Source organism: Coturnix japonica, chromosome 4 (assembly GCF_054131305.1).
Source record: "Coturnix japonica strain WE chromosome 4, WE-NBRP24, whole genome shotgun sequence".
In the NCBI taxonomy this organism is placed as follows: Eukaryota; Metazoa; Chordata; class Aves; order Galliformes; family Phasianidae; genus Coturnix; species Coturnix japonica.
Genome location: NC_140666.1, coordinates 46,133,862 through 46,422,219, shown reverse-complemented (window position 1 = coordinate 46,422,219; position 288,358 = coordinate 46,133,862). Strand labels below are relative to the sequence as shown.

At 35.9% G+C, this 288,358-nt stretch overlaps 2 protein-coding genes and 1 long non-coding RNA gene across 20 annotated transcripts; 1 reads left to right on the top strand and 2 right to left on the bottom strand.

The window, feature by feature from the left end:
• Window positions 1–50,348: 50,348 nt before the first annotated feature.
• Window positions 50,349–185,004, bottom strand: LOC107313320 (uncharacterized). Its single transcript, XR_014945332.1, has 4 exons — window positions 184,924–185,004; window positions 56,584–57,178; window positions 55,815–55,950; window positions 50,349–51,200 (listed from the first exon to the last, which is right to left on the bottom strand). It is a non-coding gene; the product is annotated as an uncharacterized LOC107313320 (long non-coding RNA).
• A 61,619-nt stretch (window positions 185,005–246,623) lies between these two features.
• NEIL3 (nei like DNA glycosylase 3) lies at window positions 246,624–264,684 on the top strand. Of its 4 annotated transcripts, none has more exons than XM_015861458.3 (10): window positions 246,624–246,705; window positions 249,173–249,288; window positions 250,605–250,739; window positions 251,837–252,050; window positions 252,804–252,878; window positions 255,000–255,166; window positions 258,091–258,260; window positions 259,113–259,527; window positions 261,679–261,853; window positions 262,666–263,255. In XM_015861458.3, exons 2-10 carry the CDS (start codon window positions 249,263–249,265, stop codon window positions 262,840–262,842), a joined length of 1,554 nt encoding a protein of 517 aa, XP_015716944.1. In that variant the 5' UTR covers window positions 246,624–246,705; window positions 249,173–249,262; the 3' UTR covers window positions 262,843–263,255. The 4 variants fall into 4 exon arrangements, 3 of the variants coding, with proteins under 3 accessions (XP_015716944.1, XP_085401216.1, XP_015716943.1); XM_085545090.1 differs by having other exon boundaries at window positions 246,641–246,693; XM_015861457.3 differs by lacking the exon at window positions 246,624–246,705 and adding an exon at window positions 247,941–248,089 and having other exon boundaries at window positions 262,666–264,684.
• AGA (aspartylglucosaminidase) lies at window positions 259,157–284,030 on the bottom strand. 15 transcript variants are annotated; one of them, XR_014945327.1, is made up of 10 exons: window positions 283,857–283,993; window positions 281,998–282,151; window positions 281,289–281,401; window positions 279,774–279,886; window positions 278,718–278,829; window positions 277,946–278,021; window positions 277,017–277,124; window positions 274,642–274,775; window positions 273,691–273,848; window positions 259,157–259,464 (listed from the first exon to the last, which is right to left on the bottom strand). XR_014945327.1 is itself a non-coding variant. In XM_085545093.1 (10 exons), the coding sequence occupies exons 3-10, from the start codon at window positions 282,009–282,011 to the stop codon at window positions 273,748–273,750; spliced, it is 771 nt and encodes a 256-aa protein (XP_085401219.1). In that variant the 5' UTR covers window positions 282,012–282,151; window positions 283,401–283,592; window positions 283,969–283,996; the 3' UTR covers window positions 272,738–273,747. The 15 variants fall into 15 exon arrangements, 10 of the variants coding, with proteins under 10 accessions (XP_015716946.1, XP_085401218.1, XP_085401220.1 ...); XR_014945331.1 differs by lacking the exons at window positions 259,157–259,464; window positions 281,289–281,401 and adding exons at window positions 262,128–262,394; window positions 283,401–283,592 and having other exon boundaries at window positions 283,969–283,996; XR_001554925.2 differs by lacking the exon at window positions 259,157–259,464 and adding an exon at window positions 262,128–262,394.
• Between the last annotated feature and the right edge of the window lie 4,328 nt (window positions 284,031–288,358).

Below are 288,358 nucleotides of genomic sequence, written 5' to 3'. Positions count from 1 at the left end.
CAACTAGAAAAGTGACTGCATGAGGCAGGAGTATGTGAAATCACTAAGCTTAAAGGGATTGTCTATTCCCTAATGCATTTCTTTCTTCCTCCAGAACGTCTTGTACACACTGTGACACTTAACAAGAAGAACCTAGTATTGACTTTTTTATTGCTAATCTTTTATATATCATAGCAAGATAAGTGGAAACTTGTCAAAATAATATTTTAGGGAGGAAAAATGACAGACATCAAATTACATACTTCTGATGTGAAGCTCTTCCACATCAAGACATGCTGATGTTTTAAAGCATACATACAATATACTTCTGTTATTATATTGTGTGATCACCTATTATTTTTTCTCCATTAGAAGTTTCCTTGCATCAGTAGCTCTGCTCACTAAAAAAAAAAAGAAGAGAAAAAAAAGAATGTTCCTTCCCTTCTTGGCATTTTGTCTGTCACTGGAAGGTTAAGTAAGTACAATATGGCTTACTAAGGAGCTTCTGTTTTAGCTTACTAGAGTTCATACTGTACTTGCTTAGGGAGTTTCTGCTTGCCCCTTCCTGGAGTTATATAAGTGTGTGCTGCCCTGAGTAGTTGTTTACCTCTACTCCTGACACATACTGTCTCTCAGATCCAAATGTACCTTGAAACAGCAGGCACTTTTACTACTGAGCTCTCATAATTATCAGACAGAGAGTAGCTTGAAAGGCTAGCTACTGATAATTAAAATAAATAAGCAAACAAACTTTGAAAGAGACCTGACACAACAAGTTCTATTGGTATTACTACATACAGATGATTTCAAGCATATTTTTGACTAAAGGAGTACAAGCACCCACACTAAAGTAAGACAGAACCCAGAAGATTAGCCAGCTCTTACAAACCATTTAGAACAAATAAGAGAATAAACAGAAATATTTCTCCTCCTACACACATTTGTTGCAAGAACTTAGAATAAAAATGGTAAGAGACTGTAAAAGCAGGTATTCTTTATGTTGTAAATCATTCTATATAAATTGGTAAGATCTTAATACAAAGCTTAAGGTGTCTAGAAGTAAAGCAAGATCAGATTTACTTCACAAGCACAAAATTAAACATAAGCATTTTCAGGGATTTTCTATTCTCTCAACAGAATAGAAACTTCAGTTCTGATACAGTCAAATTATTGCAAGTTATCTGACTAAGAAGCAATTCATACAGGCAATCACTTTTATCTCAAACCATAATAGTATTTAGGATTAGCAATATGATACTGAATCTCAAGTGTCCTCTGTAATAACTCCCATTCATTTCTAGATTCACATAGGGAAAGTGGGAGATAAACAGAGTGGGCACAAAGAAAATAAGGAATTAATCTGTTCAAACATAATAAGGAAAAGTAAGGAAAGTATTTGAGTAAGCATGTTTGGGTAAATAAATATCATGCGCACAAAACTCCCCAAGAGTTGCTTAAGGTCAAAAAAAAAAAGGTCTGATTACTTCAGGAACAAATATCTACCATTACAAAGATCTACTAAAAAAAAAAATAAAAAAATGATCCTGCTACTTCTCATTCTTTTCTGTACAAAATGAACGCACCCATCCCCCATTCCCCCCCCCCCCCCCCCCCCAACATATAATTGCGTACTGGTGGCAATGAAGTAAGAATCAGATTGTGTGCTTGTGTTCTTTACTATTTACAAGGAAAAAGAAAACAAGAATAATAACCTACAATGCTACCACACTGCACAAGGATTAAGGTAAGTCCACAAAGTTTTAAAAGGAAAAAACATGCAAACTAAACATGTCATACAGCAGTTTGAGAAATAAACGTCCATATGAGCAAACACTTCTGAGAAGGTGATTGAAAAAGATTCAGATTCTTAATTTTAATAGAAGCCTTCTATATAACAGCAGAAAACAGAAGCTGTACCAGTTGAAAACATGCAGAATATGTTGCAGAGTTTATATGGGTATGAACATTTATCAGCCACTGAAATGGAATTAGTTAGACACTCTTTTAATCCCTGAAGGGCTATGGACCTATTTCCTATTTCCACATCAGTAGACTCAGTAGAAGCTTTCTTGTTGACACAAATAATGCAAGTCTGGACTCTACCAGGAACACTGTAGGCTATGGTGTCACTCCAGGCACAGTTGTGAGATACAGACAGCATGTTAACTACTTCTGGTATTAATAACTCGTGGGTTATTGTAGGAGCCACTACAGCCCAGAAAGACATTTCAATCACAGTTTTCTCTCCCAGTTTCTATTTCTGAGAGCATATTTGTTTTGGAAGACATCCTCAGTGACTTACCATTCACTCTGTCCTACTTCAAGCCAATCTAGCCAGTAAACAGGACTGAAAGCAGCACCAAGATCACATTTATTCCTCATTAGTTCCAGATGCAAGAAAAGAGCATTCAGGGAGGCTTTGACATACAATCAATATGACTTGTCTTGAAGAACAAGACTGTGGAACCAGGGTACAGAGTCTTCCCATCCTTCCCCAAACCTACACACAGAATGATGGAGAGCTTGGGAGATTAACTAATACAACACTATACTCAAAGAAGGGCCACCTACAGTAGGTTTATTGTGAGGGCTGTAATGCCTATATCCTTTTTCCTATTACTTTTGAAAGCCTGAGTTGTGTGATCAAGCATAAATCTACATTCCTAGAATACGTAAGAAATTGACAGAATATAACTTGTGGGAGAAGGTAAGAAGTGAATAGATATATAGGAAAATTATTAAGAATCATTAGTAAACTCAATAAAAGCTATATAGACATAACTTTGTTTACATTTCAGGCAAGATTTGAAGTAGACTGAAAATGACAAGTCAAGGAAAAAGGGCTACAGAAAACAGAACTTTGGTTCTGTGACCTTACCAGGGAAGAAGACTGAACTGAATTAAAGGAAATATCTACAAGCATCCCCTCTGTCGATGTCCAAGACAGAGACTAGGCTGGACTACAACCAGGGAAATAAGAGAGGAAAGTCTGAAGACATTTCCTAATTTTTAAATATGTGAAAAATCTATCAGCACAATGATGCCATAGCAGGCTGAACACTTTCCCAGAAGAGACGCAAAAAGTCAGAAAGAGAATGGAGTTACTAATAATAAAAAACCTGCTGAGAAAAATGATTGTTTTCCCCCTTTATTGAACAATTAAGTAAAAGTAAAGTAAACATATATAAGTTCACTAAAAATAGAGTTTTAGTACTGTTTTGATATCTTAATGCAAATTTACTCTCAGAACATTCAGTTCTTAATAGGCCAGACTACTTTTCTATAAATCATGAAATATTTATGTCAGAAGAGAACTTATTTCAGAGAAAAAAGTATATATTATGTTTATGTTTTTAAGAGGCACAAACCTAAGACTTAACTACTTGAAGTTGGCATGGGACATAAATGGCAGCAAAAAAGGATTCTACAAATATATAAACATTAAAAGGGAGGACATAGAAGAGAACAGAGCAAAAATCTGAGATGATGCATGCCTTCTTTGCGTTTAGGAAATGCAAAGAGAGAAGAGGGAAATCTGGAAAGACGACTGTCTTACCCTCAGTGGAGGAGGACTAGTTCAGAGAACATTTTGAAAAACAAAAAAGCAAAAAGCAGTGACACTCAGAAAAGAGGTTCGAGATTTTTATGAATTGGAAGAACATCTACATCTGTATGTTAAAATATAAAAATAATTGTGATGTGATATAAACTTTCCTGAAAAGGAACATTATTAGTAGGGACAAGGAGCAAGTACATCATTGAGCAGGTTATCCTGTAATTTCCAGAATCAAACTGATTCATTTTCTCTGGAACATTGCTATAAGTGTCTATATCTACCCTTTGCAGAAACAGATGGTTCTACACTGACAGTAGTTTGTTCTCCTAATTGATAGGATTCATCTGAATTTACAGCTGAGATAGAAAGAGGACAGAAATCAAGCTTCAAAATAACTAATGTAGGTATCTGAACAGTCTTACCATCAATATAACATGCAGCACCAGCAGTTTGACTTTCAGTATCACTCCTCTAAATTATCATGCAAACTTATTTTTTCCACACTAATTGTGATGTGTGAAGTCTTCACTGAGTCTAGCAATTAAGACTAGTAAGTTTACACTAGCTCTTAGACACACCTAATCTGAGTATTAAAAACAGATTCAGAAGTCAGATGCTTGCATGTAACTTTTCCCCACAAGTCTACCAACATAGCAGAAAAAGCATGGGTTAGTGCATACTACACATTTCATAGTTTATTCCATTTGATGAAGGAAAGGAGAAAACACAATAGTTGGAGACTACCCAAACAAACTAACGAGATTTTTACATGCGTTAGCAGAAGTATCAAAAGACTTCATGGAAGGTATTCAGTGTGAATAGTTACACAGGGCACTGGCTAAGAGAGCTTGAACTTCCTGGTTAATTATGAAGAAGGGAGTCCTGCATTAAATATTTATATATACATATATATATATATATATATATACATAGATGATTCTCACTCCGAAAACATTTGGGAAATTTTGGTTTTCAGAGAATATAGCAGAAAGAAAACAAATGCCAAGGCCTTCACAGTTATTGTAGGTACATTTACTGTCCCCCCCCAGCCAGGCACAATGAAACCAAAATCTTGAGTGTGATCTCTTCTCTCCCACATTGTTCTCCAGGCTCTAATCTTGAAAGGACCACATCAGATAACACTAATAAAGTTATCTCCTCTTGTTTGGAGCATGGTTTAAAAAATGTATATCCATGCAAAATTGTTAATTTAAGTTCATAAATGAAGAACAAAGTAGCTATTAAATGAAAAAACAAAAATTATTACTGCTCTTCAAAGTAAATAGGAAAGTATGTTCAGCTTCATCTAAAAGCAGAGAGATATTAATAAAATGAGATTACTTCTTTCCCTTGAAGTGTGGTAAATAAACAACAGCATCCGCACACCTGAGAGAAGAATTGGGTATGAGTTTCTGAATTATTTATACTGTCTGGAATAGAATTATGTTCTTTCAGATTTCTGTGAGTTTTGCAGTCAAGATGCAATCTTTCAATAATTCAGATCTCATCAGAAGAGAATAAGAAACCTTATTTGGCTAAATTCTAGTAAACAAATTTAAAGAGCTGGAAATACACAATGCAAGGACAAGACAAAGTTACTGTTTAGTTGACATTTGAATTTATTTTTTTAATTTTATTAGGATGAGTATAAGCTACAAATGGAAGAGGCTTAAAAATATATTTTCCTGTGGAGAAGTAGAATGAACTGGAATTTCTTATGCAGTGTATGTTGTGGAGACATTCTGAATGGAAGTGTAAATACTGAAAGAAAGAGAGCATGAAATGAAGTAGTAGTTAAATCCCTGTCTCTCCCTTCTTGTACTCCTTTTGGGTGCCTGATGCTGTACAATTCTCCCTTCACCATGGTAATATAGAAATATCAAGTTGGAAAGACAGACTGGGCATATTACAGCAGCTGTTTTTACCTCAGGCAGCATTAACAGGAGAGGACATCTGCTAGGTTCTAGAAATAATCACTCTTACAAGTCCCTCCTAAGATTACAAAAAGATCTATAGGGTTTTTAGTGACCTACAGCTGACAGCACCAGTCACAGCAGAGTGTTTAATCCCATCAGATACCCTCAGTTGAAGGCCACACAAACGATACATGGGATGCAACAACTCCCATACAAGAAGAGAAGGCTCCTGGAGACCTGATAGCACACTTTCAGTATCAGAAGTGGGGCTGTAAGAAAGAAGGGGGTAGACTCTTTAGCAGGGTCTGCTGTGATTTAACCCATCAGATGGCTAGGTTAATTGTTGCCTCCCTTCCTTCTTCCCAGTGGGATGGGGGAGAGAATGAAAAACAAAACAAAACAACACAAAGTAGAATCCATGGGCAGAGAAACAACTAAGATAGAAGTAATAATTGTGACAAATACATACTAAGTACTAAATGAGAACATTAGCTAAACACTGGTAACTTGAGCAAATATTTTTAGTGTCACAACAGTTTATCTGCAGCACAACAGTGGAGAGATGCATGCAAATAATACCCTAAGACACTTGTAGCCTTTCGCAGATGCATCAGGTCTGACGACCACATATAGACAGCATTTACTAGGAGCCTAATGCATTAAGACAGAAATAACAGAAAATGATCTTTCCTTCTAGAATAATTTGGGTTAAAAATTTAGAGAAAACTGTAACAATTAAAGAAAAAGCAGACATGTATTTACTCTGAGGTGCAGAAACCTTTCACAGACTTTTCTGGAGATTCAGTTTCTTTTGACACCAAAGGTTTACTCAGATGAAAAAAAAACCAACAAAAACAAGACATGGTCCCTGAGCAAAGTGTGCAGTGTTCTTGTGCTAAAGTCTGCTCTTACTCAGGTATATCCCATACCTCTGAGCTTAAAGATTTCAATGTAGTTAAGCACTTGAAGGAATCTTCCTGCCTGAGAAAGGTACATAGATTTCTGGATGTGTCTTAAAACAGGGAGAAAAGCAGTCTTTAAAGTTGGGTAAGCTCTGAAGCACTTAAACCTCATCATGCTCTCTACCTGGGAAAATTCTAGATTGTTTCTTCTAAGCAACATAGATGTTTTCCTCACATCTTAAACTTCATTGTCTTGATCTTATTTCCCACGTAATTAGATTTCAGGAAGAAAAAAGCCTGGAACAATTTGCTGGTTTAGATATCCCACTCCAAATATACACTTAAAAGATGAACTATTCTGTGTTTACAAACTTCTTTCTTTAATCTTCACTGCTGTTATTTGTGACTGCTTTCACTATTACTGTGCACACAAGATGTTTACAGAAAAGATAGACACATGTTGATCACCTAAACATAATCTGAATAATTGGTAAGTAGGTAAACAGCTTCCAGAAGCACATTTGCTTTAGCATTAGTTACGCTTCTATCCCCTGCTATAAATTAATGCTGGTTACCTACAGGTCTAATTTCATAGGAAGATATGCACCATTTCATCAATTTTCATTTCCCCTAAAGGATGACAGTAGTAAAGAAGTGAAGAGAAATAAATAACAGAATGCAATAATGAAGACCAGGACTTAGAGCTTGGGATGTGTCAATTCACTGTCTAATTAAAAGAGCCTAACCAAATAGAACAAGTTTTCAGGTCATGTTACAGCCTAAAGATTGTCAAGGCACTGAAATTTAAGTTAAGACCTGAAAGATTTGTGGAAGCATAGTGCTTCAAAATGCTACAATACATGGTAAATAACTAAACATTGCAAGTGCAAACATAAGCATTTCTGTAGAACTGGTTGTAACTACATGCCTGTGTGTTAATCAAGGACACAATTGCTTTTGGAAACATCTTCCTAAAGATTCTCAGTAAGAGTTCTGACATTCTCAAAATTTGCAGTATAAAGTTTTCATAGCTCTTTTTCCTATTTTCACTATCTTACATGTAAGATTCCTTACATAGGAATGCCGCGTTGCAACACCAGAGGCCCTGGGTTCAAATCCCCCCTGTGGCGCAAGTGGTAGAAGTGCTGCTCTGCTACACAGGAGGCTCGAATCCTGGGGGGTTGGACTCGATCTCTAAGATCCCTTCCAACCCACACGAGACTATGATACTATGACAATGATGATGAAACCAGCTCTTTTCCTCAGAAGCTTGTTCTTTATCTGGAGCAACAGTATTTTGAAAGAAAAAACAGCTGTGATGTCAAAGAGGTAAATCAAGAAGCTGCTGAGGCTTAAGGGGTTCTCTTAATAATGATGGACTGTGAGTATCCTAATAATTAGTTCAGAATGCAACTTCTCATGTACTAGCAAGCTTCAAAACATGCAGCAGCTTAGAAGGAGATCTCATTTCAATTTAAACATATTTTCCTTCTTTCTCTGGTTTAAAAGGGCACTTTCCATCCAAAACTTTTTCTTTGGTTATTTAGTGCCCCAAAATAATACCTTACATTTCAGTCTACCTTAAGAGCACAGAAGGCAGTATTAAGTCTCAGCCATGTATGAAGTACTATTAATCACAAAGTAACACACTGCTACACTGGAGTTTGGTCTGGATGCAGTTGCTGTGCTACCTCTTCTCAAACGTATTTTGTGCTTCATATAACTTGCCTATGGTGCTATAAGTGTAAAGCCTGTGTAATTCCTACCCATTTTTCAGACAGTGAAGCATATCAACTCTTAACCATGTTCCTGTAAGTATCTTTTTCATATATGAATTCAGTACCCTTCTGTAAAGTGAAGAACAGACTGAAATTGCTATTGACCATTTATTCAAGATTAATCAGGCCAACTAAGTAGTGAACAGAGGGCAAAATACTCATTTCTGACCTAAAACTTAGGCAAAAGACTTAAAAATGACCACAAAATTTATGAAAAACAGTAATAAAAGCAAATCACATAGGGGAAAGAAAAATGATATATTTAACTTTTAAAATTCCATTACTTTATAATCATGTATTTTGTTTTCACATGTCCATATTAATGAATTGTGACATTATTTGATTCAAAATACTACTTTTTTAAACTCTCCAACCCAGCAGAGAACAGTCACAATAGCAATACTTAAGAAGGTTAGGATAAGAAGCAGTACATAAGGGAGAGACAATCCTGTGAAAACTATTCTGTCAATAAGACTGAGATTGCATAGATTTAGAACATTCAAGGCTGAAAGCCTTCCTTAGTGAGGGGTTTTTGTCTACATTTACAGAAGAAAGAAAATTACAGGTTTAAACTTCCTCATAGCATCACTGAAATTTGAATTACAACTGAGGCTTCTGTTCCAGAAAAGTAGCATCACTGAACTAAAGTTCAACTTGCAAACAACATCTAGAGATTAGTCATGCTCTTTTATACTTTGTACACCACAACCACACCAATGCTAGATTTAAAAGTATCTTGAAAGTAATAAATGGAACAATTTGCTAAGCATACCACAGATGTGGAACTGAGCCTTTAAAAATAAACAACAAAAACAAGGAGATAACCTTTGTATAATAATAACAACACATTATATACATAAGATAACAGTAGATCAAAATGAGATTATTCCTACAACTGTCTGAAAATATGCACAAATTATATACATAAGTTATTTATATATAAAACTCTTCATAGAATTTTTTTTTTTAAGTGTAATGGTAAAGCATCATTCACTGGGTTACATCTGAATGTGAATGAAAACTTATACAATATTAAAAAAATACAGAAAAATAGCTCAATAATAACAGAGGGTGCTGGAAACATAACCTTACTCTTTCTTCCTCTACTGCATATTACATAAGGTGGATAAATAAGAGCTAAAAGAGGTCCAATTCCCATTTACTACACTGCAGGGAAGTTCTCAGACAGTATAAGATAACTTAGTCTAGTCACAAGCCATCTTTAATGTTTATAGAGCACTTTCCTTGTGAATGACCCCAGAGTGAGTCATGAACATTACAAACTAATTACACTAACATAAATTACTTCACAGAAGTGTACTCTATTTGTGATAGAAGTTAGTATTAGTCAAAAGAAAAATCTTAATTCTTAATTCTGACTCTTGGCCAAGACTAAACAGTCTAAGCAGAATCACTTCTTCATGTCCTGCATATAAGGAGAAGGAAGAAAAGACCAGAGCCTAAACTGAGGGTATAACAACAGTGCTCTGAGAGCTATCTGAAGAGAACATTATCTTGTTCCCCCTGCAGCAAGAAAACAAAGCAATCCAAGGCCAATGCATCCAAGGCAGAGCAATATAAGGGGCAAAGCTGCAGGAAAGAACAGCATGCCAAGGAGCAAATTTCTATTTATTAAGGAAAACAGCTATCAAAAGCAAAAGAACTTCAAAACAGTAGCTAAATTCAATAGTCAGCAGCATCGCTCTTAAAGGTTTCAATCATTACACAGCCAAAGCTTCCCCTCTGAAATACTCATGAAGCACCTCATCCTCCCCAAACCATTTTCAACCTACATGCTCCCATCCTTGCAGAAAAAACACTAAAGATGCAATTTCTGCTAGCATAATCACTCATTTCAAGGGGAATCCTTACAACCAACCGAAACTCAAGCATTTTTTTCTCTGCTTCTTCAGATACCCATGGAAAAGAAAATGGCTGACTATGAAAGAAATACAAAACCCAGACAGTTTTCATGAAAATAAATACACAAGCATTTGTGAAATGAATTTAAGATGTAAAAGCCAAATTCCAAAAAAAAAAAATGGTAATCTTTATTCAAGACATCAAATACTAAAGAGAACTATAGATACCATGTTTGCATTTCTTACCAATCTTAGATAATTTGATGGCATAACCCAAAGTGCACCTGAGTATTTTGTTCCATTTACTTTTTCCAACTGAAAATATACTTTCACTAGTTTTAAGCTGCTTTTGTTCTTAATCTATGTTTCTTTTCTTAGAATAATAATTAAGAAATTGTACAGTGATTCAGTGATCCATAGGTAGTTAAAAGCATTCTTTAAATAACCAAAAGACAAAATAAAAAAACAAAAAAAATTCAATGATAGTTATGCAAGATACTTAAACAGATATGCAGATTTTAATGAGCCTACTAGCATCCCAGTTGAAACAGAGGAAAATCAGAAGACAGAAGAAAGAGGAAATGCTCCATGTTTACAGAGGCATCTGAAACTAATTTGGCTCAAATGCAATTACTTGATAGAACTGTAAAACAGCTTAAGTAAAAACAAAAACAAACAAACATACATACTTTAAGCAGCAAAAAAAAAAAACCAAAAACGTGGAAAATACCACACAAATTCTTAAGCATATTATGGTTGCTGTAAGAGTGCTAAGGATTACCTAGACCTAACAGCTGGAATTGATATGAGACTATCAGAAGTTAGCAGGGCATCAAGTCAGCAGAGAGGATACCAAACTGGTACTAATAGCCCTGAAATAAATGGATTGGCCTTATAAGAAGTGCTTCGTAACACAATCTGGCAGAGTATAGTCTTGAAAGCTTGTTTATTGTTATCAAGGACCCCAAAATAGTCCTATACTGACATTTCTGAAGCATTTTAGGATACTTGAGTAAAAATTGAATTTGTTCCTTGTTAGACTAATATCTCTTCATTGCTATCTTTCTAACAACATCAGAAAGAACAGAGATCTTGAAGCACAATGCAGTAATAGTCAACAAATATAACTTACATCCACAAATTAAATTGCTAAAGTGCTTCAGGTGCTTTTCCCCAAGCATTTCAGTTTAACAGGGAAGAAATTGGCTGCTTTATCTCTTTAGGGCTTTTTGAATCCAGTCTGCAGAATAGTACTTGAACAACAGAACACTAAAATAACATTGATTATGCCCTAAATAACTTTGTTCTGAGTGTCCCAAGTATCTCAGAGGAAGTTTTTAAGGTTTTCTATCTCTGTTGGCTACTCATAGTTTTACTCAGTAAAACGTAGGCTAAAACAGTCTTTATCAGAATTGTAATTTCTGCGGTAGAAAAAGTTGTGGCACAAACAGTTTTCTTGTACTAACCCATCTAATCAGCAGTGAAACAGAATGTGAATAATTACGATAACACTATTGAACTTCATACTTTCTAGTAAATAAGAAACTTTGAGTGATGGAAAATACAGAAGTTCATTTGGCAAAAACTCAAAGAAAAAAGAGGCTCAAAAAGAAAGAGCGAGCCAGAATAAAACATATTTAGAAGTAAGAATTAGCCTTAATCATCTAACAAAGGCCAGTTGTTTTGAAGAAGTCACCTACACAGATTAGTGAGCAGATAGGTTATTCACATTTATTCAAGAACCAATTAATACATCTAAAAGTTTGGTACAATAGTGGAGCACTGTGCTGCTGTACTTACGGACATGTTACATATGTGAAATTGTCAAGTCTACTTGTCACAGAGGATAAAAACCGCAGTTAATATAAAACAAGTAACTGTAGAGGAACTTAGGTGAAGGCTACAATTTTGATACTGTACATATAGAGTATGATCCAACACCATCATTACACATTTTTCCCTGTAGAAGTTCCCCAGATATTTTTTCTTTTGAATAGCCTAACTAGCTTTATAAAAATAAAGATCGGTCCAGGAAAAGAAACAGACATCATAAAACTGATACTATTATTTTATACTATTATATTTAGGACATTTGCCTTAATAAAATACAAATACATACCTAAAATGTTAGGATACTAGTAGTTCTTCATAAAGACTGTCCTCACCTTTGTGTGTAAAAGCAATTTCCACAGCTAAATAAAACAGCACGTGCAGAATCAATAGTAAGATTCACATACCTTGAAAGTAACAAAACATTCGCATGATAAAAATGCCTGTTTCATTCAGTGCCTGATCACCTATTCACATCACTATTATTTCACACTCTTACCGGTATTTATAATTTCAGTGAACAATTTGAAAACATACCAGCCACACAGCTTATTCATTATTGACCAACATATAAAAATCAGCTAAACAGTTTTACAACCAAAAATTGTAAATGCGCAGTCAGCAGAGTTCTGTAGTTAGGATGGTATTCTACAGGTTGTATAATTAGAAAGATTATTGCAATGGAAAGAGATGATAAAAAATAAATGAAACACTCACCCATGCCGTAACCTCACAGTAGAAAACTCTAAAGGTAGCAATCTCCAGAAATGGATCAGTTCCCAGTGGCAGTCAGCTCTTAAATGGGGTCTAGAAGCAGTGCAGCCAAGTTCCAACCCCTACTGGTCACACAGATGAATTTGCTTCACCTGTGATCCCACAGCTGACTCAGTGCTTGCCTCAAGTGATCAATCAGTGGTTCAGGCCATGAGTCAACAGCTCCCATATAACAGTTAATATTATTTGCTGTCTCTTTTTTAAGCAAGCCAAAACTAAGGATATTTTAAGAACAGGAGGTTCATGTTGGCCTACTTTAACATTAATACACAGACATAAGAAGTCATACTTCTACAGCACTGCATAGAACAATGCTGCTTTCAGCCTGATACATAGCTACCAGTATTTGAAATCTGTAACATTCTCCTTATATATGAAGAGTTAAAACAGTCTAGCTGAGACATTCTTTTATGCTTTGGGGGTATGAAGCTATTTAAGATGTTTCAAAATTTCTTATCCCCTTTTTCTGATACAGATACATTAATTTGAGAAGACAGCACTCTCCTCTTAACAGCAGTCATGTGCTAATGACCTATTCTTCTGCTTTCTTGGGGAACAGAGATTAATACAATGTCAGTTCCCTGGCAGTAATAGCACAATGCTCTTTGAAAAATTTCAAATTTAGTTCATTACCAAGGATGGGAGAAACTGCTGCTGATAAAAGAGAAACTTGAATCCAATAATGTTACTGTAATATTTACTTTAACCTTTGTTCATGTCAGGTTCATAATAATCAAAACCTGTGAGGATCTGATAACAATGGGTGAGAAAGGCCGCTGATCTTTCTTGATGTCTCTTTGCCTTAGTAGTTAACAATATAAAATCATAGTATGAGCCATGAAAGCCCAGCCTTCTATTTGTCTTGTGTGCAATATAACGGTGATGGCTCATATTTATTTTCATATTCTAATCTGTAAACATCTGCAGATTTCACTGACTTTTACAACTAAGTGTCATTAATATTATGAGTCACTAACCTAGCATCTCTGCTGGCCCATCCTATTCAGGTGAGAATTAATTGCATTTCTTAACAGATGTCAGGAACTTCATTATTATCTCTTGTTCTCCTCTCTATATGTACATATAAATCTAATCAGATTATAAATCTAATCAGATTACAAACTCAGGTGAAAATTTTTGACAAAACTCCAACTTTTAAGAGAGTTCTTCTGGAAAAGAGTTACAGGATCTTAGAGAAATAAAAGTACAACATAAGGTGAAAAGTAGACATAGAAAACGGCTCAGTTCCAGACCTTTGCACATACTTTTGTGGGGGCAGGAAAGGAGACTTGGCAAATGGAATACATAACACAGTAGCATTCGTAAGCTTACACAAATAGGAGAAATAGTGAGAGAAATACAGAGAAATTCACAAAAACAGTACTTCCCATTGACTAATGGAGACCTTTAGGAGGTTAAAAAAATGAACAAAAAACAAAATCAGCAACAGGTTAACAGGGAAGAATTACACTATTGTGAAAATGAAGTGACTGTAATAAAAATTTATCCAGAAAAACTCCAAAACAATCACACGTACATCTGAGCATGTATGCACGAAGACACCTCAGCAAACACTATCTCATTTTCATAGCATTCATAAGATTCCTCAGCATGCAGCATGTTAGCTGAAACTACAGTGAAACTCTCCACAGCAACACCTGACAGGAATGCTGGCTATGTGAGAGAAAAACAAAATGAGATAACTTCAAAGAATGAAAAACAACATACGTCTGAATAATCTCTGCAATTTACATGGGTCTAGAATTTCTCCTACTTGACCTGAAGACAGGTTTAAAGTGTAAGATACTTTCTAAAATCCAACGGACCAGTTGAAGAATTCAGCAAAACCTGTACTGGCAAATCACAGACCTTTGCATAAGAAAACATCTGCAGCGTGTGTTCACCTGAGAAAATAGCTGAAGGACACCACAGGAAACCATGGTTTCACTATGTCTTTTAAAGAATGCTAAATCAAGCATAGCTGTTTTACTCCTATTCAGGAAATGTGAAATCCGAGAGAAAAAATAAATCATAATCAGAGCAATAAAAGCTTTTTAGAAAAAGACTCAAAATCAATTTTATGTGTTCACTCTAAGATAAGAGAACAGAAGAAATTATTCAGAAAGAATTATTTATTTAAGCTTGAATTTAAAAAAAAAAAAAAAAAAAACTCATAAGAAAATTACTAGTTGTTTAATCTCAGTAAGACCTGAGTTTAAGCTTCTTACTCTTCATTGTCTGTAGGATTTCTTTCCCTTTTGCTTTTATTTTCTCATAGGTCTGTATATATTATTTCTTTTTTAGAATTAATAGAATTCACATTTATAGTTAGGGTATTTGTTAGTCCATAACTGTCCAACCTTTTGGCTTGCCTGGGCTGCATTGAGTGAAAAAAATTTTCTTGGGCCGCATATATGTAGGTTGCTCCTATCTATGTCAAATGTCATTCTGTCAGACTGCCCCTCTGCTGCCATCTGTCACACATCAACAACATGTCACAGGATATTGGTGGGAAGGTTCAACCTTTACTGTTATACCTCCAACATCTGCCTCTGATGTGATGGATCAGCATAATAAAACAGTAGGCATTACTTTCAAAGCAACCCTCATAAAAAACTATATCAGTATCTTTCTATAAAACAAGAGCAACAAAGCCATAAAACTAGTGGGATATTTGACCTTGTTTCTGTGAACTAATACATTAATCTGGGTCAGTGAAAGTGGTTTCAGTTCTTAGTGAGTTCTCAAGGTGTTCATCAGAGGCTTTTGATGAAATTTTATTTTTTCCTGTTCTTCATCCTTGAAAACAGCTGTTCAGGAATGTACATATTGCCAAAAAGGAATTACATGAATAAGGCATGACAGTGAAATGCAGGATGTTTTCCCTGCTAAGATAGAGTTTAAACAAGTCCAGTAGGGAGACATGATCAGCTGTTTTTTAGTTGAATATCTGATTCTATACATTCCATATGTAAATCTGCAGGTCATGTATTTATTTTGACTAGAAACTGAGTAAGAAACATATAAAAAAATAATAATACTTTTTTTTTTTTTTTTTTTTTCAATCTTGAAACGTGTGTTTTCAAATTCCTTTATTGAAACAGCATGGCTAAATATTTTTTGCACTGAGCTTGTGCCCTTGTTTCAGTCCAGATGAAGATAACAGGGCACCAATGTTCAGTTGATGCTAAGTGACGGGTGCAACTGCATCTGGGACCAGGCTTGACCACTCAGTGGGGCAGGCTGCACTGTGACTTGTGCTGGAGCATTTGGCCTATGGGCTGTAGATTGAACATGCCTGTGTTAGTCCATTTTTCCACTATAACACTGTCCATTTCTTCCACAACATACACTCTGACTGTATTTGAAAATTTCTCTGCGATGTAACCCGCAGCATCTCTTCCATCTCCTAAATGCTCACAATTTCCTGGGCTTAGATTCTAGGTATTTCTTTGTGCACGTTGATTTTGATCTTTCAGTATTCTCATATTATTATGCAGTCCCTTTATCATGGTGAAATTGTCATAGACTCATTTTTCTTCCATAAATTTCACTCCATGCTAGATGATTTTCTTTGCTAAACCTCTATTTTTTTCCATTTGAAAATAACCTTAGTTCCATTAAAATGCGTAGATCCCTGTGCAGCCTACTGAGTTCTGTTTTAGGCTGTTTCCTAACTCTAATTCTCTTTATTCATCAAGCTAACAAAGGAGGGGAAAAAAAAAAAAAAAAAAAAAAAGCAAAAAAAAAAAAAGCAGGAATATTTCTAGCTAGAAACAGATACAAAAAATCAGCTACATTCAGTTATAGAGTGTATTGATTCCTGTAAACAGGAATGACCTTCAGATGTAACTAGCTGCTTCATACAGAAATAAACAGGAAGCATTTTGGTAAATCATTCTAAATCAGTCTCAAAGCATGCAGGTATATTTTCTTATCACTTTACTTGACAGACACAGGTGGGACCTATGGCTTCCCCAGGGAATTTTTTTTTAAGATTTTAAGATTTTAAGATTTACATAAAAAGCATCTTACTTTCTCATTGTTTATCTTCTAGGTGACTTCTCTATGTCTCAGAGAGAGAATCCAATCATAATAAAGGTATGTGGAGAATGCAATTAAATAGCATATTACTACTACAGCTTTACTTAATGAACTTAAGACATACTGTGAAAATATTGTTCAAAAATTTAAAAAAATGTCATTAACCTCTGCTTTTGGATGTATGATGGCCTGTTTTTTGTATGTTGAAATACCATGAGATAAATGCATTTTTGGAGAAAACTTATCACCATAAAATAAGGAATTCAATATTTCCTCTCCTAGAATACTAGGATTAGCAACAATCACATCTTTAAAAATTAAATTGTTCTAAGTTTGAGAGTAACATTCTTAGGTAGTCTGAACACAGGCATAATTTTTGTGTGAACAGTTAGCAATCTAGGCCCTCCTTCTGCAAACTAATTCACCACAATAAGGGAAGGAAGCATCCTTTGTCTTTCTTTCCCTTAAAAACCAGATTTAAGCAGTAGTTGTGTAAGAAACATGCTTGGAAGAGAACAGCAGGATCAGAGAAAACTGTCTTGGTCTTCAAATAAATCTTTTTTTCACTAGTTAATCATGGATTGTAACTGTTGCAGCTACATGATGTGAAAAAAAAAAAAAAGAAAAAAGAAAAAACAAACAACAACAACAAAAAAACATGTGCATCCAGCATCATTTTAAAAGACTTATCACTCATTGTCCTGAACTGTTCATGTATGAATTTACAATGGCAACACTGAAGCTCTTTGAGTCATTTTCTTTTAGAAGATGAAAACCAAACAAGCCAAAATGGACTAAAATTGCCAACTGTGCATCTGTAAAGTTTAAAGGGATAGCTCTATGAGACAGAAAAAAAAAAACAACAACCAAACAACTAGGGAATACATAGAACTTTGACCTGTTAACACACACACACACAAAAAAGGAGGCTCTGTCATTATGACAACCTTCTTTGATTACAGATGGAGGTAGTTGACATTTTTCTCTCTTTTTCCTCTATGTATACTCTCCCTATAGGCTAAAGAAAAACTCAGGAAAATGTGTCTTTTCTGGAGGTACAGATTTTTGTTTCAGAATGCATTGCTCAATTTTACCCATTGTGCAGCACTGTTACACCAGACTGAAAATGTGTGAGGTACCAAATGGCCTCACCGACCTTACATTCATAAGGTCATCGAATGCAGAGGGATTGCATTCATTTGTACTCACTGTGAATTTCAGACAATCTCTAGTGTCGTTGCAAATCAGAAGATATACCAAATCCCTAAGCTTACATTAATTTCACCCTGTCATGCCTTTTAAAAGCCTCCTTTCAGTATGAAATAGGCTATTAATCCTCACTTTTTTTCCCCCTACACTTCATAAAAGGGACTCAACACTACTGAAACAGTTGATAAACACTTTCCTGTAACATACACATGCACAGGAGCTGGTCTCTATTCTTCCTTTCTTGGACATAGTTAAATGCCCTATGAGTTACACTGGCATTATCATTGTGAAAATGGACTTCTTGGCTTCTTAGCTGTATTAGCAAGAATGACTTACTTTATATTAGTACCGAGTAGAACGTAATTTATGAACTTCTCTTATTTAAATGCACTCCCATCCAAGAGACTAAGCTTGGCAAATGGCATTAATTTCCACAGAAAACAGAGGACCCTGCAACATAGTTATGTTTTCAAACATAGCTTGTTTAGCAATTGTAGAAGGACTAATAAACTTTGGATTCTCTATATTTAATATGTATACATATCCTGAAAGTAGCAGCAGTACTCAGTTAAAACTGTTCCATGTTTTGCAAACTAAAGACTGGAAAAAGTGTTCTAAAATACTTTTTTTTTTTTTTTTAATTTTTTAATTTTTTTTTTATGAACACAAATGAGTTTTCCTAGGAAAAAAACAACCCATTTAACCTTATTGATAATAGACAATGCCAAATGAAATATTAAATTGTCTCTGAGAATAACATTTTAAAAGATGGTGTCAAATGGACATTTGACATTTTCTTTATCAAAATTTATATTAGTATTGAAGTATTTCAGGTGCCAAAGAATTGTAATTATAAATCCTAAATTCCTTTGTTGTTTTTTTTTTAATTAGTCCTAACTGTGAATTGCGATTGCTAAACAGTTTAATATAGAATCGCAATCTGCAGGGCTTTCTTCATTGTTTTTCATTTGACAATTCTTCTTTTATAAGGGTCGTAAAGGCAACAGTCTGTAAAATCTATTTCAGGTTTTCCTGTTCAGTTATACTAATCTTGGTATCTTTTTCTTTTCTGTAAGAGGCTGGTGTCTTTCTTTTTTCAATTAGAATTCTCTGAATGATTCTTCATGATGTAGAAGGTCTTCGTCTCTTGAAGAAATCTGATTCAGTTAACCTAAAGTGACCTCAATTTTGTACACAATAGAAATAATTTATTTTCTTTACCTCTACCTTTTAGCACAGTCATGCTTAGATGATCTTTTCTAGTAACCTCAGTAGGAACTTAAAAAGAGGATTTAGGTAAAACATTATAAGAATAGAAAAGCTAATTGAAATTTCAATAAAAAAATAATTGCCACATCCTACTACAATAAAAAGGTCAAATCATCCTGTTATGCTCACGGTGTACACTGTCAGAAATACACTAATGCAAAAAAACCCCAACAATAATGGAACCATTGATCTTGCATTCATTTGCAATTGGGGAGAGGTTAAAACAAAACATTTATAACCCTGTTCTCATCACAGCACAATGAGCATATACAGAGGAACAGAAAATGTCCAGCCACATGCTGGACAGATTTACACTATTTTCAATATTTTACAAAAGCATATGCTTATATAGAAATTGGCTATTCTGAAATGCTTCTGATCATGCATTTCTATCAAATAAGCAAGGAATGCACTAGAATATGTCCTGGAAGTTTTCCTTGTATTGCCACAGATTTAAGACAAATTGTGATGGGTCTTATCTTCCTGGTCGTGCTTTCCCCCATTAAAATACATCTGTCCACTAAGGAAAGAATCTCCACACTAATTATTTTCCTTCCTAACCCAAACTAGTTTTCCACCCTTGACATACTCAGGTCTTTCCCATCCTGGCACTGTTAACTGCTGCTGTCAGGATTTTGATGGACACCAGCATATTTTCCTTATATGTCAGCTATAGTGGTGATGGTACTACTAATGGTCTACTTCTATTATAAGAGGAATGTAAAACATCAGCGTCATATTTTCTGTAACTGGATCTATTATCTTCTCATTCTGTGCTAATAATACAGTCCTAGCATTCATGATTGTTAAATCTACTATGACACATGGAAGAACAACTGTATAAGCAGTAATTTTAAAAAAGAATGGAAATTCTCCTGGATCTTTTATTAAATCCCATCAAATATAACGATGGTGGCTGCATTTCTTGTGAAAAACATTTTATTATGGACTTTTCTATTTGATTTTGATAACTCTATAGAACTACGAGAACAGAGTTGTTAAGCCTGAATATTTTGAGAGTCACTATACACAAGGAATATAGAAAATTCAGTGCTCAAGAAGAGATAATTAAGAAAAAGAATTCCTTTATTCTTCTCCAAGCAAGTCTTACATGTTGTAAAAGTCATGTTTTTTGCTAAATAGCATTGAACACTGGGTTAAATAGTATTGAAACTGGCATGTATCGTTCCCTGTTTGCCACTCAAGACCAAATGAATAAGCAACTAATTGCCCACTATTTCAGCAGCAGACCAGGAGGGCAATATCATACTTTGAAGGTAAGAGGCTTTCCAGAGCCAAATAGCAAAGGCAGAAGGCTAAGTAGTGGGTTTAGCAAGTGTTATAGTAATAAAATAGAGAAGAAGGTGATTCTGGGGCAACCACTGTAACAACTAATTCCTGCTCTTTATCCTTCCTTGCATTCTCTCTTCAATAAAACTTGAAGATAAATCTTTTCACCTCACTGAAAACAGCATGAAACTGGAAAGGTAATGGCTTTTACTGCATTCTTCATGCTTAGGATTAAAAATGATTTTTTTGTTTGTTTGTTTCAAGTAAAAAAAATAAATAAATCAAACTCACCTGTTTCTCTTCCTAATTTGAATAGCCAAATTTGGACAACCTTCAGATATTTTAAGTTTTTATTCCCCTACATTCTCTGTAGCTAATAAACTCATTTCAAGGAAAGATATGTGAAATTAAACATAGACTTTAAGTCTGCCAACTGGATAACATATTAATATCATTACCAACTAAGAAGAAAATAATTAATAGAATTCAAGTTATTGAATGTATGACAATTAGGCCATTGTTGATTTTGGTGGGAACAGCAGTAGAACAAGGCAGACAATTGCATTTAAATTCAAATCGAGAGATTCACAGAAGCAACCGATAAACCATATTGGGAAGGATAAAGAAGGAAACTAGATAGGAAGACTTGAATTTCCAGTCATACTGTTAAAGAACAAAATCTGGTTATGACCAAAATGTGACATGAATCAAGGCTTTAATAAAGTCACTTTCAAGTGTGCTTAACACAAAATTGTGTCTTAAGCTCTGTATCGTCTAGGATGCATCTAATATACATTTTCTATGGAAATATAAATTGTGCATTTTGGTTTATTATATAGCCAGGGATCATCAGGTGTAAGTATTATTGCAAGGAATTTTATTCAGTACTCAAGGTACAACAAACTGACTCACTTTTCTTTAGAATGATTGTATTTAGAAAGTCAGGGAAGTTTTAAATACTTTTATTTCTATGTACTATATTTTCTTTAGAACTGACTGCTGTGTCAATACTTACCCTATGCCTAAATTCACATTACAGGTAAGGAGACAAAGTGAGAAAAAGGAATAGATTTCCAATCCCTTCTTATTAAAAACCTAACCATTTTATTGCAAGTATCTCTGCCAGTTCAATGGAACATGAGCATAATACACCACAGATAATGCACCATCAAGTGCAATCAATGGTATTTGCTGACAAGAACATTTTAATTATGCATTACAGAAATGTAGTTAATTTTGGAGGATCTTTGTACTTGTAGCCTCAATTCATAATTATTTCAACAGTTCCATATGTCACAGCATGATCAATTGAAGGGCACAGGAAGCACTGATGTATACATTACAATGATACAATATCTGTAATAAAAATGCAGCACACAGCAATCTTCCTCACCACCTCTTGCAATATAGTTTAATCTGCGTTATTAACACTCATGCTACATACCCAGTCATAATGGCAGACCTTGCCATTATTCCTTTGCAAGAACTAGCCAAATATAATGACCAAGACATAAAACCATAATTTTTCTAAAAGTGTCAATAGACTTCAAAAATTCAGTGCCTGCACTGAAATAATTTCCTCATTAGCACAAGAATCTGATTTCCACACAGGGACCCTGCAATCAGCAAATTTTTCCACAGCTGCATGAGAAAAGAGTCTTTCCACCTTGATTCTATTAACTCCCAGTTGCCAAACTGGTGTAACACACAGCAAAGCTGAGCTCTGACTACATAATTTTCAAGTCCTTCCATGGCAAAGAGAAAAACTGTCATTGCTCAGAACACTTCTGTCTGCACATTTAGCACCAAAGGTCTGATGTGCCACACAAACCACCTTTCACTGGAGCTGTGCAGGCACTGGATCACAAACACAAGCTTGCCAGCTTGAATTTGGGCTGGCAGCAGCACAGCCACTGCTGAAAGCAGGCTGACAGTGAAAGGTCAAATGTGATAGGAAGATCTAGAAGGTGTCAGTTCAGGGGTGGTATTTAGCAATACTGTCTGTAAATGGGAACAGATGAGGTTGCCTGAGGACAGTCCATAGGAGACAGAGGAAGAAGAATGAGTCTCAGATCTCTAATGGAAATGGAAAGTAGACAAAGCTAAAAAGAAGCACTTCTTTGATTCTACAAACAGAAAGGAAGCTAGCAGGGTATGCAATACCTGTGTAGATGAAAGAGAAGGGAATGACAGATCATAGGATTTCAGAGCAAAACTAAAATTATGAAACCTGAGAAATGTTCTGAGCATTGTACAGTTTTCATGTATAGTGTCAAAATTTCTCATGAAAAAAACTAAGCCAATTTAAAATAAAATAGTAATAAAAAAATAAGCTACTGCAGCTTTTTCAAGTTCTTTCCAACTGCTGAAATACATTTCTATTTATACAGTGAAAAACAAAACAAAAACAACACAAAAAAACAGTATCTGTGCATAGCCCTTCCCCCTCTCTGTCACAACCAATTTGACATCGGATTGGATATCATACATCACATCTCTGATACTGTATGGCAGTTTACTATCAATACATAGCTTGTGTAATCCTGTAACTCACTAATACAGTTGATGGAAACTTCATTGCATCACACTGAACTAGGACTCTGCATTTTCTTGTCAGGTCAGAATTGGAAGAGAGGTTACATTGTCTCAGGCTTTCTCTCAAAGCTCAGTGGTTCTTGAACTTTGTGTTCCAAATTGGGATATTCCAAAAAAGAATTCATATTCCTTATAGAATAGACGGACAACTTAGCTAGGATATTCTTATAGAAGACTGAGGATGTACACTCAAAATCCCTCTGAAATAGAAGGTATGAAATTTCTCTCCCTTGTGTTCTGGGCAAGTAGTGTTTAAACTACCAAATTACTGTAGAACACTAAGATCATCCAACATGTATTGTCAGACAAGATTGTGGATTTTTACCTATTAAAAAAAAGAAAAGTTACTTTAGCCTCATCATGGACCTTTTACTTTCTGTCCTTTCATTTACCTGACATTTTGAAATGGAAGATCTGTAGCAGGAGCTAAAATAAAAAGTATGGCTATTTGAATCAGCTGAACTTTTGTCCTCTAACCAATTGGGGCAGGGGGGAATTAACTTTGTATATTGCATTTTTCATAGTAAGTAGTGTCAAATTTTAAATCTCTTGCACTTACCAGTAGAAAAATTATGTATTAAGTACTTAATCTGATGATTATGCTTTTGGACAGTTACAGAAAAAGACTATTATTTTTAGCTAAAGATAACCTAGCAAATATCATTCCTACTGAAAAGATGCAATAAGTTACATCACTGTAAAAATGTCTATTAATGACTGAATCTCAGCAAGCTTTATTATTATTCTTAACATTGAGATGCACATTTTTTTTTGCAAACCAGCCTGATTTGGATACCAGAGTGAAACCATTGTTAAAAAATGAAAATATTATTAAATATATATTCAGTTGCTTTGTTTGAAGTGGGTGAGATATGTGTGCACAAGTTTGCATAAAAGCATTCAGCAAACCCCAGCCAGCTTTTGCTAACAATCATGTTTATATAGTCAATTACTGATATCAAGTCTTTAACAAATGCCAGCTGTATTCTGCTCCAACATACCCCCTAAGAAATGTCCTTTATCACTGCAGAAATAAAACAAATTTGAAGACATAAAGGACCGCCCCACCTTCCAGATCATATCCTAAGCAATTCGTTCAATTCCATTCTGGAGAAGATGACCTCGAGGTCTATTATTGAAAAGGCATTAGGTAGGAAGAAATATAGGTAGGAAGCACAATGTAAATGTTTTAGTGCAAACACAAGAGACATAGTTTTGACCTAATTTGTGCAGATATGTGCATTAAAAAATAATGACAATCAGAAAAATATATATATATATATATATATATACACACACACATATATATAATCAAGTTTACTTAAAGTTTACTTGAAAACTGCTACTTAAGAACAACAGAGGAAAACAAGTTGAGAGAAAAATATTTCCTTCCTTATGTAAATACTTTTTCTTATTGTCATAGCCACACAAAGAATGAAGGCTTACTCATGACTTGCTATTGACTGACAAGTTTGCAGTTATGCATGGGGAGAAAAGGTTCCACTCAGTCTCCTTTTCTGCTCCCATCTTCCAGTTATCCTTTTAAATTTACTGCCACTAAACACATCTTGCTTTCAAACCCTTTTACTCTGATTCCTTGAAAAATCATTGCGAGGAAAAAAGGAATGGTAACCAATCATCCCCTACTAAATCAAGCTGAAATCCCCCACCCTTTTGCAAGAATATCAGAGATTCATCTCTGTTTCTTATGCTTTTCTATCACTTTCAGCTTTGTCCCTCTGGCTTTGTCAGTCTGCTGTTTCTTTTTCACATTTCATCTTCAACTGTTTCCTTTGCCCTGCTCTTAGGGTGGCTCAGACTCTCACTCCCCCTTAGAAAGTCTCCTAGGCTTCCTTCTTCAAAAGTTAATCCAAATAGCCACTCTCCTGAAGAACAAACTGTTTGCTCTATAATTTGATACTGATTTTTGTCTGTACATACAGAAAGCCGCAAACATCTCCTGCATTTTTCAAACTAATTTTTTTTCTGTCTTATAGTGTGGAAGCATCTCAGATTAGATTCCTTTATTTGTGGTTCATTTAATACTAACCTGATCACTTTTAAAGTAATTACTTGGAATTTGTCATTCCAATGTGCTACAATGTCTTAAGTATTTAAAACAAAAATGTATTTAGAACTGGTTAGTTAGCAGACGAAATGGTATCAAAAACAAATCACCTCTACAATGGATCAAATCCAAAACTCAGAGTGATGCTGAGTGCCATGGTGCCATATGGCCTTAGGAGCATGAAGACTCCACTATCTGCATCATTGCCTTCCCTTACCTCCCATTTTCCATATCTGTTTATCTTAGAAATATAAACACCATGCAAAATGTGGTAGATAAACACCTAAATACTTTGTAAATATTATCCAATAATTCATGCACACAGGATCTTAATGGATAAGCAGGATGCTATGACTGCACCAGGTTAGCATACACCAACTGGCACTAGCAGCTTCACAAGCTGCTCAGGGAAACTGAGTAAGTCCAGTAAAAAACATAAAATACATTCCAGAGCATTTCATCAGCTACAGATCCCATTGTAACATCTTTTTGTATGTGAAGTTGCCTCAACATTTTGTGTGAAACCATATAATTAAATCGGAGCATTTTAATTTTAATGGTTTTTTTTGTTTGCTTGTTTTTCAATCAGCCTTGTCAGACACAAGTCAGTAATAACAGCCATGTGTCACTGAATTACTTGTCTGCACATACATTAAATATAAACTCAAACATTTTCAAAGTGATGTGGTTCCAAGCAGTAGGAATCTTCTTTTAGATGCCCTCTGCCACCTGCTAGCCTCAATGATGATCATTTTGATATGTTTCAGAAGAAGCCGAGACTACCCTGAGGCATGAGTCTGCTTTTGAAGCATCAAGCCTTGCTGAAGTCTATACATATATACTCAGACAAAAACTTTGGTATTTTAGTGATTGCTGTATTAAAAACAGGTGTTCTGTGTACCACGTGAGACACTAAAACCTCCAGTTAACAGCAAGTAAAACATTTCACAACTGCTGACTTGATCAGATGCACTAATAACACAATAAGTTTTGGATTTCTAGTGGTGCCAGATATTCTTCTAAAATAACTAAGTTAAATACACTGTATGAAGAAATTGAAGATACTAGTCAAGATGGTAGGAAGCAGAGATGACTTACCACTATGTGTGACAGAGGCATGTTGATTATCATGCCCTTCTTGTCTGCTTCTACTACTGATTTATCATCTACTACTCATACCCTGATATGCTCCAGCCTTCAAAAATATCCAGACCTTTACACCACCTGTTACAGTGTAATACTGCTGGATTCTTATGACTATAACAGCTGTTTACTCATTTTTTATTCTTATTAGATGGGGAAAAGAGAGGAACTCATGTAATCAGACATAGTCACTTCCTCTTAAAAGAAAAAATAGTGAGAAGTTGTATGCCAGCTTGACAAGAAACTCAATACAGCTTGTGTTTTTAATATTTCAAGTCCTTAAACCAGTTTAGCCAGAACTACCTAAGTTCCCCTTCTTTGACGATGTGAATCTTTGAAAAGAGGGTTTAACATTTTTTACAAAACACTTGTGTACCACCTCTTTTCTCTGCACATTTTCCTGAATTTAAATTCTCACTTTGCTTGTATTTTAGTCTTACTACCTCTGCACCTCACTCTTACTTCTTATTTTAAATCTATATGAAGATTGTGTAATGTCTTGTATGCATTTCTTAAGAAACATGAGTCTTGACGCTACCTACTTGTTAGAAAAAGAAATATATTAACATTAAGTAATAAAGCATGAGAAGACAGAAGGCAGAGAAAAATTTAAAGAACAATTAATGAAAAGTACTTCCAGGAAATCATGGTTGCCTGAAAATGGCAATGATTGTTTTATAAAAGGAAGTCATTATTTCTACTATCACCTTCAATTTTAACATTTGAGCCTGTTTCAAGTTTGTCATTTCTCAAGGACACTGTTTATACATGTAGTATAGTGTACAGATATACTGTATCAAACCATCATAAATTCGTAACAAACATACAACTATTAGCTGAATTACTAATAAGGATTTCAGTTTCTGCTACTGCTTATGACTCATTCCACATTGCCAATATTCCTCACTATAAATTGACTTATGCACTGAAACGTGCAACTCTTCACACACAAACCTCTTTAACAAAATGGAAAACATTTGCAATTCACATGCATTTTCACAGTCTTCCCAATGAGGACTGACTACCGAAGCAGCAACAGTACAACCCAAGAAGTCTGAAGGACAGTGAATGACAGCTTCACTTTGCCATGATTCAGCTTGCTTAACTTTGAAATTTGCATAAATTCTGAGAAAGCAGAGGCCTAAATATTAACAGGCTTAGACTGCTCCTTTTGAATACCTATGCTGATAACTGTTTCATCTTATACATCAGCTCCAAGCAGTCAAACTAGCCTTTAAATTTTGTAAGTATTGAAAATTTAAACTAAACCAAAGACCATTCATTAGCCCATCTAGCAAGGAAGCATCTCCAGAGTCAAGCAACAGCTCATCCAGAATTTTCTTCATTTTAAATTTCTAAATGACAGGAGATAAGGCATTTCGTAGATACTGAACAAGCATTTTCCTTGAGTTAAAACACTGTTCACATTTACGACTACTACTACCTATATTGAACCCACTAACTGAGCTAACCTACTAAATACATGTTCTTAAAAATGGTTACATATATAGACCTTGTACCATACCTATGTGTGTATGTATGACAACACAGAAGATAAAAATTAAAAGAATATATGAAAAAATGAATTTTCTATTACCTTAACTTTTATTTTCCTTATCAAACTAGTTTTTTTTCTTGTTTCTTTGTCTGTTTTGTCACTAAGCATGCTACCGTGTATTAAACATAACATCTAAAGCTGCAAGAGCTTTTATTTCTCTTTTCTGGCAAAATCCCAGATCTTGCCATCTAAGCGAATGAACCCTTTCACTGCTGTAGTTTTTGCATCCATTCCTATACATCTGACTGTCCTGCTTCTTTCTCAGAAGAAATATAGTCTTTGAATCCAGGCAAAAAGCATTTGCTTTTAATGCAGCAGTGAAACTAAACAGGCAGTAATGCCAGTAGGTATGAGAAATGCCCTTTTTCATCAAGATGGAATGTAGTAGAAAACTTGAGCCAACATAAAAATCAGACATGAAATATATTACAGAATGCCACCTAAGTTTTGTTACGTTAGGGTTTGTGATTTTATGTACTGCTTACTCATTATTTCTGGTATGTTTTTAAGTACATCAGACTAACTCAATCAAGAATGGTTCCAGCTTATTGAAAAGACAACCATAAAAATTCAGTAAGAAATAAATTGGGATAGCTATGTGTAGTATCTTCAAGATTCATTAGGATGATTAGATGTTAAAAACATGAAGACAATCCTTTAAAGTGAAATGCCTAGCACTAGTCCAAATCTCTACAGTCTGAGGAAGATTTTAATTGTCAGCTACTGGCTTATAAAATATTTCCCTACAGTTACTCACAACTTGCAAAAACATACACCACAGGCAAAAGCTGACAGTCCTTGTTTTTGACAGTACACTAAATCCAGCCATAATCTGGATATTACTACCACAAACAGGTCTAATGGATGGGGAGATCTTGTGAGAAGAAAATCTGAATAGACAAACTTCCAAGTGCTTTCAACAAAATTTAATCAATTTGAATCTAGCAGATCTGATCTGATCCTGGCCTTCAAAAGGCTCTTGGAGCAATTATCTCTAGCATGTAGATCTACCCTATACTCTTAAGGGGTTTCTTTAGAACTGAAGATGTTAGATGATGTAGGACTGTGGTCAGACTATGTTGATAGAAGTGTTTTCATCAGCTTGAGTAATGTAGCTCTAAAAAATGTAGTCCAATTCTGACAATAGTTGTGCTAAGTTAGGCTAACAGGAGTAGCACTTCCACAGCTCAGTCAGCTTGCTGAGAGCCCCGTTCAGCCTGGCCTTGAAAGTTTCCAGGGATGGGACTTCCACCACATCTTTGGGCAACTTGTGCCAGTACCTCACCACCCTCATAACTTCTTCTATAAAAACACTGGACATAGAATATATCAGAGAATGATAGCTGTTTCTATTTATGTTCATTATTCAAGAAGGAAGTTCATTGTATAGGTTAAAATAATAAAATAGGAACTTCAGGCAGTGACAAAGATTATCTTCCTGTACCGTAACATTTATACAGATGTTCCTATTTGCAGACATGCTGAAACAACTGTAAAACTTAGACAGTTATAAAAGATTTCCTTCTAATGATCAATTAATTGTGATTTTGGTTGCATTTTTTAAAAGACAGAAAGGTTGTCATGCAAAAAAAAAGAACAGTTATTTCAAAACAAAATAGCCATCCAACAATGGCACTTACTGAATCTTCCATCTGAAATGAGTTGCTTAGTTGTTTCATTGGAAGTGGTTTTAGGTAAGATAGCCATTAAGCATTGGTGCCAAACAGCACATAAACATTAAATAGAGATAATTTCTCACAATGAACAGCTTTGGTCTTTATAACTGTGGGTGCTGCTCCAGCATTTCCCAGATTTCATTCAGTAAAAGCCTTCTATCAAAACATTATTGGTTTTGACAGTTGTTGAAATGTGAAGAATCAAAGGGAACGTGACCAGATCTTGAACTCTTACATGGATAACACCTTAGACAATCAATGACTAGTATCTCAGAAAATCTCATATGTGCTTTCTGTTATAAGACATGAACGTCTGACAGATGCATAGTACAAACCATGTAGTTACAGGTTTGCTGGACACAATATATCTGTGACATACAGTGGTAATTAGGCACAGTGGCCCAAATCTTTGGAGATTTTAAGAATCTGCTAATTAGTAGAAGAGCTGTTAACAACAGCTGTTAACAACGGTAGGCACTAAAATCTCCACACATCCCCAAAACAAGTGCATGAAAAAACAGTCCTGTAGATTATTACTTGTAGTTTGCTGTTTCGTAGTTGAGTACTTATTGCTCATCTTTGTACTTTTGCTTATTATTTTATGTATCATTTATGCATCATTTTGTTTTTAACTCCTCAACCAAATATTCTATCATTCAGATAACACACGTTCATTGAAAAAGGGAAGGAAAGTAAAAATACAAAACAAATAATGAAGTTGACAGGCAAATACTCATAAACTCTATTACATTTATCTGCATACAAGTTTTCAGTTACTTAATTATTCAAAGCTATACATTATAAGTTAGGGAAACTTAAAATTACAGGTGATACTTGTAGGAGTACTTAAATAATAAGCAAGGAACATCTTAGTCAACTGCTAGATCTCAGCAAACACAAAAATTACTGTCTGCTATAGAATCTTGACATATTATCTAAAGCTCTTTCCATGTCTGAATTTATCATTTGGAAAACACTGTTCTACCTCTCACTTTGCTCGGAGGAAATGCATTGATTATGAAATAGAGTTACCCACATGATCACGTGCAGCTTTATTTTCATTTCCCTGGTATCTCTACTTGTTTGATTTATTCATGAAGTTTCAAAGAAGATAAACTGCTTTTAAGCATTTGATAAAAATCTGTTCACATCGGAATTTCAGAGAAAATGTCATGCAATAAGATCAGTCCACTTTTAAAAGTCTAATTAAAGCCATCAGTATGAAATGACCTGGGGGTATGAAGAGTAGTTAATGGAAGTTTCTTGTCAGAAGTTATGAAATGTGTTTTAGCAATGGGATTAAGCATATTTATTGACATCAACATGTAATGACAACATTTGTTATATGCCAATTCAGACTATGGGAAAGAGAAATACTTCTCCATTTATTTTAGTTATGACACCTAGCACCTATGGTAACACTGGAACAGAAGCATTTCTAAATTAAAAGAGACCAGATTTACATCTCCCTAAAAAAAGTAGGTTAGATTTCCCTTTGCTCAGCTCCAGCCTTCCTAGGAAATCTCTCAGACTTCCTTATTACTTCAGTATGAAAAACTGGACAAAGAGCCTTTCTTCCACACTGCATGACTTGGCTACAGGTTGCAAGCTGGGAGACAGAGCCCTGAATGCCTCCCATCTTAATATTGCTGCTCTCATCATCAGTTCCATCATTTGACTCCGGGGCCATTTAGTGGCTCCCCATAGCAGCAGGACTGCACATAGAAGTGGTTGTGCTAGTGAGCCTCTTAGAAAATAGCAGGGTGAAATGGAGCAGGAGGACTCATAAAAGACCTTACAGGGCTTCCAGCTGCTCCTTTTATGAGGACTGAGACAGAGATGCTGCAGAGCAAGAGTGCATACATGTTGTGATACGACAAAGCAGCACTTGGCACTGTGTACTTTATGAGCCTTGAGGCTGTCAAGACAATTTTTAACAATTCTAATCTCAATTAAAGATAAAGCAGAAACAGAAATTTTGCAAAATGGAAACACAAAAGCAATAATAATTCAAGTACATAAAAAATAATCTGAGTCTCATGAGGAAACTTCATGTTTAATTTTATGTATGACGTGGAGACTAAGTTTATTACAGGGTATCTATTAATCTTTCTGTGAAATTTGTTAATATTTTTTTGCAATGCCCTGTGGACAGTGATAAATCACTGCAATTAAGATTAGGCTAAATGAATACTGCAACTTTATTTTATGTCTGTTCTATCTCACTTGCTTTAGATGATCAGCTTTTAAATTTGGGGTGATGGCAGTGAATAGGTAATGTCACAGCACAAACCACAAAAAGAGTATATTTACATACTGTCCTTAATGTCATTTGCGATGTATGAGTTTGTGTTCCAACACAACCAAATCTCCCCAGATCTGAAAAAGTTACCACTGGCAGGTCGAAATCTGACAGAACTCTAAGGGCAGCTTTCTTCACTTAAGAACAAAAAATAACCTTTGCCCATTTCCTCATTTTGCACTTCTTTTTCTCTATTCATAAATATTTGTATTCCATCTTAATAATTCCAAGTAATAGCTATGTATCAGCAAAGAATATATATCAGTGGGAACTACAAGCAAATTTTCACAAGTAACAATACAGCTGAAAAATAGTCCAAGTATAATATATTACATATCCAGAACACTCTGTGTTACATTTTCTTTATATTATACCAGCTTTTCTTCAGGTATAATAACATGTTTGTTGATATACCACATTTCTAAGCTAAAAACAACTTTAAAACCAAAATTGTATTAAACTTAAAAAAAATGAGGAGGAAAAAAAAACAACAAAAAAAGCAAAAAAACAAAAAACTTCAAAAAACAAGTAAGTAGGTTTTTCTCAGGATCCCTTACCACCATATCATTCCTATCTTAATGATTAGAAACAAAACACTCTCTCCACAATGGCCCTCAGTGAATTCTTTAGTGAATTTTCAATATCTATAAGATCAAAATCTTGAGCACCTATTGTTGATATTCTAATGTTTACAAAGCAAGAATAAAACAATATCAACAATTCCAAACAAGATTTATGAAAACTGACAAGAAAAATCCTGAAAATGCAAGCCTGAGCATACAGTGATACAAAAAAGTGGTTGATGGCAGTTTTGTTGTTGCTGTTTTTTAGTTATAGTTTTACTACTTGGAACTGTTCCAGATTATTTCAGGTTATTTTCAGCTTGCCCATTAAAAGGGAGAATGACTAAATTTAGGCACACAATAAATAAACAAACATATATATATATATATAAATAAACAAGGTCAGTAATACACATTGGGTGTCAGCAGGCAGCCAAGCGGTGCAAACAGGCAAATTTGATGAGTGAGCGTATATGCATTAGGTCCTTTTGAGGAAAAAAAGGATGATAAATGAGCATTAATATGCTAAATAATACACAAAGTAGCGTATGGCTTAGTGACTTTGTTGCATCTCGCATATACGTGTTTATATGTGTGTATATATACATATTTGCTGCTTTTTAGATTTGTTAATACAGGCAAAAGAATCTTGACAGCTTATTAGGAGTGGGTTAAGTGCTTTTGCCTTCCCAAATGTCATGATTTGATATTTAATAAATGCCAAGAAATCTCACCAGATGTCAAGTGTGCTGCTGCCTGACTTTGCACCAGCTCTTTAACACATAACCCCTACCCTGTGGTAACTCCATGCTTATCTAACTAACGTGTCATCTTTTTTTGATAAATTATGAACATGGTTGTAGAGTGTCAGATATAAGTGACATATCTAGACCACGGCTTTACTAAACAATAGGTTATTACTTTACTGAAAAATAGTCTACTGATTGAGAAAGCTTAAATTCCTGAGTAAATCAGCCTGCTAATTAAAAACAAACTAAACTGAGATGGAATTCCTATAAACCATTAGCAGCTAGCTTTTCAGAGATATGCAACTTTAATTATAATTTCAGCACCAAACACTGACCACGATGATGCATGCGATCTAAAGAATTAAATTCTGTCCATTAGTATTCTCTATGTTTGAACAAAAAGATAAAAGGAGATCTCAGGTATGCGCTTGTATTAGCTACAAGGAACTTTATAAATAATTTCTGCTCTCTCTCATAGTTCTCACACTTCCGTTTGATTTTTCTCTGACAGGTTTTCTGTTTTATAAAAGGGAAGCTTCACTGTGAAGCATGACATCCCATACCTGTCTTACATAGAGATTTAAAAAAGTAGAGTGTTGGTACAGTTAATTTATGGGAATACCCTATTTTAGTGAGTAGAATTTGATTTTCATGTCATTAACTGAACTTTTATCTGGCCTAGCAGAATACTAAATTATCAGAGATAGGCCAGATTGCCAAGAAAAAGGTAGTAGTACTTACAGTTTTGAAGAGTGTCTTTCTAATGCTCTAAGCCAATGGTTTGTACCAGCAATAGCCTGCAAAATGCATGATTTGGCTTGCAGTTATCTGTGCCCCACACCAAACATGAAGATTAAGAGCTAATCAACTCATTCAGCAATGCCGTTAATTATAAACATTTTTAAGAGTTTAAATAAGTTTATTTTCTTTTTTCTTTTCAATTACACGACAAGAATGAAAAAGCAACTCTAGTAAGTAGTAGATATTATTTTAGTACGTCTTTGGTTTTGATTTGGTTTACTCTTTCAGGAAACTAAAATATAAAGCCTAAGAAATTAGAAGGAGATTGATTAACTAGTCTGCTTTATTTATTACTGAGCAAGAGCTATTTTCATTTGCATCTTAGCTAGAAAAACGAATGTAATTGATACAGTACTCCAAGGAAATCTCAGCTCATTCGAGGCAATTACATTTTTATTTGTTTAAATTATGGAAGCATTACAAATGCTGCTTTATTTGCCAGTTTTGTAAAATAACATGTAACAGATGCTTCAAAACTGGTTGTTCAGTTTATTTGAAATAAATGAGTGTGTTTTTATTTCATGTATTTACAAGAATGCACACCCAAAGGAGGCATAATCTATGCATGTTTCCTCATATATTTCTAAAGTTGCCAAGGTTACATCTGGGCTCTCAGAATGACTTGTTTTTTTTCTTTATTCTTGCTTTTAATTGCTAATTTTGTTACAGCAGTGAGATTTCTATGACCAATCTTGGGATGAACTGTGTTTTTAAAATGTCTTCTCTAAAGGCTTTCTGACTGAACATGCTCTTGTACTGTTGGTTTGGTAGGGCAGCTTCCATTTTAACCACTTACAGGACAAATATTGGAGATACAATCACCTAAAGACAGATGGAAGTTTCCACATTTAGCCTCTTTGCCAGCAATTGTGATTCATATTCATCTATCTTATACTGAGACATTTCTTTATTCCTTGGTTCTTTAGTCTGAGGGAAAAATGTAATCATACATTAAGCTCTTACACATCTTCTGCATAGCCTAACCTTGTCTCCTCATTTATATTTACCAACTAATTTATTAATAGGAATTACAATATTGTTTGCATGGCATCCCCTCCTAGAATACTGTTTTCCATATTTTAGTTATTTACATTTTTGAGCTTCCAGTTTAAAAAACCTGAGAAAAGGGGGTTTTTGTTTGCTTCCTTCTTTGTCATTTACAGGAAGATGCTCTATGTCAAGCTGAGGCAACACAATGAGATCATTCAGACTCCAGAGTGATTCTTTTTTGCCACAGAGGCAGGAAACAAGCCAGGACAGAAAAAAGGCCTGGAAAGACTTCTGTTAGGGTCTATGGACTTTGATTAACCTAATGCCAGAGAGTCATAATTTAGTATAACCTAAGTGCAAAAAGAAGAGGATCTAATATATGTTACACTATAATCCTTCTTCATTATTAATTATAGTTATATTAACCTCTCCCGTTTGCGGGATTAAATCAAACAACCTACACACCTATACTACTGCAGGTCGCAATAACTTTTATCCTATTCTCACTTCATATAGGCCTTTCTCATTAAGTTTTAAATTCTATGTTTTTCTACCTGTAATATTAATATTTATATAGATGACTCACATTTTTGACACATTACTGAACTATACATTCAATGAATAACACATCCGGAAACATTATTTTATGCCACCACAAAATGTGAGCAACCAAATGAAAAACCATTTCAAAGGAATATGTTTTTCTTTACTTTTATTAAAGAATCAGAAAACTGCTTTCCTTCCCTGCCATAGTAGATCCTTGAAATGAGTAAGTAGAGGCTATAAAAGCTAAGGAATCTTGTTCCACAATTAAAGACTCCAAGTAGGAATACTGTTTTGACCAAGAGTTTCCCACTGCACAGAATAAAGAGCTGTTCTGCAACTGCATCTAGTATGACTATTTGATTATGGTATATAAAACCTGTAGAATTGACTTCAAAGGAAATCGTTTCCCAATTTTCCTGGTTTGGGTGAGTAAAAAAAGACATGCCATTCTACAACTTGATTACAAGAAAAGATATATGGATTGGATGACTTTGTTCTGATTTATGCTGACTTTAATTACCTGAGTTGACAAAATTTGAACTTATGGTGAATAATAGCAGAAGTTGCTTGTAAAAAAACTGCATGCAACTCTTGCGCTTCTGTCTACAGAGTTCTGTTCCTAACTTCTATACAGACATCATATCTGTGTACATCGCAGTAATTTACTCTCTCTCAGCTTTATGTGGGGTCTCTAATTAATACTGTCAAGTCTGTATTCTGCTCCACAAGCATATGCAGTCACCAAATCTCCTATACTGGAGGTACAAGGAGAGAAATCCTCTCCATACTAGAGCAGTTTGAACTATTGAGAAGAATGAGGGGGTTCCACATATTTTTTCCATGCACTGGAAGCCTTACTGATGTTTCCCATAGAGATCAGTGTGAATCTCCTTTTCTTCCTCCCCTTATGCAAGTTCAAAAGGAATACCACTTTCTGTGGGAGACAGAGGTACAACACCTACACCAGCACCTGCTGAAGTAGTTTGCCATGTATTGGAGCTGCAATGAGAATGGAGACAGTAGTGTTGGGACAATGCAGAAGGGATGTGCCCCATGCAACCAGCTGTCACGAGACAGATCCCAGAGATACCTTTCATGCTCTGTTGAAATAGGCTGACAATGAATGAATGATATGGATACAAGCTGTCAAGAGAGGGGGCAAACAGACAGCGTTCTCATTAAATAAATTGTGATACTGATAGCAGCGTGCAGAGAGCCACCATGTAGATAAATAACCAGATATGGGGGGTGACAGATGGTGAATGATGCCCATATAATTGAAAAATACATTTGAAGCTTGCTGAGATTGTTCCAGCAGCACTCTAATGGTTTCCTTCAGTTTAGAGAAACAATGAATGACTGTTGTTTATTTTTCATAAATTTAATATTTGCTTTTGCATTTTTTCACATAAATATTATAGATGCCACTGTGTTAAATTCAGTTGCTCTTTCTTTCTAAAATAATTTTCTCATTATGTAAAAGGGAATTATATAAAATTTTTAGGAAATTTTATCAGTACATTTCATCAAACTATAAAACTTTACAGGGATCATAGTTCTAAATGTAACTAAAAGAAATTTAAACAAATTTAAATTAATGCTGCTATTCTCAAAAGACTGTCTGTTTCCCCAAAACATTCTGTCAACCATTTAAAAAATAAAGCCAGCAGAGCCAAAGCATTTACTAATCAACAAGAGAAATTATACTATCCATTTTGCTCAGGGCAGTTGAACAAATCAATATCACTTTATCAAAGATGCTTAGATTTAACTGCTTCCTAGATTAAATGTGTTATGAATATTAAAATGCTTGCTTAAATAAACTCTTAAAATTATACTTCAGTTTTTCCCTAACAAATTATTTATGCAGTTACAGTATGCAAGGAAAATGCATATTATAGAATCAGAAGAGATTTCATATGAACAAAGAAAATTACTCGAAATTTGAGTATTGGAGGACTGATGGAGGACTTTTTGTTTTGTTTTTGTTTTGTTTTGTTTTAAAGAAACAATGCATTTCAAATACATAAGTGGAGGACAGAAAGTGAACTCATCACTCGGCTTGTAATGGAGCCTCTGTACAAGAGTAACACCATCAGCAGTGCAGAACAACTTATTAAGAGTTTTGTTGTTTTGTTTTTTGTTTTTTGTTTTTTTACTTTGGTGATTTGGATTTTTTTGGAACAATTATGGCTCATTTATTCCTTAATCCCGAATCTATGTAGACCTGATCTATCTGTCAAGGGTCTTACCAGTCTGTACATAAATTTTAGAACTACTGTGTTTATCCTTCTTTCATTCAGTAGGAAAAGTTTCCCTGAAATGGCTGAGAACTGGCATTCTTTTCCCAGTCCATCCTGAAATCCTATGAGCAGCTTTTCTAAGACTGATTTATAAAACATCTGACTTTAACATGTAAGCTTGATAATTTTCATACATTGTTTTTAATGTTGCCTGTATCAATCCATCTTTGTTTAACAAGAAATGGATTTTACTGTCTCTGAGACTCACTTGCTGTTATAGTTTAACCTGGCAGCAGCTCAAAACTGTATAACCATTCCCGCCCTCCCCTTATAAGTGGGATATAGAACTGGAAACAAAATAGACTGTGGGTTGAGATAAAAAATACTTTCTAAGACAGAAGAAGAAAATGAAAACAAAACCGACACTCTGCTACCAATGGAAGATCACACTGCCCACTGACCAGCACCGCACCAGTCCCTGAGAGGTATTTAGGCCCCCTTGCCAACTCTCCACAGTTTGATGGCCTTCCACGGGTCACACAGTATGGACCACCCCCTGTCAAATTCCAACCAGCTGTCTTGGCTCTACCTCCCAAAGTGCTGCCCCATCACAATGGCAGGGCTCTAATCCAGCAGCTCATCCTGAACCCAACTGGGTTTCTATTGCTTAGCAACAACCAAAACATTGTTGTGTTATTAATGCTTTCTTAGCTGAAATCAGAACATTCACTCAACATAATGCTGTCTTGTGGATTTCAGGATAACACCACATAAATTTTAAAAGTCAAATTTCACAAAGGGTGGAATGACTTCAGTGTAAGAAACGCCACTCTAAATTGCATGTTTCCAAAACTACAAAGTTGATAGCATAGTCAACTGAAGGTCACACCTTTCTTCAGTATGAGAAAAAGAGAAAAAAGAATAATAAAGAAAAAACAAGCAAAAAACCCCACAACAATACCATACAACAAAAACACGGTTTAAGCAGAATAATACAGTAGGAAAGCAGTACAAAAATATGTTTAAAAATTGCTTGTGGATTTATAATGTTGTTTTGATCAGATGGTGGAGCACAGTGGTAAAAGAATTCTATGTCTTGTCAAGCGGTAAAATACAGTTTCATGGAATTACGTAGTAGGAAACCAAGTATAAAATGATTGATGACATAACGTGTGAGCAGGTATACTGTAAAATAAATAAATGTAAATGTGTAACCATTTGGAGATCATTCACGTGTTTCTGTCTATTCATATGAACAGCAGTGTATTTAAATAAAATGCATGGGGAAGCAGACTTAGTAAAGACAGAATCCCATTCCTCATCAGATAAGCAACTGCACTGAAGAAGATACCTAAAGTGGACTTACTGAGATTTTAGATGTTTGTTTATATGCCTCAGCCACATCATGCTGAGCACTTCTCTGTAACGGCACAATAACCATTATAACCTAACAGAAAAGAAGCAATTAAAGAATAACAAATGCAGAAGAAGACAATGCAATATCTACAGGTTTCTGGTGAGCAGTGATTTATGGTTGACAATTCATGAACATAAAGTAATTAATGATTTTTGATATGCCAGTATCTGTCCCAATTGTCAAAAACTCACAAACAGAATTGTTTCTTTTTTTGAAAGTAGGAAAAGACAGACAGTGATCTGGAGAGTCTGTGGATTTTTTTACTACTCTATGTGCTGTACTTAGGAAGAGCAGCAAACAGAAAAGCAGAGCAGTACAGTGATCTAATAAATGGACCTGGCTGATGGATAGATTAAAAAATGCAGATAAATGTAGACTAATGAGTTTGGATTAAAAAGAGAAGAGACTGTACAGCTGCTAAGTAGGAAAAAAAAAAAAAAAAAAAAAAAGAAGAAAGAAAGAAAAAGAAAGAAAAAGAAAGAAAGAAAGAAAGAAAGAAAGAAAGAAAGAAAGAAAGAAAGAAAGAAAGAAAGAAAGAAAGAAAGAAAGAAAGAAAGAAAGAAAGAAAGAAAGAAAGAAAGAAAGAAAGAAAGAAAGAAAGAAAGAAAGAAAGAAAGAAAGAAAGAAAGAAAGAAAGATCATGGTATTGACCTAAAAAGAGATTTGGGAGTGATTATAGACAAATTCTTGAAATTTGTAGCCCATTATGTGGCTAAACTGAGAAATACAAATGAGATGCTTGGATAAAGCTAAAAGCACAAAATATAAATCAAAGTATAAACTCAATTTAGCTAATGAAACCTCATTCACATCACATATTAGTTAAACCTCAGAGACAGGATCCCAAATCAACCCCTAAGTGTGATGATCTTAAAAGACGGATGACAGCAATTTGATCTAAATACAGACTAAGAAACTCAAGGGGAAGAGATTTAATTTTAAGAAGGATACACACATGGCAGCTTTCATTCAAATAAGCTCAGATGCCTACTTCTCTAATTGGTAAAAACAAAGCACAGAAAAAAACTACATTTCTCAGTATTTTCAGATAGAGATACAGATTTCATGGTGAAGCAGTTCAGTGCAAATTTGGAGTAATCAACAAGCCAACACTTGAACTAGATAGCTAGAGATGTCTAGCAGATTTAGAGATTACTTGGGCCAAGAAAACAGAAAACTACCCTGGTATTACGGTCATTACCAGCCATGCTGCTTTGCTTTTTTTGCATATCAACTCAAACTGATCTTAAAAATAACTGGCCATTGGTGTTCTATACTGGTGGTTTTATTTATGTTTTATGTGTGTATATATGTGTGTGCATGTTTGTACACACTGTGCACATTATATGTTGTAAAAATTACATATGCATTCTGTACTGTATTAAAAACTGGTAAATTTAGGATAATGGTTTTGCTGAAAGCTGCTCCTTTTTCCATGCATATATTCACCATTGTCAGCAAAACATTTGCATAAGATAGTTGTTTGTGAGCTGTAGCCTAAGTACTTTTCACGTGTAACTGGCTTTTGTTTTATTTTTATTTTAAGGTTTTAGTGTTTTAACATTTCCTTAAAGTCAATAACAAGAGAGAAAAATACTAAAATATAGCTAGTGAATGTTATTTCTTTTATACATCAGTTAATAGAGTCTTAATGTTACAAACCTGTCTGAATTTTCTTAAAATATTAGTAGATAACAGTAACCATAAGTCTTACCAAACTAAATTTGTCCAAGATCAGTCTGAAGTGGAGATTTCCCAGTTAAACCAATCCCTGCTCTCTGAGTTGCTCTTTTCCAAAGCAACTCACTCCAAAATGCCCAACTCCCAACAGATATTTTATCTTCTCTCCTCTGCAGGATTCTCTTCAAAGACAATGGATTACCTTTGTTGAGCTGCCTGAGGCTCTCACTTCTGATATCTACTTTCTGCTACCACCAATCATCACATTTGCTCTGTTTGGATCTCTTATGAAAAGATAAAATCACTTTGCCATTAGGCCAGGTATGTGGAATCATTTGGTTGGGGATGATCTACAGCTTTCTCAAACAAATACTTCTGAGCTTACTGAAATTCTTGGTTGATTAAAATAATTATTTGATGAAAATTATGCTCTATTCTCCAAGATACTCCATTTTCATACAGTACTCAGATCCCACATCTATCACTTTATATAGCCATGATAGAAATGTTAATTTCTTAGACAAGAGAAAGTTATTCGCCTTCCAAGTTGCAAGTCCTTTCAGTGTTCAATGGCACCATTTAAGGATAAAACTAGAGGTGGGTAAGGAAAGTAGATGCCGTTCAGAAGGCTATTAGGAGTGAGTATGGACCAGTGTAATGTCTAGATCAAAATTACCATGTTAAAAGCAAAGATATATATATATATATTTAAATTGTATAGTCCTAAAGGTTTAACAAATTGATAAAATTCCTTTTATATCTGCATATAGTCACTGTGAAAGTTATATATTTATGCTTATCATAAATTACCGGGTAATATCCTCCAACATAAAATCTGCTTCAGTACCCATCCATCTATAAATGTCACAGCATATTAATCACTGAGACTGCAAACAGCTATCTTATCCCTGATGGGACATCTGGCACAACAGTCAGGCATACTTACATTCAGTCACTGAGGCCTCAGCAAATTACATCTGAAGCCCTGGATTTTGAAAGTACTTCTCTTTAAATGCAGCCCTCTTTGGTAATGATTATATGGCAAAGCATAATAAAGGAGTTTTTATAGTTCCAATATGGATGTGAAGTACACTATGTGGAAATATTAAAAGTATTCATCTCTAAATGTCACTCAACTACAAAGCTCGATGATTGCACAAACTCGCTCAAACAGCAACATAGGGAACAATACAAAATCCTCATTTTGGACTTACTTTGACAGGCAGTTGGGGAATACAAAAACACATTGCAGCCATTGTCTGACTCTCACTATGTAGTAACCGGAGAGTTCTGTGTACAGTAATACAATATAAAAGAGTGCAATTGTTCAAGTAGAGATGGGAACATAAAAGGGTAGATGGTAAACTGCTCCTCCAAAAACATACACATCCTTCCAAACCCACTGACATTAGAAGAAAAAATAAAGCTTTAGAAGGAGTTATTCAGAAACTGTAGATAACTATTCTGCGTGCTGCAACTGTGATCAAGCAAAACTCTTTAAACACATACTTTGCTTTCCACTTGAATAAACCACTGATTGACTTTATTGACTTCACTTACATAATTAAAGAAAAAAATCCATAGATGTGCTTTGCTGGATTGTTTATTAAATTCCTCTTCCTTGCCATAAACTTCTGTACGTAACTGCCAAATTTTTTAATTGGATTAAAAACAGATAACTAATATAGCTAAAAAACAGCCTCAGAAATACTGCCATTGTTGTCAATGGAGAAATGAATTCTCCTTTCTTTTCATACAAACATCTCCTTGAGTGGCATTATTGCATGATCAAGCACTGTTGAGATTTAATGTGAGTTCTGATATTGATTTCAAGAGGGGAATACCCATGGTGAGAAAAGAAAAGAAAACAATACGGAGTAGAGTGCTCCGTAGATTCTGGACCAAATTTTACGCTGAAATCAATGAGGCTTTATGTGGTATAAAGCCAAAACAGAATTCAGACTGTATAATTTTGAGTAATTAGAAGTACCCAGACTTGTGTGGTACCAGTCTCCTATTGATTTTTTCATTACCTTGCAATGCGTGTTTTAATGGCAATTATATTTTCTGGCAAGCTTTTTTTTCTCTCTCTCAGCATCTGAATTGTTGCTTCTTGATTAGTCAACACAAAAAATCAATACTCCATACATTGCACTTCCAAACCTTAATTCAATTACCATCTGTGAACTAATCAAACATTGATCTACCTATGTCAGTAAGTAGAAAGCAAGTTTTTTATACTGTGATCTTTCCTTGTCATTAAAGGTTATATTTTAAATCATTCACTACAAGTCTAAAATATTTACTGTAGCTGAAAGGAACCTCTGCTTTTCAACTTCAATTTCATTTAATTAGAAATGTATAAGACCTTTCATGTCCTTTTGTCTATTTTCTGCCATTCATGCCCTGTGAATGCATAACTATTTCCTACCCAATACCTCAAATTGCTTTAAACAGTGTGATTTTAATAGACTGAAACAACAAGGAACAACTCATTTTTCCTCCTTGTCAGAAGTTACTTTCTATTACCTTCCTTCCAATCTTACTGGCACAGGCTTCCTCTTTATTTAATGGCTATTCTGTCCACTCAACTAAGGTAAAGTCTAAGGAACATGAGAAGTTGCCTTGAAAGAGGCAAATATAATTGAACAGAAACTGTCCTGAATCTAACTGCACTGTCCCTTCCTTTTCACTGAACGTTAGCTCATGCCTCTGCTCTGAGCATGTAATCACTGCAGAATTTGATATTTTACTAGGAATAATTTCTTTATTACGTTGCAACCTCAATAATTTGTACCAGCTTTATCTACATGTTTTAAAAGTAGTTTTATGGAATGACTTAAACTTTTTTCTAAAATTTCTTCAGTTACCCCTTAAAAAAAAAAAGCTCTGTTTTTTTTTTTTGTTTTTTTTTTTTTCATTTACTCATTATTAATTTTGGACAATATTTACATTCTATTTGACTTGAATAATAAGTAAGTGCTTATTTTTGTTATTTTTCAAGAAATCTAAAAGTTTTGATCCTTCTACAAAGCCTTTAAACATACCATAAATGTTAGAAGCCTCTGGAAAAAAATGCTCTGTACTTACTGGTTTGGAAGGAGTTTCTTTAAGCACTGCCAGGTAATTACTTACTCCACTTGACTGTAACATGGTGGGATTGCTCCCATTACTAAAGTGATGCAATGGATGGTTATAAGATCTTCAGAAGGCATAGGAAAGAAAGGAGGGGTTTTGTCATGGTTCTCTATGTTAGAGAGTGTTTTGATGACTGGGAATTATAGGGTTAAACCTATAGTGAGGGATCAGGCAGGGTAAAAAAGGCTGACATCCTGATGGGGTTCTGTTATAGACTGCCTAACCAGGATGAAAAGATGGACAAGGTGTTCTATGAGCAGCTAGCAGAAGTTGTGCAATTGCCAGCCCTTGTTCTCATGGGGAACTTCAGCTGCCTTCATATATACTAGAAATACAATACAGCAGAGAAGAAACAGTCTAGGTTTCTAGGGTATGTGGAGGATAACTTCCTGATGCACCTGGTCAATGAGTCTACCACGGGAGGTGCCTTGCTGGACCTGCTGTTCACAAGCAGAGAAGGACTGGTAGGATATGTGGAAACTGGGAGCTGTCTTGGGCAGAGTGACCATGAAATAGTAGAGTTCTTGATTCATAGAGAAGTCAGGAGGCGGAACAGAAAAACTGCTACCTTGGAATTCTGAAGGATGGACTGTGAACTTTTCAGGACACTGGTATGGAGAGTCCCTTAAAAGACTGTCCTGAAGTCTAGGATGTGGGGTGAAAACAAAGAATTTGCTAGGATATGCAGTGAGAAAATTAGAAAGGCAAAAGTCAAGCTTGAACTCAATCTGGCCACTGCAGAAAGACATTAAAAAGCCTTTTTTTATAAACAACAGCAAGAGAATCCTTTTCTGGATGCAGTGGGGAAAAGAATATGTCCACTGAGAATAAGGAAGGGGCTGAGGTTCTCAGTGGCTTCTGTACACCTGTCTTTAAAAAACAGACCAATTATCCTTCAGGTACACTATCTCCTGATCTAGAAGTCTGGGATGGGGAGCAGGATAAAATCCTCAGTGATTCAGGCAGAGACAGTTAGAGACCTACTATTCCACGTGGACTGTCACAAGTCCATGAAGCCAGATGGGATCTACCTGAGGGTGCTAAAGGAGCTCATGGAGGTGATTATCAAGCTGCTTTCCACCATCTATCAGCGTTCCTGGTAAACTGGAGAGGTTCCAGAGGATTTCTTCTCCGAGAGAGTAGTTAGGCACTGGAACAGGCTGCCCAGGGAGATAGTGAAATCACCATCCCTGGAGGTGTTCCAAGATATATTTAGATGTTGTACTACGAGATATGGTTTAGCGAGGAAATACTGGTGGTAGATGAACCGCTGGACTAGGTGATCTTGGAGGTATTTCCCAACCTTAATGATTCTATGATAACATTTTTACACTAAAAGTATGTTGTATTATCAAATGATCTCTATATATTTTTCATAAATCTTGAAATTATTCATCTAGAATTATATTAAGAAATTATTACATGAAGGTTATATGAAGATATACAACTTTTACAACACATCTTAAAAGCCTCTTGTCATCTTAGCCATAAAGAAACACCAAGACTTATTGTACTGAGAGGAAAAATGAGTCAAATAAAAGTGGTTTTACTGTGCTCTTTTAAGGAAAATATTATTCTACAAATCAGAAGTCTTTACTTGTGAAAGGAAGAGAAACAAGTTCTTTTTGTAGCAGCATTCACAATTCTAATCAGAATTTCAATACTATTATGTTTGTCCTTGTTTCTCAGCTGGGTATCCATAGGTAATTCTGCACTAAGAATATTTTAAAATGAAATATCAGCAACTTTTCTTCAACTATAAGTAATTCCAGTATTCCAGTTCTCCCAAACAGTCTGGTTTCTGAGGAAACATTCTATTAGAATGGCGTTTTGTGTACTTAAAACTTATATTTTGAAGGAAAAAAAAGCAATCAGTAATACTTATTCCTCAATAGTACATAAAATAAATTGAGAATTAAAGTGGCATGTAAATTAAAGAAATCTGCATTTCAAAAGAAAATGAATAAGGTGGATCAGATTTAGCCTTTCCCCACTTCCATTGCTGACTTGTTTTCAACATGTTAATTCTACATTTTACAGCTTTATTCCCAAAAACAGTTGGCTGAACACAGCTTTGAGCAACCTGGTCAAAAGTATCTCTGCCCATGGCAGAACTGTTGGAACTAGTTGGTCTTTAAGGCTCCTTCCAACACAAACCATTCAACGATTCTATGAAATAGTTTTTTGGACAAAGGGACCAGAAATGGGCACTTACACAGGTGGAGTCACTAAATTTAAATTTAAAATATAATAAATATAGATTTAGTGCACACTTAAAGGCTGTTCTGAATGGAGCTAGACTTAAATACTCTTCTACATCTCTTCCTGATCACAGGACTCCAAGCATTGGCAAGGCAAGTTCAATTAAATAACTGATATCTGGTTCAAAGGAATGGGTCATATTTACAGACATTATACTAACATATACATATATTTTAGGTAGGTGATATAATTCAACACTAGGTTCCTGCTTTTGTGGTTGTTGGATTAGCTGTGACAAATGAAGTTGAGGGGTGCTGCCATTAATCAGAAATGAATCCAACTTCCGGAGCTTTGGAAAATACCATTAAAGTCAGTGGTACAGAATGAAGCCCAGCAAGACCATTTCAACTACAGAATTTTTTATATGTATACTGGTCTTCTCATTCATTTTACATTTCTGTGGAATCCACATAAGTTTTCCAAATCCATATTATGTATTTTTTATCTTATTTTTTAGCTAGCATGATCTTGCCCCTGTAAACTCACTTTGTAGCAATGTCCTCAGGTCTTAGGATTTAAAATGCAGTATCTAACAATGACCTCTGTGCTTAGTCCATTCTTTCACAAAACACATCTTGTAGGATAAAATCAATCTTCTTTTCATCCCAAGTACAAATAATGAGACTGTTTCATTTGAAATTTCTGTAATAATGCAGCATACCCACTAGACAGCTTAAACAAATTACTACAAACATAATGGTAAATGTTTTTTTAACACGTGTTTTGGACTCCAGCATAGAACTACATTACATATTTTATTAGACCATTTACCACCTACTATGTTCTATTATTAGCTAATTCATTGAACATATGTGATAAGTAGGTTTGGCTACCACTTTAAAGTAACTCTTATCTCAATCTGCTTTGCATTTTTGTGAATAATTGTGAATTTGTCAGTTTTACTGTGGATTTATAAATAAAAATAAGCCTCAGAAATGTAAGAAAGCATAAAATTAAAAGACAGGCTCTACTTGTCCTTGTCAAAATACTGTATTATACTAGTGATTGATTTCCTTATTGTCATTGTTCAATAGCTTTGATTCACATCCCATTATGGTTAATGAAAGCAAAGGACCCATGAGTGAAACCTGAACTTCACTTAAAGGCATTGTTAGCACTAACACTGACTCTGGGAACTGGGATTTCAGTACACGTCAGTAAAAGTGACAGAATCTAAATCAGAGAAATCCCTTTAGACTTGAAATTTGGTGGGACTCATCACATAAAATTCCCAAGTTCTGCTGAATATTCTCATTATAAAAGAAATTTAACCTAGATTCTAATAGTCTAGTACTGCCAAGCATTAATTGTAAAGCACATGGGTGTCCATTTGTCCATGGCCACATTTAGTAAACAGAAATTATCTTGGACCACATATATGTAGGTTGCTCCAAAAGTAATGAATCATATTTATTTCCAAGGAAATAAATAGATACAAAGAATACAATAACACTATTTGATAGAGCAAATTCTCAGCTACAAAACACTATTTCTCAGCATAGTCGCCACCATTAGCTATGCATTTTTGCCAGCGATGAACAAGAGCCTGTACACTACACTTGTAACAATCCGCACCAGTGGATACATGTTTCATTTTGAAAATTTGCAGGTCACAAATTTATATCAACTGGAAATGGTCTTGCAAAGGTAAACCGATATTTTTTTGGCAGTCTTGAAACCCCAAGCTGTGTGGTGCAGATGACACTCCCGATGGATGGGTTGCCATCTAGAGAAACCTAGACTGACTGAGCAGCAGGCCCAGGAGAACCTCACAAGGTTGAACAAAACCAAATGTGCAGCCTGGAGAAGACTTTGAGATAACCTGAATGAGGCCTTTCAGTATCTGAAAAGCAGCTGTAAGAAGAAAGGGGATTCTTTAGCAGAGTCTGTGTTGACAGGACAAGGGAAAATGGTCTCAAACTTCAAGAGAGGAAATTTAGGTTGGCTATAAGGAAAAAAATCTTTTACAGTGAGGATGGTGAGGCATTCGCACAGGTTGCCCAGAGAGGTGGTGGATGCCATGTCCCTGGAGACATTCATGGTCAGAATGGAGGGGGACTCTGCCATCCGATCGAGTTGCAGATGTCCTTGTTCATTGCAGGAGGGTTGGACTAGATGACCTTTAACAGTCATTCCAACTGACGTGATTCTGTGTTTCTATTTTCAAATTCTTTTATCAAAATGGAAAGCACAGCTGTGTGTTCTTTGCTGTTCAGAGCCCTGTGTTTAGTCAGTGTATCAAAATGCATGCAGTTATGAGCCATTACTTGAGTCAGCACTGCATGCACTGCCCTCCTCATGCCCTACTTTCTGTCAACACAGCATTAATAGCACACTGTTGGTGGGCTGCACTGCCAGCTGTGCTGGGCTGCAAGTGGGCTATAGGCTGTGGGTTGGACATGCTAGTTAAAGCCTTATGTTCAGTTCAGGTTAAGAGCAATAACCAAATCTTGCACACCACTGTTTGATATATGGATATTTTAGGGACTGTCATCCCCAATAGATGGTTCTGCCTTAATAAAGCCTGAACTTGCACTATTAAAGAGCATAACTTGAAGGGAATTTGTAGTTTATTCTTGCTGCTATTATCTTAGAGAAAGTAAGTTTTTAATAATACATTGCTTTTTAATAAAACATGGCTTTTCTCACAGTAGCTGGCAAACATGTTTATAATAAAAGCTCTGGACTCTGAAGGGCAGCACTGTGATCCATAAATACATTTGACACTTCCATGGTACTAAAGAGACTTAAGAAATTCACTGGGGAGCTTAATGTTATTAAGAATGAGCAGCAAGGGAATGTGCTACAGCCACAGTAGAACTGGTCTGAGAATGGAAAATGAGGACTATTATTTACAGTAGGAACCAAAAATGAATGATGAAGAGGAAAGATGTAATAGCAACCATCAAGCAGAAAAGATCTTCAGGTTTAGGTTAAGAAATGATGATGCAGTGTTGTGGTTTTATGCTTCATTGTTCCATTTCCGTTTTCAGAGGGAAAGATAAAACTGACTGGGAGTCATCACTACTTTTTTCTTTTTTTCCCCCAACCATCTCTGCGGTGTGTGCTCCCTAGCCATCTCACCTACAGCATTAGAGTAAGGCGTTCAGTTTGAACACACTCTCATTTATTTGATTGGTTAGGTTCAATTCCAATTGTATTGTATTATATTGTGTTATCTCACATTCTGCTATCACATTTATTAAATTAGTTTTCTACCTTAGCTTATTGCTGCTGCTTCCCTCCTCTGGGTCCAACTCTGTCTTTTCTGCCTTTTCCAGGGCATGAGACCCTCCACCCCATTAGTCACAGAATAAGGCTGAACTGAGCTGTAATCATTTACATATAGCCATGAACTAAGAGAGTGTCGGCTTAAGGAATGACATGAGATCAAAGAATGAACATATATGAAGTCTAAACTGAAGCAGTGGCAATGTAACAATAAAAAAGAGACTGTGCCTTTGAATGCATTAAGAGCTTTTTACTTTAGAATTAACAAGATTGGGAATCACATTTTGATCAGGTTTGGAAGTGAAGAATTGTCTGAAAAGACAATCAAATCTAGTAGGAAACATTAGAATAGAATGAAAAGAAAAGGAAATAGGGACCATCGGTACTCCCCCTGTGATTTAGAGAAAAAGTCCCTTTATGGCCTGTGTGATTATGGTGCCAGTGGGGTGATATCCTGACTCACATCTTAAAATAAATGTAGCCTCTATAATTGCCCACCATCACAGCATGTTGCACATTAGGATATTTCAAACTGAGAATTACAGTGTGAGACACATAAGATTCTTATCTGCTGGCCAGAATCTTAACTCATATTTTTCACCGAGGTGAACTTATCTGTAACTACTGGAGTACCAGATCATTATGAAAGCATATTCACAACACATCAGCTGAAATGCTGTTATATAGAAAAAGATGCATAAGTGGAAGAAAAAGCCATATTGGTAAATCTGTGAAAATATAATACCTGGCTTGCTTTCCCAGACTTTTATGTTTCTGCTTGCAGAAGGACCTCTGAACTTTGAAGCAGATTTTTCTCTTGGTAAGAAGTAATGGTTCATGACTTTTTATTTTATTTTATTTATTTATTTTGCTTTTGTTATTGTTGTTTTTGTTTGTTTGCTTTCTTTCAGAGACACAACACAATATATATTATTACATATGCATATATATACACACATATAAAACTAAATCTCCTTTTACCCCCTCCTTCTTGCAAATGAGGCCTGTGAGGTATCAGACTATTCAACGCCAAAGCCTATTCTGATCTCTGACAATCACCTGTCTAATTAAGAAATCCCAAAGGACATCTGTACCATGCTTCTAGCAGTCTCCCAGCCTCATCAGCTCCTGGCTATGACTTTCTCTCCTGCTCCAGCTGCAGAACTTCCTTTACAAGTGTCCCCAGCAGCTGACCTAATCATCCCTCTTTTGAAATAACGAGGCACAGAAACCAAAACTGAGAAGACTAAGTAAATCCTGTCTATAATTCTGTCTCTCACTAGCACATCTGTGCAGATCCCATCTGGAGGACTGAAACCAAGTCTAGAAACTTCAGATAAATTCCTGTGTGACAACAGAATCCTTTTCTCTTTATTAGTATTTTCACTCCTCTCATGAGTTTAACAAAGGGTTGGTAGAAAGTGGAGATCTCATCGAGGTGAATTTTCTCTTTCTAGTAACAATCTGATGCAACATTAAAGTAAACAGGCAAGCAGCATTCAAGTAGATGACAGCCCTAGAACATACCCACTTATATTCAAAGAGTGGACAATTAAGTCAATGGAATTATATCTGCTTCCTGAGTTGTACTGCAATATGACTAGAAGCCTTCAGCTTCCCAGGGCACTGCTGCTAGCACAATTTTTCTGTACATCAGGATTTTGCTAATACTCATAATACGGATAGAATCACACAAGACTTATCTGCAAGCCTGACTTTTAACACTTTTATTTCCAGTTTTGTCCCATTAATCTGAAAGCTTCCCAGCTCCATCGCTCCAAAATTCTCAGTGGTGAGCTTCTGCAGCATCCAGCAAAGGCTGTGGCTTTCTGTGGAGAAAAACTAAATTATCCAAGGTGGATATTCACTAGAAGAACTTCAGACTATGAAAAAGAGTTTAATTTCTTTTAGTTAGCATAGTTAAAGTTATGTTAATTTGGTGGTTACTCTGGTGGTTTTTGTTCAACTAACACTGTTCTTCACTTCACTCTCATTTTTTTTCCTCACCAAAACGGCTCAAGGGTAGAGATCAATGCTGTTTAACCACGTACTTTCAAGATTACAAACAAACAAAAAGAACAAAAAGACCTTCTGTTTTACCACTGTATTCCTGTTTGCTTTGTGGGGTGTCATAGAGCATGTTAGCATGACCAATTATTCTATTATTCTATCAGTGCCAAGAAAGCTTTACTTTTTTTATTTGGCCTATCTTAGGCATGAAATCAGTGCCAGTTGCCTTTTTGCCTCTTAGCCTTTTCTACAAAGAGGGATGAAAGTGAAGCCTTACTGACACGCACAGGATGGCAGTGTGGTCACCAAAATAGCCTGAATCTATTGGTACGGACATGATTAAGCTTTTCTCCAGTCATTTCCCTTAATGCGTGCCAATTTGGCCTTGTCAGTCATTCTATCAAGTCTGACAGGAGCTTTCATCCAAATAACATCTCCAGAAACAATCTAAAAGCACTATTCCAAACAGGGTTTGAAATATTTCTCATGTACTGATTTCTTTTGTTTAATTTAAAAAAAATAACAACAAACTAAGCATTCTCTACTACTGTATTGTGAAATTTTAGAATTTGAATATGCACAGTACAGTTTAAAAAAATAAAAAAGCAGTATCGGGATTAGTTGTCTTTAAAAGGAACAACTATTTCTCTTGATTCACAACATTAGATAGAAAAGCATTTGGTCTTTTGTCCAAGAAACTGACCTGAAATATCTACTGTTCCTCCTACAGCAGCTTCTTTAGTTACTCCCTGACCATTTTATTTTCAGTCAGCACAACACATCTCCCAAGGATTTTTGCCATCTGGTTAACAGTGCATTCCGCTAGCTGTTTCCTTATTAAAAATATAATTTATTTGCTGTACTGTCAGGGAAAGCATCTTCAAGTTTGTACCTTCAGTCTTCTTCATCAAAGCTTTTTATTTGCAAAAGAAATGAAAAGTAAAGAAGGCTAATACTTAAGACTGAACAAGATGATTTTTTCTTTCAGCTTTCCTAATCCTTATAAATTTCATAGGCAATTCTGCAGTATTGCAGTGTGGGGCTGCTTGTGACTTGCAGAAGCCAAGTCCAATTGTCTGGTCCGCTTCACTGCTTCATGATACTAAGAATCCATTCTGGGTCTAAGAATTTAGAGAAAAAAGAACAACCCCAGATGACTCCTTCAGAGAATAAACCACAGTAGATGGTAGATGTTTTCTGCTCCTGCTTTAATTTTCCAAGATGAACCCTAACTCTAGTCTTTCCAACGAAAGTCTGAAACTTTGAATGAAATACAGAGGACAATGAATGGGTAGCTGAATTAATCATAGCTGAGTCCACTATGGAAAGGGCAAGAAGGAGTTAAAGAAAAGTGAGTGTTTCCTTACAGGCTGCGAAACATTTACACATTACATTTACAAGCATACATTTACTTGATTCTCTAATCCCTGTGACATCCTTGTGAATAAATAAGGCTGAAAATGCTGACAGCATGCCCTCCCTTTTGTGTTTGCAGATAAGCAGACATATTACGCCTACCATACTTGAAAAGGAAATGAAAGGCAGAAAAGCACAGGAGCAAGTCCAGTAATTTTTAACTTAGACAGGAAAAAAAATATATAACAAGCTTAATTTGGAAAGGAGCCTGAAGTTTTGACTCTTTTGTTCAATGTAATATACATGGTTCTTGGTAAGAAGATAACTTTGAATGTCTGAACCTTTCCAGTTACAACTACAACAAAATATACTGCACGAGCCTGTTGATGTTGTTGTTTCTGTAAACAGACAACTAAGTTCACCAGCCCTGAGCAAATACTGATGTGCCTTCCAAAACAGAGTGGAAGACATTATATTTAACCTTGTCTGCAGTTCTTCAGTTTACTTTGCCAGCTGAATGTTCTAGTAGCAGAACCTGAACAATACATTTTTGTCTGGTCCCATCTGTCAGCAATGTATCTAATTGTGCTACTGGGCCCTTCCTGGGCTAAGTGTTCTAGCAGATTTTGCAGTTCTCCCATTCCCTTATCAAGCCTGAACTAGACAAAAATATATTTGACCAGATTTAAGGTTTTGTGACCCTTCTTTCCAAAAGCATGTAGCCAGCCACAAGGTAAAACAAAGTATTATGTATGCTTAGATAAAAACAAAACGCTTACGGGAAAGACTGTAAAACAAGCAACAGAAATACCTGTCTTGCCATTCCCAGTGGTTAGCTAACCAAGACTAGATAAGGATTTTCTCTGTCCATGTTGAAAGGCCTGTCTTCAGAGTAGATGATTTAAGCACAATGCTACTGCTGGGAAGTAAGATAAGAAAGCATCTGTGCTGGCTTGACAGTGATCCAGCTGAGACCCACAGGATTACAGTTGTACACAAACAGCAAAACGGATACATTGGTAAAGTCCACCCAGCCACATCAATACACTGGAGGCTACTGCATACAGCCAAAATTAAGCCACTCTCTCCCCCAAAGCTGCCACATCCATGAGGCATGGTGCAGCAGCACAGACGCACCTTGCAAGTACCTGCACAGCACTTTGGAGAGTGCCCTCCCTTCTAATGTCACTGTAGTTCCTTGATGCCTACAGGGAATTTGTTCACATTTTTGACATTGCCACTTAATCTTAAGCAGCTGTGAGAGATTTTTCATGAGAATATCTAAACCATGCCAAAATCCAAAATGCACATACAGCAAACAACAATCTTACCAGTAGCTAGCCTTACACTGCTGCACAGCAACTCCAGGTCTCACCATCTACTACATCAGCTTTCCTATATTGGTGAAAGATAATCTCAAATGACTCCCAATCTTTTTAGTATCTCAGAACATGAGCTGTCTGCCTATAGGGTCACATGCCATAAAGAGCATCCTTTGAGATTTTCTGGTCTCTGGGACCTCACACATGCTCAAGTTCAATAGAGCAAATTTTTTTTTTCCCCATCAAGACCATATTACTAATGGAGGAAACTGTAAGTCTTCTTACAGTTTCTGTATCTAAAGGAATATCAACAGTCAGTTGAACGGATTAGAAGCTACTTCACTGAAGCAATTTCACATGTTCTAAAATATACTATGACTGAAAGAAATATGCATATCTATTTGTTCTGGATATACACACCGCACCTGTGTGGTGTATTGAAGTAGTGAATTGAGCAAACTATGGGCATTATAAGTAAATAGAAATTACACTGAAATTCCAGGAAGAGAAGGTTTTTGGAGAGGATGAGAGAAAAAAAAAAAAAAAAAAAAAAAGTTCTTTGGATTTGGTCAGATTTGCTAAGTTTTGGTTCTGCAATGGATACACATTAAAGCAGAAACTGTGCAGCATGAATTCAAGAAAGATTAATGACCACATTAACCTTTTGAAATCTCTAAACCAGATTTATCCCTTTGCAATTGGGTGATAATGTTATATACATTAATTTCTTTTTTCAAAGTGAAATAAAACAGAATCCAAGTCAATTTTCTTCGTTCAATGGCTGGACCATCAAATAAACTCAAACAAAAAAGATTTACACCAGTATGTGTGTGAAGAACTGCATATAAATAAACCTTACTTGACATTTCATCCTAGAAATGAAGTAGCACAATTAAAGACATGATAATAAGACATTTTTATGTGTTTGAAAATTGTTCCAGAACAAACTTCAGAATCATAAAGAACTGTTACTATTTCCTTTAAGAAAATTCAAATGCACAGACATAACCAAATCAATCTCTTAGAAGGTACTAAATTGAGGAACATTTCCCACATCTTTGGTACTACTCACATAAAACACAAATATGTTGTAACGTGAAATGAAGAAATAGAAAAAACATGGAATTTTTTCTTACAAGAACTGTCCTACAAGTTAATGCTTAGATGTGGTGGTGATTTCGTAGTCTTTATTTATTTACTTATTTTAAGCAAGTGTCATGATTTCTGCTCATTTTGCCTGCTTGAAAATATCGATTTTCCCTAAAAGCCTTGATGAAAAATGAAATCTGTTAAATATTGTACATAAGACAAAACTCCTTGAAAAATTCATCCACCACAATATTTGTAACAATTATATCAACTAGGTGATTTTATCTATGTCAAAAATAAATACTCAGAAGAGAACAAATTCTTGGTAAAGGCAAAATCAAGGGAAAAAATAATCAAAATCTGCATTTCAATAAAGTTGCCTGTGCATTGCTACCTATCATAAATAATATCTCTCTGAGACAGGTTCTTAAATAAGTAATCCAAGAGACTGGCTGTGTGGGTTATGCACCTATACGTGCTTTATCTACACTCCTTGCTCCAGTTCATCTACACTGGACTGAATGCTTGCAAGAAGAGGGAACCCAGACTTTTAAACATATCTCTCACTAGCCCAAGTTCTTTAGCACCACAAAGACCAGCTTTGGAATCAGTAGTCTGAATAGTCGCAAGATCACAAGTATCTGAGGAGCCTGACCTTTAACTGACCTTTAGATGACTTCAGAGTCAAATGTTCAGCTCAGGCTGGACTGTTCTTCTACGGCAGATGAAGGACATAAGCAACTAGAAAAGGTGATTTTCCACTTTATAAGTATTTCTTCACACTTTAACATCAAGATCTATCCTACCAGGAATGAACATGAAAGAAGAATCGCTAATTACCTTTGAAGGTAAATCAACAAGAATTGTAAAAGTAATATGTAGTCTTACTGCCAATATTTGTATTATATTTGCCCACAGGTGATAACTAAATTAAATAATATGGAGTTCAATAAAGCAACAATGGTGTTTCATATGCAATACTTACTTTAATCAATATATTAACAATTTTGCTAGTTACATTATTAATACCATACATTATATGGCAACCAATTGGCTCTCTTAAGTCAGGACAGCAAAGTAGAAAACAAATGCCATTTCATCTAAATAATGATTTTGCTTGAAAAGATACTTGAGATAGGTTTAGACTAAAGCCTCCATTTTAACAAATGTTAGCTAATAAATATTAATTTTCAATTTAAATGAAATGTATAACAGCTTTACTGATACAAACACCAACATGACTGTGCAGTAAATACAGTTTCCAGTTCTGCTTTTAAACCATTTGGGCAGTTAGACATTATTTTAATTAGTTCTCTTTGTAATAAACTGAGGAAGAGAGATGCAAGTATCAATGAGGCACAAGTTTTTTTAGACTGCAAATACAACATTTGAGGTTACTTAGATTCACAGTTATCTTTGCACCTTAGTACCTTACCTCAGCAGAAGTGTTAAGTGTGTGATCACACACCAGTCTATGAGAATCTTCTCCTGTCAGGATGTAAGATGAATGTTGTCCAGGTCTATAGAGATGCATCAGTCCATAACACCACTGTAGCAATAACGGCCAGCTGACACCTTTCAAATGTGAGGACGGCTGGATGCTGAGCTGTAAAAGTGGATTCTCTACTGGTTTCTTCTATATGGCAATCCAGTAATTTCAAAGTGTGTTCTTGACAGGCAGCCAGGATTTGTGGAGATCTTACTTGATCTTTGAAGGTCTGAGCTGTTAAAACACAGGGTTCACAGTTGCAGCCAAAACCACCGGGAGATGTAGTTTCCTTCTCCCTTTGCAAGGTACAAATCAAGATCCTCGCACAGAGAATTTTAACAACAAATTGCCCAAACCGTGCTTGTGCTATACTACTGAGAAACCTGAAAAGGTTATGAAGAAGTTAATATTCTGTTTTTAGAGCATGATATAGATGATTTGTAAGTCAAAACCCAAAACCACACAGTTCATGAAAAAAATTAAAGGCTTTCTCCTTTTCATTTAGAGTCCTGTTCAATCGATACTCTGAGGAAAGCAGATTCTGGAAGAAAAATGAAAATATGAAGTTATTTATATAACTTTAAAGGATATATTACACAACACAATTAAGATGTGGTAATTATGACACAGGCAAATTTCACTGATAATAAGAAGTCATGATATTTAGACAATCTTAAAACAATCATGCTGCCAACTTATTTTTAAGTTAAAATCCATCAGTTTTTGCTTAATTGTCTTGGAGGAAAACAGGATAACTGTTGTCACTAGGGATATTATAGCCTTGTATGCAAGATATATTTTTAAGAACTTTTACAAATGTATGAGGTAGGGCAAAAAGTTACCTGCAATTCAAAAAACACCTAATCTTTAGAGCTCTGACTTTTTAGGTGAACGCTTTTTACCCACTATGACATTAACAAAGAACAACGAAATATATAGATAAAATGTTCAACATTAGCAATTAAGCAGAAAAAGAAATTTCTCACTAGCTTAATGAGGAGGTGGTAGTGGCAGCTCAATTTTTGTCGCTTTACCAAAGATTTATTTTGTGCAGTATTTATTTTATTTACATATATTTATATATATGTATTTTATGCAGTAGAATAAGTATTAGAATACATGACAGAATAATCTGCCCTTTACTGGGTGCATTTTACAACAGCAGTGGGGAGGAGGAAGAGATATCAAAAACAAGTGTTGACCACTGCATTTTACAGGAAACTTACTTCTGACTAGGTCTGATGAGCACATAGGTGTATTTATTTCCTGATTGTCAAGAAACTTCAGTAGACAAAATTTTCTTAAGACCAGTTGGGCCTGAACATGAGTTGGACATAAGGCCATAGATCACTGTCAAAGTTTTTCCTAGAGTTTGAAATTAGAGTCCTTTCACAGTTTAGATTCCTTAGGGACCAGGCAATAGCTCAGCAGGGTTTCCAATGTTCTGGAAGATTCTTCCAAGAACATTGGAAACCCTGTTTTGGATTTAACTGCCTGAGTGCTGATGAGTAATTCTGGTGCCTGCAATCCTTTCTGCAGCCCAGCACAAGAAATCTCTGCCATTCAAATGCTGCACAGATCCAATAAAATTATAAAAGCCACCAAAATTTACATGTGAGACATAGTAAGGCAGGTAGTAATACAGAAAGAACAGGACAGAGCTCTGGGTAACATAAAAGTCAAAATTTTAGACAGTCTTCAAAATCATTTCACTTTATGTAAAATCTCTATCAATAGTAATAAAATTAGTAGTATGAATAAGAGGAATACTGGTGCTAAGATTCTTCTCTGCTTCTTTCACATGAATGTGGATTTGAAGGCTGGACTATTTAGTGGTTAAATAATAGGTTGCAGCCAGAGGGTTGTGGTTATCCAGTATGCGTTTAGATGAAGGCCACTCATGAGTAGTGTTCCTCACTCTTTTGGAACCAGTGTTTTTCAACATCTTTATCAGTTACACAGATGATAAGATTGAGTGCACACTCAATAAGTTTCTGCTGACACCAAGCTGTGTGGTGCAGTTGACAGAATGGAAGGTATGCCATCCAAAGAGACTTGGACAGGTTTGAGCAGTGGTCTTAAAAAAAAAAACTAATCAAGTTCAACAAGGCCAAGATCAAGGTGCTGCATTTGCATCAGTGCTATCCCAGATGTGTATACAAACTGGGAGAAGAACTCATTGAGTGCAGACCTTCAGAGAAGAGCTTGGGGGACAAAAAGATGAACAAAAAGCCACAGGTTGCCCAGAGAAGTTGTAGATACCCCATTTCTGGAGGCATTCAGGGCCATGTTGGATGAAGTCCTGCACAGCCTGATCTAGATGGTAGGAATCCTGCTATGGCAATGGGATTAAAACTAGATAACCTTTAAGGTCTTCTCCAACCCAAACCATTCTGTGATATGATTCTATCGCATATTTGTGATGTGCTACAGCACATGTAGTGATTTTCAGCTTAGTGACTCACACATATGACTTCTGCCAAAGCTCATTAATCCTAATTCTTTAGGAACTGTGTCAAAAACACACTATGCAGCTATAGTATAGATTTGAGATGCATAAAAGCAGTTGTATTAAAACATTTAATCACTTAATGAATTCATAAATGTTTTTTAAGTGTCTCTTTATAACACCAGCTTATGAAGTGCACACCTGTAGTTTGTTGACAATGTAAATTTATAAAGGGACAGATAAAGAAAACACTCATAGGTGTACAAAAAAAGAGGCAATAACACATTTTTTACCGTCTGATTTTCAGAATCTGCATAAAAACTCAGAGATGCTCCTGTTAAACTTAACTTTCAGCAGTGAAATTCCCTGTAGGCCAGTGAACACAATGCAGATTTTTCAGTGAATTGGAGACAATTCATTCTAGGCATATTTTTTCCAATTACACTCGTTGTGAAAATACTAGTAATGGAAGCTCAGCAACTAGGATCCACATTTAGTATGCAATAGTTTTCCACTGCACACAGAAGTATGGCAGTGCTACTTATACACAGCAAAACTTCAATATTTGAATACTTTCAGATAACACGTATTAGCTTCTACTAAGATGCTCCTCAAATAAATGTTTTGAATATAAATCTAAAACCTAACAGCACTTAAACAATCAGCTGCAAACAGGTTACACCCCAGATCAAATACTGATAATGATTCTAAACGCCCTAAGTTCCCTCCAGCATTTTCAGCAATAACATTTATCAAGGAGGAAGCTCACATAAGACAGAGTTGTGTGACTGAAGCATTTCTCTGTGACAGGTATACAGTGCATCACTTCAATGGTAAAGTTTCTGGGGGTTGTCTTTTTTATCAAGAGAAAATGCCAAGAGGGCAAAGAGATCTATCAACCAGCAGGATACCTATATATATACCTAAAGGTTGTCTCAGTCCTTAGCTTTGTCAGCTTTGGCACCACGCATTTGTTGGAATGAAATAGATACAAAGTAAATTGGATGAGGTCACAGTCACAACTGCTGAAGTGTACCATCCACTGCTTCATTGCATTCCAATCCACTGTTTGGTCTCTGTAATTTTGCACTTCCATTCATATGCACTTCCATGTTAGACACCATTTTGTCAGACTGCCTCTCTGCTGCCTTCTGTGTGCAGTAACGGGATATTGGTGGAGAGGTTTGACCTCTACTGCTGTAACACCAACAATTGCTTCTGATGCCATGGGCCAACAGAATAAAATCAGAGGCATTACTTTCAGAGCAGCCTTTGCACTTCACTAAGCACCCTTTCTGCGGGGCACAAACCAAGGCAGAAGATAGAATGGACTTCAGTATATTAGATCAGTTACAATAGAATAACAGCTTTGTTATTTTCTTATTAAGGAATATCATTTGATTCTAGTTCACTCATATATTTATGCTTGTGATTCACTCAGCACTGATGGAACATTCTGTTGCTGAATTTCCTGAGGAAGCATCTGCCCACAGTTAAACTTAATAATAACTTCCTTGGCTGAAATTCAGAGAAAGTGCTTCACCAGAAGGATGTGATCTTTAACCTACCTGCCCTTCCCCAACACAGCTCTTTTTTCATATACTCAGTCCCATCTGCATTAAATGCTATACACTGATCTTCTCCATAGCCGACAAAAGTTCAGAGTTTTATGTTCCTGGATACTGGGGATCCAGCCAGAAAAAACTGAAGAATTTACACAATCTAGATTCCCTCTCAGAGAGATAATTACAGATTTTCAAATGCTAAGTCCATTCACATTTATCATCAATTTCACTTTGGACAAGAAAAGGAAAGGACAGTAAATTAGCAGCTTTGGAAATCAACACAGTCAACAGTAATAATATTATGAATCATCTCTGATAGAACTTCTGTGACAGTCACTCTCCTGCCACTTTCAGCAGCTGTCAGGGTGGTCAGACATCTTTCTAATGGTTATCATAACTAATGACAACCACTGTAATTGTTATCTAATGGCAATCATAGCTCAGCATGTGGGCTTGAAGGTGTCCACATGTTGGACATTTCAAGAGAGCTTTTCCAGCACTAATGATGATAGCTCTGTTGCCAGCTAAGTTTTCCCCTGCCAGCAAGTAAGAACTGCTTAAACTCAATAGCCTCAGCCAAACAACCTGTGATTCTCCATCATGATTTGGCCACTAACCTCTTACAGTAAGCCCTCAGAGGAAACAGTAGCAGGCAAGATCCCAAATCTGTAAGTTATTAAGGACTTTCTCCCCTTCCAGTGCCTCATATTGAGGCTCTGTGACATTATCTTTCTACAGGGAGGCACTACTAAGAATAAACATTACGATAAGGATGGCAGGTAACAACCTCAACACAATTGCTAGCAAATACTGGCTTAGCTCTACTTCAGATCTCTTCAAACCACATAAAAACATATTTGCAAATAAGAGTTTTTTGGGTTTTTTTTTCCTTCTGCTTTCCTATAAATACCATCAAGAGTTTCCCATAAAAAAAAAACTCCTTACTCCTTTGTAAATATGCTTATTTTATTCCTTTATTATCTCAGTAATGTGGATACATTTATGCCCAAGTGTCAAAAAGATAAAAGCACAAACTTTGCTAAACATAAATATATTAAAAAGTTGACTTCATTCTTTAAGACCTACTTTTAAACACAATACCTCTATTCTTTTTTTAAATCTATATTCCTTCATCTGTATTCATAAAAGATATTTTGTTTCCAGAGATAGTTATTCAGACTATTTATCAGTTAGACACACTTCAAAACAACAAAAACTTCTTCCTTTATGGAATCTCACAATAGAAAAAAAATCTATGAAAGCCTTTCTATCATCCCATTCAATCATTCTTATCCAATAAATTCCGTAATGGCTCAAATTAGGAAAATACAGAAATTAAAAGAAAAATAGTAAATAGGTCACCCTTTTCTCCTTTCATTTATATGAAATAAATAAACACTGAGAAATAAAACAACCAAACAAAAAACAATCAGTAGAATCAGAAGTCAGAAAACAATCTAAGTAGGACACAAATGTTTGCAATTTGCCAGAGTAATTTTTAAACTAGATACATATTCACTATTAGTTTAAACTGATATTAAAAAAACAACAACAAAAAAAAAGGTAGGAGTAAATAATAATTAGTATTGTAACATTTCAAACAGCAAATTTTTAGTGATTAGGAACAGGAAAAAGCTCAATACTTCTTGTGTTGAGCAAAGCTTACAGTCCTTGACAGGACCAAATGTCATTCAGTATTTGAATATTTGTTACAGCTATTTCTAGAACACAACTTTTGAAATAACCTTCTCTATACATTGGCAGGCACTCAGTACAGTAGTACTTTTCTTCATGATCTCTCACACTCGGTGAGTTTTACTGTACTTTTACAGAGTGGAGAAGACCCAATAGAAGAAAAGGGCAAAAAGTCTTGGCAGATTATATACCATAAATCACTTGCAAGGTGACAGTTTTGAGGTCTGAATTTAAAGAATTGTTCTGAATTGAGTAGACTGTATTGACAGAATACTGAATGGGATCTTTGGTATACCAAACCTCCAGAGCTTTTGGACAAAAGACTTCTGTCCATACAGGAAATTATTAGTTTTAAAAGGGAAGACTGGAGGTGGAACTGTCCATTGCAGACAAGTAGCAAGTTGAATCTGTAATGTAAGGCTGAATTTTACAAATAGATTTGTATGCTGAGCATTAGTTTGAAACTCCTGACTTGCTTGGATTAAAAACAGACATCAGAGAACTGGTGACACTCATTATTAAAGGGAAAAAAAAGCACAATAACACTGATATCAAAAAAGCCTGCACAGTATCCTGGACACATTTATGAGGATGTGATCCACTTCATAGCCTGTTCCATATTAAAGGACAAAAATTACGTGGAAATCAAACGAAATAATATCAAAATATTTCAATATAATCATAATATAAATTTAGAAACAAGAATGCCATGTGTCCAGAATTGTGTATTTTGAGGCAATGCACTCAAATTGTTTCCCTGTTTGTCAAAGTAGAGATTTATTGCTTCTCTTCCATCACTGCTGACTTTTTCCCATTCCCTTAAGAAAGCTTAATTCCAGCTTGAACAGTTTCTTTTTTTTTTTTCTTAGTATCTTTATCCTCAGTTGTAATTGAATCAACAGAAGTACTATCTAATCATATTGTTCTGCTATTTATGAAGCTTTCTAAATCTCTCAGCAAGTAAATTAGTGTCATATCAAACTGCTGAGTTTGAATTTTGCTGGCAGAGACAGATATAGGGCACTTTCCTTTAGTGCGTAACAACAGATCCTGTTATAAAAATAACTCCTCTCCACCCCTCAAACTTCATAATCCAGTCTATTCAGGAACAGGATTCTGTTATGTGGGTCAATGACAACTAAGATGATGCCAGTTAAGATGCAGTTTTCACAGTGTGTCACTTCTCCATCCAAAGTAATCATTACTACTAATGAGAAATCAACATTTTTACTTCTACTATTAAGGTTATATTAAATATTACTGAAAAAAAAAACCCAAACTAAAAAAGACTCCACATTCTTACTTGTGACAGAAAGCAGCTTCCATGAAAGAACATGTTGCCAGACTACTAACTTCAAAAGGATACATTCTCAGCTATTCAACACACATGCAGACACTCTAAGTTACTTTTACATGTATTGAGTTCAGGTGGCTACTGCAGGCAAAGCCCAAGCTCCAGTGAATTTGATTTATAAAGAACTGAGATTAAAGAATTAGGTTTGGGGAGTTTTTTTTATCATCTTTGTTTTGCTGTTTTGTTGGTTTCAAAGGCATGCTTCGATAAATATTGGCCTCCACCATTGCTACAGCCACTTCCAAAAAAAAACAGCCTTTAGGTGGTATGTATTCCTAGTGTCTTTTCATTGTTTGTGCTGTAGTTATCCGGACAGCACTGCTTTATTTTGCTTTATAAACAACTTTTTTGTCATGTTATCAGATAATTGAGAATTGTTCAGCTTACTCACTTCCCCCGACAGTAAACTTTCTGATGGAAACTGAGCATCTTTCAACATGTGAACAAGTCCTTAGAACAAGAATATTTAAGACTACTTCAAAAAAGGAGCTGGAGGAGAAATATGATTTTATGCGATTAGATGGGGAGCATTTAAGAAAGTATAGTAAATAGTGTTTTAACCCCTTCTGACGGGAGAGAAATATCCATTAAAAGTATATTGAATTAACCTTAAATTCTAATAGAAAAATTACCTTTTTCTTATAGAACACAATGTAAAACCAGATCTAAACTTTAGATCTAAATAAATTACAGATAAATCTGTTTGAAGCTTAGAGTACTGCTGACAAGACTTACTAATAAATAAAATGCTTCTTTTCCTTCAACAGCTATTTACACACACAAAAAAAAATCAAATGGTGTAACATGTTAATCAATCAAAATAATAGTCGAAAGATTTTCTTTCAAGTAGTTCCTGTTGACAATAAATTTCCTTATGGTATTTGTATTCTGATGTGTTGTATATTCAATTTATGTCTTCTGTGATTCTTAAAAAGTATTAAAATAATCCAGTTATTCCAAAGTTGGAGTTTCTCTTTTTCATACAGAGTTATTTACATTCACATGACTGTATATTTTTATAAGCTTTTCAATTTATAGGATTTTAATTATTTATTTATGCTACACTTTCATCTTCTTCCTCTTCTCATCTTCTAGTCCTGTACTTAAGTTCTCCAGCTGCCTTCCATGCAGTGATGCAGTGAGAGATTTGGAGCATAGATATAAGCAAGTAGCTTCTGCAAACTAATCTCAAATTATTTTACACCTAATGTCAGTTTTCAGTACCAGACAAGTGTTCTACTAATTGATAAAAAAAAAAAGAAAATGTTTGAATCTTACTACAATAAACTTCAGCACTTCAATTACTTCCTTTCTATCCAAAATTTTATTCATGTGGAAAACTCATAATAGGTGTGTTTGTTATTGCTCTTTTTGATATTATGTTACTTTCCCAGAGTTTCAGGCAACAAGCTTCATCCCCCTCCATCTGCTAACCACTTTGGTTAGTGGGAGGTAATTTTATATGCTACATTTATATCAATCATAATGAATTCTTAATGAAAAGAAAACCTATTTCATTTAGGGAATATGGTGATAACCAATCTGCTAAACATTTACAAATCTATAAAGCAAAATTATTCCTTCAGAGGACATGTTCTAAAACATACTGCTTATTAAATCACATATTGTCTGTTTGTTCGCCATATAGACAGAAAGGACCATTCTCAAATACCCTCAATTCATCCCACAGGTGAAGACATGGTTTCTAAAATATCCCTGAGGAAAAACTAATGCCACAAGTTTTCCCTTGAAAACTATCACATCTGGGATGATCTGCATATATTTGAGGCACTACAACCAAGGTTCACTGCTTACTATAAGGCGAGCAAATCAAAAAGAGAAAAAGATGACACAGTACAATAAACCATGTTATGTTTTCTTGACCTCTAGACTTTAAATGCTGATGACTTAAAGCTTCCAGAAGGGAGAAGACCAGCATTCTGGATGGTAAATGTAACAAAGAAAACAATAAAAGAGCCTTAAATTCTTAGAATATCCTAGCCTGGAAGTGACTCACAAGGATCACCAAGTCCAACTCCTGGATCCACAAAGGATCACCCAAAATTCAAAACCTGTCAGAGAGCATTGTCCAAACACTTGAACTCCAGAAGGCTTAGTGCCATGACCACTGTCCTGAACATCCTGTTCCAGCACCTGAGTCTTACTGCAGGAAGTCTCTAACATCAGTGGACCCTGTATACAATTCTGTGATTCAGCAACTCTATACTGCTTCTTTCCCCTCCTCCCCATAAAAAGCTGACACTTGATTTTTTTTTGCACAATGTTAGTCTGTTCAGCTGTTGTTGTGTATGTTAGATTGCCACAGAGTTCTCCAAAGAAGAAATTATCAGAACCTGCTAAGTAATTTATATGTGCCCTGATGATTCTAGAAGCAACCAACTCAAGATGCAACTTTGCTTCCATTTTAACCGGCCAAGATTTACAAGAGAACTTCAGTCAGGTAATTCCATCCTCTTCTGAACTCAGGGCATCAGTCAAATTTTGGCAGTTTCTTACTTTTATTTTGTAGAAGAGACCATGGCTACCCTCCTGCTTATAATGAAAGGTCCATTTAGAAGTATATCACTTGCCAGTTTGTCCCCCACACTTCATTTCTACAGGTATGCAAATGTTACTCTGTTTTATCTGGGAACTAGTTCTTTTAACCCAGATTTTTAATATGGTATAAAATTTCTGTCTTACCTTTTGAGAATCACTTCCTGTTTTTCAGTAAGAAATATTTCTTTCAATTACATTAAAAAGAAAAAAATACATGAAGACTTCTTTTTTTCTTTTTTTTTTACACATTAAGATACGTATAGCTGCACAATCTAGTTCTATATGGCTTATTATTGCAGAGTAAGCAGCACAGCAGGCTACATAGCAAACACATTGATTCTTCCACTCTTTCTTAGGGAAACCATAAGGCATTACAAAAAAAAAAAAAAAAAGAAGTAAAGAAAAGAAAAGAAACAGTCACATTATTGGGACATCAATGATATTTTACTTGAAAACAGTACATGTACCTGATTTCAAGGAAGAGAAATTGATCACGTTGAAATCCCCCTTCTACTTTACCTTGGCAAGTTTACTTTGGCAAGTTCTTAAGTAAAAGACCGTTATCCTAGGAATCTCCAATAGCTTGAAATATTTGTACACATTTGAAAATGGAGTATGATCTACAATGCTGAACTTTGTAACTCAATTTCCAGAACATCCTAAGAACCCCATTGTTGTATTTTTTGGCTCACAGTGCACAAGCGTCCTTGAAATTTACTGTTGATGTTTTCACCCATATTCAGAATACAGTGAAAAGTTACAAGTTATGGGTAGACTTCTCTTAATGCTAATGTTGAAATAGTCCAGTGCTTCCCAATTCTGTCAAAGAGTTTCAGAAAGAAACCACTGCTAAGTGTGACAAATCCACTGATGCTGTCATATGCACTAGAAATGAAATCTGTAAAAGCTTTGCTGTCCTTCAGCAGTTGGTAGGTGAAGATTGCTAATCTTGAAATTTTAAAGTACTATATTTGATGGAGTGAACTGAATAGATACCCAACTGTCTCCTGACAGCTTCCTACCTTCACAAACTTTAAAGCGCAGTAATAATCTGTAGTATATACACTTGCAGAGCACTCTATATAGGCTAGAATCATCTCTTATCTTAAAGTGTTTTAAAGTTTAACTGAATAAGAGTAATCCTATGGAGCTCAGAATTTACTAGGAGCATAAGGCAGTGAGCACATTCATCATTCCTTTCAGTGTGGAAATGCCAAGCCAAAACTGTCAGTGCAATTTCACCGACTTCTAGGTGTGTATTTGACACACTGTAAAATGCCTGTGTACATTTATCTCTAAGTTATCTTACAATTTTTAAAGATTTAGATGTAACATACTTACAAAGCATTTTTTTTAACCTTTTTCACAATAAATGTAATATGCTGATGATCTCAAAGGACTTAACTGCACAATATACGAAGTTAGCATTCTGTGAATGTTTTCAAGTAAAAATTAGCTGTAAGCTCAAGATGTATCATGCTGAGATTTTAGGGAGAAGATGCTCATAATTGTTGCCTTTTTGCGTGACAAGCATGAACGATAAGTCAGTAGAGAGAAACTATCTGTGCCTTGCCATGAAAAGGACCATATGCTGAGGCAGAGAGAGAGAGAGAGAGAAAAAAAAAGAACGTTGCATCCATTATTTAACCTTGCAGAAATAAGTAAAGGCAAGGCTAGATACTCACATGGTCTCAATCAGCATGATCATTCTGACTGTGTAACTATTTAAAAGAGTAAAAAGGTAGTGCAAATCAAAGAACAAAACAGGTGATAAAGAAATCAGAGTGGCAGTATTTTCTCACTTCACATTTGCAGTTACCAGTGTAAGCATCTGTTTTAACCTGGCCATCTTATGAAGTACTTCTAGAGGCAAATTACTGGACAGGAGAAGCTTATAAAGTTCTTTCATACCATTGTATTATTTATATTATGAAATACCATAAAAATCATACATCATTGTACATTTTTAGGCTTTTTTTTTTTTTTAAATAATACTCTAATACTTCCCATGACTGCTGTTTCTTGGTTTTGTGCTCAACATATATTCACATTTAGACAAAGCAGTAGAAAATAGCAGAAAACACCTGAACGGCAAATACAGCCCAGGAAGGACAGGCTTCTGAGAGCTATCATAGAACTGCAGGGGTTGGCAGGGACCTCAAGAGATCAGCAAGTCCAGCTCTTTGCTAATGGTGGTTCCCTACAACAAGTGACACAGGTAAGCATTCAGATGGGTCTTGAATACCGACACAGAAGGAGAATCCACTGCCTCTCTGGGTAATCTGTTCCAGTGCTCTGTCACTGACAGTGGGTAAGTTTTTCCTCATGTTGTGAAACTTCCTGTATTCCAGTTTCTGCCCATTGCCCCATGTCCTATTGTTGCTTGCCACCAAAAAGAGTCTACCCCATCCACTTAGCTCCCACACTTGAAATATTTATAAACAGCGATGAGATGCCCTCTCAGCCTTCTCTTTATCAGACCAAAGAATCCTGGCATTCAGCTTTTCCTCATATGGGAGGTAGGAAATGCTGAGTTAACAAGGATAGTGAGAACAAATAAATAAATAAATAAATAAAATAAAAGGAAAAAATACCTACAGAGAGGACAGAACACTTATCATACAGTGCTGAAAATACACAGAATTCCTTACATGCTTTTTTTCAACATGATACTGGTGATAGATCTGTATGTTACGAAGAAAAAATGGTGAAGCAAATTCAAGTTCTATGTGATGCCATTAACACCAGTATCCACCTGCTAAATTAAATTCACGCATATCTGATCCCATCTATTCTCAGCAGAAAATGTGAAAAAAAAAACTGACCACATTCAGAAAGAAATAAGCTCATAAATCATAGTACTATTTCTTGTTCAGTTCATAGATAAATTACTTGGATGTTGTAACGAATGTTCAATACTTAAAATTATTTTTCATTTATAAAGCATGGATATTTCAAATCAGGGCATTTATTTCCTTCTCCATGACTGGAGAGATATGGTTTCTGAAAACATGAGAAGAATGTCCTCGGGTCAGTACTCTTCGTGTTGTTGTCATATCTGTCATATGACCACAAAGAAACAGTGCAGAAGCTTGACAGAATAAATAATGAGACTCGGCAAATATTTTCCAAGAACAAGACACTACCCCTAGTGCATTGGGATGCTGCCTTAGTCCACGGCTCCAATTTCACTTGCTCCCAGGCAGTGAACAGCTATCTGGTTGTCCCTACTCTGACACACCTGACTTTAAAGTACACAGTTATTTCCCCTGACTATACTGTAGCCATAACTACTTCAGTGCGAAAAAAGAACTTAAAGGACATCGCACAGAAATCTTAAAGAAAGGCCCAAAATTCTGTCCATATAAATAAATAGGATGCTGAAAAACATACACAATGTACTGAAGAGAACGATATGTAGTGATGAATACAATGGAAAATTAAAGTGAAGTATTATGTTTAACATAGCAGCCATGGAGCTTGAATTTTTACAAAGAGTAGTGCAGCCTGTGAAGATGTCTCCCCTGCTTCTTATAAAAATTGCTTTGCTACAGTGATATCACTGAAAAAACAAACAATCAAAAAACACGAACAACTACCTTAAGAAAATTATAATTATGATTTTGAAAGCTGCAAGAGCTCTACATGATGTTAAATGTCAGAACTCCAATATGATTTTTGTCTCCGATTATACTGTTGCTCTCTTAGAGGATGAGCAAAGCTTGCTCCCTTATATAGCAGCAATTATAGACTACCTTGCACTGCATCACACCCTGCTGGGCAGAATGGAGAATGTACTAGTTAATCATATGTCACTTTACCCCTACAGGAAACTTCTGTCTTCATGATTCAAAGGGTTGGTAAAGCTAGTAAGGACACCGAGAAATTGACAGGCACAAGGGGCAAAATACAATTCTCAGTGGGGCATAATCCACTCCTGACTCAGAATCCCAGCTTTCAGTCTCTTCAATAAATAACATACATTTGATATATATACTAGATTGTCAGCTTTTGTACTGCACACCTCCCATGGATGTGGAAGACTCATGAAAACAAGAAAAACAAAGATTAAATAAGATGAATGGGATAAGATAGGATGAACAAGCTTGTAGGTACTAAAAGAGCCTTTGATTAATTTGACTAATACTTGTATCATTCTAGCACTGTGTAAGAAATTTGAAGGCATGTACAAGTGTGTTTCTCAAGAGTCTGAGATTCTAAAATACAAAACATGAAAAAAAACATTTTTGAATTTTTATTATCATAACATTTCAGTTGGCTCTTAAGCTTTGAGTTGTCTTTAAACGATTGTCGTTTCTTTTTATTTAAATAAACTGGAATGATGATAAAAGTTAATATAAATATGCATCATTTTTCATCATCTTCCATCCTTCATCAATTTTCTTGTTCTATTTCAGATATAAATTTGTAATCCTATTGAAATCAAAAGCTATCACATGCTTCTTGCTGCTCCTGCTCATAACCAGACTCTCAACTACAGACTGAAAATTACTGTGTGAATTTAAAGTAGCTAATACCGCACTGTCATAGAAATCTCACTGGCTAGAAACACAAGCAAAGCTCCAGGCTCAAGCCAACAATGTGACTTTGCAACCCCTTCCCAGCAAAAATGGACAGTCACCTTGATACCAATCACATCCAAAAGTCACACCATTTTCAGTTAGGATTTAATTAATTCTGAATCTCTGCAAACCTGACATATGATTTTTTTCCTAAATACATGAGAAATATAACTTTTTTTTTTTTCCCCCCCACTAAAAATTAACCAAGTCTCTTATTTCACATTATTTCTCTTTGAGAACATCTTGTTCAAATTTCTGATTTTATTACAAATCATCTTTCCTGTTGCCATCTGTCATGGTTTTGTAATTTTGTAATTTTGTTATCAGTATTCCACATCATAACATCATGTAAAGCATGGATAATTTTATCAAATGTGCAGTTCACAGAAGAAGACTACATATCCCAGAGAACATCACGGTCAGGGAGAAGTCACGGGACCAGGACACTATATAATCTCGCTCCCAGGCTAGAGTTTTCTCTCTCTGAGACTTCTCGGAGAGTGGGAAGTGTTCCAGCCGTGTCACCTAGAGTTCACAGCAGGCCTCTCAGTTTTTGGGGACTCTCTCTCTCTGTTTCATTTTATTTATTAGCCTCAATTATATTATATTATATTGTGTTATCTTGTATTCCGATATCATATTTAGTAAAATAAGTTTTCCTCCTTAGATTGCAGCTGTTTTTATCCCATTCCCCTTTTGCCTCTCCTTTCCAGGCCTGGGGGGGCCCTACAGGGTGGCTCCCCCCTGTCACTGGCATAGGTAAATTTAGTTAACCTGTGATACCATCTTTCTACCATCTAGCTTTCAGTTTTTTATCTCGCATATTTACAAACAATTATGTATACTTTACCATATGAAATAAGAGGTTGTATGTTATTCCCATTTTAAGGTTTCTCTCTTTCAAATGCACACAAAGATACATATAAAAACACAGATATTACACAAAGTTAAAGATGGGAGTTGCATCTCATCCATTTTTACGGACAAGTCCAATGAAATTAGGAAATATTTGCCAGTCTTTCTCTGAAATCTATTTAAAATAATATCATACTTCTTACAGAATTCTAGAACTTGTATCAAATCACACAAACTACAAACGAAAAACAGAGGATGAATCATGAAGTCTACACACAATCAAATATTGCCCCCCAAAAGCCACAGACTTTTTCATCCCACAATTATTATTATACCAAATCAAACAAACAAAAAACCAATCAACACTATATTCCCAAACTCATTGTTTGCTTCACTATTGTTGTCATTTTCTTTTAGGAAAAGATGAAACCTTTCTGGTCAGTCATACTGCTTCACCATTTTTCTCCACATGAGACATAAATACAAGCACTAGTACTCCTTGCTGTCTTCACAGAACACATCTTAAAGATGATTTCTGCATTTTCTTGCATATTTAAAACACACGCATGGTAAAAATTGCAAATTCAGCCATGCAGGCATGCTCCTGCAATGCTTTAGAATGAGACATAAGGAAAAGATATCTGATTAACAACGAGGTACCTCCTGGAAGAGATGCCAAGGCACATGCATGATGAGGAAATGATCTTAGAAAAGCCAGCACAGCTTCACCAAAAACAGATCATACCTCACCTATCATCATGTGGACTTCTAAGATAAAGTGATGTCATCAGAAGACAATGGAAGAGCAGCAGATATTATCTACCTGGACTTGTGCAAGGTGTGTGATGTGGTCCCACATCATATCTTTATCTCTAAATTGGAAATACAAGAATTTGAATGGTGGAATATTCAGTGGATAAAGAACTGGATGGCTGTAGCAAGAAGGTTGTTTGTGGTCAGTGGCTCTATACCCAGGTGGAGGCCAGTCACAAGCGGTACCCTTAAGGGACCATCTTGGGATGGATGCTTTTGAACGTCTTAATCAATGATCTAGACAGCAGGACTGAGCATATCCACAGCAAGTTTGCTGATAACTAAGTTATGCAGTTGTATTACATTGTATCCTAGTTGCATTATATTGTATCCTAGTTGCATTGACGTTCCATAAAAACATGTCATCTAGAAGGACCTGGACAGGCCTGAAAAGTGAGCCAATGAGAACCTAAATAGGTTCAACAAGGCCAAGTGCAAAGTGTTGCTCTTGGGTTAGGACAACCCTAGATGTGCACACAGAACAGGAGAACAACTCCTAGAGAAAGCCCTTCCAAGAAGGACTTGAGTGTCCTGTTGGACAAAAAGCTAGACATGAGCCAACTGCATGCTCCTGTAGCCCAGAATGGGTGCCAATGGCACCCTGGGCTACATCAAAAGAGGAGTGGCAGAAGGGAGAGGGAGGCAATAGTCCTCTCTCTAAATCCATCATCCTCCATTTTAAAACCATTTCTCCTCATCCTGTTGTTACATGCCCTGAAAACAAGCCCCACCCCAGCTTTCCTGTAAGTTCCCTTTCAGGTACTAGAAGGCCACCATGAGGCCACTCCATATGCCCTATCCATATACAATAATCATATTTTCATTGAATTCTAACTTTGTTTTCTAACACCAGCTGATATGAATAAGTAAAACAATACTCTGAGCCTTGGTGAGATAGAGTGCTAACTTCTAATTTTAGCTACCACAGATATTGCTCATGTTAACATTATTTGCTTGTTACAACACTTACCTGTATTCCTGTATATGTTATACTGCACATCAAGTCTCACCCGTATATAAAAATGAAATGCATAAAACCTACTGTTTAGAATATTCAGGTTGGACAGACTTCAAGGCTCATCTCTGATAAAAGGCTTTTCAAGGAGACCTGAGCTATTGCTAAGGGGATTTCATGGGATTCCTTCCAAAATGCTGCTTCCCACTAAACCTCAAAGTTACTGGTAGGAAAAAAAAAAAAAAAAAAAAAAAAAAAAAAAAAAAAGCCAGCTGAAAGATGACAGCAGAGTGAAAAGGCATAATTTCCTTCACTAAACTTCTTCCTTAAGGGATCATTCTGAAGAGAAGCTTAAATATATGATAGAAATACAGGTTTTCATAAAAAATAATAAAAACTGGTTGAATTAACCAACCATATTGTTTCAGAGCTCTTTATTTGATATCACTTTGGTCATGTCACCTCTATTCTGTTCTGTAATCTTACATATCATTCCATAAGTAGTAATAGAAGCAAAGGAGCAAGATGAACAGTAAAAGTGCTCACAAGCTTTTGTACAGAGCCACAGAATCATAGAAGATGGAAGGGAGAGGAGATCATCTATTCTAACTCCTGTGAAAAAAAGGTTCCCTAGAAGACATTACACAGAAAACCATCCAGGTGGGTTTCAAATATCCCCAGAGAAGGAGACTGCACCACCTCTCTGGGCAGCTTGTTCCAGTGCTCTGTCACTATCACAGTAAATTTTTTTCCTCATGATCAGATGGAACCTCCCATTTTCCAGTTTGCACCCAATTATAGCCCAAATAACTTAAACTGGCTGAGGTGAATAGATTCAAAAGCAAATGAGAAGAGGACAGATGGGATTCACACTCATATCAAAAGCCTCTAGAAAACCGTTGTGTCCCCCTAAACTCTTCAAATAAGATGAATTAGTTGAACTACATGCTAAACTGATCTGTCAGAAACACCACTCACTCGCCCTTATCTAAAAGCACTTGTTTGGAAGAGTTTGAACCTCTGGTGAACAGCCTGATGTAGCATTAATCAAAAGGCATGTTGTAAGATCAAGCTTGCACTGAAACTGATATTCATTTCAGCTTCAAACTATCAGTAATAGATTGCCACTAGCCAGTAAAAAGTTCACTATAAAGAATTATGTTCTTTCTGCCCTTGATCACAGTTACTGCGTTATCTACAGTAAGCAATTTTCTCACATGCTCTTCAGAAGGTCATTCAAAACACTGCTAGTGAAAATTTGTGATTGTAGAATGCAAACTCCTGTTCAACACTGACAAAAATGTATTGCTAATGCTGATGACTATGTCAAAAAAAATATTTTGTAGCTGAGAATTAGCTCTATCAAAAAGTGTTATTGTGCTTTGTTTCCATGGAAACTGAAATAGATACAAATAGGAGGCATTTCTTTCAGGGCAGCCTACAAACTTCTGAAGGATACATAATAAGCTTGAAAAACTACGCACCAAAAAACCCTTCTGGGATTTTTTTTTTAATTGTAAATGTAAATTGTAAATTAATTGTAAATAAAAGAAATCAAGCTGTTTAATTTTTAGCAGAGGAGAGGACAGTTGTTTTTTTTTTACTCTTGGTAGAATGATAGTAACAACAACAGAAAGCAACAGCATCAACAAAAAAGAAATTTTTGATGTTGTTGTTTTTTGTTACTACCATTCTTTTCAAGCCAAAATTTCAGTTTATGATATACATTTCACAGTTAGCTCTTACTTTATATTCAGTCCTTACTTTTTAACTCACTGGAATGACCCCTTGATAAATCAGTATGTATTCTCCCACACAAACATAAGTGACTAGTACTGAGCTTCCTTTTGAATGCACATGATTTGAGGGCCAGCAGCTGTGTTCGCAAGTTCCAAGCTTACAGATTTACTACTTATGACACTAATAACATTAGAAAAGACCATAGAAGAGATTCTTATGGAAATGCCCTTCAGTTAAAAAGGACTGAATGGAAATAAGAGTGCTTCTTCCTGCCCTCCCCTCCCCTCCAAGACATCTGCTTTTTGTTTATTTGAATGTATCTATGATTGCTTTTCTGAAAGAATGGCCTTCAAAAAAAATAAAAATGAGTGATGTATGTAGGTGGCTTGGACCTTTTGCATGAAGCATTTGAGAACTGCATGTTGCCCAAGTATTCAGATACCTAGCAGTGAGAGTCTGCCCATAAAAGAGAAAACTTGCTTCAGATTTACAGTAGTCTTTCGTACACAGAATGTTTTGACATTCTTATAAAAAAAAAGAGATCATCCGAGCAGTTCTAGAATACACAGATAGACCTACCTGTTCAGGGCTGGACAGAGCATTGTGGTTATAATCACTGCCACAGTATGAAAGGGAAAAGTGAGAGAGGAAAGAGTAGACATTAGGGGGGGACAAAAATGTCAGGTCTATTATACATAACTGGCACTCAGCTATCAACAGCTATTACAGACCTTTCCCCTAATGCAAGCTCATGGGTTGCCATTAGTCTTTAATCTTCACTTAATAAATATCTCACATGTGTCTGACTGAAGCTGGTAGAATACTGCTGGTCTGTAATTGCACTGGTTAGTTTCAGGCCAAGGTTTATTATCTATTTAATAGGCCCTCATAAAAAAGAAAACCTAGTACTTTCCTAAAGCTCATCACATGAAAGTAATACAGTGTGAAGCACTATCTTTCATGAAGCTCCCGAAGGCTTCACACACATGTTTTAACTTCAGTTCTGTCACAGGCATTCTCTACTTTCTATGAAGGAAATTAGACTTCAGGAAGGAGCAGAGGACTGCCCAGCCTATCCATTCATAGAGAGCCAAATGAGGCTATCCAAAGTTGTGGTCCAAATTTGTAACTGGCAAGGAAAAAAGGAGATGACTGTAAATTTATAATATATATAATAACATATATAATACATAAAATATATATAATATATATGTAAATAATATATAATATATAAAATAATCCTTCCAGAAATGTTAGATGACAATACAGTCCTATTAAATATCAATATCATGTGTTTGAATGCTGTCATCTTTCTGCCAGAAAAGTCAGTTTTTATGTAAAAACAGATGGCATTGAAAAATGTTGAAGGTTTACAGCTGAATTTGTAAATTGTACATAGTATAGATGAAATCTAAAAAGAAATATTGAGAACTTCATAGCATCAAGAATATTTCCATCTACAGGTTGAGCCCTAAAAGCAGCTCCATAACTCTACAAAAATGCAGTTAGCAGAATGGCATGGTTAGGATAGTATTTTACAGGTTGTATAATTAGAAAGGTTATCACAGTGGAAATAGATAATCAAAGGAAAGTGAAATGCTCACCCATGTCCTAGCCTTGCAGCAGAAAACTCCAAAGGGAGAGATCTCCAGAAAGAGATCAATCCCCAATGGTAGTCAGCCCTTAAATGAGGTCTAAGAGAGGTGCCACCAGGCTTCACCCCTTCCAGTCACACAGCTGAACTGCCTTCACCTGTGCTCCCACAGCTGACTCAGCACTTGCCTCAAGTGATCAATTAGTGGTTGAGGCCATGACTCAATAGTTCCTGTACAACAATTTTGCTGGATTTTCCTGTATTTTCTGAATAACTGATGTGTGGAAAATTGTTTGGAAAACTGGCAAGGATATAATGATTACGCAGCAATACAAGGTGCAAGAAGAACCATTTATCCAGCACATACTTTCATAACTGCTTTTTAAGCCCTTCTTTTGAAGCAAATAGCCATTGTTTATGAGCTTATATATTCAGCATTAAACCTTCAACACATGTCAATATTCAATTACATTGTTACTAACTTCTGTTAAAGGCAGAAGATGCACCCTGAGAGCTTCCTACTGTGGGGTACTATAACAGCTGAAGCCCCCATTCATTTTCAGCTTCATTCTCCAAGGCAGAGCAGCAGGCTATAGTTTTTCTTGTTTTGTTTTGGCCTTTTTGTTTGTTTTAAGTGTTCTTGTTTAATGCTATTACTATTCAAGGCTGGGCATGATCACTACCTGAATCTCTATTACATTCTTCCTACCCAACCCTTAAGGTTTTGTTTCAGGGTATGTCAAGCTTTTATCAGTTGTAATTTACACCACTGCCCTGAAACATGAAGAATTATGAAACATATGAAGTGAAGGGCACTTATAACCAGGAGGGAGACAGATTTCTTATACAGTCTGATAATAACAGGTCAAGGGGAAATAGCTTCAAACTAGAAGAAGAGAAATGCAAGTTAGATATTAAGAAGGAAATCTTTACACAGAGGGCAGCAAGGCACTGGCACAAGCTGCCCTGACAAGCTGTGGGTGCTCAGGGTCAGCTGGATGGGTCCCTGGGCACCTTTATCTGGTGGTAGACACCAGCAGCAGGGTTAGAGCTATGTGACCTTCAAACTCAAGCCGTTCTATGATTCTATTATAACAGAATCAATATGATCAAAACACAAGTATAATTACTTAAGCATCTAACACAAGAATCTGTTCCAAAATATGACAGTGAATTGGAACACAAACAATACATACTGGCAAGTAAACAGGATAAATTGGAAAACTAGAATCGTTACTCAGGTAGGTTAAGAGCATATCTAATAATTCTATTTTCAACTCTAAGTAGTTAGCTAGCAAAACCTTCAAAACTTTGATTAAGTTGTTCAAGCTTGCACTCCTAATGTAAAAATAACACCATATTTCAGGTTAATGTGCATTACCACATTAATTGAAATTAGTAAGGAATATGAACACCTTCGGAAAAAAAGCCAGTCTATTTTTATTATTAATTATCTGAAAATGTATGCATCTCTAAGAACATGGGTTCTCAATCCTGTCTTCATTCTTTTGATGTCTTGTTATTATGCATTTCATGATGGTACCTCTATACCTTACCAACTCAATATTGAAGTGCCCTCAAAAACCTCATTTAAGTTTCAATTAGTCTGTAAATTGTTCATTTCCTAGCATATACAAATAAATGAGCTATACTCACAAGAGCTCATCAGTTTAGGATTTTTGTGTTTCCTACTCTTACTGTTCCAAAACTGTTAGTTAACTTCTATTTTATACTTTAATTTCTGTATCAAAAAACAAATGCAGACATCTAGAAAGGAACCAAAAACATTTAATCTAATCTTTCTACTTGGTGTTTTTAAAATAAATGGAAATACTGGCATGACTAAAGATACGTACTTTTTTTAAGAACAAAAATTCTTTGAGTTCACCTTTTATTTGACAGGAGATACTCAAAATATTGCCTTTGTAGAAGTACTACAATGACAACACAGAGCGCTGAGCAAAATGCTCTCATTGAGATGACCAACAGAAAGATACAAAGTAGTTCTGCTGCTGTAGAAAAAAAACTCAGGGAGCATCTTCTCAAAACCCACTCATTAATAGCTTGTCTATGCAAACCGTAACAAAAAGAAGCCAACTGAATTTCATTCCATACCTACTATTTCTGGAAAACTAAAATTCTTTTGACTTATATAAAAAAAAGCAGAGCTTCTTACTTGCATCTAATAAGAAAGGCATTTGTGCAGTCACTACTTGCTTATGAAAACAAATAATGTTTTAAGATGCCTACAAAATATGTACAAAACCAGCAACACTTAAAGAAAAAGTTATAAGAAGATGTCATCAGAAATCATGAAGTGCCACACGTTTTAGTGTTATGTCTAGAACAACACAACCGTGGAAAAAAACCAACCAAACAAACAAGCTGCAAAAAAGCAAGATGTGAAATAGTATGGCTTATTTTAGTATGTTATTTCAGACTATAGAAATCGTTCTCTTGCATTTTATAGTAACAAATTTATTGAAATCACTTATGGATTTCTTTTTGAAGAATACATCTCCTATCCTTGTGTGAGCAAGTTGCAAATTTGTTACAAATCATTTGAACATTAATCTCTCTAGCTCATTCTACTTGTAATTTCACTTATTTTAAAATTGCTAAAGAAACCATTTAAAGTAATGATTGCTTACTAAACCTGTAATCAGTCTGTGTTAATTGGATGTCACCCTTTGTAAATCATTTGTGTTTGCTGACAATAAAAACCATATGATTTAAAAGTGTCTGATTATAAAATCATGGTATACTGTCTTTAGTGATGTTCTGAGAATGAAGCTGACAACTGTTAAGGGTCAACTTTTGACACAAAGCAAACAGATAAAACAAACAATACTTATAGATTGAATAGAGAAAAAAAATGTCTGCTCAAAAATACATTAATACTTCTTTTACTTTAAAAGCCATAATTCAGTGTAAAAAAAAAAAACAAACAACTAAAAACAAAGCAGAAGCTAGTGTGTGCTTTTGGCAAGCTGAACATGTCTACCTAAAGCAGCACAGTAACTCCATTGCTCATGAAGGAAGTAAAAGACAGATACTTTGGTAAGCATACTAAAAGGAATGGTTAAGAAGTGAAAAAATAAAGATTACAAGTACAACTCTATATTTACTATCACTTGTTATAAAAGCAGATGCATATGCATACACACCCCACAAAAAAGTTTACTACAAAGTTTCAGTGTATAATGTGAACTATTACTACCGTCGAAGACAACAATAAGGTTAGAGTAATAATGCATTACAAGATTTTTTTTGAAAGAGCACATTAGATACGGAAGTGATTACTTAAAACAAGATAAAAACTTAAAGATGGATAATGGAGGGAAAGGTCTGTCATTCTGTCAAAGAGATTCTACTCTCATTTTCTTAATAGGGTCTTAAAACTCAGAATCTCTCTCCAAAACAAAGCTATCAAAAACTTGCACATTAGTAGCAGTAACACCACAAAAATGACTCATGATTTAAAGCTATATTAACTTCTTAGTAAATTGATAGTGCAGTAGATAAGACCCACACCATCCACATGCCCTTGAAAGGGAATGCACTGGCACTGCCTCAAAATCTGGTTGCACAGACATGACAAGACATCACAGAAGCACAGAATGACCTGGGTTGGAAGGAACCTCAAGGATCATGTGGTTCCAACCCCCCTGCCTGGCAGGGCCACCAAACATACGCCTTTACTAGATCAGGTTGCCCAGGGCCCTGTCCAACCTGGTCTTGAACACCTCCAAGGATGGGGCATCCACAACTTCCCTGGGCAGCCCATTCCAGGGCCTAACCACTCTCCTAGTAAAGAAATTCCCCCTAACATCCAACCTATATTTTCCCTCTTTCAACTTAAAACCATTTCCCCTAGTCCTGCTATTGTCAGCCCTTTCAAAGAGTTTACTCCCCTCCTGGGAGTAAGCTCCCTTCAGGTATTGAAAGGCTGCAATGAGGTCACCCCGCAACCTTCTCTTCTCCAGGCTGAACAAACCCAACTCCCTCAGCCTGTCCTCATAGGGGAGGTGCTCCAGCCCCCTTATCATCTTCGTGGACCTCCTCTGGACCCTTTCCAAAATCTCCATGTCTTTTTTGTACTGAGGGCTCCACACCTGGACACAGTACTCCAGATGGGGCCTCACAAGAGCAGAGTAGAGAAGGACGATCACCTCCCTATCCCTGCTGACCACCCCTCTCCTGATGGAGCCCAGGATCCCATTTGCTTTCCGGGCTGCCAGAGCGCACTGCTGACTCATGATGAGTCTTTCATCCATCAGGACCCCCAGGTCCTTCTCTGCCGAGCTTCTCTCAAGGATCACTCCTCCCAGCCTGTACAGGTGCCTGGGGTTCTTCCGGCCCAAGTGCAAAACCTTGCACTTTGCCGTGTTGAACCTCATTAGGTTCACCCGAGCCCAGCTTTCCAGCCTGTCGAGGTCCCTCTGAATGGCATCTGTTCCCTCCACCATACCAACTGCACCACTCATCTTGGTGTCATCAGCAAACTTGCTGAGGGTGCACTCCATTCCCTCATCAATGTCATTAATAAAGATGTTAAAGAGCACCGGTCCCGAGACAGACCCTTGAGGGACACCGCTCGTTACCGGCCTCCACCTAGACATAGAGCCATTGACCACCACCCTCCATCTGCGGCCTTTCATCCAATTTCTTATCCATCGAGTTGTCCACCCATCAAAGCCACTTCCCTCCAATTTGGAGATGAGGATGTGATAGGGGACCATGTCAAAGGCCTTGCTCAGGTACTACTTGAAGCTGTTCTACTCATGAGCCAAGAAACCATTAGCACTCAGCCCAATATTTTATTAGACTGGGCAACCTGCTTTAGCAAGAGTTGACATCTCAAGCCCCTTCTGACCTCAGACAGTTGTTTATCAAATCAACAATTAAATTGAGCACTCAAGTCACTGTTTTCTTTTGTGCTCATAGATTTCACTTTAGATCTGCAGTGTTTACTATTTTTTTTCCATGTTTACAACTAACAGTAGAGTAGGCATTCATTATTTGATCACTTAAATTTCTATTAAAAAAAATATACATGAGCTTTCTCCTTCCTTCTTTCCCCACCCTCACCCTCCCAGATAACATCATATCTGTTTCTTTATGGATTAGATAGTATAACAATAGATTTATGGATTGCAATATTTCCCCATCTGATCACTCAGACAAAAAAGGTTGGCATCAAAACTGCTGTTAAATTTGGACAGATTCAGTTCTGGGTTACATAGGCAAAAGTGACCAGCTTCTACTATTCTCTGATAGTAGGTTTATAGTAGGGTTCCCTTCACCATTCCTGCATCTTCCCTAAGTGATTTGTTCTTCATACTTTGAAAAATACTAAGCCTATTCACATTTTATGATTAAAATAGACCATGAAATGACACAAGTCAAAGTGAATATATTTAGAAGAAAATAATACATTCCTAGGGAAAAAGTCTTTCAAAAAAAGCATTCTTAATTATCACTTATTAAGATAAGCAGCAATTACATTATCAGTATGTAATTATAACAATGACATAGAATGCTCATTAAAGGTAAGTTCTTGATCAGAGGTATTAGAAGTTCCACAATATAAATCAAACCATTATTAATTCAGTGTTAGAGAAAAAGAGTAGAAATTTAGTACTTATTTTAGACATCTGCATTATTGAGATCATGACAAGCTCATCTTTGAGCAAGAAATGCTGAGAACCCAGTCAGAACATGAAAATTCATTCAGTTGGTGGGACAGGACAAGGGGTGAACAGGTTTCAGCAGGAGATGGCTATTCAGAAATAATTCCATATGCACTGCAGTACAAAACAATAGTCTATTGCAAGCAGATGGGATATGATGTGAATGCATTGTAATTGTGAATGAGTGAGTGGCAGCTGGCTGAATCAAGCAGAAAGACAGAAATAGTACAAACTATTTGGGGGGGAAAGGGAATACAATAAGAAGTGTAATTTTTTGCAGCTGCAAAGCTTTTTTTTGACAGCTATTCACTTCCAATCACTTTCAAGTAATGCATGAATAAAATAGTCAATGTCATTAAAATAATTTACTATTCACCAGGAATAATAAACGAATAGAATAACATACTATTCACACACATCAATTGCTAATATAGACACCTAAAACATGTGGTTGGAGACAGTACTCTGCATGCTAATGTGTCAGGCATGATATTGAAATCTGGTCCTCAGACAAATAGTTGTACTGAAAAAAACCATGATGGTGATAACTTCAGTGATATCCTAAAATCAATCAATGGATTTCTTCACAGACTGCTGAAAGAAACTTTACTATTATTAAACAAAACTGTGCTAACCTGATGTACCCTAAGGACATGAGGGAAACAGACTTTCATCCACAGAAACATGAAATTTAAATGCTTGTAGAAAAAGAATTGTTTAAAGCTAATTTTTATATTTAAAAAAAAAAAATCAGAAACTGCTGAAACCCACTTAGTGCCTTCCCACACTGGATTTAAAACTTCAGACTAGATAACAGATAACCTTCATGGGATCAGCTTGTCAACAAGCCAATGAAGAAAATAAAATTGTACAATAAAATCCCCATGTTTAAAAAATACAGGCTGGCCAAATGTAATGTCAATCACCTATGTTAAGAATGATAAGCATGTGTTACTACAGTCTTAAATCTCGGAGTTCCAAGTCTACATTCACACTTAACAGACCACTGCAGAAGAGTCATCTTATGAATTTAATGACTAATTCTCTTAAAAAAAAAAAGTTTCAAAACAACTTTCTAGCTTGTGAAAAACATTCTTTCATGAAAGGGGAAGAAATTATTGGCTGTTTCACTTTCTCATACTGTCTTCTGCTTAATCTATTTTATTTAGTCAATTGCCACCACATAATAAGTACATAAGAACCCCCCAAAAATAGACTATCTGCCTTTAAAAAGTCTCCCTGTTTCAAAACATGTTTTGAGTATCAATCTCCAATGGAATCTCACCTATCTAGACTCTGAATATAAAGTGGAACTTTGATTCTGTATTTAAGTTATAATGATCAGAAATACAATTTAATATAATCACACTGGTATCATGAAGCCTTACTAAAGGCTTACCAGCCTTATATAGTCCTACTCCCACAGTGGGAAAGAGTTTGCTCTGTTCTTACGTCATAAATACTGATCTTGATTCTATAATTTCAGACAGTTTATTCCACACACAGAATGAACAGTCCATGCCTTCAATGTATACTAGAATAGTACTAGAATTCCTCTTTAATATTACAGTACAGAAAAAAAAATCTTATGAATTGACAAAAAAAAAATCTAATTTAGAAGCGTAACAGGTTTTAAAATAGTCTTTTAAAGATATTTATTAGATATAAAAGGTAGCTACTTCTTTCATAAATTTAGCAAAGAAGTGATCACAGAGTTTCTTTGGTTTCGTATGTCATTTCCAACACAGCACGGGGAAGGTAAACTATATTTTTAAGATACTACCTAAAACTTTAAAGCTTTGTCTTTGAGTAGAGGCAAGAGTAACGTACTCAGATACATAAGCTCCAAGAGAACTGCACAGTTATTAAACCACTTTAAGCCCACTTTTCTCCAAATAATTTGAATAGCACAATGATCTTACACCAGATTTGGGTGAATTTTCATGTCAGCAGTAAGTACAGGTTAATTGTGCTCCTGTTACAACAGGATATACCACCTCTTCTTATTCTGCCTTTGATACCTGACAGATGAGAAGATTAATGTTTCTGAGGTATATTAACATTCACCAGCAGGCCAAGGGAATAAATGATAATTTCTGCTAATGCTGAAATGCCCCCAGACACGTGAGAAAATCTGGACGGCAGCAGGTCCCCTCGAAGATTTCTGACGGTGACTTGATAGTCACACATAAGGGGAAGCTTTTGAAAGATCATAATTAAAACAAGAGTGCAAAACCTGCATTTAATCATTATACATGTAGAATATACATGACTCCTTTAAGACTTCATGCTACTTTTTCATTCACAGCATCACTTTACATCACTTTAAATTTGATAGTTCTCAATTAGTGGTCATCTCTAGGGAGATGGTAGAATCACCATCCCTGGAGGCATTTAACGAGAAGAAAGAAACATTGTAGTACTCAGGATATGGTTTAGTGGGAAAATACTGGTGGTAGGTGGACAGTTGGACTGGATGATTTTATAGGTCTTTTCCAACCTTAATGATTCTATGATAAGCCCGTTCTTTCTACATAAATTATCTAGTTATAGTCTCAGTACTGAGACAGAAAGAAAACTCAGTACTGGGAAATGATAGTTATTGAAACTTTATATAGTTCCAATATAGTTATTGGAACACTTTATATCATTCACAAAAATAGAATTTATAATCTCAAATACAAATATCAAAAACCAGTCTTGCTTTTCCTCCTACAAGTTGGCCCATGGAAGTAAGAATGAGAGAATTAAAAACACAGTTAAAAAATATCACCCAGTGATGGCCTCTTCTATTTAGGAACTACAGAACAGGTATGAAACAAAGTCATAACATTATTTTATTTAATATTACTAGCAAGCAACTGAAATGAAAAAAAGGCTTTGCTAACTATTTTATTGAAGCGTTCCTCCTGTATGTATAAAAGATTATGAAGCACAGTTATTTTTAACAGTGCTAAATTGGTTTGAAGTAGCTAAAAATTTGGAGAATAATGCTAGACTTTTGGTGACAGCTCAAGGGATTTCTGATGCTTTTAATGCAAACCTTAAATCAGGTCTCTCTCAGCATATTCTTTGGAATCAAAGCCAATATCACAATAAAATAAGCTTTTGTCCTGCAAGTAAATTAAGTGACACACTTTCAAAGTCACATGCTGTACTGTCAGTTGGAGTTCCTCACTGCTTTTATTAGCTATCACATAGTGGGGTTATAAATGAAACTCAAAAAATAAAAATTCTATATTAAGAAGCTAAGAATTAAAGAATCAGTATAAATTAGTCTTTGAAAAGCTGTGGTTGTTTTTTTAATCCCAAACAGAAAATTAAGGAGTGAAAATATATTCATTTTATTATTTTGATGAAGTCACTCTAAGTTCGTTTCTCACAAAACCTAGAAACCACCGAAGTGCTCCCTCAGGAAGAACTGGCATTGTGCTAACCCAAATACAGCTTCCAATTGAACCTGAAATGGCTCTCATCAGTTCTACCTTACAGTAAGTAAACATTTCACCTGGATGGTAGATTCAGCTGCCTTCAAAAAAAACAGTACAGATCAAGACTGCCAATAAGATGACAGTGCCTGCACCCGACAGTAACTCCCAAATAAGGTAGAAAGAAGGTCAAAGAAGGAAGGAAACTATCTAGATTACTGAGAGCCGAAATGGAGCCCAAATGGTCTGACTTTACACATTATAGGTAATGTCACTTAAGTAAGTGAACAGATAAACCAAGTTTAGTTGTTTCACCATTTTGAATAAGTAATTTAAGGAACCAGAACATAAAATATATTTTCCATAAGTCAAAGTGTCACTAAGGAGTGCTCTGCTCTTTACACAACATATTCTTTGCCTTAAGACCCCAATATTTTCTTACCTAATAATTTAGGTTTCAAAACGGTGTTCCTATTCTATCATACATAAGTATCCTGTTTTGATGTATTTCTCATTTTAGAATTAGACAATATAAACATTATTCTATAAATGGGACATTTTCTCAGGATTGTCCCCTAAATCTTCTCATCTTTATCACCATGTTTATATCTTCCACAGTATGATTTGATATTAAAATAAAAGTGACCATTATCTCTGCATCAATAAATCACTAGGAGCCATACTTCTTCAGCACATAGAAATGACAGACATCAAACAATATTTTGCTCCCTAATACATACCCTTTATTCACTGCTTTTTTTAAAATAAATACTGCAGGCATTCATAGTGATTGCAAAGATTTATTCATTTCTCCTCCATAGGCTGCTTTTAGTATGATTACTTTTTGTGTGGATGAGCATTAAACAGCTATCACATTTATCCAAATATTTTTTAGAGAGCCAACCATCTCCCTGAAAGTATGGGCCAGTTTGCATTATTTATACATTAATGGTCCAGGTCACGCTGTCAAGTCATTTCTAAATTCCTGCTCTCTAAACGGAAAGGAAAAACAACCTTAAATAATTCAGATATCATTGAAGAGAAATTGGAAGACTTGTTGGGCAAATATCAAAGCAATCTAGAGGTGGCAAGAGTAGATGACACACTGTGAAGTGACATGAGTTCATATTTTGGGAATACTTCTACTTGCACTGAAAAGTTTAATAGACCACTGACTGTGAGAGATACCTTATACCTTTCTTCCTTTCATTTCTACTTACAGCATTCATAATTTTAATATTTCTTGTAATGAATAATGTTTATTATTTATTGCTTGACTTCACTAGCCCCTGCCAGTGTAATCAAAGAACTGAGTACAAATTCAGAGTCACATGCTTAAAAAATAAAAATAAAAGAGAAAATGTGTTGTTTAAAAGCTATACATACTGGCAGGAAGTTCATGCTTACTTCTAAGACAATATGGTACAGTACAAAAAAAAAAACCAAAAAAAACCCAGAAGTTAAAGTTACTTAAGATCGTGAGTTAGCACAGAAATACGTAGGTCACTCTGAATGTAAGGCCTCCTATTTACTTTTCATGGAAAGTATAGAAGTACAGTAACACTATTTAATGCAGCTGAGAGTTTACTCTAAAAGACTATTTGTCAACATAGTTGTGACCATTCATTTTTACCAATAACAAACACAGCAGTGAACAAGAGCCTGCATGCTGTGCTTGTAAATATTTGCATGACCATCCAGAACATCTCTTGACATACTGTGCTCACATTTACTGGTTGTTATCTATAAACATGCAGCTAGCATCAAGTAATGGGTGCAATTTTTTCTGAATGAAGGAATTAAATGACATCTTTGCATTATACATACTTCCACGTTAGACATCATTTTGTCAGACTGCCCCTCTGCTGCTACCTGTCACAAAGCAACAAAATATAGTATTGATAGGAAGGCACAACTTTTACTGCCATACTACTAGAATCTTCCTCTGATGTGTGCCAACATGTTATAACAAGAGGCATTACCTTCAGAGCATCCCTCATAAATGTATTCTTGAATTATTTTTGTGACTCTGAGAGACAACTGAGAGTCAAAGTTAAACCTTGTTTTGGACCAAGTCTTGGAACTGATAATTGAATCATCCAGAGAAGCATATAAAATTTTTAGTACATGGTATACAGTTCACCAAAATAAGCACAGTGAGTGCTCTTCTGCCTAAGTGATCATCAACACTGATGAAATTCATCCTCCTCAAATAAATAAAATCCCTTGCAGTATATTTCTTCCAGATGGCTCTCCCAGGACTCACACCCAGGAATTCTATTCTGTGTGTCTGTCAAGGGTGTTCCTGTAACAAGGTGTAAGTACTGGAATATTATCTTGTTCCCATGACAGTCTCTTGTATACCTGTGTTAAGATTTTTATCACAAAATATGAATCTTCTACTTTTCTGTAATTAAACCAAAAATAAGTTCAGGAAATTGCTCAAAATCTTCAGTTATAAAAGGCATGTGAGTGCAGGTTCCTTTTTTATCTTTTGAAGGTTTCACCTATGCAAATATACCATCTGGTTTTTTTTAATCACTCTGCACAGCAGGTCAAAGAGACAAATATGCATTCATCCCCTTCCAAGTCAACTCACTACCAGGTAACAGTGATACAGGACACTCTTTTTATATAGGCAATATAGCTGGGCCAAACACTGATGGAAACATCCTCTAGTGACAGATAGTAGTGTATATAACATTACATACAGAGTAGTATAACATTCAATAACATAAATGGGATGAACTACAAAACACACTTTATATAGGACTGTCTGTCATAAGATGATGCCAGGAAAGCCATACATCTGAGGTTACAGAAGTGACCTATATTCCCAGCCCTGTCAGAAGTTACTGACAGTGCATGTCAAAGAAGCTAAGCAGAAACAACAGCCCTTTTCTAAGCTGTGTTTGAACAGATACTTTGCTAAACACTGAGTGTAACTGCTTTAGTAAGGTGCAGCTCAGAGCTGCAGGCTAAAACCATAAACCAGAAATACCCAAGACCTTCCCTGCCCTGACTTACCAAGTAGTAACAGTCCTCTACAGACAGCATAATATAGAACATACATAAATAAATGTACCACCTCTCTAAAACAGATGACTTAATCCTCTATTTTCTTTTTAGTATACTCACTTCTGGATTTATATATTGTAGACTGGAGATCTCCATTAAAGTCATTACAAACAACACCTCAGTCCTGGTCCCATTAAGGAGCTCTGCAATCATGTAAGTAATTGCTAAGCAGTAGTGTTTTCTCAGGAACCCATAAATAAATAAAGTAGTTCTGTGTCTGTGTGCATGCATTTGTATGCAGTAATAGTAAATGCTCTCAGGCACTGAAATATAAAGTATGCCTAAATTAATCTTATAGAGGGTTTGCATACATGCCAGAAAAAGTATAAGCAAGCAAGTTAACTAGTATGTTGTATTTGATTAGTATTGGCATAAAACCCGTCACATTACAATTTGTTTCCTTTATGAAACTCAGGATTTAAATGAAAGTCTTGTAACAATATATGTACATATAACAAAATTAAATATTCGATTTAGCAGAAAAACAATAATATTATAATAAAACTGATAAGAAAATTGCTACTACCTCAAAATGTAATTTGGAGCAAGAATACTTATGAGGGAAAAACACTTCAAAAAATGAAAACATGCTGCCTGATGAAAAGCACAGTTTTAATCTCAACAGTTTGTGCAGGATGCTTTAAAAAGCTGTACTTGAAAGAAATACACTGAAGTTATTATATTCAGGTCATTTTTCTCCTTAATTCATGCATCATTATGAAATCATCTACTATGTACCCAAATGTTAAGCACAATTTGTTTAAGAATTTCAATGAAGTCAATATAGAATATTAAAAGCAATACAGAATAAACATTCAACAATCAGTGCCCCATTTCACTTTGGTTCAGTTTTCATTTCGTTTGGTTTTTACCTCATTTATGGGAGGAAATTGCTTCCTTGTGCCATAAAGCATATCCTTCAACGAGCTAAACCCTTCAAGGATCGCAACGTGTCTTATTAAAGTGGGAATACAACCAAGTTCAAAAGTCCAATAAAATACATGCTCAAATGAGTTTACACATTTTTAGGAAGTTGACAAGCAGATTTGAAGTCTTTTTCCCCCCCTCCAGCTTCCCTCTTCTGAAAAGTAACCTTAAATGCTTCATTAATGTTAATAGCTATGATATTCAGTATCCAATAGTTTCTATCCCTACTTCCTCTTCAAGAGCAAGACACAGGTCCGTGTTTCCTGTATAAAACCTTGAAGCCATCACAACCCCACTTCTCTCCCATATCATCATTTCATGTGACCACTGCTTACCGATATCTCTCATATGCGACGGGCAGCCTCTCAACCTGCACTCTCACCGTTACAAAAGCCGCAGAAACTCTCATTAAGAAAGAATTGACTGTTACTGTGCTTTCTCAACTTGCAGTCTGGAAGTGCTTCTTCCTTTCTGCATGAGATAATTCAGTTGGTTTTGCATTTTCTTTTCTCATGCAAGCTCAACCATGAAGGTCAAAAAAAAAAAAAAACAAACAACAAAAAAACCAACAAAACACACCACCTATGGAAAGTTCCTTCCTCTATTTGACATGTAACAAACTAACTATAAATGCTAAATACTTAGAGTAGTCTATACACTACAAATATATTGTTACGAGAATTATAGTAGGGAAAGAAAGTGATTTTTTTAGCCAACGAGCACCTGACAAAGCTGTAGTAATTCAGTTTGAAGACCCAAAGTGTAGCAAAGACAGCACTGTTGACATAAGCATCCCTGAAACAGGCCCCAAAGCCAAGTTAATTTTTAAGTATTATTGAATCAGATGCTACTGCAAGACAGAGCATGCCAGATTTCGTAATTCATTCAAACACCTGAACTACTGCTAGACAAAAAGCCTGACAGTAAGCTAGTTTTCTAAGTTTCAATAAAAAAATATAGATATACTTTGAGTCTTTAAAATTATTTTTATTTCTGATGGTTGATATACATAGTAAATATGTTATTCAAGTTGTAAAATGAATTGAATGTCTTCTCTTTTGAAAAAAAAAAAAAAAAAACTGAGAAATTACCAGGAACACTTGCAGCATTGATATTAATGATGTAAATAGTTCAGCTATAAGAAGGGTAACAAGTTAAATGTTGTTATTCTAATTATTCTAGAAATAGCACCCTCATAAAACCATGGGGGTGCAGAAGGAAAGAACACCAGAACCAGAAAGTGCTAGTGTAATTATAAATCTATGAAATACCTATGCAGAAATAAGTCTAAAAAAAACTATTCACAAAGTTTTCAACTTCGATGTGAGATCAGTATAAGATATAAGGAATAATACCAGATAATTATGATGAGTGATGCAGGCCTCAAATAAAATAAAATATATTAAAAAAATGAAGTAAAACATGATTAGTATCTAAAATTAATTTTCATTACTCAATATATCAGGCTTATGCACAATACTGTACATTTTATATTTTAATTATACTTTCGCCTGCTAGTAAGAAAACAAGATGAAGCTTTTTTCTCTGTGATGAGAATTTTCACTCAGAACCCCCTGCTTTCAGTTTTCTAATTACACAAACAGCCTGATTGAGTCCCTTCAGGTTAAATCCCTCCAACAGTTTTCTCTCTGAGCAGCATTCAGATGCCTCAGTGATACTTTCTGGGTAACCTCTCAATGCTTTTTATTCATCTATATAGATCAATGCCAAGACAAGGTAAAAGTCTACATAAACAATTAACAAAGGTCCAGGGAACAAAAGTGAAAGAGTTATATGCTACCTCAGCTCAGTTTCCAACTTTAAGTTGCCCTCTTCCTTTTAGATCTAATCTAGAAACTACTTTCAGGTGGAATACTTTTCCTGCAAAACAGACAGCTTAAATTCCAGCCATCAATGCTAGAAGTATTTGTATGCCACAATATCCTTTCTGAAATGCATTTCTTCCAGTTCTCTCTTTGGTGTCTAAACACAGGGAAACAACTTTAATCAACTGATATTCCTAACAATGTTTAGCTGAAATACATAACCTACCTGCAGCATGGCATGGTTTTAAACCTGCAGTTAAGAGCCAGTGTTCAAACTTAACTCCTTAATTAGAAACCCAGCTATTAGAATACACAAGATGAGGCAGTTGGTGTCACAAATCCAGATTTATAACAGGCTCAGTTTATTATGATGTAAATAATACCACAGAAGAAATAGTCAGTGGTTTACTTGAATGGAGCTGCACTTCTCAGTGAGATAATACATCATGGGGGGAAAAAAAAGAAAAAAAAAAATAATAAAATCTTGTTCCCACTTCATGCAGCTTTCCTCCTTAAAGGGGCTGCCATTCCCAGGAAGAAGTCAGCAGTATTTCTTTAAGGACTTATTCTCAAGGCATAACCATGAGCCTTGGCAAATAATTTTAACATCTCAACTATGTACGTTATGATTTTTAAAAAGCACAGACATAACATTATGCTCTTTGGGGCTGCCAATACTCTACCCCACATCTTGACTTAAGGTAATAGTTCTCTTTCATGGACTTCATACTATACTGTACTTGGGAAAAAATCATCCGCTTAACATTTTCAGAGCTTAAAAAAAAAAAACCAGATTAAACTCTCAGAAAAATAGATTTACCTTTCCTTTTACAGTTTCCTTTCCTGTGAAACTTACTACCCAAAAGCAAAGACATACATTGTGGTTCAGCCTGCCAGCAGCTCAGCACCACACAGTTGTGCAGTCACTTCCCTCTCTCCTAGTGGGATGAGGGAGAGAAACAGGAAAACAAAAGTAGAACTTGGAGCTTGAGATAAAAACCATTTTTTAGACAAATAAAGAAAAGAGAATAATAGCAATAATGGAATTGCTCACCATCTACTGACCAGTAACATGCAAACATGTTCTGTTTTTCAACATTTTCATCAACCATTTCTAACTAAGATCTTTAAGACAGGAAACTTCTACTGTTGAAATGCAAGTTTGCCTGCTCCTCCCTCCTTCAAAGTTAGTAGTATATCTAAAAGTAATATTTGCAAAAAAAAGCACCAAAACTATTTAGGTGTTAAGTTCCCACTGCAACTCTGCACAAAACATGAAGCTATAAGATCCTTGATGCCTGTGAATCTGTGAAGCAGTGCATTCTGCTGAGGGGTGGTCAGTGGGCAGCAACCAGTTTGCTAGTCAGCACACTTAAAGAAAGCAGCAAAGAGCAACATCCTATTTACTGCCTGCCAGCAATAATAATTGAAGAGCTGGGACACAAGATCCTGGACTGACACCTAGGTTAGGAGGGAGACTTCACTTCCTCAGCTACTAGTTAGGATGATAAGTGTTCAAACATATGCAAGCTGATTGGCTGTGGTATAGCCACTTTGTATAAACATAAGTCATTATCTAGAAAGCTGTCTCCTAAACTCTGGGAAGAAAATCTATGAAAAAAAATCCATTCATGAAAGGAATGTCTGCTGCCTACACAAAAGATCATATGCAGTCATATCATTTGTTAAGTTACATAGCTTGAATCTTCACATTCCCTAGACATCTCAAACTGTGCTTATATTATACAGTAGCTCTGAAAATCTATTTCCCTTAACAGTGTTATCAAAAGATTTAAGTCTATGTGGATTTCAGTTACACCATATCTACTTCTGCAAATTTTATTACTAGGTTGTGTAAGATTACACAATCAAGCCCATTATAATTACATTGGAGAATAATAGTACTCCGCAATTTCTATGCCACTAGCATTTCAAAAGTATCCATAATAAATTTATAGCCATAATCCAACAGATTTCCTGTCTTTGAAATCGGATTTTCTTCTTTCCTGAAGGTGAAAAACCTATTTGCATTTCCAAAGTTCAAAACTGAGTTAGAATTCAATTTTAATGCAATTTGTTTTCTTAGTATAATTAAATCAATAACTATCTTTCAATAAATGCATTAACACAACAAAATGAAAGACTCATTAACATTTTAATCCTCAATTATGTTCTTCCAGCCAGTAAATTTCTTCCCTTCCTAAGGCATCTATGAGGAAAACATATTCAATTGCATTTTAAAATGGCCCAGAGGGCAGGCACAAGCACAAGGGATCCTATTGACAAAAGCAGACCCTTTCTGCATAACCATTTATTTCAGATCCTGTTTATTAAGTGACCCAGTGGGACTACTGTATTAATTACTTGTTAACTGTGGTTTCCTTTTTGCTTCCTCTCCACCCTCTTTAGATTCTAGCTGTCATCTAATCAACTATTTGTCTCCACAAGAAGAATCAGGAAAGAAAAGTCACCAATCACTTGAAGTATACACAGTTTTGTTGCAGCAAGAACTTCATAAGACACAAAGGCAAAAATAAACATCTTTCATTTTCTGAAGTCCATGAATTATTAATTACCTGGAAATGGACAGAATGGCTGAATATACCATATACCTGATAATTTCAATATTTTAAGGCTACCTGAAGCATACATAAAGTTTTCACTTAGTTAACATGGCATAGCAGGCAAGGAAAGGTATGAAATTGCCTTCAACCAGTTTCAGGATGACCCGTGAAAGGTATTAGTCATAAGTCAGTAAAGAGAAAATAATAACTTGCCCTGTTCTGAAGGCAAGGGCTCACTGAAAACTCCCTACAGTAAGCAGTCTCTAAGAGATGCTCCCCCCTTTTGGCTACTTTACTTAAATAAAGTTTTTTTGGTCAAAAATATTTCAAAGACAGCACAGCTTATGTGTGAACGTGTACTCTGGAGTGAGAAATTGTTTTAGTGAAAGAAGGGGGGATGACTCCTTGTATAAATTGCAATGATACTGAGTACAGGCAGCAATATATTATTGCTTCAAATTACTCTTTGTCTGAGAAGATTAACATACTCAGCATTTTATAATATAATGTTTTCTACAATGTTAATAATTCTACACATGTCCTTGCTAAATTTTTCCACAGGAAAGGTTACTGTTTCTCTTCAGTTGTAACACACTTGAGCAATGTATTAAAACCATGTCCAGTTCAAGTCTATTTACAGCCTACCACTAGTCACCACTCTAATTTTTAACAACTACTATAATGGATTATATGTTATACCATATCCCTAACTTCTACTATTTTCAGCTGTGGAGTCAGACATTGTCATCAATATTTTACTTTTTAATTTGACTGCATTACTTGAGTGAATTTCTTAGTCTGTACCCTTACTTTACCCTAAAAACTAAGAGTGAGTGAGATTTTAGGAAGGAATTAAAGTGTTTAATCCTCCACAGAGCACTAAAATGTTATTTATCATCTGAACTCATGAAAATCAAACATCAATAAATCTCTCACCATGTCCCACAGCCATAACAGTGACAGCAAGCAAAATTAAAACCCACCCAAACTACCACAGAACATTGTATTCATCATCTTTTTTCCCCACATTGGCAATAAACTAAAATAGCACCCAAATCCAAACACCTTTCAGCACAGACCTTGATATACCAGGCAGTCTTAGGTCTGCTAAACCCATTTCTTCAAAATCTGACACAGAGCATATTATTACTAATAAAAGGAATATCTTTTTGGTGCAGAGTAAGAACTCCTTACTATATGAACGGGAGAGGTTAATGGGGAAAATTCAAGTTACGTCTTTATCAGTTTGGCATTGTTTTTACTGCATGCTTGTTAACCTCTTCAGATTTCCTATTTTACCTGAAATTCATCCTTAGGAGCTGGAGTTACAGGATTTATATCAGGAACCGCTCATCCTGTTCTATAGACATCCAGTTTAGAAAAAGTATATGACTGGACAAAAGGAAATTTTTAGAACTGAGTGAATGGAAAAGAAATTTGAAACATCAGATAACTATATATATTATTATATAAATAATAAACACTAATTAAAATGAGAAGCCATTTTGGTAGCAGAACTACTACAGTTCCCAGTAACTCTGTATGAGATGCCTTCTCTACAATCCAAAGGTGGAAAACTCTCAATTCAGAATTTTACTTTAAACTGATGCATGAGCGCCTGTGTTAAGACTGATGGGGAAACAAGTACGTTGAGTTATCTTGAACATGTTCAGACATCAGTGAGGTAAGTTCCAATTTAGAGACCTGATCAAATACATGGTTTTTATTTACAAAATGGTTCTAGAAAAAAAAAAAAAAAAAACATGGAAAAAAAATATATCAAAAAATAGCTGGTGAAAAACAAATCAAAGTACTCCACCAACATCAGATTTGCAACAAAAGTTGTATTACTAACTTCAACCTGAATTAAATCCTACAAACACAAGGAAGTTCTCCTGTCAAGAGACTCTCCTTCTTTACTTTTCATTGTTTTTTAAACAGTGGATATAAGTAGCTTAGTGCTTCAGTATTTAAGAAGCCAAAATAATCATTATCAAGATACATACAGCTGGAAAACTATTCAGACCCAGCTGAAACAGAACTTGCAAGACAATCATCTCCACGACTTGACCTCACCTCCAGACCTGTGTTGTTGTGATTACATATGGCCATACACTACATGCATAGCTTCCACTAAACCATTATGTAATCCTACCATTATAGCTTCCGTTCTGGCTGGAGTAGATGAAAGGCTTCAATGTAGCATTAAATTCCCTATTATGTGCAGGGTAGGCTTACTCCATTTAATGAATGGGATAATTAACTCCAGAGTTTGCTTTCTATTTCCCCATCTGAGTGACGTGGGGAGAGCAAAGCAGGGTCCCACAGCCAGGCTTCATCCCACATGAGGCATCCCCAGCCCTTGCCTTGGAGATAGGGTCAGACTAACGATGAGCCAGGACCAGGAACCATGGGGCTGTAAGGAGCTGCTCCTGCCACAGGCTCTAGGCTTTCTATTGTACGTTCTACCCCACCATCTCAGATTAAGAGTTGCACTGAGAAAGACACTAACTGCACACAAGGTGTTATTTCGGTCTCACATGTTATTAAAAATCAGCACACCATACAGGCAGCTACTAATCCTGACATCCTACTTCCCTCTTCCTTGCAAAGCAGAAAAGTAAAAAGTAGAAGAAATCCTGAGGGATTATCTATACTTACATCCCAAAATGGAATCAGCAGTATTCAAAACACTTTTTGCTTTTGTGGAAGAGATCATATGTCAAAAACATTGTTCTGCCCTTCCCCATCATCAATTATATACTTATTATTATAATCAGAATTTCTAGATCACAAATGGGACAAGGAAATTTACATTGACATTTCAGGACTTTTCAGTCCAGAGATCATAATTGCATCTCAATGCTTCAGAGAAAGAGATACCTACTCACATAAGACCACTCTATTCTCACGTAAAACACATGTATGATGCACTGTACATAGGCAGACTGTACTGTGTATTTATAAACATGAAGAAAGCTAAAAGCCTAAAGTAAGATGTCATAATGCAATGGAAAGTGCAACAACGATAGCAGAGTAGCAAGATTCCAGGCCACAACAAGCAAGGATCCACTCAAATGCAACAACATTAGAGAAAGACTTAAAGAACCATCTTACCTTCAGAAGACCACAGGTACACAGGGAATCTAAGAGAAATTTACCCTCACTACCACTGCCAACCCTTAAATGAAGTCTAAGGGGGAATGGCTCCTGGCTCCACTTCTAGTCACTCATGCATGCACCTGAGCTCCCCAGGGTTGGCCCTGCCGTCCCACCAGGTGCTCAATCACTGGTTCAAACTGTGACTCAGCATTTCCACTACAGATGTGAAACTATACAAGTTCCTAATAATAAATTTTTTTGCCATGAATTTTGACTCATCAAAACAACATCCAAACCTTAAACCTGTTGCCAATGTCTTTGTAAATTTAAGTAACCCTGTTACCTGTTCAATGTACTAGAAGAGGTGCTTAAGACAGCAAAAGATATTCCATCAGCTGATTCTGTTACTCTAGCAGGTGAAGCACAAAAATGCTGTTACAAAACAAAAGAGTCTTTCAAAGGAATTCCTAAGACATCTGAATAGCAATAATCTAACAGGGATTTTTGCTACATCTAAAGTTTCAGTCTTAAGAAGGAAGAACAAAATGGGGGATGGAATAGATATTTGTAAGGCTATTTAAAAACATTCCCGAAGAACAAACAGTGGTAGATTCAAAGTCTGTAAGGAACTCACTGTGGTTCTTCAGAGTGGAAAGCTACCTTGTTTATGACTCACTTTACTATAACTACTAGCATTAATCAAGGTACTCACCTGTCTAAACACTTGAAGCATCACAGCTTTAAATGATAAAAATATAATTAAATGTCAACAAAATTAAATTGTGAATAATTTGATATTTCATCCAGCATGGATAGAAGTATGCCAGATGTGTCGCAAAGGCAACAGTTTCAAACACTTAGGTTTTAGCATTAAACAGAATACAGGCTTCCCAAGATTTCTCTTTACAATTCATAAAGCCTATGAAAATATGCATGCAAGAATCTGACAGTAAATTCATAGGCATTCATTCTTCCTCACATCTTTGGTTCAATGTCTAAGAACATACAGATTAGACACTACACATTGTGGGACACTGCCTATGTTATATAAAGAAGATCCAGCACAACTAATGCATCACATTAAGTCCTAAAGTTTTATTACCTATCATACTTGATTTTACGCTTAGGTAGTAAATCCTTTGATAAGAGATCATTTTTGTTTTTGCCTGCATGGTTTGTAGAAAGATGGAAAGGATAAACTTATTTAACAGGAAATGGCAAATAATTAAAGGAACAAGATCTGATTTATTCTGTTGGTCTCTCTCAAGTAGTTTTCTCCATATAATTTACACTCAGTGCTCTTTGGCTCCTGAATTGTAGAAGATGTGTTACATTCTATTTTCAACAAACTATTCAGAGATTAGTTATTTAATGTTTCTAAGCATCCTTCAACAGCAAATCACAATGGAAATCCTAAGTCTTATTCATAGTCTTTCATTATGACTTTTATTGTTTTAAATTCTGTGAAGACTTGCATAATTCAAAAACATTAAATTTATTCTTGACTTTTTCTATTTACTATCTGAACATAGTGGAATGTAGCTAAATCCTTGAGTACAAATATCAATATTTTCTCAAAAACTTCAGATAGAAAACAACTCCAAAAAGAAAACTATCTGGAGAAACCATTCACATGCAACCCTCAGACAAGGGCTACTGCCATCTGTGATACAAAGCCTCATTCAGAGCAAAATAGCTGCATGACCTCTGGTCAGTCTGCTCGGAAAACTGCTGAAATGATAGAACGTAAATAAACAAAAAGCAATGTGAGGTAAAAAAAAAACAATAATAAAAAATAAAAACACAGAATGAAACCTAAATGTGGATATACAGAGACAGCAGCATTAGGACTCAGGAGGAAAAATACTGCTGTTAAAAGGTCTAAAAGCCTCAAACAACAGGGAATCAGATGATAGTATCTCAGCAGCATTAAGGATTAGCTCAACCTGAGGAAAGCTGGTTGACCTGTCCTCACCTGATTTACAACTACCTGGACAGCATGGACTCATCAGATGTCTTATCAAAGCGGTGATCATATAATGCTCAGTCCAGTAATATTAACCCTTGGACCACTGGCTCAGTAGTCCTCACTACCAATCAATAACTGCTTAACAGTTGTAACTGCTTAAAAGTTAATTCTACTGTTCTCTTCAGTTGTGCGAAGTGCTTCTTGCTCACAGTAAAATGAATTACAAGGAATAAATGTTGCCAGTATCTTCAAGCTTATCTGACTTTTAAATTTTGGTCTGACCAGTTGAGAATCTATACCACGTGTTTTCTGCAGCCATGACTTGCCTCTAACCAAAACTGACTTTTAAGCAAACCATGAACAGTGTTGTTCACACTTAACAGGCCAATTGTGCTGTGATTAATTTCACACTATCTCCTGGACATCAGAATTTTGACAAGAGAATATCACAATTTTGCTCTCGGGTCGTATATTGCTCTGAGATGCTGAGAAGCTCTTCTATCACAGCTAGGGTATCTAGTCCTTCCCTGTCTTTCAGATGAAAGATGTAGAAGCACAACCTGAGATTCCTGTTGCTCAGCTGCATCAGAAATTGTAGTCTGTACTGCAGAGTAGTAGTTTGAGATGGTCTCCTCACATTAATACCAGCTTGAAACTTTATTTTATTCTAGTTATAATGGATAAAAAAGCTCTAAACAGTTTGTCTTCCTTCTTGGTGTTTTGCCTAATACAAGTCATTTGCCTAAGCCCTACACACACAAACTACACACAATTGTAGTAACAGATAACGTTCTGAAGTTAATTTGCTGAATAAAAGGGGCATAAGACAGTCTCATTCAAACTTGCACAAGTTCTCTAAATAATACATAAAATATGGATTCATAAACAACAGATTTTTTCTCTTCAGACAGAAAGGCACAATGGCTATGTCCCTGCGCTCAGCATTAAAAGCATATTCTGCCCGATAGAACTGCTCTCACAACTAAGCAATAATCACTGTGAGCAAGGGATGTAAAACTAAACACAAATAACTATCTTGTATTTACCAGCAATCAAAATGTGGCAAAGCTTGCACTTCCAAGAAATTATTTTGTGGTGAAATTACTGGGTTAATACAGTAAAGAACATCTGGGCTTAAAATTCACATTGGCCAGTTCTCAGCATCCTTATGAATGCTTACATGCAAATAAATAAATATTAAAGCACTGAAAAACTCTTTCTCTGCATTTGCTTAGGAGGCTGAAGATTCAGGAAAGTGTCCAGTATATTTAAAAAAAAGAAAAAAATGCTGGGAAATGTGAACTAACCTTACTCACAGGTAAAATCTAATTATGTCTGTGAAAAAAAAAGTTCTTCAAAGAACAGAGATCATTCATAATTAATGTATTTTAAATGATAACATCACATTTGGCAGCATTAATTATGAACACTTATATATAATTATAGAAATCATTGGCACTAATAAACCTGTAAGAAGGAGCAGACATTTCGGAAATAATATCTTCGACAAATCTACTTCCAAGACTGAGTTTCCAATTCACACTCATACTGTATAGGTCTTGGTTTAGAAAGATGTGAAATGCATTACACATCCACAGTGTGAGTCTAACCTATATATTAATTATTGAAATCCAATCAGAAATAGGGTCAAAGACGGGAATACCTTACACAGGAATACCTTGTTTGCCTTTGAAAAGGAAAGAATTTGTAGTCACTTTAAAAATGGAAGACTCTGTAGAATAACTGAATCTTGTTTGTAATAAATTCTCAAGATGGTATGCAACAACCAAAATAGTGCAGATCATCAAAGAACATTTGTTTTCCACAGATCTCCTCAACATCTGAGTACCCTCTGCCAATAAAAATGGAAAAATAAGATTAAGATAATGTTTTCTGGGGGGTTTTATGTGATTGTAGTGACTTGAAGCCTGTAAGTTATAAAAAGACTCCCCCAGTTCAGTTATGTCCACATAATCAGTTCGTTTTTTTGCTGCCGTCACTGGATGGGGCAGTGTGGGCAGCATCACTCCTCGTGGAAGCAAGAAATTTCCCATATCCACCTCACCTCCAGGAAGGAAATGGCAGTAGAAATGGCAGTATTCTTTTCCCGTGGAAAGATTATCCAAAAGACTGGCCCCATCATTAGCCTTGGGGATGATATTCAAGTTGCTCCTACAAAGACTTAATCACAATATTTACTCCAACTACTTCCCCCTCTATCGTTGCACAGGAGAGAAACACACAAACACTAATAATATGGCACAATTTTAATACATAATTTGACTCCAGTTATTTATACTTTTTTTCTAACATTTTAAAAGAATTTAAAGCCTGTATCACTTATACTACAATGCATCTTCTTCATATAAATAGTGTTAAACAGCAGACTCCCATATGAACCCTTGCAAAACAATTGCTGGTGACTCAAAAATAATACATCAAGTAGAAAATTACATTACAGTGGTAAAGAAGAAGTCAGCACTAGTTGCTGTCTAGGCTTTCACAGCCTACAGCTTCAGTAAATCATGTAGCAAACAAAAATCTCCTTGTTTCCAGGAAATTACTTGTCCTCTTCTTAGATTTTATTTATTTATTTATTTTAATTAGAAGTGCAAATAGCATAAGCAATTCACACAGATTCATACATTTACACAAATCATTTTCTATTGATCACATGGATCAATAAAGATTATGAAAGCACAAAATTTATTTACTACCAAGTCATCATTCATAGCATAAATATCTGCCATGGACTAGAATCACATTGATATTTGACATTGATAAGTTAAACATAATGCTTGCATAACAATAAATGCTGTGAAAATTTATTTATAGTTGGTGTGAAACAAAGTGGAAAATGTACAATGGCTTCTTTTTTCTGTCCAAAGTTTTACATTCTCTTATCAAGTTAGCAAATTGTGTGCCCAACAGCTACCTGACTTTGCAAGTTCCCCAACTATGAGGTCTAAAAATTTTCCAGAGTACTCATAGCAAAACGAGATAAAGATCACAACTGCAAAAAGATCACACTCACCAAAAAAAGTTCAACTGTTCCAGACCCAAGTAGTGTAATGGGCTTCAGCCAGTTATTCTCACACAGAAGACTGAACCAGATTCTCACTATTGTCTTATTTATTTAAGAAAAGCTATTCTGTGCCGCTAATCATGTTTATAAAATCACTTTCACCTCCCCGCCCTGAGCATACACATACCTCCCATCTTTCCCAAAATCACTATAACAAGGCAACAGAACAGATAATTTTCAGTTTATAATAGCCACATTCTCCCTTTATTTTTCTGGACTGCAAGCATTATCACTGCTATCTGATTCATTCACTCTTAGCTCTGATATCATGTAACCTTAATTCATCAGGAAAATATCTGGCAACTAAGTGTACTGAAGTGTTTTTCTGAAATAGAATCATAGAATCACGAAGGAAGAAAAAAAGACCTCTAAGACCAAAAAGACCTCGATCAAGTCCAAATGTCCAAATATCACCAGTATTTCTCACTAAATCATGTCCCTAAACACAACATATAAACATTTCTTGAACACCTCCATGGTTGGTGATTCCAGCACCTATTTGGTCAGCCCATTCCAGTGCCTGACCACTCTCTTGGAGAAATACTTCTTGATGTCCAATCTGAATCTCCCCTGGCTCAAATAATACAGAATCAAACCAATATTGAACATCCATCTGTGTAATTAAAAAAGAAAGGAAGGGAAGGAGGGAGAAAGTGAGGAAGGAAAAGTGGGAGGGAGGGGGGGAAGGAGGGAGGGAGAAAGGCAAGAAGGCAGGAAGACAGGGAAGGAGGGAGAAAGGAAAGGAGGGAGGAAGTGAAGGAGGGAGGCAAGGAGGCAGGAAGGAAGCCAGGAAAGAAGGAAGGCAGGAAGGCAGGCAGGCAGGAAGAAAAAAGAACTTCAGATTTAAAAAAAAACAGTAAGTCTAAATGAGAAAAGGAGAAAATTCAACTCTAGTTAAAAGCAGAATTAGAAAAAAACAGTCACAAACTTCTACTTCCTTTTACGTAGTTTTAGTGTGTTTACTCATTTTTTCAGAGCACTCTGCTCTGAAATGTATTGAACATAATTTAAACCTGTCCCTGCAATTATTGCTTCTACACAGAAATAAGTATGAACTTCTTTCCTTGAAATTTTAATGGGCTTCTTAACATATTTAGTTTTGTTTCACTGTTGTTTCTTGTTTTCCTTTAATGCAAAATGAACAGTCAGTTGCAGAAAACATAATGAATATTGTTTCCAAGCGAGAAGTTTTACTACATGAAAAAAACATGGTAAAGTTTTCAGTAAGATTTGTCTGCACCAGAAAGGCAACAAAACTGCACAGGAAAGAAGCCAAACAAAAACAAACTCTTCGTGGTAATTTGACATGATTATGTTATCATTTTCAATGCACAAAGAAATAACATCCACTTCTTCATTTAAATGCATTCAATTTTGATAGTCTTAATGATATTTAATACATTTTTCCACTACTATTTATAGGACTCATGGGTAACTACAAAAAAAAAAAAAAAAAAAAAAAAAAAAGCCAGCCTTGCTTTAAAGAAAATATTAACTTTCCCATGGTTACTTTTTGAGTTTTCTTTAAAAACATTTCCCATGTCTGCTCTCTACTTTTGCACATCAGCATATATGTAATGGAAAGACTGGAGTGACTGACAGGAGTTAATAGAAATTTCTCACTAATTTTAATACCTGTGGGTTTAACTTCATGCAAATTGCTGAAAACTCCATTCTGCTTTCTGAAAGAAAAGCATTTGTTTCTGTGAACTATACTGTAAATGAAATATTTGATGTAAATCAAATGATAATCTAATACCTAATTCATCTTTTCTGCAAAGATAAATCATGTTACACTGGGTTTGCTTAGGTATTGTACATTGATTCTTTACATTCAATTTTAAGGATTGGATCCATTCTACTAAAATCAACACAAGTTTTGACTGAAATTGCTCTTTCAGTTACATTGGTTAAAGCTTAGATACTCAATATATATGTTCCAAAAGCCTCTTAAAATATAAGGACCTGAGTTCTCAAGAATAATAAAATAACGATGAAAACGAGAAATGCTTGGTTTGTAGCATTAATTGACCATTAAAGAAGGTAATTACCATAGTTTTCCAAGAGTGGGAATCCTTGTATGCAAATACGTGTACTCTCAGCTTAAAAAGTGTTAAACAGAATTTAGTATAGACAATGTAGTATAGCCTCACGAGCATTTCATTTCTTTGTACTTCTACTTTGTATATTCCTCTTCTACTGGTATTTACACTTTAAATAATAATTTCAGTTGATACATTCTGTGTTTTGCTCACATTCTAGTGAAACATTAGTAAAGATCATCTTTTCTTATTACTGCTTCAACCTTCCCTCCTTTTCTAAAGATTTTTTATTCAAGTTTTTCACATCCCCAAAATGCTTAGTTTTATTGCTCCAGCAACTTCACAGGCAAACTGGGCAAATCAGAGAGTTCTGCTGTTTATTTGATGTTTTTTTGTTTTGTTTTTTGTTTTTTTGTTTTTGTATGTTTCGGTTTGTTTTGTTTTGTTTTTTTTTCCATCTATGTGGAGTCCATTAGAAGTCAAAGCTAAATCCTGAGCACTTGACTTGAGAGGAATTTGGCTGTTACATTCTCACAGTATGAATATTAGTTGTGGAGAAAAAATGTTGTCCCTTTATTTGACTGCATTGTTTGATAGCTTTACTCATCTTCCATTCTGAAATTTTCCATTGGTATGTCATAGTATTTGATTGCCTTAAAGTAACCTGAAGTATTTTAGTAGCAGGTAGATAACAGGAAGGAGAAAAAGTCATTACAGCACAGTGCTTTATTTTGATCAAGCGATCTCCTTTTCCCCTTTATCAAAAGATACTGTTCTTCAGAAAAGACTGCAGTATCACAGTGGAAAATTCAAGTTCAAGGGCCCGAGCAACTGCCTTTGCCTCTTCAAGGCCAGAAACAGAGTATGTACATACTGCACACAAGACACAGATGTTCATACAGGCCAGCACGTCACCTGGAAGATGCCCAGGGTGACCAGTACAGTGTAGTACTCCATGTGCCACTAACCTGAACAAGCACACAGGTACCCACTAATTATGATGCCAGTCCTCTTGATCAAGATCTCACCCTCCATTTAGCTCACATTGCTTAGAGTATAGATTTCGTGGAGTATTACAAAGTTATAAAGTCAGTCTATCTTGTAGAGTAAACTGAAGGAAGAGCTAAATCAGCTTACCTTATAAAGTTCTCACAATTTGCTGAGACAAGTGGGTCTCCTCAAGGAGAGATTCAAACTAACTTTGATTTTATTTGGGCAGAAAAAGGACTTGCATCTCTCTTCCACTGCCCAGGCAGGCATGTTTACTCTCAGTTTATTAGCTATTCCGTAACAACTTGCTATCTATGTTTTTATTCACAGAAATATACTCATCAAAACATGGTGACTCATATAAAGCAGCCTCACAACATCTGCATGGATAGGTAAAGCATGGTACAACATAAACACAAACAAAACTCCCCAGAAAGCCATCAGGAGTGGGAATATTCACAATTCTGACTGCTCAGCACACAAAACCAGCCCATTTCAGAGACTATTGGAAAATGGTCTGCTTGTCTGTTGCTAATCTTTTACACAACAGTTATGGAGTGAAGCCAGAGAAAGCAGCATAGAGTTTGCTGCACTGCAGTTATATTGTTTTAAATCAAACATAAATACTTATTGATATATTTTAAATATTAATAAATGGAATATATTTTCATAAATTTCAATATTAAGCCATTAGGCCATATATAAGCAAAATATTGTTTAAAAAAACAACAAGCAAAAACATTTGATAATAAAAGTGATTACATTTAAAAGTATGAATTTGAATCAAGCATTTTGCTAATGTTCATATTGCATATTTTAACTGTGTGAGTATATAGATACTGTATGTATCACATTTTTGATAAGTGAGCTGTCATTAACAACTGAGGCTGGATTTCTAACTCTCTGCTGATGCAACAAAATACTTGACCGTGATGTTTTAATTAACAGTAGGGAAGCCACTGCACTGGAGGTGGGTAGATTCAGAGACAAAGAAGACTTGCTCCAGAAATACATAGTAGCAGGCAGCTGCCTGTGGGGATTCTGAAAGCACCACTGGGAGTATGGACATTAATGAGCTTTCTATCAGAGCAGAAAAAGCAAGGCATAGCAAAACCAAAGAGAATATCAAACTGGCCATTTTATTCCCTCCTTTTCCCATCTACTCATTTTCAGAGGGGGGACAGATGATAATATCTCACTGTCAGAATCTAAAGACAGACTAAAATGCAGTTTTTTTTCCCAGTCTCTGGAATATACTTGAGACAGCTCACTGACCATCAGAGTTTATTAACAAATCTAATTAAGTACAAAACACATATTGGAAACCAGGAGAGCAATTCTTTTAAAAACTGCTTTGGTCATAATTTTCCCAGTTTATAATTTCAAATCTGAAACATTTTTTAAAATGATACAAATTTGTTATCTAGTTTGTTAGAATTGTATCTTAGTAATACATATTCTGACTTCTCAATTACATTTATTGTTTTTACATTTCATCCCAGCAGTTGTAGCATGGAGACTGATAGCTGTGGATGAGGGAAAGGACTGAGGTAGGAGTTAAGGTTTGGCTTGGTTACATTTTATTCAAACTTGTTTATCTCATAAAATGATGATGTGAGAACATATCACAGTTCCCCTGAGGTAAAAAGTTCCAAAAATGGGAAATCAGCATCTTTCAGAGGTTGATGGAAACCAGCCATTCTGCATATTTACACAAATTCTGGGCTCAGGCCTTTAGCAGTTGCAATAAAACACTTGGTGTTCTTGATAACAGCAGAGGTTAAATGTCTGACTTTAATGACCTTTTACACCACCATACAACTTAAAAGAAAGTTATATTCTGAAGATGTGATTCTACAGAAGAGGACTATACCGACATCCTCTTTATTATTATTATTATTCTGTATTTAAATGTGGAGTAATTCAGTAGGTATTCATTCTGTAAATCAGGTTTCATGCAGAGCATATAAAGAATTTGTCTCCTGAACTGTGAGTGTTTTAAAAGGCCTGCAAAATGCTTTTCATTCCTGATGAAGCCCAATAGCAGGTCCTTCCCAACACTTAAATGAGACTTCTGCTCAACTGCATTTGCTACAGCAAATCCCAGCGACCATTCTGGCTCTTCATGGAGTGTTCGCATTCCAGTGGCATTCTTGATTACTTAATTGTCCATTTTCACCACTACATAAGACTTTGACAAATAATTCCAAATTTGCAAACTGAACTTTTCTGTCTGTAAGACACCTCACCAATTTTTTAGAAGCATTTATTTTCAGAGGAGTGGGTAACTTTGGTTAGTACATCCCTATTTTCCTTTTATGCTCTTTGAAAAACATTTTTCAGTCATTGTTTCAACTTGTATGCAGCTTCTACATTGCACTTGTTTTTTCTTCTTAACATTCCATGATATAATAAATCCCAGGAAGTCTTTTTTTAAGTTTTTGTTTTTGTTTTTTTTTACTACTTTTATTAACAGTGCAATGTCTTAGATTTAGGAAAATAGTGAAATTAATGATACAGGAAAAGTATTAGTTATTATTGAACCTGAATTCCATAGAAAATCTTAAAATAAAATTTTGGAGTGACATTTAAGTATTTTGCTTTGTCTATTCAAACTAAAATGCAAGAAAAATCACAATATAGAAAAGAACAAGGAGAATTATTAGGAGTTATCAGTGCTTAGGTTACTCTGATTTTGCTAGTCTTGTGATTTATTCTATTGACTTACTAGGTTTAATGTTAACATTTAACGTGATCCATTTATATGATGAACAACTAAAGATTGAAGTTTGTGTGTGACATATCAAATTTGCCAAAATTGTCATTGATAAGCAGCATAGCAGCCCATTTCTAATGCAGGGTAATATCTCAAATTTCTGAGGTCTTGAGAATTATGTGCTGAAATGGTTTTAGTCTTGCAGGGCCAATTTCTTAATCTAGAATCTCTCTGAACTAACATCAAACATAACAGGACTCCAGCTTAGAGTTTTAGTCCCACTGTATAGTAACACTGTTAAATTTAAGTTTCAAGCACCATAATACGTTTTCCATTGAAGAACCAGAGGCACTAGGCATTTATCACTCACTTTGCAGTACCTTACCTTTCCACTGGGTGCTTTGGAATACAAGCGAGGGTAATGAACTGCAGCAAGAGCAGCTGCGACTCAATTCACAACTTGCCTAATAAATGTTTATTGATTTAAATTACAGATTATACACATGCATGAGATACTGAAATAATTTAAATCAGAGCTGGTTGTGCATCTGTCTTCACTTGGCTGTATGTCTAAAATGATTATGGCAATATTTGAAGTAAGGCAAAATGGTTAGCAGGTTGAGGGAGCAGCTGGTAGGTTGCTTGCTTTCTTTCTTTCTGAAGGTGCTAATCAGCTACAGTACCCCTAGAAGGAGGTTTCTGAATATACCTCCTAAAAATGAAGACAGCTTCTGAAGTGCTGTCTTTCTGTTTGATTTCAAGGACCTTTACAGTGTGGAGAAAGTACTCCAGACCATAGCTGGTGCAAGGAGAGATAATGGCACGTATGCTATGACTCTGCATTAAGTTTGGCTTTATGCCTCACTGCTTTGTGACAATATTTCCATGGCTGTATTGTTAAATTGGTAATTAATTTTTCTCTTCATGCATAAACTGTTGATTCTAATCAACTATTAGGCTTACAGCGCATACAGTTATCATAACAATATCTTTTATGTTTTGTGCACAACTATAATTTCTCTTATTATTTTTCCTGACCTTTAATCTTTATCTGAGCCTCTGTTTTACAGGTTTGCCACTCACACAGGACATAATTTTGTTCATGACAACAGCACATCTGAAAGCTCTGCATTTTAAATCACTACCTTTCAGCTATGATTCCTCGACATTGTTGCAAGTAAGTGCACTTATGTGTGACTGCTTTAAGTAATTGAAATAATACAGAAATAACTCAGATACTGTGTGACTACAGTCTCAGATCATCTGTTTAAGAGACTCTCTTCCTAAGCTAAGTAGTACTTATTCCAAAATGAGTGTTGTGCCTAGGTGGGAGGTATTATTTTGTATTAATTTTATAAAGTATCCAAAATGATTTAGTTGAAGGACTTGATGGACTGCATTCTGCAAATAGCACAGTGGATTATGTTTATGATTATGCTAACAGGTAGAAACAAATCTGTAGTTCTAGCATCGTGATACTTTTCATGTATCACACATGGCCTCAGAGTTCATTCAAACAATCTTCAGGTTCTGGTCTTTGGTGAAGGTTGATGTTTCAGGAGGTAGATTTCTTACATTTTGAAGTACTTGAAAAGCCTTGAGTAGATCTTGGACAGCTGAAGTCATAAGTAACTGTTTCTCCCTGAGATGATCAGTTTTTCTCCTACAAGTGAATTTGTCTTATAATTTTCTATCCTCAATGTATGTACTCAAGGAAAGAAAGGATATTTGGAGAGGTTCAGAGACTTTATATCCACATGAAGATACTAAATCCCACAGGAAAGTGAGATGTAAGATATGATCTGGTTTAAGAACAACTGTCATCTGTGTTTCCTCTTAACTGGTTTCACAATTAATGTAAACAGATTGATCAGAGCAGCCTTGCTACTCTGATTTCTGCAACTGCATAGATCAAGACGGGGACATCATACAGTGACAAGAGTACAGCCCAGTGCATCTGCCCAGGGAGGAATATGTGGCTGATTTAAAGCTCTGTGCTGCTGGAGCTGCTCAAAAGTTAGAACCATAATCAAGCCCTTTTCTCAGTGCAGAGATCCAAAAGACAGCTAAGAGGCTGTCATGAGACATTTCAAGGCCAGGCTGGATGGGACTGTGAACAACATGGTCTAGAGGAAGGTGTCCCTGCCTATAGCAGGGAGCTAGAACTAGATGATCTTAAGGGTCCCTTCCAACACAGACCTGTCTATGATTCTATGATATACTTTAAGTGTATTCTGAAACTGAGCTGGGCAAAAGAGCTGGTTCAGCTGAAAAGCAACCATACCGACTCTCCTCCATACTCTCTAATGTTTGGAATGTACCAAGTGTTACACTTTGAAGTGTTTTTCAGCTCGATCAGTTCCACTGTCTGATTTACCAGACACTGGCAGAGGCTCATGGTACAGATGCTGGTGTAGGCAGCAACGACACATTATCAGTAGGGTAAAACTAACCTGTCTCATGACGGTGGTGTGAAAGTGAGGAAAGGATAATGGACAGTTGATTGGCTAAATGATATATATATTTTTTAATTATTATGAGACTGTAAGATACCAAGTTGTATTGGTACAACAATTAATGCAGTTAGTGTTAAGTATCATCCACCTTCAGTGCTACATACTGTCATGGGTTTAGGGTCCTTTGCCCTGTGGCAGGGACCCTCCCCACCATGGGAAGCTGGCAGATGAGTGAAAAGAAAGGATAATGGCTCAATTGAGATAAAGAGAAACTAATTTACTAGAAATTGTAAAAGAATGTGAAATAATGATATAAAAGGAATCAAAGGTAATAAATCAAACAAATGGAAGAGAGAGCTGCCTTTCTAATCTTGCTGAAAATGGCATTAAGGCTGGAAGTAATGCCATGGTTATGCCACCTCTTTTCCTTCCAGAAACTTGTGGGAATGACCAGAGCTCCTGGCAATTGTAGGTCCCATCCAGCAGCACCACCAGGAACTGCAGCTTCCCAGCAGCCATCCCAGTTTTGACAATTTATTGCACGATGCCATAACATGGAATACCTATGGAAAACTATAATACATATCCATGCCTTTTAACAAAATAAAGGTACTAGAATGTAATGTTCACTGATGTTTTTGAGTCTTTCATTGTCTTCTTAAAAGCTTTGTTTTCTGCTACTTGCCTCCATGCCTACTTAGCAGACATATTACCAAATACATTTCTAAAAATGAAGTTCATAAAGAAGTACTAAAAATAAATATTGAAATATTGAGAAAGTACAATGTTATTACATTAGTTATTACATTGTTCTTTCACAAATGAGAATGTCTGAATTGTTTGTTCTGTTTGATATAATGGTAGGAAATGATCACAGAATCATAGAATCACAAGGTTGGAAAGCACCTATAAGATCATCTAGTCCAACCGTCCTCCCTTTACCATACCTATAGAAAACCCCTAAACCATATCTCCTAGGCTCCCTATCCAGACACTAAATGATGTTCAGAACGCAGCTTGTGCTCACTGTGCTTTGTTCAGAATTTGAAGTTTTTCTTACACTGCTCTGCACTTGAACCCCAAAAGTGAAACAAAGTCAGTTAGAAAGTCTAAGCTGTAGTAAATAATGTAGGTAGCTGTTCAGTGTTGCTACATCACTTCTTCTTGATCAATTACACAGAATCAGTTTTTCATTTTATCATTCAAGGTTTCTTTTCTGTCTTCCATTTCTCATTTTCCTCTGTTCTAGTTCTTCATATCTTTCATATTTCAATGATTAGCACAGGCTACAATATTTTATTTCATTTTATCTATCTCAATTTTACTTTAGCACTGAAGCCTACACTGCTTTGACAAATAAATCTTTATCCATTATGACATTTTCCTAATTCACTTACCCAGCCTTTTTGTAGGACAGTGTAGTTACATTCATATTCCTTCTACCCTGGGCATCTACTTGATTCAGGCACTTTGGACCTCTTTTGAAATCAGATACGAGGGCTGTTCTGAAAGCAATGCTTCCCTTTTCATTTTGTTGGTCCACATCATCAGAAATGGACGTTGGTGGTATGGCAATAGAGGCTGAACCTTCTCGACAGTATTCTGTTACATTTTGTTGCTACACATCAGATGTCAGTAGAGAGGCAGTGTGACAAAATGGCATCAGATATAGAAGTGTGGATAAAGAAAAGGCATGTCATTGAATTCCACAGCACAAAGAAACAGAACCCACTGACATTCATAAATGATCACAGAATGTTTATGGATACCAACACTGGATATGAGCACAGCAATGCAGTGGCTGAACACTCTCTCAGAGAAGTATTTCCTAATGTCCAACCTGAATCTCCCCTGGAATTCAATGGCTATAAATAATTAGTAATTTAATTAAAATTTGGTGCAATATTTTTGTGATCAGGTGCTCTAACTTTCCATAGGAAAGCACCAAACTCAGTAAGAACAGATGTTTAACATATCCATGTAAACTGATACTGCAGTTACCCTAAATAGAAATCTTTTCCTGTCACAGTCAGCAAAACTAAGTTTTCTTTACTGGGGATAAAAAATAATAATAAAAAAATCCAATAGTGATTTCATACAAAAAGTGTTTTAGCTATAAATCACCAGGACTTGACTCCCATTCATCATCACTCTGATTTTTATGGTCCAGAAAGAATGATGATGAGAGTGACACTCTAGCCTGGCAGAGAGCATATTCATCTGAGATATGTAGGTTCCAGGCTTTCCTTTAATGAATACTGAAGTGTCTAGCACAGAATGGGACAGCTTCAACAGAACAGACTGAGAAAGACGCTAAAGCTTTAAATACCGTCCCCTTTGTTATTCTTTTCCTAAACTTTATGCTTAACCATGGATCACAGGGAAAAAAAAATAATCTTTTTAGTATTTTTAGTACAGCCCCATCAGCCAGCACTACTAGTACTGAGCCAGGAATCGTCTGTGTTAAGTGCTGAATAATAAAATTCTAAAGCTAAAATTTTATATGCTACAAAACCTTCTTTTAAAAATTTGATTCTACAAAATGAAACAATCCTGTATTCTAGAAAACATCACAAGACTTAAAGTTGCTATATACTTTTAAAGAAGCTGAGTAAATACCAAGTAAATTTATATAAAGGTCTGGTTACTACTTTAAGTACTCAATTGTGTTTGTTCATCACTGCAATTAGTCCTGAATATTTCAAACTCCAAAAATTTGACTTTCCTTTCATTCAGCCTTATCTTAATGACTTTGTTTTCAGCTTACTTCTTCCAATCTTGATTTTATTTCTTTTTGGCTACTAATGTCTCTGATCATAATGATGCATAGGATGATACCATCCTTTCAAAAAGGAAACAATCTTTCAAAAACCACCACTTCCTTATTTTTTTCAAAAAGCAATCAGCTCACGAAATGATTGTCAGAAAATTTTCTTAAGATATTTGTTCTTGTTTTGCTATTAAAAATACATGAATCAAATGTAAGTTATGAAACGTCTATTTTCATAACTGGCTTTCTTCCATTCTGTATTTTAAAATGTTCTTTAAAATGCCCTACTAGCTCAATATCACTTAAGTCCTACCTCAACATTGAATTTTTTTCCAAACAAGGAGAATTTTCAATGAACATCTTCTGAATAACTAAAAAATATATGGGGAGATAAAAAAAAAAAAAAAGAAAAAGAAAAGAAAAGAAAAAAAAAAAAAAAAAAAAAAGAAATGTAGTGAAGTTTTCCTGCTCAGTGCATAGCCTGAAGAAGGTATCTTGCATGGGTGGCTAGACTAATTCAGTAATGTGACTACTTTTTAGCCTGGAAAATATACTTGACTGGGAGGATGATATCTACATAATCTTGAGAGGTCAATTCTCTTCTAAAATATAAAACACTTCATGTTGGAAGGTTGTCCCGTAAAGTACGTGAGAAAAATCTTACCTTATCCTTCTGGACATTGCATTTATACGTTTGGCCAGATGACTTTCAGACATAAGTTTCCTTTTGCTGAAGCTCCTTCCACTAACAGAAGGAGTCTCTAAGACTATGTGTACATTTGTGCATACATATAAGATGTGTCATTCACACAAGCAGAGAACGCAGTCTTGGTTTTTTATATGCCTATAATATTCCTCTAATTCTATGCCAATTAATTTTTGAAATGTAAACTAGAAGCACTTATTTGAATAGGCCAACTCAACATTTTATAAGACATGTCAAGCTACGAAAATAATTTAATTCATTAAAAATGAAGTGAAAATGTAATTTTAAATGTCAAGTGAAGCTCCCATTATGAATCAATCACTCCAAATAACCTGTATTAGCTATGAAATAAGTTAAAATGATACAAGCTGCAAATGTGCCTGAGTTCTGCTTAATAATATGCAGTATCCTGTTACTATTTGGTTATTTTCACATTTCTGTACTGATGGGTCTTTGACCATTTAACTTGGGACAATAAATTCAGTCCTATGGCTGCTGCACACTATGGAAGAGCTGTTATTAATTACCTAGTCTGCAGAGCAGCCACAGGAAAGGATCTCGCTGCATTTCTCGGGAGGCATCTGATAGGAATTTTACCTAAACGCATGTCTCACTGTCAGGCCCAGACTAACACAGCAAATGAGATGTTTGAGGCAGTGTATCTCTTCTTTCTAAGGCCCAGAAACAAAACAAATGAGAAACAGACTACAGGCGTGTTAACATCAGAACATCAACAAGCATCTGCTGGCTACCAGCAGACACAAAGAGATTCTATAATTGATTTAGCAATTAAGGCAATGCTGAAGACATCATAAACTGGTGTTTAAGAGTCAGACTCACAAAAAAACACGTGCAGTGTGTCCATATTGATCTTGTCACCAAAACTGTGTGGGTAGTAGATACTTGCACTTCACAAAAATCTTTTCACTGGTATATAATTTCCTCAGTCCATGCAAAGTCTGTTGCAGTAGTAAGACAGTATTTTGCAATGCCAGTGTATTTCCAAATAAAGAATGTTTGTTATTTATGCATTCACATATAAATAAAAAACTTTTATATATATATACATTTTTTTTTTATTTTTTTTTTTTTTTAATGAACTTGCACCGTAACACCCACCTTATGCATGGTAATATTCTTCTGCAACACAACAGTACAATAAAATCCCTTTTTTATGTACTCTTCTTTCTAAGCATAGTTTTTGACTGGTGTGTGGAAAGAGCAGAATAAAAATAATTCAGGAGGGGATAAGACCTGTTAAAATGCTAGGTATGGAATGGCTGTCACACTTTCGCTTCTAGAGGCATAATTATTGCTGATGAACAGTTGATAGGCTGGAGGCAATTTTTACATTCTAAATGTTAAGAGTGGATGATGGCAGCAATAAATACCCACCAGCAACAGCTTTTACATATTAAAAGATAATCTGCTTGTATCTGGTCAGAGTGGCAAGCACACACTGTGGGTCTGTTAAGACTTCCATCCTCCACAGTCCCCAAGTCATTTGTACAGGACTGCTCTCAATGTGTTCTGTACACGTATTTGGGACTGCCCTAACCCATGTGCAACACCTTGCCCTTGGCTGTGTTGTATCTCATTAGGTTATTGCAGCTACATTCTTCAAGACGGTTCAGGTCCCTTTGGATAGAATTTTGAATTTCTACTGTATCAGCTGCCTTTGTTGCACTTCTTTTCCATCCCTGTGGAGACGCACTCCTCCCTTGCCATGCTGAAGGGGAGTGTTATGACTCAGCCCCACTATGGGTGATATGATGGGGACTGTGTCAGTGAGAGCAAACCTTGTGTTAATTCCTCCCCTTTTCTCAGCCTGGACATGTACTGGCTAGGGTTTGTGTTGCTCCAGTTGGTGTTAGTGCAAAGGAGCCTGCTAAGCTAGATGCAAGTCCAGCTGGCTGCTTTCTCTATATTTGCTTTCCTTTTTCTTTTTAGCATTGGTTGGAGCCCATAAACCTTGGTTTCCTACCTGCCCCCACTTAAATTTTGCATTTTTAGGCTACGCCCACCTTCTGTTTCTTCACAAAAGTAACTTCTTTGATAGTTGGGTACAACATCCTCAGAAACAATACAAGCATTCTACTGGAGTTTTTCCTGCAAGAACCTAGCTCAGAGTTTCGACTGCAGTAACTGCAATCCTTGGCTGCCCTACACTGTTAACAGAAACATACTGCTTCCATACAGCTGCAACATTAGTAGATACACTTCTTGCCATGTACTAGTAGAATGGCTTTGTCATGGTTATCCATATGTATTTGCTGATATAATGCAATGAAATTATGGAATTAGAACAGCTACTAAAGAAGAACTACAGTTCCCAATATTCTCCAGTACTTCCCATATGGTTTCCAGGAGGAAGAGATAAAGTAACATAGTGATGTACAGAAGTCTCTTTTTCCTCTCCATACTGCCATGTAATGCAGTTAGGAGACATTCTCAGTTGTTTGATTTAATACCCTTGATTTCCTTCATATTGTATTATCTCACATTCTTTAACCATTTTCTTAGTAAAATAGTTTCTTTTTTTATCTAAATTGAGCCACAGCCCCTCCTTTTCAATTCTCCACTTGGCTTCCTGTGGGGGAGAGTGGGCTTAGGCCCCTCAACAGAAGACCCTCAACTTGTGACAGGCTTTCATTCAAATTTGCAGCATAAAACTGATACAGGGATTCAGTCTGAATCTCCTAAGATCCCTGATGAATCAATTGACAGGAAAACTAATAATACTGCAGAACACAGTACTTGTAAGATTTCCCAGCGGTAGATCAGCTAGTAATTTACAGGCATCTTATGAACATAATGCTATCCATTTTGTCTTGCAGTGAACTTTACAAAGTATTCACCTCTGTTAAACCTCAGCAATACCCCATCTTGCCATTACACAGTATGTCCCCTAGTACTTTTCTTTCCTGACAGACATCTCCAAACTTGTTTCCACTACACTGTTCCCTTAAGAGAAACTGCTTGCCACCCACATTCTCAAAGTGTACATTTTATGTGAAGGGCACAGAGATTGTTCCACTAGAGCTTGCATCTGAACTTCTTCCCCACATCATTCGGGGAAAAGCCCTTTCCTTACTTTGCAGGAACCAGGCTTCAGCAGCTCTGAAAAATGTTCTCAGAAGCTGTATTCTTCAAAACACACATCAAGCCCTTGCAGACAAATATGGAGGGAATGCAAACCCCACATAGCAACTTCTCTGCAGCCCAGTCCACACTGACCATATGTTCACAGAAGCCCATACCCTCTGAAAGACATTTGCGCCAGTACCTGCCTGGCCCATGTGGAAACATTTCCAGATATTCCCAACCTCCCAGCCCATGCATCTAAAATAAACCCTGGACTTCATTCCCTCCTATCTATACTGTCCTGAAATGATCTCCAAAAAGTCCCAAAGCTGAAGGGATATATTCCTGACACTCCCACCCAACCGCAGAGGGCTTATCTTCCATGCAGGGTTAGGAAAGAGAAGGCAAGGAAGTCTCAACAGCAGCTCCTCTGCCATGTCCTGAGCCTGCAGTGTTACACAGGGTTCAGCTTCTGGGGATCAGAGGGTGCTCACCAATACCTTCTCACCTCCCTGCAGAAAGCATCTCCTTTTCTACTGACTGCAGCCCCATGGCCAAGGAAAGCCCAAGCCCCTGCCTTTGGCAGTCAGTCTGGAGTGTATCTGGTCTCAGCTATGCTTAAAAGTGACGCTCAGACAGGACCACCTGCCTCAGAGGGCTCCCCAAAAAACTTTTTTTGTTTGTTCGTTAAATACTGAAGACTTTTTTAAACTAAATAAATACAACTTCAGAAATAACAGCTCCATGTTTCTGGAATTGCATTAACATCTTAGAAAGGAGATATGTCAAATAACCAGCCAGAGAAGCAAAACAGAACTAAAAGGTCTCATACACATATGGATTATCAATTTCAGCATTACAGAGTGTGGACAGGGAATTGGGACAGTAAAGAGGGACATAGAGGCACTCATTCCCTCTGTATGGTGGGTCCAAAATAGTGGAAAAAGATATGTGTTCCTGTTCCAAAAGCTGCCTAAGTTTGCAGGTTACCTATGTGTGCTATTGTTTTTCACTGGAGTAATTAAGTGCTCTGTGTTGTGAAGCTGAAACTCTGCTGCTCAGGATGAGAGAACTCTGCCCACAGGCTGGTCTCTCTTTGGGTGGGAGACCTCAGTGTTTCTGCGCAACACATAAAGGGAAACAACAGGAAAGATTTATGATTGGACCTTTAAAGGTAAAAGAAGGAACTGAAAAGTAGATACTGCTTATCTAAGTGATTTAATCAATTGACACTGTTAAGAAATCCTGAAGAGAAGAATTAACACTGAAATCTCACCTTTCTTGGATAGTGCTCTATGAATTTTTCTAAAGTAGAGTGCACCTTTCTGAGATTACAGCATGCTAAATTTAGGATTCCTTTATGTGCATCTTCTAAGTTTTCTATTTTGTTATTCAAGTACTTACAAGCCGAATTTGGTACTCTTCAATTTCTACTCACATCTGCTTCCTTCCTGATTTTAGACTAGGCTGGATGAAGAGCGATTAACTACCGTGACTCTGTATTTTTCTCAGTCAATTACCACCAGCTTTGTTCCCGTCCTGTTTTTGAGTATTTCAGTTACTCACGACTTAAATTTTCTTGATGGATAACTCGGATTTAGGTTACAAATAGATTTGAATAATTATTCTAGAATAATTGTTTACAAGCTACAAAATTGCCACAATAGCTTATCTTAAACCATACTCAAAATGGATCATGTTAAACCAGATCTGGCACTTTTGTCCAGGAACAAGAGCATTCGCTAATGAATTATTCAGAGGCTGCTCTTCTGGAAAAGCTATTCTTGAGTAAGTATTCCTGAGAAAATCACATTCAGACAAGCTTTTCTGCTGATGTTCTTCACAACTCACCCATCACTCACAACATTTACTGTAACAGCAGTCTGGAAGCAGAGGTGAAAAGAACCACAAATCTCATTTGATGTGCCATGTGGTTTGTTTTTCCAGCAAGCAGCTTAGATGTTCCTTTATGGCCATTAAAAGTTTATTAAAATGCATGAGACACATCCATTATAGACCAAAACAAAGAGTCCATTAATATTGCATATCAAATGAGAGTTATATTCACCTCCCAATACAAAACAAAACATGTTTACATTTAGAAATTTAAAAAGGAAAGGTAAATATTTTTGTACTGTCCTAATTGAATAATTTATTAAACTAATAATATGTGGATCAATAATGAAATCTTCTTCCTGAAAATCCATCCAGTTTCAAACAGCGCTGGCTTAGTTCCTTGATGTTATGTTTCGGCTGACTTTTCCTGACCTTGCATACTTTGAAGGAAAACTGTATGGTCTTCATACAATACTTTGGTAAAAAAAGAGAACAACCAGCAAAGGTTGTGACAATAAGGCAGGAGAATCTTTTAGAATAAACACAGTGGTGCCATTAGAGCTAATATGATTAAATTTAAAAATAATAAAAAAAAAAAAAGGTGAAATGTAAGTAGGCTGTCATGTGAAAACTCCTGTTCATAAGTTGATAAGCTATAATCAAATGATTTCCCTAGAGAAGTGAAGGAAAATGTTTTCAGCAGGATCTTCTCATGCTAGCCTACGCAAGGTTATAGTCACATGCAACCCTACGGTAATGTTGATGGAGAGTAGATTATCTGTGAAGTACTTGAATAGATGTCTAGTTTACACATGAGTTCTGCTTGTTTCAGTTGCATACTGGGAAACTGATGCACAGAGTGAATTTCTCACGTGTACAGAACATAAACTGAACATGAATAAGATGACATCCTAAAATTATAAATATATATAAAAGACTGCAGCTTTATAGAATCACACAGACACTCAAAATCATAAAGGCTGGAAGCGACACTAGGAAACCATGTAGTACAAATCTTCTAAAGTAAGTTCACTAGTGTAAGGCACAGGAAAGCATCCATGTAGGTTCTGAATATCTCTGAAGAGTAAGACTCCACAACCTTTCTGAACATCCTCACTGGAGCTTGAACAATAGGTCCTGAAACAAAGTTGACCTACAGATGAACCTCCCAACCATACAGAATATCTAATAGATATATGATTAATTACACATATAATATGCAATTTATCCATATTTTGCCATATCAGTATGAGTAAGTATATTCTGGTATTCATCTACAGACGGTCTTGCCAAAGCTGCCTTGGGAACACCACCAGTTACACGCCTCCAACCGGACTCTGCACTACTAATGACAACCCTCAGAACTCAGCCAGTCAGACAGTTCTCAATCCAAAAGATGTTACTGCTTTCTTTGTAGTCAGTCCTGGTTGTTTTTCACTTCTTGGCTCCTATGACGCTTTTTCCTGCAGTTTTTTCCTAACAAAACTATGTTTTTATTTTTTGTAGTGTATTTGATACTAGTATATCTGTGTAACTCCTGCAGTGCTGCTCAGCAGGCTTTTGCCATTTAGCAGCTTTCAAGATAACTTCTTACTGGGCTCCTCTGGAAGCAACTGATCAGTAGCTCTGTTTTAAGCAAAATACTTTTCCAAAATATTTTCTCCCTAAATAAGCTTTTCATAGCTTGTAACCATTTTAATTCTTCCACAAATTACATTTTGTGAGGAGAATTGCTCTTTCTCTAGTACTACCAAATCAGTGTGCTCTGATCTCAGTTAGCAGAGCCAAAGGTGTTTATGAAACATGTCAGGTAGATAAACTGCTTTGCTATTAAAGATGAATCATTCCTTGATTGCATTTATTTTACTTTGTATCTATGAAAGATTTAAAAGAAATAAATTAGGCTTTAAAAATTATTATTCTCCTTTCTGTCAGCTTGTACAATTATGCTGCAAAATCTAATCCTTGCTTGCAGCTGAATCTCTGTTTTTGCAGTACCCTCAATATCACAGAACAGTATTTTAGGTGGTCTTCTCTGGATAGAAGCTGTGAATTAAATTCTCTGCATGGACATTAATCTGCTTCTACAGGATTTACTCAGAAGGTCTGGAAATGTTAACTTTCACCATTGAAACAGCACAAACCTTTAACAGAACAATATGAACCATAACACGAATGATCACAAATCTTCTCTATCTTGGAAAATGATGTTTTCTTCTACTTATTATATTAGTCAAATGGACACCAGAAACAAGTGCAAAATATCCTGATTTTAATGGGCAATGAATTGGAAATGCTTTGGATTCAACCTATCAGCTCTTCCTACAAATTAGGTCACAATCATTTTTATTCCAAAGCTTTCAGCTATATTTCAGCATGTCAGCCAGGTGTAAGATAAGCAATAGCTGATGTACAAAATTCCTGTTTTTCATGCTGTATTGCTGCATGAGTACACACTTCAGTAATCGGTTTATTGAGCTGTGCTATTTGGTTTTGATTAAAGAAGAAAAAAGTAAAATTGCTCATAAAGCAGTGTATATTTTCTACATTCACAGTTCAAGAATGATACTGAATATGTGGTAGCAGATTTAGGGTGTTCAGCTAGTTTTTGGAATACTGTTATGACAGAGAACGGGCAGAACTAAATGAGATCATCTTTAGTGAAAACCATTGAAGGTTTAGATTGCTAACTGTTCTGTTATGAATGTCATGTCTGTATTAAACTATAGGTCAAACATCTTTCTGTAATGATTTATGTCCTTCAGCTGCAACATCAAAATACTCAGACACAACCCGTTATGGTTTAGATGGTAAGGGAACAAAATATGGGGCAATAATTAATGAACAGTCATCACAAAAATTGCATAATCTGGAAATCTAGTTCAGGTGTATTACATATTTACCCATCCTCTTTCACAATCTGGGATTTCACACAGAAGACAAAAGAACCTGGAAATAGATGTCACACAGTGTTTCAGTGATGGAGTCACAGTGTTTAGAATGGAGCCACTTAGGTGTATAAATCTGCTGAGTATTAATGTCTGTCATGATAGTTGAATAATATAAGCAGAAAGCTTGCTTTTTATTCATATTTAAATTGATGCCACTAGTTCTATCAAGAATAACACCTAAACTACAGATATTAGCACAGTTTTCCATGGGCATTTGGAAAGTTTAGTGGCAACTGATCATCTGCTCCAAATTTAGATGCATTTAATCAGAGGAACTCTGTAGTGATAAATACAAAGAAATTCTTTGTTAACTCTTCCCTTAGCATATTTCTACCCACTGATACAACATACTTACCCACAAAAAACTTTGCAAATTTTCCTAATGTTGTTGGTTTATGTAGGGATGGGCTCTTGTTTTCTTTTTTAGTTTCAGTTACTTGTATATTCCCAAATTTAACATTTTCCTGCCCTCTGACTTCTAAACTATCTGTAAAACCATTTAGTAAAATATCATTTAATTCTTGCACTTTTCCTCTAGACAGAAAAACTGATTAGAGCTTGCTTACTGTGAAAGCCCAGGGTATTTCTAAATCAGTTTTAAATCCTGTTTGTAAAACATTGCTATATTTATTTGACTTTTGGATTCAACTCTCAGGCACTATTTATCCAGACAGAACATTAAATTTATGTTTAATTGTGAAGCAGGACTAGGAATGTTAAGAAGCATTAAACACTGGTTTAATTATAGAAAAAGGTTACATTTCTGTGGCTATGACCATGAACATTGTTTGGAATGAGTACTCTTTGAAAATCTATGCTATGTATTTAATTTCCAGTAATTTTCAATAGGAGTTGGTTTCCTCCTCCTTTGCAGATCTCATTTAAAGAACATATTTAAATCTGTGTTAAAGTAGCATTGATTTGCAGGGATATTGCAGCAAGCTTCAGAAATCCCTCCCTGAGAATCTGTGGCATGACTTTAAGGTTTAGAAAGCATAGGCACCTAAAGTTTCAATGACTTTTTTGAAATGAGTACTTTTACAAGTATGTATGGAAATGAACAATCTACTCAGGCTATGCTGGGTATTTAAATTTCCTGTAATGAATAGAAGTAGATGGGAGAGCAGAAAAATGAATTAGAAACAAGCCCAGCAGATTGTAGATGAAAAAGTTATAACTATGTACAAGTCCATTTTTTGAAGTAACAGCTGACAATCATATTAAGTGGCTGGGAGCATCAGTAAAACATGTTCTCATGCTAAGCACTGTAATTTTTCTCCCTTGGGTATAGACCATCATGATTTATTGTACTCATTGCTCCTTTCCTCTTTAAAGGTACAGAATATTATGTGTTTGTATTATTTTTTTTTAACTATACATCTCCTAAGGCAGGGGGAGAGGAAATATAGTACATACTAAAAGCACTCTGAGCTCACTCAGCAGGAATTTGAATTGGGTGCAGATGACAAATAAAATGAATAAATAAATAAACAATAAAAAGCACAACTCAAAGTCTTATATTTGCATAGATAAAATACGTTGGTCTTTTTGTACTTAAAATTTCACATTTCAATAACACAATGCTTGACAAATACAAATAATATAAGTAAAGGTATTGGCTGGTCCTTGATGACCCTCTGTCCCTTCTTTGCATATTTAAGTTTTATTGCACCATACAGTGAAGCTGTTGTACTCAAGCACATTGTGAATCATTGTCTGTGCAGTGTCATTAATGTATAACAAACACAAGAAATTATTCTTTGCACAGATCCAAAACAAACAGAAGTAAACAATCTCCCGCCATTATACAAATGCCTCAATACTGTTCATTTCAACAGCTGCAGTGCTTTACTGCGGGATACTAGGAACTTGAAATCTAACTATTTTCTAGTCCCTGGTCACAGAAATGCTTTTGGGTAACCTGGTGAGGGTCTGAGAGGGGACAGTCTCTACACTGAAGACTGCTCGCCTTTCTACACACAGAGGCTGTATTGCTCACTAGCCTCAGAAAAACACTTTACGCTACATACAATGCGAGATTATCCCCACTGTGAACAATTCTAGCTTAATCTAAGCAAGATTACATACTTTTTTAAAAAAATTGAAAAGCACAGAGAGAGCAAACCTACACTAAGGAGCAGAATAAGACAGGGAGCCGGCATCTGCTTCTGACAAAGCTGATGCATCCACATGACATTCCGAAGAGCTATTATACTAATCAATTTAAAGTGATATATATATATCACATATATTTATGTGGCAAGCGTAGCCACATTAATTTCATGGCAGTGCAGCTCTGACATAACCACACTGCTCCAATTTCTGCTCCTGTACCAGGTACTGTAGAGGCATGCTCTGTATTATCTATGCAAGCAGTTACTATAAAGAGAGTACTCAGAACAAATTACAGAGATGAACATACGGTGTATCTTACGTGCAGCAATTCCTCATTGTAGGTAATACCTTTTACTGCACAAGATTTGTTTGTATCCTGACTTGGATTAAACACTCAAGACTGAGTGCAGAAATCTGAAAAGCTTATATCACCAACAAAGAGTAATATGGTATGAACAAAAAATAAAAATAAATTGAGATTTCCACATTTGGAGGATTTGGGGTTCGTTTCCGTTCCTTCTCTTCCTCACTAAAATAAGACCAGTAAGTAACACACAAGAAAAGGTAAGCAGCTTTTCAGTGTAGTCACCTTTGCTAATTCTAATTCATAAAGTTTAAGATTTAAATTAAGATAGCAGGTAAACCATAACTTCTTGGTAATTCCACAAATTCTTCAATGTTACAGTTTGAATACAACTTTGAATCAAGAGACAGTCTGGAAGATGTCTAGGTGGAAAGAACATAGACTGTACTTTACAGAGTACAGTAACATAGCTGAAAGAAATCTTTTCTTGAAACATATGCAATCAAATAAGCTCAGTAAACAAGAGTGTCGGTCAAGACCTTTAAAAGCTAAGAGGGAACTTGAGAAGAATGCAAAAGCCAAGTGCCAGGTCCTATATTTTGGCCACAATAACCCCAAGCAGTGCTACAGGCCTGGGAAACACAGTGTAGAGGAAAAGGACCTGGGTGTATTAACACTTGACTGAATGTGAGCCAGCTGTGTGCTCATGTAGCCAAGGAGGCCAACAACATCCTGGCTTGCATCAGAAATAGCGTTGACATCAGGGAAGTGATCATCACTCTGTACTCAGCATTGGTGAGGACGCACCTCAAGTACTTTGTTCAATTTTGGGCCCCTCGATGAAGCTGATTTTTCCTTCATAGTGTCTGGCATGATGCTGTGTTTTGGCTTCAGGTGAAAAACAATGTTGGTAACTCACCAGTGTTTTAGATGTTGCTGCACAGAGCCAAGGACATTTCAGTTTCTTGGCTTCTTGTACTATTCTGCCAGTGAAAGGGGCTGAAAGGTAACAAAGAGCTGAGAAGGAACAGATCCAACTGACGTAAGCTGGCCAAAGAGACATTCCATATCATATAATAAAATGTGAAACTTGAAATCTTGAAAGGGTTGGGACTTGACCAGGCAGACATGTGCTGATTGGGGACTGGCTGGGATTTGGCAGGTGGTGAGCAATTGCATTGTGCACCACTTTTTCTGTATATAGTATACATAGATGTATTTAATTGTCATAACTGTTATCTTTTTTTCCCTCTTCCTTTTCCTGTCTTAGTAAATAATTTTTATCACAAACCAAGTTCTATCTGTTTCTTTTTCAGTTCTCTCTCCCATCTCACTGAGAGGGAGGGGAGTGAGCAAACAACTGTGCGATGATGAGCTGTTGCCAGGTTAAACAGCAGCAGTCATAGCAGAGCATGAGCCCACAATGGAAGGTGCTCAGAATATGACATTCTGTCACTATTCACTTAAATATAAAACCCCCATGTAATTCAGTGACACCAATCAACCCATGTTTCTGAGGGGTGCTGGTTATTCTGAGGCCTCTGATTCTACTTCTCTAGACTAGAAGAGGGCCAATCTCTCTACCTGAGCACAGTTCTCAAGAACAGCATTAACAAATCACGTGAAGGTTCAGTTTTAGAAATGGTAAAACCAGAAACTTTGAGAGTGTTTGGAAATTCCCTACTCTTCCCTATTCTCCCTGCCTCTTCTATCAGAGAAGATAAGGCTATTTTAGTTCACTTAATAATGGTTACAGTGGTACCTACCCTCTCATTCCTCACTAGATTTCAAGAAAGGCATAGAGAGTGTAAAAAAACTTCTCACCACTTCCTCTTAATTGTCTCCTGGTTGAAAATATGCAAAAATGCATACATTTTCCACCAATAATCCAAGCTGTTCAAAGCACTATAGAACATTTTCCATGTTTCCATGAGTAATGCAAGCTGCAACACACACAGAGAAGGAATGAAGAATGGTACAGGGAAAGAAGTGTCATAATGCTGTATTATACTTGTAGATTTTCATGAGAGGTTATTATGTCAATACTAATGTCTGTAAAAAACAAAGGATCACAGCCAAGTGCTTAGTTATGCTATTTCTGTCATTACTAAGAAAAGATTTAAGAGGTTTCACGAAGGCCACTGTTTCACTCTCAGAATTCATTTGTCCATCTGCTTAAAACCCTTCTCATACAGCAATGAACAGGGGCTGAACATCCTAATACCAGCATGCCTTAAATTCCCATCATATGCTTAATATGATCAACACAATCTAAAAAGCCAAAATAAAAGGCTTCTGTACCAGGAGATGTTGGCAGAATGTTTGAGCTCACGAGTACAAAATACTCCTATTTAACTATTTCCATATTCAGGAAAACAGATCTATAAATAAAGTAAGTAACATCAATTAAACACATCTGGTTTACCCTTATAACTGAAACTGCAAGCCAGAATGTTGTGCAGCTAAGGTCAAGAAATGATAATAGTAATGCTTTCCTCAACACTCTATTTCATGTTACAGCCCCTAAAAAACAAATCGCATTGCAATGAATATCAGCAACACAGGAACTTTGTGATCAAAACTACAGTCTGAACCTAAGGAAAAATGACTAGGTGTTTTTGTTTGTTTGTTTGGCTTAAGAGTGGTTCACTAATAAAGCAGAACATCACATCTATGCCTACAAATTCAATAACACATTCATAAAATTAATGGCACAAACAATAGTCAAGGAATCTTGGGGAGAAAAAAAAAAAAAGGAGAAAAAAGGTATGATTCAGAAGTTTACACTGCGGTAAATCACAGAGAAAAAAAAATATTAATCTTCAGCCCAAATGCTTAACCTGTTCATAAGTTCTTTAACTTCATTTCTTAAAAATAAATGAATAATTAAGTAATAAATAAGTAAATAAGCTATAACTTTACAATACGTTAAGCACATTGAACTGGAATCTGAATATACCAAGGTCTTATCTTGGATTCCAGAGGTCTTAATCAAGAAAAAGGTCTTCCTAGAGCAGGACTTCCTTTCCCATTGTGCAGGGTTGACACAGAACTGAAGTCGTTCTGATGACCTTGCTTACCACAAGGCTATGCAGAGACCTGTCAGCTGAAGCAGAATGTTATTACCTTTGGGGACTGGAGTAATTACAGTCAATTTGCTGTGTTGATTGGCCAGTGACCTCTTCTTCAACTTCTTCGCTTACAATACTGAATGAAGTGAGAGAAGGTCCATAAAGCAATCTGACATTTGAAGAAATATAGCCATGTAATTGCTGAAAACTGTATTTAATAGCCAGTTGAAGTTTTAGAGGCCCTGCTAATTCTCTCTTTTGCTTTCACCCATTGTGACCCTTTAGGAGATAGAACTTCAGTGTCACCTGAAGGAAGGAATAATGTTATTAGTAATGGTCACTTTGAGCTATTCATATGAAGACTAAGTCATGAGCTCAAAGTAAAAGGGATTTTCTGATTATGGTCTCACTCAAAATACTCTTACCACTGTAATTTCTTGGATTTATGTGGTGGACTGTTATCACAAAAATGCAAGGAAAAACACTTTTTCATTCATAAAGTATTGTAAAAATAAAGCCACAAATCAATCAGAAATAGATTCTTGGAAGCTTCAGATGCTTACATTTGATTTATTACTTAACCGCACCTGGCCAAATGAATGTCCTTTCTAATGAATTCTGTGTTCTAGATTCTTCTGCAAGCCATTTTTAAAGCACAAGAAAACCAGCTTTGTGGAGCCATGATTAATCTAGTGTCACAACCATAGGAGAAGAATTTCCTTGATATCATGCTAGTGACTATTTCTGATAGTAAATTACACAGAAGAGAAAAAAAAAAATCGCTATCTGAAGTAGCTTTTGACTTAGATTTTCTATTAGATGTTTATCTACATTTTTATTGTATTTGGGGGAGCACTTTACATTGGAGTTAGTACTAAAATCTAGTTTTACTTTTTTTTTTTTTTGTTTGTTTGGGTTTTTTTGTTTTTTGGGGGTTTTTTTTGGTTTTTTGTTTTTTGGGTTTTTTTGGTTTTTTTTGGTGTTTTTTTTTTTTTTTTTTTTGGAGAAATTCATAACAGGTTGCACATACAGAGTGAATACAGTAAATCATTAATGCCACATGAATTCAGCACCCTCCATTCTGCCCTGGTGAGTCCATGTCTGGAATAATGTGTTCAGTTCTGGGCTCCCCAGTTCCAAAAATGTAGGGATCTCCTAGAAGGAGTCTAGCGGAGGGCCACAAAGATGATTAAGGGCCTGGAACATCTCCCTTTTGAGGAAAGGCTGAATAGCCTGGATCTCATCACTGTTCATAAATATCTTAAGTACAGGAGTCAAGTGAGTGGAGGTGGACTTTTTTCAGTGGTGAGCACCAATGGAACAAGGGGCAACGGGCAGAAACTGGAACACAGAAATTTCCACAGTAACACAAGGAAGCCCTTTTTTTACTGCTAGAGTCAAAAAGCACTGGAGCAAGCTGCCTAGAGAGGCTGTGGAGTCTCCTTCTCTAGAAATATTCAAGAACTGCCTGGATGTCTACCTGCACAACCTGTTGTAGGGAACCTGCCTTAGCATGGGGTTGGACTCAATCTCGTGAGGTACCGTCCCATTACTGCAGTTCTGTGAGTCCATGATTCTGTTCTGTGTGAGAAAAATTAATATTACAAGTGAGAGAAGAAAGACTGTAGATAAACCATCAGTTAAGTGTACCTAGAGTGGTATAACGTGAAGAGATGAGAACAGAATATAGCCCAGGAAGTACTGAAGCTACTGAAACCAGACATTGCATAAGCAGGCCTTGAGATGTACTGCTGTGTTCCTGCTTGTCCCTAAACATTTCCTGGGCTAAATGAACACCTGATCTGACCCAAGACTACCATTCTTAGATTGCTATTAGTAGGTACATTCATTCCTGGTAGTGTCACTTATTACAAATATCCATCAAAGAAATGAGAATTAGCCAACCGGCCCCCAGGACATAGGCACAAATCTTCAGTGCATCTGAATGGCTGTAATTTTCTTGCTGTCAAAACTGCTATGGTGATTTATATCATCCTACGATCTTGCCCTGCAGATCTGTTTGACCGGGTTGATTTTACCATGCTATTATGACAGCACATACTAAGAAAAAAAAAAAAAAAGAAAGAAAAAAGTGGAAGGGTTATCTTAAGAGAAAATGAATATTTTTTGCAATGCATCCGGATATCTGAAAGTAAATTTCAAATTAATAAGAAACAAAACAAAACAAACAAACAAAAACCCACCAAGAACTGCTACTTTCCCAGCATCTTCTCACATTTATAGTCATATTTTCAGAGTACATTTAGTAAATTCTTACAGCTACACAGTATTATTTTTTCAGCTAGTACTTCTGGCTTCTGCATTAATGCTACAAGTTCTGTTAAAAACATTTTCTTTGAAATCATACCTCTTATATACAAGAAAATTGTCTGGAATTAATGAATTTCCCAAAAGCATTCTGTATGGAAATTGTGAGAAATCAATTTTCAGGACTACAGTTATAGGTACCTTAGCTAAGCAAGGAGAATCTTAGGACAAAGGATGCTTATAGAGTCTGTAAAAAGCTATTTTAAGAGTACACAATGTACACAATGGTCTCAGATAACAGAAAGTGTATTACAGAATTTTTTGTTTCGTGTTTCTTGAGCACAAATTGCAGTAGGATCCTAGACAATAGATAAGAGCTTGTAGGCCATGGCAGAATGTATGTGAAGAACAGGACAATAGTTTATAGTTGAGGATATATACATCATTATTTATTAGATCTTTTAAAATAAACGTCTCTAAAATTTCTTAATTTTGAAACTGTTTCTCAGCTGTTTCCTTGTTGGCATCTGGAGGAGCAACTGTTAAAGATGGGTGGAATCTACTTACTTACCCCTTGAAAAGAATAATTTGTCAAGACCTGGAAACAGTGAATAGCATCTGAGAGCTGTGCAAATGAGGCTGTCTCTTGACAGAATTGACAGAAGAAGGATGTGGACTGCTAGGAAGAAGAAAGAGTGCAGCTGTTCACAATGCAGGCATGATGTTATAAACTGGTCTTCTCCACATCTTTGGTTTTACATGTGTAAAACTAAGCATGTGAGATATTTGATTAGGTACAATCAAAAGCTGATCATCTATTACAATACAGACAAATAATTGCCCAAATAGTTCTGACAGAATTTTGTCACTTGACAACATATTGCCTTTTTCCTAGCCACAAGGCACAGAAGATGAACAGATGGTTGGTTTCTAAGGTATGCAGTGACTTTTCGACTGTGTTGTATCCCAGTCTTAGATAGCTATCCTTGATAGCTATCAAGCTGGGATACCAACAGTTTCGCAACTACTGTCACACTTCCCATCAAAAGGAGAGGATATGATAGGTGATGTGCTTCTCTCATTGCTACTTACATTCTATGAAAAACAGAATATCAGGTCTAATGGCACTGAAAAAGAACTTCACCATATTACCTTCTTGGAAATGCTGCCTTTTTTTACAGGGTATCTGCCCCTTCTAGTAAGTGCTAGTAGTGACACCTGTTAAATTCTTAGCCAACAAAGAACAAAACAATGTCAAAAAGAAAAATATCATTGTCCTGCTGAAATAAACGTCAACATTATATTTAGCAACCATTACAAAACTGAAATATACTCCTAATTGGAGCTTAACTTAAATATGAACACAGCTGCAACCATTTTGCATTTCCATGTAATTCTAGTTTTGTTTTGAAAGGAGACTCTTGGAAAAGAGGTAGTAAAGATAGTGAGGAAAATGAGTGCAGGAAATAAAGGTAAATGGAACTGAATTCCAGTCTCTTCAACAAGCAACAAAAGTGGATGCTTGAATAGTAGTAGCAGAACAAGTTAAGTATACTTGCAAAGCAACTTCACAGCAGCTGATCAATGCAGACCTTGGGGTTACTAAGACAAATACGATCAGCTTGTATTTAGCAATCTCAAAGGACAGCTGGGCTTATTTTAACCCCACGTAGCTCAGTGCCACTCTTGTGGAAAAAGCTCTAATGTTTTTCCTATAAACTAGCCCTCTCCTCAGCTTTTTATTTTGAACTCACATTCTGCTATCTTTATGGAATGTCCATTACTTTTCATAAAATTATTATTTATTTTTTTTTCCCTGAGATGTTCCCTAGTATTTTCCAGGTTGACTTACTCAGGGTATTACTTGTTATTTTTTAATTACTTGTCAACACATTTCAATGAATGTTACATCCATGATGCCAGCTTAAAGTCTGCTTCTGCTCTGGGAAAGTCCATGGAATTGTCATCATGAGGTATTGCATTCCTTGCTCTGCCAGTAATAACAATTTCCAGTGTCTGCCACTTATGCTCAAACAAAGCAGAGGAGAAAGTGTTTCCAAATGCCAACACTCCAGGCAGTCTAGAATTTAAAAGCCAATCTGGATTCCTGCCTTCTCTGGGATCACACCATCTTGTTTTGCAGAAGAACTTATGCTTTCAGTCAAATCTGGGCAATCCATGCTTTAGTTGAAGAGTGCCATATCAGTAATATTTTTCAGGTCTTATTGACAGTAATGTAAAAGTTGCACAAAATAATTTGAAACCCTAATAGAGCAGAGTTACCTTAGTGACATTCAATCAAGTTGCACCTGATTAGGCTTTGTGTAACCATATTTCTGTTCACATCCCGAGAACTGAATCATATACAATTCAAAACAGTTTTATCTGACTACTAGTTGAGCACTGACCGAGAATATATCCTAAACTGTTGTACACTGTCCAACAAATAACATTAATCTCTTCAGGCAAACAAGTGTTCTGGGAATGCTCCCTATATAAATAAGGCCCAAGATCCTGATTTCTTTTATTGATGCTGAGAATTTATATTTGCTTGACTCAAATGTCCATAAAAAAAAGCTGCAGCAATTTATTAAGTTAGTATAAAATCACATGAAATAAACTGAGGTGGTTGTGTACACCAAGAGAGCTAAACCTTTATTTATGTCAAACTTTATATTAAATGAAAATAAACTATTTGCCAGAAGCATCCAATGTGCTATGCCTTTCTATTGGAAAAATAATTCCAGGTTAACTACTTTTCTCTTCACTGTCTCTCCATCCTTTCACCTCTTTGCCACTGTAAGGCCATGGTTAACAGGATGTTCAGTTCTGAGGAAACTTGGGTTAAATTATGAAAAAAGAAAGAAAAAAAAAAAAGTACACACAAATTTAAGTATGAGCAATTTTGCATCTAACACACAAAAAAAAGCTTCAAAATACTGAAAGTTAATAATTTTCTACTAGTTTAGATTAAGGAAAGCAGCTGTTTTGTCAGAGGACAGCTGAAGTGCAAAATCTCAGTTTATTGTCTCTGTGAACTGCAGGTAAATAGAAAGGATATGCACTTGGGGAGCAGAGGGTTTATGGATGTCAGACGCTAGAGAAAGTGTTTAATAATGCAGGCAGTATCATCTTGCTAGAGAAAGCATTCTGGAAATACACCTTTTCAGACAAAATTAATGGCTTATTTCAAGTATACTCAGCTTAACAATTAATCAGAGCAAGTTCTGTGAAAAACTGCCAAAAGAAATGGTAGAGATGAAACACTTCAGGAATTTACCATACTTTTAATTTCTAGAAAGAAGCAGGTTGTTATACTGTTCACGGGTCTGCAGCTTTGAAGTCAGAGGTACATATCACTTTAAATGCATTTCATTACTATCATCAGAGTATATTCAACAATATAGTATGTTTGCTATTAGCTACTACAATGGCTTGGATGATAGACAATAACGTAACTGTAATTTTTATTTAAGTTAACAGAACGTAGCAGTTGTTCACATATAACCCAAGCAAGGAATATTTTTTCATGACCCTATTGCCACAAGGTATATGTGCAGAAAAGTAACACCAGAGTGATAAACGATGGTAATAGATGCAAGTACTGGAGAATAGTGCTAAAGGTAGGAGTTCAAAGGCCTTGTATACAACATGAGCATCATGTCTTTATATGAAATTATTCAACCCCATTCAGCTTTTTATGTCCTTTTTTCATGCAAATGTCATGAGTTTGTTGAAGATTACCTGTCCAAATAAAGATTATAAAAATAAATATAGATTATATATATATATATAAACTATATATATATAAAAATAAATATCTCAATGGAGACCATCACAGATTGTGTTAAGGAACAGATAAGAAACAACCATGAAGAAAATCCTGACACACAATGTTTTTTCCCTGTTCCTTGACTGCTGGAAATGGATTGACTTCAAAGAACTAGGCCACACCATGAAGTCAAACAGCAGGAAAAATGATGATGTATGTAACTGGATGAAGCAGGATAGAGGCATTTTGATAGTGAATGACTCAATTCTCCCTGTAATATAATCTTTCTATTAGCTTTTATAAAGTTTGGAGTGAAGTCTCGACGTGAAAAGGAGCACGTATAAATTCCCATGCTTGAAAACAGGTTGAGTGAACAGTGACGCTACAAGCAAATTCATGTAAAAATCCATTATACTTCTGTGAAAACTCAGGAAAAATGATCAGCAGCTGAAATGGAGGCAGAGAAGAATTAGAATAGTGAGAAGGACTGAGGGTAAAAATGAAGAGTATACATGTTTCGTGTTATAAAGTAGTTTAGAAAGAATTCAATCTTTGCTTACTATCTCTGTTACCATTAAAATGATGAATACACTTGTTGCTGCTCATTCTTTTGGTTACTGCTTCCCATGAGAGGCACCCAGATATTTAGTTCTATCTACACTATGAATAAAATGAAAGGAACACCATAAGCTCAATGCGCATAATAAGATAGTGTGTTTGGCCTTGAAATGGCCTGATCTAAGACTGCCACAGGCAAAAGCAGCTGTTGGCACTGATTTTAAGATTTCTTAATATGTCACTCAGGATAAGTTCTTTAAAGCATGATTGCTCTGCCTGCTTTGATCGCATTTAAATGCCAGATTGGGGCTGTCAGATGTGACTGGATTTTTCAATGACTCAGAAGGATACAGAGAAAATTAAAAGACTACAAAATAAATGATTTGGGAAGTTAATTATAAATAATATAATCTGTATATGCAAATATTAAATGCATTTATTCAATTAAATAACTGCAGAATTTTAAATTTCTTTCTGGCTTCTTTGACATGTCATCCCATCAGGCTTTTTCTTGGGGATATAATTACTTAGCAAAATGATTAACTGAATGCTGTTATACATATTAGCCATTCTATGCTTTAAGCATATGAAAATGTTTTTTCAGTATTCTAACCGGGGACCAATGCAATTCTGAAAGGTTATACTGAGGAAGAAGAAAAGTCATCAGCTAAAAAAGGTCATATGATACAGATGTTTGCACTCACTTTTTGAAGGTCATTTGTAAGTTGTGCACATAATATTACTGAGTCCTTCAGACACATTCAGAAGCTGCATTGGCTCGGAAGCCTCAAAGTAGTCAGACTCATTAATCATTCAGATAGGAAGAGTGCGGAGTAATTTTTACTTATTACCTTTAGAAATAAGAGCGGATGAATAATCTGCCATGACAGAAGTAATAACAGGTAATCATTTTAGCCATGTTGTAGATGCTCTTCACTAGCATTTCTTCTTATCGTTGTTACCTGACTGATATTTTGTTTTACAGTAGGTGAAATAATGTATAAACAGTAAAAATAATGTATAAACATTTCTGTGCCTCTTCCTTCCAATGGACAAAGACTCAACCCAGTGGACTACAATATCCACAGACCATTCACCACAAAGTGAGTTTCTAACATACTGCTGCACAGTGACAAAGCAAGACTTCATGAAACTGCAAGCTCCCTCCTTCACTCCTCACTTTTATGACATATTACACAGCCACTGTCAGAAGAGATCTATTTATGACTTACGTATTCACAGCATGAGCCTGAACTTCAACGCGGTCTTAACTTTCAGTGTCATATTTTGATAGCCCTTAACTGACATAAAATAATGTGTTGCTTTTTAATGGCCTGTCAGTGTTAATACACCTGGTTCACAATTTAATTCCTTGGACTCCCGGGTCTGTTCAAGCATGCACTTGCAGATGATTCCAGCCACAGCATCCCCTAGACAGTACTTCTCAGGTTTTGACAATATGCAAAGATGGTTGTACTCAACATAATACACAACTAAGTTCTTGTATTCTACTATTATTTCAAGTCAACTTTGAAATAAGCAAAAGAAAACTTTTAACGAACAACTTACTTTCTCCTTGTTATCGTATAACCACTTTCTCTCTTTTTTCTGTCTATGGAAATGTCTAAAATAGCTGTTCTTAAATGTTTAGCTTTCTCAGCCACTACTACTAAGACTGCACCAGCATCAGAGGGACTGAGTAGGATAAATATATATTAAAAAAAAAACAACTGGATAACTGGTCATGAAGATGTAGCTTTCTATACTCAAAATTATGCTGTAGTTGCTAGTACAAAACTGTTTCCATGATAAACTAGTTCAGTATCACCAACCAAAGACTTTCCAGAACAGTCATCATCAAGCAGACTTTCCATGATGGTTCCAGTACTGAAGACAATTTATTTCCCTAAGTGTCAAGAAGGACCTATCTTTAAGAAAGCCGTACTGACTGAAAGTTTATTTTTTTAATGGATACCAAATCCTACACACCTCAAAAAACAGTGTGGTTTTTTAATGTACTTTTCAAAATGGGACATGTGAACAGAAAACATTTTGCTACATTAAAAAAAAAAAAAATGATAAAAATGCTCCTTAATGTCAGATATCATTTCTAAATGATAGTTCTTCTTAGTGAAGAGAACTGAATGCCTGAACAGACCTCTGCTGTTAAAGATCTCTGCTTTTCAGCTAATCCTGTATTTATACTGGTTTTAAAATGAACCCAGGGAAGCTGTATCTAATATAAATTAAAATCCAAATTAGCCACAGGGGCTGCAAATCTAGCACGGCAAAATTCTTCTTTTTCTACTTGGTGTCCTTGCAAAAGGGCTTCCAGTGAAGCATATATCTCAATCTCTAACAGAAATGCAAAACAGCAGCAGCAGAGGCAGGCCCACAGGAGCCAGCTCTGTGGCAGTGAATCTGACAGCATTCCCAGCTGCAGAGTGGATTTCTTAGCTCCTGTTACTGTTCTGACCACTGCATAGAAACTCTAGGCCAGCATGTTCACAATTCATTGGGAAACCTTTCCTTTATGACCATAAGAACAAATCACATCAGCATTATGGAAATGAAATTTAGTGTCTCGTCATTCAGTCCATAAGTAAAGAATAATCTAATTAATATCGATGTACAATTTTTTTTCAGTAAATAAATGGGTTAAATATGATGTTTGCTTTTTTTTTTTTTTTTTTTCATAGCAATAGAAGTGCAGCTTCTTTTTTAAACAGAAAACTGAGAAACAAGGAAAGTTTCTTCATTACTTTAAAATAGGAGACACAATCTTCACAAAAATATGTAAAATTAAGAATGATAAATTATGCAAGAACTGCTGCAGAGAATTATATCATGGCTGCAATCAGATTAAGTTACATGACAGCCGTGAACACCTGCAGGACAAGTTCCCCTTACCTTTTAGAAGAACTAAAGGGTCTCTGCTGCCATTTATCTTTGCATTATAGCACTTCTCAGGCAAATTTAGCCACAAAACTGTGCAGAGAGCACGGCAACTCAGTCAGCTTCTTTAGTGTGCCTCATCCCCAGCTACACTGGACTAGCTTTTTGATTGGCTTACTTTGTATATACCGTCTGATTTCACTCCATTAAACAATACTTGTAATTTAATGATTGATGCTTTCCAATATCCCCTATTTCCAGCTTGTGCATACTTAAAAGAGATGAGAGCAATGGATGAGGTAAAGATAGAAAAGCTTTTATGCACAACTGAAAACATAAGGTTTCCTAAAATACTGGAAAGCAAGAAGGCCTAAGCGCAATCTGGCACTGAGTGAGATATTTTTGCACTTCTGTAGAGAGTTATGTCTTGCATCACCTTATCTGTTTAGATTGTAAACAATTTAGGAAAAGGATTTGTCTTCTAGTAGCATTTTGTACTAAATGAGAATGGGGAAACTTCATTCTCCTAACATGACCCCCTGGCCCTGACTATTTGCATTCCTCCCCAGCATGCATATCTCCTGCTCATCACACCCTCCTTTCTCTAAAGTCTCTGCTGCAAACAGAGTCACTTCTCCATACACTGTTTCCAATACCAATGATTGTTCTACTCATGTTTCCTCCAAGGATTGTTTCATGCCCACAGTGTGTTCGACCATAAAATTGTCACTGCAAAGTGAAAACCCACAGAAGGACATTAGAAAGTATAACTTGTGAATTTTGTGCACAAAGGACATAACGGGGAAAGAGACTGAGCACTAAAAAAAAAACAAAAAAACCACAAAAGCAAAGAATAGTACTTCTCTTTGAACCTCAGCTGAGTTGGGAAGTACTCATTTCCCTTTGTTCCCTTTTTAAATACTCAAACAGCAAAGGGACTTTCTGAGTAGGCAAGAGTTGTCACGCTACATTTATTTGACATTACTAATTCCTTTATGCTCACAACAAAACCGGAATCACAAGAGTTTGCTGTCACCAATATCCTGAATGAACTGACAGCAGAGAGCACTCAGATCTCATGTGCTGATCATCTTTGCAAGTGAGGAAAAGATCACTACAGCAGCAACAGTGATTCTTCTCCCTGCTTGAAAACCACTGATGTTACCAACATATGCTTTACAAAGAGCATTGCACTACTGCCAGATCCTATTCCAGACATGAAACACAAGAAAAAGGCTTTCTCCCCTCTGCAGCCTGCTCAGCTGTCCACTCTTCTGCAATGAATTTGGTTTCTTACAAGTACTGTGCACCACACATTAAAGACTGATATTTGCATCAGAATAAACCTTAAAAATAATTAATGTAATGTATTTCTGCTTTTCAAGTTATATAGAGATGTAATAAATGGTGTTTATGAAGAATGAGTGGAATGGGAGAATCCCTCACAATTTAAAATTTAATTGTAGAACCCCAATTATCAAATTTTAATTTCCACTATCATCTGCCTTGAATATTTATCTTATCTAGCAGCTATTTTATTCATAATGGAAACCTTTGATGGCTTCTTTGTTATGCTATTCTGAGCCATGGATAATGCACACTACACTGGATTAAATTTATATGGAAAATAGGCTATGCTGGCTTACATCGGAAGTTAGATGCAGCTAACTTAATTTTGCTGACATGTAAAAGGAAGGGAGCTTTGTCTGAAAAGAGAAAAGAAAAAGAAATAAATTCACTTAAAATCTCATAAAATATTTCACTTGGTATCACATCTGTCTAAAGTACCAAATCTATAGAAGCTTAAAAAGCAATTTGCTGGAAACCAAAACAGGACCCCTGGGGTATCCACTCCATGCTGATTAAGACTGCACATACTGAGTATTTAATAATGATGTAAATTCAATGTTGTGACTATTTAGTGCAGTTCAAAAAGCTATTTTTTAAAGCTAGAAAGTCCAGATTCATATTTATCCATAGCTACAAACTTCAGCACTCTAAAGCAGCCTCACACATTAAATATTTTAGTCTTCAAAAAAGAAGAAAGTAGGGCATGGGGTAGATAAGCACAGAATCTCTATTACAAGGATATTTCCATGAAGCCGATTTGCTGCAAGATAAAATTGAGGAATTATATACAGCGGGACAAAGATGTCTTATTTTAATTACTGTGGACAAAGAAATCACCACCTTCAAAATTATGATATTTTCACAAAGTGAGGTAGGCTATAGATGGTGTAATATTATCATTTGCAGTGAAAAATATATGAGAATATCCAAGGCTGTAAGCTTAATGTGATTTTAGCTTAGTCATCATAATCAGATCAGCAGAATCTGTTCCATGATCTTCCCAGGCCTCACCGGGCTATAGTTCTCCAGGTCCTCCTTCCTCCCTTTCTTATAAATGGGACTGATGCTTCAGTGAAACAGATTCAGGTGTAATTGTAATTTGAAATGAGAGCACTTGCTTTTTAGTATTGCAGTAGGCAAGTATATTCTCCCTCCTCCATCCAATACACTCATGCATACATACTTTCCAATTTTTTTTATGACAGTGCCTCACTAAGCACATTATTTTCTCTTAAGATATTTATTTTAAAGCAATGTTTAGACTTTCTACAAATGGCAGTTCAATTGTAAGATTTTCAGTCAGTCTGCTGTACAGATGACAATTTCACGAGGCCTCACGCTCGCGTTCTTCAGTTTTTATTCACATGAAAAAAGTCACAGTATAAAAAAAAAAAGCTGTATAGCCATATAGTTCAGTAAAATTTTAATTTGCTTCGGCTTCACCTTAGTGTAATTCAAAGGCAATTTTAAATGTAAGTCAAAAGATTCTGTGTAAGGAATTTATCACATCTGAATATGCATATGAAACACTGATCTATTTGACAACATGATTACAGGTTCTCCAAAGAGCTTCCAGATTCTTCAGCATACAGGTCATCTAACATCACAGTCATTTTTAAAGGACAAAAAATGATATTAATTGATTGAGTTCAAAAAATACTCATTGAATTTTCAGAACATGACATTTCGGTAGGTCTCAGAAAGAGCATCAGAAAAGGAATATCCTTCGATTCTCTTTCAACACTTTTTTTATTATGCAAAACTAAATTCCACCTAATTAAACTGTTCTTTTAAACTTCCTAATTTATTACACTCCTGAGTCCTTGAGCCATAGGAATGTTTCCTTACCTCCTCCTTCTTTTTTTCTTTTTTTTTTTCTCCAGAATCTGCCCTTATATGTTACTTTTAAGTTATTTATAAATACATCTCTCCTACAGTCTCTACCAGCAGGGCACCTTCACATGTTAGAATTTAATGAGGCTCAGGTATAAGTCATAAGTCTCTGAAGAAAAGTATTACCTGATCTACTTCATTTCTACCAATAATCATACCATTACCTACAGCTTCTGTTTTTAATTAGTAGTATTTAATGATTAACACTGGCCAATTTGCATCCAATTATGTCTCCTGAAAAATGAGAAGTACATGAAAAGGCTGAATGCAATTAATCATTCTGCAATGTGGATTTGCTTAAATATCAAGAATGAATATGTTGTACTTTCATAAATAAGATTTCACTGACTACATACAGTGTCTGGTTTGAAGCAAAAGCATGACACTTCCCATGACAGTAAGAAATTCATTCACGTATATTCTTCTAATAATGATAACCAAAAAAGGATGCAGCTGGTATCTAATCACAATCTGGATCCACATGTTACAAAAACAACTAAAAACAATAAGCAAAACAACTTTTCAAGAGATATAGAAGTATAGTTTGTCTTGTTGGAGACAAACTTTGATTCTAGTAGTTTTTGTGCTTTATAGACTTGGAAAATATTATGTTCTTCCTCTAGAGCAAATAATGCTACTTAGCTATAAGATTTTTGATGACCATAACAAATATAAGAAAAGTTCTAAATTATAAAAATATTTACTATCACCTCCCTAACATTAATGTAAAAAAAAATTAAAAATTATATGATATCTTATATGATAGCTTAACAGATGATGACAACAAGATGCTTTTAATGGAAAGGTCTCTTCTTTCTTGTGCACCTGCCTCTCATATAAGTACAAACACACTAAATACCACTGGTGAGAGTTCTCTTCCATAGTGGTGAAGTAATTTTGTCCCTCAGAGAAAATTAATTAGATGATTATTTTAGTTTAATACAGTAACTTACAAGCATAAAATCCCTATTCAGCAACCTAAGTTTAATGTTAAAAATTAGATTGCAGTAAATTACTTCATAAAACCTAAAGGTTTATCTGGTTTCAGTTAGGATGGACTCATGTATATTATTGGTTAGACTTAATAAAACATCCTGTAATGATTACAAGCAGACTTACTGTGTCAGGTGTAACAGGCTGCTAGTTTTTTTAGTAGATATTTCTTAAGCCCTCTCATTATAAATAGAAAATTTCCCAGTGTCATAGACAGCGTACTATCATGTAGCCCTATGCATTTACCTTGAGTCACTTTACTGATGAATTTGACAGCTGCATACATGTCTAACTCAACTGACTGAATACGGCTAGATGAGGCTCTCTACCAGTTTCTGAAGTGCAGTTACCTAAAGCTGAACATGTTAACCCATTTAACTTTCCTATTCACCACCAATTGGAAAAATAAGCAAGTGAGCACTAAAATTCACGTTATGAGCAAATGCAGAAGATATTGCAGTATAATAGCAAAATCTATGACAAATTAATGAAGTTTAAAGACTGCAGGAAAAATACATACCTACTTGGAAGTAAACACCATCAACCTCACAGAAGTAAATCACAGTCCATATCAATGCAATGCATTATTATTTCTCATTCCACTTATTTCAGCAAGATTCACTACACAAAATCTTGAAGAGTGGTATTTCTTCAGAGCACAGCAATGCCATGCTCTATGGTTTGTGGGAAGAGTTTAAGTTCTTTAGGGCTTGCCAGGCATATAGGTCACTACAAAGGTAATGCCGCTTATTTTTACTTTTTTTTCCCATGGAAAATACATACGCTTATTTAGTTCAGGGACTAGCTTTATCATTACAAGACCATGGTGAATGCAAATCATTTTGATACTCAAAAGTGAAAAGCATGTAGACTGATTGTGTAACTTCAACCAGGACAACAGAGTGTTACTTTTAAGGTTACTCTTAAGGTGAGTTCATCTACTTGCATTCTTTTAAAGATGATTACTTGAAGAATGACTAAAGACCGGCTTGGACAATTTCCTGTGCTACTAACTATAGCAAACCTGTTTTAGCAGGAGGGTTGGACTCAATTAACTACAGAGGTCCCTTGCAACTCCTATGATTCTGTAAGTATCATTAAGTCCGAGTCTTGGCTCGACACAGAACCAGAAAAAAATCAGACCACGTGACAGGATTGTCCAGACCCTTCTTGAACTCCAGCAAGTTGCTGGACAGCCTGTTCTAGTGCCCAGTCAGCCTCTAGTGCAGAATCTTTACTTTATAATCCATCCTGAACCTCTTCTTTTACAGCTTCGTGCCAATCCCTTGGGTTTTATCACTGGTCACCAGAGAGAAGAGATTAGTACCTGCCTCTCCAGTCCCCCTAATGAGTTGTAGGTCACGGTAAGGTCTCCCTTCAGTCTCCTCTTTTCTGGGCAAAACAAACCAAGAGACTTCAGCCACTCCACATACATCTTCCACTCTAGACCCTTCACTATCTACACAGCCCTCATTTGGATGCTCTAATAGTATTAGATACTTTTTTGTACTGTAGTGCCTAAAACTGCATGCAGTATTTGAGATAATGCCATACCAGTGCAGTGTAGAGCAGAACAATCACATCTCTCAACCTGCTGACAGTGCCATGCTTCATATATCCCAGAATATGGTTGGCCTTCCTAGCTGCCTAGCTGCAACAAAAGAGGGATTAAAATATTTACATCCTGTTTGCTCAGCAGAATGAGGTTTCTCATCAGCCTATCCAGGGAAAAAGTGAATGTGCAAACTATGTGTGCTGCAAAAGCTTTTACTGGCCATCCTCAATAGCAGATCTGCCAAAGAAGCAACAGTGGTAGAGCAGTGCCTTAGTTTCAGATTGGGGGAGAACTGTTCTTCATAGTGTCTGCTATGATCCTATATTTTGGTTTTAGTAGAAAAATCAAGCTGATAACACACCTATATTTCTAGTTGTTGCTCAGAGATGCTGTATAGGGCCAAGGATATTTCAGTTTTTTCAGTTTTTCCTACTGCCCTACCAATAAGGCAGGGGGCCAGAAGGAGCTGCGAGTCACAGAGGGCCCAAGGAAATACCACAGGATAGAATTAGGAGATGACCTAATTTGTCCAAAGGGACCATACCATATACCGTACGACACCATAGGTAAAGAAAGTTTTTAACCAGGGGTTGCAGGGGAATTTATCAGGCTCTCTTTCACTGCTTGGGGGCTAGCTGGGCATCTGTCAGAAGGTCATGAGCAATTGCTTGTGCATCACTTGTTATATAAACACATTTGTCATAACTATTTCTTCCTTGTCTCTGTTACAGTGAATAGTTTTGTCTCGGTTCGTGAGTTCTACTTTGCGTTTATTTTCTTCTCTCCCCCATCCCACTGGGAAGTGGGGGAGTGAGCAAAAGATTGTGTGGTGCTTAACCATCTGCTGGGTGAAACCACAAAAAACAGACTCATCCAAAAGGAATACAGCAATGCAGCTCTAGGTTTCCCTGTACTGGTTATTCAAAACTCTCTACTAGGCCCTGAAATTAAAATGTGGGCCTCAACCACATCTACACCCAAAGCTGATGTGGTGCTTGGGAACAGGGAGGAAGGTGTGCCAGTAACTTGTTCCAGTTTCTTTTAGCAAATTTATTTAAGAAGATTCCTTTCAGAATCATCTATACTTGTACAAATCTTTCATCATCTACAGTGAGAGTTTGACTATTGATTTTTCATGAGTTTTTGATGGAATGAAGAAATTGTCTAGAACAAAAATTTAGCACAAGGAGTCTGCATACCCTGGACTACAACCCATTTAAGTCACTCAATCACTACAACCTTGTATGCTGTAGTAAAAATTAATAGAGATAATTCAGTAACAGTAGAGGCACTTAACCAAGATAAGAAATGAGGCTGTTTTGTCTCAATAACAGGGCAAGCTTCTTTGAGCTACTTTAAGCAAATGCAATTCATTCTGCTCTTACTGTCTGCTCTTTTTATGAGGAATTTGTAAACTCCTGACTCCAGCACTGTGCTGTGCACAGATTTTGTGCCCAGGAACAAGACAATATTGCATATACTTGTTTATTTTGTGAAGTAAGAAAAGAGGGTCAGGGGGCAGATGACATCGTCATGCAGAGTTGCAGAGTGGCTAAAACCACAGCAATAAAAAGCAGGCATAAATTACCAATATAAGCCAATATGTAGGCACTGGTTTCCAAGGCAGAATATAAGGGCGAAAGGGGGGAGGAATATGTTGAACTAAGTTTTAGAGTCAGTGCTTCCTGTGGCTTATGAACAGCACAGCATTTCACTTGCTTGGAGCTGTATTTAAAGCAAACATAGCCTGGAGGCATGAAGTGTCTCTGCCAATATAAATGTACTTTCTGAAAGGCCTGCCAGTTGTTTGGTTTTTTTTATTATTTATTTAGGACAGCACTTACATAGCCAAATGGGTGTTTGAACTGTGACTGCTTTGGACATCAAGTACCAAAATGGGAGCCACCAGGAGAGCTGTGGTCAGAAATCTCAAACCCAACCTTCCTCTTTAGTGTGCCCTTCCTGTTCCACCCCCAAAATGAAGCAGACACGTCAGAGCCCCAAGATATCACTCAAAATTTCTTACCTTGCAGCTCAAGGGGTTTCAGGTGAAAGAAATCTGTAATGATTTTATTTATTTTAAATTAACACAGACGATTACTGTGTAGGGGCACTCCAGCAAGACAGAGGTGTATATCAGCTGAACCCAGAGTATTCCCCTGGCACGGATAAAACAGACACACCATTGAGCAGAGTTGATAGGATGTTTGCAAATGACATAAAACACCCAGTTAAGTTATCTTGCTATTCTAATGGGAATCAAAGGCAGCCTATTCAGTGAAATAAATGTTCTTCTCCTTTTTGTTCTTTCAGTATTTTGAACCTTAAGTAATAACTTGTTGACTTAAACCTTCCTTTTTGTAGAACCTGCCTCCACCCACTCATGCTGTGGATTCATGAATGGGGACATCTCCAAATTACACTTAAGGGCTTTGTCCACAAGACATAGAATTACAGAAGGTCTCTGATCTATGCAGAATCTATGTAAGGCAGTATAGATTCTTGAAGGTATGTTGTCAGAACATTCAACAGACACTGAGGCTTTAGACAAGAAAAAGTAAGCCAGATAAGTTTTGCTTGCTTAGCAAAATGTACGTATAGACCTACAGGAAAAGATTACCTATACATGCAAAGAACACCTTCCCTTTTCTATAAATAGGGCTGTTTTGCTATCTTTGGCATATACTGTGAAGGGTATCATGACTAAAGATTATCACACATTGCAGGGTTAGTTGTAGTCAGTTCTTGAAATCTTTTTCATGTCAGATTAAGGAAAAGTAGTCTGTATTATTTCTAATTCTGCTACATGAATATACTTCCATATACTTCCTGTGATAAAAGGAAAGATGATAAGAAGTATCTTCAAATTCAAGACCTACTTGTTCCAAATGCCAGCTAGAAGAAATAGACTGTTCTGCCTCCTGGACTATTCAGATCCCCTTCTCATCAACCCAGACACATACCTTCACTTTTCCTGCCACTCCACCTCCATACCCTGTCCTCATGTCATGATCTTATTACTCCCTCTCCACTTCCTCCTGTTACACAGCAAAGGAGAGCTTGCTAATCATCCCCCCAGATAGGGGGCCCAACACAGAAGAGGTTTTATTCTCCCATCAAACCTCCATGAAACTAGAAAGTAGGTTTTACAAAAAACCTTCCTGATTTCACAAATGTGTAGTATTTTCTATCCTCTCTTTCTGGACTTGCAGAACTCCTAACAGAACACTATTTCGAGAGTTAAGAGAAGGAGATAAAAATTCTCATCTATGGCCTCCAAGGGTCCCTTTCATTATCCACAGAAATAAGGTCAGAAAGTAAAAGGAAATATTTAAAAAATAACAAATGGAAGTCATGGGTCAAAATAATTCCTGTCAAAGCTCTCTACTATTTTAGTTGAAAGTCATTTCTTTTCCCTTGACTGACCGAACTTCGTTTTCCTTTCAGCCTCTGCAGGACAGAAGAGAACTTGTTAACATTACTGAGAGCTGTTTAACTACACTTATGGATACTGCTGATACTGACCAACCGTGAGGTATATTTCTAGACTTGGGAGCATAATTATTCCCTGTCCAGTTAGACTGGATTGTCATTTCAAATACTCTCCTGGGTGCTTTATAACCACCCTCCACAGCAGCCAGAAAAGAGAAACATTTTTCAGATGAACTGTTTTCTTTTAGGAACTGTAGTTATAATTGGGCAAAACCATGTAACTATTTTCCCAACCAAAATAATAATAATTAAAAAAAAAAATATATATATATATATATACACACACACACACACATATATATATATATAAATTCAAAACACAAATGTTTCAGCCTCTAGCTTAAATCAGCAGTTCTGAATTTACTTGGAATGTGGAAAAAAATCCTGTTAAAAATACCAATAGCTTCTTTCCAAGTTCAACAAAGTATCTCTTAAGAAACACATTTTTGATCCTGATCTTAAGAAGAAACAGGAAAAGGCATCTCTGTAACTTATGTTTCACCATATTTTCACAGAATCACAGAATGAACCAGGTTGGAAGGGACCTCAGGGATCATGAAGCTCCAACCCCCTTACCTGGCAGGGCCACCAAACTTCCATGTTTACTAGATAAGGTTGCCCAGGGCCCCATCCAACCTGGCCTTGAACACCTCCAAGGACGGGGCATCCACAACATCCCTGGGCAGGACCAGGTCCTGTTCCAGGACCTCACCACTCTCCTAGTAAAGAACTTCCCCCTAACATCCAACCTAAATCTTCCCTCTTTCAACGGAAAACCATTTCCCCTTGAGTTCACTCCCCTAAGTAAGATAAAAAGACAAATCTAGTTTTCCAGACCCTTAATCACATGAACAAGACTTTATAACTGCATTTCTATAATTCCTGGTATTTTTACAAAAATGAACTTCATAAAAATAAAAATAATAATAATAATAATAAAGAAATAAACATTAATCAGAAATATGCAAGCAGATTGTCAACTACTGCTGCATGGAAGTCCTTGGTCCTGTACTTCAGATTCCTATTAAGATCTATATGATGTGATTTATTAATGAGAACAGAGATAAAGGACACACCTTCTTACACGATTGCTATTAAAGCAAATAGCGCTGTCCTGACTTTACCATAAACAGACATAATTATACAACTTTAAAAAATCTGATTCACCAATTTAAAGCATTTGTATTGCTTTACATATGTTTACATTTTTTAACTTAAAATACTCTCTATCCCTTATGTGCTTACTAAAGCTTTTGATAAGCCAGAATATTTTCAAGAACTACATAAGTACCAAGTTAAACGTTATAATTTTCTGCTTGAATATAAGGCAGGCTGATTATTCCCAAATACACCTGACATTTCAAGGTAAACATTTATTGCAAGTGGCAAAGAACCAAGAGGGAATATTTCAGATCTTAAATCCCAGCTCAGGCATTCATTCATTGTGTGACCTCAGGCAACAGACTTGACCTCCTTCTGGTTCAGTCAATTCAGCTAGCTAAGAGCAGGAAATCTTTGAAAACCAGATGCTGCATCTAAAAGCAGATCTTCCCCAGGTAAATAAATTACAAGCGAGCCAGAGGGATGGAGGAATATAGTGTTTCTTATTGTAAGAGTCAGGAAGGCATATGGAAGTAAATTAGAAATAAGCAAGAGGTCTAAAAGCCTCAAGCTTTACTTTGATATTGGAAAAATAAGATTTTTATTGCTGTACTTTTTTTACTTTTTTTTCTTCTTTTTTTGTTGGACTGCAAGGTTGGACTATCTTCATTCAAATGTATTCAAAAAACATAAGCAAAAATATTTGTTCTGTCTTAATTTGCCCCAATTATGCTCACAAATCTCTGAAATACACTTGATGATATTTGTAATGGTACAAGACAAATTTTAAAAATTCATCCTTTATGGTTTAAGTGATCTTTAGTAAATAGAATACTAGGAGAGTTTGGGTTTCTTTTTCCTGGAGAAGAATCCTTGCAGTTTCCTGTACTGGTTCATGCAATTATTACTTCCTAGCTGCAAGACTTTACACTTCTCTTGTTGAACCTCATTAGGTTCCTTTCTGCCCAATTCTGTAGCATGTCCAGGTCTCACTGAATGGCAACACAGCTTTCTGGTGTGTCAGCCACTCCTTGCAGCTTCATATTATCAGCAAACTTGCTGAGGGTGGACTGTATCCCTTCATCCAGGTCACTGATAAAGATGTTGAAAAAGACAGAACTCAGCACTGACCCCTGGGGAACACCACTACTTACAGGCCTTCAACAAGACTGCACAGCTGAGCACAAACCTCTGAGCTCTGCCAGTCCAGTTCTCAAATCCACCTCACTGTCCACTCAATTATCCTTGAGTGGATATCCTATCCTCAATTATCCTAAACTTACCTACAAGGACAATATGGGAGACAGTGTCAAGCTTTGCTGAAGTTAAAGTGGATAAATTCACAGCCCTCCCTCTATCCACCCAGCAAGAACATCATAGAGAGCTACCAGATTTGTCGAGCATGATATCCCCCTTGGTGATTTCACATTGACTACTCCTGACAACCTTCTTCTCTTCCAATTACTTAGAGAACAAGTTGTTTCATCTTCCAGGGATGGAAGTAAGGCTGCCTGACCTGTTGTTTCCTGGATCCTCTTTCTTGCCCTTTTTGAAGACTTGAGTGACACTGGTTTTCAAGTATTCAGGCTTCTCTCCATCTTACACTACATCCTTCACAAAACTCAAATTATACTTGCCAAAAAAATGAATGAATTTATGTCTGCCAACAGCCTGGATACCAGGATTTTAAAACCCTGTTTGTAATCTTTAATTTTCATAAAATTGTAAGTAGCATGCTATTAAACTCTGTAAACTTATACATAAGCCCATAAACATTTTAACATGTGCTTCATTGATTTCTCTTACATTATAATTTCTTTAAGTAGCAGAAGACAACAACATTATAGCTCCCACCCCTTAAAGGGTTGCTATAAGAAAGAAGAGGACAGATTCTTTAGCAAAGTTTATTACGATAGGATGAGGAAAATATTTCACATTAAAAGAGGTGAGACTTAGATGGTGTCACGGGGTTACCCCTAGATGTAAGTCCGTGACAGGGGGGCACAGGCCCCGGGAGAAGAAAAAAAGGAAAAGAAAAATAAAGGGAAGCAAAAAGAAAAAAGGAAAAAAAAAAAAAAAAGGGGGGTGGGGGTGGGGGGTGGGGGGTTTGCAGCACGACCCGGCAGGCCCCGAGCCACGTGCTTCGGGAGAGGGGGAAGGGCAGAGAGCAAGCAGGTAGTTTTAACAAAGAAAATACAATAGCAACGATCTGAGGTGGAACGGGAACTCACTACATGTAACCAAATCATGCAAAATATGAGACAAGAGTACCTGAAGTACGAGTCAAACCACGACAGTGCAAGGGAAGCACGTGCTTTTCTCCGCGGCGAGCTGAGACGGACAGAGACAGAGAGAGGCTGCGGTCCGGTCCGGTCCGGAGTCCCACCCCGCTTCCTCCTTGCTCCAAGTCCTCCAGGATGTCGCCCCTCCCATCTAGGAACCCAAAATGCCCAAAATGGCTGTTATACGGAACCAGGACATTAAATCTTTAACTGCCACTGTTCTGCATGATGTTCTGATGTGGAATACCGACAACAGAAGTAACAAAACCACATCAGATGGACATAAGGAAAATGTTTTTTTACAATAAGGGTAGTGAAGCAGCAGAACAAGTTGCCTATAGAGGTGGTGGATAACCTGTTCTTGAGTACATTCAAGGTCAGGCATGATCAGGCTCTTAGAAACCTAATCAAGCTGTAGGTGTCCTTGTTCCTTACATGGGAGTAGCATTACATCACTTTTAAAGGCTCCTTCTAACTCAAGCACTTCTATAACATTGTAGCAAAGGGCAGAAATCTGAGTTAAGTTCCTAAAGAAAACAAAGAAAGGATACTCTGTGCAGCTGGAACTGCCTATATGAAGGTTACCATAATTTCTCCAGTAAGGACAGGCTGAGAGAGTTGGGGTTTTTCAGCTAGAGGAAGAGAAAGGCTCTGGGGTATGTTACAGTGGCCTTCCAGTACCTGAAGGGGGCTTACAGTAAAGCTAGGGAGGGACAATTTATAAGGACATGTAGTGACAGGACAAGGGGAAATGGTTTCAAACTGGAAGAGAGTAGATTCAGACTAGAAATTAGGAAGAAATTCTTCACTGTGAGGGTGGTGAGACACTGGAACAGGTTGCTCAGAGAGGCTGTGGATGTTCCCTCCATGGAAGCATTCAAGGCCAGGCTTGATGGGGCTCTGAGCAACCTGGTCTATGGGAGATGTTCAGGAATAAAGTGGAGTTTGCTTCTTATCATAAATAGATACAAAATGATATGACTGTTTTTCCTGTAATCAAGATTGCAGATAATGTAAATCATTATCTATGTTAGATAATTTAATAATGCTTTTGTTTAGTTTTACCCATTAAATATCAGTCCTTGAGAAGGTCATTACAGCTTTTAACAAAACACTAGAAACAAGTGACTCATTTAGGCTTGCATTGTCTTACTTCCTGGAAGCACTCATCTTCCAATTAGAAACAGAGAGTATGTCAAGGAAATAAGCGTTTTTAATACACTCTTCTTCACAGCAAGGTTCTGGAAACAATTTAGGCACCCTTAAGCTGAATTTGGGCAGTTATGAGAGTATTAAATATTGAAACTCCAAGGCAGGCATTCAACCTCCCTATATAGAAACAGGCATTCTAAAACAGAATCTAACACTCAAGATGAAAAGCAAGAACTAAAAAAGCAGTGCCTTCTGTTCCTTACTATTGGCTCAGTGTAGTACTTCTTCCCTACCAGATCAGCTTCTTCTTCCTTATTAGGAGCCTATAACCTGGTACTGGTTGCCTGAAACCCATGTCCTACATTCAGTCATTCAGGGATACTACATATTGTTTCAAAACTGAGGGCAGCTCACTTCTCTAGTGAGAAGAAAATTGTGTTCACTTTAAGAGAATTAAACCCACACAGCCCTGCCCTGGCACTGTGCTATCCGCTAAAGGGGAACTTCCAGGCCTCACCAAGTCTTTCAGATGAAGAAGCCCACAAAAGCTAGATATAGTTGTAACATATGGGAATGAGATTGCTTTTGTCTGCCAAAATGTGAAATGAGGTACTGAACGAAGAGGTGTTAATTCATTTTTTCTTTTTCACTAAATCATTTTTCTTTTGCCAGCTATATTATCATAGCTTATGCTTGTTTGTGCATTTAATGAACACAAAAGCATTATCAAGAGATGAGCAACAGTTACAAGGGAACAAGGGGCCAACACTTAATGTGGACTATAAGTACAGAAGTTTTGATTTACATCAAAATTTCTGGACTTCTTGAGATATTCCAAGAAATGAAAGGTATGCTAGAACTTTCTCACAAATAAAAGAATAAGAGAGAGATGAATTTATCACTGAAGTTCCTATACAGACTTGGAACTTCCATGATTAGTTGATAGCTGAGCTTAGGTCTTTCTGGAGTTAGACATCTACATTTCACTATTTCTTCTGAAATCATCCCTCCCTTTTTTTTTTTTTTTTTTTCCCCTTGATCTATATATGCATGAATCCCATTCTCTCTCTTTTCCCTGACATATTCAAATCAATGGTGAGAAAATCTTGTTCAAAGGGAAGACATTGACAGAAGTCTCAGAAGGGTTGTACTGCCAGAGATGCTTCCAAAGTTGTAAAAGAGAACTCCTGCTGGCCCTGGAGCATATAAATGGTATTAATGTTACTTTGCTGTAATGCAAGGTCTTTTTAAAGAGCTCTGCAATTTTGTGCATGTGGTAAGATGTCCTGAAAGTCCTTTCTGAAAAGGACTTTGATGAGGTGCCCTATTTTTTAGCCTCTTCTGCAGGATGCTCTGAGGAACAAGTTTGATCTTAGTGTTTGGAAAACGTCTGCATGCAATAGCTGAGCACTCAGAAGCAAAGAGATAGCAGTGATATACCTGGAACACTTGGGACTTTGCAGAAAAATGTAGCAGGCCAAAAATCAAAAGTATATTTCAAATGCCAGTTTCGGTAAAATCACTGAGAGTATCTGCCTATTAAGAAAAAATCCCATTGTATGTATTCTTACTCATTCTAGTTAGGGGCCCAAGTAAACCTGCATCCTTGTTTCCACTCAGCATGCTAATGTCAAAGGCACGAGTAGAATCCCTCTCATTTACTATGTATTAGTGCTAATATACTTTTCAACATAAATCCTTTGAGTAAACGAAGCATTGATATTCTGGGACCCTAATGGGATACATTAATTACAAGTAGTATAAGAAAAGAGGATTACTAAAATGCTTGCTGGAAACAGAAAATGAGATTAAAAGGGGGCATTTTGGCTAAAGTTCTTTAGTCTATTAAAAAAAATATACAAGATGATTAGTCAAGGAGAAACTAGAAAGACTATAAGTGAAAAACACTGAGGGTCAAGGAGAATCCGGGAAAAGAGATTTATTCTAAAAGTGGAAAAGAATACAGATAGAAATAAGAAAAGAACTTAAAGGATAAATAGTGTGGTATTTGAAATATTACAAAGCCATATTCTCCAGAGGAGAGCAGAACTAAGGACATTGCATGTTTAAGCATGTGAATGACTGTAATAACTTCAATCATGTGGTTATAGCGAAATAATGAAATCCTTGCAATTTACATGAACCTCTTCCAGTTATCTTCAGAAAACTGTGAAAACACTGCCATGTTTTCAACCACCATAAGATAACTGCATCCATGCGTGTGCAAGCAGAGAAATCAAGAAAGCATAGTGAGGTAACTATGTTCTGTGTTCTATGTTCAGTGTGACCAGCATATTAGAAAGGATTCAGAAGTGATCCTCAAGGAACAGAAATCCAGTACCAAAAGACAGACATTATAGAAGATGCCAGGAGATCAAAAAGTCAATTAAAGAAGACCTAAATAAAATGTGGGTGGAAGTTTTGCTAAAAAGGCCTACTATACAGCAAGAAAAAAATATGGAATCACTGGAACCAGACTTGGGCGTTTAAAAGTAAAAACTTATATCATGGCTTCCTACACAAGCAGCTGATTTTCTGTCATTGGCAACTCTAAATAAAATTAGAGTAAATAAAACTTAGTATATCTTATAAATTAATGGTATGTAGGACACACTAGGGTGAATGAATTTCCTGCCATTTTATTTTCAGTAATTGCAATCCATGAACAGCAGTCCATCAGTATCACACCTATAATTGTCAACACACAAAGAAAAGGAAAGGATCTATCTGCAGAGTAGCTGATAGAAGAAAATATAACATACATTGAACTACAAATGTAGGCAAGTAACTGAAAGAGAGGACAGGAGAAGTTTCTTCTAACATTCCTAATTGCATTCATCCACCACCTGGATGAAGGGATAGAGTCCACCCTCAGCAAGTTTGCTGATGATACAAAGTTGGGAGGAATGGCTGACACACTGGAAGATTGTGCTGCCATTCAACAAGGCCTAGAGAAACTGGAGTTGGGAAGAGAGAAACCTGATGAGGTTCAATTAGAGCAAGTATAGGACCCTACACTTTGGGAGGAATAACCACGTGCATCAGTACAAGTTAGGGTCTGGAAAGGAGCTCTGCAGAGAAGGACCCAGGTGTTCCGGTGTGCAACATGTTGACTGTGTGCCAGCAGTGTGCCCTTGTGGTCAAGGAGGCCACATGCAGTTTGATCTGTTGTTAGGTTTCCTCCAAGATAAAACTGCCAAAGAAAGGTAAGAAAATAGAGGGAGTGTAACATTTTCCTAATATGAGCAGATATAATGAAAGAGAAGCAAGAAGGTCTACAGTGGGATCTCTAAGGCCAAACCTCACTGCCTAAACTACAAATGTTCCGTTTCAGAAAATAGGGTTGAGATTTCTGCAATGATACATTATGAAATGTGGAACAACAGAGACTAGAAGGCAATCACTTTTGAGAGTTTCTATCCTCTTTATATATTCAACTACTGTAGCACAATCCAGCCAAAGAGAAACCAAATGTACCACATGGCTGCAAAAATCATACCTAAGAGTATTTTAGAGGAAGGATTTTATTTATTTATATAGTTTTATTTATTTATTATTATTTCTAATGGAACAAAAATAGCCAACAATTGTTAAGGAAAAAAAAATATCCCAGTGAAGGGATTATATTTGTTGTTGTAATCACAGGAAGTAGCTGTTCATTGCAAAGTGAAGCAGTATAGCATTGACTTAAATAGTTTAAGGGTATAAAATGAAAATGTTTTTGGTAACACACTATTTTAACTACCAGATTACCTCACAAACCAAGGTATTCAGAATTTATTTAATACAGAGAAAACCCAGTATCCTTATCCCATGGTATAAATTTCTACACAGCTGGACACCTGCATTCCACAGTAAGAGATACAGCAAAAGTAGCCTATTGAATCACACGCTGTTATGAATTGTGCTATTGAGAAAACCAAGCCCACTGAAAGGCAGTACAAGCTCACCAGCTGAAGTAACCGTTATCCTTGTTACAGTCTTAAAAATAAAGTACCTTCAGTTGTATTTAGAATTTGGTATTTTCCTGACAAAAACAACTGTGCTTTGGCTATAATAATAATAATAATAATAATAATAATAATAATAATAATAATAATAATAATAATAATAATAATAATAATAATAATAATAATGTATTGAGAATAAATGAAGAAAGTAAACACTATGTGAAAGTACAGGATAAGACCCAACAATTTTTGCCTTTTTGCCTGCTGCAAAGGTGCTTCTATTTACTCATTAAACAGGGAATTACAGGGACAGCTTCCAGAGTTTTCTTATATCTTCTTTCCCCATAAATTCAAATAAATTCTATCTCTATAAAGGAGAAACATCATAAGTTGATACCCATGTAATTATTCTCTCTCCCGCAGGTTGTATTCACTTGCTTGCCTGCCTTTGCTCAAAGACTTTTTTTATGTGAAGATAAGGATCCTCTTTGATCTCTTGCTATATCCTTGGGGGCATAAGACATCATTTTCTCTGTGGAGCCACCCTGGTAATTTTGCTCCTGTTGCCAGTGAAGCCACAGTCTTCTCAAGAAACTTTATCTTTGCTGCTTTTTTCTTACACAGAACTTGTATATTTTATCTTATTATTTCAAGACTACAGAAAAATTCAGCTTAAATCTATTTGTATTGGAAGTGACATATTTATGTATGGAAATATTATTTTTGTTACTGGTATCTTATCAGTGCGACTCTTCATACAAGCAGAATAGATAGCACAGTATGAATGTTTTGGTTTTCAACTATGTGCTGAAGACTTAGTGACTTTCCTGAAAGATATGATATTCAAACTTACTGTTTAATTTTCCATATTAATATAACTATTTCAAGTGCTTTAAGGGGGAGAAAAAAAAAATAATAAAATAAAAAGACAAGCATACAAAATAAGCAATGCTAAGAAAAACATTTTCACCATGAGCCCTTTGCTCAGTTTGCATCCCAAGACAAATGACATTAGCATGTAGCTAATTGTTTTCAAGTCGTTCCGTGTATTTCAAATACTTTATTTCACTCTAAGTCTCAACCTGTATTCACTGTATTCTATCACAGATTGAAAACATGATACTAAATAAAGACAAAAGTAGCTTGACAGCTACACAAAGAACTAAGTAGCAACCTCTTTACATTAACTTTAAACCACATAATCAATGTAGAAATGTATGAATCAGATAGTATCTTAATATTCTCACAGCACAAAGTTAATAGCTAAAACATTTATTTCAAATCATTCAATAGAAGTAATATTTCTTATTTTATTTTAAACTATTTATAGCGCCAAAGTTCATTTTAATACTTCACTAGCAGCTCCTTGGAATTTATGTGTGATGAGATTAGACACTGCTGATTCACAACTAAATTTTGTAATTAAATTTTGTAAATAATTGCAGTTTCTGATTGTTTTGAACAATGCTTATAACCTCAAACATCTTCAAATAATTAGCTACATCAAGAACTTGATCTATGTATACATGTTTATATTTACATTCCATGCTTATGTTAACCCATTAATTTCACTCTTTGTTTAGCTCTCTAAACAGCCACTCACAATGGTGCCTTTAAATGCATCGTGAGTGGTACCTGCTTTGCAGCTTTGTCTTTAGCTTCCTTTAACCTAAATTTTGTTTTCCACTTCATTCTTTTAAATTCAAAAGAATCCCATGGAGCCTAGGAGAAATTCCTTGGATTACTTCCATGAGAAAGAGAAGCATTCCTTTATAGCTTTAAGAAATTATTTTCTGGGACTAGAGAAAAGTTGCCATAAATAAAGCATGACCTTCAATCATTTGCTTGGAGTACTGTTGAAGAACCTATTCAGTTCTATGAGAAGAAAGCACCAGACTTATACCAGCCTGTTATAAAATTAGTCTAAGCAGGTTGGGTTCAAAGAACAAACATTTAATCCTAAAGAGGCTTTCTTTCCATGTTTCTACACAAAACTCTCAAAAGACAAGTTGACAATTTTCAATAAAGTTCTCAATTCTGGCTAGTTTCACACTAGCAGCCCTTTTTATCAACTCTGGTACAACCACAGTATAAGAAGAAGCACTGACATCAGACTGACATCAAAGTAACAAGAGAAAAAAAAATATATAATCATTTATTTCCGAAAACTCATTCCTTCTATATTCCCATGAATTCTTGGCTGGGAGAGAGAGAAGGCCACTCAACATTTAGACTCTTTTTATGATGACAGAGTCATATTTTAGATCACTGGATCTAGATAGGCTTAGAAAGAACTTATAACTGCTAATCATAAAAGGTTTTGACATGACTGGCCTGCTATTCCCATAGGACCAAAACCATTTTCAATGGCACATCAAGATAGTCCACTACTTGAATATGCTTCAGATAATAGGATGTTATAACTTTCAAAGGTACATTGTCAAAGAATACAGGAATTCTGCAAGACTTAATTATGCCCTCACAATGTTTTAAATGTATTTAATGGGCTATATAGGCTGGATCCAAAGATTACAACATTCTATGGAAAGACTCCTATTGATATGAAAGGTGCTGTGAAGCAATTATTCAGTTACTAGAAACTCCTTTTCTATTTGCAAGGCCATTCAGCAGATCTGTCATTTACAAACTGTCAGCTTACTGTGCAGGGAGCAAGAGTTCAGAATTAATGTATTTTTATAAAATTACTTAGTCACACAAGAAACAGACAGGCTTGGTTGCAGCTATGAAAGACATCCAACAAAAGAATTTTGATAACTTTCAAAGTCAGTTGGCATGAATGAACACCTCCCTTGTCTATGGGAATCTGGAGGAAAAAGTAGGATTCAGATTAAGAAACAAAACAATATGAGATCAAGAGGAAGCAAGCAGGCAAACATTCAGTTGGTAAGGTGAAAATTGTAAAATATGAGATCTGTAAGTGTGAGCAGACAGAATCATTTTCCAATTTTTGCAAAAAACAAACAAGCAAACAAACAAACAAAAAACAACAAAGAAAAAACAAAGAGAATTTAAAAATATATGATACTACTTTGCCAGACATATTCAACCAACACTTTATTGTTTTTAAAACAGAATTGCCAAAAGAATTCTCCCCACTTTGAGGCTGCCATGCTGGAGTTTGATTTTGGTAAATCTGAAGATTCTGAAGACATCTTTTGACAGGCTTCAATTTTTCCCCCAGTGTCAATTGACTGACTTATAACATTCAACTGTAAGCTGTTTTTAAGTGAGTCGAAAGCCTAAATAGATCTGCTACAAATGGCAAATTACTCCTTTATCTTTCCTTCTATTTTGTGTAGTATGAAGTACTACATTTCACATAATCCTTGGAAGCTTTAATAGAAGTTAACAAAAATCCAAAGACAATTTTCTCCCATTATATGACTGAGCACTGGTAGCCAGAAAATAATCATCTAGTTACACAAACAAATCTTATAATTACAGGTAAAAAAAAAAATAAAAAAAAAATATGAAACTATGACTCACAGTCTAGAAGATCTCTGAGTTTGTATACAGCAAAGTGTTGGCTGTCTCCATCCTTCAGAGACTCAAACAGTACAGAAACCGCTGTAAGCTAATACTCACTTGGAAATCCATCATGATGATGACTATAAAAGCACTAGACTTGGTAGCAGTACTCCACTGACCAAATGGCTAAATAGCCTCCTGCCCAGGAAAAGAAGAAAATCCATCCCCAAAAAGGCTAATTTTTAAAATATTTTTTTAAGATTGACACCTGTAGTGATACTTAGAATAAGATGTCTAACAAAATAAAAAGAAATTTTAAAAAGAACTGAGACATTACAGCAGCAAGAATTGTGTCATAGGAGCTATTATAAAATAGTATTGCACTCCTGCGAATAAACCATTTAATGTTCTCTCCTGAATATATGAACTAGTAAGGAGGCCTAAACAACTTTTACTGTCTAAAGATTTATACTTTTCCTTTCAAGGAAAGATCCTAGAAATAGTTTAATGATAATGCACACAACTCATCATCCAGAGTTCTTTCTAACAAATAAGATACATCAGCAGTATTAGTCACATAAATCTACTTCCTTGAAGCAATGAGTGCTTTAATAACTTCAAATTTCAAGAAAGATTCCAAAATCTCACTAGGAACATTTAAAACATCTCACAGTAAGATCTTACAAAATGCATTTTCAGGTTTAATTTATTTTTTCCCTAGATTGTTTAGACACTTATTGAAGAAAAATCACTTCGATGTAGGAAAGTATAAGAAACAACGAGAAGCGGACAATGTATTTAATAGAAAAAGAAGTAAATCCCTTAGAACCAAACTCGATTTATTTTCAGCTATCTAGTCCAGCTTATTTCAGTGAGACTGTTCATCTACTTAGATTTAAACAGATATCTTGTTCCTTACAGAAGCAGGATATTACTCACTGTCTCTTTTCTCACAAGAGTGGAAGAAAGAAAATGTGCTGTTGTAAATAGCCAAGAGTAGATTTCATCTCTGCCATGGTTTGACTTTATTTTTAATCTGAATGCACTTTACAATGACTGCCTGATTTGAATGCCTAGTTTGTCCCATTCATACTTTAAAATACAGGTTTAAGGCTGTTAGAATAGTGGAAGAACTGCAATTTAATAACATGCTTTTAAAACATTAACTAAGTATTTGAAAAGCAGATTGTTCTCATTGATACACCTAATGATGAAGAGAATTTATTTTTGGTTTTACATCTGGGTACAAATGTAAAATACTAAAAATCATATGATGCCCAAGAAGGGGGAAAATCCTTCATAGGAGATACATGAAATGAATCAAAGAGTTTCATACCAACTTTCCTAAAGCTGGAGGACTAAGTACTTAGTTCCTAAAATCTCTTGAAAGCAATTCAAGACATTAACACATTACCTGAGTGTCCTTATTACTTTCCAGTTATGATCTTGTCATAGTTTTTAGCACTCTGTAGAAAACTTCCCAAGAAAACTTTTTAAACTCAAGTCCATTTTCCACTGCATGGTGATTAGCTCTAAGACTGTAAGGTGATTGTCATTTCACATAGAATTCTGTGGAGATAAAGAACTTTTACTGGAGGAAGATGATATATATATATAGCATTTGCTGACAAGAATACAAAACTTAGTAATTGAAGGCTGATGATAAACTCAGACTGCAAAAAGAGAAAACTTTCCAAGTGAATGATGAAAATGAATAAACACTGAAATAAATTATTTCATGTGGTGGATTTATCTTTTTCAAAGAAGAATTGCTTTCTTTTTTCCCCTGAGATATGTGCTTGAATCCACCTTCCCTGGCGTAGCATTTGGCCTGTTTGAATAAGGAATCGCTATTCCAGTCTGTTTCCTGATATGATCATCACTCTTTGAATAATAGGTTGTTCATTATACCCAATATAGTCACAAATTTCTAGGCCATTAAGGTAATTCTTAGAATAAACAACTTAGCCAGTCTTCTACATGACTGAATGAAATTATTTTCTGACCTATCTCCTCCCTAGTTAATAACTTATAGAAGTATTGTTGCAAGCAAAGTTTTAGTTTTCCCTAGAAGCGTAACATATTGACTATAGCTGGATCAACGATACTGAAGCAATTGGTTATCTGAAGGTCTCCAAACTCTAGAACATGGATGTCCATCCTTTTGGCTTTCCTAGACCACCCTGATTAAGGAGAAATTGTCTCGGGCTGCATATAAAATATACAACATAGTCAATGTATACAAGTAACAAAACAGAAAGAAGGCAACAAAAGCATAAAACTAGTGAGTTGGATTTGTATACAGTAGAGTATTCCTTCCCATGACCAGGTGGTATTCCTGCTCATATATAGACATTTAAAAAGACAGGAAGGAATTTCTTCAAAATCCCCTTCAAACTTGGTTCTCTTCTACTATATCAGAGTTGTGCTTTGAGAGTTACACCCCAGTCCACCTCAGGTTTCCTCAGATCCTAAGTCAACAGCATCTAACCAAAATTGGAGGGATTATGGTCTGTCATAATCTAACTACTAAACCTATAAACTACTAGCTACTAAATTACTAATTCCAAATTAGTTCAGTTTTACTAACTTCCTGGCTCCAGGTTTGACGTAAAATGAATAGTTCTCATCTGTTAGCTGAAAAAATCTTGACAAACATGAGGTTCTTCCTCCACCTAAACCAAGGTGAAAAGATCCATATGGGCAGGTGAAAGCCTGATGAGTATAGGCACATGGGTACTCAGTACTTATATGGCAACCAAGTCAAAAACAGTGCAAATTTTTTATTCTTCATAATTTAGGCAACTAAACTTAGAGGCTTGGTCATGAAGGATTTCCTCCCTTTCCCTCACTCTCCTTCCAGATCTGCTGAAGACTGATTGGTCTGTTCTGAAAACCATTTCTAAAACCAAATAAACTCCTTTTTGATAGACATAAAGAGTAGACCAATGCTTCAAACCCTTTGTCAAAGCACATGTCAACAAATGCACATTCCATCCTGCTTGGATGTCATGGGAAGAAAAACATTCTAAGGGTGTTTTTGTTATATCAGGACACAGAATCTCAGCTAAAAAATGCCATGCTGACTTATATCTCAGTAAGAGAGCTGACTCTTACTGTTGTACTATAAACTTCTAATCCATTATTTTATTTATTTATTTATTTATTTATTTATTTATTTTTGCATCATTAGCAGCAGTTTGACTTGTTATAGTCAACCTCACAATACACAAATAAGACCACTGAAAGAGAAATCTCATTTGTAACAGATGTGGGAAACTCAGCTCATGTGAAGCACTATGACCTTGCAAATTATTCTTCGTTGCTAGAGACATGCAGTTACAATGAAAATCAAAACACTAATATCAGGAAAGCAAGAGTATGTTATTTCCTCTAGCAGTGAATGCTGATGAATTATCAATCACGCTCTGCTGGTATGTCTCATGATTTCATAAGAAAAAGGTTGTGGCAGAATTATTTAAACTTAATTCCTAATGATGCTATTCAGAATTTTCCTTTACTCCTTGTGTAATGTAAGCTACTACTGCATTAACAATTATAACAGGCATTGCACAGTACTTAACAAGTACCCTAAGTATCACGCTGGTCTCCACAGTAGAACAGCAGATGCATCTACAGAGAACACAGCAGCCTAATGCAATCTTTTAAAAACAGCTTAGTATGGCGAAGAATGGATGGAAGGCAAGACAACATGTAATACTGGTCTTCCAGAATACAGATAGAAAATTAAGTACCTAACGCCATAAGTTCTTATAAAATTAGGCCTTTGTTATCCATAAGAATTAGAGGAAAACAGTAGGTACCTCTCATGTGTTCAGATCTTTTAAACTTTTATGAGGCTTTTTTTTTTTTTTTAGAGAGAAAAATTTCAAAGGCACAAATAAACTGAGTAGCAGAAAATTACTTTAAATGTTCCACTTGTTGTAAACACCAGACACTTCATCTAGTTCTAAAGATACATCAAGAGTGATTATTTTCTTTCAAAATTTATGTTAAAGAAGTTATGTAACACAAGTCACTAATGTAACATCACAAGTGTGCATGCATACTAAGATAGAGTACATTTACATTTAAAGTTGCTTCATTTTATCAAGAACTTGGAGATAGTCAAATGAAATTTAACAGATGCTGCATTCAGTCAGTCCAATTCATGAGGAAGTTACTTTTTTCTTACCAGAAACAGAATTTTATTCCTGTAAGTCATGATCCAACTGCCAAACTGTCTGGAACTATATTTAAGTAGATGACATCGCAAGGTGCATTTTTACCTACAACTATTTTATTTTTCTGTGCTTTTGTACCTCATCACAGAAAACCATAAAATTTAGTCCGGAGAATGATCCAGTTGTTCAGAATCCATTAGCCAAACTGTTACCACCAAGTATACTCCCATCACTGTACAAGACAGGTATCAAGGTGCAGAAGAGAGCTCCAAGCTCCATTGTGCGAGAGAGAGGCGCAGACTTCCTTGCTGGTGCAGAACAAAGGCCCTTTATTGTAGATGCTTCCAGCCTTTTATACCCACACAACAACTGGTTACACGTAGGAGCCAGGCATATTGTCATTTTTTTTTAGGTCTGGCTCAAATTATTGCTAAGCTTTTTTACTCATTAGCAAGATAATGACTTTCTTTATCCCACATCATCAAGGTATGACCCATTTAGCCTGGGTTGCCATGCTTCCTGGAGGCAGCATTAGAGCTAAACTCCCTCAGCTCCCCGCACTACACAGAGCACAAGCTCAGGCTGTATTTTGTGCTTGCAGTTTTATTTTCTGTACTAAAAGCAATCTCTAAGACAATATAAGAATTATGTACAAGGTTTAAAACAAAGCATGTGTTTAAAAGCTTTACACAATGCAGCTCATAATGTTTAGTGTCTTCTTGGTCTCTTCTGGCGTTACTGGGCTGGAAAAAGGCTGTGGGATCAACTACCCTCAGTGTTCAAATGTATCACTGCAATTTTCATTTTATACAGCAGATTTTACTTTATACACTGTTAGCTAAACTCTTTTGTTTTTCTCATCATTAGCAGGGAGTTAGAAAGTTACCATTAAAAGATGATGATCTCATCATATAGTTTTCCATTAAATATTATATGCAAGACAAAATGCAATGAACTTAATTTTAGAATATATAATATAAAAATAATATCAGTGCTCTGCGGGGGAAATCTCCGGTATTCATTTATTTTGTTGCTGTTTTTTTGTTTGCTTTGCTGTTATGTAATTGTAATGATTTAGAAATCAGAGTGAGGTATAGTCTTTTTCTGTTGAGTATACACCGCACAGAAAAGAATATACTCAGAAACAGCTTAGTCACAGGAAGATGTCAGGTTTGTCATGCTCTCCTGTTGGTTTTCACAATGAACAAATCCTATTTCTATCACTTAAAAAATGTGTAATTGTCATTGTCATGTTCTTATACTTGTTCCATTTCCTTGTGTTTATAAGTCCCTCTTAAATATTGTACAAACTAAAACTCTCTACTTTGGAATCTCTAACACTGAATTTTTCCAAGCTGATTATCAATGGCATTGATTTATTCCAATTCATTTTCCTGACTACTGACATTACATCCAGAGCTGGCACTTCATAATTTAGCTAAGAAGGATTCTGACAAGGCATCTTAACTTGAAAAACAGAGCTGTATTCTGAATCAAAGGTGTCATTAAAGATGAATCCTTTCTCTATTTAAATCCTTGGGAAAACACCAAAAATAAGAGAGGAAGACAAGTCAATAAAGTATTTATCATTCAATCACATTAGTAAGATCTGTTTTTCTATGTTAATTTCCTCAACTATGGGTGTCCTAAATTCTCCCTGTCTCCTTCTTATTTTAGTCATTAAGCAAATGCCGTCTTTCTAAGCAAGGCAAATTTTAGAGAGCCTCAATGTCTTTGCATTTCCAAAGTGAATATGTAATCCCATTGTAAGCTTAGGATAACATGTACACAAAAATAGCAACACTAGAAGTAATGAAAGTGATGTCATACAGCATTACCGTACTGAGTTTTAAAAGCTTTCAGATAAGTTATAGTGTTATCCATTTTCTTGCAATATTGATTAAACAGGGAATCTCCACTAAGAGTTGGTTTTCTTGGAAGAACCATGTGATGGCAATATATGGGAGTTAATTAGATCACAGATTTGATTATCAGACAACAATGCAAGAATTATCAGTTCATTGGTTCTTTTCCCACCCGCTGTCCCTAGCTTAAGGAAAGCCATCAGTCACATTTACATCTTAGGAGCCAGCTGAGCTTACACATCCATAACAGAAAACCCATGTCATGGGAAAGAAAGTGCACATCAGGAAGAGATTTCCAAACATACTTCTCTACTAAAAGTCATTTCACACAGTACTGAAAATAAGTTTTTGTAAACCTGGCTTAAGGGAATGCTGTCAAAGCTCAACAAGGTTATGATTACAAAGGGGATAAAAATGGTATACTTCAGAAACTGAAGCCATGCCAACTCTCCTGGTCTCTCTTCAGTATTTTCTTTCAAAACCTGTTTGGTTTGGATTGAAAAGAATTAAATTAACTAGAGAACAGTCTCTGTTCAGCCCTACTACTTCTGAGACTCAAAATTTTCTCTTCACCATAACCTGTAGATTGAGTCTTGCATAACAAACCTAGCAGATACTGAGCCCAAATTTTTGTCTGGGTAACAGATGTTGGGTGATTTTTACACGGGTTAACAGTAATTAGGATTAGGATTGACTAAATCTGAAGCTTCAGTTGCATTTTGTGCTTATTAACCTAAAAAACAAATGTGGAAGTACTCTTCAGGAAAGAACAAATCTGGGACAAATTGTCAAAAACAAGAAAACTGTAATAATGGTTGGCATTCATTTTTCAGCTGAGCCCTGTGGATATGATAGCAGATCCAATATGCAATATTGCATCAAGTTCTCAACACCTTGTAAAACTCAGGCATAACAGACTTTCAGAGCTGATTGTCTAAATTTTCTTATTTGTAATGTCTCTCTAGAAAACGGTGTCCTATCCAGTCTTGTATAATTTTTCTTAAAATCCTATTTTTTTTTCCTGGTAGTGTTAAACAAGGAATACTTATGACTCTCTTATGTAAGTTCTGATTTTATTCATAGAATCAGAATCAGGGTGGAAAAGACCTTAAGGATCATCAAAATCCAACCTCAGCCTAACCATACTACCTTAACTAGCCCTCTGCTAGATCAAGTCCCTGAGCACCACATCCTAAAGGTTTTTAAACACATCCAGGGATGGTGACTCAACCAGCTCCCTGGGAGCCTATTCTAGTGCTTAACAACCCTTTCTGTAAAGAAGTGTTTCCTAATATCCAACCTAAACCTCCCCTGGCAAAAATTAAGGACATTGGTAGAAAGATTTCAATAGATAGCAAGCGTTCAGCAAAGGTAGAAACAGAATTTCTTCCATGGATTCCTAAAATTTACTCTAATAGTCAAAACCTGTTTTACCTTCCCTTCTATTTCCCTCATTAAGTGTAACATTATCAGTAATTGGGCAGGCATTGAGCTTTTGGATAACGTTATTACTATAACTTTTTTATTTAGCAGCTGCCAGTAGTTTTCCTAGAGGCTGCTGCTTTCGATATTTTTTGGTCTTCTAATCCCTTAACAAAGACTCATTCGACGGGTTCTGCTAATGTCACCTAATTTAGCCACATAGAGCTTATCTAAGGAACACTAGCTGCCCCTAGCTGTATGGAGTAGAAGTGCAGCATTCTATCAATTGCATAGTATCGATTACATACAATATTTTCAGCACTGTATAATACATAAAACAGTACAGTATAACATTTTTACAATAGGAGACCTTTCTTAGTGGAATTCTGCAAATCATATTTCTTTTTAACCAATAGACTGCAATAGAGTTCTGATGCCCTTGAGAACTATCAAGCAAGTCACAGTCAATTATTTCTGTTTCTGGAAAAACTACCACGGAGTTACTAATTATTTGGCTTAGAGCCTACAGCAACAGCAAAGTAGGCATTCTGTGTTGTGTGTGCTCACTGGAGCTCACAACTTCAGATTTTCATCTGGTTCTTCTAGCAGCTTATACCCATAATTATAGAAAAAAAATTGTGTTTGTTCTAAATATGATTCAGAATTGAAATGAACATCTAGTTAGGAAGCTGAGCCTTCACCTTCCAAGGGCATGTGTGAAGGATGAGAGAAGGGCCCCACAGTAAGGGAGAGAAAGGGACCTCACAGAAACTGGGATAAGGGTAGTGAAAAGATAGAAAGTTTATGTTGAAGTAGGAGAATGGGGTTGCAGACATGGGGTCTGGAATAACAAGAGGGATGAAGGCTATAGAGATAGGGGTGCAACAGCCTGAGGACAGTGAGGTGATTAGATGTCCATGGGGCAAGCTGGAACCAGTTTGGGGGTGCCCCTCCTGCGGGGTCGAAAGTTTACAAAATGGAAGATGGTGAGCCTTCATCCCACAACCACCCCCACAACTCACACACGCACAAGGGGGGAGGGACCACATGCTAATGGCCTCTCAGGTATGTAATGAATAGGTATCCAAATTCCTACAAACTATTGATTATGTATTCGTTCAGCCTATATCTGTAGCACACTTTCTCCTACTGGTGTGCAAGTGAGGTGAAGATATCCCCCTTGCACCAGGGTGTATGCGCATCACTCATTAAACATACCTGCTTTATATATATATAAATATATATTTTGTAATTGCTTATTAACTTGCACTAATTTTAAACATCGTAAGCATGGAAATGTGGGCTTTCTTCTTCAAAATCATTTATCCAGGAAGCAAAGAGGTTTGTGACTTTTCATTAACAATTACAAAAGATATCAAATAAGACTTGCCAAAAGGTTAGAAAACTGAAGAACACAAGATGCAAGGAAATAGAATCTACAAATGAGCACATACAAATCTTTGGCACTAGTTTTTATACTCAAAACAAATCACTCATCTTTTGCCCATTCCCACACACCACTCTAAGAATGACTCTGATCTGCTCTGACAATGCCCTTAACAAGCCAGATTTGCTAGGCCTCATTCCTGTGCAAGGAATAAGAGGGAAAAAGAAAAGACACATGAAAACTGACAAACTAAGAAATAAAGTAGAACACAACATAATGTTTTAAAGTGCTTCTTAAAGAGTACCGTGTTTGTAAATTATGGACAGGCAATACTTAGTTTCATTCACAGGAAGACAGCCAACAATTTGAAAATTCAATAAATGAGGAATAAGGTAGATCATTGCTCATAGCAGATGCAACATACAGGTGCCCTCGTAGTTTTAATAAGCATCTTAAGGATCAAAAAAAAAAAACAGAAGAGAAAGAGTATTTGTCTGATCATTTGTTTTTTTGGTTCATACAAGCCTAGGTGTACTCAGTCATTCATGAAATCCAGCTTGACCATAATGCAAAACTTCAAACTTTTTAATGGTTAATTTATATTAATGTGTGAATAAAACTTTAGGAAAATCTGCAAACAGTATTTTTACCGTGTTAAGGTGCATAAATCCAAAGTTTATGTTACTTATAAAAAAAACAAGTTATGATAGTCCAAATAACCTTTTATGTCAGTTTGGCACAGATAGTGACTAACAGCTTCATCCATCCTCTCCTAAACGTAAGTAGTTTTCACCTTATGTAAATACATTTTTTGTGACAGCCTGATCTAATACAGATATACTTCACCCAAATTTTCAGCTGGGGATATGAGATTAAAGGATTTTTGCCAATCCTTTCATAATTGCCATTATGAATTTTCAATTTCGATATTTGGCAACCCTGCTTCTTTTTGATAGTTTAGAAAATCACTCAGGGAATATGACAGTTATCAGGAACTACTACACATGAAGGAAGAATGTAAAACATATCACTGATCAGATAAGTCTGGTTCTATTCCTCTTTTCATTTGACTGGGTTCCAAGAAAGCAGAAAAAGGAACACATGAATTTGAAGCAAGCAAAGAAGCACACAGAGGACATAGCTTCTTCTGGAACCTCGAAAAACAGGTATCAGGAAAAGGCTGCTGCAGTGGTATCAGAGACTGATTTTAACAAAGCCCAGGAAAGAGCTGAATCCAGACCTAGCTTGAATATAAAGGCAACACTGATCCCAGAGCCTTCAAGACAGGAGACAGAAAAATGGCCATAAACTCAGCTCAGAAGTCCCTAGAATTGGTCACTGGAAAACTGAGCAGATAATACAGAAAATGGAGCAGAAAGACAACCACAGAGCACAGCTCTGATCTTTTCAGGTTAAAGCTCATTGTATGGTGTTTACACCCCCACTGTTCAATCTTTGATCACTTTCAATGATGGGTCAAATTTCACACAGCCTTGCACAAATTTATCCTCAGAGACTTGCTTTAGAATCTTAATTCGACCTTTCTTTCCCATGCTTACAAAATTTCATGGAAACTTCTTCCCTCATGTAGTTCCACATAGTAGCATATGCACTACAGTAAGCCTATAAAAGACCAAGTCTCCTTTAAAAATTGAAGATGCTCACAAGTTTTCATTCAAATTTCTTATATAATGAGATGCACTTAAAGGCAGTGGATTTTTTTATTTTTATTTTTTTCTAGAATGAATTTGTAAGAATTTTCTAGAATGAATTTGCATATCTGGTATTTTCCTCTTATCAGAAATGTTAGCCAGCAGTGTTCCAGGTTTAATTTTGATTTGCCTTTCATTGAGGCATGGAAAGGTTCACTTCTGGTAAGAAACCAAGTAGTATAGAGAAAGCAGTTTCTACTTACGCATTATTCTGGATTAAGATCAGAATATTTGGAAGAAAAAAAAAAAGGAGCTTAAAAAGTTTTATTTCTGCCTTACTCTTAGATCAGGTCTTGCCACAAAATCGTAACATTATTAAAGTGAAAGGAAAAAAAACACAAGTACTTTGATCATTTGACAGGTAGTCTACAACGGGTTTAAAAATGCAAAGCATTTTTTAATTTTTGAGGAAGGTGAAAAGTCAGCATTACCAAAGTTTTGGTAACAAATTAATCATCAGAATAGAAATTGGTTTGAACACAAAAAAGTAGAACTCAAAAGAAATTTTTATTTATTTATTTATTTATTTAAAATAAACAAACTAAGAAATAGTTTTAATGTTTTAGAGCTCAAGTGGAAGAAAATCTTTAGGAAGTTTTTCTAAATTCTGTTTAAATTCATGGCTTCAGAAACCAATAAAATGTCTCCCAGAGCTTAATTTTCCCACAGTGAGAAGCTGTTAAATGATATTTCTCGTAATTCCAGTTCATAGACTCATTGTATACTAACCAGTGAAAAATACAGAGCATATGAAAGCAGCACAGATTAACATCTGTGTGTATACCATCCAAGCAGCATGTAAGAGCTTTGTACCTGCAAATCCTTCTGAAAACACTTGGCTGAGTTTTGCCTTAAGAAGAAAACCTGTGTTGAACTGAGTTCTGTATAGGTGAAGATTTTTCATATTGCTTTTCCAGTGAAAACATTCTAATTCATCCACAGTGACCCTAGATATTTGCATTAGGGTGATAAGATGCCTTACTACTAAATACCTTTTTTCCATTTAAATCTATTTGCTTGGCTAAATTACTGCTAACAAGAATTCTCATTTTTGTCTTTTACAGTCAGAACTTTTTATACTAATTGGTACTACTAGTAACGGGAGTAGGAATTCTACTGAATTTTTCATGCATAAACTGACAGTCAAGTGTTGGGTTGATGGTTGGACTTTGATCTTAATGGACTTTTCCAACCAAGATAATTATATGATTCTATTTCTTGAAGATTAAAAACACACCCTCCCAAATTTTCTTCCCTGTTATATTTAAGTACAAAAGTTTCTATGACAAAAAATAGCCACCAACTGCTCTTCCTAGTTGTAAAAGGTACTTTAATTAAATGAATTACAGCAATGAAAGTATTCGTATCTTTCTTGCACGTAGAATTTTTCATAATCTGTCTTGGGTCTAACTGAACAATTTGTTATACTTTACTTTTTAAAGATTATCCAAAAAGGAAGATTATTTTTATTAAGTGCAAAATATAGCAAACATAGTAAAAAAATTACTCTGCAAAAATTTTCCTTTTGAACATAAGATTTCTTTGTCCATCTATCTGCCATACATATAGGTGAATATTATTCACTTCCTAAAAAAACATGAATTACATACCATTTTCTTCTCATCATCAGTCACTGTAAAGCCAAACTTAACAGGTCAGTTTCAACTGTGGAAAAATCTGTCTGCTCTAAGTCAGATATGGCCGATATCAGTGGAGTTCCACCAGAATAAATCTCATACATGATGTTTATTCTGCAAACAGCATTTCTTTACTGAAATTGAAAAGCAGCTGCAGAGAATCAGAGTTAGTTTACTACCTAAAAAAATGTCCAAGCAGACAAATATTTTAGTTAATGTACTACCATTAATTGAGAAATAAATTAGTCATGATACATTTGCAATCAACCTGCATGCATAAAACATTGGGAATATTTTGAGTATCTAAACAAGCTATGTTTAATAGCTCAGTTCTTCAATTAGAAGAATCTACCATGGAAAGGAAAGAGAGGAAGAAAATACTGTTCTCTTGAATACTAATATTTAGTATTCTGTTACAACCTCCATTTTTTACATTTCTGCATAGCCACACATCTCCTGAAATATCTGCAGTACTTTGCCTCATATGCACATTCCTGAAACCAACCAAAACTGAAGCACTTAAAAAAAAACAAACAAACTGTACTTTATAAACTGGTGTTACACATTCAGCCTATTCACCGCGATCAAAGAAGCGCTAACACTTCAGATTTTAATTTATGAATAATTTTGAGAATATTTTTAACAGCAACTTCATCAACAGCGCAATTATAAGCCTGATTATAGATAATATGTACAAGGGTACATGAGATACCCATCTAGAGAGAAGGCTCAAGTTTAATGTCAGTCGTACTATTTTAAAGAATATTAATTTGCATTTTGCATGTCTCATTCTCACAATTTTAGTCTTATTTTCACCAAACCAGAATGGACTTATCTCTTTGGATGTTCCCTCCCTTTCTGAAGTGATCATTACCTTTAGACTGATTATGATTATTCTGAAATTATTATTAATTTAAATTTTACTATCTTTAAGACACCAGTAATCAGCTAAGTTGGCTACAAAGCAGGTATGCCTTTGTATGTTGTAATTATACTTCTCACTACACTGCATATGAAAAACACAAAATGAATGAGGTACTTAGACATTTTGCCTCTAGGTTTTTTTTTCTCTCTAGGAAGTATTTCAATTTATTCTCTTTCTAATTGCAACTCAAAACTACTCTTATTGCAATTCTTGCACAAAGGTTGAATATAATGTAATTTTATTCCTGCTGCTGCAGGCAGTTCTGTGTATCCAACAGTTAATTTGTTCAGCCATCCAGAAAGATTTCAGCTTTATCTAGACATCAGTCCCCTTCACTATAACAGAGATGCACACACTTACTACATGAGATGGCCCAAAGCAAACAGTGACATTTATGAATCTGTACAACATGTAGAGTCAACAATATGTAGAGCAAATAATGTGAAGCATATGGGTTTTCTTGAGTAGTGTTTAATATGAGAACACATCTTTAGAATTTAACATAATATATCAATAATTATTGTGGGAGGAGGGGTGCGTTAGCTCTGTTGACATTGTCTCCACTCAAAGTTTAAAGCCTTTGCCATGAGCAAAGCATTTGTTGCATGCAAAGATTGAAAGAGAACTTATGAGTGTGGGCGTGTTTGAGATGAAATGTGTAATATTCCCACTGGTCATAATCACAACTCTCTCCCTTATGTAACCTGCTTCTGCACAAATTTTGGGGGGCTTTTGTGCAACTGAGATTTATTTTTTATTACCAGACGTATTTATGCCAATCTACACCGGATTATGCACACTTCCACAAGCACCTTTTTGTGTGCAATTGTAGAGTTTTTAAAAAATACATACACTTCTACAGCTTGGGTTGTTGTTGTTGTTTTTTTTTTTTTCCCAAGAGGGCATTTCATAGTTGACAATTAACATGCTTGAAAGAAGAGATTTTCTGCAAGTGTCACAAATTTATTCTTACAAAGCTTTGATCATCATTCTTGGTAATAAAAAGAAAAATGCAAATCTTCTGGTTGCCACACCTCCATTTTCAGACTGAATAAAAAATGGCTTGTTCTAGTTAACAAATGAACAAGGAATTGACAGCAGGTTTCAACACTAATTAATCTAGCTGTTCTGCACAAGCAGCAATGGGATGTCTCCTCTCACTGCATCCTTTCTTCTAGCCATGGAAAAACAGGCTACAAAAAAATTACCTCTGATTGCTCTCAGAAATTCATTAACTTCTTTTGCACCTCTTATTTTTACACTGTGATAATATGAAGAGTGGCAACTACACTTTATGAACTGAACAAAGTGATGACATCAACCTCCAAAGCACCAGAAACAGAAACTGGTTTAAGATCTGTCTTCCTTGTACCTGTAACACACTAAATATAATTTCATTGCACGTTTAATTTTTCCTTTCTTGAGCCAACTACCATTTTCTGTTTTCTCTGTTTTCCAGAATTAAGATGACTTTCCATCTGCTACAGCAACCCTCTGAGACACAGGAGGTGAGTATACCTGACTGACGGAATAGGAATTCCTCTCTTGCTATGGAAAGAAAAAATGTACACCCATACCGAAAGCCCAGAAGCCTATACATTAACAGACTCTTGCCAATAAACTCAGTTACATCCATTCTCTACAGCATCGGACTTGTTCTTATAATTCATTACATAACAAATTACTGGTAATAAGAAATATGGGGAAAACACAAGGCTGACATTTCAAGAGTATTTTAGATTGTAATTTGAAGAGTTAAACCTCCAAAATAAATTAATATTATTGTAATTTTAAGGACATGTTATCCATCAGAACTAAAGGAAAAGTAAACATTGCTGGTTGCTTCTTTTTTCTTTCTTTTCTTTTTTTTTTTCCTTACAAGTTTTTTCTTCGATGACTCCTTGGTTAAAATCAATTTACTTTGTAAAAACAGACAAAGGATCAACAACAGTGATTACGGGGCATGCTGATCTGACTAACGTGTTATTAACCCGCAGATTTATTAGTCTGATTTGGAAGTCTGTCTACTTCCCTCAGAGTGAGCAGTTTAATTACCAGGACAGGACTGCATGGGTCTTGCCTTTTCATTTTAAAGCAATGCTGCCCCCATCTGGGAGTTAAATGTGCAATCTCCTCCATCTCCTGATTACAGCTCTTACTCCATCCTACCTGAAACCCATTTTTATAAATTCTATAAATGCAATTAATACATCTTCTAGTGTAGTGCACTTGAAAAATGTTTTTAATAGATTTGAATCGAAAATCTACGTAGATGAGCTTCAACTCAGTGTTCTGTAAAGTCAAAATCATTGCTGTTGAATATGCATACACTGATTAAGTGCAAGTTAAATGTACTTTCGGATGTACTACTGATATACAGTGCTAAATATTTTTTATTCCAAATTTTACCAAGAAGCTTTTGACATTTTTCTGCATTAGAAGCAGGTAAAAAGAGAAAGTAATTATATTGGATGTCAATTGTAGTGCTTTGGTGTATAATCAATACAAACATGTATCCTGGTTGATGATTATTTGCTACAAATAGCATCATACAAGAAATGCAGTGAATATATCTGTCAAATTATTACTTGTTTACAGAGTTGAGTGTTAGTCTCTTGTGCAGGTAAAATGAAATTAGATTGCTTTTTCCACTGGCAAAGATGATTTTATAGACTAATAACAAACCTCAATATACTGAAGTCATAACACTGCATATGAACCTACATGCTCATCCCTATTCATGCCTTTTTTTTCCTCTACTCGCCACACTTTAAGGGCTGTAAATGTTATCCAGAGTGGCAATGAATATCTTCACAGCTTGCTAGAAGAAACCCAGAGTGGAGCTTTTAAATGGTCTCTGTACTGAAACTGTACTGAAAGTCTGCTACGTTACCCCTTGAATTCTGCCAACCAGCAGGTAAGATTTCTGATATATTTAGACCAGGAGAACAAATCCAGGTGCTCTTCAGCACCCACACACTAGTGTATGGCAGCAAATCTAGGGACACAAACTCTTTCCCTGTTGAAGTTCTACTAAGTATACTGCGGCTTCGAGGGAGGGCTGTCAGGAAGCTGATCGTTCTTCCCCTGTCCCACAGGTGCTGCTGCAAGACATGAACTGGTGAACTCTGGGTTGGTCTCAGTTGCCACCTGGGCACAAAAGTTGCATGTTGTCTGAGCAGTGTAGGTGTGTCAGATTGTATTCTGAACAACCCATTCCACTGGCTGAAGTGGTAAGAATAAATACTTAGCTTTATGTGTATGAACAGCCACCATCCTGTGGCTATATGTGTTCAAAGAAGCATAATCTCCATATGCATTAAGTTGCAAGGCAGTAAAGACCACCAGTGCATTGCTTAACACAAGTCATTTATCAGACAAGTAAATCTAACCATATGCAGTTTTCAATTTCAAAGATTAGGTTGAGTGCTGATGGGAGTTTTATCACAAGAAAGGCGAAAAAGGAAGAAAATACAAGTAAAATACCATAGCTGTCTCTTGTAAAGCACTATGGTGGTATTTTCTCACTCGCATGAAAGATCTGTCTTCTTACTGCCACAGCCCAGACTATTCCAAACAACTGCAAATTGGGAAAATATTCCTTTACATTGATACCTCAGGTAAACACACCTGGACTTTAATGTCACCCTTCAGATATCTTTTTCCAAAGTACGGAAAGTACTGACTATGTTAGACATACATGTGACACATCCCTTTTCCTACAGTTACTCTATAATTAAAGCCTAGCCTGAGAATGGTTTGTAATGACACCCTCAGAAGATCTTTTTTCTGGGGAAGGGAGGAAAAGAAAAAATAAAAAGGAAAGACTGGCACAATACTACATGCATCCTGTGCATTTTGTATAATGGCTTAGCTATTGTTCGAACAGATTTCTTTGGGGTCCTGTGAAAAATTAGCTTTTCATTGCAGTGGGAGTTCATTTATTGCTACATTGTACAAACTACATAAAGTTTATGGCTTTTCTTTTTCTTTTTCTTTTTTTTTTTTTCTTACTAATACGATGATAAATATTTGGTACTGCATTATAAAATAGCAAACTTTGTACAGCAATAATTACTTCCCCTAGGAGTACAACATAGCCTTTTGTCACTTTAATAGCACTGGTAATCTCAAACAGAAGCAGTGGGGCTAAAGGAGATGGATGCATACATAAAGAGCTTCTAATCATAGGCATGAACATATCTAGAAAGCAGTGTTATTCTTCTTCCTCCCCCCAGAAATGGTATCTGTTTCTCCAAAACAGGTCTTTTTAAATTTTCTGAACTACTGAGTAGGAAAATCTGAGTTCTGTCTCTGTTTTAAACAAAAATAAATAAACCAGAATTGCAAGCATCAAAGAACCAGCACCTAGACAGCAACCAAACTGTGAAAAGCTATCAGTCACTATATACAGTGTATTTATGCCTTGCCATTATCACTGTGGAGTTAAAACTACCAAAAAAACACAGATAAAATGTAATAGAATCAAAGTCTTCTCTTCTTGCTATTCCTTCACTCCCAATTCTATACCATTTATTGTAATATGAGCATTATAGTCTATACTTGCAGGCACCAGAGCAGGCTGGAGAGGAGCTCTACAGAGAGGGACCTGGGTGTCCTGGTAGATGACAGGCTGGCCATGAGCCAGTAGTGTGCCCTTGTGGCCAAAGAGGCCAATGGCATTCTGGGGTGCATTAAAAAGAGCATGTCCAGAAGGTCGATGGAGGTGATCGTCTCCCTCCACTCTGCCCTGGTAAGGCCTCATCTGGAGTAATGTGTCCAGTTCTGGGCTCCCCAGTGCAAAGATGGTGAAGGGCCTGGAGCATCTCCCCTATGAAGAAAGGCTAAGTGAACTGTGTCTATTTAGCCTAGAGAAAAGAAGACTGAGAGGGAACCTGATCCAGGTCTATAAATATCTGATGTGTAGATGGCAAAGAGGTGAGGCCAGGCTTTTTTCAGCAGTGTGTGGAGACAGGACAAGGGGAAACAGCCAGAAACTGGAGAATAGGAAGTTCTGCATGAATGTGCACAAGAAATTCTTTATGGTGAGGGCGATGGAACACTGCAACAGGCAGCCCAGGGGGGTTGTGAAGTCTCTTTCTCTGGAGATAATCAAGACCCGCCTGGATGCCGAGCTGTGAAACCTGGTGTAGGGAATCTGCTTTGGCAGGGGGGCTGGACTCAATGATCTCTGGAGGTCCCTTCCAACCCCTATGATTCTGTGATTCTGTGATTGTTATCTAACACTAATACTTAACTCTGCAAGGAGAGAAGGTACACGTTATAGGACTGTTAAAACTCCACCCCCCCCCCCCCACCCCCCTCCCCCCCCAAAAAAGAATAAATAAATAAATAAATGAAAATTATTGGATTTCAGGATAAAATATAAAACTATCAAAATAAATTGCCTTCACATGCATTAATAAATTTTTTCATAATTTACTCTTAGTCTTCTTTGAACAGAGGGTCATTTCCCTTACAAGAGAGACAAAAAGCATAGATTGTATGTAGGTAGCATTATGACACTGCATGATAATGTGAAATAATATTTACTTGCAGGGAGGTTGTAAAAGATAATGGGGAAAATAAGCTATAACTTTCCCTTGTAAGAAAAATTTGTTTCCTTATAGTATTGTATTGTATAAACAGTATTTCCTTACAGATTTCTTTATCACATGCAGACTATTTCTGTATGTAGCCATAGATTCTAAGTGACATGAAGAACAACCGTTTGAAACGAGTCTCATTAATAAGTGATTGAGCGTCACAGTGCACAATCTGAGAAACTCAGGAACTGTGATCTTACAAATCCATGAAACCAAGACTTGCCATTACCTGGCTTCGAAATGCTTAACTGAGCAAATGCAACAGTATTTTATAGCTAGAATTGTTGCTGACTTATTAATGAGCCAATTCTTGATTTAAATAGTATATTTCAACCATTCACAGAAAAACTGGCTCATTACTGACTTCTTCTTTTAATATGATATAATTACTACTTAAAGGAGTGTCTAACAGATGGGAGATCAATTTTTGTTTAAAGTCCACAGCAGTATTGCCATTGATCTTTATGAACAGTCCTCCGTCTTGAATATGACAAATATTTTTAACAATCATTAAAAAAGTACTCTGAATAAGAATCTGAGTACTATAATTAAATGTAATTAAATCAATTAAATTGATATCAGTCAATAAATTAAATATAATTAAACAAACCAATGTGATGAAAGCAAAAAATACTAGCACTTGAGATCTCAAAATACTCATGTTTTATAACCTTCTAGGAGAGGTCACAGAGATATAACCCTTAACATTATGGTTGCTGCTGCAGTTCAGCTTCCCAGAAGACAAGCATATACAGTCAGTTACTAACCTCAGCCACATTTGCATATAATTTTTTTCTAAAACTTCCTTTCAAGCACTTCTTACAAGATCAAATTCACCTTTTATTTTCAGCTTGAACTGAATACTATTTATTGTAATATGCATTCATGAGATGCAGTTTTTATGACAACGACTTGGGCATTTCTGATTTCACAGGTCACTGAATTAGAAGCACAATGAAAGGAACTGACTGGACCATTCCTAATGAACATAAGTTATCAGTTGATATGAGTCAGCAGGCATGGACATTCTCTGTTATTTGTCATGCCCATTGTCACAAAGTGAGTGAACCATCACCCTGAACTCTTTTAATCCGGAGATAATGCATTCTTGGACATCCACGGCTACATAATATGAACATGCATCCAGAGGGTCAAATACAATGAGATGGAATTTGTGAGGCTTCTACCCTTTGAAATAAATCATCCTTCCAAGCTTTTCCTCCACTGAATTTTGAAATATTTCATTAATATAATTTCACAGGAGTTCCCATGGAATAAAATGCTACTTCAACATGCAAAAACATATTATGTGAATTTGCAACAGAACCTAAAAATGCCTTCTCCATAAAATCAATCCATCATAGTTCAGAATTTGTGGAGAAATTTCAGTTTTCTTGCTGCACCTCCACAATGAGATGTACAAATTTTCCCTTTGTCAAATTAGGATTCTGTTTTCAAAAATCCAGAAATTATAATGAAAATATATAGAGAAAATATAATTGAGAGGCTTTGCATACTAAATATATGTGGATTTTTACTGTCTTTATGTGGATGATTTCATGTAAAAAGCTGATTATGTGATACCATTCATCAGAATTTGAAAAAATGACAGAGAAAAGATGTAAAAGACAAGGTTAAACTTCTACAGCATTAGGCAAATTTGCATTTTTGGGATTCTGTGTTTACGTGAGCTATTACTGACAAAGAATGCTTGGTGATCTGGATTCAGAGCTGCACAACTACTTTATCTTGCCAGCAGAGCAGAGAAACAGTGGAATAAAACTCAAGATTCCTCGACTTCTTGTCATGTGACAGGCCAAATTTGATTCCAAAGTGGAGATTTGGAAACATTTGAACCAAGCAGCAGAATATGCATCCCAAAGTACACAGCCTCCAAAAAATTTTCTCCATTTTTGTCCTTAAGGTGAGCAACCCATGTGCCAAATTAATCTGGGGCCAAAAGAGTACTCTGGTCCTGTCCATGGAACCATGGAACTGACATGATAATTAACAATAATTAAGAAGACTAGCCACAGGGAGGAAAGAGATTTCACACCTGTCTCTTGATAATTTGCTTTCATCTATCCTGTTTAAAGGAGCAGATGCAGTCAGCTGAACTAGCAGAGGTAGAAAAATAAAATTAAAAAAAAAAAAAAAGGTATTTGACGTCTTACATTTTAAAAGCTTTTAATCCCTTGACATATAGGAGAAAATACAGATCAGAAAAGAGTACACCCAATTAGCACTGCAGTATTAGATACCAGACTACAAACAACATCCTGCAGTACTTTGAGTGAAGGTGATCAAGGAAAATCCTGAATATGAGCATATGATTCTTATATGTCTTCATTGGGTACATAAAAGAAAATTGCTTAAACAAAGGCAAGACACGAGAGACAGGAAATAATCCATATGTCAAGGTCTGATTCTAATCTTGCTCTAATCATTTCCTTCTTTGAAAGAAAAAAATGTCTCAAAAAAAAACCAACACATAAATCAAAGTTCTCAGATAGGTAGTGACAATATCGTCCATATCAAAGGATGAATATCGATAGTTTTATTCTGTGTTGTTTTGTTCAGCCCTTTGAGTTAGTATTTCTTGGGTCCTTCATTAATAATTCTCTTCTGGGTTGCTAAAATTCAAAATATACTTCTATGAAAAGAGTCACTAACATGTCCTAATCATGTCACCTCAAGCTCAGGTAAGTACATTATGGAGATAAGTAAACACAGGAAAAAATAGCATGTCATACCCATATTCTATAATACATCCAGCAAGACAGTTACATACGCTATATTTTAGCTACAGAAATTTCAGACAGCATCAAAACTCATTATAGCATATAATATAGTTGGAGTTTATTCTATTTTTAACATGATCCATCACATAATCAAGTACCTTTTTCTGTGTTTTCTATACAAGCAACATTTCAGTTGACAATAGCACATGCTAAAAATGTTCCCAGATGCCTTGTATTTTGACTGGGCAACTCAAAAGGATTAAACTGATCTGTACTTAACGTTTTTAGTATTCAATAGAGAACTTATGCCTCAAATTACAAGCACTGGGATAGATATCTGACATATTTCTGTGCTGTGGAAATAATAATCATATTTTACAGGATATGGAAATACTTAGGCTGTAGACCAAGGCCTTACACTCTCCTTAAGCATGCTAACATATATAATATTGTTTTTCAGATGCTAAATGATGTTATATATTAACTCTGATATTTGCTTAATTTTATCATTTACTTCCTTTCAGGTAATGATATTGATAAACGATATTCAGGCCTGAATTTTGCCTTTCTTAGATTACTTCCACATTTTCATGTAGTTTGCCATTTTTCCTCTATGGTTTTATTTTATCTACAGCTGTTCCTCTTATTTTATGATAGCAACATCTGAATTTCATTTTCTGCACTAGAATATAATTTTCTCAAGCAATCCCAAGTAGCTCACAGACATAATTAGTAAGCATGCTCCTTTGCTGTGCAAGCTGAGACAAAAACACCTGCTTATGTTTAAAGTGATGAGGTTGGGTTTATTTTTGTTTTGTTTTGTTATTTAACTTTGCCTATAGAGTATTCGTTTCTGCGTGGAAGGCAAATTTATAAGCATATAAGATTTATTTGTGCTCAAATTGATATGTTATTCACTAGATAGATCTATCTATAGAAAACTTCTCACAATTACTTTCCTATGCTGAAAAAAAAAAACACCAAAAAACAAACAAAAAAAAACAAACCATAAAATAAAAAATTTGTTTCCACTCAGCTCTTTTCCAATTTTACTTTAAGGCTTTGGCACACCTCTCAGTTACCTGTTCAAAAACTGGGCTGGCTAAGACAATATTTTTATTCATAATGTGTGAAATCATATACTTCTTTTCTTATAAACAATTTTATGATAACATTAAGTGCTGCTTAGATTCAATAATCATAACACCCTATAATCCTATCCATTTTTATAGTCTGATCTCATTCCCTCCAGCAAACAAGTTCCTGTTTTTGCTACAGACAGTCGGGGTATTCTGGTGGTCTTTATCTTTTTTTCCTTAAAAAACAATGCTCCATTATAACAGTTTCCCAATAAGGCTTCCACCTACCTCAAAACCTACATGTATGTCATGTGGAAATCTCAAATCTTTCAAAACATTTGGAAAGTTTATTGATCTTGTTTCAAAAATTATTTCCACAAATTATGGTCACACTCACCATTCTTTACTAGTTTGATAACTGGATTGCATACTGTGGGTTAAATAAATTAATTTCTGTAACTTCAATGACTCAGGAGGACTTGCATCCTTGTTCCTCCTCAGACTGTCTACAACATTTTCTACTTCTAGTCCTGACAACAACTAAAAATTCTGTGCCAGAACTAATAGCACCAAAGAGAAGGGGTTTTTTTTGGTTTTTTTTTTTCCCCTACATACAGGAAAACTAACACTCAGAAAGAGAATTTTAAGAAAAGTCTATATGTATACAGATATCATTTTCATGTAAGCTTTCTTTTAAAAAATAAAAGTAGATGTCAACAACAAAGGATGAAATATATACTTTTGGGGTCGCTATACAGTGTCAATCCCCAGTACTGCAAGTGGGGGATGTATTCGGACAACCGAATACATAAAATCAGAGAAGCTTTATGGTTGGAAAAGACCACTAAGATCATCTAGTCCAACCACTGGCACTACATCTACACAGTTTTTCAACATCTACAGGAACTTCACCGGTAACTTGGACAGCCTATTCCAGTGCTTGACCACTCTTTCAGGGAAGAGATTTTTCCGAATATCCAATATGAATGCCCCCCGGAAAAACTATTATCTGATAAAAAATACACCTCATCTGTCTTGTAGTAGATTTTAACCATTAGAGGAGAAGCTTCTGCTGGCAAGAAATCCCTCAGTCCACATTGCTGGATCCACACAACTGCCATTATCAAACCTTTTGCAATTATACAATCCAAATTTCTTAATTAAGCTCAATAATCAACTCCTTGCATAGTGTGATTCAAATTTCCTGTATTTCTTTAAGACTATTGCCTTAAAGTTGCTCACAAGAAAAAACAGGAATGTTATTTTTTTTGCTGACTTTTCATTTCCAACAAAGGATGTGCAGTAAGTCAATTTAACACAGTCCTTTTGAACAGACAGTTGCAGCTTTTCAGCACAGAACTGCACTTCAAATGTAGGTCAACAGAAGGTAAGACTGCATAGGAGGATCACTGTTAGGAAATTAAAGCTAACTAGATATTACTAATCAGGAAATTTGAATTAAAGGTAACTGTAAATACAGTGTGAAATTGTAGAAAATGAGGAAAAGAAGATTTAAAAGGTTGTGGATTTTCAGCAATAGAATTGCTTATCCTGCAAAATTTCACCAGTAGAATATCCACGTCATTAATATGCATGGATATCTATTTTATTAATCCTTTTTAATAGTCCACTGTCATTCAGATACCTTTTTTGCTGATCTCAGAGAGCTTAGTTCAACTGAGTAAGGGCAAAGAAAAGTGTCAGCATAGGAATATCAGTGTGCTCTGCCTATGAAAAATGAAAATACATTTTCAAAAAATACAAAGATGACGTCCTTTCACAAGCAAAAAATTCAGAAGGATAAAGAATAGCTGGAACACTAGAGAGTTTATTTTTTGCCAAACTTTTTTGCCTTTTTCACAAAACATTGCCCTGTCCAAGTCAGAGAATTCTTTGCATTTGCTCTTGTCAAATATCATGCAATTGGTCATTGCCCAGCTCTCCAATTTGATCACCCTAAAGTGCCTCTCTGCCCTCAAGAGAGTCAACAGCTTCTACCAATTTAGTATCATCTTCTAATTTATTTAGTATACCTTTGAGTCTTGAATCCAAGTCGTTTATGAAAACATTAAAAAGAATTAGCACTAAAACTGAGCACTATGGAAAAAAGCAAAACACCTAAGTTTCCCAGTGTTTCCTAAGCACAGGATCGGTAAAAACAAACAAACAAACAAACAAACAAAAAAGTGTTAAATTTAGGTGCATTTAGGAACATTACATACCATAACTGTAAGACAACAAAATTACTGATACCCTCACAGATGCCCAAATATTTTACTGCTAGTACTGAGGACACATGGCTAAGCAAGCCTAGCTTATGGCAGTGACTTAAAAATCCATATTTCAGGCTCACCAAGTAACTCCATTTATTTATGGATCAGGTAGTTTAGTGAAATGGAGACAACAGTAACTTCTTCCAAAATTCTTGATTCTGACAGTTTTACAAGAGCTTTGTACTAAAACCAGTGAAAATCTGCTGGTAACAAGTTTGTGTACTTAGTTGTTGTACACAGTTTCCCATAGTGTTTTTGTTGTTTTTAAAGTAGAATCAGATTTACCACTGTTTCAAACAAACAAACAAACAAAAACACAACCCACACACCACAATGTTGTGTCTAGCAGCTTTAAACCACAGAATCCCAAAATCAATTTTAATTAGTGAAGTAGCTTGAGAAATCATATTCATATACAGTGTTTCTGATCCCATGGAAGTTGATAGCAAAGTTACTATTGATTTTAAGCAAATAGGGTTGAATTCAGCAACCTCAGACATTTTCCTAATTAATTTATATAAGGCTGAGTCTCAATGAGCAAAACATGAATGTATTTTTCGGTCATGTCTACTCAGTGGAGTGGCCTGATGCAATTGAAAGGCTCAGTTTCAAAGCAGGATAGAAAATCTAAAGACATATTAGCTGACTGAATTAAAGATACTTTAATCATAATAAGTTCATTCAACTAACCTAACAAGATTGGAAGAGATACCCACTTCCTTATGAAGACAATGCTCTTAACTGTTTCAGCAGTGGCATAAGGCACCAGTTTGCTAGAAGAGAAAGTGACAGAAACATTGCACACAATTGCATAACTTCTGTGCTGTATCCAGAAAACTGGTCTGTTATATACCCATACTATTTTTTATTTTTTTTTAAACAGCAATTCACAGTGCACAGCAAAATGCCAGCTGTGATGAATATGGAAACCTATAGACTGTTTGTAATTCTGGTTTGAGACTGAACTCTACACTTTCAGAACTGTAGCCTTTACTTCACTCACATATTTAGTAGTGGCTCTGGTTAAGTGCTCAGCGCCACACAACCATTCATTCACTGCCCTGTAAGCATTCTATTTACATTAAAATATCCTATTTGAATAAGACTACAATACTTTTATATGTAAGAGGAAAAAAACCAAAATACCACAGACTGCAAGTCAACATTCTAGGGAATTTCTAGACAGTTCAAACAAAACAAAACAATAAAATGCAAAGCACGTTGAAAATTACTATGATTTGAGGATTGAGCTGCGTGCATCCTCTACAACATGTACTTTAAAAATTTTCATTGAAAAATACCTTTTTGCAAATGCTGAGTAGAATGGAAAGATCACATCTCCTCACCTACTGACAATACTTCACCAAATGCGATCTTAGAATATTGTCAGTCTTCTCAGTGGCAAAGGATGCTACCAAGATTATGCTATTGCTTGGTTCAAAATAATGCAAACCTACAAATATTTTTATGTGGGCTTTTCTAAAAGAATGCAATTCATTATGTTTCGTCAGAATGACAATAGTGCCACAATTGCTCTGATTATATTAGTGATAAAAAGATTCTATTGTATTAACTGTTCATAGAACAATGAATCCTACTGGACATATGGTAGAATTTTGACGTTACTTAGCAAGGTAGATAAAGACAGCAGAGGAGATGCAAATTTAGGAAAACATGCATCCTATCTATAAGAATGAATAAACTATCTCAAGCAATAGTGTAACAATTCTGATTGTACCATTCCTTAGATTGATAAAAAATATATATAGTTCAGTCTATACACATTACATTTTTCCTACAGCATATTGTATTCTTAAAGTAACCACTGACCTTAAGCTTTAAATCTGCATTTCTGAATTCCATGCTTAGTGGTTCAGTTTCTCCATAGGATCCGCACATCTTCAAAAATTCTAAGAACAAAGAAATAATTCTTTCCTTTAATAACTTTTAATTTGTAGCATATTTGAAGTAGTTAAGTTCTGTATGTTTCACAGGCTGTGTACTGTGTAATTTGTCAGCATTAAAGTTATTTTATTTCCATGTATTTGAAGACCTCTTGCTTCATCACCTTCTCTTCTATTTCTAGTCAAATAACCCCCAGTTCTCTATCTGTAGGAGACATATTAGCACTGTACTAGGTGAGAAAAACTTAAGAGATGTTCCCTTCAAAATTAGCTGAAGATGCATGAAGTAAACATTTTTTTTTTAATCTATAAATAGACATCAAGCTAATAGTTATTACAGTCAATAATTTAGCATGATACGCATGACAGCTTCGACCTCCAAAATAATTTAGCGCCTTGAGCTGAGATTAAATGCAGAACATTAATTTTTCCCTCTGGTTGTCAGGCCAACCAAGAGGCCCGTCAAATCCATTTAAATAAAGTCTGCATCATGTAATAATATTAAAGAGGATAAAGTATTAATATGGGACTGTGAAAGAACACTAGACAAAATAGCTTCAGTAAGGAAGTTTTAATTTACTATATCAATGATATGTCTTTGTACTGAAAGCAGGATTTAAAAGTCCAAAGGAAATCATATTTGAGTTTATATGACATGCATTTATAAAATGTTACTGATTTTCAGTAGCTGAGAATATTTATCATTATCATACAGAAGAAATTATGGTTCCTAATTTCATTGAAATGCTGTAAAAAAAAAAAAAAAAAAAAAAAAATTGGACCAAAGTTTCCTCCACAGAGCAGTGTTATTTCAGTGATAGCAATATGACTGTATCCATTTAGTGTCAGTAATGAATTTTTCCTTCAGTTGAAAGATAAATATCATGCAAATCCTCAATAATTCATTCACTTGAAGGAAAAAGAAGAATGAAAAGGTAGATAGACTCACAGACCAAGCTTTAAACATTTAGGCTACAGATACTTTATGAAAATAGTAGGTTTTGTGTTATCAGTACATAACTACTTTAAGAAATAAATAAGATAGAAAAAAAAAAAAGATAAAGAAAATCTCTGAAGTTTCTAGTTAAAAAACAATCCTGCAGATTTAAATATGTTCAATCATATTGATTATGCAAATTAAACAAATATATAGAAAGAATAACAAGAATGCAGGAAAGTTATGACAAAACAGCCTAAGGTTGTACTGGGGCAGTTAAGATTGGGAAAATTTCTTCACCAGAAGAGTAGTTAGACATCAGAACAGGCTTCCAATGGAAGTGATGAAGTTGTCCTCTGCTCAGATGTGTGGACGTAGCACTTAGAGACAATGTTTAGTTGTGCATTTGGTTGTGTTAGTTTGGTGATGGGACTAGATGATCTTTAGGGACTTTTCTAACCTAAACAGTTCTATGATCACATGCAAATTGTATTCAGTGTCATATTATTTTACTACATTACAGTCACTTTAGTTTTCATTTAAGAACTCTTTACAAAGAATTTGCTTGTCTAGATGCAAAGTTGGGATCCCAACAAGAAAATCAACTTTTAAGAATTTATCCTATGTCATCTAAATTCATATAAGTATAGTGCACATTGAAGTTCACAAAAGCATTGCTGATGACTATCTCAAAGATGTGATCAAGACTAGAAACTATATTTGTGACACAGCTCCAGGTTCTACTGGAAACACACTGATGCTGCTTGCATAGTTTGTCCACCAGGACTAGCCAAGTGTGCTAAAAGTGACCAAAGATTACTATCCCTAGGAGACAAAAATATTGGACTGCCTGATATTCTTTAAGGAACATTCCCTTTAAATACACTCAATACAAGCTCAGTCATTATAACTTTACAGGTTCTGGACTGGCAGAGGAGACCACTCAAGGTAAGCTGAATCACAAAAAAAATTCTTAGTGGGCATTTCTAAATGGTTGATGTAGAACAACATCCCTGAAGGCTCCTGTAGGTCACCATTAGTAACTGTTAACCTAGATGGTTTAGTCTTTATAAGTTTCCATATTAGTTGGTTTGGGTTGTGTTGTTTTCGTTTGGTTTTTTGCCTGTTTGTTTTTTAAGTATTCACTCATAACTGCCCAGTACACATAGCACTCACATTCCATATCCGTATCATGAGCATCCACGAGTATTCTGACACACAAAGGAGGCAAAAACAGCCCACAATGAACAAAACATGACCTCGCTTCCTGACAGCTTTCATTGCTTGCACTTTTCCTGCAACATCAACATTACAAAATAGGGATAATGATGTATGGTCCAGAGATATATGAACTTCATGCATTTTGATTCTGATAGAAACTCAACACTCACACTCTGTATAGATAAATAGATTGCTCTTCATTCTTTCTAGAAGGTAAAATAGATTATTTATGCTTGAACTAATTGCTTTGATTTAAATCATAACTTTCACCAAATGAAACCTAAGCTGTAGAAACCTTAGGGATGCAAGACCAATGCATTTGAAGCTTTGACTCCACATTCCTCTAATATGAGGGGAGAGCATAAGATTATTATATTTTGGAGAGTTTCAGACAAATGGGAATTCATCCCTCCACACTGTTTTCATGGAAGTGAAAGGGGTATGGTTTATTAAGAAACCTCCTTGAAATAAAACATTTCAAAGACACAGCACTGCTTTGAAGAGTGAAACTAAATATTTTGAATCCATTCTCCAAGGCAATTTAGTTCTCACTTTAAGGTTGATATAATTGATAAATATTGAGTAAAGGGTAATAAACACAGAAGATTTACTAAAACCAGCAGAGATGCATTGAAGCTTGCTATTTGTTTGCTGGTAACATTCATTGGTTGGTTTTGTTTGTTTCCTTAAAGCATACTTTTTATTGTTATCCACTTGTATTTCACTTTTGTCATTATGTAGCTTTCTTTCACAATTAAAGTTAGAGAGGCTGTGGAATATAAGATACTACAGCCATTTGGTGCCAGCTGCGCAGAGGAAAATAATATTACCTAAGACAGAAAATTATCCTTTGGTATTAATTGCATTCTTCCCTATAATACGTTAGAAGATGAACAGGAAAAAAACAAAACAAAACAAAACAACAACAACAACAAAAAAAACCTCAAGGGCCAATGCAAAGATTTCTAAACTTTAAGATGCTATGTCTAGGACAGCAACACTCGTTTACTCAATACGATGATCTTTATATTCTCAGAATGCCTTCTTTAGTCTTGCAAGTTGTGAGGCGATTCCTCTGTAAAGATCACAATGAACTTGAACAGTATATAGATATATATTTTAATTAGCAAGACCTATAACTGCCGATTTGACTGCATCTCTGACCAGCACATGTGAAGGATATTTCTCATTTTCAGGAAAGCTGTACTTTTATTATTTTTGAGCTTGCACTTGACTATCTCAGTGTGAGCCCTAAGCACATCCTAAAACTATGCAAGGGGAGTGCAAAAACACAAAGCATTTCTCTGCCTATCTTAGTGCATACTCTGACAGGGACAGCACCAAGCTGAGCACCAAAAGAAACAAATCACCTTGAAAAGACCATGACAGCAGAACTATAAGTTTCAACACAGCACTTCAGCCATACAGAGCGCAAAATCAGTTAACTGCAGCAATAACAAACTGGAATACTCAGTCTTGAAACACTCACAGAAAATACACAGAACAATTTATATGTGTATATAAATATATATATATAATCTTTTTCTGGAAGTGCTGAAATATCTCTCTGCTTGCTTTATATTCTGGACGATTCCATGCGTTTTAGTTTGCCTGTTCAGGTATGATGCCGGGTTCGTCAATATCATGCATTTCCATAAATAAATAGTGCTGTTAACATTTTGCTATACTGTTAATTATAATAAAACAGGAGCACACATAGAATTTCTCTTTAATATATTGTATGACACTGGAAATAGCTTTAAAAAGACGTGTTATACTAGATCCAGAAGGCAGTGGTATTTTCAGCTATCAAAAACCATATCAGATTTAAAACACACCAACTGTCCTGTTAAGATAGTCCATGCTACATAATAGATCATGACAGACGGAACCAATGGTAAAGTATCACCTCCTTAGACTTGCTTCTGCTTGATCTTTTGAAGGATCAGAGCCTTCAGTATGACCTTGTGTCAGAGGAGTGGGCAGGACAGGACCTTCGGGCAAAGAACTCACATCATCACATGGCAAAGCAAACAGCTACTCCAATTCAATTTAAATGTTTCTGAGCATACCTAGAAGCAGCAGTCACCCTAAAGCATATATCATTATATTACAGCTTATCATTACCCTTTCTTCTATTCTCCTTCTCACTACAAAATTAAATCCCCAAGAGACCTGAAACTGGCAGAAAGTCAAAAGCAACTTTAATAATTGCAGCTTGAATCCTCAGCGCTTAGATTCATAAAGGACCAGTACAGGTCATCTGTTTATCCTGCTGAGGGGATGAACAGGAAATTGGAAAATTCCTCTATACCTACAACAAAAAGTAATAACTTTACCTGTAATTTTAACTAGTATCATTTGTTGTAAACAAACCTTATCATCTAATTTTGTCATACATGCAACTCTAGCTACAGAAACTATTCAATACACCTGAGATGAGTAACAATTCTGTACCTAACAGTGTAAATGGAGCAAAGTCTCTGTTTTGGAAAACTGACAGGATACCAGACAGAAGCACTGAAGAATGAAAATGGCAAAAGTGAAGGAAAGCAGACACAAGGAAAGCAGAACACCACTCTGCATGGAGCTGTCTTCCTGTAGCTGATCCTCAGTTTTTCTGACAACAAGTAGAGATCTAAACTTCCAAACTGAACTACTCAGGCTGACACACATCTGCTGATCAGTTCCTAAACATCTCCCTTAGGACTCAATTCATCAAGCAATTTAGATATCTGCATAGCATTAATCAAGGAATTACTCCGAGTCATACACATTAAACATCTTCAGCAAAGGTCAGCAACAGATAAAATTATTCTAGATGTCACGATTTCATAATGCCACCAATACAAAGCTGTAATCAGTCACTAAAGATACTCAAACTAGTGCTTTATTCAAATATACTACAGAAATAATAAGGACAGCTAATTGTCCTCTTTCAGAGAATACCTATTAACTACGGGGAATTCTAGAACACTGAGCACTTTGAACATTTATTTTAGTAAAACAGAATTTCTACCTACTTCATGCCTCAGACATGCTTGATCCAAGTCTGCTGTAATCCACTCTAATCTTCAAGTACTTAGACATTACAGTTTCTGTAATGACACTATTGTAAACTTGAGAACGCACCCATTTTTTTAATGATGCAACTTAACATTTTTTTAAACAAAAGTTCTGTTCATGAGATTTTTAGTAAGATACCTGTCAGACCAAATACGCTTCATAGAACGTGTCCCCATGTTACAGTCTGTTATCGCCTAAGCAGTTATTCTGTTGTCACTTGTGCAGTCTCAGGCAGGAGATGGACATTGCTTCATGATAATTTATTCAAGCTGAATAGCTACACTGATTTGACTACCGTGAAGCATTACAACTTTTGGTTCTCCAAATCTTTATATATATATATATATATATATATATAAATAAATAAAATATCTTTATATATAGATTAAAGATTCAATATATATATATTGAATATACATATATATATTCAATTCCTACCTACAGAAACGGTAGGAAAAAGGGAATTGTGCACTTTCAAACTTCCCCTAGATATAGCACTCCTTGAGAACATACATTACAAGCCTTTATAGGAAATGCTTCTTTTACTGTGCACCCTAGGTATGGATTTCCTCAGTTCAGTGTTACTGAGGTCAGAAATCCTGTTCTCAAAATTACACTCAGTACAGACTGCATACATATGAATAATTTAAGTTACAATGTGTTTTCCCATTGTTCATTATTTGCCAGCTAACTGAGACCATCTACTAATACAGATTCCACCCTATAAACCCAGTACTGTAAGATTTTCTGTGTATCTATTTTCAGTTTCCAATCTGAATCCAAGGAACTCACCTCTAGATCCCACAATGAAGCTTATCTTGACCTAAGATAAAAAACAAGTCTGAACAGAAAATAATGACACTTGCTTCATAGAATGCTTTGGGTTGGAAGGGATCCTTAAGTCATCTAGTTCCAACCCCCCTGCTATAGGCAGGGACACCTCCCACTAGACCAGGTTGCTCAAAGCCCCATCCAGCTTGACCATGAATGCTCCCACAGGGAAGCATTCATAACCATTCTGGGCAACCTGTTCCAGCATCTCACCACTCTCACAGTGAAGAATTTTTTCCTAATATTTAGTCTAAATCTAAGTTATTCCAGTATAAAACTATTTCCTCTCAATCCATCACTGCATGCTCTTATAAAAATTCCTCCCCTGCTTTCCTGTAGGCCCCTTTGGATACTGGAAGGCCACTATAACAGCCCTCTAGAGCCTTTTCTTCTCTAGACTGAAGAGCCCAAGCTCTCTCAGCCTGTCCTCATAGGGAAAATGCTCTAGCATTCTGATAATCTCCGTGGCTTTGCTCTGGATCTGCTCCAACAGCTCCATGATCTTTTTGTACTGGGGGCCCCAGATCTAGACAGAATACTCTGATTCTGTTTCTATTATAGATTTCTGTCTTGTGGCTAATTGATAGTTTTACCTGCGTTATGAGACAAGACAAAGTTTACATGGAGTAGTAATACCTTGTTAGACCAACTAATACCATAAAGCAAAACAATTTTGATCACACAAGCCTTCTTGACATCTCCAAGATTAAAAGTATAAGCTCTCCTCTTAATAGACATCAGAGGATCTAAAACAAAAAGCATGCTTAACTGGGGATTACACTGACTGGTAAATCCAGTACAATATCTAACCAACTTTCATCATTATTAACAGCTTCCCTTGAGAATTCTGTTGCAACCAATAAGTTTAAATTCCCACAGCAAACTCTCAGTTGTGAGAAATAAAAGTATTTTCTCTGCTTTTCTACCTTTTTTTTTTTTTTTTTTTTTTTTCCATGAAATTTGAAGGCAATCATCTTCCAGCTCCCCATTCTGCTGCCAAACTTGGCTGAAACTGATCAGACAACAGTCAAAATTCAGGTTACATTAGACTGCACGTCAAAAATATCCCATAAAAATCTCAATAGGCAGACAAAACTATACAAGGCTGGATTTATTACCATAGTATAAATCAGAAGCCTTACTCCCGAAGTTAGCTGCGGAAGTAAAATCTGCACTTAAACTTAGAACTGCACATTTCAAATTACCATTTTGAGACTTAAAAGCATGGAAAAGAACAAAAAAAAAAAACAAAAAACAAACAAACAAACAAAGAAGATACATGATGCAACTTATACTTACTAAGGTAGAGAATAGTAACTAAAATCAGTTGTGAGCTTTAGAACAAGATAACTGTGGACAGTGGAGTCTAATTCTGTACTATTAAATCAGCAAACATGAGATTCTTTTCTGGCTGAGTAAGGACTACAGAATTCAGTTCTTTGCCACCTAAAGTGGCATTTTGAAAAATGATGTTAGTTTTGTTTGCAACCTCAGCTGACACAGGGAAAACTCTAAGATGAATTGCCAACATTTCTGCATGAGCTTTGGACAGGATGATGTAATGTGCTGAAAAGCCCAAACAACAGGAAACAGCACAGGAGCAAACAAACAGTGAAAGAAACCCCTGTTGTCCAAGAGTGATTAACTACCTGCTCTGATAAAATAGGAAAACCCTTCCAGTGCCAGTAAGCTACTTACACTAGACATAAAATATGAAACTTAATATTCTTGAATAAAGTTTGTCTAATCATCACTGTTCCAATCTATAAAATAGGTATATCTTCTAGACACAATGTTAGATAAATAGAGAAGCTACAACAGCATTAGTTATTCAATAAAAAGTATATAAATGTCTTCTCCAATGGTATCACCTGAATCAAGCAAGCAAATCACAGTAGTAATTAAGTGGATTTCTCCTTAGAATATATTATCCGGAAAATTAAAATGGAAACAGAATTATAGAATGGCTTAGGTTGAAAGGAGTAAAAGATCATCTAGTTTCAATCCCTGCCTTAAACAGGGTTGCCACCCACTAGATTAGGCTGCCCAGAGCCCCACACAACGTGGCCTTGAGCACCTCAAGGGATGGGGCATCCACAGCTTCTGTTAAAACTGTTAGCAGTTGTCCTATCACTGTCAGACATCTCTTCCCCAGCAGTCACTGTTTCATCATCAGAGGATTTCATATGTGCTGCACTGTTGCCAGCACCTGTCAGGGCATCAGGTTCTTTAAGGTCTCTGCCAGAACCCTGTCCCCCTGCTATAGCTATGTCATCACGTACCTTATCACAGGAAGGTTCACTATCTCCCTCACTTCTCTTCAGATCTAGTTTAAACCCCCCCCAATGAGCCTTGCTAGCTTGTCCTGAAGGATCTACCTTCCCCTCTGAGAAAGGTGAGCCCCATCTGGTGTCCACAAACTCAGCCATTTTGTTGTCAAAAACAGCACCACCAGCCAAAGAGATAGGTACTTGAAGAGATCTTTAGTTTGTCTCCTAATACAGGAGGCAGAAAAGAAAAAGATTATCTATGCTTTCAATTCCTTCAGCCTTTGCCCCAAGCTTCTTTTGATGGCCCTTGACCAACACATAGCTGCTTCATCTCCCCCAGTATGTAAAAGCAGTAAAGACTTTTGGTCTGTCAGCTGTACCAGTCTAGGTAGTTTCCTGGTGACATCCTTTACCTAAGCCCCGGGGAGACAGCCAGCTTTTCTAAGAGATTCTGCTCAGCATTCAGTTCATGTAGGGATGAATCACCTACGACTAATACTCATCTCTTCTTTGATGATTCAGTCTTGGTATTGTGGTAAGGCTTTGTTGGTTTGTCTAGCCTGAGTGGTCTGTTATCACCCACAGACAGGCTTTCCACATCCAGGGCGTCATACACATTTCAGGGAGGCACCAGGGGTGGGTAGGGGGAGTAGATCAGGCAAGGAGGGTTTTCATTTGTAGCTCCAAGCACAGAGTTGCCTCCATCCACTCCTTTCCCTTTGTATTCTTTCCTCCAGCCTGACAAGTTTTTCCTCAGCCTCATGGGACAGAGGCTGCCTTAGGTTATTTCAAAGGAAAAAATACAAGACCTATCTCTGCACCGGTGAACTGTAATTTCCTTGCTCCTCCTTTTTCACAGAACCACAGAATCATAGTATTATCAAGGTTGGAAAAGACCTAGAAGATCATCTAGTCCAACCATTACCAATACTTCCTGTCTAAATCATATTCCTCAACACCACATCAAAAAAAAAGTAAGATTTTTTGGCTCCTGTGACACTTTTTAACCTATATATTTTGTCCTGTAGCCTCACCACCTGGCTGAGCAAATCATCCTCCTGTTCACACCTCACACAGTTCTGACTGCAGCCCCACAATGCCTATGACTGTGAAGATACAGATCCATAAATGCAAATACACTGAAGTCACAGAAAATTAATGATAAACCTCTTAATCAGTTATCTTTGCTACCAGTTCCTTACTTGAAAAGATTTATGAGGTGAAACCCCATAGCTGGTATTGAGCACCTCTGGGATAAAAATGGGATGAGAACAATGTGGATTGCAATTAATTTCAGATGTTAATCTCTCCATAGAAAAAGCTTTAATTTATGCCAATACTGAAAACTGTCACAGTGTTCTGATATAGGCCTACAGCTCTGAATCTTCTCTAGGATGATTTTTGTTTGCTTTTTTTTTTTCCTTTGATAAAAACTCTGTAATGGAACTTCAGAACATCAGAATGACTTTTGCCATTTCTCAAAGCTGCATGATAACAAAAGGTCACAGGCTGGCTCCAGTTCCCTTGTATTTAACAAAATAATGTGGCTCAGAACAGAAAAGCTCAACTTAAAGGTCACAACAAAATCTGTTTTTCTCTACTGTATTATATGGAATATTTCCTTAGACTCCCATCCCACCAGGTTTCAAAACTATCCGAGGCAACACAACACATTTTCTAAAGATTTTCTTTTCCCACTCTTTAATTATTTATGTATTTATGTATTTATTTTGCGGGGGGAGGGAGGGAGGCGTAGGGGAGGGTGGTGGTTCAGGGTGGGAGGGCTGAGGAAGGCAGGGGACAGGGGAACAGAGAGAAGCAGTGGAAAAGTAACATTTATCACAAATAATGTCTGAATCAAGTACCAGAAGACTTACATGTCCTAAATGCTACAGCAAACTGAATTAACACTAGCTGATATGAAAGTCAGCTGTCATAACTTTAGAAGCTTCAAACATCTCATCATCTGTTTCCAGTTCAAAATGGATTATCAGACAAAAACAGCTTTTCTAGGCATTTTGCTCATCTTCTCATTCAAGAGAACACTGAAGTATGAGGTTCAACATATTCCTTTTGTCTCATTTATTTAGAATAAGCTCTGAGTAACAAGGTCGAGTGGAAAATTACTAGAACAGAGCTAAAGTTTTACTTTGTTTTCTATTGGACAGAAATTAGCATAGACCTTTGTTACTGAGAAGAAACTTAGAATGCAATTGTACTTTCTGAGGCATGGGATAAATCCTGTTCTTACACTCTTTCATGATGATTTTGAATAGATTGTCATCCAGACTGCTGTCACCATACAACTTAGTGAAGTACATAGTCATATGTTAGCAGGAAGAATCAATAGAATGTATGTATCACTACTGATTCAAAGACTGAAGAGGCTCACTAAGATGATTCTAATAAAGCAGTGCTAAGTGTTTGGTTTGTGGTTCTGGGTGGGTATTTTTTTGTTTTGTTTTGTTGTTTTTTGTTGTTGCTTGTTGCCTTTCTGATGAAGAAAAAACACCTTGCCTTAAGCTCTGATCTTTAAAATCAGCACCTTACATGCAAAATACTTCAGGATAACTGAAACAATTGCACAGATAAATAACACAGTTAAAAACCCATTACTCAAGAGAATAATTATACAGAAGGAAAAGCAAAGTATACTTTTCTTGTCCAAATTTGAAAAAAAAAAAACAAACAACAAACAGCAGAGAACAGTAGTTCTTGTTGTAGACTTGGAACATCATAAAGTCACACCAAAGTTTGAGGTCATTAATGTATAGAACTACTGCATGTACAAGCCCTGGAAAGAGCTACATTACTAGCCTGTAAATGAGTAAGAACATAAGGCTAATTTTTTCTTTCTTTCTTTATTCCTACAGAAACCAGAAACTAATGTAGGGTTATCTCAGAAAAAGTGTAAGTGTTATAAAGGAAATGAAGCTTAAATCCGTACAAACTGTCTTAGCTTGCCCAAGTTTTTGTTTTCAATTTGCAGGGAACTTTTATTGATTAAAACAGAAAAAGCACTCTGTATTCCTACATCCAAATCAAGAAAAGTGATACAGTTTTCTTCCTTAATTATTTTACAAGCTTTATTTTATGGGCATCAACTGTTCCTACTCAAAAATAAATCTTCCAGTAGTAGTCATATATACCTCTAGGTAGGTTACAATTATGGTCTATTAGTAGCCAGACTACTCAAATGCCTTCTTCTTTAAAAGTTATTATTTTTTCTTTCTGTTATTTTTTTAAAGATTACAAATGAAAAACAATTGCTAGATTGGAGAGCAACTAACATCTCTGGAGAGCTGATTTTCCTCAAATTTAAGCTTTTACTTCTTAAGGGAGAGGATTTATATTTTTTTTTTTGTAAGGTTTTAGTTTCTTTAAGGAAGAAAAGCAAATATTTTTCTTACTCTTCACATTCTTGTATAGAATCAGCAAAAACTGATTGGCCTCTTTTTACATGCACACTTTGTACTTAGCTTTATATATTATCATGCCATCTGGGCTTTTTATTTTTTCCTCTTTCTGACATCAGCAATCTTCATAATGCAAAGCAAATTTCTTGTACTGCTAAGGCTAGAATGATCAGGCCAGAATGTTTTTCCATATTTAGACAGCCAGATAAACTTCTACTCATCTTTACCACACACTACTGAAAAGTCAAGATTCTCCTATGGAAGCTCGACGTAATATAAGAAAAATTGATGCAGTATTTAAACATTGTTGTACTGTCGGTTTGTGGTAGCTTCCAAACTCAGCAAGCATCTTAAGTGGACTACCTGACCTGACTGATCTTTACCAAAAGAAAGTTATTAAAAAATATACCTAAAATATAAGAGTTCAGATTCAAGTCATATCTATACTCCACTCTACTCAAGTTTGCAAGATTCTTTCAATTCAGTCTTGTAATTAGCATTTCTTATAAGCATTTGTGTGAGCATTTTAGAAAATAAAGGTCCCAGAAATACACACTCATGTTGACACGTCCAGAGCTTCTCATAAAGCCCTGACAGCTTCCAAAGTTTGACTATTTCTCATTTTCACATAGAGAACAGACTTAGAAAGACACTATTTAGTATTTTCTTTACTCTCCATTGTAGATTTTAGTGATAAATTTTCAGAAAGAAAACAACTCATTTAAAACTTGAAGAAAAGAAGAAACATAAGCTTAAGGTTGGTACACAGAAAGTTTAAGTTAATTTCTTCTAATAACAAATGATACCAATTCAGTACTATTACTAAAAGTTACATCAAGCAATAATTTAGTACTGAAATACTATATGAAATATCTTGATTTGGGAGCATTTAATGCCACTCTGAATGATCAAAATGCTGGGGGTTTTTGGTTGGTTTTTTGGTTGTTGTTGTTGTTGTTGTTTGTTTTTTGTTTTTTTATGGTTTTTTTTTCTGTTTGTTTTTTGTTTTTTGGTTTGTTTTTTTTGCTGTAAGGGATGTCCTACAACCTTGCAGTCTACATGTCACACCCTGACCAGGCCAGGAGTCAACTGTTTTAGACAAATCACTTATGCACAGGCATAGGCACTGCTGAAAGACAATTTTGTGTCCTATTACGATAAAAGCAAATAAAAGCAAAATCAAACAATTCACTCAGCCAAAGACAGTAAAAACTTGTAAGATAGACAGTGTGTTACTGGTGGTTTACAAAACTTCAGTAACCACAGGGGATAAAGTCATATTTCATTAATTCTTCTAGGTCCTTTTCCACTTGTAATTCTGCAAGCTGCTCCGGTAATATTTACTATCAGACATGAGTGGTAAGAAACATGAGTGGTAAGAAACTGATTTATGGTGAAAGATTAAACATGTACCATTGCTAACTAACCCTGAAATTTGAGCATGAGTATTTGACAGATGCAACTTCTAAGGAAGAGAAGAGCTATCTAGGATTAAAAGGATTCAAAGTAAAACACCAAAGACCAGAAAAGAGAAATTTTTATATCAGCTTCACTACTGAGATGATCCATCAATGAAATAAATATATTGTGCATTCATTTCGTGTTCCAGACAATTGCACATTTGAAGCATGATGCAGAAAGCAATTTCACTTTGATGGTAATACAGGCTCACTAGGAGGCTGAAAGACAGATCTGCTTAAGTTTGGAGGGACAAGCAATAGCTGATAGGTCGAGGCAAATGTGCCTTGACCTGTTCTGCTGCTTTCTTAACCTTCTTTCCTTACTTCCTGTATACCCCAAAACCTCAGTTTTTCTTGCCTACTCCCTTAAACACAGAGCTGCTACTTCTAGCCCTGTGCACAGATACAATAACAACAGAAGACAAGTTGGTATGGATGTGGAACTACATACATACCTATCCAACTACAGAATCAACATGTTATCCTAGAAAAATTTCATTAACACATTACCTATAAAGATTTATGAAATATAGGTATTTTATGAACAAGAAATCAAAGTGTAACAATGTAAAAATACAACTTGTCAAAATGAGAGAAGATTATTCAAAAGATTTGTCTTCTTCCAACTGGAGTTCCACACTGGCAACAAAGTGACTCCATAACATACAAAATACTGGTTAATCTATTGACCTTCAATATACAAATGGCAGCTAGATTTTGTATCATTGAGTTGGTACAGTCCTGAAGTTACAATTTATGCTAGAGACATTAAAAGAGGTATATTTTTACGCCCTGTAAAATAAATTCATGAGATTCACAGTTGCCACAGTTTAGTGAAGTGAATAATTTAGTAAAATTCAATAAAAGAGAAATTATAAAATGTCTGTAGAGTCCCTCATAAAACTAGCTCAAGGACAACAAGTTTGGGCCAAGAATAACACTGACAATTACAGTTGATAAAGTTAAAAGAATTATTAAGCTAAATGCTTGAAGTAGAAGAACAAAATTTTTTTATGAACTTCACACTTTTTACCTAAGCACTGAATTATAAGCACCAAAGAACTAAGTGAATTATTACAGGTAAAGAAACTTTCCTCTGAAGCTCCTATGGTTAGCAATTGTTAAGCACAAATCTCCAGAATAGTTATACTATTTTTTTTTCTAATAAGCCTACCCTTGATAATTATTTTAGGAAGAGAACTGAAAGACTAAATATATTATTAATTTGGTATGGGGATAGGAAGAACACATTTCTGTCATTATTTTACTTTTCCATAAACGAAAATGGGAAGGGGAAGTTGGTGCCACCAGAATATATTTGCCTGGTTTTCAGCATTTTGCCATGCTTGAATTGTTATCCTTATAGCAGGATTTCTTCATTTGTTTTCCCTGAAACCATATAAAAATCATGTCAAGCATCTCAGTGCCTGAATTGCCCAGGAGGAGAGAGTTGAGATAAAGGCAGGTCTCTATTTCTGCATGACTAAGGTTATTCACACAGCACGCCAATTTGTTCACATATGAAAAACTGATGAAAATCAGTACCCAAGGATGCTCCTGGGGAAACCTAATGGCTAGAGAGCAGCAGGTCAAAAGGTTTATTCAAACATATCAAACAAGTCTTGAAATCTCCCTGTAATGTCATATCTGGAAACTGGGTTTCACACAATTTCACATTAAGGATAAATAGGTATACCGTGTTATAATAGCCTAGAATACAGTTATCCAAGATTACACAGGAAAACTGAGCATCTTTCCCCCTCCTTGCCATACAGATTTTTCCTTTCAAAATCAAAGGTACCGATATATGAAGTAAGATGCACATTGCATAATTGTTATATAGAACCTCACCATGTACGTTACACTGTCTTTCACATCATATTCAAATACTCAGTAACATTTAGGTTAAAAGTATTATTCTAAAAAAATCTTAAACAATCTCTTTGAGGAGTGATGAATATCAGTTGCCTGGCAAACCCATCAAAATGTTATTAGATACCATGGAACCTTTATGCGACCATCTGCAGCAGGTCTTTCTTGAAACTTCAGTGTTTCAAAGATCTTCACCACATATAATTACTTACAGGCTTAGGTCCTCTGTCTTACCCTAATGATGTGAAATGTGTTGCAAACTTTATATCCAGTTAATTCTCTTTAAACAATCCCATCTTCAGGAAAAATGCATCAACCATCTGTCCACTGGAACTATGAAGGAAGAAGTCACCATGCTACTGGCAGTGTCAAAAGAAGAAGACAATGTGTCACATTTGAATGCACTAATATTTCTTCTGTTTCTCTTCTCTTCATCCTATAGTGAGATTAGCATACAAGGTCTGACCTATACCAACCTCTACATAAACACAATAAATTAATAAGAAATAACCCTACAGTCCTCTGCTTCTGGAAATCCACACTTGTTTAAAGTTTTCAATTACAAACTCTTTGAAAACTCCTGGAAAGCAGGAGCTGTACAGACAAATAGCCTCCAGAGAGTTACACAAAGAATGCCTGAAGCTGGAATCCTCCCCCTCCATCATAAAAATAGTGTTTTGACAGCTGTTGAAATGAAATTTGTCCTTGATTTCACTGCTAAAAACGTATATGCATAGAAACTATCTAACTTCACTGTCCCAACACACAAGCCTTCTCTATAATGCTATTATAACACTGATTTAAGAAGATAGAATGAGAGTATGGTTATCAAGCAAAATAAATGGACATCAACATTCTACTCAGAGATTAAGGTTTCCACATGTAGTCAGTATGTTTTTATCTGTAATTAAGATCTTATTTAAAATTACTTCAGCTACTACTGATCCTGAAAACCCACAGTTATAAACTACAATGTAAAGCTCATTATTAATTCTTAATTATTATTCTTCTTTATTATTATTATTAATTTAATTCTCTTAAGATGAAAATTAATAAGGAATTAACATGGATTTACTCTTAAGTGCCATCAAATAAATATCTATGATATATATATTTGGACAACTCATAAAATTCCCTAGAAACTCATAGAACTTGCAAAATCCTTACATGAAATCCCTTCCTCATCAAGTATGATTGAAACATGAAGTCTTTAAATAGAACTGCATGCATTATGCCCTAATTCTGCGCTTATTATGTCCTTTTTCCTGTTGCAATCAACAAGGTTGTTCTGTCCCAGTCATATAACATTTTATAAACCACGTCTGGAGAAATTTCATATGTAACATATGCAATTTGTCCTTCATTCTGACTTGCTCAAACTTCTGAGGAAAGTTTTCATTTGATTCAAATCTCTTCAGACAAATTCCACCATTATCAGAGCCTTAAAACTTAATTATTCCCTAAGTCACACTGCTATTAGTCTTATTTCCATTATACCACTGATACATTCAATCTCTAAGTTAGGAGCCTAAGCACCAAGCTGTACAAATTCCTAAAACCTAAAACCTCCAAACTCTTAATGCGTGAAACATTTACAAATGCTCACATGACTCTGCTTGTGGAGATCAGTGATGTCCAACCCTAGGACTGAATTCAGGATGAGAATTCTGTTTACGTCTATTAAATCACTAGCAGAAGGAACTTACTTCTCTTAGCTATTAAGGTTACTAATGTTGGAGGTAACTTTTCCAGCCCAATCTTCTCTTTCAGAGTAAAAATCAACAACAAAAATCAAGAAATGTTACAATTCTGCACAGTCAAAAGTAAGATAACTGCTACATAAATAATGTCCTTATTGACCAAAGAAATTTGACTCTAAATCTGAGCAAGCCTTTTTTGTTGTTGTTGTTGTCGTTGCTGTAGTATGTTAATGATTTCTCTGTTGACTTGTCTCTGACTTCTACTTCCACCATCTATGGAAAATATTTTCTTACAATTTAATGGTAAAATGCATTTTTGAAAAATGAAGACTAGTGGAAAGATAAGGGAGGAAGTCATTTGGAGCCAAGAGAATCATTGAAGAGTCTATTAACACTGTGAATTTTTTTCTCCAAACATAGTACTTGCTGAATGCACAGTCTTCCGTGATGACTGAAAAAAAAAATTCCGCTGTGTGGTGTTTTAATATTGTGACTTCTTTAAGTAGCAGAGCAGCTGTTACTCTCATTACAATAGAAATTGTAGCAAAAAGTAGTGGGTCCTAATCTGTATAGTGACATCCTATGAAGAGTGCTAGCTGTCCTGCTAGATGCTGATTTTATGTTTGCACTGTGATTCTCTATTCTTTCCTTAACTTGTGACATACAATAAAGGAGTCCAGGATATTGCCATCTCAGGATAAGGAGAGACAAGTGTAACAAAATCCACACTGATTTATATTTTAAAGGAAGCACTATCTGAAGGTGTTAAAACATTTTTATTGCCTTCATGACCACACTGTTTAATCCTCTACTGTGTAAACGCATTTTTCCAGGAAAAAAACAAAACAAAACAAAACAACAACAAAAAATCATAGTACTGAAGTATAGTTCTATGAGAAGGATTTTTGTTAATACAACACAATACAGGTTAGACAAGAAAACTATCAATTTCAGAATTTAAAAATAGCTGTGGAAAATACACAAAAATATTGCTTGTGTAAAGAAGTCTTCCTAAATGAGACATGTATTCTTCCAAAGGTAACAGCTGATGTTAATAAACAGTTTGGATTAAATGTGAAATCCTAATCAACTTCTGTTGGTTTCAGTGAGACAAAGACTTTTTTCACCATGATGCCTGCTTCAAAATACATTCAAGCTACATGTAAATGAGGTATTTGTTAGCAAACAGAAGACAAGAAGAAAAGAGACAAGACAAAAGGTCACCATTTTATAGTGTGTGGGGGGAAGACATGAGAAGGATCAACAAGTATCTTTACACCAATAAAATCAGAGAAAAAAGAAAACAGACACATTTACGCTAAACGCACCTGGCAGCACTATTCAGCTGCCTTGCTTTTGTATTTTAAAAAGGTTCTCTCCCCTACTTGAAATCTGGGGCTCTTACTCTTGAATAATGCATTGAAAGTAGTTGAGAAGCTATGGCTGACTGTTGCTTTAGATGCTAAACTGCTGAAAAATATCCCAGATTGAAGGGATCTTTCTTATCTACCAGCTGAACTACTTTCCACTTTATGATATACAAAACTCCTCACTTGGAGCTGTTGCACTTCCTAAGGTAATAAGATGAACTGATCAGAGCTGCAAGCTGGGTTCCAGTTTCTGCTTCAGAGCATATTTCATGTCTCACTGAATAGGGACCAATATAACCTTCCATCTACAAACAGTAAATATCGTCCAGTCCAAATGGCAAATTTTACTATCACAAGATTATCAACTTCAAACATCACCATTTGCAACTTCACAGCCAGGACCTTTTACTGAGCAAGGAAATTGGTATCTGTCACCTAGTACCTCAGCAAGTGTTCTAACCATTGCCAGCCTTCTACCAAGAGAGATGAGTCCATTTTGAACTACAGCCAAAACTCAATGATGCTACAAGGAAAGGATCCCAAATACCAAGGGCAGAAATATGAGCATTAGCCATTTAGTCAGATATTTGTGCCTTGGGATCCCATATTCACAACCAGGCCAACACTCCCCATGGGTTGCCTGGGATGCCTTGATGTCTAACTTGGGATAGTAAATTCCAGAAAGCATCAAGTTGAAATGAGATGCTGTGATGTTATGTGCTGTGACAGCTCAATATTTTCAGCAACTGAAATGAACAAAAGTAGTATTTCTCTCCAGTATTTTACAAATGCCCAACCATTGCTACGTACACAGGTTGCACAACATTGCTTTCTTCAGAGGACACAGTAATATAAAAATGTAACTTTCTTTAGGGATAACCAAAAGTCTGGAATCTGAAAAGTTTGGATTACATTTCTCCAAGTATCTATAACAAGCAAAGTAATGCATTTGGTGTGTGTTTGACAGAAACAGTAATGTTTAATGAGATAAATATGAATGTAGTAGTAAAAAAACCTTCTGTAGCCCAGAAAAAATAACTGTAGTTAATATACTATATAATAATATATTAATAACAGTATTGTTTCTTATCTCTGGCTTCAGATCTGAAAGACCTGTGTTGTTTTTTTGTTTTTTTTTTTAAGTAACTGTCAAGATATGAGAAAATACAAAAATTTGAAATTTAAAAACAGATTTTTCTAATCAAGTACTTACAACAGTCTTCTACAAAGCACTAAGAGCCTTTCTCACACTTTGAACAAGTCACTGTTTAGACAAACTTTCTAGACATGCTGAGAAGCAGTTTTTAAAAAGTGAAGACATTTTAATTGTGGGTGACATGAATCAACTATCTGAAAGAACAGCTGCATCTTCAGATGACATGAGAAGTGTGATCTGGATGTAAAGTGCAATAAAAGTGTTTTCTCCTCCATTTGCCATCTCGTGCCAGATCTCCCATCTCCTAAAAATTTAATTTTAACTTAACAAATAAGCTAGAGGGGGAAATAAAATGGTAGGGAAGGAGTTTTATGTGCCACTATAGTCCACATTAATCTGTTTCAAAGATTACCTTAAAAATTATTTTCTGTTCACTGAACCACCTTGATTAATAAAAGTCGAGGATGAGGGAACTCTGTTAAATAACTCCAATTTCATGAGACTAAAACCTGAGCCTTCTCATTTTATGCTATATAATCAGAAGCAAACATTGAAGTCCAAACAATTATGAAATTCATTCTTTGCAGCTTTGGGATATTTTAGTTATTCTTGTAGGATTATTTCTGTCTTATATGAAAGATGTCACATTCAGAAAAGAGCCTCAAGAATTTTGACAGAAGGTGCATTACAAAGCATGCCTTGAGATTAAAGAATTGATATCCAGCCCCTAGCATGCTGTCACCATTAGTCATCAGGGCTTGATACTTCAGACACCCCTCTTTCCCACCCTCCCCCTCGCGCCCCCCCCAACAAACACACACATACATAACAACCATTCACAATTAACCTGCATTCCAAATAACATTTTATATCTATGTACTCAACTGTTCTAGCTGCTGCAGATGCCATTATGCCATTCACTCCTAGACAGAGAAATAACAAGACCATCATTACTGATCTGTGTTAGGTTCTGAAGATTGAAAACATTTATGGGATCTTTTAGATTTTGTTTCCTTTACAGAATACAGTACAATTTATAAAATAACAAGAGAGCTTCAAGTCTGAGAGCTAAGCATTTCTGCTTCAGTCTATTCTGGAAGCTGACAAATATGTCTACGTACAGTACAACCAAGGATTACCTGGTGAAGGAAGGCAATGTAAACCGCTTAGAATGATGAAAAGAAGCATTACACAAACTGTGTAACCTGTGTAAGTGAGTAACTTTAAACTACCAGATGCAGTAACATTAGTATCAGCAAAAAAAGGTGGAAAACTGTTCACAGTTGTTCCCAAAATCTCAGAGCAGTTTCTTTGACAGCTTTCTTAACAAACTCTTGGTTTAGGCATAGTCAGTCAGCCCACTGAAGTAGGCAAATGCAAGAGAAATAAGCAGCAAAACTTCAAGAGAAATATCAAGTTATATCAAAATCACAGTCTCATAAAGTAAATTTCAGTGTTATCAGTAGCATATACAAGAGGGCAAAAGTCTGAAATGTGAGGGAAATGAGGAAGAATTTGTAACAGAAGTTATAAAAAGTATTTCAATCAAGATGAGGGTTTTGAGCCTCTTTTAGAAATTTTCAGAGTTCCCATATACATCACTTTAATCTTTAAAATCTGTCATAAAATACATCATTGCATTCATCACATAGCACCAGACATAAAGCCAGCCATAACTTTAACAACTGTGTTTATTGAAAACTTACTTCCATTTTCTCAGGAATTTGTAAAACTGAAGTTATATCTGAATACTGAAAAGTCATTTGGCCATCAGGCAATCCAGCATTTCTCTATGGAAAGGCTAATATGGCTTATAAAATTTATAGGGCTATATGTGGCCCAGCCTGTAGGGACACTGAGTAGGAGAATAGAGTTAATAACTGCCAAGGAAATTTTCACTTTCTGTACTGCTGTACAAGATTTGCTCAAAATACAATGAGTTCATAAATCCGTTTAAGTCTGATCCAAAGTTCACAAGTGACTCTTAGTAAGACTAGAAAATTATTCCTACAGTCTACATGAATCCTATTTAGGAATAGAAAATCTTGATGAGTCATAAGATCAAATTTTCCAAGAAGCTTTCTTAAACAAATTGATTTTTATCTTGCATTTCATTTTCCAATGCAAATCTTGGAAGTCTTTTTCCATCTACGCACACATATTGGAAACACATTGCTTTATTTTGCAACTGCAATTTTTTTCTGCCAGGATGAAGTGATGTAGATACAAGTTATAGACAGGAAACAGGTAAGACCTCAACTCTTAGTATTTCACACCAATACATTCTCTGCCTTGGAAGTGTTATTTGCAGGCAGGGGAAAGAAGCTTCTGCCTTTAACTATGGGAACACACACAAGCTGCAGCTCAAAAGACTAAAAGATGTTTATAGCTCATCTATACAACTTTCATTCTGTCATTTGGGTCTCACTCCATCCACACCCAGGGGCTCCCAGCTTTGTATTTATAGCTCTCTTATCCCCATTCTCTCCTATTCCAAGTATCTTATCAACAGTATTTTACAACCTTCAGATGCTTTAGTGTCAACATACTAATGTCATAAAAGTCAGAACCATCAAGCTATCTGATAGCTAGAGAAGGACAGAGCATTCCTTTTGACAGGGAGTTCTCAAAATGTGCCTAATGCCTCAGTCCTGACAGCCTTAGAAGCTGTGATAGTCTTTATCAAACTAACAGAAATGCAAAATCTTGGTATTTTCACAAGCATGACAAGTCTAAGGACCAACAGAAGATACCTAGGAAAGCATCTCAAGAGGTGTTTTTTTTTTTTTTGGTTTTTTTTTTGGGTTTTTTTTCTTTTTAAATACAAGCAACAAAGAGTGGAAAGAATTTCTAATATCTTCAGTCTAAGAGTTTAGTTTTATACTGACTTCAAAACAGTAAGTACATAGACATGGGTAACAGGATAGAATATAACAGTTCTGCTACGCAGAAGCAAATTTCAGAACTACAAGCTGCTCTCAGCTTTCTAAATGACATTTATTAACTTGTTTTAACTGCTGCATCTATGTGTGGTAAGTACAGTCAGAGCAAAATCAGCACCTGGTTACGATTTAAACATTAGGGACAGGGTAAGCACTCCAATACAAGTACAGGAGTTCCTAGGAACTCCTACACTCTGCAGGAACAAAGTAACTTTCTCAATTCATATATGGATTATTATTTCATGGTGTGCAACCCCTGGAGTCTCAAGGACACACATAAACACAACTAATCAGCCAATACTGCTGAACAATGAGACTTATCTGAAAACACTGGCAACAGTATATCCTCCATCTTCCTTGCCCCTCCCCCCCCCGCCATCCCCCTCAGCTTTATGATTTCACAGGAACGGTATTAGCCAAAATTCAGACATGCCTTACAAGAAGATAAACTATTTTGTCAGTCACTGAATTTGCCTTGTCAGTATTCTAATTTTTCTGTGTTTACTTCTATCATTCTACCATTTGGGGGGCAGACTGGGAGGCCAGGCTCTTTTCAGCAGTGTGTGGAGACAGGACAAGGGGAAATGGCCAGAAATGGGAGCATAGGAAGTTTCACACGAACATGCACAAGTACTTCTTTATGGTAAGAGTGACGGAACACTGGAACAGGCTGCCCAGGGGGGTTGTGGGGTCTCCTTCTCTGGAGATATTCAAGACCCTCCTGGACACCTACCTGTGTGACCTGGTGTAGGGAACCTGCTTTGGCAGGGGGGTTGGACTCAATGATCTCTGGAAGTCCCTTCCAACCCCTATGATTATGCGATTCTACAGATCATCTTACTCTCCATCTACTGATTTCTAACTTAGTTTTACTAATTAATTGGACTGACTTATGTGACTTGAGGAATTAGCTTTCACAATTCAATTGCTGAACGTTAGAAAAGCACTTCCTAAATCCATTTTAAAAGCAGTGATTTAAAACAGAAATGCAAGCTGGGAGCAAGACAAAGCAATGACAGAGCTAAGAGGTTTTAAAGAATGCTAAAATGCAGCCTGTAGTCTATATAATAAAGTCAGTTTTGTCATTCTCTCTGTGAATGCAATACTTTTTCTGAGTGTGCTGACAGTGGTACATGGATTGCTGCAAATGATGTACAGAAAAGAAAAACACAGAAAGCTAGTACAGTTCTGCAAAACACCATCATAAAAATGAACTTGGCCAAGGCAGCCAATTTGTGGATTTTGAAAAACCAAAAAGTAGAGTGATGAAGAACTTGTCTGGGACATAAACACTGAGAAACAAAAAGAAAAAAATAAACAATGACAGCACAATCAAGACTCAGGAATAAAACTGTTTTACAAGGGATTTTGATGAGTTCAATATCAGAGTAAAGTAAGTTTGTTGAGTAAAAATATGATAAAATTATTCATCCTATAACTGCCTTTTGATGATGAATTGACAATCTTATGCAATCTGTACGTACCACCATCCAGGTGTTATTTCAACATGCTCTAAATCTGCAGAACTCATGAATTTGCTTCCATCTGTACTCTTAAATGATTCACATCATTCTCTTTGTCCTACAAAAGTTACATTGCACACTACATTGCTAAACATAGCAGCGGCAGCAAAATAGAGTTGGGAACTCTATCAGAGATGACATTTGGTACAAAGTAGTATGCAGGCAAGAAAGCAAACTGATTATAACAGAGGTGCTTATATTCATACAGGTTTCTTAAGGATCTCCTCTGAATTCAGAGAAGGAAACTGGATTTGCTTTTACTAAAAAGCTATTCCAAGTAATATAAAAGAAAGCAAAAACTAAGAGAAAGTTCAAGGAACCAAGGACACAGCTATAGGTACAGCTGAAAAGTGGGAATGGGAAAGGAAGAAAAAAAAAACCCAGGTGATGTGCAAATAACAGTTGTACTGCATTGAAGAGTTCAGACAGACATGGACTTCATAAAAATGGATCACACTGACCACTTACTGTGATAGAAGCCCAAAAATCTGAGCAACAGTGCCCATTTTTTCACTCCCACAACTGCAGTGATTAGCACCTTTTTAAATTAGTATCTTTTTTTAGCTTGCAGTCCTACAATTAGAACAGACTTTCCTTCAACCTGAATTAGCAAATTAGCATTATCAGAACAACCAGGCGCATAAAAATTCTGTTAGGAGTCACAAGATATGATGGTTGTCTGCAGCAGATACTCAACACAGACCCTTGGGTGTGTTCTGACAGACAAAGGTGACTGATGTTTTCACACAAGCAAAAGAAGGACAAAATGAGGGATGGTTTGAGAAAAAAGCAAGTGATAGGTTTACACAAAGCATCCCTGATGCACAGCTGTAGATGGACAGCATTCACCTTCTCGGTTCTCCTCTCCATCTCTACCTCATCAATTTTTTCCTGCTTTCTTCAAATATGCTGAGGAACATTTAACCTTCATTAGAGATGAACTTGCCATCTACTCCATAGAAATTCTTCTATCAACAGAATGACCCAGCATCTCCTGCAGCTTCTCATGTATTTTATGTTTTAATCTCAAAAGTATTGGCTGAAAGCAAGGTAAATGTATTACCATGTTTGGTACATCATGATGTTAAAAAACAACTAACAGCTATATGCTGAATGTAAAGTTTGGCTTGGAACAGGACAAAGGATAGTCTGAATTATTTTTATGTTTATGCAAGCCAAACCCAGAAACTGAAATTAATATTTAAATGCCCACATCAAGACAAACTTACTCTCACATCAAGAAGCTGAATTCTAATTAGAAAATAACAGCAATGAATATTCAACAGTTTGAATAACACTACACCGGATATGAAAGCAGAGTATTCAGTGTTGACCACAACAAACAAACTTCAAAATGCATGTGAAGAAATACAGCAAAACAGTTTTCACCACACTCATGAAATACCAATTCTCTAAGCAGTGACAAGCATGAAGCAACATCATCACTTTTCTTTGAATTCATTCTACCTTTAGGATCATTCCTTATCCCATGACACTCTTGCTTCACTCAGAAGAAAACATATGACCTTGCTAAGAACAGAGCACACGGGGCCAGGGAAGAAAAGCTTCCACTTACCAAATGAAAACATGCAATAAAGGCTGAGCCCAGGGAATAAAGTATGCTGCAAATAATAGCGCATACCCACTTCCTAGGAAATTTACACAATAGAGTTCACACGTCAGCAACTGTTCCCCCGTAACATAAATTCAAATTGACAAGACTGAGGTTTTATGGAACAGCATTTATCTCAAGTTTGTCAGGAGAAGCCATTTCATTTCTTATGATTCATTTCATTTATATGTTAGTGTATTAACTGGATACATTATTGATCTTTGTTCCATCCAATTTAAGTTCCTACAGCGTGAGAGCAAAGTAATCTGAGAAATCTCTCTTCTGGATTTTTTATTATTTTTATTTTTATTAAGTAAAGAATCATCTGTTGCAAGTTGCAAGTCTTAATTGCTTTAGACAGGAATTGCATTCCTTCTATCAGAGGAACGCATTCTGGCACAAACAAGTTCTTTTGAGGGAATTCCTTACTGTTAAAGTCAAGTTTTCTAGAATCTGTGCTGGAACACCTAGAAAGCTTTTTCCAGACACAGTGCTCTCCTCTGCTTGACTGGAAAAAGGAAAAGATGGAAGCAATGATAACAGTGCTTGTACAGAACAACAGCAACAAAAAAGACTGACAGTCCATACTGGGGGGCAACATCATTTCAAGCGCAGAGTTACTCAAAATATATAGAAGTCTCATCTGCCAATTTGCAGAACCCTAAGTCAGTACAATTTGACAGCCATTATGAATATTATGAATGCCCTATTACTTTCATCTGACAGTCTCAGGAGCATAGTTAGGATCCAGCAGTAAATAAGGAGAAAAAATAACATAGCAAAAAACACAAACAGAACACACTGGCATAATAAGAATGTCCTCCTAACTCTGGAGGCAGTAAACAAACAATAACAGCACATATGTGAGCAGAGACTTCTTTAATTGTATGTGGGTAGGCTGCAGGACTTATAACCATTCCTTAAGTCCCTCCACATTCTGAGGATGCATCGAGTTTTCAAACTGGTTGAAGGCACTATAAGTGACTTTTACGGTGGTGTTTCCTCAAAAGAGAGAGGAGCAAGTTGCAGCATTATACTTGTTTGACAATAGTTTTGCTGAGCTGTCAGTATAATCAGGGTCTTACCATGGAGGCACAACGAGACACATCCAGACAGAGGCAGAATCTACCTGACATCTTCAGCTTCCCACAGGAGTAACTATGTTGGCAGATGTTCACAACCCCAATTCACAGTGTTCTGTACTATTGAAATCTTCCTGCTCTTCGTGGTTGATGTGAAACTACTCTTCTGCTGCACGCCTATGATATTTCATGGCACACAGGGCTTTCTGCTGCAGTTAGCATTATCAATCAAAAGTTAACACATTGATTAAAACGTGAACAGAAAAGTCGTTCTGGTGGCAATCAAATAAAATACGCCAATGCTATTTGATAGGAAGTCATTTTGCAGGCGCTTACCATTTGGAAACGCGGTGCCTCGGCACCATCTGGTGGCCAAAGAGAGCCGGTGCGGGCCCACAACTCCAAGAGCTCCGCAGCGTGCCGCGGGTGCCACCTGGCGCTCCCGCATCGCCACTGCCGGCGGAGTTTGGGCATACATTTCAAGGCGATTGAAATGGCCTCTCCCATTGTGGCCCATACACCCCATCATTCATTTACAGGCTGCCAATCTACAGGTGAATTCGTAGCTATATGTCTACCTCTTGATTTTGTCTTAATGCTCACACTATTAGAAGGGAGTTACTAAAATCTGAACATGAAATCCTTGTGCTGTAAAAGTCAACAGTGAAATCTGATTGTCATTGTACTAGCAGCTGTGCTCCGATTCAGCAAGCAGAGCTTCCTCACCTACCTTACAGAAATCAGCAAGAAACAATATTTCTATTTCACTCCATCTAATTATGTAAGTTGTCAGCAGATCCTAACAGTACAAAGTCAACTGGGTACAACAAAGAATTGAAAGGTGTCCTGCAGCACCTCCCTTTGGTTTTATTTTTCACCCTCACATCTCAGCCCTGCCCACAGCAGGTTTTGAAGGGTGCCAGATAAAACATGCTTTGAGCATGGGGCACTTTAGCACCTACTGATCTGATTTAAAGTATGCTGGTGTGCATGGGGTCAGGTCTGGGTGCTTTGTCCCTGCAGCTCTCCTCTCCAAGGGGATAGGCTTATTGATGGTAAATATTTTTACATTTAGAAACTGATCTTTAAAACACTGTGGAAATAAGGGGAGAAAAGAGGCCTTTCCTTGCTCCCTAGCCAACCACCATATTCCCCAGATCAGTGCTCTTACCTGAAGAGTAGCATCCAGCCTCGTCTCCCTGTGATCACATCAGCTGGAAGCTGTAACACAGCCAGTTTGTATTAAGTAGAAAACTCTTTAATTCCAAAAGAAAAAAAATCCAAGATTGACAGTAATACGAATAAACTGATATTTATGATAGACTATATCTATGGGCATGACACATAGGAGGCATTATTTGTGGCAGATGCATGAACCGAAAGCACTAGGAATCCTATTCACTTTTACTCCTTAATTTTCAACTGATTGCTTTTTCCCCATAGACACGAATTACTCTTGGTTCATCACTACTGTGAGAGAAGAAAGCAAAACATCTCCAGTAAGAGTTCAGAACATACATCTGTTCTTCACAGGTTCACTTAAGGGTACCATTCTGTGTTCTAGTCTTTGCTGAGGTAATGTGGCTGATGGATTTGAGAAGACTTGAAAGAAAACCGGCCAGCTACAAGCTGACAAATATTTGTGGGGCCAATTGACCACTACAACTTTTAAACTTGAGATGTCAAATACATAAAAAGAAGAAAAAAAGAACAGCCTTGAATCATTTCTTAAACAGTTCTAGACAAAAGAAATAACATTACTCTCAAAAGCTTGCTCCTGAAAGTCCTTGCTGCTTCTTCTGAAGCAAGGTTTTTTGTCATGGTTTGCTACTGAATTTATACGCATTGTCCAGGAATGAACAATTGATGATATTTTGAAATGCAGCCCCAGCATGTTTGTTCCCATCACCGTTCTCTGTATCTTACTAATGCACCTAAGGTCCCCATCCCCAAATCAGTGTTATTACACTTTCCTTTTCTCTACTGTACCGCTATCCTTAGGCTTCTTTCCTTCATTTGCACTTCACATCTAAAGCTATTATTCACCTTCATCTTGTTTCAAGATGGATAGGAAACAACTTTACAAAACAGTTCTCTCTCAAAACCACATGAGATTTCATTGAAGGGAAAAGAGAGAAAAACTAATGTGGCAATTTGTTTATAAGCAGAGTAGAACACGCTGGTCATATCATTCTTAAATTTCTCAATTCTATACAAAGCTTTGCATTTCTTACTCCATAAAGCTCTCTTCCCCATCTTTCCTTCCTGCCACACTGGAAAAAGGTTGCCATGAAAAGTTTATTTTTTGTATGGAACTGTTCACATATATATTGCTATTTTAACTTCCCATTGGAAAATTCTAGTGATCCATTCTTTTCACAGTGACAAATGATATCTATAATTATTTCTAGATAATGATTTTTTGGTTGGAATTAGAGACACTTCAAGGAAGAAATTCAACTATGACCTTGATAAGAATGACAACTTGAATAAGAGAAACAACTAATCCTGGAATCATCAAGGTTGGAAAAGACTTCCAAGATCGTTTAGTCCAGCCATCCACTGACCATCAATATTTCTTCACTAAGTCATGTCCCTTAATACAACAACCGAATGATTCTTGAACTCCTCCAGGGATGGTGACTCCACCACATCCCTGGGCAGCCCATTCCAGAGCCTGACCACTCTCTCAGAGAAGAAATTTTTTCTAATATTCAACATGAACTTCCCCAGGCAAAACTTAAGGCCCTCCCTTCTCATCCTATTACTAATTATTTGAGAGAAGAGGCCAAACAGCAACCCAACCTTGCCACAGTCTCCTTTTAGGCAGTCATAGAGAAAGTGATAGTCATAGAACTTATCACAAGTTCTTCCCTGAGCCTTCTGTTCTCCAGACTAAAACATCTAGTTCTTTTCACTGCTCCTCGTAAGACTTGTGCTTTAGACCACTCACCAGCTTCACTGACCTTCTCTGGACGTGTTCCCAAGGCTTCAGTGTCTTTTGGAGTGAGGGGAACAAAATGGTATACAGTACTCAAGGTATGGCCTAACCAGAGCTGAGTACACAGGGACAATCACCTCCCTGCTCCTGCTGGCAACACTATTTCTGACACAGGTGAGGATGCCATTGGGCTCCTTGGCTGTCTTGGAAGAAGACGTATTTTAATTTAAGTGACAATGAAAAACAATCTAGGAATACAATATAAAAAAAAATTCTACTTTTTTTGTGCTTAACTACTTCAGTTTCGTTCATGGTTTAAACACTAATTGAATAAAAGTCAGGAAAAAAACCACAGACAACAAAAAGCAAAGCTCAGTTTTAGCATTTTTGAAAGAGCTGAGAACTCTCTCAGTTAAGTTTTAATGAGTAAATTGTAATGCATTTAAATTACTTTTTCATACATACTTCTAACTTTGTATTAAAATGCTAAGGTAAAAAGCAAAAGTCTCTTCAAAGCTTAAAAATTCAAATTATTAAGTGGTTTGGAGTGTCTGAAAATGTAAATATAGTTGGTGTTTCAAAAGCTTGAAGTTAAGGATACAAGAAACTACCAGTTTAAATCATAGAATTGCTCAGGCTGGAAAGGACCTCATCAAGTCCAACAGCAACCTAACCATTCTACCTTAAAACTTCAAGAGAACTGTTTCTCACAAAGTTTAATAGTCACAATACATGCTAGAAAACCCACAAGAGAAGTAATTCCCTTAAATTACAGCCTTCTCTGAGAGCAAAATAAATAAAAATCCAACAAAGACTGACCAACAAATACAAGCTTTTCAGATTAAAGAGGAAGAAACAATACAAAACGTGGTGAACTGTGTTCTAGGTTGAGTAACACTGCGGATGTTTCAGGAAGAAAAAGTTATACAGCTCAAACCACTAGATCTCCAATCACTTCAGACCACTCATGCATCCTCTTAAGGAACTATTTATTTACATCATGTATTTAAGCATTTAAACTATCAAAGAAAACAATATTTATAAAGTCATTAAAAGAAATGGGAGTAGTAAATGCAATTAAATTGTACTCAGGAATACATAATAAAACAGAAAAAAAGTTTAAAAATGATAAGCTCTAATGGAGTTTCAGAAAATGCCTAACACTGTAGCATACTGTGGGGGCAGTAAACGGGGACAGCAGGTTCAGGGATTACTTACAGCTTCTTTTGTTCTAAATTATTACCATTTAGCAGTTCAATTTTATTTTTTTCCCTACTAGAAATATGTCAAAATATATATTTAGCCATATTTTTTTCATTCGTTCTTTTTCAATTAAGGGCTCACTTAGACTCTGATTAAATTCAATAGCTCTTATGAGATGACATTAAACTTTTACTTATTTTTCTCAGTCAAAATCTTGATAATAATGAATATGTCATACAGGTAACGTTGGAAACTGAGAGATTGTAATACAAGAGGTGACTTTTAGTCAAAAGCTTCAGGAGATCAATGACAGTTGTCAAAATATGCTGACACTTTTTTGAGTGTAAAGTGCTAAGTATGTCTGTTATACATGCCTGTGAACACTAAGGATTTGCTCTGGTAAGCTGTAAAAAGCGGAACTCAGATTGAGATATACAAGTGCTATTATTTTGAAAGGTTTCATTTTTAGAGTAAAAATAAAAAATAAAAAGTTTTGCCAGCAGAAACTAATACTTGAGAAATTTCAAAGTTGTCATAATGAGTTACTTACAAGAGAAAAGCTGCTTTCTGATCAATACAGAAAAATACAATGACTCAATTACATTGTTTTTTGACAGGTGGTAATATCCTGTGCCTTCCTGCAACTGCACTGTTTTTGAAGAACAGACTATGCCAAATTATCAGGTGTATCTTGAGTAAGCAATCCATCACAAGGCTCCATAGAGACAAAGAAACAAACCCCATAGCTCGTTCAGGAGCTTAGGTAAACAAAAAAAACCAAAACACATCTGTGTAAATAATATGTCTTACTTCAGCTTAATAAACTAAAGTGTGTAGAACTGTGTTTCTCTGACCAAAAAGAGATAATTCAGTTTATTTTCTGAACAGAAAAAATATATATATAGTAATAATTTCAAGGCAATGGGCACTTAGAAAAACAAAACAAAACAAAACAACAACAAAGAAACCAGAAGAAACTCACAAGAGGAAGTAAAGTAGAAAATACTTGTGTTAAATGTAAACTGTTCTATTCCATTTGTTACGTAACAGTGGAGTTTTGATATTAAAATGACATTTTTATCATTATTTAGAAAAACAAAGGACACATTCTATGCCTTAATATTTCAAAGCAATAAGAGAACTTTGGTAGTGCTTCTAAACACATTACCATCTAACATTATCCATGAACTGCCAGACTGCTCAGAACAAGTAAAACATAGGGGGAAAAAAACACATAATAAAAGTAAAAGAAAAAAAGAACTCACAAAGCTAAAACTTAGTTGTACATTGCACCCTCTCACACTACAGTCTGAATACCGGCCTTCTCTGAAAAAACAACAGGCAAAAAAATCACTAGTCATCATTTGATTAATTTCTCATGCTTGCTTTCCCTTCCATGGGAGAATGTGGAAATCAATTTGTGCTCTTGTGGCTGCTCCAATAAAATCACTTTTTACAGCAAATTTATGCGTCTGTTAAACTATATTCAGCATATTTTCCTCTAAATAATAAACAAATTCTTAAGATGCTAGGTTTATTTATAACAATAATGGATATTTTAAGTAGCCTTTAGTACTGTATGGAGAGTAAGTCTAAAAGGTGATATGCTTCAATCAGTCTGATGAAAAAGTAGAATTATGTTATGATACTACCTCATATGTTATACAATCATCAGTGATTGAAATGAAATCACCACATACCCAAGTGTGATCACTACATACTCATAATTAAATAAAATGCTACTTTTTTTTTTTGTTTTTACAAACTATAGCAAAAACAAATACTGCAGTGAAGTCATTTCTAAAAGCCTGAATGTCTTTATCATGACAACTGAGGAGAGAGCTGCTTTCTTATTAAGCATCCTAAACTGTTCTTCCAAATTCTTAAGTCATTAGTTTAAAAAACTGTAAGAAAGTTAGTAAGAAAGTTCATAATGGAATGCTTTCTTGCAAACATTGTTTTTTCTGTTTCAAATCAAATCAGACTGAGTATTTAATTACCAGTATCAGCAAAGCTATCGAAATTGCACAAAATGTGGTGCTATGAAGAGGTATGAATCACACCTGTAGAGCAGTTTGAGAACAATGCTCTACTACCTCCCTCTGGAATATGTATATGAGGTTCTTATTTAGGTAACACTGGGTCATTTTCTTATTGATGATAATTTTAAATCACATGGTGTATATGCAGCGTTCATCTGCAGTTTTCAGTCTTAAATGTGATATTACGATTCATGTTGAAAAGCCGAAGTCAGAGGTAGAGAAGATGGAATATTTCTGATACTCATCTGCTATAGTTACAGAGCCTTGCACACGTAAGGATAAAGCAAAGGTATCTTTCTAAAACTCACTATTTGCTTACACACATAAATGAACTTGGGAGATTTATGTAACACTGCCCTCCAGTGAAACTTTCTGTAATATTTCTACTTCAAAACTCATCTTTATCTCTTCTCTTTTCATATTACTGTATTCTTCTTGATGAAGAAATGGCATTCATTTAATATTAATACAATTCTGTGCATTTAAATACAAATTTCTAATACTGTATTAAACTTAAAAATCTAGAGTATTCTTAAGTTATTTTTTCTTAATATTATAAGCGAGATTTTCAGGGTAGACTGGCAATAGACCTGTGTTCTAAAAACATAGTCACTTTCATATTTAAGGTCACATCAGTAATAAATGTTAATCTTACCCATATTTTTGTTTAGACCTATTTCACATGACATGAAACTTAGCACTTCACTTGCATATTCATAGGATAAAGGAATAAATTGTTAGTCATATCAAAGAAAACAATAGAATGCTCTGTTAAAAAAGAGCATACATGGAATTCTGGCACGATATAAAACTTGGCAGCAGTAATTCTGCATATAACAATTGAAGTCACATTAACTGCTTGGAGGACAGTTATGGGATTACCTCGATTTTGATTTACTGCCAATAAAAGATTACTGCCCAGCTCTTGGCGACACTGATTCCATTGGAAATATTAAGTAAGAGACAGATATTTCAGAAGTGTTTAGAATTCAGTACCTCTTAGTTACTTGTGTTTTTCAAAGAATTTCCTGGGGCAGGAAGAGTCAGTCTATTCATATACTTCAAAGTTACCATTTAAGTAATCTTGTCTCACATGTTACTGTTAAGAATTTTGAATTATTCCTTAATCTATTATAGTGAGAAATCTATAGACAATTTGCCTGTTTAAAGCCAAATTCTTAAAGTGTTCCTGAAGATGAGTATAACTGCAGTCACCTACTACAACAGAAAACAACAGTGATTTTACATAAAAGTTTACATATAAGTATATTAAAATATGTATATAAAGACATGTCATTACACCAAGTATATCTGGAAAGTATAACAAGTGTGTCATTTGATTATATGTGTTTTCTCTCTCAATTTCTTATATTATTTTGAATTTTACCTTAAAATGGAAGTCACTGTGAAAAGACTTTTGGCACCCAGGTGGCAGTACTGTCATAGATGAGGCAGTCTTCATCGTGAAGACCTTGCTTTAGTCTCAGTTTCTGCATGGCACCTTGCCAGTCTAACAGATGGGCATCCGTAATGGCAGTAATGTGCCCTTGCCTGTGTCTGTGCAACTACTGCATTTGCCTAGGGAAAGGCTTCCATCCAAGACTGTCCCAACAGCTGCTCAGTCTGAGTTGCTATCAGCATTGTTAAGAAGGTTTGTCAGTACTAATTCATTTTTGAACTAGATTAATTATTTAAAAAAAAAAAAAAAAAAAAAAAAAAAAAGAAGAAGAAGAAGAAGAAAAGCAGCTTTTTAGCTGGTAGCATGTGAAAGAAGTCAGTATCTTTACAGAAGTATATAATCTTCATGAAGATCTCAACTCTATCCTTCAGATAAAAGAAAAACTGAAAAGGGACAATTACCCATGACAAAAGGAAGTTAGCAAGGCTATTGTATAATGAACAAACCCACATACAGGTAAGACAGTTTAGCCTGATACTACAGCCAGATTTTACCACATTTATGTCTATTCATTTATGTGACCAAGTGGTGGCAACTGGCACAACCACTGGTCCATACAACAGTTCTTAGAGGGATCATGCTCCCTTCCTAGTGATTTCTTTATAATATACTAAACGTGCTACAGTATAAGGTAAAGGAGTGAAACAAGAAGGAATAACTACTGACAGACCATTACATGCTACACTTCTGTACTAAGCATAATCCTACCTTTCAAGGAATATTTGGATGTTGTGTTGAGGGATGTGGTTTAGTGAGAACTGTCATAGGTGGATGGTTGGACTGGATGATCTTGTAGGTCTTTTCCCACCTTGGTTATTCTGTGATTTTACTACAGTAATGTGAAGAAACTCATTGATATAAAGTTATCTGGTACTCCAGAATCTGCTTTCTCCAGTATTTTTCACTGGCATTAAACAAGTCCCTGCAATCCCACAAAAGACCAACAGGCCAAAGCTTCTCCCACTGACAGTTCATTTAACTGATACCCCGTTTGAACATCATCACAAAGATGAGAACTTGAGCTGTTAACTGTCCAGACCTTGAGGCTTTCAGTTCATTCATCTAGGCCACTGACAAATGAAAGCTCTAAAGCTTCTGAAATTTGTTAAAGACATTTTCCTGTAGCTTAGTATTTTTTCTCCTAATCATTACATATTGCCTTCCAGCAGAACTTATTATCTCTGTTGAAGCTGTTCCCTACTTCTGCAAACTATATCAGATATGTACACACAAACACATAAAAAAACAAACAAAAAAAAAACCCAAAAAACAAAAAACACCCTATTTAGTAGCATTTCAAAGATGGATTGAAAAAATAATAGCATGTTTTAGTCAGAAGACATCTAGTGAAGACCCCAATCTAACCCTTCCTTCTTTCTAATGCTAATCTTTCAGGGGATAGTACATAATATACTCTTGAGAAGCACACCAAAAAGAAGCAGAAAAAATTATATGATTTTCATTAAAACATAACTCATAACATAATATTCTTATGTTTTATAGCAGAATATCCTTCAAATGTAGGTGGCAACATGCTGGCTACTAGTTGGAAGATATCTGTAACACATTTCAAAGAATGATTTTGTTCCTTTCTGCATTATGCCATAATTGTCTTTGCCACCTATTAGTTTCAGTGTTCCCTGAGACTCGTTAAAGAATTTACAAATTGCATTTCCACATCAAAACCTAAGGTATCCATGTAGTGTCTTTATTGTATTGTGAAAGACTCAATAACTACACATCAGTCTGGTAGATCTTTGGCTCCTGTTTACCCTGTCTCCTAAAGACAACGCCTTCCATCGTAAGTCAGGATTGTTTGCTTCCTTGACAATGTTTCTCATGTAGACACAAGTGTCTCCAGACTTGGCATCAGATCTCTCATAAAAAGTATCTGAACATTTTGAAAATACCCTCCATGTTGCTGTCAACACAGCAAGCAGGAAAAAGCAAAGGCAACAGGAAGAACTTGTTATTCCTCTGTTGTTTGAGCACGGTAGTAAGGTTTTTCACCCTATTGATATTTCTTTCTATGTTTAAATAGTGTTACTTATAGGAAGGCAGAGTCTGATCCTCTAAATTTTATTCTACCTGACATAAAGGCAACTGAAGTCTTTCTGACTACTTCAACAAGCCTTCAAAGAGCCTTTTATGTCAAGTGAAACTTGTGAATGAATGAACACGAGCTCTTATGTGTTGCCTAAATCTATTTGGCCAGTCTCATAGACAGACTGTATAGTTCATAATTTTAATTCACAAAATGAAACTACAGTGATCAAGAATCTTCGGGTTTGGTAATGGGCAGTCTTACAAGCATAAGAAATTTCATAATATAATATAAAATACTGCACTGTTGAGTCAGAGTGAAGAATGTATTGGAAAGGAACAAGGACTAGATCTGCAGGGTTCAGATACTGGTCCACACATATAATTCTCACAGATCTTGGATTTGACATAGGATGAGTATAATGAGATAGACAAATCTGGGCTCCTCACTGAACTCATCATTAATGCTCTGAGTAGTATAGCACATAAGTTGAAAGTTTCCTGAGGTGCAACAAACTAAAGGTACTGAACGTATCCTTGCCCAAAACAACTACAAATAGCATTCAGAAAGAAAATTTTAGACACCTCACTCTTTTGTTTATTTTTAATTATAGAGAAGGAAACATTCCCTTTATTCTCTTCATGAGTGCCTCATTTGCATGTAACATATTGCTCAAACAGATTCAAGCACTGAAGCTTTCATATCCAAGACTAAGACGTTTTTTGTTCCCAAGAGATGACTACGAGCACTATAGGGCAATGGCAACAGTAACTAACATCTTTTATCTTTATGAAGATAACAACCGTAACCTCTGGACAGCTTGCTTTTCACAAAAGGAAAGAAAATTTTGAACTCAAAAGTGCTTCTAAACTACAGTAAAATGACATGTAAGTACTTTTTCCTTTGCAATCCCCTAAGGCATAAATATATTCTTCTTTATCCATATTAGATCACATGGACTCTAGAGGTGTCATAAGAGTGTTCCAGACAGGCACCTGGTACAGCAAGCAAAGAGCCTGGCATATTAGGCACAGTCGGCAAGAGCCTCTCCAGGCCAATTGAAAGTGCCTGGCTTCATCAAGGTTGTTAACAGCCTGTCTAGGGTGATTAAACTTAGAAATGGTCAGAAGCAAAAGTACACATTTAACATCTTTTCCAGGGTGGGATTCTATTCAGGCAGATTATTTCTAATTTCCCATTTACTGGCAACAATTATTTTCTCATTCATTTATACAAATCAGAATACAAAAATGAAAAATTATCAATTTCTAAAGCCTTTACTGCTTAGACTCGCATGGTCAAAGAAAATAAATGGTGTTTTTTAGTTAATTTTAATTACACATTCATGAAAATCTATTGAAGACAGATAGAAAAGGGAACATCTGTAACTTTAGAATATAACACAAATACTTCATTATCAAATACTGTCTGAAACTGATAATTGCAAAGATATGGATAGGCTACTTGGATAATTTGGATTTTAGTCAGAACTTCTTCTTAGAAACTAGCTGTGCATTTAACAAGACTCCATGGATTTTCCTTACAGCAAAAAACACACAAAACACAATCTGTAAATTAGAAAACAGAAAAAATCATCTTTGTATCCTTCTTTATCAGAAAGGCCTTCTGCATCTCATAACTTCTGCATGCCTTCTAAGATGTACACAATCATTTCTATCAAGGTTTATAAATAATATCTAATGTTCCACTGACCCTTGGAATTAGAGTTGAAGAGAGTATTTTGCTTGACTTCAGTTACTTTTCCTCACTTCAGACCTTACAAGTTTCTCCCTTGCTTCTGGTTTTGAATACTGACAATGTAGCAGATACTTAGTCCTTGATTTGCACTTTATGCCCAACCAGATGGCTAGTAATTTTCTAATGATAACAATTTTATACTTAGTTGCAGTGCCTCATGTTTTACTAGTCTGTCTTGCCTCTGCCAAGAAATTCCTTAGAGGTCTCCAAGGCTTTTCAGCTCCAGTAGCTCACAAAACCAACATGAAAACACAGTTTTGAGGACTAATGACCACATCTTCATTAGATTAATCCTCCTACTGAATTTCTTCTTACATGTACGTGATTTATATCGCATTATGAGAAACTGCTACAGTTAGAATTTGGAGCGCAGCTGAAATCTATGCATTTGTCAATGGTATTCAAAAAAATATGCAAGTTTGACTTTCCTCAGGTACATTCTCTTTTCCATAACATCACCTGAGAAAAACATGAAAATAGACATTCACCCAGTATTTCTGGTTGTCCAGCAACACAAGTGCTATAGTACTTGCACATCAAGAAATGCCTGAGAAGTTTGCTGTACATCTGAATGGTCCACATCTTGGGCCTTTTGTATGTTGCATTTCAACCTGACATATTCTTTGTCAATAGGATGAACATTCAGCACATCCTGAAAGCTTGATATTAGACACTGAAAATGCTCTGATCACTTGAATATGATGTACTGGACATCTAAAATATAAAAGTTCTGTAGAATCTCTGCTGAATCAACACTTAGCATGCATACAGCAAAGTTCTGTCTGGGGAAAACTCAAATTTTCTCCCTAAAACACAGATGACATCTATACTTAACAGTCACAACTCATTGTGTGTCACAGAGAGAAACAGATACTTTTGGAGTAAGATTCACCTACCCAAATAAAGATGTCAACCTGGGGTAAAGTGAAATGGACTCGGATTTTGCTGAATATGTTGACTAACCACTGGCTATAAAAAGATGTGCATATGACTGGTAGAGATTTGGACAATGAATGCTAGGGGAAATTAACCTGACTTTCCCTCTGTGTGTGACATGGAACCACACAAATTTGTTTCTATCTGGGAACTTACAGAAACCCATATGGGTGCCTGAAACTAACTCTGACCAAACTGTTAAGCCCATCTACTGTTTTCCCTGAAACCTTGCAAGTAATATGGATCAGCTAGGAATCCATTTTCAGCAGCCTCTGCATTGAACAATATATCCATGTATGTGTTTATGTCCAAATTCTACTGACTGTACATTCATTAAAATGCAGCTTTAAGTTCACAAAGCATATGATGCTTTAAGTAAATGCATTCTTAAGAATGAACTTCACTTACAGTTCTACTTTTGTGTAACAACTTCATGATGTACAGATAACAATTAAGAAAAAAATACAGATTAGAATAGTCTCATGTTTAGAGTGCAAAATACAGGCTGTGAGTGTGAAGAATTTTGTTGCTTATCTTGCCAACATTAAATAAACCTGAAAACCTAGGTAACACTGGGATTTATACTTCAGTATCTAGAGATATAATAATAGCACACTATTTCACATAATGCAGCTAATTTACCTGATATCATGTGAAGAAAAACAGTCAGATGCTCATCTCATTGTTCCACGCATGATGAATGCTATTTTGCACTGACAGCTTTTCCAGTACAATCTCCATATTTCCATTTGGTTCTGATATTTTCACTCTCGATGGTTTCTTTTTAGAAAGCTATGCTCAGAATTCACAAATGGTCTACATGCATGCAGATATTCAGTTTAGTTACTTCTCCGTTATTTATATAAAGAATCATAGAATCACCAAAGCTGGAAAAGACCTACAAGATCATACAGTCCCTAACACCAATAGTTCTCACTCAACCACATCCCTCAACACAACATCTAAACAAAACATCCTGAAAACCTCCAGGGTTGGTGATTTCATCACGTCCCCATGCCGCCCATTCCAGCACCTGACCACTCTTTCAGAGTAGCATTTCCTATGTCTGAAAAAAACTATTTCCTAATGTCTGAAAAAGTGCTTATATATCAAACGGCAGTATTTTTAATCAATTAAATCAATCAAAATGGGGAGAAAACAAATTTAAAACAGAAAAGTTTTAGTGACTTAGAAGTTAATCTGTAATGTTAACTCATTCTCTTCTTTCATTGTACTTGTCTGTACTGAAAATTTTTGCAATTTAATAATTGTAATTATCAAGTAGATTTACCTATCCATAAATTAAGTATACAAATCACACAGTTTCACACATAAAAACATTAAGTAGGCAGATTTGTCTATAGAAAGAGTGTAATAGAGAAACATTCCCTGTTTTGGATGTGGATCTTGAGAGAGTTTGTTTTCTTTTTTACCAGCCTAAATAAGAACTGTTTTGATTAGTCTGATGAGAATTCAACAAGAACAAAACGAACAGAATTAAATAAAATCTAATTAATTATGCCCATAGCAGATCAATATACACATGCCAATTTTCCAGATTATATCACTTTGAAAGCATAGCAATTTATTTACTGAGGAGTGTGTTAAGATCAGATTCTGCTTCTACTATGCTTGAGCCAGTTTGATGGCATTTTGAATTTTCTTTTGTTTCTTTTCAACAATAGTCTGTAAGTTCTAACAGGTGTTTTACACAGTAATGGTTTTCCAAATAATGTTTGGCATTCATCAAAAGTGTTATGTATATGTAGATGTATATATGTATATATTAGACATATGTATAAATATGTACATATGAGATATAATGTCTAAAGAGGTTGTTTAGATAATCTGGCATGGCATAAAATCACATATATATGATCTTTGTGAAGAAAGTTCTTCAGGCTGAAATGTGAATTAAGCACACATGAAATGCAAACATTAACTCATGCCACCAATTCCAAGCTACTGCATTGAGTTCCTTAATCACCTATTCAGTCCTAATTTTGTTGTACAATAAGGTATTCAGCTGCATAATATAGCCTTTGAAATATGGAAAAAAATCACTGATTTGATTAGCTGATAGGAAAAATGAATAAATAGTTTGGGATGCACAAACAATCCTGCACTGCTATTCAGGCAGTTCCGTGTATCTGTGTTTGTTTTTTTTTTTAAGCCATTCAGACTCATTATCCCAGTATGAAAGTACAAAATACCATCTGTGCCATTGCAGAGTGCTTTTTCACACATTAAATTTCTTTAATCACATTCTGGAAATACTTGATTAATTCTGATTTTGTCTTTTTATTCTTGCACATTTGCACAATTTGGACACGTGATTGTAGAAAAGCTATGCTATGACTCTTGGCCAAAGGTAGCTATGAGATTTGCCTTCACTGGATGCTTGTTAGAACAAGCCTCAAGCTGTTCTAACCTGGAATGAGAAATCAGAGCCCTAACTAGATCCTGGATAACTTCCTAAATTACTTGAACAATCTTCAATGGATTGTATTCTGAAGGGTAACTAGGTATTGTGACTGATGTATAATAAACTATAAAAGATAGAGAAACTGGAACACCTCCAGGTGTTACTGGAAAGCATTTGCAAAGAATTAAATAATCATGTGTGGCATTGCCAGCACAGCAAAGAAACAGAATTCCCTAAAACACCAGGAATAGATGTGTATAATGATAAATAGGAACCACAACAACAGTTTAAAGAGCTAGTTCATAGGGATTTTTCTGACCAAATTAAGCTGCTTGAAATACAGTGCCAGCAATCTTGCAGGGAACAGGATGAGTGCATTTGTTATTACAAATTTGGTTTTAATATATTAGCCAGCCAACCCACACTTGCTGTCATTTCAAAACAAATGAAAGCAGGCAGCCAAATCTATCACACACACTTTCCCTAAATCTGAAACAAATGACATGTTTCATTAGCCTATTTTGCTACAAATAGCAAACTGATATCAAAATGTTGGGATATATTTTCTTATCAAATAATTATAAATCACTGAAGCATGTATGAAAAAATTGAAACTTATGGCATATGTTACAAAAAGTTCAAAGTATTACACACCATGCTCATGCGACAGGAATAGACTTGCCTGTCATTGATATGCAGTGGAATGTTTGCTGTTAAGCAACACCCACCACTCCTGTCTGCCCACTGCCATGCACTGCAGTGATGATACTGCCACTCATCACATTTTTATGTTGATTGTCAATAAAAGCCAATATATCTTAGGACAGTGTCCAAGATGCAATCCTTGTACCATCATCAGCATGACTCAAAACCGAGCAACTGACTCTTAAAAATAAGTGTAACAGGTAACAAATTACTTTTTAAAAAATAGAGCTTGTAATCTGCTACCTGGAAGTTTTATATTTCCATCATTTTAAGCAGCTGCTTTGAAAAGCACAGTAGAGTTTCACTAGAATACCAACCATGTAGAATAAAATTTGTTTGATGTGTTAAAATGGAAATCTGTAAATCCTACCTGTTTCTAAGCAGATTACACACAACTTTTGCAAGGAGGCAAATAGATTTTACAAAGCCACATCTGATCAAGGTGCATTTTACGTTCTACCAAATGACTGTCATAAACACATGAAAGAATGAAAAATAGTACCTTGTTCATTAAGAGAATGTAGAAAATCTCACCATCAATAAAAAATTATCAATTCCATTTTCTTTAAAGTAAATATAAAGGTCAATACTGTGCTCAGTTGGAACACAACTGAAGTTTTCACAAGCTTCTTTAACATTTCATAATATTTAAAACAACAAAGAATTACTGACCACAGAACTCTATCTACTGTTTGTCTTTGTATGCAGAATTAACACTAAAAACTCACTGGAAGAAATTTGATGGGCATCATCACTATGGCTAGTTCCCTGTGCTCTACATACCAGCTATCATAAAGAAGAAGGTGACCTGCACTCACAGTTGCTTGTGAAGCCAAAAGCAATGGCAGGGAGTTCAATGGCATGCTACAGACATGGGCAAAAAAGAAAAAAAGCATTGAAACTAGACTCTTTTAATTTAGTGTTCCATCACAGACAAACCTGTAGCAAAGACAAGTGTAATTTACTGTCAACAGACAATGATTTCTGCAGTTTCTGCTCTGTGCTGCAAAATCTTCCTAGGGCTCTATGACTTCTGCTTTGCCACATTCTCCAGAGCCCTTTGGGCAGCCACTGATCACAGGATATTTTTCCTTTCCTTCCAGCACTTGCTTTCCTCCAGCCTGTACTCTTGCTTTAGCTGAGAACTTTTACTCACTTTCTGGGCCAAAAACAAGCAGAAAGGTTGTGGCAACTTCTGCTGTCCTGTAAACATGACTACTACACAGGGGAGGTGGTGCACTTGAATGCAGAAGAAAGTGAGGCAGAGTACAAAACAACTGTTAGGCTATAAACAATCCAACTAACAGTAATGCAGCTTTAATACACTACTCTCTACCTGTGATATTTTACAAAAAAAAATGTTGTGTTTATTCTTATTTTACAGATGGAAAAAGCAATACAGAGTTTTACTCAGGACCAGAACATGATTTAAACAAGAACCAGAATAGAATTCAGATCTTGACTGCCAAATTTATGTCCCGGAAATTCCTCCAATTCCTGGACAATTAAATTCTGATGAGATTTTGAGTATCTTATTTCAATTGTTTTTCAGGTAAACTACATATTATTTTGAGATAATTGCATTTTTGTTCCACACGTAATTATACTACACTTATTTCAAAACTTTTATGGACTAGAGGAAAATCACTTGTCAACTCCCAAGCAACTGTCAGTATGCTTTGATGCTTAGATTTTCACCCGTCCTAAACTGCCACAGTCCTGAGATTCTGCATCTCTGCAGGACATGGCAGGATCCAAGAACTGCTGTGCCACACCACAAGCAGTACTTAGTTCTGTATGTTCTGAGTTTCCTAAACAAAAAACATTTGATTTCTCAGAAAATGCAATTCTGGATTTTTAAAAATTTTTTTAAAAATCTTTTAAAGTACTGTTGCACTTTAACTTCCACTCCCTTAACCGTTATGCTCAACAAACTGCAAAGTGCCATCACCACCAGTTTACAGAGAAATGTATGTATACTTGGAAATCCTACCTCCCAGAAAAGAATGCCCTGCTCATCAGCTTAATGGTGCAGTATTCCCCTTTGCATAGCAGGATTAATGGGGCCAGAAATTAAGTTTTGCAAGAGAGAGTACATGACTCTGTCTTAACACTTAGCAAATGCCCCTACAGATATAGAAGAAGCCAGACAAAGGAATCCTTCAGCTGCAACCTGCTGAGAAGTCCATTAATCTACCTTGGCATCCACCTTGACAACTACCTTAACAATGAAAGAGTAACATTTCCTGCTTATGTAGCGCTGGCTACTTTAGTGTACATTTTATCTAATTGCATTATTTAACAGAGGAGAATTTAGAAGATGGTAGTCTCTTTCCCTGAAAGTGAATTTACTTACCTTACACCGGCTAGTCACTGATTACAAGATGGCACAGAATATAAAGCTCTGTGGGAAGACAGTTACTATAGTGAACTGGAATTCTTGGGTCAGAAACCAGGATATGAGTAGATGATTTGAAACTAGACTAAATAATACTATCTCACTCTCATTTTCTCTTGGTTCAGTGAATCTTTAATTCTTTATAACAGTATAGCTTTCACAGAGGAGTTATTAGCATATAGATCCATGTGCTAAGGGCAATATAGAAGACAAACAAAAAACCAAAAACACAACACAAATTCAAGAAATCTGAACTCTACAAATTACTTCTGCACTCCTAAAGGAGAAATAAGTAAACCAAAGTGAATTTGATGAGATTCTGTTTTTTACTGGGATGAAGACAGAAAATTTTGCCAATGTAAAGTGAACTTGCCAGTGTCACTACTACATTTAAACATGAAAATTATTCATATTGAGTGAAAGGAAGGACACAAACACTTATCAAAAGGAGAAAAATGCATCCTGTGAGTGCCACACAGAGGGAGGCACTTAAATGGTCAAAGAGTTTAATCTATATCCTTTAGATAGAATATCTTCTCAAGCAGGGAGATCTGACCTGGGTACACTTACATTAAAATTTGAGTAAGTTGGCTGCCCAAGATGGACTGATCCTGTTTTGAGACATCTGATTTTGTCCATTTCAAATCAGACTCAGCATGTAACTCACATTGGACTGGGTTGCAAAGCATGTGCCTAAATGAGAAATGGTACAATACACAGTGCTGCCATACAGATATTCTCTTGTAGATAAATTTCAGAGTTTATGAATTATTTTAAACATTGCTCATGTACAGCAGTATTTGCTGAACAGAGCTCTGAATAGGGGTTGAATAATAATTGACAATCTTATTTTCAATAATACCTGGAAATTCACTGGAAATTGTCAAGTTTGGTATTGTATTGATTGGAAGAATACAGGACTTTAATCTCATTATAAGCAATTCAATTTTTTTAATTATATATCTGCAGTATTTACACAATAATTGTTTTGTTTTTCCCCCCCTTGCACTGATAGTAATCACTAATTACAAACTTATATACATGTTCAGAAACATTTTAAGGTACAGTTTCAGTAAGACTCATCTGTACCAACAACTAATATGTCACAATCATTAAAAAAATGTAAGGTGAAAGTACAGAGGTAAAGGTTATTTGACCTCACTTAGCCAAAACAAATGTAACTCCATTATCTCATTCATCTTTTAAATCAATAGGTAAGAAGCGTATTGCTTTATCAGCAGAGGCTTCTCATCAATATTAAATATCTTGTATACTTTCCCTTACCTTTTCACACTACAAAATTGAAATGTCAAAAGTATTGATTTTTGAAAGGACTACAAGCATCAAAGCAATTAACTGTTACAGTTGTGAACTTTTATGGTTGTATAAATTAAGTAACATTAAGTTGATTCCAAATGGGCTCATTTCCAGGTATTATTCCTCAAAAAAAAAAAAAAATAAAAAAATAAAAATAAAAAAATACAAAAACAAAAACAAACAAAAAATAATTTAAACATCTTACTCTTACCGCAAAGTTATGTAAACAAACACTTTCCATAGTGCACAGCATAATCTTAATGTCAAGATAATATGCAACTAAGTAGAAACTCTGAAGGGATGCAACTATATTCATTTCTTCAGTTCTTGTTTTATGAAGTGTCTTAAAGTGTCGTAAAGACTCAGTGGAGTAGCCTAAAATAACAGAAATTTTAGATGCAGACTTGAGATGAGTGATGTTCCAAAAGTAATGCCTTCTATTTTATTTTGTTGGCTCACAACTTCAGAGGTAAATGTTGGTAGTACATACAACTAGAGGTTGAACCTTCCTGCCAGTACGCTGTTAAATTATGTTTATGCGACAGGTGGTAGCAGAAGGGCTGTCTGACAGAACAATATTTGGCATGGAAGTGTGTATGAAGTAAAGGGATGTAACTGAATTCCATTTTGTGGAAAACATTGCACCTAGTGTCATACTTCAGTGCTTGCTGAACATTTATGGAAACCAAATAGGGGATGTTAGTACAGAAAGGGAGCGGATAGTGTGTTTCAGAAGTAGTATTGAACCAGTGTAAGGGTGAAGGTTACAGTTCCCAGGTACAATTGTCAGTAATGAGACATGTCACCACTATGTGGTGGAATCAAAATGACAGTCCAGGGGGAGTGGAACTAGATGATCTCAAAGGTGCATTCCAACCCAAAACATTCTACAGTATTTTTACTATGACCTGATGATTAGTTGTATTCCCACAGTTCCCTTGTGTTTTGGTCAGATATAATCATTTACTTTTATTCACTATAACTGAAAAATATTTTTATATAACTGCAAACTCCTCTCTAGTCATTCTTTCACCCTTCCCTGCCCTTCAATTTTAAATGTTCTTTTCCTTTCTATAATGTCTGAACCACTCTTAAACATGCTAATTCCAAATAAGTTGGCAGTAAAGTCAGTTTTACCTGACAAGGTAAAAGGGGAGAATTTCAGAGAAGCAAGCCACAGCTCCGATACACAAATATCTCTGCTTCTAAGATATGAACTCTAAGCTATGAGCTCTGAACTACTAAGAAACATCTGAGGAGGCACGTAATTACTGCTGCAGTCAGACAGCAGTGAAATCTGTCATTCTTGACTGCTTTTCTTGCTTCTGGTTTGCCTGGGCTGCATTGCTTTTTATACTTTTTTTTTTTTTTTTTTTTTTTAATTAAAATGTAAAGGAGTGAAACAAAAGCATAAAACAAGTGAGACCTTGTTTTTGTGGATCAAATATATTAGTACCTGGTCCAACTGAAGTGTTTGCAATTCTTAACGAGTTCCCTAGGTGTTCATTACATTTTGGATGAAATTTTATTTGCTGTTCTTTATTCTCAAAGGCTGTTGTTCACAAGATTATAGACTGCCAAATGTAGATGACATTAACAAGGAGTGATTCTGAATTCTGAAACTTACTCTGAAATTCAATGCAGAAAACTACATATTTGTGGCTGTTCACAGGACACTGTTTAGACAGTATCAAAACACACGATATTATTTGCCATAAGTTGAGCTTGCCATATTTTATGTTTCATTTTGAACACAATTACAGTATGAAACAGCACACATAAGTTGATTTTTGCCTTAAAGATGCATGTTTAACTCATTAAAATGAGTGGTCACATGCACCAAAGGAGCCTATATTGGGTGGGTTGATATGTTACTATTAACAATCATTGCATTTTACTCAACAAGAGGCACAACAGGACATAATGCATAACACACATAGGTTTCAATTCAACTGAAGAGTTGGGGAAGGAAGATGAAGGAGATACTGTTGCCAGTGTTTTCAGATAGGTTACACTGTTCATCAGTATTTCCTGATTGGTTGTGTTTATGTGCGTCCTTGAGAATCCAGGGGTTGCACCTAAGCTAGGCAATTTGATTACAAACTCTTTTTTATGCCTGCATTCTATATAATACATTCCTTTCCTAAAAATGGATTGTGTTTGGATAGATGTCTTCAAAATTAAGAAATATCCAGACATTTCTATCAGCAGTTCACTGCTGAAGTATTAACATGTACTTAGTTTAGATTGTTGTTCTGATCACAAAGAAACAAAACCACATCTGATGGGTTCTGGGCAAGGTCAGGCAAAATACAATAAATCAAAAGTTACACAAAAAAAGACAACTTGAACTCACACAAATGGTGAAAGGGCTCCTTGGCCATACAGTACCCCTTCAAAAGAATGCAAGTCCCAGCAATGTTCTCCCTTCAGTTTCTGGCCTTTATATGAGATCAGGGGGGCTTCACCCTTGGTCCACTCCTTCTCATCACCTGTGGAGCACAGGTGCAAACAATTTGCCAGTGCTCCCTAGGCCAGTCACACCCCTTCATCAGGTGCTCAATCACTTGTTCAACCCGAGACCTATGCAAAAGTCTGTAAATCAATTCACTTGTGAATGTTGGCTTCATAGTTGTTGCAGGATCATACACAAGGTTATGTCTCTAGAGATGTAGCAACTAAGAAATTAGATTTCAAATATAGAATAGTAAGGTATGAGACAGATAGGACTGCAAGATGGGTAAACATACACCTGATAAACATAATATAGCTAGTATTTGAAATTTGTTGGCAATCACAGTATAAGACCTCTGATAATTCTGTGCACATTTTTGGGTTGCTTCAGCCTGTGTAGTAGTATTCTTACAGCCTTTGAGAAACTAATTTTATTAAATATATTTGTGATGTGATCATGGAGCTATTTGGGCCGACAATCCTAATAAAATAATATTAATTGTCGCCTCCCAATCCGGCGACAAATCAAGGCTGCCAAGTGACTGCACCGTGCCTCCACGCACGGGGAACAGACATGATTCATACACAGTGCATAACGCCGAAAGTACCAGTTTAATGCCTTGCAACAAACCCTATATAGTGTTCCAGATGACCTCCCGTGGCAGACCCTCGTGACCTTCCTGACTCCACCCCAGGTGCACACAGGCACCACCTACCAAATATGCAATGTTAATCTTCCCAACCATTTATAGAAGAAGGATGGGAAAAGGCAGACAACATAGCTGAGTATTCCTTGGTTGCCAGAACAGATCTAAACCACTGGTAACTGCAGCATATTAGGGAACTTAGCCTTTCATTATGAAATGAAGCATTTTCTTCAAGGTCTAGAAACATATACCAAGAAATTCTATTAGATAATGAAACTTTTAAAAGACACATATTGTGCTGATTTGTCTTTACTGAAGAAGGACATCTTAATACTGAACTGTATCTTTTGTTCTTATTTAAATATGGGTCAGGCAATATCAGTGTGAGTTTGCATTCATAATTCCTTTCTGAAAAGATAATTTGACGTGCTCTACTCTTTCACTTTGCTGTGTATTCAGCTTTAGTTGCAAAGATCATTTACTGTGCTAATGCTTTTCCCCTTCAAAAATGTCTACGCATGCCATGTCTCATGATGAATACCCATTTGTAAACAAAGTAGTGATTCATTATTATAGCTGAAGGGCATCGTTTTACCTGGATGTAAATTCATCATTTTTTAATGCCTCACAGCTTGATGCTTGAAATCTCATCAAGCACTTTGAAAGCTTTGTTGACATAGATTGATGTTCCAAACAATTAACTTAATAAAGGTATCAACAACTGGAGGTTAGAATCAACCAAAGAAAGTGAGCCAAGTTCATCCCTACTGTAAACTAATGAAGTCAAAGGAGGTAAGTTAGAATTCTATTTATTACAAACAATATATTTGACCTCCATTTTTCCTGCTCTGAACTAATTTTATGAGTCTAGACATACTGCATTAAGTACTCTGTAGAAAAAAATTGAAGCAGATGTTTTTTTTTAGGTCCAGGGCACTATAAACAACTGTGCTTCAGAACAGTTTCAGAAAAAAAGCTAATCATTTTCAAGTAATCTGTTAGAGTTCAGATGGAGATAACTGCATCTCAGGTAAGAGTAGTAATAAACATCTGTGATATGTGGTAGCTACTCACACTTGTATTTCTGCTCTTGTGCATTGTAAAATAGCATTCAGTAAAACCCTCACTCTCTTGATTTTCTGGCTTATGGGTTATCTTTCTCAAGGCATCTCCACTTAACCTGAAATCAGCTGATGAACTCAAGGCATCATTTGATTTCAGATCAAATCACAGTTGTCTGAAGAGATAACGTCTATGGATTTAAGGACTCTAGTCATGACAGCTGCCTCATTATCACCTTTGCTATCAATATTTTGACAGTGTATGTATTCCTTTAAAGAAATCCACAGTACTAACTTAAAATTAGTGATCCTGATTATTCCCTAGAACTCTGTGATAATTTAACAGTGAACATAATGTTTTCTGTCAGCTGATATAATCATACCTGGCAAACAGTGCCTGGGAATATCTAGTTTCAAGCTGCAGACTGACAGATGAATAGTTTTTATTTCTGAAGAGAGCCTCATGTTAATATTCTGTAAAGCCATTATTTAATACATTGAACTCTCCACCATAAGTAATAATTGTGTTAGCAGCAGACAGCAACACCTGTATGTGTTTTTCTAGAAAAACAGGAAAAAAGGACTTGGCTACTTCTGCATACACAGAATAACTAAGTCTTAAACTTAGATTGGAGGTACATGTGTAGTTCACAAATTATGTATATATTATTTTCATGCTCAGTGATTTATATTAGCACAGAAACCAAAATTTCCCATATCAGATATACTATATAAAAGCACTAAGATGTTTTCTTATATGTTGTTTGCAACTTCTTGTTAGTAGTAGAATTTAAATCCTTGTTCTTAGTTTGCACTGAGAAAAAAAAAAAAAAAAAAAGTGCTATAAAACATACTATGCCATTTTATAGACACAGCAATAATGAAAACATTACTAAGGCAATGAAGTTTGCCAACCACTGATGAGACTCAGGAGAAATTCTTTAACAGATGTTTTCTACATCAAAATGATACTTTGCTTGCCCAGACTGCAACAATCATGAGAATTCATTATTTGATTCAATGATCAACACCTCTTCAGTAGTCTTATAAAAACAAATTCTTGCAATAGATTTTCCTTCCACATAGCAGCTGGTAAATACATTTATGGCCCTGACTCCCTTATGGCAAAGTTGTATTACAGCATTCTTATGTTTGTGACATAATTAGGGTTGCATCAGCGCATCAGTCATACCCTGACAAATGCAAGTTTTATTTTCGTTGTCTTTTTATAAGCTGCTATCCTTGCAGCAAGTGGTGACCACTGTAATATAAGTTGACCTTACCAATATATTGAAAATTTCTACTGCTGTGCTCTAAGATGATTTACGACTATTTACTGCTAACTTAGTTCAACAGCCTTCCTTTGATAGCAGTTATTCATTGTTTTTAGATGACCTCTAATCTACAATGCACTATTCAGCATTCACTATTTCTTCTAGATATCTTCTCTTCTTCACATTTCATCCTTAAGTGCTACTGAGGCATGTTTCCAAAATCCTTCCAAAACTGAGCTCCAGAATAAGAATTCACCACCAGAGGTGAGAGCTACAGCAGCTATGGCTACAATTAGCCCCACTAGAGAAAATAATATATTAGTTGAAAATATTCAAAAAGCTTGGAAATGTGAAAGGCCAAACTAACACTGTTTTAACACAATATCCAATATCAACTTGTCTCATACTTGTTATTGTTGTTTTTAATTTATTTTTTGGAATCGCCGAATCTATGACCATGCTATTAATAGTTTGTATCTGTAACATATATTTCATCCCAACAATAGTTGCTCACAAAATACATATGGTATATATGACTGCAATGAAGTACATCAAGTTTTGCAAAAATACTTTGAAACAATAACAATCAGACACTAAAAAAACCTGTTGCCAAGGAAATACAATTTCAGATTATTAAATTATTTTGAGTTACAAAGCAGGATTGTTTTTCTGTTTGTTTTTTTCTGAAATTGTTTGCTCCTTCCATTTTCACTGATTTTCATAAAGAAAATACCACCGCTCAATTTAGTTATGAATAATTCAGGTAACTTGCATGGAATGATTTATTCTTGTTACCCACAACGATATCTTAAGACTGGGCTGAAAACAGGCATTTTGGGCCAGGACAAATGTCTTCTCTTAAAAATATATATCATTACAGTGAGTATTTTTAATCAAATTAAACTTTTTTTTACACTTATTAAGAAAAACTGGGATTAATTGTAATTGAAAGTAATGGACCTTTTTGGCGTATAAGTGGCATAAGAAAAGACCTTGAAATCTCAATAAATACTTCTAAATGGCAAATCATCTCATTTGGTCTGGATCACAAGAGGCAGCAAATCACTGAAAAACTGGGTAAGTCCAGCAACACAGATTTTTGATTGTTTTTGTTTTTTAATTACAGTGTTTTTCCTGGACAGCAGTGAAATTGCATACATGAACTCAGTATAGCAGCTTAAAACACATTAAAAAAAAAATATCACTTTGCCTCCCCCTTGCACATAAATCATGAAGTGCCACCTTGCCTTTGCAACCCTTACCTTCTCAACTGCTAAAAATTGCTGGCATCATTAACTCACTTCATATTATGCTATTTCTCTTTCTGTCCAACCTGTCACCTCCTCATTTTCTCCTGCATCCCATGGTTTGACAGATGCACTTGCAGGAATGCTTCTCAATTTCTTGCCTTATTCAGATTCTGCTATGATGCCAGCTTCCTCCTGAGAGCGCTGCTGTACCATAAGCTGCTTCCTAAGCTTATAAATAGAACTACAGAAGACTTCCAAGCACCACAAGAACTGTAATGCTGAGTCCTATGGATACACAACTTATTTCCTACATAACTTATGCTGTGTGGGTTTATTCCCAACTCACAAAAGCAACTGACTTTTCCAAAGGAAAAGCATACAGCACAGATCACTGCGGCTTGGGCAGTTCTGTCGCTCTGACACAAGCAGGGAATACACTCTACATATACACAATCAATGCAGAATATTATACAAAAAGTGCATTCACAAATTCTTAAAAAACACACAGATTTGTATTCTATGTTTTAAATGCTTAATTTTTTAGAGCTGCTACTGATAGCTGTACTTTTGTGCACCTTAAATGGTCTTACATGAAAATTGGTATATAACAAATAACAAGTTCCATCTTACTCTTCAAAATAAATGTAAAAGGAAAATAAGACTATATTGGTGATTGGATCGATTGATATGAAACTTTATCAAAATCATGAAACTGAAAATAACAACATTTTGTCAGTAAGGAATTAATCGGAACAAGGAAAAAAAAAAAAAAATAAAATACAACCATAATTTCCAGCCAATCTTATAGCCGAGCAAGTTTGATGATCAGGTGAGAAACCAAAACATGCGGCTAAATGCAAGGAAACACTATCTTATGTAACCCTTACTTCTCTCAAACTGATGAATGTTTAACTGAAAAACAAACAGTTTGAATGTGCAGGTGATACAAAGTTCATAATTCAGATGTCAATCCAGGCAAAAAGAAACTGGTAGTTTCCTGAATTATTTCTATTTTCTTAATAGCAGCCTTCACTTTTAGTCTGCATATCTTCTATTCCAGCCAGGATCATAAATCTATTTATGTGTGATATCTGACAGTTTAATTAATGGTCTGCTTAGTCCTGCTTCCAGATCATTAGTGAAGATGCTAACTAAGACCAGCTCAAACAGTAATCCCATGGTGCCTTGGCAGACACTTGTCCTCACAATATAATTTATCATATATTTTGTTTGGAGACTGTTTGGAAGATAAGGCTGAAACAAAAGGATGCTGTCCACCTGCTTAGCTGTGTTAACCACAGGGAGCATATTACACCAATTACAAGAAAATTTCAATGACTTTATTTGCTTCTTGCTGCAAGTCAGAAAACAGAGAACATTGACAAGGTTTTAAAGAAGAGCTCTTTTGGTTCTCAGCACCTGAGAGATGGTTCAGCAATCAGGTTTTAGTAAATACTTTGGATGACAATTCACAGAATCAGATCCCCACTTTCTGAAAAGAAGCAGTGCTGAGTCACTTGAGATAAGTAAAAAAAGACTTTAAAACTTCAGCTTCCAGAAGAAAGCAAGCTATGTTTCTTTAAGTGCTACAAAACAAGTACACACTAGACTGAAAGTGACTTAGAAGAGGTCATCTTTCTCTACATTTCTGAGGGCAAAATCAGCAGTAGCTTAACTACTTTGTACAGGAGCTTCTACAGATGGAGGATTCTCAAGATAATTTTTTTCCCCAGATAAAGTCACAGGTAACATTCTTATCTATGTGGTGTAATTGATTCTCTTTTTCTTCCAATGGTTGTTTGCAACTCTTCTTATAATCCCTGGTTATCATCTGATGGTGTAGTTTTCCTTCATGGTAAATCAGCCTCCCAATGGTAAAAGCAAGATCTTTCACCCCTTGGGGAGAAAAAGAAAGGAAGATAAGTTTGGTTCACTTTCTGTAATCAACCACACTCCACTAGACCCTCTCCTGCAGAGCTGCAGTCCAATGATGCCCAAAAATGCAGGTACTTGACTTGCTTTGAAAAAGAAGCTTGTTTAAAAGCTCACTTTCCTGTTTCTGAGTTTTGTCAATGCTACAAAAAACACTATAAAAATACTCCACAACCTTCCACTCTGAAGCCTAGGAAGCCATCTACTCTTTGACAGTGACATTTGTTTTCTTTCCTTCTCCTTCCTTCTACTACTTAGCCCTTAAGGGAAAAGAAAATAAATCCTGGCTGATCCTTCTTCTCTTTCCAAGGTTCTTTTTTGGCTTTCAAGCCAGGAATAAAATGAGAACCCTGGCTGTAGCACTGATAGGCTGCTTCTTTCCGGCCAGAAGGAGAAACCTGTTTTGCTCTTCACAAAGAAAGGAAGAAATACATTTACAGCTAAAGCTTTTTGTCATGTTTCAAACCTGTCTCTTGCCTTTATCAAACTCATTCTTTCTTGCTACCCTTGACTGATGGTTCAAGATTTAAGTAGCAAGCATAAGGTTTTTGAACAAGGGCTTGTACTGCTTCATCGAAGAACCTTACACCACTTCTGTGCACAATGAAACAAGTATTTCAGAAAACAAAAATAGAAATGAAGTTCATAAGAAGGAACATCCACATTACTTTCATGAGCTAACTTGAGTCCTGTTATTCTGTTCTTACTTAACTTGCTGATGGGGTGAAAGATGATAAATAAATGCATGTGTGGAAGGCATCCGGTTTGTTTAATTTATAGGCATTGTTTGAGAATCTATGAATCATGTCAGAGATTTAAAGGGATTACTGATAGAGAAGAGGTAACCTTTCTTCCAGTACAACAGCTGTTATGAAAAATTTCCATAATAACAGTTGCGTTTAATTATACAAAGATCTGCAAAGCCTTTTTAGCTTCATATCAATAATGCAGCTGTGATTCAGAAGTTGCTAAAGAGATAATCCTCCAGTTGTTTTTTGTTTTTGTCAAGGCCAGTTCATGAATGGCCATGATTGAAATTCCAAAGTATTGTTTTTATTTTTTTTTTCCCCTAAGTTTGAACAGAAAAAAAAAAAAAAAAAAAAGGAATGTTTTCCAGGCATTATTTATCACAACAGTCCTTCAAGAAATGCTACCAATGCCTAAAAAATACATTTACAAGAAAAATATCCAAAATATTGCATAGGCATGAGGGGTAATAAAATCGTAAAATATCTGGTCTGATACTACTGATAAGCCCCCAATATCTAAAGTTGGTGTCTTTTACTAAAGAAGGATTGCCTTACTAATTTTGAAGACCCAGAAAAGTCAGTTAAATTTGTACTTAATCTTCTGCTCTCCCTGCTTCTCTCTGGAGTTGAATACTGGCTTCTAACTACTTACTGCCTACTCATTCCTCATTTTCTGAGCAGATGACTAGTTTGTGAAGATAATTAGAGACCCCTGCTATTCCTTCTAAGTCTCAAATCTTGAGACTAATTAAAGTGGAGTGCTGCATGTACACAGGCAGCAGATAAAGGCTTGCAGCAGGGTAGAAGAATTATACTACTTGTATAAGTAACAGAAGGAAAAACTAGGTGCGTGTCTTTTGGACAGTTCCTAATGCCCTCATTGCACATTTCACTACAAACCCCTATTGCTTAATTCTGTTTCTATAGCTTCAGGGTCCTTGTAATACCGTCAAAGTTTTTAAACAATATTCTCCCAGTGTTTTAAAGATAGCATAGTACGTATTATATAGATAGTACAACCTCTAAACCTGAAGTAAAGATGGCAAGCTCTTCATCCCATGATTGTTTTCTTGTATCTCATCTTTCCTTGTGGTGTTACTTTTAAAGGTAAATATCCTCTGTAGAAGAATACACCTCAGAGCATTCTGTATATAAATGCAATGCAAGAAAGTAATAAAGAATGTTTCAGTCTCTCCAAGCACTGATTTTCTCCTACTGTCCATTTTAGTATGTAGATAGCCCAGGAGCACAGGTGGACTTTTCCTTAAATATCTTCAAGGATTTACTTTTTGAATAGACTACTGCAAGTTTTAAATATTGTGTTTTCTCCTCCAGATAAATTCAGTAACTTTCACTTCATTTGGCAGGAGCCAGTATCTGTCAACAACAACAAAACTCTTGCTGGAACCAAACAGAGTCTCAAGATGCTGTAGTTATGAGTGTTGTCCTTAAGCTGCTGGGTAGGTCTGTATGTATTCCAAGAATATCCAGTTTCAATGAGATCTACTGTTCATATCCTAAGGCTGTTCCACATTGCTGTTAAAATTCTCCAAACGTTTCTCCAAACGAAGTTAAACTATGACAGTAAATCAGATTACGCTATTCTGAATGGGCAGAGGCACCTATGCTGATAGTTCTGACTATCTGAAAGAAACCAGAGAATTTAGGGGGTGGAATGACAGCCTTGGAGAAATTCATAATTTTCAAAACAAACTTAAAGAATTTTCTGCTTGTTTTTAAAAATGAAATTTCTTAATATTTTATTTCTGAATTAGGCATGGTCTTGGTCCATTCTTCTCCAGTGTTTCTCTGTTGTTCACGAACTGCAAAATATGTTTTGCCCGTATATATGGCAAATATGTTTGGAGAAATATTTTGGAAAGAAACTTTCAGGAAAGAGACTAGAAACTGTTTTGTGTGGTTACAGGGCTCTGAAATGCTAGAATTCTTACACAACACTGAACATTTCTGAAGGAATCCATATATTTTCAGATCATTCTTTTTCTAGAGATCTACTTTGGAACACTGCAGAAAGATAATACGCAGTCTGCTGTAGTATGGTCTGATACCTAGGCATAACTGCTCCAGAAACAGGACTTCCCACATTCACCTTTGATGGAACCTAAGCCTGAAGATATCAGTGTTCCCAGGAAGCTAAGTTTCCACTTTGGCCAAATTTCTTCCTCTAGGACATATAAAAGCATCAAGACTTAAATATAAAAGTTTCTTTTTACCAATTCATCTCTACACATCTTGCTTTTGGAGTTGCTCCAAGATGAACTTTCTTATACATTTACCAGGTAAATTCTCCAACAGAAATACAGTGAAGAGAAAATTACAGCAGCCTCTGCAAGTTTTTTTTTTTATGGCTTAATAACGGACATGAGAAACAACATATGCAAGTTCAAAGCTGTCAATCTTTTTTTGGAACAGCATATGGACAGTTGGTCTTCTGCCACCAAAGGAACTGCTATTATCACTGGGTTATTAGGTTCTTTGGTGGACAGAGGAAGAGAGATCTCTTAAGCAGTAAAACATTTCTGTTCAACACACACACATACACACACACACAAATACATGTATATATGGAGATAGATGGATACTGCATGCTTAATAACATAACTTAATAACTGCATCATTAAGGCTCAGATTTACTCCCAGTGTTCCAAAGTTAAATTCAGACTCTCAAAATCTCCTGTTACAATTAACAGCAATGTCACAGAGTAAAATAAGAATATCCTTTCAGAGTTAGTTATATTGTGAAAGATGAAATCAGAGGTGGCTAGGTACAGTTGCCAAACACTAGATTTTATAACTGCAAATTATTTATGTAACAATCTAAATGGCCTTGGTTCCTATCATTGCTCTAGTTACAGACTAAGTATGCAGTGCTAAGCAAAAGCACAAGGACAAGGTAGACTAAGTTAGCCTCAGTTTAGAACACTATACGTTCAGTTTCCTGTGTATTTCCTCATAAGTTTGAAACTCTAGGATCAGTTGTCTTGCTCGGTAAACACATGAATTGTGGTCTTAGGCACAGCTCTCTATCTCTCCTCAGTCTGCATAAGGAAATATCTAACTGCCTGATGTAATGCAGCGGGGTGTACAGAAGCAGGAACAGGCACTGCTTCCAGCATAGCTAAGACCCAATGAGGCCTCTGCCCTAAATCACTGCCTGGTGAGGTGCCAGCCTTTGGCCTCTGATTACACAGGGAGCTCAGGTTTTGCATTACTTTACAAATATAACAGGTAATGGACTGATTACTGAACTTTCAGCAAAATGAATACCTTGTTTCTCTCTCATTAAGCCTATGTCTACTTGTGGATGTGACTCTTTGGTCTACACAATTCTTTTCAAACAAAGGCTGAAAGTTTGATGCAGTACTTGTAGGAAATACCACTTTTGGTACTTAAAATCAATCCATGCCTATATTTCTATTCTTGACCAAAAAAGGCAAAATTTCTCTGCTGAAAACTAATACATAAAACTCGCCAAGGTTTTCAGAGATTATTAATATTTGTTCATCTGTAGGGAAATCAAGAACCAATGCAGAGATAACATATTTTTGCCAAGTAACTTGCTTATAGCCACTCATTTACAGATGACTCTATTAAACATTAGTCAAAGAAATCCTTGCACTGTTGTGAAAATATCAAAATATTTTTATCTACAATTCTACATATGATTTGCATGCCCTGTCTATCTCATGTTATGTTTTGGCAACTTAAATTACATTATGTTAAATGTATAAATTAGAAAATGACTTTCTTGTTTAATAATTCATAAGAATTCATTTCTGTGTGTCCACTTTTCAGCTGGTATAAACTGGGCTGGTACTACTAAGACTCAGCTGTCCCTCTTATTTGTAACCCATTAATCAAAAATATTTTCAGCCAGTAATCCATGTTTAGGGAGAACTGTACATAAGCTCTACCATTTTCCTGTGACTGCAGATAAATAATATATAACCGGATAAATGCAGGAAGTTCCCAGACTAAAACTGTCATTCACAACTTAATCACTTATTTTGATATTTTACTGCAATTTTCAAAGCTTCTCCTAGTATATATCTTTAGTTTAAAGTATGTGGAGCTGTTAAAAGTTACTGTAATATGTTTTCTCTAATGGACGTACAAAATCCTCTCACCAGTCAAGTCATTATTTATTTTGAAGTAACTACCAAAAATTAATTTAACTACGTCTCCATTTCAAAATTGCATGACCTTCAAAATACTCTGGCAGACCAGAAACCCATAACCAGAACACACTCCCTGCACAACACACCAATCTGGATTAACTGCATTAACAAACTTAATTTAGAAGGATTTGGGAATGTTTTTACAGGGTTTAGGAAGGATTTCATTAGGATTACATGATGAGTAATTTTGAGTGTGTTTATCCATTCACGTTAACTCTCTAGGCATGAAATAGATCAACCATCCACTTATCCACTGCTTATTAGCCCTCATACAAAGTTTTGCCACCATAAATGGAATGTCTTTGTAGTTTACTGTACAATTTAACTAGTCAGAAGAAAAAAACTATGTCCTTCTGATTACTGAGTTTAGAAGAGCAGAGAGTGTTTGCCTTCTGCATATTTCTGTTCTCTCATGTTCCATTCAGAGAAACTGAAGATTAGCATGACTTAAAATTACATTCCATTTGAATTAGATTATTTTTGCCATACAATAATATTCCCTGCCACCATCTTTCTTTTTCCCCAAAAAACTTTTTTAATTGCAAGCTTAACAAGTGTATTTAAACTCTGTACCTGTGTACAAAAGATAATACATTAATCCAAGAGAGAAAATGCACATAAAAAGTTGGAGCATTTGGAGCTCTACTCTTGCAAACTGGTTGCATCAATTTTTTTATCAAACTAGTACAGCAAGAAAGGGAATCAGTGTTTGCATGCAAGTTCTGGAAAATGGAAACAAACAAATAAAAAAATATATTTGTGCTTTTCATAATTCTAAGAAAACTGAAATTTTTAATATAAATGTACTTACTTTATAATGGGATGATAACAGCAATAATGTTTCAACTATGGCAGTAACAATATGAGTGTCCAGTTCTGCACATATTGTTCTATGGTATGCTAATGTCTGAATGTAAATATTGCAAACACATAAATAAATCAAGAAATGGTGCCTGAGAGTGCCACTGGGAAATGCAACATGGGCAGCTGTGCAAACAACTGTAATATTGGGACAAATTTATGAGCATGTGTAGACGCACTCATTTTCTGCTTCAAAGGAAGGTTTTACCTTTCACTGCAGGTGATTTGACATTATTTGCCATATCCATCATCTAAGTGCAGTAGAATGCTGGGATTTCATTGTTGGAACAGAAGACGGGAAATAAAAAATAGCCAAATATTAAACTTACACTCCAGTGGAATTTATTTGCTAGTTTGTTCTTGAAATTTGCACATTTAATTACCTGTGGGAGAGATTATTTCTTGTGGCCATTGGATTTTTCAAAGTCAAAATAACTTGTAAACAACTGCTGATGAAATTACCTGCCACAAAATGTTATATTCTAGCAAAGAACTCTGACATAAATTAAACAAAAACTTTCATTTTGTATACAATCCTTCTGCCACCTTTTAAAACTTGCTTCTTACCAAGTGCATTTCCCATAGTCTAAGTAGTTTGGTGTTGAAACTAAATGGCAGCAATTGAGATTCCCTGACTTGAGGAACTACTAGTGCAAAGCAGCTAAAACTATTCAAATTACATCTCTGTAAAACACAAGTGGTTATGTATTTCTATCTTGACTGCCCTACATGTTATTTAAAATCTTTATCAGCAGCAATTTTCCTCAATCGCTGATGCTCATTCAGCTGTTATGCAGAACTCACCAAGCATTGGATTATTCACCCACTAATCGGGAACGTGAGCTGTGCTTAGACTGTCATGAAACAGGTTAGTTTTACCCTACTGATGATGTGTTGTTGCGCTACTAATTCTGTTATGGTGGTCCTTCAAACTGGGAAAAAGGCATTTACTTTAGAGCTCAGCATTGATCGTTTGTTTGAAACCATAAAGCTGTCAGACTGGTATATCTTACTGTGCTGCCACCACACTTCTATTTCAAATGCATTCCTAATGCTTTTCTTAAAGTAATGAAAGTCCCAAATCTTTATCAACCACCATCAGATACTTTAATATAAAGCTCACCTACAACATTTTGTATGAAGCTTGAGTTCAACTTCTAGTGAGAAAACTGCACACAAAAGTTGAGTTATTCCACATTCTCTAATTAAAATTCACTTGTGTACATGGGCAGGAAAGAGTGTAGAACCTTATTAAATGGTCACCATTGGAATGTCTATTTGGAAATTAGATGTGGAATTAAAAGCCCAACCTTCTGTAACATATTACAGAAGCCATTCACAGAAAAAAATATCCAGTTATGTACGGGAAATTGGTAATCACAGCCTGAACCTCTGATTAATCAGCTGAGGCAAGTGCTGGGTCAGCTGTGGGAGCACAGGTGAGAGTAATTATGCTGTGCTCCTGGAAGGTGGGGCTTGACTCCGTCTCCTCTAGACCTCATTTAAGGGCTGACCACCACTAATGCAGCATCTCTTAAAGACTGCTCCCTGGTGGAGTTTGCCTCAGCATTATCCCAGAAAAGGTATCTGTATTGGTGAGTTTTTCCTTATAAATAACCTTTTGAATATCTGTTACTGTCTTTGTATCATTACACCTTACGAATTATAAATTCCCTGATCACAGAGTACGGTATATTTAATAACCAAATAATGGGAGCTGTTGGAATGTTGTTAAGGTATTTACATGTGAATGTAGAAAATTGTGTTAAGCACTGATTTCTAACAGCCTAGGAAGGAAGTCTGAGTTTATCCATGTTTTTGGATCTCTGCTCTCTGATTAGGGAGTTTAATTCTCTTGTACTTATTACTTAAAATTATAATGCTAACCACAAAAAAAGGAAAAAAGAAATATTAAAAAAAAGGAAAAAAAAAAAAAGGAAAAGGATTTATTAGTGTATCCTAGTTATATAGTAGCATTTACTAAATTCATTCAATAGCATATCTGAACTCATATTTTTATTTTGGTAAACTTAATTTAGTCACCCCCTTTAAGGGAAATAGAAGTTCTTCTTTCAGGAATTTCCCACGCTGTATTCAAGGCCTGAGCCTTAACAGGAAAAAAAGTTAAATATGGACTCCCTTAATGGCTGTAATTAGTTTTCAGTTATGCATTGTTAGTCCTACAAAAAGACACACTTGCAAGGCTGTTTTGGGGAACAACAGGAAGCCTGAAATTGCTAATCAGGCATTTTATAAGTGCATGCAGCTCCAGGATGAGGAGAAATGGCTTTAAATTGGAAGAGGGTAGATTTAGACTGGATATTGGAAAGAAATTATTTACTGTGAGGATGGTGAGACCCTGGAACAGGTTGCCCAGTGAGACTGGGGATGCCCCCTCCCTGGAAGGATGCAAGACTAGGCTGGATGGGGCTGCGAGCAACCTGGTCTTTAGGAGGTGTCCTTGCCTGCAGCAGGGGGTTGGAACGAGATGATCTTAAGGGTCACTCCTAACTTAAACCATTCCATGACCATTAGATGCATTAGAACTGCATTCTTAAGAAGAAAAATAAGCAAGATATATACAAGATATATTGTATCTGAAGGGTCTCACAAAACAAAGCCTTTCGCTTAATGTTCATAAGGCTTTTGCTCACAGCCGAGAAAAGCGTTTCAGATTCAAACCACACCGCATCCTGAGCACGTCAGGACAGTAAGCGCAAACTCGGCGACGTAACCACCCCCCCCTCGGGGCGCTGCAGGGCTACGCCGGGACATTCGTCTCCCTCGGCACTCACCAGGGCGGCTCGGTCCGGCAGCTCCGCCTCCCAGCGAGCGGGAGATTTGAAGGGCAGAGGAGGCGCCATGGTGGAGGGCCCGTGCTGCGCGCTGTTCGCGGAACGCCTGCGGGCGAGAGTGCGCCGTGGGCAGGCGGTGCGCAGCGCGCGGGGCAGCGCTCTGCCGGCCGGAGCTCTCGCTGCGGTGAGCAACAGGGGGCGAGCTCCAATTCTGCAGTGTCCGTAGGAGCGGGGCCGGGGGGGCTTTCAGATGTGCTTTCGTTTGCTTCGATTCAGACTTGTTGGGGCTTGTGAACTCTTCTGGTAGCAAAACGGGCTGCGATATAGACTGATTCTTGCTAGGGGGGTGGCTGGGGTTGTTTGCCTTAACTGTTAGTGCTCTGCTGCGCGGGGCTGTGTGTACTTTCATCGTAAGCAAGTATGCTGGGTACCCACGGGCAGAAGGCTGGGGAGCTAGCTTCCCAGCACGCATACACCCTCCTTGGTGTAGGTAAGGCAGGGTACAAGAACTTGTGACTTAGGTTCAGGAAGGTAATGCCTAAACAAACTTAAGAAAGAGTGTAGTTCTAGATATGCCTGTTCAAATCAAGCCGTCAGCAAGTTAGTCTGTAGCTTTGTATCCCTTGGGGCTAAGCTTTTTAGAAGTAAGGACTTACTCTTCTAATTTCATAGAGAAATTGCATTCCCTTCGGTGCTGCTTACGTAGCGCTGCAGAGGTCAGCTCTGATTGCCTTTATTCGTCAGCAAATGGCCATCACGGGGCGCTCGCGTGTTTACAGCCCGAGCCGAAACCATCGCCGAGGCTTGGGCCACTGCTGAGACAGTACCGAGGGCAGCCACGCTGTGCTATCAGTGCTGAACTGACAAGGATTTACTTGGAATATTTTGAAAGTCAAGTTCGTTTTTCATCCCTGTCTCTTCTTACTCTGGTTTATTTTAAACAAACCTGAGTGGATTGAAGTGAAAAGAAACCTTACCGTGTCTTCTCTTACTCGCATACTTTTATTGGAAAGGGTTAACAGTTGATGTGAGGGTGAAATGGGGGTGCTTTCTTATTTCAATAATAGGCAAAATAAATGGTGTTCATGTCATGTAAAAAAACAAAACCTGTTTTTCCATTCAGTTAATAACTCCTGAAAGGGACCTTTAGAGACCTTGAGTCCCCATTCAGCGGGACCTTGACAGGTGAGGAAAACAAGCTGTCAGAAACTTGTGAAGTTCAGCATTTGTTCATTCTGTTTTAATCTTTTTGTGTGCTCATTTTCAGACTGCTGCAAGTGAGGAGAGAGCCTCTAGTCATGATTTCCTTACTGGACAAGTTTTCAGGGGTGTGGAAACATTGGGAAAGGAGCTTTTTATGTATTTTGATCAAAAAGCTCTGAGGTAAGAGCTAAAAAGAAGGTTTACCATGCATTTTCAGGGGATCTTTTTGTTCTTGCTTTTGTCATGTCCAGCGATTTGGAAGTTAGTGTTATGGAGAAACTTCTGTACGTCCTCACTTCAAGTGCTTGAAACTCTCTGTAACTATCTGTAGCTCTTTGTAATGGAGTCTTTGATCTCTTAATACTACTTTCAGCATAGTAGTTACTGCAGTATATCAAAAGAACATCACTCAAAGTTCATTCTAAAGAGTATTACTTAGAGGTCTTGATGGTTTAAGAACCCCTTAATGTTGTATAGAAGACTTCTAACTGCAGCTTTAAGATGGTCTTATTTTCCAGGTTTTCATAAGACAGTGTCTGTGAGGGAGAAATGTGTTACTGGTGAACTCTTAGGCAAAAAAGTGGATCAAACAAAAAGCACTTACAATGCTGTATGGCACTGATTCTAAAAACTTTTGCTTTGAATAAAAAGAGAAAATCACTTCCTTACTACAAGCTATAATTGAATAATAGATCCTGAGTTTAATTAGTGCTTTTTTCTATTTGTAATTAAAATAGGAATTTTTTGCTTGATTTCAGCAAATAAAGGTAATGAAACACAATAGAGTGAAATCTTGTAACTTTCTTAAGGCTTTCTAATATTAAGATAGTAATGATCATAAATTAGTTTCTTCTTGCCATGAGCTGACTGGCAACTAATTTCAATGTTTCTTTTAAACAGTGTAGTGAAGCTTGGCTAATGACATGATCATGAATGCGGTCTTTAAAAGGAACTTTCTCAAAGTTTTAGTGCAAGGTTTTGGTTTATACTTTTCTTGACTAGTTAATGACACTTCAGAGCTGTCAATAGGTAATAGAAGCAAATGCAGATGGGGTAACTAAACTAACTGAACTGTTTTGTAAGGAGAAAGCTTTGGTCACAGATATTTCAAGATTAATGAGTAAAAGATATAAGGATGTTACATAAGGAGTTGGCTTTAGACAATGCCTACTGAAACGTTGCCTTAACTTGACTACAATTATATAACATGCCCATTCCTGGTAAGTGGCAAGGAGAGCTTAAAAAGGTACATACATCAGATGTTGAGTTTATTTTGTCATTAAGTATTTGTTTGTCTACAAAATATTGCACTTTTCTCTGTAAATTAACCTCTGTGAACATGTAGTCTGTTGCTGTGTTTCTCTTAATGGCTAGAATTTATGTACATGCTTACTGACTTGGTTAGGTGAGAAGAGCTCGTAACTGTAAAATCCAGACAAGCAAATGCTTGAAAACGTTAAGAATAAATACCCATAAGCATTTTCTTTCTTTTCAAGGATTCACTTTGGTATGAATGGTTCCATGCGTGTTAATCCTGATGGAAGCAAAGACAGAAATGGAGCATTACCAGTTTTGGAGATACAGCTTACAGAAGATATTATTTGTTTCTTTGAGGTGACAGCAGAGTATAGGTAAAGCAGAAACTAATCAACTTTAAATAACAACAGAAAACAACAAAACAAGAGGGGGAAAAAATGCAGCTTGGTTTATCACATTCTAAGAATGAAGTAAAAAATAAAAAATCATACCATGTTTGGCTGAAAGCCATCATAAGTAAAAGAAATAAATCAGAACTTCCTAAAATGTTGATTGGTATGGAAATTTAATTTTGTCATTTTTGTATCACAGTTTGCATGCAGCTGAATTAGTTCTATACCATAGCTTCAATAGATATTGTCAAGACTGCTAATGAAACTTGGATTTAATTCATCCCTCTGATCTGCAAGCTGGAACCCATTACTTCAATTTTAAGTGTAACTTTCTTAGCAAGAATAAGTATCTGTAGCAATTACTTACTGTTTTCAAACTTCTATGGCCCTAAGGTTATGTTTGTTGGGTTTTTTGACAGCAAATTGCTATCATTTTACTAATTAATGTTTATGTAGCAATATTTGTCCTTTAGCACTGTACTTCCTGCTTCTAGTGAAACTAATGTAACAAGCTTAATTCTAAAACATTCTAAATTGTTTGGTGGGGAAAAAATAAAAACATGTAAATTCAAATAGCATAGATATATCATATATAAGCTTAATACTGTGGAACAGCTAAGCTCCTGCAAGACTGAGAACTTCTACTGTATTTCTTGCAACTATTTGTTCTTCAGTTTGGTTATAGTTAGCCTAATAATCGAAGTTTAAGAAAACATTTCCTTTTCATGTTGAAACCTACTGAAGCCATGAACTCATTCTTACATTATGGTTGCATGATTATCATGTTGCAAGCACATTTAACAACTAGTTTTCAAGCTAATTTGAATCAAATGAGGATGATTTCTTGTATGTTGGACAGATACTTGTATGTTCTATATATGTATCATTGCACTGTCTTGCAGTGGAGTGGTTGATATTTCTGTGCCTCTTCCTGTAGGTAGTATTTTTACGCTTTGTATTATCTGCAAATAATAACCTGTTACGCTGTCATGTATGATTTAAGGAAAAAAAAAACAATTGCTAAATTATCTTATAAGTAAGATTTACTAAAAACATTTCTGTTGGTTTTTCTCTTCCAGAAATGCAGCAGAGTGTGAGCAGAAAGTGAGAATGATGGAAAGCTTGGATGTGTGCTCTTCAAAGTTTAGCTTCTTAAGAGCAGAAAGTGAGGTAAAGCAGCAGAAAACCCAGATGTTATGTGATGTGTTACTGGATCAAACAGTATTACCTGGAGTTGGAAATATCATAAAAAATGAAGCACTATTTGACAGCGGTCTCCATCCAGCTGCTAAAGTAGGTGGATTGCATCAAGATTCTTTTTAATTATCCCAAGGTATTAGGAGAATAAATATATATAAACATAACATTTTATCTTCTAATCTTCTTTGTTTTCTCATCTATTGTTAACTAAATTGTAGTTCTATCATTCTGATTGGAATAACTTGATATGGCTTTCCTTGGAACCTGTTATTATTGCTCCTGTCTCCCAGGTTAGACATCTATTGCACCAAGCCTTTCTTACAGCTTGGAACTTCTTTTATAGAGAATTAACTTTACCTTCAAGTCCCGTCTTTGTTCAGCATCATGTTGTGCTGTCTTTAAATTGTCAGCCTATAAATAAAATTAAGACTGCCTAGGGTTTCTTTGCTCCTTTCTGCAGCAAAGTAGTCTGATGTTAGCAAAGGGAACTGAGATTACATAGAATGTAGAGAACAGCAGGTGAAAATAGTGGGAGTAATTGTTAAACATACTATTTCTGGAACTTCTTTGTAGGATAAGTGTGAATTTTAACCTTAATTAGAGTTGTATGATTGCATTCATGGATATGATGACTATCCTTTTGAAGTGACTTCTAAGTTCAAGGGGAGTCGTCTCTGTGCAACCAGCAGAGCAAATTCAGAGTTGCTAGTTCATACGATTTCTATTATCAGGAACTCTTAGGTCAATAAGAAGGCAGCATTTGGAGTGCTTGTGTCTTTACATTTATCATTAATGTTGTTAGTTGATATAGCAATATTGTAAAAATTGTATTTGTATTATTTGCAGGTTTGCCAACTGACAGATGAGCACATACGTCACTTAGTGAAAATGACACGTGACTTTACCCTGCTTTTTTATAAGGTATGGATGGATATTTTTAAGAAACCTCCAAAACTTGATTCCAGCATCACAGCTATATTTGATCAACCAGGGGAAAGAGGAAAACAAATGAAACAAAGTGTTTCAGTGAATAGGAGTCTTGCTTGGATGTTCTCTATTTATCGCAGATTTTCTAGAGATGGAAAAGTGGGGAAATCTAGACTGTAAGAATGTGCAGAGCTTTGGCCCACTTGCAACAGGAAGAGTGTGTGTGGGCCAATTCAGTACAGTTTTGCTGTACATGTGCTGTGAAGTCACTCAATACATCAGAATTAATAGAGGTTAAACACGTGCGTGTAAAGTGACAATGGTCACTCTTCACACTGGGAGCTAGAGGTTGCCCCTGGGAATTCTTTTAAGGGAATTCAATTAATGCAGCTTTATGAAACTTGAAATGAGAAGTACATTTATGAGTGAATACATTGTAAATCTTAACAATATTTCTTCCTAACTGTGACATTTTCTTCAGTTGATAAAGCAAAATAAACTCAAGCTTTTCCCTACTGCCACATCTTCAATAGGATTTAATCTCTTGTGTTTTCTACCCTGTAGTTCCTGGTTGCTCTTCCTCTTTCCAAAACAGAATGAAAGAATTGAGCCTAATTCTTGTATCTTGTTGCTTTTATTTTTTGAATGTTTTTCTTTAAGCTGCATGCAGAGGAACGAAATGCTTGTCTGTTTTCTCAAAGTTCTTCATGAAAGATAAGGAGCTAGAGTTGCTAAAAGTTCTTTTTGGTAGGCTAGGAGGAAAAGATTGAAAGGTTCTAATACAGTCTTTCAATGGTAGAGGTTATAAATGTATTTCATTTTAGTCTATTTAAATCCCTGCTTTCTGTTAACCTTCCAAAGAGTAGTGTTTAGTCTAGCTAGAGAAATATTTTCATCATCCAAACTCCATAGGGAAGCCTACCAATAAAGAGAGAGCAAGTGGTTCTGTATCAGCATATAATACTAAGAAGCGTAATTGTGTCACAAGCATTTAGACTAACAATAAAAAATTTACATTTTCTGTAGCTTGGTTTACCTACCTTAAACTTTTATAACTAAACCTACCAAGTATTCACCAGTTAAGTACTTGTTAAGAATAAAAACATTACAAAAATAGATAAATATATGGTAGTGGTGATCATTGTTTATAGAATGTTGTTATACTGTAATTCTTGTAATAATCATTCTACACTTTGATTTGTAGTTTAACACCTTACAGATAGGAGTATGTGGGACTTTGTTCATGTTGTAAGCTGTTGCTTTATCTGGTTTTAATAACCAATGGAACAAGACTAATAAAAAATGGGCTTCTAAGGATAAATCTGCAAAAACTTGCTTATGAATGCAAACACTTTACTGCTAATTCCTTCTGACTGAATTATTGGCTGTATCTCTACTGGACTCTTCCTGACTTTGTTTTTCCTTCTGTCAGTTTTAGCTGGGGTATGCCTGTGTTGACTTTACATGAATTGTCTCATGAAATACGCCTACTTGTCAGATCTTTGGGGTCTCATTAGGTCACTGTGCCCTTTGAGTTTGTTCTTTTCTTACTTTAACGTGACTTTCTGCCAGCTCCTGGGGATGGGGATCTTGCCATTGTGCCAACAAGCATTTCACAAGCCAGCCTGTCTGGTGTGATGAGCTGTAGGATAAAACTCAGCAACTTTACTGGGCTCAAGCTGACTCTTATTCATTTTCTCTGCTGTGTTGATTGGAGCTCATGGGCTCTGCATGTGTATTCTTGCAGCTGACAGGTCAAAGAAGACTAGTGTTAAATCAAAGATAGATGGTCCATCTAAATGCAAGGGATCCCTAGCATATATCTCTTGATGCCATGCCAATGTGTTTTCTGTGTATTTCTTCCTTTATACCAATATTCAGAAAACTTTGCACCTACTTTATACCAGATTTAATGTTAGTTTTTTAAATAAAAGAAGATGAAATACAGGACATAGCCCTCATGGACATGCCTTTAATATATTTGTTTAGTCATTAAGCTTTCTGTCTACACAGCTTTTTTTTATTATTATTATTTTAGTTTCAGATGAGCTGTAGAGAAGCTACCAGAATTTATATAGTATCTGTAACTTGGGTTTTAAATATGTTCTATTTTAGTGCCGCAAAACTGGAGCTCCACTCTACAAACACTACAAAGTGTACAGGCGCCAAATGTGTGGTCAGTGCAATGAGAAAATCACTGTGTGTCGTTTAGGAGTGAATAACAGGATGACTTACTTCTGCTCTCGATGTCAAAAGGCTGATCCCCAGCTTGTCAATGTTAGGTATGATGATGACTTTATAACACTTAGGTACTGATATCCTGAAAGTGCTGTTATGATAGCAACAGATAGCAATTAGAATGTCTGCATGCAAACCAGTATGTGTTTTAAATCTAAGCTCACTTGTATTTGTTAAAAAGAATATAATAACGTTTTGGACATTGCTGAAAATGGTTAAAAGCTTTGATTAGAGTACTTATTTTAAAGATCCCTTCTGTAATAAACTAACTAATCAAACATGGAAATCATAAAAACAACAAAAAATATTCTAATTTATTCACAGTGTTTAGAAAAATTATTCTCTCTTCTCAGTTAGAAACATAATAGGCTTGGATGCTTACATGTGAGTGAGTTGAATAGCATGAGGAAGGTAGGAATCTGTGTCTCTCTCCCTTGTTATAGGAAGGCCCTCAGGAATATCTAAGCAACTGCATCTACATAATTTTGTTCTGGATGTAGAGAGATACTAAGGAAAAGCAAAAGTGAATTCAGAATGCAGCAAGTGCTGTAGAGCTTTAGACTTTTTTTCCTTTTAAACAGTTCTGGAAAGCTTTTACTATAAGTGTGCCACAGAGACTTTCAGTTCCATATAAATTGTGCTAGCAGCAGCCTTTTATTTCAGAAAAAGCACAAAATGCATTTGATATCACAAAAGGGCAAAAGGTAAAAGTTTCAAAAGCACCTTACTCACAGATTCTTCCACACCTAAGTTATTCTTGAAAATTTTCATCTGAGGACTCAGAATCTTGCTTTTTAGTACTGAGCTCTGTCAATCTCATGAAAGACACACAATTTCCATTTTAAAGACTTTGCTTTCATTAGTGTGTATGTATATATGTATAAAGACAGAAAAGTTTTTAAGATATACAGGAAGATATAGAAGTTTTACACCAAATTATCTTACTGTGCTACTCTCACTCCCAAATTTCAAGATTCATATGGCCAAAGGGATTTTGTGTAATGCTTAAAAATCACTTCTCAGCGCAGATAAACATAAACAATTACGGCATAGAAAATAAATATTTCACGTGCTGATAAAATCAATCTCCTGGGTTGTTGGTGTTTTTCCTAATAGTTATGAGAAGTACTTTGAAAAACAATAGGGAGGTGGAAATGTTCCACTGAGGCACACAACAAGGAAATGATGCAAGGGGAAGGAGTAACTTTTTCTGCATTTTAGAACAAGCAGTGTCTTTATGAAAACAAACAACTAAGCAATAGTGTGTTTTAAAGTTGTCGTAATGGTAGCTATGGAAATATGAAGGCTGTCCTGGATGTACTGTCTCTTACTTTCAGCACTGGCAACAGTGAAGTGAAAGACAAACCATGTTCAGAACAACCATGTGGATTTGTACAAGATCTTATTTGTCAGTGATGAAATTGGGTAGCTACTGGTAGTCACTGTGCTGAAAAATAGTGTTTTGCAGGTGATAATCTGCTCTGTTGGGTAGTGCTATTGTGCTCTTTGGATCTGTGGTAGTTCCTCAGAAATAAACAGGAGGCATTACTTTTGGAGTGACCTCCCTGCAAGGCTGTTTCTGGTACTGTCTTTATTCTTATGGTCGGACTGCTGCATTCTACTGCTCTTTCTGCTACACAGTAAATTTTACTACTTTAAAGTGTCTTTATCTCTTAGGTGGCTTTCCTGCAAATCCAACCTTCTCATGTTTGAAGATAAAAAGCAGCCCATGTAATCAAATTGACTTTGTACAGATGAGAAACTGCAGTATTTAACTCAGTGATTCCTGTGTTAAGTCCAGGAGCTTATGTTTTTGCTCAAATGACAAAATAAAGACAGTACCCATTATAAGCAATATCTAAATTGTTGAGGGGAGAAGTATTATACTTGCAAAGATGATATGCTGAACAATTTCAGTCTCATAACAAATCCTTGACAGCTGACTAGCAGAAATGATCTAATAATGTATTAAAAATGGTTATTTTTACTACTGGTTGGCCTCTTTTGTTCTCTACCCCAGTATTTTGGGATGATACTGTAATGTCTGTTAAGGAGAGTGATAATTACAGAGTAAGTAAAAGTCTAAGGAGTGCCACAACAGTTCACCAACTATGGAGACAAATGTTTGATGACTTGGCAAATTTAGCAAATTTAGTACCTAAAATTTTGCATGTCATTGAGCTGATCATTTCATTTCATGTGCTAACAGTTTTTGAATAGTAAGATAAAACTAGCCATTTGTAGCATGCAGTGCCTAAAACATTAACTACAGTTCTAAATAAAAGTACCAGCATATGAATACAGTAACTTAAAAGAAAGTAACTACAGATAAACTCTTCAGAAACATTTGCAGTACAGCTTTGTCTCACCAGTAATAACTGCAAAGACACCTAAATGTTTAAAAAAAAAAAAAAGGAAATGGAGACACAAAAGAAAGATTTTTATAACTTAAACATTTTCAGTTATGTTGGCTTTTATGACAGAGTGGCCTAATGGGTGCCATTTACATGAGAGGGGGAAAAAAATTGTTGAAATTTGTTAGATTGTGACTGTCTGAATAGTTCTTAATTCAGTAATGCATCTGCTAGTAAATATTCTGTACAACAGATTGGGGGGTTAAGGTACAGAATTGGTTGTCCTTTCTTGCTGAATTTCTTGCTACTCGAGAACAGTAGGGAAATTGAGAGAGGCTGGGGCATTGTGTTGCAGGGTTTCTCTGTTCATTGTTAACTTTCTGTCAGTGTTAGTTTGAATATTGGGAAAGATTTATTGGGGAAAGCTGAATATTGGGAAAGAGATGCCTTCTAGGTAAGGAAGAAAATCAAACTCTTACAGTGACATGCTGTTAGGCAGGTATAGCATGCTGTACTACTTGTTCTCTATGTTCTCGCCTCCCTGAACATAGTGATGTAAGGTAATTTGTAGAGGAAACGTCACAAAAGACTAACATCGTTCTTCTGTTTCACAGCAAACTGCCAACTAGAAATAGCCTAATTGGCTGGGCATGTGGCAGGGGGTCATGTTCTAATGAACATGTAGCTCAGAATTGTGAGGAAGAGTGGACGTGTATACGCTGTACCCTAATAAACAAGCCTTCTGCTGAAGCTTGTGATGCCTGTTTGACTTCAAGGCCTGAAGGTATTGAAAGATTGCCTGGAGCCTGTTCTGGGGGAAGGAGGGTTGTGGTTTTGGTGTAGGTTTTACAATTATAGAACTCTAGAAATGACTTACTGTGAATTGTATTTATATAACTTTATCACATTTAAAGTTGGATTTAGAGGAAATCTTACACAGGTGATCATAGAATCTGTCTTGTCTTAAACCCTAAAAGTGTCTTGCCTTCATGCATTGTTTGCAGGTTCTATAGACAAGTCTCTGTGGTGACCGTTTGTTTTTGCTGGAGCAAAGAGTGAAACAAAATACAATACTTTAAACTCTCATTAAAATTGTTAGACATCTGTAGGAAACGCCTGGCGTGGTGCAGAAAAGTAATTCACATTCCTTCAAGTGAACAAAACTCTGAGTACAGATTAAGGAGGATTTGGGGCTAAATTTGTTGATATTTCCTACAGCATCTTTAATGATGCTATCGAGACCTCTCGGTGGGTAGAAAGCAGATGTGAACAAGACCTATAAGAGGACATAGAGATTGCTACCTTCTGTGCAGATTTCTGTAGAATTTAGATATTAAGAAGAGATAAGAGAGGTAGTGGACAGACTTTCCACTGAGACCTGTTTTCTTTCTGAAGAGGAACTTTGCATTCTCCTTCACCTTTTGTAGAAAAGTGATTAAAATGTTCAGTGAAGGGATATACAAGAATTTGACTCAAGAGTCTCATTCCTTTTTTGAACTGATACATGTATTCCAAGGAACAAAGTCTAGAGTTATGAGTGTGTGGTGTTAGGGGTAAAGCTAATCCTTTAATCGTTCTGTACTGAAACTTTTCTACCTCAAAAACTAATGCTGTATTTATTTCACATTTTGCACAGTGAGTTTTTCATTGAAGACAAAGAACACTGAAGATTCTGCAGACTTTAACAGATATCTCATGAAATATCCTTGTAATGACTTCAGAAAACCAAGCACAGAAATAAAGATCAACAGGCAAGCTGCATTTGGAAATACAACTCTTGTCCTAACAGATCTTGGTAATAAAGCAGTGTTGAAAGATGATATCCAAGTATCCAATGGATGCTCTGAGTATGTTACTCCAAAAGGCAATTTTAGCCAGAATCAAAATAACATCCACCCCTCTGGAAGAAGTAGTATAGACAATTATTGCTCAGCGAATGTAACTTCTGTGGCTTCATCTTCTTGCCAGCAGCCTCTCTCTTTCAAACCCTTAAAGAAGAAGCAGAAAACTCATCATGTACCTTCTGTTCACCAACACAGTGTAACAACTGGGTATGTATTCTAAAATATAATCAAGTTTTGAGTTTTATTTGTAATTATATAAACAATCTTTACCCCTGAAGATGAATGAAATATTGTGCTGTGGAGTTCACACAGTGCTGTCTTTGGATTTCTGCCAAAGGTAATTTCCTCTTGAGTAACTAAAACTACACTGAAACTTCAAAAGCACTGAAGGATCCAGGCTGTAGCTGGAAGTCCTGAGTCTGGCACCTGTCCAGTACTGCTGTTAATTGAACAGCTGTTCATAGTCCAGGTATTCTCATGAATAAAAAAGATTTGCTCAAGTAGGTAAACTAGCACAGTTCTACCAAAGGAGTTCTCTGATCATTGCTTGCCTTCACTATTTGTTTGGAGGGATCTTGAAACCATTGTGAAAGATTACAAATATGCAAACTGATGATCCTTTCTAAAGTACTTACTAGGCAGGTGATTGCTTTGTCTCTACTACCCTGATTAACTTGTTTTCCTTGTGTGAACACAGGATCTCTAGTCTTTTGCTTTCATTATTTGCAAAAGAATGTACGCTCAATATGTTTCTTAATTATAACCTAAAAAGAAATGGGTAGATGATGGAACATCCTTAAAATGTGCTAGCTATCTAAAAATAAGTTAGAGATGCTAGAAACGGATTTACTATCTTACTTAAAATGCGTGAATTCTCAGACCATAATGAAAGTAACTGAATTACTTGTATGTTTTAGTTGAAAGTATTTGTCAGCTAGCAATTTTCAGCTTCTTTTCATAATACAAACTTCTGTTCAAGGTAACTTAATGAACCTACTGTTGCTATTTTCTCTTAACTCTTCTCCCTATCCCATACGGAATTACTTTAATGCTCCACCTATCCTGAATTAAGTTGCAGTTTGTTCAGACACATCCACTTCCAGTGAAGAGAAATGTGAGAACGTGATAGGATTGTTAAGGAAAACTTGGGCAGACATATACAGCAGTAATGGGAGTGCAAGGTAGATTTCACTGATGGTGGTAAATTATGGAGGATGAATGTAAAAGATGTTTCTGATACACTACAGCATTCTCAGTCCTGTGTCTGTTCTGAAGTACAGAAGTTATTTATTGCATTGAAGAACCAGTTTTGAAACAGGACCTTGCTAGTACGTCGATACTCTGTGAATAAGTATTTTACTTGCTGTCTCAGAAGACTACAGAGGGAAGATGTAGATGGGATGAGAATAAGAGAGCACAAGGAATAAATTAGATATCAATCACAATAGCAGGTAGTTATCAAGGGCCACTAACTTCGGCATTACACAAGACAAAAAACTCTGTACCACAAAATGTGTGAGCTTTGTGGGGTTTTGTTTTTGTGTTTTCCTGATGAGGGGTAGGGAGAATGTTTTAATGAGGTATTGGAATAAAACTTTGCTGTCTACAGGACTATAATCTTCCAGACAAATTTCCTAAGTTGAAAACTTTACAAGAATGAATATAACTAATTGATCTTTTTCCCCTGTGGCTTCATCACTGCTTTTCTGCTCTATAAACATATTAGAAATATTTCAAAGAGCATAGAAATGGTAACATGAAGAAGAATACTTAAGTAAAACCTTGTGTATTGCATTCGCATAATCTCTATCTCAATCAAGAGGGAGGAAGAAATAAACTTTATCCCACCCAGACAGCACTGTTCCCTCCCCTTAGCCAGATTACTTCTTGTCAGAATACAATCATTACAGTAATTTTTTAGTAAAGAGAATAGGAAAATTCTGGGAAGCATACAAAGTACCTTCAACTCTGACTAATTAATTGAAGTTGATCTTTTTCCCACTGAAAGCAGAATGTTCAATTAAAATGTGGTGAGATTTAGGGTGGGTGGTATAACAGAGGAAGTATGATTTGTTTTGTTTTGCAGCTGAATTTAGGAATGCATTGAAATAGCATAAAACAAAGGCTATTGCCAAGCAAAGTTTGTGTAATGCTTTTTAGATTATTCACTCTCAGTAATCATTCACCTTTAAAGGAGCAATAGTCTACATTAGAGAAGCAAGTTAAGTTATTCAGCTGACATTGTATGCAAATAAGCACTGAGCGTGCCATAATAACAGTAGGAGTGAGTTCTTTGGCTGTGGTGTTGGTAATCCCTTTAGCATTATGCACAAGTCATTTTGTAACCTGTCATTACAGCAAACCTCAAGTTAATTCGACAGATGATATTCATACGCTGAGCGCAGGCCCTCCTCGCTGCAGTAAACACGGTCACCTCTGCAAACTCAGAACTGTGAGGAAGGACGGAGAAAACAAGGGCAGGATGTTTTATTGCTGTCCTCTACCCACTGAAACTCGGTGCAACTATTTTCAAGTAAGTATAAGATTTCATGGCCTGTTTTCTAATAGGTAAGGTTTTTCTTTTTCTTTAATTCAAACACTTTTTCATGCAGCCACCTTACCCTAATCATCTGTAACTGCACAAGTGTTTAAAATTACCTCATGGACCGCATCTGTTCACAATGAATTGAAACTAAGAGTATAATCATGGCTGTACTCCTATTGTTTCAGTTACTTCTCTTACATCTGAGAACATACTTGTTCATGCAAATGCTCTTAATTTGTTTCAGTGTATTGTAAGGCAGATGCATAGTAGAATTTTTTTTATTTGGAGAGACTTGTACAGCTCATTTAGTTCAGTCTCTGGGTTGAAGGACTGCCGCAAACTTTAGATCTGGCCATCAGCTATATCTCTGTCAAGACAAAATCTTGAAAACCTCCGAGGGCACATCCTGTAGTCTTGTCTGTTGGTTCCACAGCTACGCTGCTGTGCAAGCCAGCCTTCATGGCTGCATCCTGTGGTCCCAGCGTCTCACTGTGAATGTATGTGACTGGGAAGAGTTTAGCTGGGTCACCTACCAACAGAAAGAATGTATGAATTTAAGTCAATAATGACTGTGATGTCATAATTTGTAGAAAACTGTGCATTAACATCAGTTGAACTTACAAAGCCTAGTTGAAATACTTAACACTGATTAAAGAGCATGCAGTGTACTGATCACCAGAGAGATCAAACTATCCTAAGTAGCAAGAATTTCTGTTAAGGACTCTCTTGTAGATCCATCTCCCTTTTTAATTTTAAAACATCTATGATAAAATCATGCCTAAAACTGTTTCTTTTGACAGTGGGCTGACTTGAGTTTTCCATTTTGCAACCATGGCAAAAGATGCGTTATGAAGATGGTACTGAAGCTTGGTCCCAATAATGGAAGGAACTTTTTTGTGTGCCCATTAGGAAAGGAAAAACAGTGTGGCTTTTTCCAGTGGGCAGAAAATAAGCCATTTACACAGTCTATTCTTTGATGTTATAGTTAAGACATCCTGAGAAACAGATAAGTACAACTCTCATTGGTCATTTCTCTTTTGTTGTTACTTTTGATTTTCCTGTTCACTGATTAATTAGTGAAATAGCTCCCATAACTAAGAGAAAACTACAGATTACTCTATCCCAGTTTTTAGAGTCCTGTAACATTAAACATTGCTTGTATGCTGCATACTAACTTGCAATATATTGTGTCACACTGTTATATTTCCAGTCAAATAAATGAACCACTTTCTATTTTTCATATGAGTGTCACTGCACTGTCAGCACTGCAGATTTTCAAGCTGATATGACTTATGGAATGGATGAGTTAATCTGAATTTGTACTTTTTTTGGTAGACTCTTATAAATGTAAACATGTATTTTAACAAATAAAATTTACTGTGTTCTTCAATACAGCTTCATGTTTCATTTCTTCAGAGCTTGCAAAGAAACAACAGACTGTACATTTTAAACTTTACTATACTGAATGCGTGACCTTGTTACATTTGGAAAACAGACATACACTGCCACACAGCTAATAACATGACTGAAGTTTTCTTAGTTATGTCTTAAATCTGGATCTTAACATTTTATTTGGGTTGGTATTTAATTATGTTAAATGTGTAATAAAATCAGTCCACTTCTGTGGTTAAAACAGAACTGAAAACTTGTAAATGGTCCACCACTCAGTATTGCTTTTCTTTAACTTTTGGGTTGTTTTTTTGGTTGGAAGGAGTGGTAGGGAAGATGATACTTTTTAAGTTTTCTAATCTGTGGAACTATAGCCCAGTTTAAAGCATCAACATCATGCTGTCAGTGAAACCAATTAATTTTTGTCCTTGACATCAGCTTCAGAGAAGACTTTATTCTTTCCCCTTTCAGTAGCCTATGCCACACTTCAAGACCTTTAAAACTTTCTTTGAGATGATAATCTTCATTTAAAAAAATAAAAAGTCAGACTGCAGAAAAGTATAATGGCTTAATAATCCATATGTTGCTTGGTGGATTCTTTCCAGCTTCTGTATATATCTTTCATGAAGCCTGTTATTTAAAGTGGGGTTACTGAACCCAACCTGAGAACAAAACAAGCTACTTCACACGGTAAAGATCCTTTATATAAAAGACACCAATGATACTTATTGCTATGATGGTACCATCACTATCCTATGCTAATTTGGGTTTTACATCTAAATCTTTAAAATTGTCTGTTATGTGTACAATTTATTATTAAGAGAAAGTGATTATTTTTACATGTTGTTGGGTGTCTTGCACAGGGATAAATCTTTAGTGGTTTAGCTAGACATGAAAAATACAACTATTTTTGATCATTTGCCTTTAACAAATGTGAAGCTCTCAGTGAAGCTAGAACTTGAATGACTTTTTCAGACTTTAATACTTCAAAGAGAACAGGCTGTTATGTCTCTTTTTTTACCCAAATCTTACCTGCAAGACAAGTAAATGAATAGTTGTTTACATATAACACTAGCTTAAAGGATTAAGTGCTTCTATTAGCTACTGCTGTTACTTTCTTTTGTATTTCCTTATTTCTAGAACATGTGTGTGTGAAAATAATTAACTGCATAAGCAATGTGTAAATTTAACCTGGGCAATAGAGCAAAAATATATTTTACGTACATTTACCATTCTTTAATGAATTATGTACTATATCCTGCTTAAACTAGGGAAATGTATACAAGCCAAAATATTTTGTCGTGATCAGCTGTTCATCTATATAAAAAGTAATTTCTCCTGAAGTCTGAATACTTTAAATGCATGAGAAATAATCTGGATGTTATTATTAAAATAACACTTTATCTATCTATTTTTAAATAAAAGTTATTTTTTTAAAAAAATAATACTTTCTGAAACATCTACAATTCCTGCTGTTTTCAGTCAAAAGAGGAACTGTCTATCCCTAAGGTTTCTGTTCCTCATGAAATCTACTGTAAATGGTTTAAAAATGTAGTCATTTTCAGAGACTTTGGGGTTATGACATAGTGTTGTTACTTTAACCTCCTGCATCTGTACATAGCCAAGAAACCGTCTGTGTTACAAGTCTCTCCAGGAGGCTGTCAGAACTGACAGGCTTACATAAGCTTCTTTGGCTTGATGCATTTCAAACAAGAAAATAATTGCAGCTATATAGCTAGCTTTACTGGAACATTTTGTTTGGAAATATTACAAGTTTTGGAGATTTTTTTTTAGACATTAGTGTTATAATGTGTGACAGTGTGACTTATAATGGAAGTTTGTACTTAACCATCTTCTAACTTTGTTTATGACAAACTCACAGAGGATCAAACTGAGGTCACAAGATGTGAAGTAGACTTCAAACCCAGAAAGTCCAAATGCCATGCCTATTTTCTGCTCTACAGTAGGCAATTTAGTTACTATCACAGTTTAAATTTAAGTAGAGTACATCTTTCATTTTCAAAGTAATATTTACTTCCCAGTTGTGACATGGATTAGAATCACACAATTTTCCTACTTTCAGCCCTTTGTGTCCTTACTTAAATTACTTTTATTGCCATCTATTTGTTAAAGGCATGTGTTTTTCTTAACGCACATATGCACAACTACCATTTTTGATGGCAATATGAATTAAGCAAATAGACTGAGGCCTGGAGCAGTGGTCTTACATTACTAATTCGCTGAATAATGCATTTATACCTAAAATATGCACTCAAGTTTTGAGTCATGACTGCACTGCAGCTGTAAATACAGACCTTTACTATTACAAGCAACTTTATTTCTGCAGCCACTGTAAAATGCAGCACTAGTTCTCACTTATTTTTCTGAACAGAAAAAAAACTAAAAGCATTTTAGTTTAATGGAGGAAGGGGATATTCAAAGAAGTGGAAAATGCCATCCTTTCATCTGCTAAATATGTGTATGAAACATTTGTTACTTTCACATGAAATCAAAAGGTATGGCAAAGTCTTTCATAGACTTCAGAGCAACTGTGGGCCCTCTTTCTTGCTAAACAAAACCCCTTTGCTAGAAGATTTAAGACTATTCAACTCTTTCCTTTGTCCTTCTGCACTATGCAATTTTACTTACTGTCAGCTACACTTGTATTGACATTTGCTGATGAAAGCTCAAGTTAAACATCTCGCATGTTAATATCCTGCAAGTATTTATTTTTATTCCTTTAATGTTTGAAAGGTTGTTTACTATGTCCAATTTTCATTTAAGTATTTAGAACATATATTAAAGATCCATTTGGAAAAGGTAGGAAATATACCCTATTTTGTACTGAGCTCAGACTAAACAGCATTCAACTTCAGTTTATGAGTGAATCTAACTGCACACTTCACTGGATTGAAAACCAGCTGATGCATACATTTTGCTGACACATCTGTACTCAAGGCTGATTCCAGCCACCTCCAAAAATACTCAAAGTGGGCCTTAGCGTAACAGCTTGAACATCACATCTTCAGGTAACAACTCATTGTACTCCAATAGTTTGTAGTTTATGCATAGCAAATAAGATTTTCAAAGAAACTGGACAGCAACTTGAGTATTAGCTGATCCCACTGCAAAGCTTCACACTTTATTTGGTTCTACACAGCAGCACAAAAGGAATCATGTGCACACACAAAAGGAGGCAAAACAAAACAAAAGAAAACAAACCAAGACCATAGCAGTTAGATCACTAATTGTACACTTGAAACATTCTTTAGCAAGTCCCAGCTCGCAGCAGTGAGATGCTCATTCACACGTAATAAATTAGGTACAGCTTTAAATCAAAACAAACAGTATTTTTCCTTTACTCACTGCTCCCGTTTTACCTAGTGCCCATTAATTTCAAATTCAAAGTCTCTTGAGTTCACAGATGAATTAACTTCATTTTTGATTTAATACTATGTCAATAAATAAAGAACACGAAAAAAATTAAGCACTTGAACTTTGTTACTTAAATCTCCAAAGACCAGCTAAAGCCTATTTTACATACAACCACTTACCTATATCTATTGTAAGGTCTCTGCAACATAATGCAGTATGCAGGATTGACAGTTCTGATGGTAATAAATACTGAAAAAGGCTATTCTTGAGACAGCACTGTTAATCAAGCCACATTCAGCTATCTGGTCAAAAACACCAGTCATTCTGTTAATTGCGAGGCTTCAGGTGACAATCAGCTAGCAGGCTCTGCTGATTGAGATGAACCTTTTAATGACAGCTTAGGTAATTATCTTCAATTTCTATTTAAAGATTGCTTAGGCTGCTTGATCAAAATTACCGATGAAAAATTTGTCGCTGAGGTTGGCATTGTTTCCTGGGAATAGGAACAATACTGGGCAGTAAATCAACTCTGCAGCTCAGTATGGTGCTCTCAAGCTTCCACTTGTGTGGCAGCTCTAGAGGCTGAGCCACCAACTTGCAGCAGAGCTCAAGTTTACTCATTACTGAAGAGTGATGTACAGCCCGCTCACAACAGCTACTATTTGCCAAAAGAGCATGTCGGGAACAATCTCCGAGATTCCCATTCATTCTCCATCCCACCTGTGAACGCACAAAGGGAAAGGTTCTGCCTAGCACCATTAGCCAATATCGAATTGAAATGATGGAATATTTATCTGGCATTAGCACTTACATTATCATAACAGTACACTGCTGTTATAAAACTTTATGCAAGACTGAATTCCTAATCTCAACTCCAAAAGACTTGATTTTTCAAATTAACATTAACATCTATTTTTGAATGCAATTGGAGATACCTTAGCTCAGCTGAGCAAACAGGCACTTATCTCAGGTCTAAACCTCTTTGTGATACAGTAACCAGGATAGCCCTGTGACAGATCCTCCTGAGAGCCCAAATACAGCAGTCAGCCAAAAATATGATAATATTAACACAAAGCATAAATCACAGTGATTTTCAATTACATAGTCAAGAATTCACAGTGCTCACATTTTCACAATCACTGTGAAACCCCAGTTGCTTTGAAATATGACATTTCAAGTCATACAACCTCCATATAGGAAAGTCAAATTCATATTCTAATAAAGAGAAGGGCTTTAATAGAAAAATCTGTTGCATGGAGATTCTGCACTTACCCATTCTAAAGATAGAAACTCTATGTTAAAGAATTAACAACTTAAAATACAGAAGAGGAAGATGTGACAAGACAGAAGGGAAACATTTCAACAGATAGTTTATTAGAATTCTCCTTTAAGTGGGAATTCTTAATACAAACCCTCATTTCTTACTACTCTGAATTTTCCTGGGGAGAAATGGTTAGAGTGGGCTTGAAGGCTGAATCATGAAGCCTACTTGAAAGACAGGCACCTTATTTCAGTCTTCAGAAAAGCTGTGAAGCGATTACTTTTGCCAGTCTGAAAATGTACTGTCACCAGCTGAAAACGTTACTGCATTCCTCAGTTTCCTATTCTGCATGGTTTTTTTCCTCCTGCATTATGCTTTGTGTTGGTAATAACAGCTGGGTGACTGTACGGTAAAGCAAAATAGCCTATTTACCCATGCTCCAAGAAAGAGCTAGAAAAAAAAAGAAAAATAAAATAAAAAAAATTAAGGTTAGTTTTCAACTAGACAAACTTTTTTTTTTTTTTTTTTTTTTTTGAGCTGCAAAATCACCAGAACCAATTCCATTCCATAAATGCATACTGCAGGATGGAAGTATTATCACTCTTTCACGGGCACCAAAATCTTGAACTAACTGAAATCATGCAAAGATGGACAAAGCTCAAAACTTAGCCTTCTCTGCAGCATCCTTACCAGCTAATCACTCTCTGTACAGTATAGAGGTTTTCATTGGATTTCATTACCACCACTGTAATTATGTGTCTAGAGGCATGAGACGGTATTCTACACATTCCTGAGCGATGTGACACATACCCCTCCACAAAACAGCTTCAACTGAATTGCCCTGGAGCTATTTGTTACTGCACTTTGATCAGCACTTATGAATCCCACAGCAGAACCATTGGACAGAAATGCAGGCATCTGCTATTCTGCACAAACGGCAGATGGAGGACAGAAAAGACAGTTTGCTGGATAAAGCAAGATGATGTTCAGGTGCGCCCTAGTTCCTGAACCAGGACTGGCAGACAAGTAACCACCAGAAAAGAGAGCAGACAGGAAAGAAAAAAAACCTAATAAACACAAAAAAGCTGTTAGCATCCTTAAACCTGTGCAACAGTGATGTCACTTGCCTCAAGTCTCATTTTGTGAAGCTACCACTTTGACTAAGAAGTAACTGAAATTGTCAAAATTACAGCCAAGAAGGAAGATCATGTGTAATTTCATGTTGACATGTTCATAAGAATAGCAAGAAATTGAATTTAAACAGTTACTGATTGTTGGCATCGCAGCTACTCCAATATAATTCCTCTTCTACTTCACAACATGAAAATTAGTTTTCAGTAACAAGCAAATTAACAAAACATTACTGTATATGAATTAGAAATGTTTATAATAAATTTTACATTTACCCTTTTAATCTACAGTGCTGTATTTCATCTATTACTGTAAATCCTTAAGAGAAAAACATCTTAAGAACTGATTAGGCAACTAAAACAGGCTAATTAATTCCTTGTCACTTCTTAATTCTCAGAAAGAGTGCTGCTGATACAAATATTAATTTATGGAAAGTTTTAGTTGCTTTGTACTTTTCTATGCATCACCTTGCCAATCAAACCTTCATTCTCAGAGATTATTAAAATTTGCCATGGAAATTTTCTCATAACAATGAATATCCAGGAGCAATGTTAAGCAAGAAGCACAAGCATTTTGATTGTCAAGTAGCTTGTCACACTCTATTCAATAAATAACATAACATTGACTATTTATGAACAAACTCTTATGACCTAGCTTAGAATAATCCCAAATCTGTAGTATTGCCACTGTGCAACCTACTATGATATTGTCTCAATTTGCTCAAAAATGCAGCCTCTATAGTCATCATATAAATCATTAAGTCACAGATTAGTTCAATAGGTAACACTAAATATGTTTTTCTACTTACAAATAATAATAAAAAAAAATCTTTTCACGGGGCATGAATGCATGCAGGACAGTTGTGGTGACAAAGGAAACAACTTCCTAAAAACCTAATCTACTGCTCACAGCTGAGCCAAATCTACTTTACCAAGGTCCTGTGCAATAACAGAGAACCTACTGAACTGAAGGTAATGAATAAAATGAATGCAGTAATAGCCTGTGGAAATTAACATGAAGGCAAACATTCCTGACACTTCAAACAATAAAACATCCAGATTATAAAACTCTACATGAGAAAAATTACTTAGCTCATATTTCCCATTTCAGTTTTACAATTATAAGCTGGTTCAATATTATGGTTGCTTAATATTATGAAATATTACTGCCATGTGTGTGCATATGTAACTATATAATGTCATTTTTTGTAAATAGTTCCCAACAAGGAAGTATTTTAAGCATTTAATCTTATAACAAGAAGAGCCAAAGTTGGAGCACCATGCTGCACCTTCCATGATCTGTTACCCCCACATACTACAAAGATTAATACAGTTTGCAAATACAATCAGAAAGTCACAAACTGATACTTTCACAAAAGCCTCCCTCCCATTTGGAAAATTAGGTTATATAACAATCCCTGTGTGCCTGTAAATAAGTGCAGGTTCTTTCCATCTGCACCTAAGAATATTCAAATACACCAACGTTACTGTTTCGCTAAACTGAAGTTGTTCTTCCTTACCATCCTCAACTGACAAATACTAAGTATTAATTTAAAACACAACTCAATTTTGCAACTATGTTCAAGTGCCAGACTCACAGCTTTCTATGTTTTAAACAAGAGAGGCAATCAAAACAAGTAAGATTTGGCAGCAAATGAAATTCCAGCTGAAATGTAATTTGGAGTCTGCCTGGAAAATAAGCAGAAGTGTTACGAGAGCTCATCAGTTCTAAATAATAAAAAACATCCATATTTACAACTCTACCTGGGAAAAAGAATGATTAAAAACAAAACAAACAAACAGCTCATCCTTCAAATACTCCCCATCATACTGAGAAAAAAATAAAATCACCAGTAAAAGGAAATCTCACAACAACTAGCACAATTTGAAGTTGCTAATTGCTTTTATTTCACATATCACCACCTGTTACTGTAAACACCAGCTAATCACACCAAGAGTATTATACCAACAGGTGAATTCACCTACATTTCTTCCAACTGGCTGGGGGAAAAAACAACAAACAACAACAACCACAGCAAATATTGCTAAATGCACAAAGATCTAAAACTGTTTGTTACTTGACTCAGCAGCTCAAACAGTAACAAAGAAACTGGTCATAAAATCTTGAGACTCTCACATCTGCTCTGTAGTTATTTAGCAGTGCTGTTTTGCTGTAAACTTAATGGAACTTATGTAGAATGAATAGACCCTCTAGTTAGAACACTTGTAGTTCAGTGCTTAACATGCATCATTTCTATATCAGAGCTAATGTAATGATATCACCAAGGTGTTTCCTTACCCCACTACATCAAATGAAATGATAATTTGGTGAGAAGCATTAGAAAGAAGCAGGTTAGCTTGAAGCTAATGAACATAAAGACTTAAACAAAAAAGACATAGACATGAAGCATTCAACTTGCAAGTCTCATATTTTGTGTCATTTTCTTCTGTATTTTATAGTAAAGTGAATAACTTAAAAAAAGCCCACAAATGCAAGTATTTTTTGTAACCACAGCAAACTTAGTTTTACTCATTTGCCTCAGAACAGCACATCTGTAATTTAATACACTGTCAAATTAACTGTATATTCAAATAATTCACACAAACTAATCCCTTCATTTATGATAACTAACTCAGCATGACAAAGCAATTTACATCATTAAACCACATGCATTAAATATGTACATCTCATGGAGATGAGCAGTTTCCCTCAGGAATGGATGAGCAGACTATGCAGAAAGTTAGAATTCTAACTCAGTGACATCAAATACACCTCTACAGTACATTTTCAGCATGTAGTCATAACTTCTGGTTGTTTATGCCAGCTAATGCAGTGACACAAACACACTAAAAAGCAGGTCACCAATGTTCTCAAGCTCTCAGGAAAATGAATCCTAGATTCACTTGCAGCACTTTGCAATGCTAAAGTTCAGCTGCAGAACTGAACTGCCACATTCATCGTTTGCAACGTTATCTTTAAAGAATTAATCATTGTTATTTTACTTATCTATTTGTACTTGACTGCCTGAAGTTACAGGTACAGATACTTTTTCATTCACTCCATCTTAAAATACAGCAGCTATGGCAGAATGGCTGTAGGTGGGAGAGATAGAAAACACCATAAACCACTGCAGTTATTTACAGTAAGAGCTCCTTTGACAAAAGCCTGTTGTGGCCTATTTTGAACTCCGTATTATTAGGTGCTCCAAAGATGCAGCGACAGAAGTGAATCTTCCAAATAAATGAGTTTCCTGACCTAGTTCAACAGCAGACCATTAAAGATGACTACTGTAGATTGAATGTTTTCTCCAGCTTCTAAACATACATCTTGGAACATAAGGTAAGAATCATTCTAAGGCACAGTACACAAGCACCAAACAACCTGACTTTAAAAAACGATACATGAAAATGTGCTTTTATTACCAAAACATTCTATTAAAGTAGATAAAGAATAATTAAAGTGTTTATGAAAACGTGTACTCATTTTGCTTGCTTGACTCCCCCACTCTTTTTTTTTGTTCCTATTAAACTCAAGGTTGCACACAGATCACATATACCTCCAGAGAAATCCTCAAGATGCTGAAGAAAGTGATCAAACCAGGTTTTTGGTTTTTTTTTTACTTTAACTACCATGCTTTAGGTAAGCAACAACATGTTTGCAGTGGTAATGCACTATAGGAAAATGTAACAACACACAGCACACTCATGACAAATCACTGTGATTAAGATTCATAATTTAATTTGCAACTTGGAAAAATCAGTCTCACATCCCATTTACTATCAACAGATTTATACACTCTTTGATAATAGGGATGTCCTCTACATTCAAAGACATTTTCAGTTATTTCCAATAAAGTTCTCTCATTAACAGATCATTAATTAGTACTTCAAAATCTTCAATCCTCATTCCTTGCATTTGCAAATAATTTTCTTTTCAAGAGAAAGAAAAATCAGGTCTAAATCTTAGAATAACAGTTAAACAATCTTAAAATGAATCTCCTGCGCAGAGGCAGAACCCTTTCTGCCCCCTGCCCTTTATTCCAGATTTTTGCCAAATACTTGTTTTTAAATGGAAAAGCGAGTGTCTAGACAGTGGTTATTATACAGCACTCTTGCTTATTCAGCTTTTAAGAAAGCAGACAGTATAAGAGCTGTCAGACACTTCATCTCTGTATATGCTGCATGATAACCTGTCTACTTTATGAGCTTTCACCTAAAGAATTTATTTCCAATAACCAAATCTCTACTTCCCAAAAAAGTGAGTGCAAGTTGGCATTACTTGGAAGTGAACATACTATAGGTACATTTGTGTGGTATTTGGAACCACAGTTTGACTGTTGGGTTTGTGAAAATTTAAGAGTTGAGATGCAAGATAACATCTATTAAATTCCCAATTTAAAGGACTTCATCTTGAGGCACATTATTTTCAGCCATTTCACTTAAATGTTGATTTTTAAATAAAGCTGAATCTCTCCATGCTAACTGTGAAAGCACCAGCACAAACCATAATTTTGCAGTTTTATCCACTTTCAGGAAAGTGCATGGAGTCCACTGCACAATTTGAAAACAGAACATATAAAAACAGTAAAGCATCCACATCTACATATCTTTATACTCGTTCACTTGATCATGAAACAACAAAATCAAAGAAACATTTTAAAAAATGATACCTTGGGAATCTCAGCACTTTGCCCCTCTAAGTTTAGATGTTAATAAGGTAAAAGAAATTAAATGCAGTCTACTACTTGCTCAGCTGGCTGACTTTGCAAAGGGCTAAAAACCATGAAGTGAAACTGAGTGAAGCCTGGTATTTTATTACATGCTGCACCTAGGAAAGAAAAAATATATGACTTGATAAATTTAGGATCAGTGTATTTTGAATATAAAGTTCTCTAATAAACACCAAATTACTAATTCCTCTACAATGGTGTAATTATTCTTTTACAATCTGTTTAACCCAACACATCTTGAAAATAATTATTTTTAAGTAAAAACACTGTGCTGCTGAATGTTGTATAATACAACTCAAAACAGTACCATAAGTTGGGAAAAAAAAATTATCTATTTTTCAGTCCTGATTAACTTAATGAGTTCCCTCCAACTCTAATCTCTTAAACACAGAATGATGTGAAATAAAAGATCAAAGAATAGCAATAAGCAGTCCAACTAAATAAGCTGTGTTGATTAGCAAATTATATTTGCTACTGATCTGAGAGTTTGCTAATGAGATGCCTGGCACAATGACTGATCTTGGATTGCTTTGAAGCTATGCTTAACAACCACAATCTCCCTGCCTTATGCCATATTTTTAAAAAACCTTTAAATTAATCTTACATAATCTAGAAGAACACATAAAGGTTGTAAATATTTTTTTAGTTTTACAAGTCTTACATAAATTTTGTAAACATCTAAAATATCAAAATGTAGAGGAGAAATTAAATTATCATAATTTCACATGAGGAAAGTTGTCCTGATAACCAGCCTTTGATATTATGAATGGCCATATCGCTGCAGTACTTAAGGAGTAATTAATGACTGCTGTTTTAAAGTCCACCATAAATTTTGCATATCTGTGACTAAGTCAGGGTGAACAAAATTGGTCTGATGAGCAAGATACATACCATAACTTCCAGTTGTATTGGCACAAATAACAGCACCAAAGAACTCTGGAACATGTTTCTGAATCCTGGAAATAACTTTCTGACAGGCTACTGTTGGGTCTGTTCCCATCCTCATATATTCCACTGCTTGATAACTAAAATCAAATATAATCCAAAAAAAACCAAATATATTCCACTGCTTGATAGCTAAATTAAAATAAAATAAAATTAAAACATCCCCACATCCAGACAGTTTACCAAACTCAGGCCAGACATTAGCTTGAGAGATTTAGAGTGCTTTGAGTTATGGAAACAAACTACAAACTAGCAATTATTATTCAATAAAGTGTTTTTAAAACAGTATTAAAAGGAATTTCAAGATGTCATTTACACCATCTGCTGTTCTAAGGCAAGGCCAAACCTGTGGTAACCTGATCATCTCCAGCAGAAGAAGCTAAGATACAGATCAGTTTAACAACTAAGTAGATGAAGAGTTACTGGCTCTTATTTTTTATTGTACAACCAAGTTTCACATGAGGAATTCCTACTAGTTTTCAAAATGACCTATCTGAAGGTAATTTCATTTTATTTTTTTTTTTAAAAAAGTAACAACAAAACCTCTGAAATTACATACCCTTCAGCCCCATTTATTTATTCCAGTAAGCATTAAACATATTTTGCAGGAGATGCAAGCTTCAAGAGAAATTCAGAACTGAAAAAAAACCTTTTCATTCATAAAGACAAAGGTATAACGCTCAGATCAAGACCCTGAACCACCTTCAAAACTTTTGTAAGATGATATTTAAAAAAATAATAATAAATCTTACTCTAAATGCAAAATAATCAAGATGAGTTTCCTTTGCATCATTCTACAAATGATAACACAGGCAAAGTTTGAGATAGATCACTTGCATTTCCAAGATGTCATCGGTGGTAAAACCTACCAACAATCCAACCTTTTATTGTTGTTTACTTTCAGAAGCAGAGGATTAAATGACAATGCATAATTTACTCAAAAGCAAACAACACTAAATTTTGTCTTGATGAAAGATACATAAATAAATACCTCAACTTGTTACACTAACAAACACTCATCCACAGATAGCATTAACTATAGATGTCATCAAAGTGCCTCAAAGAGACCTTTCCTTGTATTCTCTGTCTCCCTTATTACCCTTGTTTTTTAATACTAATTGTGAAGGTTCAAGTTATCTAACTGTAACTATATCTAAATATAAAGCTATATTTTACAGGGGTATCCTCAATAATCAAAATAAAGTAAGATCTTATTGTCTCAAAAAAACCCCACAAAACAAAAAAAACCATAAAAACAAAAAAACAACAACAAAAAAAAAACCAGTCAGAAACCACTAGAAATTTTACCCTTGATTTGACACTTTCTGATTTTCTAATAGATCAATTCCATTCTTATTTTATTATCTGTCCTCATTTTTAATTGGGAATACTTAAATATCACAACATTAAGAAATATCTGATCTACAAGGAATCTGTGACTATTTAGTCTGAGCTCTCTAAAATCAACTGAAGCAAACATGAAATGTTTTAAGCATTACAAAAGAACTTTTCAGGCCGCTAATGAGCAATGTACGTTTTTACTGATTAATCTCATAGTGGAACCCAACTCATAACTACTGTCAGTATCTAATTCCCCAAAATGATTCACAAAGTTGTGAATTCACAAGGTTGTGAATTTCTGTCTTGGACCAGCTTCACACCCATTATGGACCATAACTTTTAAAAATATACATCTGTCAGTTGGCATATCCATAACTGCCAGAGTTTCAGAAGGAGTACTTGGGTAATGTAAAGGCTGGTGCTTTAGATTCCATAAAGCATCAGTGCTCATTATGTTCAGCATAGGCTATCAGAAAGCCTTCCTTTTGAGACTGGTCCACTAGAATGACTGTCAACATTCAGTGATGTAAACAGCTGTATTTTACAGTTTATGCGAGCACAACAACAGCAACAAGCCATCTCTTCCCGTTTTAAATTAGATATTACTTAGACTTTTTATAGTGACACTCCCCTACATTCCTCAATAAACTAAGAGTCACTCATAATGTTTTCTAGAGTTTATAAGACTTATTTCTCACATAGCAAAGCATTTTGGGACAAAAAGCCCATCTGTTCTGTTAAAGAACATGCAAGTTGGTAATACACTCATTACTGCTGTCTGTCTACTCTCAGCTAGGGCAGAATTTCAATGTTAAGTTGTAAGTAATACTTGATCTTGCTACTGTTCTTCCCCCTTACATTCCTTTCTCTCTCACTTCAAGAACAAATAAGTCAGACAGTCTTTCAGTCAGTCAATTACACAATTTGCTGAGCTTCCATTCTGCTTTTGAAAACTAGCAAAGACTGCCCTAAGGACAAACCTGGGTAAGAAGCGCATCATGGTGTCACCATCTCCAGTGGCTGCAGCTCCTCCAGCTGTACTATCAGCATAGGATCCTGCTCCAGCTATTGGAGAATCTCCAACACGGCTGCAATGAACAATGAAGAAAAAGTATTCTACAAAAGGGAACTGGAATTTACTAATGCCAGTGAGATAATACTAATGCAATAGCTCTTGGTCTAATATCAGGAAATTCTTATGGCTTGAGTATCCATTTAACTTTGTCAACTTAATCACCTCCAGCTAAGCTAGCATTAAACCTCTAGGAGAACAGAACAAGTAAAGAGGTCTCTTTACTGCAGTCAGAAGCCTTGTCATAAAAACCACTGACAAAAGAGATCTGCAATAATTTGACTGATCTGAGGCTTAGTCCACCTTCAGTGAATGCCTCTTTGTTCTTGTCCTGAATATAGTTAGGGGGGTAAGGTTTAGCCAGCGGGCAACAATGAGCAGCTAGGGCAACTACTATGTTCAATAACTCTAACTAAATCCAGAAGTTGTTTTAATTAGTAGACAAAAACAATTCCTAATTGCGGTGAAAAATCTCAAAGATAAAATACAGGCCTGACGCTCTGATTCTATATACATAGATAATGTGCACTTTTCAAAAAGGCTCATTCATTTCTGGTGACTTGCCTTAAATTTACTTACAAAAAACTTACTACTCCAGTTTTTTGTATGCCTGCCTGGACAATTAAAACAGTTTAACGATTAAACCAGAAAAACAAACACTCCTTCACACAAGTTGTATCTGTTCCTTAGCATTTGGATTTATGGCAGTGCCTTGCAATAACTACGGATAATTTTGTAAATCTCTCTCTAAAACGTATACTGTTTCATATTAGCATAAGCTTAACACAGGAAATGAAACAACAAAAGAGAGTTCTCTGTAAAATTAGAGATACTAACCCTGGAATTTTGTGGACGCCACCATTAGTAGATGTCCCAGATGCAACGGTTCCACTCTTTCCAATTACAACCATACCTAAAATTTTCAACAGGTATGAAACATACTCAGACATGCTGCAGACAAATATGTTAAATTGTCACCATGCATCTCGCCACCAATTAAAAACCATGGTATACAGATTTTTTAAGTTATCAATATGCTGAAATACAGAAAAATTGTATTCTTGAAGAAGTTATTTATAAAATTTTTCTATTCTGTAAACAGAATAGAAGAAAAAGGTAAGTATACTTTATTTTATGTGTTTAAGGACGATTTGACAAACTCTGCCTTTGGCAACAAGTCTCACTTTTTACTCATTTCTCCCACTTCTGCAAAGCCTTTTAAACTGGTCTGACAGCTACATGGCAGACATGACCTAAGTTAACTAGATAAGATAAAAATAACTATTTATAACCTTGAACAGTTTTCTAAGCATATATACTTGCCCAGACAGTTGTGCTAAGGTGTTTAAAGGGGAAACAGTAAGGTAACAAGAGACAACAAAAGAGGAGGAAGTAGCTGTGCAGCCAGTGCACTGGAAAAATACATCCTACATTTAGGAACTTGATCCTAACAAATAAATAACAGTCTTGAAATCACTACAAATTGCTAGGAATTAAATATTATGAAATCAGGTTTTTATATGAAATATTGTGCTTTAAACTCAGCATGAGTTAATCAACACATGAATGAGGAAAAAAAATAGGAAAAGAACTACCAAAAAGTTGTTACCAATAGTATCATGACTATGAATGTTTCTTTGTGAAATGGTCCCCTCATCAAATGAAACTTTTTCAAGCCGCTTATATGGTCCACAGGACTTTGAAGAATCTGGTACCACATTCTGTAATTATATGCATGAATAATAAATTATGCTTAATTTCAGATTAATTTCAAAACGTTACACTCAATATCTATAAATCACTACACAAGTATTAAATGCCTGATATGTAAATTATGCAGCTGTACTAATATCCTACACTTGGTTTGCTTAAAGAATGAAGACTGACTTCTGGTACTATGTGTTAAAAAGGTCTTTCAAGTAAGTTGTTGACGAAACCAGATATTCTCTTTTGCTTAACAGACTGGTCAAAAAAAGTTCATTCATCAGCAACTTTAAAAACATAAAATAAAAAAAAAAAGTAAATTGAGTTTACTTCAATAATTTCAAGACATTACATCAAGTCACTGTTTAAGTACTTTAAAGAACAACTAAAAATGAGAATACATATGTTAAAAATGGCTCAACAATGTAGCATTTTAGATGCAAGAAACAAAGATACAGCACAAGTGTACAAACCTGCAACAGTTATACCAAAATAGAACAAGCCCACTGAAAAAGGCAAGTTTAACAGACAGCTGTATTGATTTGATGTGTCCACAGCTGTGCATAATACCATTGTGTTAACGAAAGCTAAATTTTATTGTAAAATTTTGTTCCAGAAACTTATCCATGCATCAGGAATTACTCTCACTGCTTTATTTAGCATAAGAAGTTCTGCCCAAATTTAGAGTTTAAAAATAAATAAATAAATAAATATACACATATATATCTCATATCAAAACTCTGTTACAAGCAAGGTCAAAACTGCAAGATCCAAGAAGAGCTAGTCATATGCCCTTCCTGAGTCCAAGCATTTGAAAAATCCAGGTTTGTTCTTTGTATCATATGGAACAGTTATCCTCCACATGTGAAAAAGCAAAACTTCAATGTAAGCTGAAAGGAAGAGTTAAAGTTGCATTAATGACTGCCTAATACCACCCCCCTTCACCATGACTGCACCATACCTTCCAGTAGTTTGGCTGACAGCTTTGATTAAGCCACCTTGAATATATTGAAAGTGATCTTTGGGTAGTTAAATCTTCATATGGAAACCCCATGCGTACAGCAAACAGAGTGGCTTTAAAAACAACAACAACAAAAAAAAACCATCTTAAATACAGATGTAATCAAAGCCTCTTTACACATAGAATCATGAAAAAGAGCCAAAAATATCCCAGCAGACAATAACCAAAATAATGTTTTTCTTAACTTGTAATTATTTTGTACTGAATCTACCAGACTCACTTCTGCATTGGTATAACTCAACATAACATCTTTGTCCACATGATTTCACTATGCAAATACTTACCTTCCTAAACTGGACAATATAATTTAAATCAGTATTTAATTCTCCAGTTTCTTCTCCACCTTTCTTCTCTGCTCATCCTACAATCACTAATTAAAAGTATACTGATATTTGCCTGTGATGGGGAAATGGAGCTTTTTGAACATTTATTCCTCCCTCTTTACCAGCTGACTAATTTCTTTTACTCAGCATCACCCATTAAATCTCTTTTTTTTTTTCTCCAAAACCAATTGTAAAGTAAATGACCAAGTGCTTGAATTAAATAGCATTTGCAAATCCATCTTTCTTTACTCAGGTCTTATGTCCAAACAGTCATCACCTCCTCTATTGCCATACTTTACTTGTCTGTAGAGTAATAGAAAAATCTGGGTTGCACTAATTTCTCTGCCATCCTATACACATTAAAATCCTCAAGAATCTTGTATTTTATCAGCTTTGAAGCAGTTGACTCATTTTTAAAGTTCAAACATTTCCTCTTTTTAAGTACCAACTTCCACACTTGTCTACATATTTCTTTCAGAGCAGCCCCATACATTTTAAAAACCTTCAATGACAAGCTAGGTAACCTTTCATTAACTATTCAGTACCTTCCTGCAACATATATCTCTTCTGAAACTAGTGTTATCCTAAACACAGCAGCTCATTATTTAAAACCTCAAGTATTCCTCAAGCTTGCGATTTTGCTCTTTTATGATGCCCAGGTACACACCTCCTAAAGTGGTTTTCTACATTCAGATCTTCAACACTGTCTTTAAACTATTAAAAACTATACATAAAAATATAGCATTTGTGCTCAATATAAACTAAAATTCTCACATGGGACTGTAGCATCTTATTTCTGTCACTTAGACTGTTACTCTCTGATTTTAACAGAAATTTTTGAAGCTAGCACTTCAGTTTCTATAGTATGTTGTATCAATTTGTTTTTATATCTGTTATCAGTATTATTAGTAAAACCTTGGGATTACAAGTCAATAATTGGTAAAATACAACAGATCTGTAATTTTCACATGAAACAACAGAATAAAATCTAATTCATACATGTGTAACAATAAACTCTTCAGCACTCTAAGATTTACTTGTTTGTCAGGGAATCCCTCCACTCAAGATTAACAAATGACAGTTTTATAATATAAAAAGGTTAAGACTCAGAAACAGTAAAAGGAATAGTTACCTGACTCTCCCACTAACAATGTATGCTTAGTGTGCTCAATGACCTTTCGTGCTACACCGATTGCATTTTTCACATGTCTGAGATCTGCAACTGCCCCAACTTCCATAGTGTTGCTGGAAGCAAGACATATTTAGAAATTATTTTAAAAAATAGTAGCATACTTTGTATTTGGCAAAATCTTTCCTCGTGTAAACTGGACAATCCGTTGCTGTAACACATTGTGTTATTTGTCCTTTGCCACCAATAGGAGGGCATCACATTAGTAGAGAAGGAATTTACTCGTACACTGATACATTGTAACCTTGCTTAGGTTGGGGATGTTGCCCAAGTAACAGTTACTCTATCTGGGATAATATTTTCAATAGGGTAACTATTTTGATACACAAACTCATAACCAAACCAAACACCTGCAATTACTTCCTAAGTGGAACAGCCAGAAATGGTAAATAAAATAGAAAAGACAATGTCTACTGTAGTGAAACATTTACAGAATTAATCAAAAGGTAAAGCATCGGATGCTAAGATTCTTTTCTTCACAACTATTTACCAAGAGCTGGATTACAAAGCACAAAAATTCCCTAATAGCTTAGTTGCTCTTCCACCAAGTGAAAGAACTTACCCATAGTTAAACCAGTAAGACCACTGTGACAAATTTTACATACATTTTACATTACAGAGACCGTTGTTTTTTCCTTCACCGTTATCTTACCCATCCATAATCATTGCATCCAGTGTTGTTTCTCCACTTTCATCTGGGCTTCCTCCATATCCCACACTCCCGTCGCACTGGTCAACCTCACACTGACCACAGCCCTTCTCAACAGCATCCAGCTCAGATCCACCCAACTGTAAGGTTCTCCAAGCTGTAATCAACAAAAATAATTCAAAGTACAGAGGCTCCAGTACTGCTTTAAGACTGTTTTATAGATGGACACTATGAAAATGCAAATTTAAAACAAACAAAGACCTCATACCACTCTTTCTTATAAGTTAAATAAAGGCAAAATATAAACACAGTCAGGATAAAGTAAATTATTAATTTTCTAAACACTGTTGTGCGTGTTTTGTTTTGTTTTTTTTTTTAATATATCTAATCAGTGTTTCTGACTGAGAAACAAAGCTTTTTTTTCCTTCTCCTGAGAATGTAGTTATTAATGTATTATTTAATTACTATTATTTTTATTATTTAATAATTATTATTTATGTATTATTTAATAATGATAACAACTTCTGTATATTAAATAACCTCCTCTACTCAGAACCAGCAAACACTGTCCCAGCACCTATTTAAATCTTTTTATGGGAAGTCAGAGGGAGAAGCAGGCTAAGCAAAACTTTCACCAAAACAAAACTGCAGAATAGAAGGATCTAAGGATTTAAAACAGTGATGTAAAAGCTCCTCAGTGACCACATAACAACAAACAAATATCAGCCTACACCTTCCCTCATTCAGCTCTTAGCATTCTATCCTTTACCACCAAGCTCATTCCACTGTTTTGTAAGACATCACAGATGCGCCAACTTTACACAACTTAAATAAACTGGGCCTGTAGGCTCTGTATACGTGCAGCATTTCACAAGGTTGTACCTCAGGCAACATTTCCAGGATGCCTGGGCTTGCTGCTACTGATGGTTGCAATCCTGCTTCCTCCTGCTGCTGCTGGCTCTGGTGCTCCACCACCTGCAACAGTTCAGTGGAGACAGCAGAAGCACACAGCCCAGCTCCTTCTGACAGCAGTAACATGTTACTCAGTCACAGCCACCTCCAGACATGCCATCACACAGATTCACAGAATTGAAGGGGCTGGAAGGGACCTCTAGATATCACTAGTCTAACCCCCTGCCAAAGCAGGCTCCCTAGACCAGCCTGCACAGGTGCCTCTTGAATATCTCCAGAGAAGGAGACTCCACAACCGCCTTGGATGGCCTGTTCCAGTGCTCCAACACCATAAGCTCTTAGGCACATTTGTGCAGAACTTCCTATGAGCTTCCTATTGTCACAAACAATGAATGCAGTTGTATGAAAACTGGCCAAGGGGAAAACAAAACAAAACAGCAAGGAAAAAGTAACAAAACCTAGCACTCAACTCTGTATATGCTTGTCTTTATTACCAGTTTGAACATGGGGAGTACTGTTCAAATTCTACTCCATCCATTGCTGTGAGCAGCTTTAACAGGTTTTTAAAAGCTGTAAAACAAAAGCCTTGCAGTTCTCCAGTCAATATTTCAGTCGTGACTGACAAATGGCTTCATAGGCAACTCATCTCACGACTTCCCTAAAGTGTTATTTACAACCCAACAATGCTAAAAAAAAAACAAACAACAACAAACTGTAAGCCCCTTTAAATCACTATGCACATTTAATTTATGCCGTCAGATTTGCGCTAGGCAAAACTGTTTTGATCATTAATAGGAGCGAGCCAAGTCCCACACCGCAGTCGTTTAATGGAACGCCTGCCGGCCCGCTACCCCACCAGCTCCCGGAGCCCCCCCCCCAACATGCCAGCGGCTCCTCCGCGAGAGGAGCACCCGGTGGCCGGCACTGCCCCCATCCCCCCGTCGGACCACCTGTCTCTGTGGCCTTCCTAAACGCCCAAGTGTTGATGACTAGGGGCAGAGCGGCGCCGGCCGCCCCACACGGGCCCACGAGCTGCAACGCGATCAGCAGAAAGCGAACTACCGGCGCCATCACTGCGACCCGACATGGGGGGGGGGGACGGGGGGTGTAGGCCGCGCATGCGCGCGGGACCAGAGGAAGCGGATATAAAATGCTCTATTAAAAAAAACAAACAAACAAAAAAATAACTAAAAGAGAGAGAGAGAAAGAGAAAAAAATGTATATAAAAAATAAACTTAGTGTCCCCAGTTCTTCGTGATAAACAAAATAAAAGCTCATTGCAGCTTTTCAGCACCTAAAGAGAGCTTGCAGGAAAGGGGATGTACTGACTTTTTACATGGTCTGATAGTGATGGGACAAAAGAGGGAGGGCTTTAAACTAAAAGAGAGCAGGTTTAGATTAGAGGTTAGGAAGACATTTTTTACTCCGAGAGTGCTGAGATGCTGGGCAGGCTGCCCAAAGAGGTTGTGGATGCAGACACCAGTTACACTTTACCATCACTGTAGCAGGTCTTGTATTTACAGTAAGGAGATAAGTGGATTTCATGTGCTCAACAAGATCAAAAATTGTAGGTATACATAAATTGTAAGCATGCCCAAGCTGGCTGAGAAAAGCTAAAGCAATATTATTTTTATTGCACCAAATGATTCACACCCTTTGGAATTAAATGGTGGTCACAAAACATATGTACTACCCTTTACAACTAAAGTAGGAAAATAATACAGTTACACTATTGAGTCTGAGTTTAGTAATAACGACCTTGGTTTCTGCCAGTTCCCAACAGTAAAACTGCAGGTAACCCAGAGAAAACTCTACTCAGGTAAACAGTGTTAGCTGATTGATTTCTGATATTACTATTTCCGCACGTATTTCTCTGTAAAGCTATTCCCACAGTGACCATAATCTGACCTCAATTACATCTTCGTGACCTAGTCTAGCACCATCTGTTCAAGAAATGCATGCCTAGCTCATTTTGCTGTCTCAAATTTTCTTAATTATGCTTGAAATCTAATTAAGTATTGTAGTTATATTTTAAATTTGGTTACAGTTTTATCATGATTTTACTTACACATTTGAAGATTAACATACACAGACATACAGAAACCAAACCTGAAAATTTCTTAACAAAAATAATCAACTGTTTGATAAGCATTTGCTATGAAGCTTAGAATTTTAAATTCATCTTGCTTGTGATTAAAATGCATTTCAAATTACTTTAAGCTGCTGTTTTATGCTTTAGGTAAATGTGAATGTGTGGAAGCACTATGCTCTCTCTTTTTTTTTTTTTTTTTTTTTTTTTTTAAAGTCCTTTCTTTTTCCATCTGATGCCTTTCATGGCTTTGTCTCCTGCTACCTATTTTCTCTCATTGACCAAATGACACTGGAAGGGTTGAAGAGATTTATTTATCATGGATATCCCCCATCATCTGCCTATTAAATTTTCTTTGAAAGACCTTTATGCTCTCTTTCAGAAATAGCGTGAGAAGAGCCCTTTGTACATATTTTCAAAGCTACTTAGTTATCTTCCTCTGAATCCTCCTTATAACTCAACATCAGCATGAGATCTGTCAAAATGTGCAATGTTGAAGTCACATGATTATCAAAACCTTTACTTCCCATACTTCTTTCATGTTTTTATCTTCCTCTTTTCCTGTGTGTTATGTGTATTTTACTTGCACTTTAAGCTCTTTTGGATAAATGTTGCCGCATTATTTTAAGTTTGTACAGCACATAGCACTAGTGTGTCCTAGTTTTGCACTCATTGATGATACACTAATGAGCACTAATATATGTAATAAGAAAAAATACAGATGCTGATTAAAGTAACCATGCAACTATTAATGGTATCTAAACAACAGTTAATAATCATATCTCCACTTATAAAGCTGTTTTTGTTACCAATGTTTTCAATCGTATTGCTCAATTGCCACAGCTTACATTCTTACATTTTAACCTCAAAATAATTATTTGTTACAGAATATCATGTTCATACAGTATTGTTTTGGCCTGTTGTGGTGTTCTGTCTCAAAACAAGCTAGGTGTAATATATTTCTTTCTCAATTGTTACACTGGTCCACTGCAGTAATAAAGTTATCATATGGAACATGTAATGGGCCACTTTACATTGTTGAAACTGCTTTTTTATTACTACTATTTGTAACTTTATGATGTCTTCATAAATGTGATCCATGGCAATAATAAAGTTTTTGGACAAATACAGCAAGACACCACTTACACTTTACCATCACTGTAACATCACTGTTTGCTTCCTTGAACTTTGAAAGTTGTCTCAACTTTGTTAATGATCATATTTAAAGTTTTCAGTGTTCAGAAGATGGTAACCAGAAACTTCTATTATAAATACATATAGCAGCTTATAGGCTTATAGCATCCACATAAGTTTCAGGTGATTTGAGTCTATCTACCAAGACTTTTGAATAGGATTGTTCTTGAGTTACCATTGCTTAAGACAAGAGAACATACCAGTACGTGCAGCACTATGGTGTTTTCAGGGTGAGAAATAAAGTAATAAATAATAGCTATGATAGGTAATTTACAAGTTTTGAACCCTGATTTCAAAAAGAAAACTGTGTGACATCTATACAGAGTTCTCTGTCCAAGGTGTTTTCTCTGCAGTAACTGACTGTTGCTTAGGACATGCTAATACATCTCTGTACTTCTCTGTATATTCCTTTATTAGTCTGTGCATACCGATGTATTGCCCTTGTTTTATTCTGACTTCTTTGTCTCATACTGAAGTTCATCCACATAAAGCTTGCTGAGTTATCACAGCCTTGCAATATTCAATGTAAACATGGTTGAAAAGTGTTAAAGACATTTTAAGAATGGGGATGTGTGGAGGTAAAGTGCTAGTTTCAACTCTGTGATGTTTGAATTGAATCTATCTTCAGCTCTGCTGCTCTTCTAAGCCACTGCAGAAGTGTAAAAATCAGGTCAAAGTCATTTTGAGAATCTATTCTAGCAATGTACCAACCATTCACTTATTGTCCTTTGGAAGTTCCTCTGGACTCAGATACTAATGACAGGGGTTATTAAGTGGAAATTGCAACTTTTTTGCCTTCAGACAGACAAGCTTGAATCTCCAACAAAAACTCTCTAGATAGCATTTTACCAACTATATTTTAAGATGAACTGACTGAGATACAAAGCACAGAAATATAAAGTTATAAGCCAGAGCTACATTTCTGAGTTCACTTTTGTGCCAGAAATTGACCTTCTGTACTAAAGAAATCATAGGATATGATGCCTGGAGACAACAGGGCAAGCCAACAGCTGCAGCAATGAATTTGGGTTTACTTATTTTGTGAGGATTTAATCTAACTGTTTGAGTATAATAATCTCAACCTTTCATGGTGACACCACTGTAAAGCCAAAGAATACAAAGGAGACTGCATAGATTGAAACAAGAGCAGCAGTTTCTCTTCTGATTTTGTGTTTTCACCCGGTATAACTGTTTCTCAAATACAGAAGCTTTTTCTTTGGGAAAAGAATTGTTTCTTACATTTGCTGTCATCTCTGATATTCACTTTTAGAATAATTTCATGTGTTAAACTCACCCACTCCCTAGATAAACCTCAATCTACTATGTTCTTTCCTCTCTCTAGGGTTGTGGTTTTATATTGCATTTTAGATTCAGAATAGCATTGAAAGGTTAGGCTACGTTGCTTTTGTAGTATAAATATCAATTCAGATTGTGAATAAATAATAGCTGAACTGACTGCCAGATGCTTGCTTGTGTAGATGGTTCCATTGGCCTAGCTGGAAAAGTATCCAGTAAATGACTACTCTCTCATCAGCAGAACTAATTCAACTAAGAGGTACACAGAGCTATTGCCTGGAGCTCTATGCCATGCAGGTTGCATGAGGTCATTTTAAATAAAGGATGCATATCTTTCCTTCTGACTTGAGACTCCATTAGTTGGAAGCAATACATGTAATGGCACACAAGGCAGATATTATCTGTTTAGTTTTATCTATACTCATTTTTTTTCACTGTCTTGAATTTCATGAACACGTTCATATACACCTTTTAGATAAAAATAATCTTTTAAAATGTTAATCAAAATCATCACTAAGCTTAAAATTCCTGTCGGTCAAGTCCAGCATCATTGTCTGTTCATTCTCCCAGTAGCCTTTCCAATTCTCCTTTATTTAAAAGCAAATCTAGTTCAGCTCAAAAAACTTGAAATTTTACAACCTTGCCAATCACCATAACAATAACATCTGTAGATCTATCCAAAAAGTTAGCTCATCATGTAGGCTTTACTTAAAAAAAGCTGAGTTTCATAGATTTATATTTCCATATTGTTACGGATCCCTTGTCATTGCTTTTTTATTTCTAGGATATACATTTTATCACGTCTGTTACCCAGACTATTATCCATATGTTTTAAAATGGTGGTTACATCCTCCTTTCTGTTTAGTTTTTAGT

Coding starts and splice junctions, on each gene's coding strand:
- AGA (XM_015861460.3), bottom strand. CDS start 283,977: ATGGCGCCGGTAGTTCGCTTTCTGCTGATCGCGTTGCAGCTCGTGGGC. Junction 281,402..281,997: donor GATGCAATGATTATGGATGG/GTAAGATAACGG, acceptor TCTTGCTTCCAG/CAACACTATGGAAGTTGGGG. Junction 278,830..279,773: donor GTCAGCCAAACTACTGGAAG/GTATGGTGCAGT, acceptor ATATAATTACAG/AATGTGGTACCAGATTCTTC.
- NEIL3 (XM_015861457.3), top strand. CDS start 247,973: ATGGTGGAGGGCCCGTGCTGCGCGCTGTTCGCGGAACGCCTGCGGGCG. Junction 249,289..250,604: donor TTTGATCAAAAAGCTCTGAG/GTAAGAGCTAAA, acceptor TTTCTTTTCAAG/GATTCACTTTGGTATGAATG. Junction 258,261..259,112: donor TTTGACTTCAAGGCCTGAAG/GTATTGAAAGAT, acceptor CATTTTGCACAG/TGAGTTTTTCATTGAAGACA.